We start from the raw sequence: 280,412 nt of genomic DNA, 5'->3' as shown, positions 1-280,412 counted from the left end.
GTGAGTAAATTTGTCCCTCAGGTTGCAGGGCTGCTCACTTCTCAGCTGTTTACTGTAACTGAAGGATACACTATACAAATAGAAAAAATAGAACATAGTACCCCCACACACACACACACACACCCCACACCCCCCACAAACACAAACACACACACCAACTCGGCTGCTCTCTGTGCTGCAGCCATCTGCAGGAGAGAAGACAAGCCATGTCCTGAAAGTCAGGGGAGCCTTCATCATCCTCCTCCTCATTCTCCTTGCAGACAGCACAGAGGGTCTGTTTCCATGACAACGGGGAATTAAGGGCAAAGGAGCGCCATCCCAAAATGACACATCAGATTTAGGGGGTAGTGAGAAGATAAATCACCCCCGGTGAATTGATAGAGGAAACGGATTGGATTTTCTGAATGTGAACCGCATAAAAACCCACGTTGATGGATTCAGTTTGTCTACTTATCCTACTGCTTCTCTTGCTGTTGCAAAGAGTGACATTAATAAAATAGATACACATAACAGCTGCCAGTCATGATCAACAACACATTGAATCAATCATGGCGTAGGTGAAAGTTTTTGATAACATAGTCTTTATTCTTAAACAATCACTAACTTCATTCTGATTTTTATTATCAATGCATATTTTTTTTTATTTCATCTCACAATTCATAATGCATATATGAGCGTGTTCCAATGCAGTGAAATCATCTGCAAACATAAAAATAATAAATTATACTTAATATCACATACAACCAAAGCCTTTGCTCACCCTTTCATACATCAATACACCCGAAAAGTGCTCTCCTTTACTGCTTTCTCACATCAGCTATTTATACCTCCTTGCTTTATTCATCCCTTTCTCAAATCCTCTCATTCTGCTGTCAACAGTTGACATTGAGTACATCCAATTTCATGCATTGCTTTAAGTCCATGTGTATCTCATTTGCACCAATATAAACCTCTATAAAAAGATACCTCTATATGCTGGTCTTGCCTGCTGACTTTCAGTGTCACGTCTAATATGCTGTATGTATCACTGTTATGCTGTAGATGCTGGAAGTTGAACTAATCTACCGTTAGCTCTTGCAGGTAACTTGCACCAGCTACGGACCCAGGCCCCAGGTGAAAAACCCTCCTAGATCCATGGTGATATATCACTGCGGTTTGCTCTGTGCAGCTGAATGTGTGCTATTTACTGTACATACCACCAATTTAGCATATGATTTCCAACCAGATATAGGAGAGATGTATAAACTCTCGCTAAAATACTGATCAAAACGTTGCATAAAAAAGTTTTGGACCTATCTCCCCATATTCAAAGCAATCTTATTAGCTCTCACCTCAAAATCAAACCAGTCTTACATCAACTTTTACAGTCATGCGATGTTCATGCTTTATCTTGGCTCCTGTAATTCCTTTTCGAACCTTTCTAACCTGGCTTTAGCTGTACACCACCTTTAATGATTAAAAACACCATCAACCCCATCCCGACCTCCTTAAACACCACACCAGTGGCCAGGCTTTGTGCAACGGGTGCTGGACAATGAGCGGCCAGCCTTTATTTCTGGCCCCATTCACTGAAACAATTGTAGGACTTCCTGAGTTAGACAAACCAATTGGGGATTAAGAATGAGCTATGCAGCGTACACGGTGTACGCGGTGTAGGCCTTACCAGTCAATTCACTGTGTTTACACAGCCCCGTCAGCAGGTTGATTTATGAAAGAGAAGCTTTCCTCCACAATGCAGCAAATGGCTTATATCATGGGTCACAAAACCAGGGGGGTGGATACAGTATGGATTACCGTGTCAGAGCAAACAAACGGTGAGATACTCTAACCGTGATGGTAAGTCATCCTCCCCCAACCTGGCTAAATCCAGATGAACTGGTTTCCTCAATGAGACGTTCTGCTTCCATTGTGATGTGAAAAGTCTTAATGATTGTGACCCTATATTGACAATATCAACAAGTCAGGTCAGTGGATTATTAAACAGTCAGACACCCTGTCCACCAGTTTTGAGAAATCTTGAATGCTTTCACAATAAAAGTAACAGAAATAGCAGAACTTGAAAACTAGTCAACACTTATCTTCACTGCCAGGCCTGCCAAATCAACTTTCATCCTTACTTTCGCTTAGAAAAAAGTATTTTTTTTAATCAAGGATTCTTCATGATTTGTCCATATAGTTCAAAAGCCTGAATACTGTTATATAGTTATGTTTTGAGAGTTGTTGTTATAGCCTAGCTAACAGCAGAGAAAGGGGTTTCTTGAGGTGCAAATGTGAAGTGACCGTTTTTGGCCATGGCTCATAGTGCTGATGCTGGTCATTATCTTCTTCAGTTTTTGGAGAGAATACTCTTCTTTGCCATTTTTGACATGTTTGGATATCTCTTTCAAGTCTAATAATCCTTGCAAATGTTAAAAGTATGCTGAAGCTATATCAGAACAGTTTTCCTTTGATTCTGACTTTTACCTACTTATGCAACTTTCTTTGTCAGGCTTCAAACACACCGACCACAGAGATGTGTTGTCAGCTTGTTATTACTATTATTTAGAGACATGCTAGACTGCTCTCTATTATATTGCTTGTATCAGTCCTGTCCTGTTATAGCAGCACAGGGGAGTTCGTGTTAGAGTATATGAAAACAGCCCATCTGTCCTATCAGTCACATTAGTTACACTTACAGTACACACCTGAGAAATTTACATCCCACACTAAGCACTCTGTTTCCATTGGAGTCCAACACAGAGAACTATCAAATACATTGTCTTACCTTCACACCAGAGCAGGTAGTGTGACATAGTGCATTCAAGATTAAATTATGAGAGAAAATTGTAATTGAAAAAAAAAAAAAAAAAACTTTCTTTAGTCTTAAAAAAAAAAGCCAATAATAGTAACCATAATAGTAACTGGGATGATAAGATCAACAGATTACTAATGATGATGATGTTCTAGTTATTACTGACAACAATAACACAATAAAGCATATGAGAGTGCAACAGCATTTAGAAAATAAATCAATGTATGACAATTTAACATGTATTAAAGCTTGTTTTTCACAGCATAAATTGGAAATGATAGATATTTGTATTTGTGTGAAGAGAAACCACCATTCCTTTGTTTATCACAGCTTTTTCTCTTTTTTTTTGCATAAAATGTTGGCCAAGTCCTGATTGAAAATGTTTTTTCTATATATATATATATATATATATATATATATATATATATATATATATATATATATATATATATATATATATATATATATATATATATATATATATCCTCTGGTTTCATATTAATTCATCTAAAAGGTTTTCACAGGCAAGAGTTCAGTTTTGTTTTTGTTGTCTTCGGTGTACGGTAATATCTCCTTCTCGTCATAACGCCCTCTTTTTCCTCTGAGGGAATGGTGGTGTGTATTTTGGGGGGAGGTGAGTTTTCCTATGGCCTCTCCCCCTGAGTCAGGATGAGGCCACTCCCCCCTGCTGGAAGCCCCTCCCCCTGCTGCTATGTGGAGTCCTGATTGACAGCTTTCCCTCCGTTCATGGTGGGAGTCCCTGAGCTCTTCCTGGAGCGGTGTTTGTCCTCTATCTCATGCATTGACGGCTCCCTGTACATACAAACTGTAGTGGAGATGTAAAGAGAGGAAAGGAGATGGAAGGAGAGGAGACAAGAGCACAAAGAGAGGAGGAGCTCAGAAAGGGGACAATGGAGAGCAGATTGAAGAGATGGATGTGAAGACAGAGACAAGGTCAGGTGTGAGGCTGGAGGGACAATTATACCAGGCTGGGAGGGATAAGACGGGGAATTAGGGCCATATCAGCACTTTTTTGTCATCACATTGCTTAACAAGTTTTCATGATAATATCTATCAAACACTGCTCCCACTAGAAACATGTTAGAGGTGATATTTAAAAATAAACCTGTACCCACAACAGCTAAAGAAATGCTCAAAATGAATGAGAGTATTCTTCTTGAGCCTGATACTTGAAAAACCAACAACACAATAGACTTTAAAATAGTCTATAAAAATAGTTATTTTGGAAAATAAGCTTATTTGCTTTTTTTGCTGAGAGTAAGATGAGAAGATCGATACCACTCTTATGTGTCTTATGTCTATGCTAAATATGAAGCTACACCTAGCAGCCAGTTAGCTTAGGTCAGCATAAAGACTGTAAACAGGGGGAAGCTTGCCTGGACCTTCAACAAGAGAGAGCCAGGCTATCTTTCTCTCATCATTATGCTAATGCTAAGCCAACCAGCTGCTGTTTGTAGCTTCATATTGAGCACACAAACATTAAAGTGGTGTCGATCTTCTCATTTGTCACCCGGAAAGAAAGTGAATAAGTGTATTTCCTAAACTATTCCTTTAATAAGTAATCAGATCATATTATACCTGTATATGTCATTCCAGTATTATTTCTGTACATATTAAACGTATGAATTTAAAAGACTATACCAGAGGATTTTTTTGCCTATTAACTGCAAATGTGTATACTTAATTACTGCCAACCCTTTCAACTTCAACTTTATTGTCACAGAGGGGAAATTTGTCTTGCAGCCAGGTAAAACATGATAAAATACATAAAACATGAATAAATCAAGTGACAACAAGAAACCTAAAGTATGTTTAGCCATCGCCATTTCCAAACTATACTATAAATTGTTTATTCTTTCCTATCTACAAACCGAAATATTTTAAATGCAAGAATAAAACAGTTTTTCAGTATCCTTATTGATTATTTTCTGGGGTTGGTTTTATGAAAACAAGGATTGAGAATGTAATGCTTTAGTCAAATCTCAAATACCTTGTGCCTTAGAATGCACAGAGTTTTTAAAACCACAACAACTACAAAATGTTCATTGTACTGGATTAAAGACTGTAACTAAATAACTAGTTTTCATACCACACTGTCTTGTAACGGGTAGGAAATCTGAAAATCTTTTGTAATGCTTTCCAAAGTAATTACCAGTATAGTATACCCAATTTATAGTAAATGGGAAGTACAGGCATAAGCACACAAAGAAACAAACCAAACATTAAAAAGATCACTTTAACGCTGTCCCAAAAATGTTTTTTCAACAAGTTTGCTCATACCTTCGATGGGCCTGGGCACAAAGTGTGACGAGGGCTTAGTCTTTTTGACCCGGTTGCCCTTCATGACTTGTCCCTCCTTGGTGAGGCCGAGGAACCAGGCCCGGCCCGACTCCTGCTGCCGGTACACAGTGGACGAGTAGATTACATAGTAGTTCTCGAAAACGGACTCCTTGAACTTGCACTCCGGCGTGAACATCTCCTGCAAAAAGAGAGAGTTAAGGATATTTTATACAGTATGTGCATTTGGGCTTGCACATTAAGGAATGCTTACAGTACATATGAATCAATGCATGCACACACATAAAATAAAATTTTGTATCCACATAAATACCAAAGACACGTACAGACATAACCAGCAACAAAACAGACGGATGATTTTAATGAAGTCTCATTTGAGAGAAAAAAAAGAAAAAGTTGTGTCTGTTTCACTCTGCCAATATTGGCTCTCATCACTAGCATGTGTATATTGCCAAGGTCAGTAAACATACTGTATTACACACACACACACACACACACACATATATCTTTGGAATTCAAGTAATGAGAATGATAGCCTTATTAGAATATTGGTGAACAATGGAAGATTTTTATCTCTCTGCTTCATTATCAAAGCGGCAAGTCAAGGAGAATGTCAAGGGGACACACAGGCGGCGGAGAGGAATGAAAGGAAAAATGGACAGAGCCAGATATTGGATACACTGACAAAACTGAGTGTGGTGCCAGATTATTGCCATGACAGGTCAAGAGACGGAACAATGCTCTTGACTGTCTTGCTCTTAACAAAAAGATGAAGTAATTTGGGTTATTTGTTCATTTTAATTAAGATAATGGTGGCTCTGACCTTTAAAATAGGCAGGAAAGTGTCATTTTATGTTTTCAAAATTTATAATAAATAAAGCAGGTGAGTTGATTAATGTGCGCTGACAGGGTGGATGCCAAACCTCATCACCCTTACCCCTCATCTCTGCTCTCCTCATCGTCTGAATGCTTCCTGACTGCAAGAGGCTAAATTAAAAACTAAACGCCAGTCAGTCTGAAGGGCAGGGAAGTCGTGCCCTTTTAAGGTTGTCCATTTGACTGACAGCCCAATTCTGCTTCCTGCTGGAGGTGACTTTACGCGTTTATGTGTGTGTGTGAGTGAGAGAGAGACGAGAGTGTCGTTACAAGAGTGAACGATTAAGAATGAAGGTGAGGCAGAGAAAAATTATGTTAAAAGGGTTGGGTCACCCAAATAAAAAACTAAAGCATATTTATCTGTTGTATTATAGCTATGTTATAGCTAATAGTTTTGATTTTATTCACCCAGATTTTGAGGTAACGGTCTCTGAGTTTGCTTCCACTCTAATACAGTGTAAGTGAAAGGAATTTTGTTTGTGATGCTAAAAGCAATGAAAAATTTCATTCCACAACAGTTTCTTTCCAGAAAAAAAAACATAGTGCTTGTTACTTATTGCTGTGGATAGTTTTCAGCCACTACTTTCTTTTGAAGAAATAGTGCCTATGAAAACTGTGTGGTCTGTGGATTACCCAAAATAGAGATGATGATACTGACTTTGAAAATGTTGCTGCTGAATATTTTAAATGTCATTTTCCAATGCTTTAAGCACCACAAACTAAATTCCATTCACCTCCATTGTACTGGGTTGGAGGCAGAAATCTCAGAAGGATATCTCAAAACCTGGACAAATTAAACCCCATCTAGCAGTAAGTGCGGTAATGTGTGTTTTTGAAGTTCAGGTAAATTACCCTTAAAAGGTGTTTGCAGGACCCGCATTATGCAGTAAACAACTAAAATAAAACATATAGATTTTTTCGGCCACTTGAGGTGGTGCAACAAGCTGTAAACAAATCACTGACATATCACCACCTTATACAGTTGTAATGGTGAACCTCTCACAAACAGCATATTTACACATAGCAGACACTGAGCAACAGCTCTGTTTTTGCTCTCCACCAACTCCTGAGAAAATTATCTGGCCCTTTAGCTGCTAAAGGCTCCACTATCTTCACGAGTTAGTCGCTAACTTTGTCTGTCTGCTGTTTGGTGCTGTGCAGGTAGCATACAGTCGGTATATCAGAGCAGCTAGCTGTTGCAACTGGATACAGGGTTTGTTGAGAATTGTGAGAGTGAATCAAAACATTACAGTTGTGGTCCCCAAAACAAAAAACAGTGAGTTGAAAGATGCTTAAAATCTCAGAGCTGTGACATTGTCACTTTAAGCAACACCTTTCACATTTCATATAGTAATTTGATCCATTGTTCATGTACAAATATTGCAGTTTTAAACTCTAAATGCTGTTTGAAGAGCACAGTGGTATGAAAAAGTGTTTGTCACACTTAAATGTTTCAGATCATCAAACAAATTTAAATATTAGTCAAAGATAACAAGTAAACACAAAATGCAGTATTTAAATGAAGGTTGTTATTATTAAGGGAAAACAAAATCCAAACCTACATGACCCTGTGTGAAATAGTGATTGCCCCCTACACCTAATAACTGGTTGGGCCACCCTTAGCAGCAACAACTGCAATCAAGCGTTTGCGATAACTTGCAAGGAATCTTTTACAGTGCTGTGGAGGAATTTTGGCCCACTCATCTTTGCAGGATTGTTGTAATTCAGCCACATTGGAGGGTTTTCAAGCAAGAACTGCCTTTTTAAGGTCATGCCACAGCATCTCAATAGGATTCAGGTCAGGACTTTGACTAGGCCACTCCAAAGTCTTCATTTTGTTCTTCTTCAGCCATTCAGAGGTGGACTTGCTGGTGCGTTTTGGATCATTGTCCTGCTGCAGAACCCAAGTTCGCTTCAACTTGAGGTCACGAACCTCCAGACTGATAGCTCTCAGTTACTTTCTTTCTCATTTGTTCCTGAATTTCTTTGGATCTCGGCATGATGTCTAGCTTTTGAAGATCTTTTGGTCTACTTCACTTTGTCAGGCAGGTCCTATTTAAGTGAGTTCTTGATTGAGAACAGGTGTGGCAGTAATCAGGTCTGGGTGTGGCTAGAGAAATTTAACTCAGGTGTGATAAACCATAGTTAAAAAATAACTTAACAGGTGGGGCAATCACTTTTTCCACACAGGGCCATGTAGGTTTGGATTTTGTTTTCCCTTAATAATAACAAATTCATTTAAATACTGCATTTTGTGTTTACTTGTGTTATCTTTGACAAATATTTAAATTTGTTTGATGATCTGAAACATTTAAGTGTGACTAACGTGCAAAAATAATAAGAAATCAGGAAGGGGGCACTTTTTCACACCACTGAATGTGTATCTGTGTTATAGCTCGCTTGGCAGGCCACAGTTCAGCAAAATGAGTTGCAGTGTTTATGACCATCCATTTTAAGACACAGCAGTGCATAGCAGGCTGTGTAAAGGACTCGGGGAAGGTGAGGTCACATGGTCGGCGGTGTGGAAACGTCTCGCTGGTCAGCAGGAGGGAGGACAAGTTCTGTGGAGAGCTGGCGGCTGAGTTTCTGTGCCTGCTGACACACTGTCAAACAGCAGACATCTCTCTCTCTGTTGGGGCACTGGGGGTCACATTGTGCCTGTCTGGCTGTGTGTGTGTTTGTGTGTGACCATATGTGTTTGAGTGGGTAGGGGGCAGACAGTGATACATTACACACCAGCAGGCTTTGTCCCTTCTTCATCTGTTTGGAGCCCAAATCAGGCCGAGCACACATGCATGCACACCCACACAAACACATAAGTGTGCTCTACTGTCCTACCCTTCACAATCAGTCACTTTGCTTTGCTGACACGCTATAGAATCCCCTCCAAATTTGTCCACAAGGACAACACTCTGTTACTGTCTATGAAAAGGCTTGGAGCAGTTTAGAAAGCACCCTGGCTGTGGCTTGGGAATGATAGGGGTGGAATGTAAGTGACTTTGAAGTCTCTGACAGAGTACCTTGTTTGTGGATGACTGAGTGGAAATATGAGGCGAAGAGACGGGGTCAGAGTCTCTCGTGATTAATGAGATCTCCCTACTGGACACGCGTGAACCACAGAACCACACAGGGACAGAAAAACCCAGAAGTATACTTGCGCACAAAAACTCAATGCAACACACATGCTGTCATACATTAAAATGCACGCCAACAGGTTTACCCTGTTGTTTCCTGTGCCAGGAATACATAATCGGCCAAAGTTGTTACCGCGGCAAAACAAGGAAAATAAAAAAATACATGCCACATTTCAGGGCTTTGCTTACTAATAGTAAACTGATTACAAGGATGCCTATTTATATTCTGTGGTGATCTGAAGGAGAAAGGCAGAGGACTTGTTAGTGAAACTGGGCGTGTGAGACTGCTCACTTGCCACCATTAGGGGTCTCAGTAGGGAGCTAAAGACAAATAAACACAGAGGTCCATCTAAGACCCTGTGAACAAACACCATGAAACTGGGTACAGAATATAAATATTTTAGCAGTTTCAGCACACAACATAATTTCTTTTAATCAAACATTGCCAGCTGAATTTACAACAACGTCTACTAGTTTAAAATAGACATGATTCTACAGGCACAGATCTTAAACAAGGAAATAATGGAGCAATGATTTGATGAGCTGGTCCCCACTTTGTTTGCATCTCCTGCTCTACAAGCACACACACACACACGAGCATGCAGGTGATGCAATACACGTGTTGACTGCACAGGGCAGAAATGCAAATTTCTAGTGAATACAAGTCTTAAAACACGAAGAAGAAAAGACGAACTGGTGAAACAAGATGCAGAGAAGAGTGGCTAACAATTTTAGGGTCATCTTATCATCAATTGCTAGCTAGACCTTCACATTAAATCAACCAATGTGATGGAAACCGGCCATACGCTATTCCACTGATGAATAGTTGTGGTTTTAATGCCCAAAGAAACATACAAGAATTATGACAGCTAATGTAAACATGGATGTAAACGATGCATGTTTCAAAATATTTAAAAAATTGTCTTTACAAACATTTTATGAGGAATGAAAATGCATATAACACATTCATTAGGACTCAGCAACATAAAGTATAACATTTGGTGAGAGACACTGAATGTAAACTGTGTTTGCAAAAACATGAAACACGGGAAGAAAGAGGGGTATGGCATGCAACAAAGGTACCCAGCTGGAATTGATAGATACATAGAATACTACTTAACCACTAAGCCACATGGACACCCCATTGTAATGCTGTTCTACCATGGGGGTATCAGTGGGTGTAATCTGCTTCTTTGAATTTCCGGATATCTTAATTCTGTTGCCACACAATGTCAAACACAACAAACAGCAACCAAAATCCCAGATGATAAAGAACATTCAAACAGATATGAGTGAAGTGATACGTGTGTTTGTGCGTTGTGGAGATTGAGGAAGGTGGTGCGGTGGGGGTGCTGGTGTAGGAAATATAAAATGAAACACAAAGCAAGAGAGCAAGATGTAATGGATATGAAACAGGGTTGCCAACAAAACTGGGTTGAATGCATCCTGAATCCAAATCAGATACGGGCTCCATCTGAGGAGGGAGGCAGCTCTCTTGCTCTGCATTAAGACATCCTTTGGCTTCAGATAAAGATGTGGAGGATGTTGGGGGGGACCTCCATTTAAATATGGGCCTGAGCCACTGGTATATCTGAGAGATTTGGCCTCGGTGAGAATCCCAGGCCTGCCATGGAACTCCCGGAGAGCTCATTATTATTCTGGGAGAGATTCAGGTCGGGATTGTCTAGACATTACTTAAACTGAAAAACTCTCTTTCTCACTTTTTCTATCCCTCTCCTCCCCTCGGTGTTTATCTTTTTCTCTGTCTCACTCTGAAAGTCAGTCACTTTCAAGCAAGGTTCAGTTCTGTCCTTTCATAACTTCCTCCAGAGAGGACATTGATGGTTAATGGCTAAAATAAAATCACAAACACATGCTAATGCTCTTTCCTCATTTTTTTTCATTTTACCTCAAGAGAGAACCATCAATCCATTCCCTGTCATATGCACTGTCAACATGTACATGCAACGTTATATGCATGTACACTAGTGCTAAAGCAGGTCAAATAATCAATTAGGTGGTTGACAGAAAATTAATCACCAACCATTTGGATAGTCGATTTGTTGTTGAGGTCATTTATCAAGTAAAAATACCAAACACTGGCTTTTAGCAGCTTCTCAAATACATTCTGAAGATGCCAGCTTAGGCTTTGGAACTGGGTATTTTTACAATTTTCTGGCATTTTATAGACTAAATAATTAAGCAATAAAGTTGTAGTTGATTAGTCGCAGCCCTAATGCACCCAAAAACACACACAGTCTTCACTCAAGCTTTTGATTCAACACAACAACAATAACTCCTTCTAACCATTTTTGTCAGAAAAATATGAAGACATGGGGCACAGAGACTACTCACAAAAGCCCTTTATCATTTGTCACCCAAACAAAATCTGAACCTCTCCCTGACCTTCCACACCAACTCTCTCTCACTCGTCCCTCGAGGCCATCAGTGAAGGCTTTACTGCTACACATTATTTTTTCTCCTGTGACATTAATACGAAGCCATAAAATTAGTAGATGACTGAAAGAAGAGTAAAAACAGTTCAGGGGCTGCTGTGTATGTTGAGTGTGTGGCTATGGACAGATATGTCTGTTCGTGAGGATGTTTCTCATGCAGAGATAGATAGAACGATAGATAGATAGAACAATAGATAGATAAAGAAGGAGAGAGAGAACAGTGGTTACTGCTGTGCAGCAAACTAGGTCATATTGAGAAGTGTTATAAATAATGGAAGGGAGCTCTTCATTGTAGATGTTCAGCCCCCACACACTTCATCGCTAAACACTGCACACAAGCATGTTCACCCTGCTCCATGGCTACATCAGCTCCACTTAACTGATCAACAGTAATAATAAACTGACCACTAAAAATGGCTAGATACCTGACACCTAGATGAAAGACTAAAGAGAAAGGTTTCCCAAAGTCTCACAATCATCTCAAACATACAGAAGATAAAGCTTGTCACATTCCATCGCTAACAAGACAAGTGCAAAGAAGCAGGGAGAGAAAAAAGAAATTGAGGGAGTGTTAGAGACGTAGGAGGATATCCCTTAGTAATTATCTCCCAGGAGGGAGGCGAGGGAGAGAGCTGTGCATCTCTGCTCTCAGATGTTAGGAAGACAAAACAAGGCAACAAAACAAGCAGTGAAAAACTTTATAGTTTGGAAAGGCAAAAGAGTGTAATGGAGACCTTGAAGAAGAGAGAGGAGAGCAAGAGCAAATAAGAGAGTGAGGTGGGAAAGAAGATAAAGACAAATAATAATAAAAGTAAATGTGAGTAGGTATGAGAAATGAAAGTGAAGGACCTCTTTTATAGCTGTGATTGCACCATGATAGCACTCATAAAAGTGTGAATAAAGCATAGAAATGTTCCCCTTTACATTCCTCTTGAAACGCTTAATACGTTCTCACACTGTTTATCACATGCGGAATCTGTACTGGTAAATGAAAATGGTAAATAATGGGAATTAGAGAGAGAAAGAGAGGCTATGTGTGCTTTCATCGAAAAGGGTTTGCATGTTAATTTTGTCTCTTTATGAGCACTGTGTGGCTCACCAAGGCTTATAAGCATCCCTGTGATCCAGCCTAACACACTTATTCTGCTTACCAATGCATGCTAATTTCCCATGCTTCACATTTAAGAAAGCAGACCTCCTCCATATGGCCAGAGACTGCATTCACTGCGTGGCTTTAATTGAAATGACCTTTCAAATGTTACTTGCCTTCTGACAAACACCCCTCCCTGTGATAGAAAGGTCAAAAATGTGTTCCCATGCCCATAAAAATGATTATTAAAATGATACACAGAGAGTCGTGTTTGTCAAGCTGAGAGCTGCCGTTTGACACTGATGTACTGAATCACTTGTAGTTAACAATAATCAAAAAGAAGCAAATGAGCAAAGCAAAGGAGTCAATTTAATAAATTAAAAGATTTCTGTCTGGGCACGATTAAACTTTAATTAAACGTAGATAGGTGGGTGGAGGGGTATGATGAGCCTCATAGTAGTGCTGTGAATTGTGCGCTTGTTTATGAGCCTTTAGTTATGAATGAATCCGGCTACCTGGGTGAGTCATAACAGCCTGCGCATTTATTGTACGTCCTTCTTTGAACTTGTGAGTGCTCATACATCTGTCGAGGCACTGAGTTGTGCTCAAGTTGTACTGAGCGAGAATGCTTGATCTTCTGAAATAATGGCACTGAATTTACTAGACTTTGCACATTCATTTCTTTGGTATATTTCAAAATGTTCTCCTGTCTCTCTTGCAGTCAAGCGGCTCCCTCATCAATAAATGTAAGTTGCAATATGACAGACCCTAGCTTCACTGTGTCCTTCAAGGATTTAATGAATATTTTGAGAAAGAAAAAAGTTTAATGGGCAGTTTGTGAATTTTCAGCTCATTTTCATCGCTGTCTGGCCGCCATCACAAAGTCCCTCAGCAGAGGTTTATGGGTAATGCAGCCCTCGCGTCCTCTTCTTTCTTCTGTAACACTATCTTCAACTGGATTAGGAACCATGAGACTGGAGGTTATATAACCGTGCCAACTAGGGATATCTTCCTGTCTCTATAGCTCTGCCTATTTTCTTTCTTTCTCTCTAAAATATCCGTCTTCACAATATTTACTCCCCCACTGAGTCTTGAAATGATTTATTTTAAAACCTGAAGGAGTACTGCTAATATGGTGAGATAATTCCACTTTTTTCAAGGCAAGTGCAGGACTTTTATAATCATGCCTTACATTTAGCTAATATGAGAAATTACACTTGGTTCAAATTCCTGATAAAAGATTTACATCAGAAACAAGTCACAGCTCAGATGGAATGAATCTAAAAAGGACATTGCAGTGTAGTATCCTTTCATGACAGCAAGAATCCTGAATAAAAATCAGATTGAAAGTTAAACAAAGCAACACCATCTATATCAAAAGACAATGAAATTTCTGTGGAATTTCTGTTTATTGCTGCTACATAACAAGTCACCATTAGTAGCCTGTAAAAGAAAGAGAAGCAATTTTAAAAAGGGCTGAGCACTGAACTTGATGTCAAATTAAATGTAAAACATGCGTGGTGTTGCTACAACAACAAAGGGGGGGAATAAGTGCTGCACAGCAACACAAAGGCACATCTGAAGAGCTCTCGAATAGAGCAGAGATGAAAGGGTTTGGAAGGGTTGAGTCTTTGCTGCAGTGGGATATTAAAAGAGACAACAAACTGAGCAAAACACAACACGTGTAAATGAACAAATACACATGCTGGTAACACACACGCATGCACAACCTGACAGTGCGATTGGCGCAAGGGGTTGTATCTTACTGAGCTGTAGAGCATTCCCTCGCCATTCATGGCGATGTAGAAGCCACTCTTCACTCCCTGGATAGCCACCACTCTCAGACCCACAGGAATAAGATTAAACAGGGCTGCGGAGTAGAGCAGAGGGAAGGAGAGGGAGGGAGAAAGGGTCAGACAGACAGATACAAAGAGGCAGAGACAAAAGAGAGACATCAGACAGAAAGGACAGTATAGGACAATTGAGTTTTCACTTAACTCTTGTAGACAGCCTCTGATCTCTGTTCTTTGGCTATCTGTCAGCAGTAAAGTGAACAGCACAGGACATGGACAATGGGGACACTGACGCACCTCAGTGTGACAGTGAAGCATTAACGTTAAAGCAGAAATCCAAAACTTTCTGGTGACAGATAACTGAAATGATACAAAAAAAAGATGGCAGAGCATCCAACGAGCATCATTGTTTTGTGTCAAATATGTCCTCAACCAATCAGACAACATATGATAATTTGTTTTTTGCTAAAATGATGAAATTACACAGTGAAGTAGCATTGGATGACGTAGATTTTGGGAAATGAAAGAAATTTCACACTAACTTACAAATATTTCTCTGTAACATTAAATATCCATGACTAAATAATTAACTTGGAAAGTTAAAGTTCGGGGATCTGCTTCATCAGGACTGTGTGTGGATGTGGTTTGATCAAATTTGGTTGACAGTGGCCTGGCAGCATAAGCAAACAACCCCACAGCTCTCATCACATTTTCATTCAATTATTACTGAGTGCTGATTGGTGTATGGAAGTTTGTGACATCACCTTTTTCCAACTGAGCCCCACCCACTTTAAAGCAGTGGCATGAGCACTGATGAAACAGCACAGACAGAAATCTCTTATGTGAAATACCCAAAACTGTTGTAACTTTGGCAGAAAATTGTGTGTTCACATTGGACTCCTTCAATCATAATAATAAGCAGATTGAGAACATTTGTTTTCAGGGCCTTTAATGTCTAATAACACCTTGCAGATGACGCCACATTATGATATTTTAAAAAGTTATGGATTTCAGCTTTGTGGTACAACATGTAGAGCCGAGTAGAACCAGAAGATGCCTCATATAAAAAAATAATTGAATTACTGACTATGAAGATTCTTCTTTCGGCCAGATTGTAAGAAAATTTAGAATTAGTATGTCAGAAGCAACTAGACATGTTTGGTCTCAAAGATGTTTGGCCAATCATCTAAGAGGCTATTAATTCTGTAAACAACAAGTCTAATTTTATTCGACTTCTACATATGAATTACTGTTATCTCTGTAGGTACGTTCTGTTGAAATCTGAGGACTGGACTGTGACTTTCACAGGCTTCGGTTTGGTGAGGGTGTGAGGACACTCTTTACGTACTGCAGGCTCCCTATATTGTTGGGATGATTGTTCTGCAAGTGGCAATGGGGACTATCAGATAAAGCTGGCAGGGATGAGAGGAGATGTGCCAACACGGGTCTGTCCTCCGGGCAGATTCAATTTCACTCAATAAATATCGACGTGATGCTTTCGCCTGCCAATGGTTTGATTCTGCCCTTAGGCCACTGGTACGGGTGATACACACTGGCCACTCTTGCAGTTACGTATGCCCTTGAGAGCTGGGTGTTTGGGATATAAAGGCAGAATGTGAGTCCATTAGCACCTTCAATTTTGTTTTCTCAGGCTTCCCAATTTCTTTTTCATCACTTCTCTATTTAAGATTCTCTGTCATAACTCTCTGCTTCCCCTCTGTCTGCTCCTTCGCTCCTCTTTCTATTTGCCTTTCATGCCCGCTGCCTTTGTTTCTCTGATGACTGGCAGTGTCTCTCAGAGGCACTGTCCACAGTTCTGTCACGTATCACTAAAACCCAGGAGTGTTCCACCCCAGAGCACCTACACCTATCAAAACATATTCCAGCTTTTTCTGAGCAGTCATACTTGCAATAGGGCCCTCAAAAAGACTAACCATAATAGCTTGGCTTGATAAGTGGGAGCAACAGAGACACAAAATATGGCGTGCTGGACTTGTACACTATTTTGCAATAATTATTCTCTGCCATCCCTGCTCTCATTCACCTGCCAAAATATTACACAACTGAGCTGTCATTCAGCTACCTTCTAAATGTCCGGCTTTTCTATTTGCAGCTCCAGCCGTTGATGGATTTCATAATTGCAGCTGCATTGACTTCTATTAGAATACTTGATGACTATTCTGAAGGCGATTCCTCTTCCTTAATAACCTCAATCCTATCTCTCACCGAAAAAAGAGAGAGGCTAGGCTGGTGCAGGGACAGAGTTAAGAGATTTCCAGGGATCTTCTATTGTGAAAGGGCCAGGCGAAATAGCTTCATACAACCCAATAAAGCAAAAACGGCTTGAAACGGCTTCCAGTGGAGCAGTAATCAGCTACAAGCAAATCCTGCAGGTAGGCTAAAGGAAGTGCATTTGATGTGAGGGATACTGGCATAGTGGGAAATAAACCCTGCAGGAAAGGCTTAGAGAAACACTGAGCCAAACTTCAAATGCCAAGGGCCCATCTCCAAATTCAGAGAGAAATGCAAATCCAAAGATGGGAGAGCTGGTGTATATACAGTACAGTACAGCTGTGTTAGACTGTGTTCTTATATACAGTGTATAATAATAATAATGTCTTAATTTTCTTAATTTTTAAATTTTGGTGACGCTCCTTTCCACGGCAAAGTCGAAGTACTTGAAATTAGTGACTGAGTCTTCAATTAGTAAAAAAGTGCTTGCTTCATCGCATCCATCAACCAGGAGCATCGGAGACAGATGGAGTGTGAACGCCTGATACCGCAGGTCTCTCATAACCAGCAATATCTTTCTAGAGCTTCAGTGTGTGTGCAGGTAATTACTGCAGGCGATCAACTGATGACAATCAAATTAATAACTGCTCAAATTTTAACATGGGTGTTAATTAATTGAATGGTGTTTCACAGCTCTTGCAGTTAGTTAAGCGTAGCTCTGCCAGTCAGCCATGCTATACCACTAAAGCGTTATTTTACGCACTGCAGTAACAATCTATTCTATTACTCACTCTCAATTTACTATATAGTTTGGGTCAAACAAGTCAAATTCAAAAGCCTATGGTGTTATTAAAGCAGAATTCCATTTATTTTTTATGCATTTCTCCCACTAAAACTATTCGCTGTTCATTTGTGTCTTTGTCTCAGTACTTGTTGTCATTCAGCGCAAAAATATAGCAAATAATAAAAAAAAGGGCATTTAAACGCACTCCGGGCTCAGGTCGCACCTAGGATGCAGGCGGCATCATGATCCTCTGTCCCATCGGTCCCACTGAACCTCTCCCTGAAAATAAATTACTGTATTCAATCTGCCACTGCTGAGGATGCTGCAGGTCAGAGGGTGATGTGGTTCAAGGGTGGGGGTAATCTATTATTCTAATAATCTAGCCGGGCAATCAATAGTTTAGTGCAAGACCTGAATACCAAATCTACTATGTCCATTTCTATCTCTCTTAATCACTCTCTCTTTGTCTTTTACTCTTTCTGCCTCTATCTTTCTATTCAAAACCAATTCCTCTCGCTGCACCTCCTGCTCCCCTCTGCTCTCTTTCTGTGTCTTCCTTCGGACCGTCTCTGAGCTCGATGCATCTCATATAGAGAATTATTCATTGGATACAAACAGAGAAGGTGGTATTTTTAGTTTTCTGTGGCTGAATTATTCACTGCATTCCTCCATCTTGGGGCCCAGAGGGACTGCTTAAAAAGAGGACTACCTAGAGCTGGGGAATCCTCACATGCAACAAAAACCTCAGCAGCCAAAACCTTTGGAACACAATGGAGGCTCCAAAAAACAGCAATGAGTTAAAGGTGCACAGAAGAAATGCATTATGTGGATGTTTTATTTTATTAAATTTTTTTTTTTTACTTTTTCCTCTTGTGCAGTAATCCGTTTTGTTCTCAAGACCCTTCTTCTATGCTATAAGTAGTTCTTACTGAAGATCTATCTTCTCAAAAAATATAAAACGACGAGTGACAGGAAAAGGCCGTTCTTTTCACCGCATGACTGCTACGGTCCAGCAGCTTTGGCTCCGGCTTCCTTTAAGATTGGCAGGATGTTTCAGAGAAGAAAGGTCACGATTGGTTTCCTGTCTGGCTTCACTCCAGACTGGTAGTGTCGTCATTATCGCTTTGGCGACCATTCTCCGCTGACATATATCTCTTCCTTGGTACTTCACATCCCATTGGAAACTGTTACAAAAGCCCATATGTTTAATATAGAAGACTCTCTACAGACTCTGCGGATTTTCCCCTTTTCTATTCCTGCGAGATCGGGAGCTTTAGGGGACTATACCCTGGAGACTATTTAATCTACTGGTTGTCCACTATAGAAAGTTGATCGGTGGTGAAATATTGCAAAGTAGTGGCTCAGTGAGGGATCTTTGTGACAAGGAGTGAAGCTGTGGGGCTACAGCTGTTTCAGGCAATGGGTTTTTCCAGGAAGGAATTTCTGCTGTGATAATCACACACGCTTCTGAGGTGAATCAATCGAAACAATGTGGCACTTACAATCATGCAGTGTACACAGAGGAAATACTTTACTTAGAGAGACGAGGGCAGAGATATTGGAGTTAATTTCACTTAGGGATAGGAATTTTAATACAAGATGCTCCATACATATTGTATTTACTTACCGTAAAAGGTATATTTTTGAGAAGACTAGATAAGAAGTCATAAAACCATCTGAGCAGGTTTTGACACATTTATGTCTACAGTTATATCTCATGCATACTATTGCATAACCAGATGCAGAAAAGATGGCATTCTGCCTTTTGGAATTTGGTGAATAGTTCCCTTCAATATTGCGGGTTTTTTGAAATGATAATCCAATTCAACAAGGGCATCTTAAACTAATTTTGGAGTGCCTTAGGCTGGCATCAGTTATATAAGAATTAAAAATGATAAAGCACAGCACATGAAATGTGGTAATATATAACCAAGTGACTCATTGCCATTAAATGTTTTATGCTGGAAGCTGGAGCTTCCATAATGCTCCACTCACTGTTGTCGCTGTTCTCGTCCTTGCTGCCGTCGATGGTTCCATCCGGCTGCATCTGCAGGTAGAAGCCCTGCTGGCTGAACAGTCGTGTCACGATGCCTTTCAGCTGCGGCTCTGAAACAGACACGCACACACATACACACGACACACACGCGTACACACAAACCGTCGGCCAAGCCACAGCCCCATCCCCACCAAGAATATGTCAGAGCAACATTCTCATAATTGTGACAAAAACACACAAAAGAGCTGATACCTCTGCTTTCAGCTACATGTTTGCACACAGCTGTTCTTATCAAGCATTATAAAATGCTGAAATGTTTTAAAAACAAATGTTTCACAAATATAAAATGCACTGTGTTTAATTAATTAAAAGAGACAAGTTGGCTGTGGAAGATGGAGTGTACCAGCAGAACAATTATAGACTTTTCACCCTTTAAATCGCTTAATGCATTTGAAAACATTTACTGGTGTGTTGTCTGATATTTAGTCAGATATTTTAAAGCATTTAAAAACTGTTTTTGAGTTGCATAATTTAAATACAAAATTAATGAATCACTTTATGAAGTGAATCTCTAAATATATCAATTAAACACTAAATTATAATCAACCATTAAAAAAATGAACACTGAAAAAGTCTTATTGTTCTTGTCGGACAATCCAGCCTCCGCAGTTGCCTGCCAACAAAAAACTTTAACTCACTGCTCTAGAACAACTTCAGTCCTTTATTTAACTCTTACCAACTAATGAATATCAATGCGACTGTGATGAGCAGTTTGTAATAGGTCATCTGTTGTACCACATAATCCTAAAATACTGTAGGGTAATAGGGTTTGACGGGAAGGCCTTTAAAATGAGACACCATGACGAAAAATCAATGAGAATGTTGTTACTTTCTCAATGTCTTACTGTATCTATTGTAGAAAAATGATTCATCAATTGGGAACCCTTTTAAAATCACTTTGTAATGTACACCAACATGCCAATGGTTTCTTTATTTGTTATGAAGCAACTGTGCATTTTTGAGTTGATAGAACTGATATTCAATGAAATTCTCTCTTTACCAAGACATTCTGAATTTTTGCAGACAACAGGGTCACCGCAAAGGATTCCATCATTTTTTTTTTCTTGACCTAAAGGAAACTGACCTAAAGTTTGTAGAGTTTTTTTCATTGCAATAACCCTGAACCGACTTCCAACTTTGAGGCTGTGACATCTGGCGCCTGGCCATGGTGCTGCTCGAAGCGCTCAACACTTCAGGGGAGCAGGTGGAAACGAGGATTAGCTCGGGGCAAAGAAAGCCTCTTGGCCTCAGGCGATGCCAGGAAAAAAAAAAAAAAAAAAAAAAAGATGTGTAAAAACACAGTTTATCTGAAGGAAAATGAACGTGCAGCCTCCACGGTCTGTCTAAGGGCCGGCAGGTCTTTTGATTTTGTGTAAAAGCAGTTAGCTAGAGTTAGGTGACGCCATTAGCGTGAACAAGACTTGGGTTGTGGCTTTTGACACGGAAACGCTGGAGAGGTAAAGCTTTGAGATTTATGAAACTCATTTTGAGTGCAGATAGAAGAAGAGATAGAGAGTATGTATATACAGTCATATTTTGCTTAAGCTTACTGTGAATAATGATACAGCTGAACAGTGATGTGTTGTTTTTGCAATGGCAGAGATTTTGAGACAAGCTCATTGAAATCAGACAGCAACTCAGATGCTGGATGTTACTAATCCTTTGTTTATTCTCTGCCTGGCAAAAGAAACAAATTATGCATTTTGTCACAATTGAATTGGCCCTCTGTTTCATTTTATGTGCCTAAATAAACTTTCAGTAACTGAAAATGCTTGCTTCGCAGGGAACGTAACATGTTCTGAGAAATGATGTGATTGGAATAAAGCAATATGAGTGAGCCTGACTGTTCTCCAAGGTCATAACAAAACTTGGAGGTCATGCAAGTCAGTGCAATCCAGTCAGGCACATAAAACCCCAAATGATTTGACAGAAAGAAAGATTTTCAAAACTTGGTATCAGGTGAGAAAAAACGATCCAAGTTTTAGCCAGATCTGTCATCAACAGTAACAGCAGATGTTAAGTCTTTACTTGAAAGCTGATCACTGCAATAATTACCAGTGCATGAGCTCTATTTATATTGTACAGAAGACAAGTGTGTGGAGAAGAGAGCCCATAGAAAGACTGAGCTGAGTATACAGTGAGCTAGAGTGAGTTCACCTCAACTGTGCATCATCCTGTCCATCAGTCCCCAACTCACCTACCCCTGGGGTGGGGCCATCAATTCCTTGGACAGGCCCTTCATCATCCATCACAGGCAGGGTGAGGAGAAAGTGTGTGCGTGTGTGTGTGTGTGTGTGTGTGTGTGTGTGTGTGTGTGAGTGCGTGTGAAAGCACATGGGAGTGTACACATCAGTAAATCACATGTGATAACTACACTTCCATAAATTAAGGCCTCAACATGCGACCCGGAATTCGCTGACAGCTCATCAGTTCCAATCATTTAGCAGAAAGTGTGCATTGCGTGCATGTGTGTGTGTGTTCATGTGTGCGCAGGTATAAACAGGCTTCCAGCTAAACAACATGTGTTTGTGCGTGAAAAATGTCTTTCAGTGGCAACATACAGCAGATCATCCTGTGTGTGTATGCGCCATTAAAACGTCAATAAATTTACTTCATACCAATACAGAAGGACAAAAACATTTAGGTACATCGACAAATGGCGTCATGACCATGAAATGGTGAATGATCACCTGTTCTGATATAGTGTTTGACAAGGAGAAACACATCATATCCATATACACCAATAGACACTACAGTAAGAACCTCTACTACACTTACACAGTAGTACTTGACACATATTTACAGACATAGAACAAGGAGCGAGGATAAAGACTGATCCGACATTGACTGACAAAGAGAATGAGGCAGAAACAAAATGAGAGGAGGCAGAGCTAAAAACAAGGAGAGGAAAGAGACAGAGGTGCAACAAACGACTGGCTACAGGAGAAGCTTTAGCTACGAGAAAAAGAACAGGTACGAAATTAAGCTTAAAAAAATCCAAGAAAGCCACACAGAAGGAGGGATGAAAGAAAAAAGAAGAAATCAGCAAGGGAGAGGGTCGTCGGCTGTCAGACAGGTGTTGAAGCCCCCGCCCCTCCCTCCCTCTCTGTCCCTCCCCAACCCCCCTCTCTCTCTCCCTCCCAACCCCTGGCCGAGGGGAGTCGACATGGGCGCGAGATGGGGTGGAGACGAGAAGAAACACAGCACACACGGATGGAGGCTGAGCTACTGACCTAGCCTGCAGCCCTTATGGGACACCTGTGGAGGTTTCGAGGGTGCATCTTACGAAGGGGGGAATAGAAGGAAAAACAACAGTCTTTTAAACAGGCAGAATTCAAAATTCTCTAGTGTATCGGCTGTATATATATGCAAATATATGGCAAGGCATCAGTGGATATATAAGGACGATCAATTAGAATAAGAACAGCATATGTCTGCCTGCCTGTCTCTGAGCTGTCTCTCTAGCCATGTATGTGTCAGTTGAAAGGAGTTACCTACCTGCCCAACAGTGTCTGGAGGCCTGACTGGCTTGTTGTCTATCTGCCTGCTTATGTTTCTATTCAGGCATTCTGTGGCAGTTTTGGCGCTGAGATTGTTTGTCTGTCTGATGAGGCTGCGCGACGACAGGGTTTTTTTAAATTTTGTCTGTCTGGCTGGGTGTCTGTCTACATTGTCCTGCCTTTCTGCCTTAAAAATGTATGTCTGTCTATCCTCCTCCTGCCTCATCAGTCTGTCTGCAGGACTCTGAGAGGACCTGACTGTCGTTCATCACACGACAGATCTATCTAGATTCAGAGAGGGATGACTTGCACCGCTGTCTTGTTATCTGTGCACCAGGACAGACCCAGGAGAATAAAAAGGGGAAGCTATACCGTGGAGTGTAGTAGGCATGGAGCCTGTGTCTATCAATACAGCCAGAGTAGCTCTTAATCACTAAAGCTATACCTCCCTTCACTGCAGTAAAGCTCTCTCTCTGCAATAAACATTTACCATGAAAACATTTAATCTCAAAAGAGCCTTGGTGCACTGCGGTGCAACTTATCTCCCCTCTGTACCCAATCTGCAGTAATATTGAATTAGGAAATGTAAAGCAGCCTTTTTGAGTGTATTCAAGTTGTGTGTGTGTGTGTGTGTGTGTGTGTGTGTGTGTGTGTGTGTGTGTGTGTGTTTGAAGGGGAGGGGAGGAGGGGTGCAAAAATTAAGTGTGCAAAATGGAAGGCTTAAATATAGGCCTATAGCTGTTGGAACAAACCAAGATTTCACTGGGATACAGTAGGATCAGTTTTGTACCAGGGTTATTGATTATTCTGATCAGAGCAGTAGGCTATCACAATATATAAAAGGGGTAACGTCACAGCATATAGATAATTTCCTATACATTCAGGCTGCTCTTGTTCGGTATATTGGGAGGGTTGTTTCGTGCGGTGGATCTATAGACAACAAGAAGACCTAATGGAACAGGTGGATTTTTCGCACCGCGGAGAAAATCTACCTTCTCCTCCGGTTCAGATTGGAGCCCTCGACTGCAGTAGGCTATAATGCATCTGCTGCTCCAAAGAGGGGCGGGGTGGGGGGTTGGGGGCCACCGCTTCCATACGCTGCGCACACATTACACACATCAGTAAAAAAAAAAATTAAAAATTAAATAAAAATCTACATTACTGACCTGGTCGCCGCCGAACGGGTCTTTTCTTGCCGCTGCAGAAACGGACTTTGCTGAAGACCCCCAAGAAATGCCTCTCGCAGAGAGAGCGGGGGTCTTTGCTGGGGCTGGGGCGACGTTTCGAAGTAGAGACCCGGTCGCTGTTCGACTCCCTCGCCTGGCGTTTCTGCCGGATCAGGGAGCTGGCGATCGCGGCCATCTCCCCGAACCGAGTCTGAAAACCGAAGGTCTAGTTCGGCAGAGGTCGGATCTTGGTGCAGCTTCTTGGCGCAAACAACAAACCAAAAACGAGATAGTTGATTCTGTCTTTCGGTCCACTAGTGCTTCAACCAAATGTCATCCTGATCAGAAAATCCTCCGAGTCCCGGGCATCATTGCGCTTCAGGCAGCATCCTCTTGAGGGGACAGTAGCGTGTAATTCAGCTGCCGCGAGTTTATGGCACTCAGGCTTCGAATCAACAGCGACCGAGCTTATAGCCTATAGCCTAAAACATAAATCTACGGGCTAGGCCACAGGGGCCGACATATCAGCCGTGGCTACATGCAACAGTGTTGATAAGTTGATGCAGCTGCGTGTCACTGGGGAGCTTCAGGTATTCCAGGTGAACAGTGCCGCGTCCGACGAGTTCGACTTCGTAATCCTCATCTGCACACCAGCCCTATCCTCTGGCTTCCTGACGCCTTTTAATACATCGCATCAACCTAAATCCATACATAAGACGCTCGTGCTTAGCTGGAGAAAAGATCTTAACTTTCCCCCTCCCTAATTATTTACTCCATGCACGTCGATGACTGAGACCCTCCGCTGTTAGCCCAGGAGCCTAGATGTGTGAGCCCAGTCTCCGGTTCTGTCGATGGCACCTCTTAATGCAGCCGGGGAAATGGAATCGGCAGCACAGTCTTACTCTGCAAGGATGCTGCAGAGATGTAATTTAAGCCTGCAGAGAGGGATTCCCATCTGAAAAGCAACAATTAGTTGAGGCGAACACAAATAATAAAGTAGTCGATGCATTAATTCCAGCGCGTCCCGAATGGATGCTGTCTGTGTGTTACATCGCCGACAGCGAGTGTGGACGGTCGCGCTCCATATACCCTCCTCTCTCTCTCCCTCTCACCCCCCTCTCTCCCTCTTCAACTCTTTTAACGCAATCATACGTGATTGAGGTTCGTATTAGGAATTTTCGGAGGGGTGTATGGAAAGATGGATGATCTCCAGGAAGAAAATGACGTGAATCTAAAATATATAGCCTAAAACAAAAAAAAGGGGAAATGGGGAAATGCTGTGTGGGTGTTTAGGGAAAGTGGGTTCGCGCGCGTGATTGTTTAGTCCTTTCGGATAATGTGCACATCTAAAAAGGGGGCGGGTGATCTCACAATTGTCTCTTTGAATCACTATTAAAATCAGAAGTTGCAAGCCAGTTTTCAAATGGGGCATGTCGGTCAGCGAGGAGGCCGCATTAAACTGTTCTGGAGGAAGTGTGCATAAAAAGAGAAATCTTAATCAGCTTTGGCTGACACAACATTCTTATCCTCATAGCTTATATTTAAGAGACATAAGCAGGTATTTTATTTCAGAAACCCCTGGCCACACATGCCATACAGAATATATTAAATCTGGCTAAAAAGGATTACCTGCAACAGGTTTCAGCACACACCCAAAACACCAATGGTACACTGAAGACCCAGACAGTGACACAACACATGGATAAATGTGTTTTAGGGCTTATGGAAATGAAATGGTCTACCCCATGACACACCAAAACATTACAAATAACATCCTCAACAACAGCACAATATTCCATATCATGTACCATGAAAAACACTGCAGCACCAAAGCTTAGAAAACTGCCCTTTAACACTCTTTGAGCCAGGAAGGAGGGAATGCATACATGAGAATATACTGTATACCGCATGTGTTTCTATCATAGATCACATCTGGGGACACATGCAAACCAATTAATTTTTTTTTTACTGCAGCTGTATTCAGCACAATGTAAAATGGTTCTGTTTTCACTGGAATTAAAAGGAAGGACTAGAACTTATGGTTAAAGATAAGCTATCAGAATAAAGGCAAATCAATGCAAAGTTCCCAAATACGTCCTGCAAACGTGTGTGTGTGTGTGTGTGTGTGTGTGTGTGTGTGTGTGTCAACATGTGTCTGTGTGTGTGTGTCAACATGTGTCTGTGTGCATGTGAGCATGCCTCTGGTTTCATTGTTTATTATTGCATGGGCTGGGGAGCATACACACCACACACTCACACCCACACACACGCATACACTGTGGGAGGAAGAACATGTGAGTCTTCAGCAGCACAGCAAACCTCTCTCTTCCCCGTGATGAAACAGCATGAAACATTTAGAGGCTTTTTCTAGGACTCGGTTTGACATTCTCTCTCCAAACCAAACCCGGAGAGAGATCGAGAGAGATGATTTTTGTCTGTCTGCCCCCCCTCTTACGTAAGATTTGGATATAATGGATGAAAGTGTTGAATGTGAAGCACTGGCACCCTGGTTAGCTCTTTGTGTGTTACTACGTGTTTGTGTGTGTGTGTGTGAGTGTGTGAGAGAGAGACAGACAGAGAGAGAGAGATGGAGGGCAGCTATAATATTTTCCCAGAGAAAGACAAACAGACAGAGAGAATACAGATAGCAAAAGAAAAGTTAGAAACCAAAGATTGGAGTCTAAATCAAAACCTGTAATCTAGCTTTGTATTCTTATTGAGTTGCCAGTGAGTGGTAGAAATGAATACGTCACTGCAGCATAAAGAAATATCAATAACAACTTCAATATAACATTCATCATTCTAACGGATATGAAAGAGTGTGATATACGTTTCTTGGAGAGAGAAAAAATTAGCTGGTGGTTTAGAGTATGAAGTGAGCTTCCTCAGAAATGGGAGGGACTTTATGGCTATAGAGACATAGGACATATATCTTTGTCAGAGAAAGATAAAGTATTCCCTAATGAGGATCTGCTAGGCTTCCTCCCTCTACCAGAGACAATTGATGTTTACTTCATTCCAGCTAAGATACATCCACAAGCAATAAAACACTGCTCCTATGAAGTGCACGGCAGGCAACATATTGCAATCATTTGAATTGTCAATTAAAATGATTTGACTCTGTAAAAGTTTGCTAGTTCATTTATAGAAACAGTGCGATGTCAACATTTTAAAATGTTTTTGATCCTCAGTGTGGGTCATTTGTCTTTATGGTATAAAAATTCTGAATATTGTGTAAAAATGATGCAAACATGTTAAATGTGCTGCATATACATATAGCTGGTGTGTTTTCATTTTTTCAGATTGTGCTAGTTTTTGGATTTTATCATTAAAAGTATGAACCATGTTGCATAAACTGTAAACTGCAGCATAGTAACCAAATATCTCTGAAAACTGGAAGAAATGAAACAAAGCTCCAGCCTCCCTGTGGCCCTTGTTCAGGTGCAACTACAACAGGAGTAACTGGTTGTTCACAGTAATTCCTTTATACCTGCTGCCCCCTTGTGGAAAAATAATGAACCACAGGTGTTCAGAGAGACTAGAGGATGTTTCCATTCTCTAAAGCTCTGCACTCCAATGTGTCCTTGAGATACCAGACAGATTTGTTGACTCACAATAGCTGGAACTAGTTTGTCTGATAAACTATCTTGCCAAGTCTCCAGGAGGCAAAGAGTGTGAGAAAAAGTGTGATGCTGTGGCTCACAGTGCTCATTACCACACATACACTACCAACACAAATCACAGCTTACTGTTTGATTATAGTTAGTGTGATAGGTGTATAGTATAACTGTGCTAAGCCCAAGTTGTATTGATGTACAAAAACAAAGTGATTCTTAAAGTGAGGCAAAGGTGAGACCTCTCCATTGCAAATAAGATCATTTTTCTACATTTTACCATTGTGTATATTACATTAGAAACAATTTCAGCAACTAATCTCATGGTTGTTCTTACTCATAAGCAAAAAGCCACAAAGCCAGACAAACACATACAGAGAGAGATGACAACCAACTGCTAATTAAGACTATTAAGACAAATTAAGTAAGTCAATAAAACAAATCGTGCTTGACAAAAAGTGCAAAAGAGTTTGGCTTTGGGTGTTTGATTTTACTAAAAAAGCCACACATCAGTCTACAAAGAGATCAGGATTGACTGATAGTAACAAAGCTGTTCCTAAATGAAACCTGATGTTTTGAACAGTCACATGGAAACTGACAAAATGACAACTATTTCGCATTATAGTGCCATTGTAAGAAATAAGTATTACCAATGCAGTCCAGACACCCCAACTACTGTATTTAACTTGAACACAAGAAAGGTGCAAACTTAACACTACAAAGGAAAGCAGGGGCAAACATTTAAGCCCACTCAGAAACATCTTTCACCGAAACTCCCTGGGAGGCGATTTTGGCACAGTGCCTGAATCTGGAGAGCAAAACACTTTCTGCATTTCCTGCTTTACATGATCTTGTATATGGGCCAACATCCCCAGACCAGTGACTGATGCAGTCAGATTACCAGCCGTGGTTTTGGCCCCTGTCTTCTGTTAAGTGTGTGATCACTCTTTGTCTGATGAGTGATTTACATACTGAGTCAATTATGTATAACTGCTGACGTACAATAGACAGAAGTGCAGATGAGCGAGGTGGTATTTTTATGATGATGTTACAGCCTTGGCTGAGCAGCAAAAACACAGTGGAACTCCTCTTCAACTTGTAAATGAGCTTGAAAGTAGACCAGTATGAAACAAACTTTAAACAAAGCCTTCACCTGACACGGCTTCACCACAGACAGCTTTAACTAGATTTGTGCATTCATGCTTTGTGTCCATTTGTGTCAACATCTATGAGCTGACTCAAAGTTTTGATTGAGGTCATGAGGTTCATCTAACAGTGAACAGAGATGCAGGATAAGGACTGGTGGTGCTTTATATCCGAGTCCTACAGATCCCATTGTGTGTGCTGATTTGGTCCAACTACCTCAGAGGAATCAACTGTGCTTAATGGAGTTTCTAATTGTCTGCCCTGAATTTGAGAGCCGCTCCAGCTGAAACTACTGGAGATCCTACGTACTGCAAGGGACGGGAGGGAGACAGGAGTAGGTGTTGCATTTTTGTCTCCCAGTAAAACGGCATTTTGTCTCTCTCTGGAAATACTGAAGGATGTTTTTTAATGACTTTGGAAGTGTAGTTATGTTATGAGTGAACAACAGCAGCAATGCAGTGAATTGCTGAGACATGACTAGAGGACATGGCAGGCATCTTAGGCTTACTGCCAAAGACTGTTGAGTGCTGGTTGTGTGTGTGTGTATATGAGTGTCATTGAGACTTCACATCACTGTAGCATGGTTTATAGTGGACATATGGCAAAGTAAGTCACTTTGAAAAGTAATGTTTGATTTCCCAGGTGAGGGTAAATGCAGCTGCTCTAAAACTATATACTTACACTGTGCCTGGTTTTCAACATGCGTCAAAGAGGTTAACGCCTAAGTGGAGTTTAGGAAGGAAAATAAGGAGTAGTTTCATTTCACCAACAGAACTTAAGAAAGGGAGACTTTTCACATATTTTAACTGACATCCAATTACAAGTATCCACTAAGAGTAGAGACAGTTGGGTGGTTTTAAATTGAGATTCAACTCTGTCAAATTGAAATCCTGGGACAAAATATAACAAACTTGGGGCCCTGGTTTGATTTAAATCTATTTAAACATGAAAAGCTTGGGAGGCCCTGCCCTGGAGTACTTGCTGCTATGGCGCTATCCAGGTGTTGAACCGCGCTGTTTGTTTGGGGCCCTAAAACAACGCTGCCTCTCCAAGGCCTCTTAAGTTTAATGACTTGATCCCTGCATTGTCCATTTTTGGCCGGCTTCGGATGCAGCACTGAAACAGAAGGGTAAAGTATCTGGAGCTCTCTCCGGAGTGGTGCGGCTGGATGCTGACTGCCAGCAGCTATCCGCACCACACAACACTCGGGACAGATGCGAGAAGCACAAGGAGAAGCTCTCTCCACTGCAGACTCGGAAGATGTTACTCACACACTCGAGTGGCCAATGAAACCACTTACCCCCTTCTTTTTTTCATCACTCAAGAGAGAAAGCATGCAAAGCAAAGGTAGCTACAAAGCTATGGCGCTATATTTGTCCCTCACCGTTGGTGATAGTGGTCGACTTCGATCGTTGTCCACAGAAACACTGCAGCATATGCGCTCCTTTCTGAAGGAATGGCCTCAGAATCCTCATTGATTTGGGTTGATGGGAGCCTTCCTCAATCCAAACAATCGGACAACGCTATCACAACACAGCAGGGTCAGGCAGCATAGCGTAGCCAGCCAGCCAGCCTCTCTCTACAGGCTCACAGCAGCCCTCAACACGCCGGAAGGGCACAGTCTGCAGGACAAATTACGCTAAAACGAGGCATCTTGAGTGATTCTCCTCTCTCGCTCTCTCTCTAACCCTCTCTCTCTCTCTCTGTCTATCCTCTTCCACCGACGGTCATTCGCGTTCACTGCACACTCCACTTCCGCCACAGCAGGGAAAGCAAGGACGTTACAATGTGCTCTTAATTGTACAACCCTCCCCCCTACCCCCACTGTCTCCCCGCTTCTTTACCAGCAGCGGGCGTAATAGCAGGAAAGGAGAGAGAGAGAGAGAGAGAGCATGCACGCCAGAGTTAAACTGCAGGGGGAAAGTGGCAGGCCGGCCACGAGTGAGGTAATGCGGAGCTGACAGTTAAAAGGTGACGAGGGATGGACAGATGTTGGAGCCCAGGAGCTGTATATATATAGGCCTACCGAAAGTGTATTTAGAAAAAAGGAAAAGAAAAGACAATCTACATTAACTTTATCTATTGACAGCTTCCTGGAAGTGCATCCATAACACCAGTGCACGTGTCCTGACTAGCATAAAGCAGTCACGTGACATGAGTGATGACTGTAAGTGAATAAAGTTGATCAGGGCCTTATCCAAATAATAGATTTGTTGTCAGTGATGGAGTAAGTATTATTTAAGAAAAAGTGGAAAGTCCTGCATTAAAAATGTTACTTAAGTACAAGTACGTATTGTATTATAAGCTAAATGTAGGCCTACTTAAAGTATCAAAAGTAAAAGTACTCAATGCAGAAAAATACATTATATCACTGGATTATTATTACTGATGAATCACTGTATGCTACACGTAGCATTTTGTTGTTGTAGTTGGTCAAGGGGGAGCAAATTTTATTAAATTTTTATTTTAATAGTTTATATATTGTTGAGTTGTTTAATCTGCAACAATACATCATCATTTATAACATCATCATATAAAGCTGTCTAAAGTGCAGTATTATCCTCTGAATTGTAGTGAAGTAGAAGTATAAAGTAGAATAAAATGGAAATACACAAGTACTTTAAAATTGTACTTTAGCACTTTCATCCCACCAATGATTGTTGTACTTGCTATAACTCTACACATCTCTACAGATGTTTCTGAGTAAGTAGTACTTTTCAAAATAAAAGTTCATAATAAAAAAGCAAAAAATAATTAAGCAGGCAGGATAGTAACATGTTAAAGAACAACAAAATAGAATCAAAACAAAAAATAAAGTTTTATTTCACCATGGAATGCACTTTAAAACTTATCTAACAAACTGTGGCAATCTTAGTTACCATGGGAAAGTAATGTCAATTTTTATAAAGTATGGCTCAATACTTTCAGGACTGAATGTAATCAACAATAAGACTATAATTGAAAAACAAAAATGTAGTGCTAAACTAAATAAGACACTTCAAATAATGCATGGAGATATAGCAACTCAAATATGCCTTTATATGTGTGATTGCAAATGTTTAAAGTTCACAAATGTGTGCTATCTACCATCTGATTTCCTTTTAATGTATTCTAAAGATTTTTGTTGTTGTTTACTAATCATGATCCAGAAGCCAAAATTCTAAATCTCACTATGCAGTTTGGCCCATGATGACTAGCGTTGCACTGAGTTGTCATAAAAGCAAAACCATGTGCAACTTTCTACTCTAGGGGGTGCCATAACATAAAGCACTCGGGCTAAAATAAGCTGCAGAGAGACTGAGATGTGACCATGAAGCAGAGAGTGGAAGGGAAAGAATGAGACATGACTAGTCTTTAAAGTATTCAGATTGGCTAAAGACAAAACACAAATGTTTGCATTTGCTGTGTGCCGAGGCGTCATTGTTCTTGAGGCTGTGTAGTGAACAAAGACATTCTGTACAACCTCTACTGTAGCATCAATTTAACACACTGCTGCGCTTAAAGTACTTTACTGTATATCTAATATTTTTTCAACATCCCTCTTTCTTGTGCTCATATAACCTTGCACCACGAAGACAACAGATTATATGGCATCAACTACCTTGGGAACATGCCCTCACAATGTGTAATATATACAATGTGCATAAAAGGATATTTTAGGTCAGCAAAAAGCCTCAACAACAGTATCCATGCAAATAAGCAAAGGTCAGAGAGGAGTAAAGAGAGGGGGAGGGAGGGAGCTGGCATCAGACCCAGAGTCACAGATATGGTGATGGTGCTGTATATTCAGCTCCCACTATACTGTCCTACTGCAGAGCCAATCACCACTATATGCAGAGAGAGACAAAGAGAGAAAGAGCATGAGGAGAAAAAAACAGAGGAAAAGGGGGCGATAGTACAGAGGGCACAGGGAGGAACTAAAATGCAATAAAATTAACAAAAATTTAGAAGACCAAAACATACCGTATTCTACCTGAATGTCAACATGAACCAATCCTTCCTTATTAATGAAAACATAAACAGTTTACTGGTTTTAACCTGGCATGCAGACTGCAAAATAATTACACTTTACAGCATTTATGTACAGTGTGTTTTTGTGTATGTATAATAGTTGGGTACATTAGGGTAATTAGTTGTAGTCAATTGCCTAAAATAATCATTTCTTAAAACCAAGTCCTTCACAATGTCCGCAAATAGACATAGGAACACAATAGCACATGTGAAGAAGAGCTTAAGATGGGCTTAAGATACAGATATTGGTTAATGGTAAGTATGATAGGATGATTTGTTAATTTCTCTAATCTCCACTCAATGAAATGAGATGAATACTAAAGCAAATAAGCAATGATGTGTGTCATGCTATTAATATAACATACTGTACACTGGCAAAATGTTTATAGCACTATGCTCAAATTTCAGATTAATGATGGCCACACCAAATATAACAGTAAAACTGTCTAAAATGTCCTAACATTTGTTTAAAAAAAGAAACGAAAATATTAGCTGTACACATGGACAAAAACTGAGAATTTTAAATAGTAACCCTAGCAACCCTACTAAGATACCTGATACTGTCTAATGGATAATGTTGTATTTGCATCTTTACTACACACTAAGCAAAAATATAGGTTACATGATTTTTAACCTGTAAAGTGAATTTAGATGTGCCTTTTTAAACCCTGGGTAGTGTCTAAAGGTATTTTTTTCAGGCTGCATACAGCCCCAAGAACCTCCACCAATACCGGTAGGGCAGACTGTATGTAGCCTTACAGGCAAAACCCAGGACAAAATAACACTTTTGCCACTCAGTAAGCTCATTGCTTTGAGCACAAAGAAAGAACTGAAGGTGACTGAGATGAGTGTATAAACATTTTTATCTGCTCCTTTCTACTCTCATTTGGACTATGGTGGCTGAGCAGTTAGAGGACAATGTTCAGAGAGATTTTAGTAAGAAAATCAACCTGAAACAATAAAAGTGAGGGGGATAAAAAACGATGTTAGTGAAAATTACGCCCTTGGGAGTACTAATTCCAGATGTAAAATTCCCCTTCTTCCAATCACGCATTTGTCTGGCTTCAGACCCCATGCGACACCTCATGGACAACCCATTGTCATTCACGCCGCATGTCTCGTAACTGTACCTTGTTAAAAAAAAGACGTGTCCTGTCTGTATTTGAGCAAACTCAGATCTGTCTGTGATGAGACTGTTAAAAGATGCTAGACAAGCCAGCGCTCATTTCACTTTCCTATATATGTCAACAGAAGTGAGGTTAAAATGTTCACCTTGTAAGGTGAGACCAGCTTTGGATGTAACTGCAAATGAAATGTATCCTTTAAAAATGTATTGTAATTATGCTTGTCTAGCATTAAAAGAAAAAAGACATATCCAGTTTAGTAAAGTAACAGCAAATTGAGATGTAAATGTCTTTTTCTTCCACACCATTTCATATGAAAGAAAAAAGTTGTGTGCCTTTAGTTTAATATTTTAGTTTAATTTATTTTTTGTCAATAAGAGGGTTGGTTGTTTGTTTCTGCAGTAGGAAGCAAAACTACGGTATTTTAAGGATATTTAACCTCAAACTTTTCAACCCAACAAATGCTTTGATGGCTTCATCATTACAAATTCATGCTGAGTGGCCAAGCAACGATCAAACATCATTACACAGAAATACGTATAAAACAATGCACAACACATCTAAAATTTTTACATTTGACTTTAATATCAATTTAATATAGCTTCAATTAACTATTAAAACTAGCAGCACTAACTATACACAATTTATACAGTACTGTGAGTTTTGTGAGTTTGTCCAGCACTGTGGAAAATGTTTAAAACTTTTAACTTTAAATTTAAAGTGATAATTTAAGAACAGCATATATTGTTAACAAACTGTTAAAACTAATCCAAGTTTAAAATGACTGGGAGGATGACTCAGTTGTTTGTAAGTGTTTACAGCAGAGCTGCCCACAGTGGGGCATGCTGGATGAGAAAAACAGAACATTACAAAACATATGAAAAAGCCACTTACTCATTTTAAAAAAAGAGCCATGTTATGCAAAATACTCTGACTAGAGTTCTGGTTAACATATTTGGGTCTTAATTTTACAATTTTACAAGTATTACATTGTTTATTGTACACCATTAAGTTTTTTAAAGTGCCATATTAGTGTTATTGCATGTTTTAGCACTTTGACCAAAATCCACTTTTGTTTTTTCTGTGTTACACGTGCCCATTTCAATTTCTTTCTGTACACAATAAAAGAAAATATACTTGTAGTCTTGAAACTTGCTTGAGAAAGAATCCATCACCGTAAACATCATGTATGTTTCTATCACAACCAATTTTAACATTTTTTTTTCATTCTGTATTGAGATGTAAACCAGGAACGGACTCAAAGTTAGACAAAACACATCTAAACAAATCTAAAACATCACCACTGTATTGGGAAATGGTAAGTAATAATGTATGTTATTTGGTTGAAACATGAACAAAAACATGAAAAAACATTGATGGTCCTTTAAATTGCTTTGACAACATCCAGCTACAATAGCCTATGCAGAGACGAAGAAGAAGAAGAGCGGTGGAAGCGAGTAAGATAAACATACACTGTGTTGTACAAGAGCACTGAGTCACTGCTGATGGTAACTACCATTTGCTGAAATGTCAGAAAGCATTCTCATATTCTGCAAAGCTACAGCAACGTCTTTGTCGCTAAAATCAGTGACACTGCAAAACTGTTAATGGTTGCATTAAGTAAAATTGCCAAAAATCAAAGTGTGCAAACTTGAGGTTTGGGGCTCAATCTGAGTACAAGACAGAAACAAGAGGGGATTTATAATATGAGGAGAGGGGGTAGAGAGGCAGCACTAAATGGCTGTGTGTACATGTTTGTAAAGAGCTTTTCCTCCTTTCTTAAAGATGAGTGCACAGGGAAGAAACCTGGGTCAGTGAGAAATGCCACATCCAACAGAACGCAGACACACTGATAGAAATTTGCTTTATCTTGACTTATGGTGTGTATACAGCATGAAGGGACTGTCATGGCCGCATTAACCTGCTTGGGGACTCCTGGGAATACCTTTTAACCCCCCATTCCTCCCTCTCTCAGTGCATTGTGTTCAGTGTTGGAATATTACATAACCCCAGGTTTGATGTGTGGTACTTTAATTAAACACTAATTAATTAATTTAGGAATATGCACCGTGTAAACACAGTGTCAGTATCACCTTAAAACAAGTTTTTGACGCAGGGTCCCTCTTCAAGACAGGGCCCCAAGATCAGGTAAAGCAGGACTCATTTTAAGGCCTTTATTATGTCAGTTGATATTGTGCTTTTGTGGTTAATATTCCAAAACAAATTAGATTTAATCAAATCATCACAAACCAACTGCTACACAGTGAACCTGTTTCTTTGGGGGGGTCCCAGAGCAGTTGCCAGTTTTTGCCATTTGGTAATCCTGCCTTTAGATTAGATTAGAAAACTAAAAAAGTCAAACAGGTCACAACAGACAAATATGAAAACATACTGCCACAGCAACACTAACAGATATTCCAAGAGGATATTAGTGTAGCTGAAGAGCCTGCCACATCTCTAATTAAAATGTTCTTAAATACAGTCTATTAGTAAATAAATAAAAAGGCAACCATAAGTGATGCACCTAAGAACTAGATAAATGAAACAGGAAATAAATAAGTAAATAAGTCTTGCTTTCATCATGCAAGAGCCAGAGAGACACAAACACTGAGTCAGAATCACAAAGAGAAACAGTGCAAAGTGTTGGTCTAAAGGAAGATACCTCATAAGGTCAGACTGATTGAGCAACTACTGCCTTTTTATTGTGGATATCAGCCACCGCTTTTATGACCAATATAACTGATTTGTATTGTCATAACTGTCCTGAAGTTTTAAGTGCACATGTGGCATAAAAAAGTTCTATTGAATGGAGATGAAAGAGATGACCCACAAAGTCAAATGAGATTGAATGAATGAATCACAAAGCTACTGTACACTCAGCTTCTCCTGAAATACAATACACTGTATTAACAACAATAAAGGACAGACATTATGCATGACAGTAAAGCAAAGCATTTCATATTTGTGGTAGTGAACACTTCTTTTTCCCTGTGTGGGAACAATGAATGAGGCCATAAACTCTGCAGATCCCAAACTGGATTTAAGAAAGGCGAAAGTCCGGTTTACAGCCTAGAGGATGTAGGTGAAATGAAAACTATACACAAGACAGGACCCCCCCCCCTGCCTAGTTTGACATGTACCATGTACCCCATGACTTCTGGATTTAGCTTTACTGTAGCATTTTGATTCACTGTAAACTCTGGATAAAACACATCAGGGTGACCATAAGCCAGAAGGTTACCCTACTTAAACAAGGGCACTCTGTCCCTTATCCAAATATATCTGAAGCTGGGAATCTAGCTGTTTTGTGCTTTAACCCAGTGCATCCTTAAACTAACCTGCAAAACGCTACCAACACAACCACAACAAAACGCATATTTTAAGCAGTGTATAACCATTCGGCTGCATCTAGTTTTTCCTTCCCAGACTCTAAATAACAGCCTCTATAGCCCATTACTGGAGTTGAAAAGGTTTGCCAACAACACGCATGCTGATCGTTGAGGCCACACCGCCGCCGCTGCAGTGAACAGCAGCACATTCATCTCACCGAAAGAAGTGGAGTGCCAGCATTTTTTGTCTAAATCAGCTGACAGCACCGATGGAGTAGCCTAATGGAAAGCTCCCGCAGGAGGACTAAAGCCGTTTACCATGCGCAACACTGAGGGTGAAAACAGTGTAATGCAGGCATAATATTTTTATAAGTTGTAGGCTATTTCATATGCAATTTACATGTTTTTAATACATTGGGCTAATAGTAAGCTATTGATAAATCTTGAAAGGTGTAAGGTGCTTAACGCAGAGAGCAAACTAGTCGATGAGACTGAGCTATGAAGCCGGGATCCAGCAGCAGCATCGCGCTGCAGCACTGAAGCATGTGGTGATCTGTGGTTGGTTAACGCACATTATACACACTATCATCCGCACCCTTCAACTTCTATCCCAGGCTATGAAAGTGCGTCCCTGCTCTACTGCATGTGATGTTATGCTGCATGCAGTTGATATAATAACAAAGTTTGAAGGCTTTTTTGTGTGTTCCGCAGTCTGAGCACAAAGAATCCACACACATAAGCAGTGCTACGTCAAAAAAAAAATAAAAACTTAACACCAAAACAAAATGCGCTCATAACTTATTAATATGCAAGCACGTGGAAGTTTCTTACCGGCGTTTTTATCACCCATGTCCCCTTGCTGTGCAGAAGTTGAAGATACTGCCGACGTAGGCTGAAGGAATGCGCTTGGAGCTGGTGCGCGCTCGTTTCTTCAGTTAGGACAGCCGAGCAGAGGGCGGCAAGTTGCTTGTTTCAAGTGATAAATTGCAAAATGAGCTCCTTTTGGGACCCCCGACACGGGAGGCAGCGACACCGGATATAGAGCTCTTTAGTGAGCTCGTGCTTACCCCTTGGTGTTTGCAAGAGTTTCTGAGTAAGGTGGACTGAGGGCTCAGGTAAAGAATGCGGAAGGGTTGGGACTTTGTGTGTGTGTGTGTGTGTGTGTGTGTGTGTGTGTGTGTGTTTGTTTGTTTGCAGGGGAGAGCGGATGCAGGGTGTGCATTGTGTCTTGATGCAGGAGATGTTTTTGTCAGGAGCTTTTCTTGCTGTTGTGCTGGAACACTGCAAAATAGGCGAGATTTTAATTTCCTTACAAACCAGCATGTTTACAATTTGTACTGATGATTATAGTGACAAAACTCTTCTATCTTATAGATAAACCCTGATCAAAGCTGTTTTCTATTCAAAATTCCTCACATTATATGTGGTCTTGGAGCTCTTTAGGTGGGTGCTGTTACAATTTTGTGGCTGTGCTCTTTTTTTTTTTGACAGAGCCAATAAGCATAATTTAAAACTGTAATTTTGATCAAACAATGAATACGAAAATAGTTGCATATAGATATACTATATATGATTGAATGTATGAGTGAATGAATGAAGTTCTTATTATTGTGCCTTACAAGACACCGCAAATTCATACAAGCCAGATCCAAAATGTTGCTTGTACATTGCAGATTTTCATAATTTATAAAACATGTACTGTAAAATACTGGAGAATCAGAATAAATACTAATTAAATAATCCATCTTGCCTTCTTTTCTAAGCTTTTGAGACAAAATTAGTAAGGCCAGTGAGAGAATGCTTGCAGTATAATGTACACCTGTTTATCCTAAATTCAGAAGTGCTAGTACACTTTTTTGCATGTATTCTTTCATATTCTTAACCAGTCTCTGCTAATTACCAATAAATAATTTCCCCTTCAGCTAACATCCTCACACACCTGCTGACCGCATACTATACCATGTTGCTTCACTGTTAGCAAAGGCAGCTGCTATTTTGCTGAGAGACATCAATATTTAATGAATGAATCACAGGTCAATAGTCGTGTCCTGAGAGTCTGACTCTTTATTGTACCCATCATTTGATTATACTGCAGTAGCATTATGAAAGACATTGTGTACAGGACATACAAAAACTACTGTGCATTTAGAATGAGCTGGCTGTTCAAGTGTGATGGGTTTGTGAAAAAAGCTCTTGAGGAACCTGCTAGTGTTGTGTAATCAAATCAGTGTGAACTGCCAGGGCATGTATGTACACAAAAGGTACAGTGTGTGCCTAAGAGTGTGCTGCTCTCACATTTATTCAAGTGCCCCTCACGTTCTGTAATGATTGTTTTTTTCTAAATCTGGGGTAAAACAAACAAACCTTTACAAAAACACTTTTTAACATTTTTTAAAAGCGGTGCACTGTCCTCTGTGGTATTTTGGGTAAAATAAACAGGACTTTGCTGTGGTGGAGTTATCTGAAATCCCACTCAGTGTCTGAAAGAATACCACAATCACACACTGACCACCGAGTATCAAAATCTATGCAGGAAAAAACTGAAAACAAGTCTCAGTGTCACATTATCTAACTGGCCCATTGATCAGTGTCTTAGAAAGCTCCCCGTCAGCACTCTGATGGGACGCTATGATAACAGCTAGAGTTTCCTCTGATGGTATAAAAAGACTGTGCTGCTGGTATAAGATGTTTCTAGTCTTTGGGCTGAAACAGAAGCCTCAAGGCCAAATGATGTTCAGCATCATGCGTCGGCCTGTGGACCCAAATCACAGCACAATACAGGAGCCGGCCGCCAGAGTTGCTTTATTAGTCACTTTTTTTAGACATAGTTGCAGTAAGATGAATGAGTGTCCTACAAGAATGACAAGTTGTTCTGATTTCAGACATCACACTTCCTGTGACATGACCGAGGCCTTGCTGCCCTGTTGTTGACACGGGCGAATTCTGACTGGCGTCGGTTCACAGTAAATCGATGAGAGGACCTGAAAGAGGACACCTCTGCTGGGGGGAAAATGCACTGCATTGATCAGAGGAACCTATAGTCCTCTACAGATTCAGAGAGAGATGAATGTGTGTGTTTGTGTTGTTGCAAAGCAGGGCTGCAGCATTGTACGGCTTTTACCTAACTTCTGCTGCCACCAAATATTTATGATTCTCACCCTCTTTTCGGCTTCTCTCCTCACTCTCTGTTCTTCTCTTTGGCCTCCCCACCTAAATCCGTCCTCCTATCACTGTCATCTCTACCTTTACTTCCCTCCTCTCTTCATCCCTCCTCCTCCTCTCCCACATCTCCCTGTCCTCCCCTGCCCCAGACCTGCACCCATAGGATATTATCTAACTTGGCAGTGTGTCCTTGGGTCCCTACAGTGGCAAAGGCATATTGCTCTCCATTCTTTGTACACTGTATCTTTGCCCTGAAACCTCTACACCCACACATTTCTGTAAAACTATATAATTTTCTTGCAGAAGTGTGAGATTGTATTATATTGTCCCCAGGGGATGCATTGTCTGCTTGCGTCAAAATTAATTACCTACCTACTCCTAAATGACTTTTATTGTTTTCTAGCTCCATTACAGCATTTTTCTGTGCAATATTGTCTATAGCTAAAGTGGCCCAGCAAGTCAAGTGCAGATATTGCATTGGAGAAGAGCCCTAGTTACTCTGCAGACACTGCAGTGCAGCCTTCCCACTGTAAATTCTACCTTCTTCACCTATGTCTGGAGCCACTGGCCAGTTTATGAGAAGTTTGTGGAACTTGATGCCAATAGCAACACCTAGTGCCATCAATACTGTTCAGCTACTGTCCAAGGCTTTCACTACTTTCTTTCTCATTTGAATGAAAACAAACTTCAGCACGCATACCATTTTCTTTGATAAGAAGTAAAACAGTCATTAATTATGTTTTTACTAATATTTTGACATTCTGAATAATATATCGTAAATCAGCACGTGTTTTTTACAGTGCTCCCGCTTTCTCCGTCTTCTTATTCTCCTCCAAGCTCAAAGCTTTTACATTCATTGTTATTTTCTTTCTTTCATTTTGGAAATATATCTGCAGCGGTGGAATAAGTATTTTGAACCCTTTCAGAGTGTGATATTATTATATTACATTATTGGATTATTATTACTGAAACATTATTGCTGCATTATTCCGCAATTTTATTGACCATGCTGTTTTTGCATGCAGTACATCAAATCAGCAGATACCTATTTACCTGTGCCATCTGATTGATCCGACTCAACATGCAGCAATTCATCCTTTCCTGTGGCAGCGGCAGAGGTGGACCCTGACCGGGAGTTAAGCTCTTTTCCATTGAAGAGAATGCTTCCTGTCCTTATGTCCGTCACTGTAGCCGCATAACAACTACCTTGCCCTGCTTAACTCTTTTGCTCAGCCCTCGCAAGCTAAAGCAAGTTAAACTTCGGGGCCAAAGCGCACAGGACCAATAGGACTGCCACATTTTGACGTGACCGGTGTCCCCTTCCATTTTCACCTGCCATACTGAAGATGACCGCCCAGAGCAGACGGAGAGCACTTTACTAAGAAGCAGAACAAGTGAATCACAGCTTTTAATACTGGGCACATATTGGCACCAGGTAATCAACCAGTCAGATGCAACTTCAGCTACAGCTTGCACCTGTGTTCATTTAGCTCGCAACAGGTGAGCTCGTTAGAAGGATTTGATGTCTATTTTGTTGTCTCAGGTGAATAAAGTCAGCTCATATGACATGAAATAGGAGATGTCATTTGTTTTGTAGGTGCGTTTGCAGTCGGGTTACATTTCAGTTTTTTGTAACACACTACACACAAATCCATAATCTTTATATTATGAGCTTTTTCCTTAATGATTACTAATAATACAGTAGATGAAACTGCAATGATCCTGTGTAACCAGCAAATATAAAAATAATTTTGAAAAAAAGAATATTAATTCAATTCAATTTTATTTACATAGCGCCAATTCGTAACAGAAGATATCTCATTGCACTTTTCCTATAGAGCAGGTCTAGACGGTACTCTTTATAATATTATTTACAGAGGGTGGAAACCTTTAGGCAGGGTAATTTTGGGGCACAACCTTTGAATTGTGCCAATCAGGGTAGTTTGAAGGAAGGAGGGGTGTTCCACAAAATTAATACTTAATTTGGGAAATAAATATTAAAGTTTTAATAATTCCCGTAAGAAATTATACACATAAAGAACAATCAAGGAAGATGAAATTATTAAAAAATTTCAGTGAAACTTGAACGTGGCAAAAAAAAGAGCCAAAAAAGGAGAAGAATGCTTTTAGAACCACATGGTAGATTGATCAAAAAGAGAAATGTGAACAGGGAATCCCGATTTCCAAATTAATTGATAAAAATTTCTTAGTCTCATTAGCCCAAAACTATTTTAATTTTATCAAAAGAAAGCTAAAGGACAACCTAAGGGAATTGCGCCTCACCCAAATCCCTGAAGTACCCGGAGAGGAGTTACTAAAGGACAGGAATGCTTAATTGGAATTGGAAAAAAGCATTTGAAGTGCATGTATTTATGGATAATGACCGAAGAGGTTGTTAGTAGGGCCAGATTTAAGTTGGAGTTTAATGCCATAAATAACTTTTTAAGGGTTAGGTCACAATTGGCTTTAAACTACAAACAGGCAATCTTTATAATTATGGATTTTCCTAAGGCAAAAGAGAACTAAAGACCTTTCAAATTTATAATTTGGTATTATAGTTAAGGGGCATAAATGGAAGGCCATGATTCCATGAATGTAGTCAATAGGTCTTAAACTAGCAAATTAAGGCGAAATAAAGTAATTAATAACTAAATGGATTTTATTGGCCAGGAAGCTGGATTGTTGAGAAGAAATGATGAAAAAGAGCAATGAAGCCTATTCAAAATGATTAGTGAAATTTATTGCTAAAGGGAATTGGAAAAAAACTAGCAAACAGTAGAGAAGAAGGAGGGAGTCAAGGTTCCATTTGAGTGGAGAAATATGTCCAGGAAAGAAAAAATAGGGGATTATGAAAAACATGGGATTTAAGTACTAAGAGGGGAAAGGGAAGAGTTGTATATTGGACTAAAGTTGGTTAAGAATGGTTTAAGGAAAAAAAAAGCTTTTAAAGGATTGGAAAGTGCTTGCGCTACCATTAATGGGTTGAGAGCGCTCGCCAACCTGAGCCGTTGAGAGAAGTTGAACTTGAAGTTGCCGTCGTTGGAGAGCCAGACACAATAACATTATTTAGGTTCAGTTGTAGGATAATTTGTAAGGTTGGAAAGGAGGTTTGTGAAGTTTTAATTTAAAATTAAACTAAAGGACGTTATAGCTATGTAATAGGCCAGGCAGTGTTTGACAATAAGTAAACAAAGGAAACCTGTATTATTTTTAATAATTATCTTGGAATTAAAAATTATGTAAGTTTGAAGTTAAAAAGATTCCAAGGGAAAATTGAAACATTTCTTAATTTAGCAATTTAAGTTTTTGGGTAATTGGTTTGCCTTGGCAGTTAATTTTTTACTAATTTTTTAAAGTATTTAAAAGCCTCAAAGTGTTCCCCAAAGGGAATAAGACAAATGTAAAGGCCTCTAAAGAGCCTCATGTAATGAGATGTTTTAACCTCATTAAGAGATAATGTCTACATGATTAAGGTTTATTTTGAATCAGTTTGTTTGTTAAGTTTCTAAATTTGCTGTTCTTTTTAAAGGATTTTGTTTATATCCAAATAATGCAGGTTTAGTCAGGAAAAGTGGTTATTAAGGGCAAAACTACTCTTAATTACTTAGTTAAGCAATTGACCTTAAATTAGAAAGAAAGGGACAGCGCATAAGCATGGTGAGCAAATCTAAATTTATATGGGTTAATAAGCTGGGAAGGAATTTGGTTGATTTCTTAGGGAAAATCGAAGGTTTGTTAAACCAAGAGGGCATAAATCTACAAATTGTATCGTATAAGGTAACGTTAAGGCAACTTGATAAAAACATTGCCATTAAAAACTTTATGGCTTGGGTTGGCCAAAAAAGTGCTTTGAGATCTTAATTGGCTTGATTTCCTAGTTAAATTTAATGTGTCGTTTGGGGTTCCTTTTAAATCACTTTAAACTTGTCTTTAGACTTACGGACTAACCATTTCTGCAGTGGCTTAATTAGATGATTTGTTTAAAAAGGATTTTCATTCTTGTTTAAAATTCTTTTATTCCAATATAAACATTTCTTGGTCCCCTAGCATATCAAAAGCTTTAAATTTAAAATAAGTTATTTGAAAAGTTTTACCAAAGGGAATGTAATTTTAGCCAAGAACCTTTAACAAAGAAGCAATTTTTACGTGAAAGTACATTTCGTCCAAAATTTAGGAAATTCATAAACCTTTTTACAAGAGGCAATGGACTGGAGGCCATTAAAACCAACCATTCTTATAGGGTCAGGTGTGGAACAAAATTGAATTGGTTCTGGGTTTTATCAGACAACCCAAATATGTTAAACATTCCCAAACAGTAACTAGATAAGGAAGTGCCATAATTGGAATAAGGGATTCCAGGCCATCAGGGGGCTTAAAACCAATTTAAAGGATAAGGAAAAGTGAGGAAATAAGCTATGGATATTGCAGGCTGTGTACCGGGTATGCTTTGCTTAGGGTTAGGGGTTGAAGGTTTAGAAGGAGTGGTGAGAAATTAAGTTGCTGTGCAGGATGCAGAATGGGTTGGAAAAAGGGAATAGGAAAGGTTGTTTGGTTGGTGAGTGCGTTACTTTGGTTTGGAAAGGGAGATAGATGTTGAAGTATGGGTAAATTTAAGTTATTTTGGGTGAATAAGTTTTGTTGGAGCAGTTTTACAGGTTTGCAAAAAAAGTAAACAATTTGGAAATTTTAAAGGCAATTTAGAAAGGGAGTTGCATGGCATTTCTTGGAGCCTTTGGGACAGAGTTTTGAGAGAGCCATTTCTAGAGGAGTAGAAGGATATAAGGGGGAAAAGGGCATTTCTGGGCTTTTGGTGGCGGTTTATGGGAGCAGGCTTGAGAGGGATTTGGGAGGGGGAAAAGGATTAAAGGGGTGCGAGGGTTTGGAAGACTTGTGTTAGAGTTAACAGATAAATAATTAGAGTGGAATTTTGGAGAGTTTTATGAAGTCTTAATGAGGACATTACCCTTGGAATTATATAATGATAAACACAAGAAGCTCAAATAATTCCCTGAATAGAAAAAAGATTAGTTAAAATTTCAACAGATGAAAACTAAAGATTCATAAAGCATATAGGGATTTTTACAAATCCCTGAATTATATGACTATAGAAAGAGAAAATAGAAAAGCCTGGAACCAAAGGATTTAAAATTGGATAATAAATAAGAACGAAGAGGGGTTTAATAGGTGTTTTAAAGTTTAGTTATGTTTCGGAAGTTTTTTTGTTTTATTTTTAATTTGCAGGTTCCACCAAGTCAACTTTCCAACATTAGGAAGGAGTCTTGCACTCAGAATTTTAACTGTACATTGAACTGTGCAGAGCAGGGTTTAAGACAGTGGGCCGTTGGGACAGGTTGGAGGTTGTCCTGGGAAAAGGAAAGGGGAATGATTCCTTGGCAATCAAGAGTGGGAATCATTGTTGAGGATATATGTTGAATTATTGAAACACTTTTACTAACTTGGGTTCCCTCCATGTCTGGACCATGGTCTAGGAGAATAGAGGAGCGTATTGCCAGAACTTCTTGCTTCGTTTTGCCCTACTAACATTAAATGAGGTTAGCGAGTTAAGGATTTATAAATGTTTAAATTAATTTCCCTTAAAAAAGTTTTAATTAATTAAAAATTCTGCATTCAGGCATCCTAAATAAAGTTAGAATTAGAAATTGAAGAAATTTCTATATCATGTGTTTTATTCAATAAACCATTATTATTCTTCATTGAATGAAATTCATTTCCTGCAACCAAAGGTACCTTCTGTTACCAAGTTAAGCTAAGTTAATTTTAAAGTGCTTCTGTTTACCGTATGTAGAACAATATTCCCGAACCTGTAACTCTAAATTTGGAAGCCAAACTGGATTCCTAACATTTACCTCAAAACCCAATATAAGGAGGAATTTACGAGTTACTTATAAACTGAATTGAGGCACACGGGGACTTAATAGGACATAATCACTTTGGCACATTATGAAGTACCTTAAATTGCACTTTCCACTAAAAGGTAATTTAAACAAAGGAGGTTCTGGTTTGAGGTACTTTTGCTGGTAAGCATGCAATAAGTCCAATTTTTAGTTTCCATGATTTCAAGTCTTAAATTATTGTTCTAACAGCCATTAAATACTTTTAAAAAAATTTAATTCTAATGAAATTTAATTTAAAGCCCAATGTAACAATTTAGAAAAAGAATTTAAAATTAGTTACATAGCGTTTATCTAACATATTCAGCCCAAACATCGGGACTTTAATTTTAACAGGAAGAAAACACTCCTTGGAAGGGAAACCTGAGGAGAACCAGAAATGCGCCTAGTCGCTGGGAAATTGGTTAGAAAAGGGAAGGGGTGGGAGAAAAACAAATTTGTTAAAGCGAAAATGATGGAAATTAATTAAATTAATAAAGGTTAAACCCTAAATTAATGCAATAATAATGCCAAAACAACAATGAGAGAGAGACAGGAAAGGGCAGTAAACCGTCAATTTGCAGCTGGTAAAATACCTGTGAAAAGCAGGCAGGGGCAAGAACAGAGCCAAAATAAGAAACGATTGATGCTAGAGGGAAAAGACAGGGAAGAAGGAAGGGAGTCTTTTTCCATCGGTTTAGTCGGGTTTGCATCAGCCACTAACTACTAAAAAATTTTAAGATTCTTTGTTGTCTGGAATACTGTCTGTTAAAAATGTTTAAAGAAGGGTTGATTTATAAGGCCTAAGTCCTTTCCTTTGGAAGGTATCTTATTTTATAGAGGCAGATCGTGGAGAGGTCAGCCTTTTAAGAGGTGATGGGAGGTTTAATGGCGGATTCTTAAGACTTGTTATATTAGAGCCAGGAAGTTAAGAAGCAAAGGGAACGGAGCACAAAAATCCACCAATAAAGATAATGAACACGTATTATTTTATGTAAAGTGTATAAAAGGATGAACTAAATATTTTAATAATTAAAGGAAAAGTTAAGTAAATGTAGAGGAGCAAAAATAATTTATCGGATAGCAATATATAAAAGAAGGAAGATAGGGGAAAAATAGGAGTAAATGTAAACTAAAATTAAATATTTAATAACTTAGAATGTTTAGGATAATTGAAGGATTAGACTTAAAAGTACAACATAAGGTGGTGAAACTAAAAGGCCTTAAATTTTACAAGATAAATTTTTAACACTGTTAACGAGACCTGTTGGACCCATTGAAAATATTTGTAATTTCACAGTGCGTCTTCTACTAACCTCTAAATCACGTAACTTAGGCAAAACAACTGAGGCATGTTTATGGTTGAAGACTTAGGAAAGGTAGAATTAAGGTTAGTTTGGTTAAACCCGGTCAAGAGTGGTTTTTTAAAAGAGGGTGTATTAAGGGATAAGCTGAAGGACTGGTATAACAAGTGCACAGTAAAAAAATGGCCTAAATTTAACCTTGATCCCTTGGTAAGATGTGATTGTAAGCAGTCATGAAAGCATAGAAAGTAAAAGATTAAGTGTTAATTTAGTGTAATTTGAAGTGTTGGGTATTGATTTTACTGAAATACTAATTGTTCTTAATAATAAATTTTATTAATTTACAGGCTTAGAGAATAACTCTTAAACCATGGGTAATGGCCTGGAAAAGAAACCTTTTTTTTTCCCTTTAAGTGAGTATAGTTCCTAAAAAACGACTTTGATCTTAAGCATTTCAGACTCGTTGGATGTCTTAATTTGGAATGTTTTTATTTGCAGTTTTAACTGTTGGGTTTTTGTAGGAATTTGGGTTATATGTCTGTCAAGTAAGAACCATTCACTTATAAATGAGGATCAAGAGGCAATTGGGACTGGAAATTGGCAAATTAGTTATTAAATGACGTAGAATGGGATCGTTTAAATTAAGTTAAGCCAAATAATCAAATGGCGTTCAAGGCCTGGTATAGGATTAAAAGTATTTAATGGTGAATGAGATTTTGGAAGGTTTAAATGTTTCATTGGAAGCCTACAGAGTCGGGTTGGTAGGGTGGGTTATTGACGGAAGTCAAAAGAAATTTTTTATCTAAAAAGTTGATGTGGACAAACGAAGTTTGGTTTTGAATAAACCAAGGAAATTTAGGTGTTAGGTTTTAAAAAAGGTTTAATTTTGGTTTTGTGGTACTTCTTTTTTTCTTTTTTTGGAACATTGGGTTAAATTCTTTGGGTAGTCCAAAGGAAAGGTAGGGATTCAGGAAATTAGTAGCCTCGGTTAAAAAGCCAACTTAGCAAATGTTGGAAAGTTAAGAAAGGTAAAGGGGATGGGTCTTGACCAAATGAAGAGATAGTTTAGGTGATGTCCCTGTGTTTGTTGCGACATTAATCAGTTGGGTGCATTCTTGTTCAGTGGGTGTACAAAAAAAAATTACAAAATGCGACAAATGTAAGTTAATTTAGCCCTGCATGTGTGACAACAAATCCTGAACAATTGAACTGGAAACTTTTTTACCAGACTTTCTTAGCTAAATTGTTAAAGTGTATTTAGAGAAACTAGTAATTAATCTTTCTTAAACTAGAAAACTTGACCTTCCGGTGTCAATTGGTCCTGATTTCAGGCAGACCAAAGGGTTGTTCAGTGTAAGCAGGTTGCAAAAGCGTGGCATTATGAAAGTTAAGTGAAATTTCATTTCAGAAGTTGTAAGTCAAGGGCAAGTCTTTCCAATTTGGACTGTTCTGCCATGTACCATAAACCCATTGGATAAGTTTGGAAAGAGTGCCATTTGGCATTGTAAATTGGAACTTCCCATTGGCGAAAGTACCCGCGGGACATTTTTACCTTTTTAAACATAGACTGAATAAGGGCAAAATGGAAGGTCATAATTGGAGGATTAGCTGGGCTTTAATTAGTGAGGAGCCTGTTTTTAGGTTATGGCTTAGGAAAGATGAATATAGAAAAGGCGGGTAAAGCTGAACTTCTAAGCTTCAAGGCCAATTTGAATTTGGATAAGAGGAAAAGAAACTGAGGAAAGTTGGGGGCTTTGATTTCATACATTTGTTAAGAGAGGAAGGATAAGGGGAAAGGGGGGTATGGAAGTGGGCATATTATTGGTAGGTCTTTTTAAGTTAAGCTTGGTTTTGGGAGCAGTAGTAAGGAAAAGGTTTTGGGTAAATAGATAATTGGAAAGGGGTATTTAAGCAATTGTCAAGCTGTGGCTTGTTTGGGAGAGGAGCTTGCAGAGTAGGAATAAGAAAAAAGGGTTGCGGAAAGTGACTTTAGGGTTTGTTTGGCAAGGTCTTGGGCAGCAGGTGTTGAGCACAGGAGTGGTGGAGACAGCAGTGCTTGGAGGAGAGTTCTGGAGGAGGAAAAGGGTTGGGATAATTTCGGGTAATGGTTGGGAGAAGATGGTAGGAAGGGTTTTGGGAGAAAGTAATTAGGGAATTGTACTGAGAGCAGGGTATGGGAAGGGGACGCAAAGTTGTGGGGCAGAGGTGTCTTGGGGAAGAGTAACGAACGCAGGATTGGGCCATTTGTTCTTGGGAGAAAGGATAAGTTGGACAAATAGCTTAAAATAATTAGAATTGAAATTTTACTAAGTTGGCCTATTCGAAATAGTTTTTTTAACAGTTTAATTGATTTTAATAAACCAATTAATATTCTTAATAAAAGAATTAGAAAAGTTAATAAAGTTATTGAGTAAAAAATTTTTTGAGTTACAATCAGTATGTAATCTAAATTAAATATTATCTTACGTTTCCCGATCCAATTTTTTGTTACTTAAGATTAAAATTTCATTTCCATATCCGAGCACCATTACTTTTGGAGTAACTTTATTCTAATTCCTGGCAGATCACAGGAACCACTAAATCAATTTTTTTTATGAGAACCAAAGAAGGCTTACATTTGAGGCATCAGAATTAAACTCAGATGGCAAACATTTCAGGAATATTTATGTTGCATAGTAGAACTACTTAGCTCCTTACCAAACTTGAAGTCCCTCCACTGGGAATCAATTCAAATAAGTCCCGGCCAATTGCAAGAATCCACCTCATCCTTCCTAATCGTTCCCCTGCTTGAAATTAGGTACAATCAAGGACGTTGAGTTTAATTATTTTTTCTTCAACTATTAAATAAAAGTATATTACATTTAAAATAATTAATGCAAACTTTTAAGTTTAAGATTAGATTAAGAATTAGTTTGCTTTATGTTTAATCAGAATCCAAAATGATCTTTTTACGCTAATAGATCATTACCTATATGCAAATACCTTCCGGGTGAGCCTGTACCAGTAAAGTTTTCCTGAAAACTTTGTCCTTATGTAAGCAAACAACCTTGCCCTTTAATTTTTCTGCCCAACTAAAGCAATTAACAAGAGCAAAGGGCCAAGGACTTTCCCAATTTTGCCAACAAACGTGACCGCCCCCTCCATTATAGCCAGAAACAAGATTACAGGCAGAAACACACAACCAGATACTGGCAATGCCAGTTAAACCGGTAATGCAAAAGTAACAGTAGAGATTAGGTCATTGTGGCAAATCAGCATAAGATATTAAATTTTGTCGGTATTGTTGTCAGTGTGAATAAATCATTTTTTATGGCTTTCATTTAATTTAGTTTTGATACAGTAAAAACTCATTATAGTCCTTTGTACAAAATAAAATGATGAATATTATAATTCAGCATTTAATATTTAAAAGGAATAAATCCTTAATCCGCATCAAAATATGAATCTAAAACCAATTTAAGTACAAGAACCAAAATTCCAACCAACACCTTGAGAATTCAAGAAACAAAATAAAGGGAGAAAGGCAGCCGACTCAATGGGGGAAGGCCTTTGGGGTGGGAGAGAGAGGAGAAGGGAAGGGGGGGGGAGAGAAAACAAATAAAAACCAAGAATAAGATTAAATAATAATGTAATGGATTATAATATTAATAAAGTATATAATAGGAATACCCTAGAAATTGTATAAACAAAACCCGGAGTAGCTGTCAGAAACCGGGCAGCATGGAAAAAACCTTCAGCGAGAAGTGAAACGAGGAAAGAGAGAAGACAAACCCAAGAAATTATAGGAAATCAGTAAAGGGATAAAGGATGCAAGACGGAAGGGAGGAGGAGGAGAAGGCTCATGAAGGGAGTGCAGTCTAGGCCCTACATAACTAAGGAGGTTAACTAAGGTTTAACTTTTCAAAGGGAAAATTTAATACAAGGAAGATGGTCCTCTCAACCAACTGGATGTTCCCAAGAAATGATAATAAGGCTGGCTCTGCTACTGAGAACCTGGAACCAGTAACCTGAATCCAGCCAGTTTCTAGTGGGGTAATGGTCTATGGCTTTTAATGATGTGGCCTTAAGAACTTTGTGGGGTGAAAAAGTTTAAATTTAATTAACATTAAATGGTCCTTCTTCATTAGTAATAGCAAGTGCCGGCTGTCATGACAATAATCAGTGTAACACAATAAACACTGAAATGGAAGGGACCTGGGACAGAGGCATTGGAGGTGCATTTCCTGTAGGGGGGGACAAATCAATTCATGTGACTGCAATCATTGGTGGGAATACCTACATTCGTTCAGTATAGTATAGTGAGCCAACTTTATTAAAAACTACCTTGTTCCACTACAAACTGTGAAGCTCCCGGTCCCACTGCTCTGAACTTCAAATGGTCCCCACCACACTGCAGAGAAGATGCCATGCGCCTCCATGATGCTTCCCTAGAATCCATATCTTGCCTTCGTCCTCTTGACCAACCTGACGGTGAACATTAAAAATGAGTACTAATTACAGCGCATTGTAATTAGTTTAATATAACATGGCTCATTAAAAAAAAAAAGATTTCTTTTATATTCAGTTATATAGAAATTTAACTTAACCCCTGCAATTCAGTGTCTGCTCTAACACCCCTTTAGGAGTAAGAGTTCAGATATTAAAGAAAGTTTTTGAGTAGCATGCTGTTTTTGCATGCAGTACATCAAATCAGCAGATACCTATTTACCTGTGCCATCTGATTGATCCGACTCAACATGCAGCAATTCATCCTTTCCTGTGGCAGCGGCAGAGGTGGACCCTGACCGGGAGTTAAGCTCTTTTCCATTGAAGAGAATGCTTCCTGTCCTTATGTCCGTCACTGTAGCCGCAACAACTACCTTGCCCTGCTTAACTCTTTTGCTCAGCCCTCGCAAGCTAAAGCAAGTTAAACTCGGGGCCAAAGCGCACAGGACCAATAGGACTGCCACATTTTGACGTGACCGGTGTCCCCTTCCATTTTCACCTGCCATACTGAAGATGACCGCCCAGAGCAGACGGAGAGCACTTTACTAAGAAGCAGAACAAGTGAATCACAGCTTTTAATACTGGGCACATATTGGCACCAGGTAATCAACCAGTCAGATGCAACTTCAGCTACAGCTTGCACCTGTGTTCATTTAGCTCGCAACAGGTGAGCTCGTTAGAAGGATTTGATGTCTATTTTGTTGTCTCAGGTGAATAAAGTCAGCTCATATGACATGAAATAGGAGATGTCATTTGTTTTGTAGGTGCGTTTGCAGTCGGGTTACATTTCAGTTTTTTGTAACACACTACACACAAATCCATAATCTTTATATTATGAGCTTTTTCCTTAATGATTACTAATAATACAGTAGATGAAACTGCAATGATCCTGTGTAACCAGCAAATATAAAAATAATTTTGAAAAAAAGAATATTAATTCAATTCAATTTTATTTACATAGCGCCAATTCGTAACAGAAGATATCTCATTGCACTTTTCCTATAGAGCAGGTCTAGACGGTACTCTTTATAATATTATTTACAGAGACCCAACAAATCCCACCGTGAGCAAGCACTTGGCGACAGTGGCAAGAAAAAACCTCATTTAAGAGGCAGAAACCTCGGGCAGAACCAGACTCAATGGTGGGCGGCCATCCGCCGCTGCCGCGTTGGGTTGAGAGAGAGAGAGAGAGAGAGAGAGAGAGAGAGAAGGGGGGTGGGGGAGAGGGAAGCACAATGCAAATTCCACCTAGAATTTTAAAGCAGTAATAATGTAATGGTAGTGGTAATATTAATATTAATAAAGTCATAATAATAGGATTGATACCCCTAGGAATAATAATGACAATAATAGTAACAAGGCCAATAACAACGACTGTAGTAGCAGATGTCGAGCAGGAACACGGGGGCAGCAGGTGGCCCACAACCAAAGATCAAGTCTCTGCAGCTCCGGAGGTAGAAATACCTGCTGAAAACGACAAGGAGAGAGGAGAGAGACGAGAAAGCACAAAACTACCGGAGAGAGAAATGTCGAGTTAGTAACATGCAGTAAAGGGATAAAAATGCATACAGACGGAGAGGGAGAGGAGGAGAGAGGAGCTCAGTGCATCATGGGAAGTCTCCCGGCAGTCTAGGCCTATAACTAAGCATAACTAAGGGATGGTTCAGGACTCACCCAAGCCAGCCCTAACTATAAGCTTTATCAAAGAGGAAAGTCTTAAGCCTACTCTTAAACGTGGAGATGGTGTCTGCCTCCCGAACCCAAACTGGGACCTGATTCCACAGGAGAGGAGCTTGATAACTGAAGGCTCTGGCTCCTGTTCTACTTTTGGAGACTCTAGGAACCACAAGTAACCCTGCATCCTGGGAGCGCGCAGTGTTCTAGTGGGGTAATAAGGTACTATGAGCTCTTTAAGATACGATGGTGCCCGACCATTAAGAGCTTTGTAGGTGAGGAGAAGGATTTTAAATTCTAAATTAACATTAAAGATGGCTCCGTTCTATTCAAGTGTCCCAGTAAGTCATGACAGAGTGACATCGAGCTGTCATGCACAATACCCAGAAACTGAAGCAGCTAAATGAAATCCAGCCATCATTCATTTTATTAATGACACCTGTGATTTTCCTACTGTGTCAAAATGTGTACTGCGAAAAAGACCTATGCATCATATTTTACTTAGTAGTAAAGTAATAAGTAATAGTCACAGGCTGTCAAATAAATGTAGTGGAGTAAACAATATTTCACTCTGAAATGTAGTCAAGTGGAAGTATAAAATAGCAGAAAATTTAAAGTACCTCAAAACTGTACTTAAGTAAATGTAATACTTTAATACTTAAATGTATTATTTACTTTCCACCACTGTGATTTTACTGGATAGACCTCTGACAAAACTGTACTTTAATACGCCACTAGAGTGAAGTGAAAAACAAAAAGATGTTGTGCCTGCGCTACACAGAGGCCTACACTTTTGGTGTCGAATGCAGCACTAAGATCTAACAAGACAAGTACAGAGACAAGCCCATTGTCTGATGCAATTAAAAGGTCATTTGTAATTTTCACCAGTGCTGTCTCTGTGCTATGATGCCCTCTAAATCCTGACAAATAAACTATTGTTACTTAGAAAGTCACACAACTGATTGGCGACTGCTTTCTCAAGGATCTTAGAGAGAAAGGGAAGGTTAGATGTAGGTCTATAGTTGGCTAAAACCCCTGGATCAAGAGTGGGCTTTTTAAGAAGAGGTGTAATTACAGCTATTTTAAAAGACTGTGGGACATAGCCTGCTAATAAAGACAGATTGATCAGATCCAGTAAAGAAGTGCTAACTGAGGGTAAAACTTCTTTAAGTAGCCTAGTTGGAATGAGACAGGTTGATGGCTTAGGTGAAGTAATCGTTGAAGTTAGTTGAAGGAGGTCGATAGGAGAAAAGCAGCCTAAAAATATATCATATATTTACAGCTGTTTCTAAGGTTCCTGTGTTTGAGGATAAATTGGTACTGGTTGAGGGCTGGACGTGATGAATTTTTTTCTGAAATAGGTAAAATTGTATCATTGAAGAAGCTCACGAAGTCGTTACTACTGAGGGCTATAGGAATACATGGCTCAAAAGAGCCGTGACTCTCTGTCAGCATGGCTACAGTGCTGAAAAGAAACCTGGGGTTGTTTTTATTTTCCTCTATTAATGATGAGTAGTAGGCTGCTCTGACATTACGGAGGGCTTTCCTATACGTTTTAAGACTATCTTGCCAGACTAAACGAGATTCTTCCAGGTTGTTGGAATGCCATTTCCTTTCAAGTTTTGGCAATGTTTGCTTTAATTTGCGGGTTTGGGGGGTTATAGCATGGAGCTAACCTTCTTTGTTTTACTATCTTCTTTTTTAGAGGGTCGATAGAATCGAGTGTCGTTCGCAGTGAGCCTGCAGCACTATCAACAAGATGGTCAATTTGGGAGGGGCTGAAATTAGCATAGGAGCCCTCTGTTATATTGAGACATAGTACCGAATTAAATGCAGATGGGATCGCTTCCTTAAATATAGCTACAGCACTATCAGATAGGCATCGAGAGTAGGAGTTTTTGCCTAATGGCGTGTAGTCCAGTAATAGGAGTTCAAAAGTTATTAAATAATGGTCGGATAATGAAGGATTCTGTGGAAGGACTATTAAATGTTTCGATTTCAATGCCATATACCAGAACAAGGTCGAGGGTGTGGTTAAAACAGTGAGTGGGTTCATGTACACTCTGACAAAATTGAAATCATCTACAATAATTACGTTATCTGTTTTAAGGACTAAACTTGATAAAAAGTCTGAGAATTCAGAATAAGGACCAGGAGCGCATGTTTTCCAGGTTGGGTGTGAAACGACTAAAAACAAAGCTTTCGAATGAGTTATAATTTAGTTTGAATTTCCTTTAGGATATTACATTTCTTGGTTTGTGTACTGCTGAGGTTATCTTTTCCTTTAAGGATTTAGGACGACACTTGTTAAAATTCTCCGTAGTTTCAAGAATGCGTAGTAGCTACTTCTACAGGTAACCATACTTAAAGACCACACCGTCAGCTTAATGCAGCTTGAACACTTAGGACCAAGTGTAATATTTGGTCATGCCGACTCCTTTGGGATCCTGTGACCAAAATGAAGAGATGAGGTGTTGAGGTGCAGTGCTGCCCGTCAGTTGTTTGCTTCGCTATTTAATAGCGGTGGCACAATTTAAATGTCAAGTTTGGGGGTGGGGGTTCTTTCAGTAAAGCATGTGCACACACAAGCACAACAAAATGTGTCAATTTTACATTTGAGACTCACCACAGTGCTGCCATGTGGACAGTCTCCAACAGCCTCACTGACAAGACTAGAAGCTTTTCAGAAGACAAAAGATGATCCATTTCATAGCTAAATGTGAAAGTGTAATTACTTCTCCACATGACTGAAAAGCTACTTTCCCTCTGTCCCCTTTTAGATGATCATTTTATGCTTTTGACTTTAAAAGCATAAGTAAAACCTTTGATTCCAGGCTTACCAGAAGTGGTCCATATTGAAAGACTTACGCCTGAGGCGTTTCAGATGCTAAAGGACACGAGCAACTTGCTTCATATGAAGCAGTGTTGAAAACGTGAGCATTTCAGTCAGAAAATGTTGAATGTGAATATTTCATTTGCCACCTGAAGAGCGTCTTGTTATGTCAAGAGGCAAGTCCTTTTTCCATATGGACTGTTCACCATGTCCACACACCCCTAATACCACTTATTGATAAGTCTGGAATCAAGAGTGCCAACTTGGACATTGTTGAAATTCTCCAGGGCAGTTGGCAGGTTTTAAAGTACAAAGAACCGACAGGGCCACTTATGTTTTTCAAACCATTTATTCAAACAGGTTCAGCAGGCTAGAATAAGGGGGAGGGGCATAAATGGAAGGTCAAGGGTAATGGTCCGGCAGTGATTGAGTCAGTGGGAGGTCTGTTTACTTAGTTGAGGTAGTTGGCGTTTCTGGCTTAGGGGGTTGGATATTGGGACTAGTGAGGGAAAGAGGATATGGATGAGAGAAAGGCACGTGGTGGAAACAGCAGTTGCTGGTAGAGGCTATCGGAAGTGCCAAGGAAATTTAGTGAAGTAAGGTGGGTATAGAGGAAAAGGAAACTGAGGAAGAGCTGTGGCTGCTGGCTTTGCAGTGGTAGTCGGTGCAGCAGTTGTGGTTGGAAGAGGGGGAGGAAAGTAAGGATAAAAAGGGGGGAAAAAGGGGTATTGCGGAAAGTGAGGCATTTTAGGTGTCTTTGTGGTTGGTGCAGCAGCAGTTGTGGTTGGCGCAGCAGCAGTTGTGGTTGGCGGAGGGGGAGTAAAGTAAGGATAAAAAGGGGGGAAAAGGGGGTATTGCGGAAAGTGAGGCATTTTAGGTGTCTTTGTGGTTGATGCAGCAGCAGTTGTCGTTGGAGCAGTAGCAGCTGTGGTTGCAGGAGGGGCAGTAAAGTAAGGATAAAAGGGGCAAAAGTCGTTGGATGGAAAAGTGAGGCATTTTAGGTGTCTTGGTTGACGGCAGCAGTGAGGCATGAGCAGCAGTCGTTGTCGTTGCAGCAGCAGTTGTCGTTGGAGCAGCAGCAGTTGTCGTTGGAGGAGGGGAGTAAAGTAAGGATAATAAGGGGAAAAGGGGGTATTGCGGAAAGTGAGGCATTTCTGGTGTCTTTGTGGTTGACGCAGCAGCAGTTGTCGTTGGAGCAGCAGCAGTTGTCGTTGGAGGAGGGGGAGTAAAGTAAGGATAATAAGGGGGGAAAGGGGGGTATTGCGGAAAGTGAGGCATTTCTGGTGTCTTTGTTGTTGGCGCAGTAGTTCTGACTGGCACAGTAGTTGTGGTTGGCGCAGCAGTTGTGGTTTTGGGACACCTGAGTAACACTGGAACTCCCTGCCAACGCATTGGGAGCACATAACTTCCACCCTTGGGAGAAAAAAAGATATATATAAAGATTGAAATTCAGAACAAGGAGTTACAAACTAAAGGTTGCACTGAGATAGCAACTAAATTTTTTTAGTCTACAGATTTGCCTGAATATCAGAATATTGTGAAGTACTAATTTCCATTAAACATATCTAAATGCCTGTTTTTTGTCCAATCCAAAAGGCCAATTTATATAGTATACTATAAATTAAGAAAGTAGAAAATCCTCATATTTGAGAAGCTGGAACCTCTAATAGGGTATTTAACATTTGCTTGATTAACTTAATCATTAAGTCAGTTATCAAGTTACCTGCTGATTTCTACAAGTTTTAGCTCTTTGTTTCACCACAGGAATTTTTTTATTTTTTTTTATTTATTTAATTGCCAGGATTATCCACCAATTGTCAACTCTTCCCACTATTATGGAGCAGCAGCATCTTGCACTTCAGTAAACTGTACCTCTTGAACCATGTTGCAGCCATCATAGGGAACCAACATAACAAGTGCAAGGGAGTTTCTCTGTATGTTGTAGCCACAGGTGGAAGGGACCTGGGACAGAGGCATTGGAGGTGCATTTCCTGTAGGGGGGGACAAATCAATTCATGTGACTGCAATCATTGGTGGGAATACCTACATTCGTTCAGTATAGTATAGTGAGCCAACTTTATTAAAAACTACCTTGTTCCACTACAAACTGTGAAGCTCCCGGTCCCACTGCTCTGAACTTCAAATGGTCCCCACCACACTGCAGAGAAGATGCCATGCGCCTCCATGATGCTTCCCTAGAATCCATATCTTGCCTTCGTCCTCTTGACCAACCTGACGGTGAACATTAAAATGATGAGTACTAATTACAGCGCATTGTAATTAGTTTAATATAACATGGCTCATTAAAAAAAAAAAATTTCTTTTATATTCAGTTATATAGAAATTTAACTTAACCCCTGCAATTCAGTGTCTGCTCTAACACCCCTTTAGGAGTAAGAGTTCAGATATTAAAGAAAGTTTTTGAGTAGCATGCTGTTTTTGCATGCAGTACATCAAATCAGCAGATACCTATTTACCTGTGCCATCTGATTGATCCGACTCAACATGCAGCAATTCATCCTTTCCTGTGGCAGCGGCAGAGGTGGACCCTGACCGGGAGTTAAGCTCTTTTCCATTGAAGAGAATGCTTCCTGTCCTTATGTCCGTCACTGTAGCCGCAACAACTACCTTGCCCTGCTTAACTCTTTTGCTCAGCCCTCGCAAGCTAAAGCAAGTTAAACTCGGGGCCAAAGCGCACAGGACCAATAGGACTGCCACATTTTGACGTGACCGGTGTCCCCTTCCATTTTCACCTGCCATACTGAAGATGACCGCCCAGAGCAGACGGAGAGCACTTTACTAAGAAGCAGAACAAGTGAATCACAGCTTTTAATACTGGGCACATATTGGCACCAGGTAATCAACCAGTCAGATGCAACTTCAGCTACAGCTTGCACCTGTGTTCATTTAGCTCGCAACAGGTGAGCTCGTTAGAAGGATTTGATGTCTATTTTGTTGTCTCAGGTGAATAAAGTCAGCTCATATGACATGAAATAGGAGATGTCATTTGTTTTGTAGGTGCGTTTGCAGTCGGGTTACATTTCAGTTTTTTGTAACACACTACACACAAATCCATAATCTTTATATTATGAGCTTTTTCCTTAATGATTACTAATAATACAGTAGATGAAACTGCAATGATCCTGTGTAACCAGCAAATATAAAAATAATTTTGAAAAAAAGAATATTAATTCAATTCAATTTTATTTACATAGCGCCAATTCGTAACAGAAGATATCTCATTGCACTTTTCCTATAGAGCAGGTCTAGACGGTACTCTTTATAATATTATTTACAGAGACCCAACAAATCCCACCGTGAGCAAGCACTTGGCGACAGTGGCAAGAAAAAACCTCATTTAAGAGGCAGAAACCTCGGGCAGAACCAGACTCAATGGTGGGCGGCCATCCGCCGCTGCCGCGTTGGGTTGAGAGAGAGAGAGAGAGAGAGAGAGAGAGAGAGAGGGGGTGGGGGAGAGGGAAGCACAATGCAAATTCCACCTAGAATTTTAAAGCAGTAATAATGTAATGGTAGTGGTAATATTAATATTAATAAAGTCATAATAATAGGATTGATACCCCTAGGAATAATAATGACAATAATAGTAACAAGGCCAATAACAACGACTGTAGTAGCAGATGTCGAGCAGGAACACGGGGGCAGCAGGTGGCCCACAACCAAAGATCAAGTCTCTGCAGCTCCGGAGGTAGAAATACCTGCTGAAAACGACAAGGAGAGAGGAGAGAGACGAGAAAAAGCACAAAACTACCGGAGAGAGAAAATGTCGAGTTAGTAACATGCAGTAAAGGGATAAAAATGCATACAGACGGAGAGGGAGAGGAGGAGAGAGGAGCTCAGTGCATCATGGGAAGTCTCCCGGCAGTCTAGGCCTATAACTAAGCATAACTAAGGGATGGTTCAGGACTCACCCAAGCCAGCCCTAACTATAAGCTTTATCAAAGAGGAAAGTCTTAAGCCTACTCTTAAACGTGGAGATGGTGTCTGCCTCCCGAACCCAAACTGGGACCTGATTCCACAGGAGAGGAGCTTGATAACTGAAGGCTCTGGCTCCTGTTCTACTTTTGGAGACTCTAGGAACCACAAGTAACCCTGCATCCTGGGAGCGCGCAGTGTTCTAGTGGGGTAATAAGGTACTATGAGCTCTTTAAGATACGATGGTGCCCGACCATTAAGAGCTTTGTAGGTGAGGAGAAGGATTTTAAATTCTAAATTAACATTAAAGATGGCTCCGTTCTATTCAAGTGTCCCAGTAAGTCATGACAGAGTGACATCGAGCTGTCATGCACAATACCCAGAAACTGAAGCAGCTAAATGAAATCCAGCCATCATTCATTTTATTAATGACACCTGTGATTTTCCTACTGTGTCAAAATGTGTACTGCGAAAAAGACCTATGCATCATATTTTACTTAGTAGTAAAGTAATAAGTAATAGTCACAGGCTGTCAAATAAATGTAGTGGAGTAAACAATATTTCACTCTGAAATGTAGTCAAGTGGAAGTATAAAATAGCAGAAAATTTAAAGTACCTCAAAACTGTACTTAAGTAAATGTAATACTTTAATACTTAAATGTATTATTTACTTTCCACCACTGTGATTTTACTGGATAGACCTCTGACAAAACTGTACTTTAATACGCCACTAGAGTGAAGTGAAAAACAAAAGATGTTGTGCCTGCGCTACACAGAGGCCTACACTTTTGGTGTCGAATGCAGCACTAAGATCTAACAAGACAAGTACAGAGACAAGCCCATTGTCTGATGCAATTAAAAGGTCATTTGTAATTTTCACCAGTGCTGTCTCTGTGCTATGATGCCCTCTAAATCCTGACAAATAAACTATTGTTACTTAGAAAGTCACACAACTGATTGGCGACTGCTTTCTCAAGGATCTTAGAGAGAAAGGGAAGGTTAGATGTAGGTCTATAGTTGGCTAAAACCCCTGGATCAAGAGTGGGCTTTTTAAGAAGAGGTGTAATTACAGCTATTTTAAAAGACTGTGGGACATAGCCTGCTAATAAAGACAGATTGATCAGATCCAGTAAAGAAGTGCTAACTGAGGGTAAAACTTCTTTAAGTAGCCTAGTTGGAATGAGACAGGTTGATGGCTTAGGTGAAGTAATCGTTGAAGTTAGTTGAAGGAGGTCGATAGGAGAAAAGCAGCCTAAAAATATATCATATATTTACAGCTGTTTCTAAGGTTCCTGTGTTTGAGGATAAATTGGTACTGGTTGAGGGCTGGACGTGATGAATTTTTTTCTGAAATAGGTAAAATTGTATCATTGAAGAAGCTCACGAAGTCGTTACTACTGAGGGCTATAGGAATACATGGCTCAAAAGAGCCGTGACTCTCTGTCAGCATGGCTACAGTGCTGAAAAGAAACCTGGGGTTGTTTTTATTTTCCTCTATTAATGATGAGTAGTAGGCTGCTCTGACATTACGGAGGGCTTTCCTATACGTTTAAGACTATCTTGCCAGACTAAACGAGATTCTTCCAGGTTGTTGGAATGCCATTTCCTTTCAAGTTTTGGCAATGTTTGCTTTAATTTGCGGGTTTGGGGGTTATAGCATGGAGCTAACCTTCTTTGTTTTACTATCTTCTTTTTAGAGGGTCGATAGAATCGAGTGTCGTTCGCAGTGAGCCTGCAGCACTATCAACAAGATGGTCAATTTGGGAGGGGCTGAAATTAGCATAGGAGCCCTCTGTTATATTGAGACATAGTACCGAATTAAATGCAGATGGGATCGCTTCCTTAAATATAGCTACAGCACTATCAGATAGGCATCGAGAGTAGGAGTTTTTGCCTAATGGCGTGTAGTCCAGTAATAGGAGTTCAAAAGTTATTAAATAATGGTCGGATAATGAAGGATTCTGTGGAAGGACTATTAAATGTTTCGATTTCAATGCCATATACCAGAACAAGGTCGAGGGTGTGGTTAAAACAGTGAGTGGGTTCATGTACACTCTGACAAAATTGAAATCATCTACAATAATTACGTTATCTGTTTTAAGGACTAAACTTGATAAAAAGTCTGAGAATTCAGAATAAGGACCAGGAGCGCATGTTTTCCAGGTTGGGTGTGAACGACTAAAAACAAAGCTTTCGAATGAGTTATAATTTAGTTTGAATTTCCTTTAGGATATTACATTTCTTGGTTTGTGTACTGCTGAGGTTATCTTTTCCTTTAAGGATTTAGGACGACACTTGTTAAAATTCTCCGTAGTTTCAAGAATGCGTAGTAGCTACTTCTACAGGTAACCATACTTAAAGACCACACCGTCAGCTTAATGCAGCTTGAACACTTAGGACCAAGTGTAATATTTGGTCATGCCGACTCCTTTGGGATCCTGTGACCAAAATGAAGAGATGAGGTGTTGAGGTGCAGTGCTGCCCGTCAGTTGTTTGCTTCGCTATTTAATAGCGGTGGCACAATTTAAATGTCAAGTTTGGGGGTGGGGGTTCTTTCAGTAAAGCATGTGCACACACAAGCACAACAAAATGTGTCAATTTTACATTTGAGACTCACCACAGTGCTGCCATGTGGACAGTCTCCAACAGCCTCACTGACAAGACTAGAAGCTTTTCAGAAGACAAAAGATGATCCATTTCATAGCTAAATGTGAAAGTGTAATTACTTCTCCACATGACTGAAAAGCTACTTTCCCTCTGTCCCCTTTTAGATGATCATTTTATGCTTTTGACTTTAAAAGCATAAGTAAAACCTTTGATTCCAGGCTTACCAGAAGTGGTCCATATTGAAAGACTTACGCCTGAGGCGTTTCAGATGCTAAAGGACACGAGCAACTTGCTTCATATGAAGCAGTGTTGAAAACGTGAGCATTTCAGTCAGAAAATGTTGAATGTGAATATTTCATTTGCCACCTGAAGAGCGTCTTGTTATGTCAAGAGGCAAGTCCTTTTTCCATATGGACTGTTCACCATGTCCACACACCCCTAATACCACTTATTGATAAGTCTGGAATCAAGAGTGCCAACTTGGACATTGTTGAAATTCTCCAGGGCAGTTGGCAGGTTTTAAAGTACAAAGAACCGACAGGGCCACTTATGTTTTTCAAACCATTTATTCAAACAGGTTCAGCAGGCTAGAATAAGGGGGAGGGGCATAAATGGAAGGTCAAGGGTAATGGTCCGGCAGTGATTGAGTCAGTGGGAGGTCTGTTTACTTAGTTGAGGTAGTTGGCGTTTCTGGCTTAGGGGGTTGGATATTGGGACTAGTGAGGGAAAGAGGATATGGATGAGAGAAAGGCACGTGGTGGAAACAGCAGTTGCTGGTAGAGGCTATCGGAAGTGCCAAGGAAATTTAGTGAAGTAAGGTGGGTATAGAGGAAAAGGAAACTGAGGAAGAGCTGTGGCTGCTGGCTTTGCAGTGGTAGTCGGTGCAGCAGTTGTGGTTGGAAGAGGGGGAGGAAAGTAAGGATAAAAAGGGGGGAAAAGGGGGTATTGCGGAAAGTGAGGCATTTTAGGTGTCTTTGTGGTTGATGCAGCAGCAGTTGTCGTTGGAGCAGTAGCAGCTGTGGTTGCAGGAGGGGGAGTAAAGTAAGGATAAAAAGGGGGGAAAAAGGGGTATTGCGGAAAGTGAGGCATTTTAGGTGTCTTTGTGGTTGATGCAGCAGCAGTTGTCGTTGGAGCAGTAGCAGCTGTGGTTGCAGGAGGGGGAGTAAAGTAAGGATAAAAAGGGGGGAAAAGGGGGTATTGCGGAAAGTGAGGCATTTTAGGTGTCTTTGTGGTTGACGCAGCAGCAGTCGTCGTGGAGCAGCAGCAGTTGTCGTTGGAGCAGCAGCAGTTGTCGTTGGAGCAGCAGCAGTTGTCGTTGGAGCAGCAGCAGTTGTCGTTGGAGGAGGGGGAGTAAAGTAAGGATAATAAGGGGGGAAAAGGGGGTATTGCGGAAAGTGAGGCATTTCTGGTGTCTTTGTGGTTGACGCAGCAGCAGTTGTCGTTGGAGCAGCAGCAGTTGTCGTTGGAGGAGGGGGAGTAAAGTAAGGATAATAAGGGGGAAAAGGGGGGTATTGCGGAAAGTGAGGCATTTCTGGTGTCTTTGTTGTTGGCGCAGTAGTTCTGACTGGCACAGTAGTTGTGGTTGGCGCAGCAGTTGTGGTTTTGGGACACCTGAGTAACACTGGAACTCCCTGCCAACGCATTGGGAGCACATAACTTCCACCCTTGGGAGAAAAAAAGATATATATAAAGATTGAAATTCAGAACAAGGAGTTACAAACTAAAGGTTGCACTGAGATAGCAACTAAATTTTTTTAGTCTACAGATTTGCCTGAATATCAGAATATTGTGAAGTACTAATTTCCATTAAACATATCTAAATGCCTGTTTTTGTCCAATCCAAAAGGCCAATTTATATAGTATACTATAAATTAAGAAAGTAGAAAATCCTCATATTTGAGAAGCTGGAACCTCTAATAGGGTATTTAACATTTGCTTGATTAACTTAATCATTAAGTCAGTTATCAAGTTACCTGCTGATTTCTACAAGTTTTAGCTCTTTGTTTCACCACAGGAATTTTTTTATTTTTTTTTATTTATTTAATTGCCAGGATTATCCACCAATTGTCAACTCTTCCCACTATTATGGAGCAGCAGCATCTTGCACTTCAGTAAACTGTACCTCTTGAACCATGTTGCAGCCATCATAGGGAACCAACATAACAAGTGCAAGGGAGTTTCTCTGTATGTTGTAGCCACAGGTGGAAGGGACCTGGGACAGAGGCATTGGAGGTGCATTTCCTGTAGGGGGGGACAAATCAATTCATGTGACTGCAATCATTGGTGGGAATACCTACATTCGTTCAGTATAGTATAGTGAGCCAACTTTATTAAAAACTACCTTGTTCCACTACAAACTGTGAAGCTCCCGGTCCCACTGCTCTGAACTTCAAATGGTCCCCACCACACTGCAGAGAAGATGCCATGCGCCTCCATGATGCTTCCCTAGAATCCATATCTTGCCTTCGTCCTCTTGACCAACCTGACGGTGAACATTAAAAATGAGTACTAATTACAGCGCATTGTAATTAGTTTAATATAACATGGCTCATTAAAAAAAAAAAAGATTTCTTTTATATTCAGTTATATAGAAATTTAACTTAACCCCTGCAATTCAGTGTCTGCTCTAACACCCCTTTAGGAGTAAGAGTTCAGATATTAAAGAAAGTTTTTGAGTAGCATGCTGTTTTTGCATGCAGTACATCAAATCAGCAGATACCTATTTACCTGTGCCATCTGATTGATCCGACTCAACATGCAGCAATTCATCCTTTCCTGTGGCAGCGGCAGAGGTGGACCCTGACCGGGAGTTAAGCTCTTTTCCATTGAAGAGAATGCTTCCTGTCCTTATGTCCGTCACTGTAGCCGCAACAACTACCTTGCCCTGCTTAACTCTTTTGCTCAGCCCTCGCAAGCTAAAGCAAGTTAAACTCGGGGCCAAAGCGCACAGGACCAATAGGACTGCCACATTTTGACGTGACCGGTGTCCCCTTCCATTTTCACCTGCCATACTGAAGATGACCGCCCAGAGCAGACGGAGAGCACTTTACTAAGAAGCAGAACAAGTGAATCACAGCTTTTAATACTGGGCACATATTGGCACCAGGTAATCAACCAGTCAGATGCAACTTCAGCTACAGCTTGCACCTGTGTTCATTTAGCTCGCAACAGGTGAGCTCGTTAGAAGGATTTGATGTCTATTTTGTTGTCTCAGGTGAATAAAGTCAGCTCATATGACATGAAATAGGAGATGTCATTTGTTTTGTAGGTGCGTTTGCAGTCGGGTTACATTTCAGTTTTTTGTAACACACTACACACAAATCCATAATCTTTATATTATGAGCTTTTTCCTTAATGATTACTAATAATACAGTAGATGAAACTGCAATGATCCTGTGTAACCAGCAAATATAAAAATAATTTTGAAAAAAGAATATTAATTCAATTCAATTTTATTTACATAGCGCCAATTCGTAACAGAAGATATCTCATTGCACTTTTCCTATAGAGCAGGTCTAGACGGTACTCTTTATAATATTATTTACAGAGACCCAACAAATCCCACCGTGAGCAAGCACTTGGCGACAGTGGCAAGAAAAAACCTCATTTAAGAGGCAGAAACCTCGGGCAGAACCAGACTCAATGGTGGGCGGCCATCCGCCGCTGCCGCGTTGGGTTGAGAGAGAGAGAGAGAGAGAGAGAGAGAGAGAAGGGGGGTGGGGGAGAGGGAAGCACAATGCAAATTCCACCTAGAATTTTAAAGCAGTAATAATGTAATGGTAGTGGTAATATTAATATTAATAAAGTCATAATAATAGGATTGATACCCCTAGGAATAATAATGACAATAATAGTAACAAGGCCAATAACAACGACTGTAGTAGCAGATGTCGAGCAGGAACACGGGGGCAGCAGGTGGCCCACAACCAAAGATCAAGTCTCTGCAGCTCCGGAGGTAGAAATACCTGCTGAAAACGACAAGGAGAGAGGAGAGAGACGAGAAAGCACAAAACTACCGGAGAGAGAAAATGTCGAGTTAGTAACATGCAGTAAAGGGATAAAAATGCATACAGACGGAGAGGGAGAGGAGGAGAGAGGAGCTCAGTGCATCATGGGAAGTCTCCCGGCAGTCTAGGCCTATAACTAAGCATAACTAAGGGATGGTTCAGGACTCACCCAAGCCAGCCCTAACTATAAGCTTTATCAAAGAGGAAAGTCTTAAGCCTACTCTTAAACGTGGAGATGGTGTCTGCCTCCCGAACCCAAACTGGGACCTGATTCCACAGGAGAGGAGCTTGATAACTGAAGGCTCTGGCTCCTGTTCTACTTTTGGAGACTCTAGGAACCACAAGTAACCCTGCATCCTGGGAGCGCGCAGTGTTCTAGTGGGGTAATAAGGTACTATGAGCTCTTTAAGATACGATGGTGCCCGACCATTAAGAGCTTTGTAGGTGAGGAGAAGGATTTTAAATTCTAAATTAACATTAAAGATGGCTCCGTTCTATTCAAGTGTCCCAGTAAGTCATGACAGAGTGACATCGAGCTGTCATGCACAATACCCAGAAACTGAAGCAGCTAAATGAAATCCAGCCATCATTCATTTTATTAATGACACCTGTGATTTTCCTACTGTGTCAAAATGTGTACTGCGAAAAAGACCTATGCATCATATTTTACTTAGTAGTAAAGTAATAAGTAATAGTCACAGGCTGTCAAATAAATGTAGTGGAGTAAACAATATTTCACTCTGAAATGTAGTCAAGTGGAAGTATAAAATAGCAGAAAATTTAAAGTACCTCAAAACTGTACTTAAGTAAATGTAATACTTTAATACTTAAATGTATTATTTACTTTCCACCACTGTGATTTTACTGGATAGACCTCTGACAAAACTGTACTTTAATACGCCACTAGAGTGAAGTGAAAAACAAAAAGATGTTGTGCCTGCGCTACACAGAGGCCTACACTTTCTGCTGCATTTAAGTTCTCTCAACTATTATTTCAGAATCAGAATCCACTTTATTGGCTCAGCATTCTGAAGCATGCAAGGATTTTGACTCTTTGGTTTCCAGTAGCTCTCAGTGTCCTTACACACAGTGAACAGTAAATGGACAATAACAATAATTATCTAAATACAGGTCAGATTTTTACTGTTAACTGTGTGTATACATTTACAAACAAGGCAGGTAATAGTGCAATTAACTAAATAAATACATAATAATGTATTTTCTTTTGCGGCTAATATAAACAACCCCCTGCCTCTCTCCATCCCTCCAAAAAAGTGCTCTTTGTTACACTAAGAGCTCTTGAGTGGAAATCAGAAGTCGGAGCTTTTAGACGAGTCTTTGAATGCAGCATTAGCTCCAGTCTGGGCAGTGGGACGGGCTTCCGGCAGGATGTCGTCATAAACATGGCGTGGAGAGGATGTGTAATGAAATGGGCCAAAACAGAGTTCAACAGATCCACCAACACTACTTCACGAAGCTCCAGGTGAGCAAATATAAAGCTGTTCAGGTCGCGGGGTCTGTCTAAACAAGAATAACACTGACAGGACGTGTGTGTGTGTGTGTGTGTGTGTGTCTCGAGCAGCAGTGTGTGATTACCTAACTGTTCCGACTGTCATTGTAAAGAGACCCATGGTGCTGAAGACGGCTATACATTTCATTTGTTTACAGTAAAAATCTGCAGTTGTGTTATCTGTCTTTTTCGGGTTTTAATGAGCGGAGTTGTTCAAGCAGCATAATTAATATCCCGCTTTTCCTACGGCATATTCTTTACCATTAAACATTAAATCAATGTTCTAATAAAAAGTTATGGTTCAAACCAGTAGGGTAGTAGTCAGTGTGAAGTTAGGTCCTGAGCCTGCATGTTACTCACCTTAGCTCACAATAACATTAAATTATTAGGAAAAACATAATGGTGTTGGTCATAGTAACAGTAGCATTGTACAATATAATAAAAACATATTGAAACAATCGACTAGTCCATCAACAGTAAATTAATCGGCAACTATTTTGATAACCGTTTGGTTAATCGTGTAAGTCTTATGTGATAGTAAATTAAATATGTTTGGGTCTTAGACTGTAAGTAAGTAATTTTTTTCTTGCAAAAATACCAAATATTAATTTCTTAGTTAGGATTTGATGCTTTTCTTTGTCTTGTGAAAAATCGTGAAAAAGGAAATTGTGACCTGCCTTTTTCAAAGATCAAACAATTAATCAATATTAAAAATAATCATCAGTTGTAGCCCTACAATGAAACATTATACAACAACAAATGATCATTGAGTTGAATCAACAGCTCAAGAAAACATGAACATTACAAGCTTTAGTTTTCACTGCAGGGCTGTTATATAGCTTGGCCATATATCATACAGGTGTTCGTGTTATTCTGTGTATTTACCAAAGCTGTCAAACTGGGTTTTAACATTTCGTGTTTCAGCAGACTGAACCGCTGCAACCAACAGAGGTGCGGTTTCCATCGGGAAGCCAAAAGGCCGAATACAAAGAAAGGAAATGTCACCCAAGAAACGACCTCCGAGGCTGGTGCACCAGGTCCCCCACCTCCTCCCAAAGCCCCCAAGCCGACACTTTTCAAACCGCTGATGTTCACAGTAGGGGTAGGTCCATCTATTTTTCTACTAGAATGAGACAAAAGATGCATGCAGTACTGAGGTTTGAGACAGTATGATGGCGTTGGTTGCTCTCTGGCTGACTCCATGTCAGTTTACAGGCTGCTCCTTTGGTGCGGCGGCCATTCTGCAATATGAGACCCTGAAGTCAAGAGTTCAGACTGTAAAAGATGAAGATGAAAAACTGTTACAGGTGAGGTTTTAATGATGCAAACTGCTGGCTCTCTCCTCCCCTGCCATCAGCTTGTATAACCAATATAACTAATAGGCTGCTTACAGTGATTCACTGAACCTCTCATATATTACCAGGGCTCCCAGGACATGGCGTACTGGCATGACTGGTGGAACCAGCTGTCAGGCTTCCAGCGACAGCTCATCTTCCTGATGTCCATGGTGGATGACTACTGGAGCAGCCTCACAGAGGGACAGAGGACTGTCACTGGTAACTTATTTTGCAAACGCAGACTCATTTTGTCGCCGTGTTTCTTCAAATTGAATGGCTAGCATCAACATCTTAACAAGTGTTTAATATGATCCCACATTTCTTCATAGTCAGGAGCTTTCCTTATTACTGTTTTCCAGGTATCATTGCAGTAAATGCTGTAGTCCTGTGTTGCTGGCGGATCCCTTCAATGCAAAGAAGCATGATTAAGTACTTCACGTCCAACCCAGCCTCCAGTGAGTATACCTCTTCTAACAGTTTTTATGAAAATGAAAGTGCAGGGACAATAACGGCAATCATTTTCAATCATTGTAAAATGTGCAGTTGGATCCACTGGCCATGATCAAGTTCTCGTCTATAATTTCCAGGCGCATGTTTAATTTTCTGTCCACTTTTCTCTCTTCCACCAGAAACGCGGTGCCTTCCCATGGTCCTGTCCTCCTTCAGCCACTACTCCATTATCCACATGGTGGCCAACATGTATGTCCTGTGGACATTCTCCTCAGGAATTGTCTCTCTCTTAGGGAAGGAGCAGTTTCTTGCAGTCTACCTGTCTGCCGGTGAGTCAAATAAAGAATAGGACTGGGGTCTGATAACATTTAATTAAATATCAGTCCAGTATTGAAACAGCATTGAATCTATCAGTCCCCTTTAATCTCTTACATAACTAACTTAAATAACTTAATCTTTAAGACATATAATTAAATGACTGACATTTTAGAAAACTAAAATGGTATGCTGTACAGATTACATATTTGCTATTTAGCAAAATTACTTCCTGAATTTCTAACCCATTAGACTTAGAGCTTAAAGTTACAGAACTGTCAACTTTTTAACAAATTTGTGTATTTTAACAGTTTGAACCAGCTGGTAAAATATATAGACATTATGACTAAGAAAATGGGAAATGAAAGTAAAAAAGGATTAATTCAATTTTTTGGGGGGAAGAAAGAGTGATATCTTAATTATAATGTGTATTTTCAGGTGTGATTTCCACGATGGTTAGCTACATGTGTAAAACAGCCACTGGACGTCTCCATCCATCATTAGGAGCAGTAAGATATTTGCTAAAATCTTCAAACAGCATAACACAAAAGAAGTACAATAATCCTAATCTTTTGACCTGTTTGATCCATAGTCAGGTGCCGTCATGGCAGTACTGGCCGCAGTCTGTGCAAAGGTACCAGAGGCCAAACTAGGCATAATCTTTCTCCCCATGGTCACTTTCACAGCAGGAAATGTAAGTGACGCACTGTGTGTGTGTGTGTGTGTGTGTGTGTGTGTGTGTGTGTGTGTTTGTCTTTGCACTCCCAGCCTTGGGTGGGCACTATGTATGGTTTGAAAAACGTTTTCTTGTTATGTAGGTACACACCTCTGAAGTGTAATGTGAATCAAAATAGTTTGGTAATTGAAACATTTCATAGGGTGTTGACATTCCCATGTTGTTTTCACTGCAGGAAAGAGATGTGAATCTGTGCATGAACAAAACAGACAAAGTCCAGTGTGTGTGAGTGAATGTGTAAGTATGCATGTCTGAATGCATGATAGAAAGACAGTTGTATTTGATGTAGTGCAGTGCATTGTGTGTAACTTCAGGTTCCTGTCATTGGTCTGTCTCAGGCTCTGAAAGCGCTTGTTGCCATAGATACAGCAGGGCTTATACTGGGATGGCGGCTGTTTGACCATGCAGCTCATCTTGGCGGAGCCCTCTTTGGAGTGTGAGTCCTTTTACATTGAAAAGAGTAATCAAATGTATTTTTGCTTTCATAAAAACAACAAAGATTCAAACACTCTACACATAATGTATAAATGATGGGTCGTGGCCAATAATACAAAAGTGTTTTATTTTGGAGAAGAATGTCTTTAAGTCTCACTTTTATCCTTAAAATACATCCGATGCATTTAAGAAACAAAAGGTTTGGGGTTAGGCCCAAATTGTGAGAAATGCAATGAAAGAGTATGTCAGTTGGTGCTGAGACTAACTGCCCCCTCTCAGTGTCACAACAGCACTTCTTTCCAAACAACAATCAGAGGAAACCAAATAACGCAATGTAAAGAAACCTATTTGGAAGATTGGAAAGAAGAAACTAAAAGCCAAAGGAGATCAGAAAGTTATCTGGCCCTAAAAAGAGATTATGGATTGGCAGAATCTCTATCTACTGTCAGAGATAGAAAGCAGAGACAGATCCTAACCAAGTACAGGCTCAGTGACCACAAACTAGCAATCGAAAACGGAAGACACAAAAAAATCATGGCAGCCAAAGGAAAACAGAACATGTGGCCACTGTTCGACAGGTGAGGCTGAGACAGAGATACACTTCCTTCTACAATGTACAGCATTCGATGAAATAAGGAACAAATACTTTAACAAGTTCAACTCTGTAATCTCAGATTTCAAAGAGCTAAATGAGCTCTCAAAATTGAAAATAGTCCTCGGAGGAGACAGGGCAGATCTTGCTGCCCAATATGTATCAACATGCCACAACCTGAGGGACAGTGAGTGACCTAGACACACACACATGCGCACACACACACACACACACATACACACACACACACACATTCATAAAAAAAATAAAATAATGTTGCAATGTTTATGTAGTTTTCACTTATTTGTATTAACTGCAAATCTACAACTTTTTTATTATCATCATCGTTATTATTATTATCTTACCTATCTGTATATATTTTAATAGCACGTCTTCTGTTTATGTATATGTGGGTTTTTTTTATTTCACACATGCTTTGGCAATGTTAATGTCTGTTTCGCATGCCGATAAAGCCCCATTGAATTTAATTGAACAGAGTAAAAGGTCTTGTAGCTGAGTTTCATAGCTCATTCTTGACCTTGGCACAGCAAGTGAGAAAACAATCTCACCACAAGGTCCATTTAGTAGGTGTCCTGGAGCTTTCGATCATATCACATGATCTTCATCAGCAGATGGAGTTATAAGATGAGGGTCATATTCATCATAAGTCCTATAAGAAAAAAAAACTAAAATTCCATGACAACTTGGGCAAACTCCATCTGCTGATGAAGACCAGGTGATATGATCGAAAGCTCCAGAACTGCTACTAAATGGACCTTGTGGTGAGATTTTTCTACTCAGCAGTGTTCTTGTAGTTTGACATAAATCATTTTAACTTAAGGTCCACTTACTAGCTTTTTCAGGGTCTTTCAAACACATCTTACTGTCTTTATCAACAGATGTACAGTAGATGGCTCAGTTGTCATCAAGTGAACCAAGTATGGAATTTCGGTCTTGTGAGAACAGCTGATGAAGACACTCACAATTATGACACAATTACTGTAAAAATAAGTATATAGTGTAATAGTACATTGTTGCTAAGTTTTTCACAATATTTATTATTGGATGTTTTTACACATATTGTTGTAGGTAGTATCCTGTCCTGCAGTCACTACATTTTAACCATTTTGACTTGTCCTACAGATGGTATGTAGCATATGGTCACAAACTGATTTGGAGGAAGAGGGAGCCTCTTGTGAAGCTGTGGCACGACATGCGTTCTCCAGGTGCTGGTGGATCCAGGCCTGGAGGTGGGCCTGGGGTCAGTGGTGGTGGTGGTGGAGGACCTGGACCACAATGAGACTCTGCAAGGTCTCTCGGATCCTTTTTCAAAGAACTGGAGTCCAGAGTTACCTTGGAATATGCAAGGGCACTTTTATCCACCAAGAGGGAGTTTGTATGTTATTGTTTATCAATAAATATAGTTTTTCATTCGAGGGAGGAAGAGAGCATGAGCTGATTTAATGGTATGCAAAGAGACCTGAAATTTGAAAATCAGGTCAGACCTCACACCTGGTGTTGCAATCCAGATGTTTACTGTGTAGACTGATAGCATCTGCTGCCCTACAAGTAACACATTCAAGCTACAAAATGAAAACATCATCACTATCCTACCTCTTAATAATCTGAAGATGTTTAACCTTCAGCCATCATGTCAGCTTTTTCCTGTTCATATTATTATTATTACTATTACTATTATTATTATTGAAAGCAATTGTATAAGCCTGGACAGAAACAGCTGATACAATGATGAAATCATTTGCTGAATTCAATGTAAAGTACAGTCCTGTGGGCTGGTCTTATGTTGCTATTAAAACTGGAGTTTCAACAATTCTACAGAGTTAATTCTACATTTATATTTTTATTTAATGAAAGGGGGAATCAGTCCTCATTTAAACTTTACCTCATCATTTTTGACAAGTGGGAACTCCTTTTAAAAAAAAAAAAAAAAAAAAAAAGGTGCCAAAAACATTGCAGAGGACAGACCATGGTCCATTCTGGCTTGACAATATTTGAGACAGGATAGACTCACCCTGAAGGGATGCTTACTTCTGTGTAGGGTAACCTCAACCCAAAGGAACATAGGCTTAAAATAAAAGCTGTGAAAGAGCGACGCTGTTTGTCAGAAATAAAATGCATCAATATGTCAGTAATTTTGCTTGGAAGCCCCGAAAACTAAAGCAGGCTTTTGCAAAAAATTTGGAACAAGGACACCACCCACTCCTGGATTTGGCACCATCACTTGATTCTTCGATCATTCAGTACATCTCAGGAGCTTGACCTCTGTTCACCTGTTTCAAGACTTTACTCTCATTAACGGATAACACAAGTATGAATTCATTCACAAATTATGTCCAGAGAAAAAATGTTGGCTTTATTTAACTGAATCACATGATTGTACATAGAGATTATGTTAAAATGTACATAATACTTGCAATAATTCTATTTTATTCTCTGATTCACACTTTGGTAGGGATTCTTTTTTTGGCAAAAAAATTACGGAAGAATACGTATATCTAACATTTATTTTTGTAGAGACTGTACACAAGCTCACCAGAAAAGTAACACAGTCCATAAACAATTAGAAATGTAGTGAAAACAAAACTTGAAAGAGACAGCATCAGGGCTGTAAATCATGGTTACAAACAAGGCACTGTCAAAGCAGAACAAAGACTGACACCTGCTGGCTACAAAATAACTGCACTATAATCCACAGAGAAGTACATGCTGAAGGAAAGGCAGCTTTGGCAACAATATAGAGATTACCTTATCAAATATGGACGTTTCATCAGACTGAGCCATGTGTAGAAAGTTCTTCAACAATCCTTGCTGTTGTCCAAAGGAAGAAAGTGCATCATAGTCCTGCTGATGCCACGGTGAAACTGTTCAGTATCATGAAATAAAAAAGGTAAAACACTGAGCAAGTAAACACAAACAAGCTAAATATTCTTATGAAAACCTTTTAATGCTGAAACACTGCCACATCACTACTGTTGTTTTGCAATAATTTTGCTAAAGATTTTCTCCATGAAATGTGAAACTGAGCTTTCTACACATGTAGGGATTGACAGCGTTAAAAATTAAATACATGTCTTACATGTCTTAGGCCATAAAACGTTTGCTTGCATTCATGTTTCTGAATGACATGATGGTTTCCAGCCACAGATCACATGAACATGAGAATATCAGCTGTAAACCAGATGTTCAACCTAATCCTGAGCCTACACAGGTGATGTCTTATTAATTAAACATAGACTTACCAGACTGCTACTTGAGTCTGTCTCCTTTCAATCCAAAACTGCCAGCGATGTGGCAGTTCCTCAGCCTCTACTCTTGTGGTTGGCATAGCTGGGGAAGCCAAACTGGGAGACCATCAGGTTGGAGAAGCAGAGTGGCATGAAGCCATAGATCTCTGTCAGCTTGTTCAGACAGTAGGATCTCTGAAGAAGGTGTTCAGGACGATGCCACATACCCTGGTACCCACTGCTGGCATCCTTTTCCAGGTTGCGTAGGTCCACAGGTTTGACAAAAACCCCAGAGGGTTTGTTAATGCTGCCTATAGACATTGAGCGTTTCCTCATATACAGCGCTACAGCAAAGTTCATGGCAATATCGTCACAATTCTGTGTTTCATCCACCAGCACATGCACTGCTTGAGGTTGGTCCTGGAAGAGCTGCAGGTAGCGGCGGTGGAAGAAGGCAGCACCAATTAACACCATGGAGTATCTGCAGTGAGTGGATCAAGATAAAAGTATTTAAAAAAAAATTAAAAAAATACGCCCAACAGGATGCTTTTTATGTGGAGCTTTACAAAATTGTGAGAAAAGAGAAGCACAACTTACTTGTCCCCTCCAGCTGTTTCTGGGTCCTGCAGTTCAAAGCTGCCATAACTGTACACTCCTGCTGGTGTTGAGACATGTTTCCGTGGGACGAATCCAACAATCTGGTCTGGAAATTGCTGTGGAACCACAGATAAAACAGCTTATGCTGTACCTGCTTATGTGAATCACATTGTGTATGGTGCAGTTAAATGCTGATGCATTTTTATTTACATAATCAATTGTCAAGTTAAACCGAAATGTAATTTAGATACAGAATGTTAATCACTCTCATCTACATGCATCCCTGAAGCTTATTACCTTCCAGACAGAGAAGGCAAAACTGATGTCAGGAACACTGACCAGTGTGTCATCATCCAGCATCAGCACAGCTAAGGATCAAAGCAAAAATCTAACAAAAGCCACTTAAAAAAATGTTGAAACAGACATACAATATGCAAGCTGAAAGATATACTGACCCTCAGTACCAATCTCAGGGAATGGTTGTAGTCTGTTGCGCATTCGATTGCTAGTCTGCTCCTTGAAGGCCACAGGGACCGGATGAGGCCCCAAAGAGTTCCATAACTTCAGGGGTGTCTGCTCCCCAACGTTGTTCCAGACTATGATAATCCGCTCAAGATGAGGCACTGCCTGGTAATGGTTTAGGAGTTTGAGCAAAATGTCTGTGCGATTGTAAGTTTGGATGATGATGGTAAACCTCTGCTCCTCCTCTGTGCTGTCACCATGGCGACCCTGTGCAGGGTTCTCCTTTTGAGATGTTGCCCTGCGTAGCACTCCCAGGACACCAACTCCTCCTTGGTCCTCAGCAGGGGGCAGCAGAGCTGTCAAGGCTGCACCCACCAGGAGTAGCAGCAGGATTGGCCAAACGAAATAGGTTCGCCGGAACCCCATGCAGCAACGGGGGACCCTGCATCATGGAAGGTACACAGATATGCAGGACATCCCATTACAATGTGCTGTAGGTTTTGTCCCTCCCAGTTGAGATATCCCAGAACACCATTAATAGACTCCACTTAGGCTAGATTAAACAATGCTATTAGACAAAGAAGCATGGCTTTACACTCAACTGTAACTTATTTTTATGGAAACACTTTCACTGGTTTCATCCTAAGGATTACATGTCCACGTGAGGCTTTCTGAACACACTGGCTCTATCAGAAAATAATAAAATGACATAGCCTTGTACAGATAAACAGTGCTGAAAGTAAGATGAAAACTGTTTCTGATTGCAGGGCGTCAACAGCTGGAGACGGCATAAAAAAGCAGTAGGTTTATTTTCTTAACAAAGTGAGACCTAGGACCGTTTTTCTTGAGGGGTCAGAATCCCAAGCTAACGTTACACCCCTGCACATACTGAGTTTGTTCTGTATGAAAATCAAATTAAATGTTAGCTTACGCAAATACTGCCTTGCTGTCTTAGTTATACACGTGTAATGTTATATAACGTATCTAGCTATGTTTTATTTTATATCTTTAAATATAACTTACATAACGCCATACATTGAGTTTACCGAACTGCCATATGCTAGAGCTAGTTATTTGCATTTAGCACAGTAAAAGTCACGTATTACTTCTTGCCATTACTCAAAACTCACCTCATTTTGTTGGCACTGTCAACAAACCTCTTGCTTTACATTGCCGCCATGTTGGCTGGCTCTAACCAAAGAGCCTGAAGGGCAAAGAGCTCTGACAAGCTAACATTAGCTGTAACTTTGTATGAGGGGATGTCACAGCTCAAAATTGAACGGCTACTACTTGACAAATGCGATTTATTTGAGTCAGTGTGTTTACTTATCTACGTTACAGTGTCAGTAACAGTACATCAGTTTTAACTCACTTTAGCATTTTTCGTAGCCGTTGGAAACCGACGCCATCTTTGTTGGGGTAAACATACGGATTGCCCATAGGCATGAATGTCATGTTATTTAATTTTCCGTTGGAGGCATACCTCCACCCACACCAGAAATGCTAACGCCGTCGGACTGGAGGGAAGCGAAAACATACTTCCATAACAACTTCACCATCAAAACCTGAAACTAAAAAGTCCATACTGCTTACAGCAAAGCTCAGATACGTGTCGTTAGTGGTGCAGTGATGTAATTCTTTGTGACGGGAATGTAACGTTACTGTTAACATTAAGTACTTTGGAAAGTTGTAGGTAGTCGTATAGCAGATTTGTAATTACGGGCTAGTAGATCAATAAGACAGGAACAGTTATGCTTCTTTGTAATTCAGGTTTCTCAGCACTGCCCAGAGGAACATGTCTTTCGCACCAGTGCTGAGTTGTCCTACAGTCCCACTTTCCAATGGCCTGCAGATTCCAATATTTGGATTAGGTGCGTTTTGCTTTGGTAAATCCTGGACGTGTCTCATGACACTAATGCAAATAGAAAACACAAAAATGCACACACATTGTATGACGTTTTACATTTATTTTTATTTATTTTACATCAAAGTTTTTTTTAAATAGGCCATTCTGAAGAGGAAACCCTAATGGAAAAGATGATTATATGATTATATTAGTGCCCGTTGATAACTCATAAACAGTTACACACAAACTGTTCATGATTGCAAATTTTGCTAGTGTTTTCAAAAAAAGTTAAATCTGCTGTGGCAGTAAGGTATTAAAAGCTCATTCCTCACTTTTCTTTCTGGAAAATTCTTTTCCCATGTTCTGAATAGACGGTACAATGCTTTGGCAATGCTGCTTCTGAATATGCCCCAAAAAAAACAACAACATTGACTTGTACTTAACTGACATTGCTTTTGACTGTGTATATTTTGTCTAATATTTTGTCTCTATAACAGGCACATCACATGATGGCGGATACTCTCATGATGCCATTGTGTATGCACTCACTGAGTGTGGCGTGCGCCACATTGACACAGCAAAGCGCTACGGCTGTGAGGAGAAACTGGGTAAAGCTATCAGAGAAAGTGGGATGCCACGAAGTGATCTATGGCTCACCAATAAACTGTGGCCAGGGGACTACGGATACAAAGCTGCAAAGAAGGCCTGCCTTGACTCCTGCTCACAGATGGGGGTGGAATATTTTGGTATGGGTTGTGATTGATAAAGACATGTTAAACAGAAACAGTCTTCTGTGTTATCATTGCAGTACCACCCATCTTCTTTCTTAACATGTGATGGTAGATGTACCAACTTTCTCTAATAATGGTTATTTGCTTCTTTATTATCATAGCAGTCTTCATTCCCCAGCAGTGTAAGCAGTTTGTTGTCTTCCTGTCTTTTGTAGTCTTTCATTAAATCATCACCTGCCCCCTTTTTCAGATCTGTACCTGATGCACTGGCCAGAGTCATTGCAACCTGGTTGCTCCAACAGGAATATGAGAGCTGAGACCTGGAGAGCTTTGGAGGAACTTTATAAAGAAGGTATAGAACATTGAAGATCATGAGTGGAGTATTTCATAGAGCATAAGTATCTCTGTTTGTCGCTATAGGGGTGTGCCGTGCTATTGGAGTAAGCAACTTTCTGGTCCACCACCTGGAACAGTTAAAGGAGGACTGTAGTGTCGTGCCACATGTTAACCAGGTAGGGGTTTGTTTTTCTTCAGAAAACCCTCAATTAGATTAAATGTGTTTATTTTGCTAAAAAAGCCCTTGGGGGTATTCAGACCAGGTTTGGGAACGAATTGGCTTGTTGCAGAGATGATATGACATATGTAAGAAGAGAAAGAAATATGTTCAGTCCGAATACTCTTTTAGTTGTGGTGGTGAGGGTGAAGTAGCGCCTTCATGAGGGTTCCCATATCCACACATGCAGTATTTGTAAGTAGCTTCCATCCATATAATTATATACTGCTACTCTAGCAGTAGAGAGAGAGATTATTCCCTTCCTCCCTGCCCCAGTAATGTTTGTACACTACCTGCCATTTTCACATAAAAAAGTAATTATTCAATAATAGAATGAGAAATGTGCTCACCAACATGACCTGGGATTAATTATGTAGTTATGTATTCCTTTCTGAGATGCTTCAAAACATGAATCTTTGGTGTGCTGTTCATCATAGTGTTGGAGTATACAAGTAATTGTTAAGCTGAAGTGCCTACATACAGTGACTTGCCTATGATGTATCTTAAAAATGATATGACCCATCAGGTGGAGTACCATCCTTTCCAGCAGCCCAATCACCTGATAGAGTACTGTCTTCAGGAGGGAATTGTGTTTGAAGGGTACAGTCCTCTGGCCAAGGGTCAAGTCCTCAGCGACCCAACTGTTCTCCAGATAGCAGAAAAGTACAGACGCACACCTGCTCAGATCTGCATCCGCTGGAGTATTCAGGTTGCCACATTGTTCAGATATTGCCTGCCCTAAGTTGAAATAGCCTAACGCATTATGTCTCTATGTGTACATTTTTTGTACCCACAATGCTATGTGTTTTCTCTACTCATCCTTAGAATGGAGTTGTCACAATACCAAAATCCATCAAAAAGAGGAGGATACAAGAAAACTGTCAAGTGAGTTGGAAATGTATTGCACAGTTAAGCAGGACACTGTAGAGTAGGCCTGAAATGAAACTGACAACCAATAGAAAACTGAGGAGGTTGTTGCTCTTTCCTTAGCTTAGTGTGGTTTAAGGTTCAAGACGGGTTTAAAACTGTGTTAAACAAAATCGTATGGACTCTTAAACCCCACTGCTGTGTCTTCAGAAGCTTTGGTTTAAGCCGCACCTGTAGTTTAGTCTAAACCCAGTTGCCTTGTTCTGCAGAAATCACCTAAATGCCACTAGAGTTTACCGTATCTGAGGGTAAACGTCAACCTGTTGCACACATGGTTTAACTGAGGTACTAAAGAGTTCTTTGTAGAGGGAGATTTCCACAGGTCAGATTAATTATTCATTTCTTAAAGTGCATGTTCCATGTATGTTATTATGAAGGCAACACAACCATAAGTGTGAAACTAATGTAACTAATGAGAAATTACATTGAAAAGGTGTCACATCTGCCTCAGTTCATTTTTGTTCATCTGACAACCTGAAGAGGTCAATTCATAATAACTATGTGTTATTATGTCCAGTGCTATCAGTTATAGAAATGTCACAGAAAAAAATCATAGATGTATTGTAATTTCCTCTGCAATTTTAATATAAGATAATATATTTTACAGGTTATTGATAATCCAGTAGATTGTAATGAGAGTATTAGTTTGGTAAAAGATTCTATGATATGATTTATATTTACATAAACGTATAGATAGATTAAAATTGTTTTTTGTGACAATTAGCGACAATAACCAATTCTCTCTCAGAAGAGCAGGCAGTGAGGCAGTCAGAAGCCAACTCTTTATAATCTCTTGACACAGCCATTCATTTTCTCATTTCACCCTGTTCCTCCCCTGTCTCTGCTGTCTCACACACACACACACACACACACACACACACACAGGTGTTTGGGTTCCAGCTGGAGGAGTCGGACATGGCCGCTTTGGGAAGATTGCATGATGAAAGACACGTGACTTGGGATCCAACAAACGTGGAGTAACGATATTTGAGAAAACTCCTGAGTGTTTGTCTTGGAACTAGTTTTGTCAGTAACTGTAGGCTGTATAACTAATCTTGAGAGTCTAATACGATTTTAATTAATTCTTTGTACATTAGCTTTGTGTGTCACACTTTGACTCTACTATAATGTGAAGCTCATTCATCTTAGCTACCTCTTCTGTAAACACACGTAGGAACAAAAAGTCTTTAAGTGCCTTACTTTATAGAAATATCTACTTTTTATTTAATGCAATAACAACTAGATGTTAATCATTTTTAAAAAGGTGCTATTGGCATGAAATTTTCACTAGATGTTGGTAACAACCCATGCAATCCACACATGCAAAGAAATCAAACCATAGATGTCCATAAATTATGTATAATGTTAAAAGACACAGGGAAAAAGCATTTAAGTACTGAAATTCATTTAATACTTCGTACAAAAGCCTTTGTTGGTACTGACTGCCTCAAGATGCCTCCTGTATGGAGAAACGAGTTGCATGCATTGCTGAAGTGTGATTGTGGCCCATTCTTCCACACAAACAGTCTTCAAATCTTGACGGTTCTGTGGGCCTCTTCTATAAACTCTGATCTTTAGTTCTTGCCATAGATTTTCATTTGATTCAAGTCAGGTGATTGGCTGGGCCATTCTAGCAGCTTTATTTTCTGTCTCTGAAACCAATTGAGAGTTCCTTGGCTGTGTGTTTGGGATAATTTTCTTGCTGAAATGCCCACCCTTGTTTCATCATCATCCTGGTAGATGGCAGCAGATTTTTAATCAAGAATGTCTCTGTACATTTTTCCATTCATCCTTATATGAAGTTTGCCAGTACCATAGGCTGAAAAACAGCCCCACACCATGATGTTTCCACCTCCAAACTTCACTGTTGGTATGGTGTTTTGGGGGTGATGTGCAGTGCCTTTTCTCCTCCAAACATGGTGTGTATTATGGCATCCAAAGAGTTCAATTTTGGTCTTATCTGACCAGACTATATTCTCCCAGTATGTCACAGGCTTATCCATATGTTGTGCAGCGAACTTTAGAGCTTCAACATGCTTTTTCTTCAGTAATGGAGTCTTGCGTGGTAAGCATGCATACAGGCCTGAAGCTGACCACAAGTGGTCCTTGGCTCTTGAACAACTCTTCTGATAATTCTTTTCACTCTTCTATCAGAAATCTTGCGAGGAGCACCTGGTTGTGGCCGGTTTATGGTGAAATGATGTTCTTTCCACTTCCGGATTATGGCCCCAACAGTGCTCACTGGAACATTCAGAAGTTTTGAAAACCTTCTGTAGTATGTTTTGCAACAATAAGGCTGCAAAGGTCTTGAGCACGCTCTTTGCTTTTACCCATCATGAGATGTTTCTTCTGTAACACCTTGGTGATGAGACACCTTTGTTTAGGCCATCAGTTGAGACTGAACCAGCTGATATTAATTTGCACTGACAAGGGGCAGGATTGCTTTCTAATTACTGATTGTCTTGGCTTTCCATGCCTTTTTGCACCTCCCTTTCTTCATGTTCTTCAATACTTTTTCCCTGTGTCATTTAACATTATAACACATAATTTATGGACATCTATGGTTTGGTTGGATTTCATGAGTTGTTACCAACATCTGGTGAAAATTTCATTTCAATAGCACCTTTAGAAATATATTTACTGAGAAAAATGGTGACGTGTTTTATACTTATTTTACCTGCTGTAGCAATGATCACAGCCAGAAACAAGTAGTTTGTCTAAAATACTTTATTTTTTTTATTTCAAATGTGTTAACATTGACAAATAAGCATCACAAATCTTCAGTACTTCTTGTGTGAAATCCTGATAATTATTTTGTTCAAAATAATGAAGTTAGAATATATTTATTATTAACAAAATCAATTTTAATAAATTTTTGACCAACTTACGGAAGAGTGTAGATTTCACCCCTATCTAGGGGTGAAAGTAAACCATCCAGGAAGAATGACTTGCCACGTTCAAATACAAGGTAGAGTTGGACATGGAGCTGACAAAATGCTGCACATGGAACTCCCTTAACAAGTCACTGGGTTACATTCCCTGAAGCTATTGTAATAAAAACCTTTAGTTTTAATGAAATTATTGATGTAAAACAAACGAACAATGCCCAGTTTGACCCACATAAGATTTTGATGACGATTTTGAGCCACTGAGTTACCTGCAAGCTATGAAAAAAAAATTCTGTCAACTATTTATGTAAAATAAACAAGCTCCATTTTGACAATAAAAACAACTCTGCACCATGAGATGGTTATGTGAGATTTTTTTAGTTTGCAAGTCAGCATGATGGTATTGAAAAAAAAACATCTGTAAAGTTCATAGTAGACAATTTTTTCCAGACCCAGAAAAACTTGTTCAGTGGAATCACCCCAATTCTTAACCATACTCCCCTGCGCTCCAGGTGAGCTCTTACTGCACAGGTTGTTCTGGATCTGACTGCTGTCAGGGGCTATATGCTTATGCAATAAGAACAGCACTCAAAAGTCAGTTGATGCTTATCAACTTAATGTAAATTTGCAGTGGGTGGGGCCTCACATGGAAAGGCTGTGAGGAAGAAGCTCCTGGCAGAATCACTTTATGAGGTTGTGCAGGTTTAGAGGGTATTCCTTTTTGCTTAAGATCACATTGTTACTCTTCTGAGAAACCATGTCTTCTGCACAAGGCTGGACTTGTCCCACAGTGAAACTTTCAAATGGGGTACAAATGCCAATACTTGGAATAGGTAAGTATCATTTTAATATTTTTTAAAATGTCTGAAACATTATCAGTATAGTACAAGCCTGTAAAGAGAAACATAACCAGCCAGATGTGTGTTCCATTGAAATAATACATACATGTCAACCCTCTCACAACTTTGCAGGATGCAGTAGGTGCAAAGCATAACATGGTCTACATTTTGTCTGTTTTCTCGCTCTAAAGGCACATCCCAAGTTGGAGGATTCTCTCAAGATGCTGTTCTGTATGCACTCCGTGATTGTGGCATACGCCTCATTGACACGTCAAAGTATAATGGCTTTGAGGTACACCTGTCTGAAGCTATCAGAGATAGTGGGGTACCCCGAAGTGACCTGTGGATCACCAATAAACTCTGGCCAGAGGACTATGGATATGAAACTGCCAAAAAGGCCTTTCAGAAATCCTGCTCCCAGATGGGGGTGGAATATCTTGGTAAGGAGTGCAGGGATGCATCCCCTTTTTACATTCAAAAAATGAAGTACCATATGAAGGACATTTTCGTATTACCATTATTACAATTATTTTTCTATTTATTTTCTGTTTATTTTTCCTAGCCTCATCCCTGATTATGAAATTGTCTGTCCATTTCAGACATCTACATGTTGCACTGGCCCGACTCGATGCACCCTGGTCGCTCCAACAGAGAACTGAGAGCTGAGGCCTGGAGAGCTTTGGAAGAACTTCATGAAGAGGGTGAAAATTAAATTACAACTTCATAATATATAGATTAGTAGTTGATTTATTTACCAGGGATGGTGCAAATGTCTGTTTTAATTGTATTGGGATAGAATGGTCATCTCAACCTGTGAAATTACTTGGTCACAAACCAAAATATGCAGTATACATATGTGTATCACATTTCATTCTCTTTTAAAACATCTCTCTCTGTGTTCCTACAGGGTTGTGTCGTACTATTGGGGTTAGCAACTTTATGATTCACCACCTGGAACAGTTAAAGCAGGACTGTACTGTGGTGCCACATGTTAATCAAGTAAGTATTTCACAAAGCAATAGCAGGGCAAAAATGTTTTTCTTTTGGAAAAAAAGCCCAGAGAGAGACATGACCCTTGTCTGTAAAGGGAGAATTGCATGTGAGAGAATTTAAGTCTCAACCAGAACATGCCAGCTGTTATATATATGTAAGCACCGTTATATAAACTAATATCATCCACCATTAGGTGGAGTACCATCCATTCCAGCAGCCCAATAAGCTAATCGAGTACTGCCGTCAGGAGGGCATTGCGTTTCAGGGGTACTGCCCTCTGGCCAAGGGTCAAGCCCTTAGCAACCCCACTATTATCCAGCTAGCACAGAAGTATGGACGTTCACCTGCTCAGATCTGCATCCGCTGGAGTATTCAGGTAATATAAATGAAAATGAATGGGAATTGTATTGGCAAGAAGAAAACAGTATCAGTTTATTGCAGTGTCAGACTAATATTTCAGTTTGCCATATCTACTCAGGTTTAGAGGCTGTTGCAGTGTTTCCACTCTACAATTATTATGAATATCAGTTAATAGGAGTCAAATTAAATATATTTGTACATGATACAGGCACAGCCTTAGTAAAAAAAAAAAAAAAAAAATGTTATTCCTGTCACCAGTGTCATTAATTCTTGTATTTCTCTTAGAATGGAGCCATTACAATACCAAAGTCAACCAAAAGGGAGCGTGTAGTAGAAAACTGTCAGGTGAGTTGTAAAAAAAGTTCTGAAATTGGAATTATTAATTACCTTTCCAACTTGTACTTATTATAATCAATATCGTACTGATGATTTTTCAGTTTTTAACACCACCTCTCCCCTTTCTTCCTCGTCTTCATACTCTTTTAGGTGTTTGATTTCCAGCTGAAGGAGGAAGACATGGAGGCTATAAACAATTTGCATGATGGGAGACATGTGTCCTGGGATCCAACAAATGTGGAGTAACACGAGGCATATTTGCTGCAGAAATAATTCACTAATGCCTGCATATTAATCACTCTTTTCTCACTGAAAGACAAAAGACAAAACATTACCTTTAGTTTTTACAATGTTTTCAGTATCTCTTACTAAAATGTTCATCATGATGAAGTTGTCATATATGGGGCACTCTGTTTGTCTGGCAGCTTTAAACAAAGAATGTATGGAGTTCCTCACTTTTATTTTGAAATAAAATAACTGTTACTCAAATGATCTGTGTGTGTTTCTGGGTGGGGCTGGAGATCAGATCAGGTCCAACGGGTGTTGTGATCTAATAAAGTGTGAGAGCAGTGCAAACTGAGGCCTACTTCAGACAAAAACCAAGTGTTTCAACAGTGTGAAAATAAAGCCTTAGAAGTTTCTTAAGAATGCACATAGCTGACCAGCAGCACAGTTTGATGTGGGAAGAAGGTCTCACCCTCAAGGTAAGGCGGGTCTCACCACACACATCTATATCTGTAATGTAGAATAGAACCTAATCAGCAGGTTTAGGAGACGCATGAATAACTGCCTCCTGTCAATTCATCACCAGCTCAGAAGTCTTTTACAATCTCAATAGCAAAACAAATTTATAAAGTGTTTCACTTAGCAAGCAATGAACACAGCAATAAAAGAATAAAAGTATTAAACAAACCACATACATTTTTTTTTTAATGGCAAAACCCATAAACAGAATAACAACTAGAATCAGATGAAATCAGGGAAGGCGGTGCGATAAAAGTACGTCTTAAGCTTAGATTTAAAAGAAGACATTGACCCAGCCTGTCGTATTGTATTGTTTGTAGCCGGTCTAGTTTTTCTATTTAGGCATGTAAAAAGGCTGTTACAGTAATCCAGGCATGCTGAGATAAAGGTAGTTTCTGTATCATTACAATTTTACATAGGTCGAATTCTGGCAATGTTCCTTAGTTGATAAAAGCATGTTTGTACAAATTTTGTAATGTGCTGCTCAAAGCTTAAATTACAGTCAAACAAGACGTCAAGATTTCTAGCAACATGCTTTGTGCGTTCAGACAGGTACCCAGCAGATGGCAGTATTTGAAAGTTTGTGTTGCTGGAGCCAATAATAATGATAATAATAATACACTTACCGGTTAATTTATGTTATACGATGCAAATATGCTCCAAGCTAGATTCCTGGCTGACTGCCTTTAATCTAAACTGCTGATATTAGCTTAAACCAATTCTTAAACTGTCAGTTGTGCTCACCTTTATTTCGAAAAAAATTAGTCAAAAGCTGTTTTCCATCAGTTTGCTTTCTTTTTCGGTACCCTGATGTCCCTTTCTTGGGGAAAGACATGACTTACAGTGCACTTTGGTGCTCCAACATCAGCAGCCACTCAGCTCGATTAGCTGCGTTTAGAGAGGAATCCTAGTGCAGGGGTGGACTAAACCATTTTGCGCCTTTTGTAAGAGGTGAGGGGGACCTCAGAGAGGATCACAGAGGTGCTAATTAAATTCTATGGTAGTTTAAATGTTTAAATTTGACAATGCTCGGTATGACTTGTTCCCATTGACAGAAAAAAAAAAGATTAATTAATTATTAATTAATAACACAAAAGTTACTCATTAAATAGTAGCTTAATACCAGATAGAAAAGCAGTGACTTCTTGCGGTGTAAAGTTTAAAGTCTGTTGCACCTTTGACCAACCCGACATTGATGTCAAGGTGTACTGACAACACCCTAAATGCACTTGCATTGCAGAAAGTGGCTGGAGGACAGGGGAAAAAAGATGTTCAACGGCAGCTTAAATTGCTCTTTAACTTGTTGATCTCTGTTAAAAATAAAAACAATGACAAACATTCAGAGTTAGCAATATCATTTAATCTTTCCCCCTCAGCTTAGAATCACTGTTGTACATAAGTTACACTTTGTTTTCTCAATTTCACAGGTTAATTTTTTTCTCTCTTCAAACTTCCAGTTTGACCTCCCTCTCATATCAAATGAAAAAAAAAAGCAGATTGTATTATACAAAAATGCAAACCAATTTTCACACAGTGAATTCTCTTACAAAGTCATAAAATGGCGTAATAATGGCTACATCCACATTGGAGGAAGATAATTCTAGACATTCCTTAATGGAGTATAATATACATATAAAAACTTCTTTTTTCTTGCTGAAATCAAACCTGTACCTTAATTTAAGAGATATTTTACAAGGGAGTAATCATATAAAATAGCCATTTGCGAATTTCCCCAGAAAGTCAGGGAATAAAATGTGAGCCTCAAACAGCAGTTAACAGAGTTCAGTGGTCAAGGGAGGGAGTGGAGGGGTTAACTGGTTGTGTAATGAGGGGCGGAGGCAGCAGTTCCACTCAGAAACAAAAACACACAGGAGATTGAAATGAACATCTTTGCTATATACTATATAGTAAACCACCCCATACATCATTGTATGTCAGTTTTCAGTTAGGCTCATTCAGACCTGCAGGTAGAATCAGCATTATGATAGTTTTGGTTGACTTGTACTTAGAGTGAGTGAGAAACAAAATATTGAATTAACATCATTAAATGTTGCCAATTCATGGAATTATAACAGCAGAATTAAGCTGGTAGGCAATTTCTTGTATATAGTTGTCAAAGAAGAACAAAACTATTGTGTGAATGTCACTCGGATACTCCTTATCTTATAGCTGTTGACTACACATCAGGTCAGATGATGCATTAAAGACTAAGACTTGCAGGTCAGTAAATTCACTCAACTATTGCAGAAACGAAAAACAAGAAAGAAAGAAAAAAAAAAACTACGAACCCAGCTAGGTTAACATTTCCTAAAAAATAAAAAAATAAAAAATAATACACATTTTGCTTCAAATCTTCAGAGATTTGCATTATTGCAGTTTTATATGACTTTTTCGGGGGGGGGGGTGTCCTACTAGAGTCCATCTGTATGACTCTAAGTCATGCCAATTCAGTGTTAATTACTATTTTGAGAACCCCTCATGCTCCTAAAGCAGACAAGGTAAAGGAGCATTGCAAGAGGATTTAAGGCCAACCTTTCATCTTCCTGAATATCCTCTTGGGGGCGGGGGTGGGAAAAAACCCCAACACTTTTCTAATATCTCAACACTATCACCCAGTACAGCACACTTTGAGGGGAAAAAAACTTAGGGTACATATTCTACAATACAATCTAGCACACAAAACGTCTCCAAAAATTTTCCAAAGTTACAGAATTTTGTCTTCTTCGGAAGCATAGTCTATAAAGAACATCTTTGTTTGAACACAAAAGATTAAGTGAACACACATCAATGCGCACAGAAGTCCTTCGTCTGGGAAAGGATAAAGTCTGTGTTGGCAACCAGTGGACAGAAAACAAATCAAACAACAAAAAAACAAAACATTTTGCTGATTCTAAGTAGAGATCATTTAATATAAATGCTGAGCGCGTAAAATAAGAGGTGGCACATTAATAGTGCTTTAGTATATTAATGTATGTATACATAACTCATATGTATAAGTGAGCCGTGTACCTAAACAATAAATGTAGCGAGGAGCAGCCAGAGGCTTGAAGTGTGGTAGGAAAAATTGAAATAAAGACAAAACCCAAACATCCACTATCATGGCGCTGACAAATTGGAAGAGAAGCCCATCAAACAACCCAGATGAGGATGTCAGACACAAAAATATTTGTGCCTTTATTTATTTGACTCATCAGTTATCAGGGATTTGTCAAACTGTCAGTTTCTCAGTACCCCTCGTCTGACCAAAACGAAGGCTCGGCGTAAAACTAAAACTACATGACCCAGAGCGTCTCCTCTATCCTTCAACTGTTCAAACACAAGGACTCACTCGCTCTCAGCAGAGCTGTAAAACTGTAGCCCATAATGCTAATTGTTTACAAAAGGCAAAGAGCTCCATGTTGAGCATCAGCAGTAAACAATTTACATGATGTAGAAAGAGCAATAATAGTTGTAATGGTGGTGATGATGACATCAAGGTGTGAAAAAAAAAGTGAGAGTGAAGAGAATATTGTACTACTCACCAATAAGAATGCTTAAATATACCCAATGCCATATAAATTAACTTATCAAATCTGCTATTTGTGGACAGCTTTTTTGAAATTTTCTTTTGTTTACCCCTCAGTAACCAACACTAATGCCCTCAGCTGTAAACATGATTTCAAATGCACTGCGTAGCTACAAACGCTACAACAGTTACCTTTCTAAGAGTACAAATGATAAATCTGGGGTTTGCTGGGAATTCATCCATTTTATGACAGAGGAGGACACGCATTTAACTAGGCTCTATACAGCCTTAACTAGGTAAGCCCCACCCCCCAAATCATAACAACGTAAAGCATGAAGAAAAACAAAACAAAACAAAAAAAACCACAAGGGAAGGCAACTTCATAGAAGTTAGGAGAACAAATGACAAGATAATCCCAATGGGGAGGCCTTCTGTGTGGCCAGATGGGAAGCTCTGAGGAGGGAAATCCTTATTTACCCTGACGTTATAAAGTCAAGTGTACGCTCATTCACCTGACTCCTGAGGCAGAAAGATGTACTCTCTCTCAGCCTGATCATGTGCACTCACCCAAAAAAAATAACTATTTTTGAGCGTGCCACTAAAAATTTCACAACAAAATCGGCTAGGACTGAATGCAGCCCTGCAGAGCACAGGCGAAAGGCATTGCAACCAAACCACATCAAGTCACACCACAACCAAGAGAAGCACATCTTAGATTCCCTTATAGAAAACATGTGGAAAGCTCATTATCAAAAAGACTTGTTGCAATCTTTAAAACAGAATGCTTCAGTTAAATATATAATATACCGCTTTCAAGTATGAAACAGACATATGATGTGTTCATAAAATGCACTAATAAAATCATACTTCTTGTGGCAGGTGAGGACGTGCATGTGGTGCAGAAGTGATTTCTAAAACACCTTGCATCTCCATTTCAGCTGAATACTGGTGGAATATTATACTGCTTTTCCCTCCTCAGACCGTCTAGATCTGGGCACTTTTTTACGATTCTGGGGGTGAGTACCAGGCGCCACAATTTGGCGGTTTCCTGCAATACCTTCATAGATCGCCAGATTGCAACAAGTTCTTCAAAGTGCATGTGATGTAATAGTTCTTGTTAATCTGCTCCTTTGTATCTAACCGTTTATCTACATGTATGCTGGTACAATGGAACCAAAAATCTTACGTGGGGAGGATCAATCAATTTCTTGACTATGTTTTTGTGTTTATTAAGAATGGAATAGGCCTATCCTTTTTCAATGAAATTACAATACCACTGTCACCATCACCACCATTTTCTCTTCCTGATATATCTATTGTGAGCCTTGTTAATCTATAATCCCGGTACAAAAAAAAAAGAAGGAGAAAAAAATTAACACACATGAGAAATGTTATCATATGCTCTGGTTTCCAGGCAAGGAAAGTCATTAAAAAAAGCTCATTCACAGAACAAAAAGAAAGAAAATTCATATCACGGCAGATACTGCTCATCTTCTAAATAGAATGGGTGTATGTGTGCCTGTGCATGCTTTTCAATTGAGCATCTTGAGTGTGTGCGTGCATGTGTGTGTGTGTGTGTGTGTGTGTACTGCCTAAGAGCAGGAATGGACGACGCCATTCTTCTGAATCTCTGAACCAGTGGCACCTGGATCAGAGCACAGGCTCAACGCAGATGTCTTGTTGGTCAGTGACAGCATGGACCCGCCCACTGCAGTTTCTTGCAAACTGCTGGAGCCGTTTGACACCTCGCTGAATTAAGGACAGAGAAAAAGACCCAAGTGAGAACAAGGAATACTGGGAAGAAGTCAGGCCAATAATGACATACATGCATATTCGGGGCACATACACATAGTTATGTTAAAGTACGTGTGTACCCACCCAAGAGCCAGGGATATGTCTTCCAGCTGAGTCTTGTGCTCTGGTTGTCCATTCTCTGTAGGTTTTATCTTGTACTGCTGAACATCATGGGCTACTTGGTTTTCCTGGTTTGGAGATGGACAAAACATGCTTAGTTGCTGGAAAGACCCCCAGCTACATATTCTGTATTTGACAAAATGTTGTGCTTCTCTGATCCAACTGAACCTTATCAGTCATTGTCTTTTAAGACTTGAGCCATGGCCAAGAAGAACAAGTGTTATTGTTGTATACACTTCTGGTTCTGGTGTTAAAAAGTGGCATAATTTGCTATATGGTGGTTCAACACAGCTTCCATAAGGAGAACTGAAGGGATTCTTAAGGAAATTGAATTTTCATGTATATTGTCCAGACATAGTGTTATAATACATGTTTGAATATCCACTTTGTTGAGGACCCAGTGGGATGTTCTTAAGTGTTCCCTCCTCCAATCATCACAGGACCTTTTTAATCAATAATTCCCCCCTTATCCCAACTTCTCTCAGCATACATGGTTAGACTGTTACATCCCTTATTGCTCAACAGCCCCCCCCTCCTCACCAAAGCCATCTCACGGGTCCTCTTGCCAATCTCTCGCTCCACCTGGTGGAGCTCCAGGCTTAGCTGTTCACTAGAGACAGCTGTTGTACTTGCGCCCCCTGCTGGCCACTTGGGCTGTTGCTGGGCTGCTGCCTGGCCCTGGTTAGGCTGCACAGGCTGACCTGCTAATGCACTGGTCTCCATCTGCAGCAGTAAAGAGTTACTGGCAGGCTGTAAGAGTGAGACAGGAAGTGAAAAGGATGAGTGTGCAATTTGGACATTTCTGGCAATAATTAGAAGAAATGCAGCAACTGGGGAAACAAATGGAGATGTGAGAAAAAGACTTTTATCTTAACTATTCTATTTGATGGTACTTATATGCCTCAGAGGTGAGGTATGTATGGGTTGTGCCCAAGAGAACCACACCTGACAGCACAAAGTACCAGCACCAACAACAGCATTTGTTGAGACTATATGTTTCAGTGTTATATATACACTATATTTTGATAGTGACTGCTATTACCATATCAATCATCATGTGAAATGATAGCAGGGCTATAAATACATAAAATATGAAGTCATCCCCTTTGTAATTTAAGCAATTTTTAGACTTATTTAAATATTTCAAAATCTTTGAAAATGTGGAATTTATCAAATAAATTTCTGTACTTTCCAGACCTTCGTAGGTCCTCTTGTTAGTTAAAGAGCATACACACCTCCATGCTTCGCATCTGGGTCTGTTGGGTGATCTGTTGGTTGACCTGCTGCAGCTCAATCTTTAACTGTTCTCTATCTGGGGGTGCTATAGGTAGGCTGTGGGGGTGAAATACAGGGAGAAATTTACATAACCACAAACTTTCACTTTCATACATGTATTTCTGATATTTTCCTAAAAGTGTGATTAGTTTTATCATCATATGAATATTAAAAAGATAACAGGAAAAACAAATGCAGTTCTCACCGCTCACTAAAGTGTCCCTGAGAGGAGGAGGCAGCCTGGTGGGAGGGGTATGAAGCGCCACCCCATCCTCCATGGCCTCCATATGTGTATTCTGCTGTAGGTGAGGTGGTAAAATGGTTGTCAGAAATGTTTTTGTGACAAACTGTAATGATTAAACACCACAATTATGTGAAATGACCATGTTGCAAAAATTCTGTTTAACAGGTAGTGTTAGTGTTTTGTCAGTGTGGATAAAATTAGTAGAGCATTATATCAGTATCAATAGGCAATGATTTTTAACAAATGTATTCTTATGTACATCCAATTCAATTAAATTCAACCTTTTTTGAACCTTATTTAATCTTTTTGATATTTTCTTAGTATTTTGTATGTTTTAGTCTCAAGTATTAAGATCTCAGGCTGTGGTGGATTTTGATCAAATTTGACTTATCATGCATTTTGACCTGAGGAGAAGATCAATCTCTCAATGTGAATATTTTAGAGCTCATATACAATAAAATTAATTGTGCCCATACCTAATATGTTATATCCTACTCTACCTGGGCATACCAATTACACAAACAAAGATCAGGACATGTATGTCATAAAACAACACGTTTGAATTATTACCCAAATACACCTTTGACAGAAAAACAAAACTATGGTTGGGAATGCAGCAAGACAAATACCTCTGAACCAACTGAATTTCAGAAATTATATAAGGTTACCAATTTCCACACAAAAATAAGATGTTAATGCACACTGATATTTAACGGTGATCAGTCATAAACAGTTTGTTGTGCACATGGTTTCTTACCTGGCATGGCCATATGTTTAGAGTTTGGATTCTGTGGATTGGGGACCATAGCCTGCACAGGGGCTGTGGTCTGGTAGCCCATCTTTGGGGTGCGGGAGATGGCACCGAAGCGTGATACAGTGGGCTGGGGGCCAAAGGGGATAATAGGGTCATCGTCCTTGACTTCTGCACCCCTCCGAGGAGCCTCCAGCGATGGTTCCCTCAGACCCTTAGCCTCCACATTCTGACAGACAGAGGGAGAGAGAAGGATAAGAGAGGAGAGGTTATGATATAGAGAGATGTGAGGAAGAGGCTGAGGAGGCAACATGTCCGTTTCTTCACTTGATACCCTATGGTTAAACAAACATTGTTTTTGTTGGTAGAATAAAAGACAGTAAAGATGTGTTTGACAGAACAAAACACTTACTTGTCAGGGCTGGTTAATTAAACTTGGTCAAATAGATAAGATCAAATACCAGAATAGTTTGCACCAATTAACATCACCTCAATCATTCAGACATTAGGCTTGTTACACTGTTATACTCCCCTTCGAGTTTTGTGCATCAACACTGAATATTTCAAGACAGAATCACAATGCATCATTTTCCTACCCCTAATGGAAATACTGACATGGTTACCAACAGTTATCCATCTGTACTCACCATCATCTCCATGGTACCAGGAACCATAACATCTTTGGGTTTGGCATCCTTTGTGCCAATGTAGGAGCCAATGGTTTCACAAGACCAGGGAGAGTATTGCCCGGCATAGTCAGGATCTCTGCATTTCATCATGGTTTTGGAGCTCTCCTCGCCATACTGCAGACACCAAACATATAGTGAGAAAGAGCTTTCACTAATACTTACATGTATTCACAGTCAACCAACGCCTCTTTTTAACTATTACAGCATAATGTCACTTACAATTCTTGAATCTTGAAATTAAATGTATTAAATCTTAAATTTAAATGCCTGTGTACGATTTGAACTAGTTTCAGAGACGTATGAAATTCAAATAGTGCTGACCTCTGGAGGGTAGTCGCTGGGGAAGGTATGAGAAAGAGTGGGGGAGGCAGCAAATGGTGGAGGGGAGATGACCTTCCTTTCCTCAAGCTGGGATAACAGCTCCTGCCGACGTCGGTGCAGGTAGTCCAGGCTGGGCTGTGAACCACTATATGATGGCCCCTGAGACACACACAGAGAAATACTGCTGCTGAACTCCTAGCATTTATTTTAGTGTTTTGTAACAAGAGTTAAATGCAAACAGCTAAAATTAAGAACAGTCCAAACAGACTCACCCTGACATAAGCCCTCATGGGTGGAGGCTGGGCACCTGGTGGATAGTAACCATCTGGAGGGTATCTATCACGGGCACTGGGCTCCTGGTGGTAAAGTGAGTTAGCCTGTCCTGCTGATGGTGGAGGTACATCCAGAGGCGCGGGGCTCATTCTGACCAGGCCATCCCTCTGAGATGGGTAAGGCTGTGGGGGAGGTGGTGGGCCAGTGTAGGTCCCATGGCGACCTCGGTCATGGTGTGGAGGGTGAGGGTAGGAGAAGGGTGGACCAGAGTGAGGGGCCTGGTAGGGGCGCTCTGGAGGGCCGTAGCCAGGGTAGGGATCCTGGTAAGGGGGTCCTGACTCACTCGGTGGAGGAGGGTTACGCATGTAATCCCGAGGAACATACTGTTGTGGCTGTTGGTAGGGGTACCCTGAGAAATAAATGGCAGACTATTACTAACATTCCCCTTCCCAAATAAAGTATAAAGTAAAAAAGATTCAACAGAAGTGCACTATGCATTATTCATTTTACTTGAACCATACCTGTGGGGTATTGTGGGGGCTCATATTGAGAAGCAGAGGGTGGTGGGCGAGCGTCATAGCACATCTCAGGGAGCTGTGGCTGGGGGTACACTGGCGAACCTCTGGCTATCACAGGCATGTGCTTCACCCCAGAGAGGTGGTCCAGTGGCATCCTTGGGTGGGCCATGGCATGAGGTGGCAGAGTCATACCGGGTTTGGACACAGGGTCCAGGCTACAGGAATAAATGTCAGATTAAAGAAAACATAACAGGCTGCTAGTCAATGCGCTACAAACAAGTAGACCAATTAATAACAACTATGTGCCATAGAGTGCCTAGAGCTTGCAGGCTTCCACTTCAACTAAAGACTATACCTGGTGTTCTGTTAGCCAGACAGCTTTACACAGAAGTGAAGTATTTCAGATGTTACTTACTGAGTAATCATCAACCTGTGGACAGTTTCCCCCCCCTAAACGTATAATGCAAATATTATTCTATTGATTCAACAATGACATGTGCCCTCTCCTCTGTACACTGACACGCCATGTGCAACCACTTAACTATACCTACTTGATACCATCTATTGTTTGCACTTGGTAGACAGCTACAGATGGCAAGTTAGTTACTTGAGTGGAATTTGACTGAGAGAAAGTCTGATTGTACATACACATTCCAGTCTAGATAAATGTAGTACGAGGAGATACCAGCACTCACGGTTAATACATTAAGCCACTACCAAAAAAAAAAAAAAAAGGGGGGGGAATTTTTTTTTAAACGTTTTATTTAAAACAATTAAACATTAACAGTAGGCTTTCAAATACAATATTCTTCTCTTCGATTATTGTTGCAAATTTCAATTATAAGTATTTCAATTTTACCTTATTTATAGGAATGCAATCATAAAAAAGATTTTGGTTTTATAACTTAAATATTTACAGGTCCAAACAAAATTTCAGGATGTATTTAACCCTGCTCTGTTAAATACCTCCCAGGTAATTTCATTCAAAAGCCTGAACCATTAAACTAGAGAAAAGAAACACAATCAGCTGGTATCCATCAGAAGAAAAAATCTGTGGACTTCATAGCACGTGATAGGCTGTTCTTTGGCTGCCAATTAATTGAACGTACAGATGAATGCTATACTCACGCATCAGGTGGTGATCCCGGGGTATTGGGGCTCCCTCCATCCATCTTGATGGGTTTACGCAGCAGTTCATATGTGTCGGTGCCACGGGCAATGAGCTGAGGCAAAGACGGTGCACCACTGCCATTGGTGAGGGGTGAAGGTTTCCGGGTCACTGCTACATCAAGAGGAAGGCCATCATCTGGCATGAGCCCTCCTGAGCCAGGGAGGCGAGCTGCCAGACGCTTATTCATCTTACGATACCTGACCAACATAAAACGCAATACAAAATGTATAAGAGACGCTAGGGTGGTGTGACAATGCTTTCATTTGAAATGTAATATCCAATTTTATTATACACACACACAATGCTACATGTTGTTATTTGTCAGACTCACTTCTCCAGTTCTTCCTGAGAGTGAGCAAAGGTGCAGCTGGCTCCACGAGGACAGCCTCCCTTCTGCTTCATGTCACGACACATGTATGTCTTATACTTGCTGTGCTGAGGAGGCTAAAGAGAGACACCAAGTATTATTGAAATACACAGAACTTTGTGTCATTAGGTGAAACCTTATTTAAGGATGTTGCCTAGCACAACAAACAGAAGTGAACCCTCAATAGTGGTGATATTTAACATTACAGTTAGGGTTGGGTGATACGTGGTACTTTATTCTCTCTGCAATAACAAAAATGTAATTTCAGTTGTAAAAAATAAGTCCAAACTTCTCAATTTCGACATTGTTATTTATTTAGAACATTTTACCTCACTGCCTCACTTAAAGTTTGGTCATCCATGGAGGGTAAGTTAACTTCTCCCTGCTGGCTGCATGTGTGCTAACGTTAGCTGCGGCTACTGCAGGGGACTTGGCTTTCAGCTTTTAAATATATTTTGTGTTTGACCAGGTGTTTCCTCTGGTTAGAGGTGTTGCCCTGGCCAGCTTATGCAGTGAGTGTTTTGAAAAGTGTAACCACACTTGCGACCTCTTTCGGCTCGCCATTGCCCTGACTCGGTAGCCCTTTTTACACAAAGGTCCCGCAATACTACCATAAAGAAGAACTGTCATTACACCTGCTTTGCATTTTTACACTAAACCAAATAACACTGGCATAATGCTGCCCCCAGTGTGTGATTTAGATAGCGGAAAGTACCCCCTCAATGTAGACGTTGTTGATCATTATAGCGACGCTATTCCAACAGTTTGGAAACAACACATGGGAGCTTTACTTTGGTCTTGAGAAGCTGCAGCCTTTACTCACTGACAAACTGTAACCTACACTGTACATTTACTGCCAGATCGACAACATCACTGCTCAACTTTTCCTCTGCATCGTTCGCATTCACTGTCACTCTCTGCCCCGCTCGCTCTCGTTCAACCACACACACACTCACTAGGGACACGTGTTCCTGTGACTTGAACAAGCAGCAGGGGTGACGTAGTCTCGCTCTCTCTTTACTTTACTTTCTCACCCAGAGGCGCTCTCAGGTACCGGAATTTGGCACTGATTCGGTCAGTACCCTTAAAATTACTGAGTTCAGTACCCAACCCTAGTGGTACTCGCAATATTTTTTTTATCAAACAGCTCAGAGTTGATATACAGATGTGTTACAAACAAAAAGAAAAAAACAACATTCAGTGTCTCAGTAAGGAGTAAGGCCATCACAAGTCTTCAATGTGTATGGAACTCTACTGCAGTGATGAACAACATTCTTCCAAAAGATATTCCCTCATTTGATGTTTTAATGATGGTGGTGGTTGGACTATGATCTCCAGTGGGTGTAGCCTGGATTAATTAAACAACATACAAGGGATGGGGCCCAACTCTCTTTTTGGCCCAATGAATAGACTGACCTGCTGAGGGTCAGCTCCTTTCTTGCTGTGGTTCTGGATGAAGTCCACCAGGCCATGCACCACTGTTTTCACTGCTACCAACCCTTTCTCGAGCTGCTCCCATGTGGGAGGGGGGGCATCTTTGGAAACAAATGGAGATGTGAGAAAAACAGACTTTTATCTTAACTATTCTAATTGATGGTACTTATATGCCTCAGAGGTGAGGTATGTGTGGGTTGTGCCCAAGAGAACCACACCCGACAGCACAAAGTACCAGCACAAACAACAAACAACCTCCTTCACTGGGAGGTTATAGGGCAGGGAGGTCAGTTACCAAACAGTGATTCTGTAGTTGGAATGAATAAAGTGCATTGCTCAAAGCCCCTTGGCTGGTTGACTTTTTGCTGTCATGAGGGCTTAAACCAAGGCCTTTCAACTGAAGGACAGTCAAGTTTAGGAAATGTGGTGTTTGAATTCATATGTGGTGGTCAAACTTAAAAATAAAAAAACACGTGAGAGTCACAAACTTACCTCTGATTAAGAAAGCATATGAATGCCCTATTTTTGCAGATTTTATCATTAAGACACACTTAAAAAACGACATTTCCATGCAGACATTTTGAAGACTTGAATACAAATACACAAAATATTTTTGGGGGTCAGTAAAACGGTAATGCAACAGCTAGGCTCTGGCCAAGACATATCCTGACATATTCCAGCGTCTTGTTTAAAGCCAACCTATTGGACAAGACATACTGTAATAGTATGTAATAGAAGATGCAAAGGTCATTGTTTGGATTCCAACTTGTGACACTGCAAGTAACTGACTTACTCCTTACGTAACTCCAAAACCAAGATTCCTGAAGTTGGCTTGTTTCTTACCAGGACTGGGATCAATGTTGGCCAGTAGTTCCAGGTGGGGCCGCAGCCTGTTAAGGTTGGCTGGGTCCCCAGTCCTCTGCAGCGCAATTGTCAGCTCCTGGACACTCTGAGCAAAAGATGCCGGGGTCTGCAGCTATGTCGGAAGAAGAAAACAGGGAGTAAATGCTTTGGTTGGTTTATGGCAGACAGGATTTCTTATGTAGGAACATGCTTTGATATAAGGAGCAAAGAAACTGCAACGTATAGAACATATAAATCATCCATGATGTGGAAACAAACACAAGGGATACAGACAAAAAACAAACATTTACTTCTCTCACACACCTTATCTATGATAGACTGCATGTGTGACTTGTGAGATTGATCTCCATATAACAGAGAAGACCATTGGTCAGGTGCAATGCGCAGCCCACCCTCCATGGCAATCTGCACTATCTGAGAGTCATGCTCACGCCGCAGGGCCTCATAAGTACGGAACTCCTCTTTCAGCTGCATCAGGGATGAGTCTTCATCACGTTTGGTCACCTAGGAAGCCACAGAGGAAGGAGGAAGGAAAGAGTAAGTTGAAGTTGTTAGTTTTTTCCCTCCGTTTGGCTTCTTTTCAGAGAGCTTTTTTTTATGGTTTTCACAACTTCTTGATGACTGACAATATAAAATTTCAACTCAGGGAACAACACTAAACACTTAACAGTGTTGGATAAGCAATAATTATGGTCACGGTCACACTAATACTGAGACAATAGGCCCTGTTGTGGAGCAGCACCACATGACATACACTATTTGTCAAAAATGAAATTTCCTTCTGGTTCTCAGTCAGTGACATACCTTAAAGCAGGAGGCTCTGTACAGGAGCTGCACCACATGGCCTATGCTAGTCTTAGAGGCCTGCGGGAAGCGTGGCTCAAGCCTCTGGACTACAAAGAGAACCAACACCTTCCTGGACAGAGCAGAGCCATCCTCTAGAGCAAGAAGGACCAACTTCAGAGCTTCCTCCTGCATGGCTGGAGGAGGAAAAACACAAACATAACAACCATGAGTAGCAGTTGATTGCTAAAAGCCAACATTTATAGAGGATTTACAGACTGTTTCTTCTCAAATATGGAATGTGCTTGTCTCACTTGCATATAATCTAAAACTACCTACCCGGGCCTAGAAACTGACATCCTCGTGCACGGACAGCAGCCCAGAGATTGGAGGAGAGCTGCTGCGGATTCTGGTGCTGTAAGATGAGTTCAGTGACAGTTCGCTCACCCAGAGAGCGGGCAGCTCTCATGGCTCTAACGCGGCCCTCCTCCTCCACCAGCTGGCAGTGGACCAGAGTTACCAGTTTCCTCTGCATGGGTCGACTCAGCATGCTCTGGGCCGTGCTGCTCAGACCCACACCTGGTGAGAGATTAGACAGGACAACTGGTAAACAATGGGAATATACACTCAGTTTCCAGTTTATTAGGTACACTTAGCTAAAACTAATGTCTAATACAATAGTCCTGCAATAAATCCCTCCTTCACAAAGGTTATGATGTTGAGTTTTTGTTGAAACTGTTTTAGAGAGGTGCTAAGTGTAACTCAATATATTTCAAAAGCACCACAAAATACAGCCTCTTATAGCCTCAAAATACAGTTTACCATGGCTAATTGTACTTTTACTACCCCATTTACAATTCCTCCCTCACAATAAAATCTCTTGCAAATCTGATCTGGTATTTTTTATCAACATGGAATTACATTACAATTACAAAATTGCACATACAACTCACTACTGAGTACACAGATATGCTCATAATAAAAAAAGGTCCAGTGTGTAACATTTAGAAGGAGCTATTGGCAGAAATGGAGTAAGGAGTAAGTATGTTTTCATTAGTGTATAATCACCTGAAAATAAGATTTGTTGTTACCTTAGAATATGCCATTTTTTATCTAGATAGGAGCGGGTCCCCTTCCACGGAGGCCGCCATGTTGCACCGTCATGTTTCTACAGTAGCCCAGAATGGACAAACCAAACACTGGCTCTAGATAGGGCCTTTCACGTTTTTCGCAAGTTTCTCGTCACACCCTCACGTAAGGGCGAGACGAGCGGTATTCAAATGGTCGCAAACTGCAATTTCACCACTAGATGCCACTAAATCCTACACACTGGACCTCTAAGAGTATTGTTGATATTTATTTGTAGGCTAAAACCTTCTTTGTTTATACAAGATTGGGTCAGGCTTTGTTTTAAGCACCTTGCATGACTTACCTAATGTTTGCCCTCCAATAAAGCCTGTAGGTTCAACAGTATTACTATGCTAAATGTTGTTGCTGAATTATGACAGGCGGAGTGGAAGAATCAACAGCAATTCTAAGTATGATTTTGTTTTATTTAATTTATGATTCAAACTATTTCCTTGTGTTTAAATAAACTATGATTAAAATACCTAATTTACTTGAGTTATGCTGTGAAAAGAGCCCATCTCTTTTGTTTCAATGAGAAATACATTTTGTTACAAGCTTTTAATGGTTAATCAATTATTAATCAATCATTCACCATTTCTACCAATCAATCAATCATATTGAATTATTAATTATTAACATGGCTAATGATTGACTAAGGAAATTGCTTAAAAGTTGCACCCCTAATGTACACAGTATATTTACTGCAGTTTTAATGTAATTCTGCAATTGAACGAACAGGATTTAAAAGACACTGTGGGTCTTTAACATTTTATTTGGATGTCCTGTTATCAGTTTAATTCAAGTGATCAATATGGCAAGAATTTTATGAGCCATTATACCTTTCAAACAAATTTTTCTCATGAGGCATAAGAATGTTATAAATGATGAATCAATATAAAATGAAAGAATCATGACCTTTGAATATTATGGTTTTGACAACCAGTTATGGTGGCATTGACCACAATGCATAGAGAAAGCCCCTTTTCTGTTTCAAATAATGTCAGTGGTCTGAACAAAAACAATTAATGGTATATATTTAAAGCTGCATATAAATAGCATAGTAATATCACACTCATTGAATACATTTCCTTAAGTATTATTTTTGTTAATGACAAATGCAATGATTTACTGTCTCCACCATGTAACTATGATCACTTTTAAAGAGATGTACCTGTAATATATTAACAAAAAAAGTAGTTCTGCTTTTCTATTTTTAATGACGTCTCAATCCAGCCGATTTATGCATTAACCACAAGACTCTTCAAAGCTAAACATTCTAATATCTTTTTTTTTAATCCCACAAATGACATGAATTTCGGCATACTAGTTATCTCCGCCAAGGAGGTTATGTTATCAGTGCCGTTTCTTTGTCTGTCAGCAGGATTACAAAAAAACTACTGGCCTGATTTTCATGAAACGTGTAGCATAGGCCTAGGAAGAACCCATCAAATTTTGGAGCAGATCCGTGGCAAAAAACACACTGTAATGGTTACGCTAGCTTCTCTGCCCTTTCCTCTGCGTGTTTGACTGAGGACAGGGCTCAGCTCCTACACATACAGCGGACATCAGAGCAGAGAGGCCAACGTTTTACTTAAATTGACGACAACTCGAGTAAAAAGTAGAAAAGCAATATTTCCACCTGCTTGTCTGCAGTTGTTGTTACAACCACAGCACGCTTGTTAAGCTAATAGCAGATTGTTACGAACAAGCTAAAACGAAAGCTGTTTGTATGTAACCTAACTGTTTATCTTAGTTTGCCATGAATCTTAAAATTTGGCAAATTCTTGTAAACTTCGCTACTAGCTGTGATGGCAGCCCCCCTCTCCAAACCAGCCCCTCCACCTCAGACTGAGCCCTGCTGATGTCTGTACTTGTCATTCTTTCTAAACTTCACTCATTATTTTGATGCAAGGAATTAATTTATTTTATTGACATTTTAGATTTGTTTCCAGTGAAATATTATTGAGTGTATATAGTGACTTTGCTGTTGTGAACTTGCAGTTTCTGCTCTAGAAACAATATTTAGTTATATTTAAAATATAAATCAATTTTAATTCTATTCTGAATTTACTCTTTTTATAAAATTAATAATAACAAAACCCAATTCTTTAGTAATGAAAAAGAACCGGTAACAGTGTTGATAAAGAACTGGCTGATAAGAGTATGGATAAGATAAAGATACAATCCCAAAGATACAGCTGGTTAATAGCTTCACCCTGACTTTGGGAGGACGAGCAAATCGCAGTTTAGATCACTTTACTATAAGCATTGTTTAACCAATGTTATTTTGTGATTATTATTTTTTATGGCACGCAGCACGATCACTCACAAAAATGTAAAAGATTACGTCAGGTCTTTGCATTTTTTATAAATGTTGTAATACTAATTGTCTAAAATTATGAGAAAATGCATAGTTTTTCGTCGAATAACATCAAATTTTCTTACCACATTTTAGTGATTGTGCTTGCAGATTTGTATATCATAGAAGACTGGACTATTGGCCTTGGCAGATGTCAGCGTTCTGCGAGTACCCTTCTAGTATTTATTATACTTTCAAGTGATGACAAAGTCAAAAACTTCAATAATCTGACATGAGCACATCTGCAATGTGTCATTTCTGATTCCTTCATCATCATTGTGTTTAACCGTGTTTACGAGAGAGTCCATTTAACGACCGTTCATGAGTTGTTACATATGCTTATGTTTTTAAACATGTTGGTCCCTATGGAAATTACCGATGACTTTTTTTAATAACATTTTCTACCACTTTCCTGTTCTTAGCATGACACTAACAAGCAGAAAACACAAACTCATGAATCACTTTTGAAAAGGGAACAAGGCCACGTCCATTAACCTAGCAGCAGTATTATCACATCTTAAACCACGTGAATGCCATGCCATGTTGAAAACAACCTCCAGAGTTTCATTTAAAGGCCCCAAGAGTGTCCATGGATCATAATAAACGTCAAACAAACTATAAAAGTAACAAGTACGTGTGTGTGTGTTAAGTACCCCGGGTGTTGCTGAGAGGTTTGAGGTAGAGGGCCAGCTCCTCCACACACTGCCTGGCCTCCTCATAATGCTGCGAGTCCTCTGGACTGGTAATCAAGGCAACTGGCTGAGCCTTAGGAACCTGCAGCAGAACACAGAGGGGAAATGAATTAGGACAACTCATAGCAATAGCTGAAGCCTTTTAGTACAATTATATCTAAACAACGTAGTGTGTGTAGTGGAACACAGTCATTTTCTTTTAATTGTCTAATGTATTGGCTAAAACAGCTACACACAACTGAGTGTAACAATTAATATCAAAATACATCTGTGTGCGGGGGTTTGTGTGTATATGCAAGTATATTTTGGCAGAAAAGTGACAAAGTTAAATGGTATTGGAAAATGTATAAAACTTGTTTGAGTTGCAAACAGCTACAAACACTCAGCAGCACATACTACCTACTGAAACAAAATCTTACATTTAGAATAAAGGCAATCTTCATACTGATCTGTCAATGAAACATGTCATGCAACTACCCTGTGTCCTAAGAAGCTCTTATAAAAAAAAACTTCCTTATTATCCTATTAGAGAATAATATGGTGATGTTTCTGTGATGATTACTAGAGTATGCTCCACTAATTATATAGTGTTTACTGTGGACATTACTTACACTACAGTCAGAGCAGGGAAATATGACAAGAAAGATTTGACATTTTGAGTACCATTGCATTGTACTGAAGGCTTATGCTTCATTTTCTGCACATGTCATGGCTTGTTGAACTGCACCCACCTATCCCAGTTGACAATGTTAATAAACATAATTTAAAATAGAGCCAAGACACTAGAGAGAAGCATTTCTCATCATATTTGTATTTTCATGCTTAGGCCGTGCTGTATCACACTTTGTAGCAGGCACACTTTCCAAGCTTTGCAATGGCTGATTTCATTAACCATCAGGCATCCAGTAAAATTATCAAAATAACTCTACCATCTTCACTTTAGACCCTTTGCTTTGATACTGACCAAAATGACCTGCAGCTCTGGGGTATTTCATATGATAAATTAGGTTATTTTCAAAAACGACAATGGTACAGAACTATCATAACAACTTCCACGTCTATCAGGGCATATTCATTTGCTTGGGCATTGTACCCTACTAACCTGTGTGAGCACAGATATGCAAGGCACTCAGCTAAGAGACAAGGCATCACAGCCATGACTATATCAGACATACAACAAGCTCATAGTCGTTACACTGACGTTATCCATTGTTATACAGTGTATACCTGGAAACTTGGCCAACAAAGCCAAAACACCATTAGCTGTGCCTCACCCTGTTGGTCAAACACCGCCTCAGAGAAATGCAGCTTTACTGATTGTGCCAGCCCTCAGTAAACCAACAGAATTAAAGTCATTGCTCAATGACTGGAGTGTGACTCATAAAAGGAATCTCCAAGATATGTGCATCATATAATAGGCTTTGCGTAACGCTCTAATAAAGTCCATAAACAGTAATTTCAGAAAACATCATACTGTCAAGATACGATGGTATCTTAAAATGTTCCACCACTCAAACACATCCATGAGCGGCTATCCTGCACCACAACAGCTTTGCATAAATGTTGTCAACATGGGATCTCTGTCATAAACTGCCAAACAAGTGTACAAACACACACACACGCATCTTACCTGGCCTCCCACCAGCTGCAACAGGGCTGTGTTGACAGGTAGCTGCTCGATGTCTGTGCTGATGGCTGTCTGGTCAAAGGGACAGGCCTTACGGTGCAACTTGTTCAGGCACATCTTGCAGACAGTATGTCCACAGCCCAAGCTGATGGGCCGGCGAACAGTCTCCTCAAATGTCTGTGTGCAGATTGGGCACAGCAGGAACTCTGTCCATTGTGGTGCTTGCACTGGCATGGTTATATGTTGATGGGACAAGTATGCGTAAATGTATGTAAGCTTTAACACAGAGAAAAAAATCTAATAATATATATATATAATATATGGAAGATTCCACTGGAATCAAGAAATTTTCTTCCGAACTCAATTGTTCTTAAATGTTCTCACACATTGTGGATTTTGGATCACATCGCGTGATGAATACTGTAAAAGAGAAAGACAAAGGGAATTAAAATTGCACAAACATTCACCAATTTGAACAATTTAGCACACATGTCAAAATGTAGCTTTATTTGGCTTTTTAGCTTATATTCCAACAGTATCAAAGTGCAGTTTAAAAATATGGCTGTGTTGTGTATGAGTACATGTGTAGTTAGGTTTCTCGTGGGACTACTGATACTTTACTGCATTAAAAATCTAGAATCGAAAGTCTATTTGGCTTTGTCTACTTGCCGGTATGCGTTGTTCAGTCGTAACACAAAACAAGATAAAAAGAAATCAGAGGTGACACAGCACATACTTGTAAGATACAGAGGAAACAAGCGACGGAGAAGGATCAAAACAACTGCTGTATGGCCTACTTAGAGAGCTGGTTAACACTATGACTATGGACAAAGGGTCCTGAAGAGGCTAACGTTGACAACCAAGTCCCTCTGCGCTATCTAACTTGTTATGAGGCTAACGTTTGCTCGTACAGCCGAATAACATAATGCTAAAAACATTAATTTTATTTCTGGTCAACGAGTTTGCTATCGTGGCTGTAATCATCCTGATGTTTTGTTAAACACCCAATAATGTTTTATCTGAGGCGATACGTTAGCTTACTTTTAGCAAGCTAAGCTATGGGTGGCTAGTTTGCAAGGTTGGCTAGCTAGCAAACGTCGTCTCATAAAAAAAAAAAAACTAATAATATAAAACTTATCATTGGTTGGTCTTGATACCATGATTATTCGGAATATAGCTGTGATTATGAATCCGTTACATTGCCAAGAACATTAACGTTAGTTACCATCTCGTGTATTGGCCAAGGAAACGGTAGCTAGAGATAGACCACAGTGACACTGGAAAGTGGAGCCATTTGACTCTCAACTGCGAGATTATGTAACGCTAGCATCCGAAACTACCCAGCAACCAAACTGCCTTGAAAATGTGTTTATTTTCACCAGACACAGTAATTTATACTTGCGTTCATAATGTTCAGAATGATAAAAGGATTGTGTTTTAGTCACATTTTAAGAGACAGTTAACACAAATACTCTTCTCGTCGGACTGAGCACAGAAGGCTAATAGCCTAGCGACCAAACCTTACTCGCTCTAGTAGCAGTTAGCTTGTTGGCTAGCTAGCTACCTTTCGTGTTAGCAACAACTAACGCTAACCATAGCTATGCGTCATTAATGTGACTAAAACAAAATATGCAACTACTATTGTTAGTTTCGATCAGGACAAATAGATCATTATTGTCGATACTACTCACTCATTCCAAAAGACTTGGAAGATTTTCATCTTTCTTTAGGAAATTGTTGCGATATTTGCTTGCCATGTCGACTGTGCAGCTTAGCTGCTGCCGAGGTTTGGGGAGGGTGTCAACTCGGACTCGCTAGCCGGTTACAGCTAGCTGGGCAAGATGTGTGTATGTGCTAATGGCGCCCTCTACTGACATTGAAACGCAAGCACAACCACAACACAAAACAAAACTGAGCAGCATCTGCCAGAGTCTGATCACATCTGGGGATTGTGACAACTGGCAAGCAGAACATTGTCAATTACGCTGACAGTGCACGAGCGCATATGTGTGTGTGCACACGCGTCTATGAAAACAGAGACAGACAGAAAGAAAGGGAGCTAGGATGAACTGAGAAAGAGGGAGGGATAAGCTTGACAAATAAGAACCAGCCGACAGTTGTTTTTACGATGCAAAATCTGGCCTAGATATTCTTTAAAACACATCATAGCCTGTATCCTTGAATCAGAACCATCGAAATATTCCAGGAATGACAAAAAAGTGGGGATGTCTCATTTAGGCTAAAGCCCATTAAGCCATTGGCTTGTTACTGTGTGCAGGGAGTCGGTGTGTGTGCTCTGTATACTTACGCAACAGAAAGCTTCACTCGGGAACGGGTTCGCGAGGCAAGGATGAAATTAAAGCAGGCATTTTTTGTATTCCATTTTTGTCTAATCCCACTGATTTCTGAAGGGATTAGCGGACAAATCATGACTGAGAGGCCGCTGGCTCGCCTGACACTGCCTGGACCGGGAGCTTTGTAGACAGTGAGTGGAAGCACAACACAAGGATCTGGAGAAAGATTGAGATATATTATTTGGTTTCGTTTTTTATCCGGAGGGAAAAGTTGCTCTCGCTTATGTTGGTGACCGACCTGAGGATGCGCGCTGCAATATCTGTACGGTTGGCGCAGGTTTTTAGAATGAATGGTAACTTACATTTGTGCAGTTGCACCTGAATTTATGGTAACTTTCTCATGATGGTCAACGCTGGAATTGTGTTTTAAAGGACACCATTTTCTCTAAATATCCAGGTACACTTGTCATTGTGTTTATTAGCCTATTTATGTAACAACATCTGTTTAAGTGAATGTGTTGTTAAGCTTACTTTCTTCATAATGTTAATTACATTTGTTAAACAGGCCTTTGGAAAAGTGTGGTGCATAGGATCTACAGTATATGACAGATAATTCAGAAATGTTTCAATTTCTTAAGGCTGAATAATTAATAATTAATTTTTATCTGCTTTTGTATTGAACAGGTGACTTACAGGTGATTTACAGAGAAAGTTTGGTTTCATTGTATATTGTTGACAACAAACATTTATAATATTGTTTATTCGTGCAGGGGCTCAGTTGCAGGCAGCAGTCGCTTATTCTCATTCGAAAGGATTATCCTGTGCCCTGCAAAGTAATCAGTGGATAAGGCAACGTGACTGAATCCACATTACATATCTCCTCACCAGGCAGATCAAATAGAAAGTAGCTGGTAACAGAGATGTAGAACAGATGTAAGAGACATGGTTTTGTTTGCATGCCTGTAAAAAACTTCTGTTTTTTTTTTTTTTTTTTTAAATCTACAGGATCTGTTTGGACTTTTCTGTGCATGACCAGCCAATGGAGGAACAGAAGGTGGTTGATAATATCCAAGCACAATCCAGTTCCGCTTTACCCACTGGGCTTCCCATTAATTGGGGACTCATCACTGGTCCCGTCCCTGAGCCTGTTTTCCCAGCACCCTCTTTGAGCACCCAACTTCCTCCTCCTCAGAGTTCGGCTGTGCACGCACTACAGACCAAGGTGAAGTCACTCACACAGAGAAGGACAAGAGGGAGAGAGAGAGAGAAAGAAAGAGAAAGGTTGGACACAGAGGTCTCAGTGAGCAGTTCAGTTGGGCAGATTTCATCTGAAATCCTTCTCAGACAGAGGCCCAGAGGAAAGGGTCAGGCATCTCTGCCTGCCCCCTCCTGGCGATCAGGTGCTGCGAAAAACTTGAGCAGTAGTGATGAAGAGGAGGAGGTAGAAGTGCAAGTGAGGTTGGAGATCCACAGCCCCCCAGCTGAAGTTCAAAGAGAGCGGGTGTTACAGGGGGGAGAGGAAACTGAAGAAGAGAGGTCAGAAAGAAATGAGGACCAGGTCAGTTTTCCGACAGGCCAGCCATGTGTGCTCAGGGAGGGTACCAGTCTGGAGAGTCTTCTGTCCGATAACTCAAGCAGCAGTAAGGATGACCCATCCCCTCCTCCTCCTCTACCTGTGTTCTCCTCCTCTTTTGCCACCACCTCTGCTTCTACAACATCCTCCTTTTCTTCCTCCACGTCTTCCACACCAACCAGACACTGGGCACCACCCAAGGGCTTCTGGAGAGTAGCACGACCGGAAACACTGCTTCTAAATGGTGTTGGCCCTAACAACATACCCTCCACTTTACCTTTGAAGGACTATACTCAGACAGAAGCACTAGCAGAGCCTCAGAGGAGGTCTAAACCTGCCGAAACAAGCACCAGGAGTGATATGGGAAGTGCGGTGGATGACAGCGATGCATCCTCAGAATTCAAACACTCTGACAGTGTGGAGTGCTACCTGGACAGGTGCGAGCAGAAGGAGACAGACGGCAAAGGACTGTGCAGTTCAGACAGCTGGGAGAGCATGTCTTCACAAAGTGGGGTACTGTCTGCTGATGAGAAACTGAAGGTGAAGCAGAGGGCTTATGCAAAGTTAAGGGACAGACAACATAACTGCAGGGAGGAGAGCGAGCAGAGTGAAGACACAGCATACAGAGTGGATTGTAAAGGTAGGTCTCTTGAGGGAAATACCATGTATTTAATGTCAAATGTAAAAACTTTGTAATTAATGGGTGGAGCCATAAATAATGCAAAAGCTTGACCTAAGGGTTTAAGAGACCAACTTAGGACCGAATCCCAGATAAGATCCCTCCTCCCCATCTTGAGGGGGTTTTATTTTTAGTTTGTTGATGAAAGGATTGTATTACATCGAAGGTGTCTGACAAAGTGCTGTAAAGCCTCCGGCTGCTTTATACATATCTATTACATTCTGTATACATCAGACAACAGCCCATACAGGTTGAATGGCTTCGGTTTATAATTTTTAAAAAAGTGGCTCAGTCATAGTTTTCTGATTGCCATTTGCAACTTTCTTGTACAGTGTAGTGAATGTTGTTAGCTATTGCGACTACAATATTTTCAGCAGTTTCAAAGCTGAGGTGGTCTGTTACCATTGTAAGTGGAGATGGAAATTCAGATCAGTGCCTCAGAAATAGCATTTAAGCATTATAAAGTTATTATTTTGTCTTAGAATACTTTCCAACTTTTGTAACCATTTAAAGTTCCTTATACAAGCCCTTTTTTGTCTATCTATGATGTTGTATAGAAATGCAGTATGTAACCTGGCTGACTCCCAGTGTTGAACAGATGTCAGATGTGCAGATGTGCATGAGGTTGTTGCTATTATTAGCAGTCAGAGCGGTGGGGGAAGTGTCTCTGCTTTTGTATCTCTGTCTGTGTGCTAATGGATGTCTTTGTATCCATGTAGGGTGACAGACTGTGTATTTTTCCATACTACGTATAATAATATGTCCTGTGTGTCAATACCAATACAGTCAGTGAAAGACCTGCGTGTAAATCCATGATGATCAGGTGATTTTTTCCTCTTGTCTCAGGGAAATCTGCCGTTATCTGTCTCTCAGTAGTTGCATAACCTGTTTTTTTTCTTTTTTTCTTACATTAAGGATCAGTCAGGGATAACCTATGGCACTGTCACTGAATCTATTGGTATAAAGGTTTATGAAAATCCTTATGACCATACAAAGATCCAATTATTTTAATGCCCTGTAGGTCAGTTTATGGTTGATGCTCTCTTGGCAGTAGTGTTTGCCCCAAGCAAGCACTACATAAGAACTAAACCGTAAATAAGAATAATACACTATTTTATATGAATGATACACTAGGTTAGCTAAATGTAGAGGGAAACAAAGACAGGAAATCCATGTTTTGTATTTCAGATCTGCTAAGATTTATACTTTTCCTCTCTATTTTATGCCAATCGCAGGTGCCCATGGGGTTTTGGACAGTTCAGACTCAACCATTCTTGCTCAGGAACTTGAACCCTATTTGAGGTGAGCAATGCAATGCTTCTTTATGTGCTTGGCAAGGGTGGTGATATACAACTCTTATGCACTATTTATATCCTCTCCTCATAAATTCCACTCTTACAGCTCCACTTGTGGGAATTAAGAGTCTCTTTAGTTCCCTTGGATAGAAGCAGCTAGAGTGTCAAATAAGCTGCCTCATGCAAAATCAAAACAAACAGTGTACAGATACAGGCATGATAGAGCGTATATTCATAAAGAAATATAAATATAAAATACTGTATGTTAATGAAGCTAATATTTTAACCAAAAGAGATTTTGAAATGAATGAAATTAATTTGCGAGAGATTTGCAACCTGTGATACTTTACAATAGGGAAAAAGTATTAAAACCTTGTAATTATTGTAGATGAGACACCAGACAAAACCTTAAAAAAATATTGTACTGGCATTTAAAAAAAAAAAGATAAATAAATTGAACACGTTTGTGCTCAGTTGCATAAACAGGTGGGGGGATTAAATAATTTATTTATCTTAAGGAGTAGGAGAATTTTCTCAACCCATAAAGCAACACTTTATGCTTCAGTTTATCAGAAACATTCATATTCAAATTTGGAGATACTTTGTTTTCACTGGATAGAAAGGGTATAAAAAATTGTAATCTGAAATGTAACTAGTAACTAAAGCTGTCAGACAAACGTAGTGGAGTAAAAGTATAAAGTTACATAAAATGGAAATACCCAAGAAAGTACAAGTACCTTGAATATGTATGTAAGTACTTGAGTAAATGTACCTAGTTACATTCCACCACTGATTACAGAGTGCATTATGGTCATCGTCATTATAAACTGTAGAATAAAACAACTGCATATGGGGTAACAAAACAGGCTGCTAATTATACCGTGACTGTCAGGTCAGTGTTTTATCCCAACACTGACATGACAAACTGTAATCTATTGAAACACAATATGTTCTCCTCTTGACACCCAGTAGAGAATGAATCACACTCAGTCTATTACAAGGATAATCCACATGGCTGTGTATCATGCTATCTTTATCACTGGGCCAGGGGATAAAGACAAGTACAGACGATGAAGCACAATGCAGAGCAGCTTAGCTGCTGGCTATAAGGATAGATGGATGGATGACGTTTCTCTCTGCTGCTCATGGCCAGTGCCACACCCCAGTCTATCTATCTGATATTACATAAGAAGATATTACAGGAAGACAGTTTGATTCACTCTATGTTAAGTCAATCTGTGGGGAATATGATGTCACTGGATATGTCACAACACACAATAAGCTTTGCACATTTAAAGACATCAAATACTCCATTTCACTCCAACAGATGGCAATATAGCCTCATCATACATTCAACTCTATCCATTCCCTTGCTATTTTCATCACCCACATGATTTATTTCCGAACTAATTTGCATCTTTCTCTTGATCGTCAGGTCACTTCTTGTAATCAGTGATGAGCTTCCTCTGAGCCCAAGACATGAGCAAGCCAAGCTTCTCCTGGAGCGAGCACGACTCAAGGCTCGCTCCAATCACATTAAAGGTGATCGCCCCTGCAGACGCTCCCATTCTGATCAGAGATCCACCGTGTAAGTTGGCTACATCTACTTAAGTAGGCTATGACTTCTTTTGCATCTTCACAAGTTAGATGTTAGAGGCTGTGAATGCCCCACTTGTGTTTGTGCAGTTTTGCATATGCATGCATGGGTATGAATCAGTGGTGTGATAACAAGCTCCATTTGTTGACAAGTTAATACCTTTTCTGCAAATTGCTTTGTTGCTATACCACAGTCTCTGTCGTTTAGTTTCCTGTATCTGTTTATCCCTCAGTTTCCCACCCTTATGTCTCCCTTATCTTTCTCTCTGCTTTGTCTATATCTTGCACTTGGCCTGTATTGTCAAAGCTAATGTTGCGTAACTGAGAATGAGTTAAAGCTTTGGAATCTGGCTGTGATTTGTAAACAATGCTGAGAAAATGTTTGGTGTCATTCTGTTTATGTAGTAGTGTACAGGTCACACAGTTTAGTTCCTGAAATAGCAACTACATGTACTGTATGTTTCATTGCAGTTTATTGTGTCATTTGTTTATTTAATCACCAAAAATTTTATAATTATTTTGAAAATGGGTGGCATATCAACATGCCCACATCAGCATACTTAGTTGTGATAGGCTCTTTTATCTACCTGGTCTGTTGCTGAGAGATGGCTGATATTCAGTTTCACTTTCATGTTCATTTTTGCTTTCATTTAACCTCACTTTCATAAGATACAAGCTTAGAAATGAGCTCAACACAAGTGTAACCCTCTTACAGACAAAATATGTGTTGTTTTAAAATGTGTGTCTGTTCTGCGTTATTTCTTGCAGAAAGAAGCAACAAGTTGAGTCTCCCAATCCATCACCTGTGCAGAAAGCTGTTAAAACAAAAGAAGATCTTACAGTGCAAACTGTATCTGGTCCCCTCCTCGTCCCCAACCAACCAGACACTTCACCCCAAGGTGGTCGATCCAGACGGTATGGTTGTTCACCCACACGGGTACGCTTTGAGGATGAATCAGAAAAAGAAGCAGAGTCTCGGTACTTGGATAGAGTTAGACAGCGCGGCAGGCCTGTGATGCCCAAGTCCAAGAGTAAAGAAAGTAATACAGATTCTAGCAGTAGTGGTTCAGAGAGGAGCAGAAGCCATAGAAGTGTCTCCATGCCTCCTTCACAGAAGCAAGAAGATGTGGGTGTCAGTGGTGACCCCACAACAGTGATTAAAGAGATAATAGTGCTGGTGAAGAAATGTGAGGCATGTGGCTCTGTAGTCAGAGAACCTCAGCCAGTCTCATCACTGTCAGATCCACAGAACACTGAGCTGCAGCAGCAGGGCAACCCTGAGGACCCACGGGGAAAAGCGATTCCTCACTGGGTGCCTCCAAACAAGCCAGAGGCAAGTACTCGTCCTAAAGCTCCTCTAACTGTCACTTTTGCCGGAGCTTACGTGCTGGGGGAAAACAAAGAGAGTAGCACAGGGTGGAAACCATCAGGGTTTGGGAAACTTAGGAGAAGGAGCAGGAAAGGAGAAAGCAGGATGGAGTCTGGCCACGGCCCTTACGGTCCGTCTTGGGCTCAGCGGCGTAACTCAAATCCCAGGAACAGGGTCAACTTGAGCAGAGCTGTTTCCTTCGCCCCAGGTAGTCCCATTGCTCTGGAGCCCCATTTGCTGGAGGCATCTGGTGGACTAAGGGAATCACCTACCCCAATGCTGCCTATAAAGTCAGCCCTGAAGTCAAGTTCAAGAAATCGCTCTGCTGCGGGTCAGTCCACAGTTCAGTTCCAGATAACCTCAAATCAGGGAGGTGAGGGAGGATCCCAGCATTCTGCCCTCCTGGACTCTCCAGAGGCAAGAAGGGAGTCTCCAGTGGTTTTAACCCAAGGGACCCCTGCAACAAGCAACCCAGTGCCCTGTATCAGGCCCTCCACCCTGAGGTACTCCCCAGCCCGGCTCATCACTGACCTGCCAGCTGCTGAACTCTGGGATGCCACTCCAGATGGAACAGGTGAGTAGTCATCCCATGGAAGATCGCTTAGAGAGTTCAGTACCTGTAGTTTCTGCTATTTGCATGTCATAGAGTGATACTGTACTTTCTTATGGGAGGATTTACTTTTCTGGAAAAGCAGTGGTGGAAGAAAAACTCAGATCCATTTCTCAAGTAGTAATACCACAGTGTAAAAATACTGTATAATAATAATACTGTAAAAAGTCCTGCATTTAATTAAGTAAAAGTATTATCATCAAAATGTACTTACATTTCAAAAATAAAAGTAGAATATAATAGACTGTTTAATTTTATTAAAGATATTAATAAAATATGTTTATTTAAACATATACACTTATTAATAAAATATATTTATGTTTTAAAGTACCATTTTATGTTCATCAAGTACAAGAGTACAAGTACCTAAAAATTTTACTTAAATGCAGTACTTGATTACTTGTTACATTTGACCACTGTGGAAAAGTGGAGCTAGAACTTTACTTTCTGCAAAAATTAAGATATCACAAGCTGAAATCAGCTTATGGAATTCATTTAATCTAATTTAAAACTTTGCATAATAGAGTATAGAACAAAATACAATACAATAGGGACAGAACACAACAGAACAGAACAAATTGAACAGAATAGAACTGAACAAATTGAATAGAACTGAACATAAGAGAATAGAATAGAACAGAGCAGAACAGAATACATTTAACAGAACAGAACAAATTGAACAGAACAGAATAGAATAGAATATCTTAGAAGGATTCTTTGACATCAACTCAGTACATCCTTTTCTACCAGCAGGTCTGAGTGGAGACCTTGGTTCTGGTCCTGAGTGTCGTCCTGCTCTGCGCGGCCCGGCTATGTCTCGGGCTGAGGACCTCAGAGCAGAGCTGCTGAGAGCAGAACATCTGAAAGCTGAGGCCATATGGGAGGAAAACTCTGATGGGTCCAGGTAAGCCAAGATAACAATGCTCTTCTCATAGCTTAGACAGTAAATCCCTTGCCCCCACCATCGCTGTTCCCAAAACGGCTTGAGTGTGCCAGACTGGTAGCCGTTAGGAGATTAAAATCCCGACCTGCTAGTCCACAGGATGTTATTGTTAAAAATATTCTGTGAACATCAAGACAATCCTGCCCTCTTCTGGTAATGAAACGTCTTAATGGTTTATAGCCACTTATAGCAGAATGATAAAACCATTAGCAAAATAATTGTTTTAACAGTTCATCTTAAAATATCCCTATCCCTGGTAGTTTAGTTGGGGATGCAATTGTGTCTACATTAATAAATGTTGAGTCTATATTATCAAGTATATAACATTCATAACTTTTACAGAAAGCTGGATGGACGGCCAAAGCTCTTCCTGCGTCGCTTCTTTTCTTCCATTGGTCTGAACAGTGTTGGTAGACTCGTGAAAGGAAGCCGCTCCAGCAGCATGGAACAGCTCAGTATACCCACGGCCCCCCGAGTGAGCTCTGCTTCCCCAAGCCCCACACGCAGACCACAACCTACCATACAGAGAACACCCTCGCTGCAAACCCTGCACACGGTGAGCAAGAGTAGCAAACATTTTTCATGCCATGTTATGTTTTGTTCAGGACTGCTGTGCTGCTCTGCCATTGTCTTTTGTTTTATTTCGTCACATTAAATACATGTGATTTTTTTTTTTTTTACCTCAAAAGGGTAGAAAATCTTATTCACATGTCTTTAAACTTCAAGTTCCACTTTGAAGTACCTTTCACTACTTGTTTGCCACAGTGGACCAACCGAGGCTTTGAAGTATTACCAGCCTTTCTGCCACTGGGAGCACAAATAATGCATTCTAGGTTGTCCGAGTTTCCTTCCACTTTCTGTGGTAGCCATCCTTGTTGTCCTCTTGGCAGCTGTAAGAGTACACTAAACAGATGTAAACAACTTTCTGTTCCAGCCAATCACAGCCTCTATTTGCATAATGTGTGTGTGTGTGTGTGTGTGTGTGTGTGTGTGTGTGTGTGTGTGTGTGTGTGTGTGGTGCCAAACACACACTTGTTAGTTTTAGAGGGCCGTTAGAGCCAAAACGTTACAGCTCCAAAAGCTGATATGGTGAATTTTGCCAATGTGAAAAACACAATTTGTTACAGTGCCATTTATTTGCCACTAGGTGCTGCCACTGGCTCAACTGCGCAAAGCCTCCTCTGTGCAGAGTTTAGAGAGAAGAACAGAACGTTCAACAATCCTTGGAGAGGTGCAGATACCATACGGACTGGCGCCCAGGTAGGTGTCAAAGAAAAATGAATAAAAAACACATACTACATGGTTTTACTTCATTAGTTTACTCATGACTAGAGTTGAATTTCTGCTGTTACAGCCCTGATAGCCCTCAGCTCGAGCTTCACAGGGCCCTGAGCGTTGAAGATGTACTTGCCTCCAGAATCGTGCGTCCAGTGGGCCGGGTCACCCAGGCGTTCCCTAATGGGACCATCCTCCTGGAGCTCGTCAGACCCCCAAATGGTCCATTTGGTTTCGTCATCTCAAGGGGCAAAGGTCGACCAGACACAGGTAACTATTTTAAAAATTATACAGACTTTTAATGTAGAGTTTGGTTTTGCAGTTGTTTCATTTTGGTGGTTACTTTATTTCCTCTTCTAACTGGCAGGCTATTCTGCAATGATATGTTGGGTTTCTTGAAAATAGAATAAAATAAAGAGAATAGAAGAGAAAGAGAATAGAGAATGCTTTTACTGTTAAAAGCAAGCAGGTAAAATAGGTAATCAGATACATCATCAAACCTTCCTTCCCAGGTGTATATGTAGAGAAAGTGGGTGACGGTAGTGGCGAAGGCCCCTACACAGGTCTCCTCGGCATCGGAGATGAAATTCTGCAGGTGAATGGAGAGGCAGTGGCTGGCCTCAGTCTGGACCAGGTGACGCGGCTCATGACCCGAGAAAGCACCGCTTCTCTTCGGATCATGCCGGCCCGACGCAACCAGCGCTGACTGGGAAGATAAGCATGGCACAGAGCCATTTCTCCTGAAGCCATGGATAATAATTCATCACTGCAAACAGCACTCATGGACTGCAACCTATGGTAGATGTGAAATAGTCAGTGTGTATTTCAGTGCAGTTTCACACATCAAAATGGCTACATGGGATAACAGTGTTAGAGGTTCATTTCCTATTAGTGCAAACCCATGTTAAACAATATGACAATGCAAGGGACTTGGATTACAAAGACAAATCAATAAAATAACCAAATCACAAATCTAGAACCAAACAAATCCAGTAGTAGAGAGGACTATGCCTACTAGAAATATGATTAAAATCCAGCACGACTTGTTTTTGTGCATATGTTTGTTTTCTATGGTCACATTTGAATGAATAGGAATAATTTCATTCACAAAGCTGAATTCTGACTTTAGTATTTGTGACAATCAAAAAAACTTCAACAACTCCACTTTTCTCATGTTTCTCATGCACAAAAAGCATTTATATAAAAAAAAACTGACTGCAACTGCATCACAAATTATGTATAAACAAAAAAAAACAATTATTATCTCCCTACTTTTTTTTCAATGGATCATATTTCCCTGGGGATCTGCAGGATCCCTTCATTTTACTTGTGCTGTGTCACCTATTGCTTCATGAAATTGAACTTGCTTCTAAATAAAAATGTTTTATTTTGTCAAAATGTGATTGTTGTTGAACATTCATTAATTATGCACATTTATGTCATACAGCTACAAAAAGCTCTATCAGATGGTGTTATACATTCAGTTAGATGCATGAACATATGTGAAATATTTAAATTTAGAGTAAAGTTTTAAATCATATGGATTTCTCAAAAAGTTATTTTCTTAATTTGACAGTAAAACCCGTAACACTCACATATCCGGTCAGCCTCGAGTCCCATATGGCCAATTAAGCCTATTGCTTTGAAAATTTTAGATCATTAATTTGGACCCAAAGTAGTGCTGAGTGCCCCCCACCAACAAAAATCTTGGCACAACTGCGGATTCCTTGAAAGATGCTTACAAAAACGATTCAAGGGATTATGTCAGGCCAGGCTGTTGTTAAACACGGGAGGATGATGGTCGTGACTGCTGCTTCAACAGGTCTGTTTAAAGGTCGTGACTAATTGTCGCTACGTTTTTAAAATAGGCTTAAAAACGTAATGTGTAACGTGTAAGATTTTTCACATTTTCTATCTATCTATCTGATGACGCAGCCTGCTCTCTATAATTTGCCATTCCATGAGTTTATTAGACTAAATGTATGTGATTATTTAAATTCATATATGTATTTGACTAAAAGAAGAAACGCTGTGTGGGAAATCCGTTATTAGGATGTACTTGCTACCATTGAAACTGTCCTGAATGTGCTCTGATAGCGTGCTGCTCTTTTATCTGATGCGACCAGGAGCCGATACGCTTTTATCTCCCCCAGCCATGACTCCCTATGGACCCCGAGGAACCGCCGTCCAAGGCCCCCGACACAAACAATGACAGGCAACAGCACATTTATTTATTTATCAATCAATCGATAAAGAATTGTGTCCCATTCAATTAAGGTATCGTTATCATAATTACACCCTCGTCATTTTACTAATATATTGTATCAGTAGTACATCCAGCCTGAAGGCGCACAAATGGATATGGATTAATGGATATACTCTTTTTAGGATAAAAATATAAAAAAATAAAAAAGATAGACGACCCTCTGCTATCATCAGTTATCTTATTGCAGGATAAATGGGCTTAGCAAAAACCCCTTTGTTGAAAATATAAATAGGTCAAAAGCTTAACCTGAGCTTTTGTTTATTTAATCAAAAAAATTAAAACACCTCAACTATGGCTCAGGCTACAGTATACTACCTCACGTTGTTACAGGCCGTTGCGCTGTGCCTGTTTGCCTTTTTTTAATTCTTTGCCCTCCACAAGCCTATATAGCCCACGACAGCCAAATAATAATGAATCATTTCATAAATAATGGGTTTAGGGGCTTATCGGGAATGAAGAGGCCGCTGCCGTGCGCTTATCTCACTCGGCCACATTGCGGCCCGTGTTCCGCTCCCCATACTGAGGGAGCGCACTGGATGCGGCGAGAAATAACTCAGCTACACACACACACACACACATACACACTGCTCCACAACTAGCAGGGAAAAAAAGAAAAACCTCAGACATGGATGACCCACTCACAAAATGGCTCCACTTACACAGTAACATCAACAACACGGCTGGAACGGTAAGTGCAAAGAAATACATCTCTTTATTTAAACCACAGGATTCGTTGTTCCAAAACGCTGTAGCTGGATTGCTATCGTCACAATTTTATTGGCATTATGTGCGAAATATTTAGCCGATATTTTCTGCTATTGTCCGATCGGATGACTGAAGCTGAACGGGATGTAACGGATGCGAGGCCTATTGGAGAATTCCCAGAAATTATAAGTGCGCTTTTTTAATTGGCTGTTCGTTTATTAGGCTATAATATTCTTAGGACATTTATCGAATGAATTACCTCCTAAAATACATAACACTGGTGTGCAGTGTATTCAATATGACAAGCCTTCGATGTTCTGCTTTAACAACAACAGTACTGTGGCCTACACCACGATAAAGCAAGAATGACACAACCTACTCTGACATCTGTGGCTAAGAAAATGATCATGTCCAAGTGTTTTTGAAGCTTCACGAGGTTATTTCTGGATTTGCTGAAGGCAGAAAAAAAGGAGGGATTTTATTTCGACGAAGAATGGATACCAAGCTCTTTTTCGTGGTCCTGGCATCCACAATCTCTCTATAAGGCGATAATTTCACCTCTAAATTAACAGCAGCCGAAATTAGCTTTTAATATATTCGGATGAGACTTTATGCCAAGCTCAAACGTAGGTTTACATAGGCCTACATTAAGGTATTAGCTTAACGGCATAAACTGTGCTGAAGGGCCATCAAGCTTTAGATAAGAGATTCATAGAAAGGGGGCGAAACATGTATGTAGAAGCCACAAGATAAAGCTCTTTGTAAATGGCAAGTTAAGATTTGAAGTCTCACTAGCTCCAAATTTATGATAAAAGTGTTGAATTGAGGCAACTTAACGTAATTGTACAATTAGCCTATAAGGAAATTATCATATCCCACTTAAAGAAAAGCTTTCAAACCTGCAACAGCTCACAAAAATTGTAGAATCCTCGAGAATTAAAATATTTTAAAATTTAGTAGGCATATGGCATTAGTGTTGTCCTCCCTTGTGGCAAAAAATATGTCTGCATTCGAGCTTTTTATCTTTTTAAGATATCTAAGAAAATGTAATAATTAATCAATTGTGTTTCTTATACTATTTGTTTTGTTAGAAATGTAAAGTCTGCAATTTAAAATAATACTTCTAATAATGACAATAATAATAATAATGGATTGTTTATTCCCTATAGGCTTGCATGGGAAGCAAAAGCTTGGTTATTTATCTGGTATATTAAGACTATCACATATTGTTCTGATCAATAAATTAATCGAGGAAAATCTTATTTAGGACGTAGTGGACTCGAGCGAGTGGTGACGGTATAAAAATGATGGAAAAACGGCAGCCGGAGCTTTGTCCTGGAAGTCCTGATGCAGAGTCCGGTCCTGGAAAGCGGGAGGACTCCTCCATCATCTCCAGACAGAACGGATGCAAGGAGGACGAGAAACCGAGGAGAGAGGAGGGGGAGAAGGAGAGGGGAGGGTGCTTCAAGGGGGTTGAGGAGACGGATGACGTTCCTCTGCAGAACTCGAGCAACGGGACCAGCATCAGCATCATCATCAACGGCGTTGCCAAGGAAACTGCCTCTCACAACGCCCTTGACCTGAAAAGGGAAGTGCCGGTGATCGAGCTCTCCAGGAGGGACGCTATAAAAGCGGTGGAGCAGAAGACTGAAAGCCATTTGGTGCCGATCACTGAACTTCGCAGACCTCCACCGCTGCCGCTACCGCCGCCGCAACGAGACGACGCTCGAATGGTCCAACTGAGCCCAAACGCGTTTCCTGTCCCGGCCCGGGCGATGCTCTACAACCTGGCGCAGCCTCTCGCCGCCATCAACAGGTAAAGGTGGAGACAGGAAAAGAAAAATCATATAGTTTCATGAATGCACGTTTCATCATTGATCATTATGAGTGTTCACCATAGAAAGTTTGACGGCTGCCATATTATGGCCCGGCAGTAATAGGCTACTGTAGTGTGAAAAGATGCTTGCGGTGTAATTGAGTTTACATTATGTTGACATTATTTAGCATGTATGTGCATGTGTGACAGAGTGAATTAGTAATTAAATATGTGTGTGTGTGTGTGTGTGTGTGTGTGTGTGTGTGTGAGAGAGAGAGAGAGAGAGAGAGAGAGAGAGAGAGAGAGAGAGAGAGAGAGAGAGAGAGAGCTCCTGGAGCAAGGAGTGGAGGCTGTTAAGGGTTATATACAAAGAAATAAATGATGTATGCTGAAATTCATGTTTTCTCAAATACCTATGCACCTTTTGTCTGCTTTCTGTTGCTATAGTCTCGGAGGAGAGTCGGAGCAGTACAGCATGTACCCCAGCAACAGGGTAAAGCGCCGCCCAGCGCCTTATGAGGTTGAACTCGACGAGGGTAGGCGCATTTTAGATCTTTATAAGTATGGTAAGACGCACTTCTGCTGTGTCCTTCTGCCAATACAGTCCCCTAAACGCCTCCTCCTCATCTCCATTGTCATTCATCCACTGACATGGATCTATACTGTACCTAATCTGAGTGTTGCAGAAGATGCCTTGCAAAAAGATAATTCAGCATAAGTGTTTAACCCGGAAACATCATAATTCATTGCATAAATGAGTGCTGCTAATCAGAATGTCAAATACATGTACCTGCATGTCACTAAAGTAAGCTCTTTTCAGGCGGATTTGGGGTTTATTTCATTTTTAACATCCTTTCCACCACTGCCCACACTGCCATATACAGGGGTGGAGGATGGGGGTGCTGCTGCCTCCATGCCAAGGTTTTACTGCAGAGTGGGCTGAAGGATTAAGATAGACTGGGTGTGTTCCAAGGGTGACAATAGCCTGGAAGACACAATTGTTGGGGGTGGGAGGATGTGACTACCTGCAGTGGGGCATTTTATCATACCTAAATAAATAAAAAAGTACACAGAACATGGAATAAGGGAGCACACAGTCTCCCCAACACCCTTTCCTGGGGTTTGGCATGCCAAACTAACCATTTTTCTTCTATTGCATTTGCATAGTATTTAAGACACAGCACATTGTACTGTGGCTTCTGCTCCATCATCTAAAAATCCATGATTGTACGGAAGATAATTCTGAAACCTAATTCTTTAGGATTATGAAGATTTTTTGTTTTTCCTACAAGTCAATTTTTCTCAAAACCTATGTACATCTTTCCTCCTGCTACTACTTTTTCCATTTTTATTATTGCACGCAGTGTTGCTTTACCCTTTTACAGACCGCATTATCTGTTTCAGCTCTGCATTTTGTTTTATTTGTATTACCATCTCCTATCAAGACGTCCTCTCCTTACTCTCTCTATGTCTTTGTCTTTTTCTCCCTGTTCCTCTGCAAGCTGGCCAGCCAAAGATTGTGCGTCGCATCTTCACTAACAGTCGTGAACGTTGGCGGCAGCAGAACGTAAACGGGGCATTTGCAGAGCTTCGCAAACTCATCCCCACTCACCCCCCAGACAAGAAGCTGAGCAAGAATGAGATCCTGCGGCTTGCCATGAAGTACATCAGCTTCCTCTCCAACCTCCTGGAGGACCAGGACGGAGGGAGGAATGTTGGCAGCACAACTGATGGGGAAACAGGGCTGCTGGTTGGGGCCCACGAGGGCGGCCCACAGGGCGGACCACATCAGGACACGGTGGTGAGCTTGGTCAGGGACGATCTTCTGGAAACAATGTCACCAGGCTCCAGCTGTGGAAGCCTGCCTGATGGCGATGCCGAGGGCAGTCCTGAGAGCTTTATGGAGGACCAGGACTCCCCTCCAGCTCCAAGGACTCTAACAGCTTCACGTGGGCCCCCGCTGCATCTAGCTACTAGGGATCTGAGGCGCAATGGACGTCCTTTAGATGGCTCCAGTCGCCGATGATGCTGATACCAATAAACCACGGACACAACACCTGAGACTGAAAGAGAACAATGAGAGGGACTAAAGAAATGGATATGCTCAGGACACATTAGCTTTCAGTTGTCAGTGTAGGACGGAGAATCAAGCTCCGCGTAGTGAGATAGTGGTGTCCAAAATGGATCATGAGTACGTTCCTGTCTCCACACTACACCTGAGGCAGCACTGATGAATAGCTTGGTTTGATTGGTGATCTGTTGAATTTGATCCAACAAAAGACTTGTAAATTCTGCATGTCTCATGTCTTTGACTGACCTGCGGATCATAATTTTCCGTGTTTTGAAAGTCCAAAGACTGGATATTCTAAAAACACACGCACACACACACACACACACACACACACACACACACACACACACACACACACACACACAAGAAAGAAAGAACAAGCAAACAAAACAAAACAAGACAAAACCAAACAAAATATCAATCAAAAGACACTTTTGAGAGAGAGAATTTCTATTGAAGTTTTGACCAATGCTTCACTAATGATACTATAGATTACAATATGGTGCAGCCAGAATAGATCCAAAGTGCTTGCAGAGCGCTGCATGTAAATGGTTCTAAAACATCAATGAATGAACCCTGGAGATTTATGGCCAACGAATTTGATGTGTTAGAATAATGACACAAAAGTAAGTCTGCCTCAGTTGGAGGTCGTAAATGCAGAAATAAACCGACTGGACTCTATTGCACCCATGCAGTTACGTATGTATTGTAAATAGCATTATATTTCCACTGCACAATGTAACATCAGTGACTCGAGTTCAAATCATGTGGTTTAGGATGTACTGTAGTGTGTTTGTCAATGGGTTTACTAGCAAAATGGTCTTTTAGGAGACGTGAAACGAAGAGAGAGGGGAGAAGAGACGAGATGAACTCAAAAAGTAAAGCAAGCAACTGAACGTAGTGCATCAAATGTGGTACCATTTACTTCTGTTACACTTTGGTGATGAAAAAATTACACCAAATACAGCAACAGACAGTTAAACAATTTCACTGCCTGGAATGAATATATCTATTTGAAATTGCTGTGGAGGTACAAGACATGCAGTGTTTCTTAAAGTGTACAAAATATGGGTCGTATGATATGAGATGACTCATGCAGTCCTTTTATATATGAATGTTTCAGTGTTTTTTAAACTGTAATGCAGTTGTAGTTTAGTAAGGTACACAAATAAATCCCTTCATTGCCACATTTTACATATACACACACAGACACATGCACAGAGGCACACGCACAAACACACACACACACGCCACACAGTGTTAATATCATAACAACACCAGCAGTTTTCTGACAAATACAGTTAAGTATTGCTCGCTGTTGTTGTTTATTCTGCTTTTTCAGCAGGACCTAGTAGCCTATATTGGTACCTTTGGTAACTATGGTATTTTATGAATTGCAGTAAAGGGACATTGTATGTTTGGTAATGACATATTTGTTGTATGATAGCTGTATCTATAAATATATCCAATGTTAAATCGATGAATTTTATACAAAACCCCAGAATAAAACACGCAGAGGAAAAGCCTTGTATTTGATCTCACTCAAGCATGCTGTGGGTCTCATTAATTCAATTCAATTCAATTCAGTGCAGGTCCATTCAGTTCAGTTCCTTCATTGAACAAGAAACTGAACAAATGAAACTTTTGACTAATTTTATACCTTTTATACACTTATTCATAATTGCATAACCTGACAGACAATGGCACACCATGCAACTGTTTCCCACCTTATCTGTACACACTGTAGTTAAAACCACAACCTCCTCATGAAACTCCCCCAATGAACGCTGGAATCCTCACTTCCTCCCAACAAGTGACAACTTCCTATAGAGGTTAACATGGCTCGGTGACCTGCAGGATATCCTGCCATTGTGAAAGTGGTTTTGACAGCCTCCGCTGCACTCGTTTGCACGCTGTTGTGTCTGAACACATTGTGAAACAGCCATCGAGACTCCCACCGCCCAAAAGTTATTCACTTACGCAATCGAAAAGTTATGTTCGCCAACCTGTGGTTTTTAATAAGAAATTAGCAGAGCAGTTGTAACTTTGCCACATAAATGCAACTTTTCTGTAGTCTACTTCCCTATATTCCATAACTCTTTACAGCAGACTTTGCCACCACTACCACTACTACAGCAGCATCGGCTCTTAGACATTTCTAAAAAAACTATGATTGCTTCCAGAGAGCATCAGAGACATCCAGGTGTTTCGAGACCTCTCCTGCCTCTGCTCTGGCTGTGCTGGGACTCTACTGAGGGGCTCTCGGGGTTAATGCCTGCCAAACATTTACCTGCTTCAGTGCTCCTGACTCTCCAAAAACACACAGACTCACAAAAAGAGAGGGATACAGGGAGTGAATATGAGAGATTGAAAGGGAGGGAATGAGAGGAGGCTTGTGCCTGTGTGTGTGTGTGTGTGTGTGTGTGTATGTGTTTTTATGTTTGTGTGTTAGTGAGAGCAGGCTTGTGTTAGTGTGCTTGGTCTGCACAGATCTGTGTGTGTGTGTGTGTGTGTGTGTGAGAGAGAGAGAGGTGTGTGTGTGTGTGTGTGTGTGTGTGTGTGTGTGTGTGTGTGTGTGTGTGTGTGTGTTTATCAGCTCAGTGCAGATGGGTGGCAGAGTGGCTCTTGCAGCCAAATGATTCAGTATGCTAATGAGTTGTTATCTGTGGTGCTGCAGGAACAATATACTGTCTTTCTCACAGTGGGAATCCAGCCTGCTGGGAACAGATTACACTGCGCACACCGCCAAGGTAGTTATTTATATTTTCACAGAGTAGTAGAAAATACATAAATGCACACACACACACACACACACACACACACACACACACACACGTCCACACACATCCACAGATAGGCCTATAAACAAACAAGCAAAATAACATTTTAACACACACACACACACACCACCATCACCACCAACAGCAGTAAATAAGGTGGAAATTTGAGGTAAATTTATGTCCTTCACCAGTAGATGGAGATGTCATGGGCTTTCCACTTTAATAGGTTTCAGTGTTATGTTTCTGTTCAGTATTCTTTATAAAATATTACATATGCTCTTAATTAAAGTTAACTTTCAACTCACCCGGAATGTTGTTTTTTTCCCAATTAATGAAACCTCTCCAATTGAGAGAAAGTTTTATCTTAAAAGACCCCAACTCAGCTAAAAAATAAAATCCTGAAAACTGTTATGATCGTACAAAATGATGAAATCAGTCGCAAAAGTGATCACCTTTAGTCACAATCTAACTCATTTAAAAATGTCACTTTTTATTTTCTATGCAAATTGTTTAATTACTATATAAAAATATTTAATATTTAATTACATTTACAATCTTGGTTAATTTCTATTCTTTTGACTTTAGACCCATGCCGTATAATTTCAGACATTGGATTTGGAAGAAAAAAATTATCACCTGCTTTTTAATTATTCTTTCATAATAGACAGGAATGAACAAAAAATAATCAGGCTGTCTTTGATGATGTTTATTTGGACATGATTAAAAATATATTTATTATGTCACAATATTTCATGTTATAGTAACTGTTTGTCTTCTTATGTGCCAGCGGCTGCAATCTTGGCTAAGTGTACACTCTGTGACTCCCTCTCTCTGTGTATCCCTCAGGAAAACAGAGGAAATATACATGTTCTGTGGAGCAAATTCAACAAAGAAAAACTGCAAGTCTTGTGCAGATTTGTATAAAAATGAATGAGACATGCATACATGCTAACGAGTCTTAGGTATGTTGTATTGGTAAATGAATATGAAATTCCCAGATGTAGGACCAATTTATTGCTTTATTGTAATTTAACATCAATGTTAATCAATGTGTGAGATAGACTTGGAGAATAATTTGACATATGTCATTGATTTTCAAGCATTTCAATATAGAAAACTTAAGAGGGTAAAGGCTGTGCTGAAGATATATAGTGACAGATACATAATTGATTTCACAAGAAAAATTACAAAGGAATGATCAAACATTATAACCGAATGTTATAATAAAGGCTAAGTGAAGTACCCTCTTGTGCAATCACTTGTCCTGTTGACATACTAATACGAAATACACAAAATAATTCTGGTCATAAATGTAGAGGTCAACTAGCAATGTAGATTTATTCATTCATCACATATGGAATTTTGATCTTTGTGGAAAAATCAGCCTAATACAAACCTTACCTGTACATAAAACCATTTGATGTGACCGAGGTATGAAGCCAAATTACTGCAGAAATAAAGTTGCTCAAAACACATCAATAAACAATAGCTCTCTTATAAGGTTTAATCACTTTATATGTAAAATAAGATATTTTCAGTGATTAAATATTTCTATTCCAATTACTGAAGATTTCTGGCAAAGTTAGAAAAGGCAGGCTTTTGTGTTTTTCAATGAGAAATTGTTCCTGGTCGCCTAATGTAATCATTATAAAACTACACATTGAAACTAGGTAATGCAGTCTCCCTGCTCTCTTTTTAACAAATACATCACAACATAAAAATGTCTCAGTAACCTCTCAGGGAAATAAAATACTAAATGTAGCCTAATTTATCTTAAAGATTGATTGCTGTGTGTACAGGAAATGAGTTATTATCATTTTTAATCTGGAGTCTTGACTGTTTAGAGTCTAATGACATATAGCATTTGTAAAAGTCAATGCTATTTTTCATTGTACAGTGTGGGTACACCAGAGTATAATTTATAGTGCATTCATCTCTCTCTGCTGCAGAGGGTTATCCTCCCTGTTCGGTGCTAAAACAGCTAATCTGTTGTTATGGGTATGTAATGTCAAAGAGACATTATTTTTACTTGTATCAGCCTCTGGGTGATGTTGTTTTAAACCCATATCAGTCTTCTGTGTTCCTGTGGGTCTGAATCACCTTCACTACTGCCTTCAATCTTGGCTGATAATTAGGACAACCAACAAGGATTTCACTCTTGTTCTTGCCACTGTTCCTGTACTGTACTGCCTTGCAGACCTAGTAAATCACCATATTCACATAATGAACCAAATTCAGGAACTCCACAAGAATTATATTTGCCATCCTGCTGTGTGAATTGTATCTACATTAAAGGTTTAAGTATTTATCTCTAATATATAATACTGTCTGCAATCTTTTTATTGCTTTCTCTGTACTGATCTCTGCATTTAACAATTCTTCTCCAATGCCTCTTTACAAAACTTGGGCACCTTACACCCTCTAGTGGGAACCAAATGCAATTATGGATTATTTACTTCCAATTGTTTCCAAATGTGTATTAGCCTCACTGACACAGAGTGTATCTAGTCTAATTGCAATGACTTATACCTTCTAGTTTTAGTTCTAAATAAATAAAACTCAAGGGTCATCCATTTCAAGCATATCATTTTTAATGCATTGTTACAAAGAACTGAAGTATTGCATACAGTACAGCACTATAATTAAGCCCCGACCATCTTCAAATACAGCAGGGCAAGCAAAGCATTTGGCTCGATTAGCACGACAGCAGTGAGCAGATATTGAAGCAGCAGTATTTATCTGAATCACATTAATACGACAAAGCAGTGCAATAGGCTGAAGGTTGTGCAGAGTCTACAAGAAGTTACAGTCAGAGCTCATTCAAGGTCAAAGGTTGCAGTCACAGGTTTTCCATAGCAGCAGGTTTGTTTTTTGAATCTGGGTAAAGCAGGAAGCCAGAGAAAGTGCTGTCATCCTCACTGCTGGAGTAAACTCCATTCCAGTCTCTCAGCGTCTCCAGCCACACCTGGTCGCCTTCATTCAGCTGCAGCAGTGCGAGGTTGGACGCCTGATCGATGTCCTGGCCATACAGAGAATCCCGGGTCCGCAGCTTCCGTACCCCATTAACCACTAAGGCAGCACGCACAGGCCGGTTGCGCACGGTGATGTGGTAACTGAATAGGTAGACCCCCGGGTAAGTGACGTTGAACTTGTTGAGTGTTGGGTCCCAGTGCCCCTCCCCGTTGTAAAACACCTTGTCAAATTTTATAGGCAGGCTGGGTGGAGGGAAGGACCTGCTGGGGAACAAGCCCACACTGAAGGCAGAGCGAATCTGCTCCACACTCTCACCTGGTGGGCCTTTAGGGCCCCTTGGCCCACGCACACCTTTAAGTCCCCTCTCCCCCCTCAGCCCTGCCATGCCCCTCCCTCCTGGAGGACCTGGGGGCCCTCTGGCACCAGTATCCCCCTTCCCTCCAGGAGGCCCTGGCTCCCCTCTCTCTCCCTTTGCACCATCAGTTCCATTCACTCCCATCTCACCTCTCTGACCAGGGGGCCCACGCTCACCCACATCACCTTTCTCGCCTGGTAAACACTCGCCTGTAAGCCCCTGTTCACCTTTCTGACCCTTTGTCCCAGCTAACCCAGGGGGACCCATAGGCCCCTCTCGGCCGGTGCTGCCCTTAGTCCCATTCAGACCAGGCTCTCCTCTTTCTCCCGGTTCCCCTTTCAGACCGCTGAAGCCACGTTCACCTTTCTCTCCTCTGGGGCCTGGATCACCTATAGTATGTAGAGAGGTTATATTCACATAGGAAGACATGTTTTAATTAGAATGCTTTAATTTTCAAATAGAAATGTACATTTGCATGTGTAGGGTGCATTTATACATATCTTAATCTAATCTAATTCAGTATAATTAAAACAGATTTTCTCTTATGTATATAATTTCCCCGGAAGTTCTCATAGAAAACTACACACCTCTATCTCCTGGTTTTCCTGGGATCCCAGGGACACCAGGAAGACCTGCCAATCCTTGATCACCTTTTTCACCTGTGGTAGTTTTGATAAATAAAGCGTAGAAAATGACATCCACAAAGTACTTATACAAAACAGCGTTCTGCAAAAAAGGAGCGAGGGATAGAGAGAGAGAAACGGAGAGACATTCAAAAACTCTCCTGCTGTTAAGCCCTGTTGTACCTATGTCACCATTGAGTCCGTTGGCTCCAGGTAGTCCTGCTGGTCCTGGAGGTCCTCTGAGCCCTGTTTCTCCCTTCTCTCCTGGTAACCCTGGAAAACGAAGAGTATGAAGAAGGACAAATTTTGACCTCCAAAAGGTAATTTTCCTGAAAACGATCATCTATCTTACCTAGAGGGCCCCTCTCTCCTGGCGGTCCCGGTGGCCCTCTCTCTCCCATGGGCCCTACGGGGCCTTTCTCTGGTGGACAGCACTCACAGAAGTTGAAGAAGCATTCATTGTAGTCGAGTGTATAGTTTCCAGGTGTATTCCCAGGGGGCGCTATGGCATCTGTGTGGAACTCAGTGGGGTAAGTGTCGCTGGAGTAGGTGGTGCTATCTGTAGGGGACAAGGAGTAAGCGTCCATCATGACCTCAGTTGTCTCGTCTGTGTGCAGGCTGCTGGATGGGGATGGGGTGGTGGTGGTGGTCCGTCTGAATCCTCCACCCCCACCTCCGCCGCTGCTTCCAGCTCGAGGGGGCTTCTTGGTGCTCTGAGGTTTGGGCCATCGTGTGGTTCTGGCGCAGGAGGTCAGCACGGCCATCAGTACCACAAGGAGAGCGGTCAGAAAGACTAGGCGAACGGACAGCATACTGAGGGCTTGAAACAATAATCTGTAAGGGATAAGAGTGGAAGTTTGAAGAATATAAACTAAACAGGTGCAGCACTTTGGAAAAGGTTGATTCTATTGCAACACAGTGCGTTTACGATGTATAATAAAGCAACAAGTGCATCTTACCTACTGATGTAGATGGTGACTCTTCATTCCATCTCCTCCAACTAGTGATTGACGAAGGCTGCCTCCTTCCTTATATTGCCCTGGTAGCCCAACTTCTGCACCTTTAAGCCAATGAGAGAACAAAGGACAGAAAACACCGGGGGTTATTAGGAGGTAGGTGGGCTGGCAAGAACAGATTCCATGACTCCTGAGGGATATGAAAATAAAGGCAAGACTTCAGTCTTTGTGATATGGGATATGATTCTAGTGCCTGAGAGTACACACGCTGCTGTTCACACACACATGCTTGCTTTGTACACAAATAGCTGAAATATAAGGTTACACACAAAGGTACACATTTGCAGAACATGTATACATACACATACAGTATATACACACAAACACACATTGTTGTTGAATAACGATGAACAACATCTCGTGAGAGTGTTACCGAGTGCAACACCTTGTAGTAATCAGACCATTTGGCAGTACCTCAAAGCAGAAAATGGATCACCCTACACCCAGTGGGAGAGGGATCAATGTCCCAAAACAGACAGCGTGGCAACATTGATCCAACCGTTCCTTGATCTAACCAACCCAAAGAGGCCAGTACACCCAGTAAACCTCATGGAAACCTGGCCCCAGTGAACCAAGCCTTACATGTCTCAGAATGTGTGCTGGATGTAGTTTCAGCCTCTGACATTAAAGGTGCTATTGATAACGTCCAGCCACTAAATGACGCACTCCCCTTCCATTCCAGTGGTTGCCAGTTTGTTGCACAACCTGCATTTTTCATGGAGGAGTGAGACTCAGACTTAGTGATATCAAGTGGTGAATCTTTTGTGATAAAGTAATGAATTCATTTTGCAACACATAGCTATACATTAGCTATAGATTTAGGTTACTTTGTGCGGTGGTGTTTCATGTAACGTTATCTATGGTAATCTTATATGGCTAGCTAGCTTTAGGCAGCCCCTTTGACCCCATCATTTAATAATTATAGGGGCCCTATATTGCAACACTTACCGTAAAATGCCATTTCAATCATCCTTACACTATAAGACAATAGGTAAATATTTACATTTTAATCCAATTAAAGAGTAGAGTACAGTACATTGTAGAGATGCTATTAAAACCCACAGCACTCGACATTAGACCGCTACAGTAAAAGTTGAGCAAGTGCGTAGTGTTGACCTAACATTAGTCGAAGTGTTTTCTTGCTGAAAACAAATCTCGGATAACAACTGCAACAACTGCTACAGGAAGAAAGGACGACTGTATGATTATGTCAGTATTTTCAGATTTTTATATTAACGTTGAGCTCAACGCAGCTGGCTACGAGGCTAGCTAGCCACAAGTACCTCAAAGTGTCTCATAATAGGGCTATAGCCTACTATATGAGCTGACACCCTCAATAACAGTCACGTTTTGGGTCTAAACACTATAATGAGCAGATTTACAGTAGTTCTGAACTTTAATTTACCTTCGACATGACACATTGGTAATATATAGGGATCCCACATCCACTCCGTTCTTAAAGAAGAGCGACCGTCTTTTCATAAGCGGACCAGTCCGCCACTGGCCCAGATGGACCACTGACTGGTCAATCAACTTGCCCTGCATAAACTTGTACTGGCCCCGGGCCATCGGTTATGTCAGACCCTGGCCCACTTCTAAATCCCCTCTGATACGCATCTTTGTTATAACGTTTCATTGTTTGAGGGAACTATAACGTTAGGTAACTGGACGCAACCGTCACTAATGCTAACGTAGCTCCTCAGGGATTGAAGCTGTTATTTTTCTAATTTTGACAATCTAACCAGTGACATCGCATTAGTTAGGTTTTAGGGGCTATGACTGTCGATAGTTGTTGTTTATTTTGTTTAAATATGCAGAACTGTAATTTTATGGGTTATTGCTGTTATGTTGATTAAGCCAAGATAGCTAATATATGCTAACGTCAGTGTCCGTGTTTTCCACACCAACTGGCACCACGTGATACCATCGTCGTTATACTATTGGCTTGTTAGACGCGGGACCCAGATATTCCACACAGAGATAAACAAAACATTCATTTTGGACCCATCAAAATTTTAAAAATGATTAATTCACAATCATAATTTTTTTTTAGGAAAAGTGATACTTTTTATTCTGCACCTTTCTAAAAGCTCTGCGGATTTTTTGTTTTTAAAAATTGTCTACATAAAAATGTTATCAAAATAACCTTTAACTCTGAATGATTCCTTGTTGGTTGCCAAGGTTCCACACAAAATCTGATGAGGAGCCACATGAAACTGTATGCAGCAAAATAATAGATGAACAACTCAAAAGAGCACAAGGTTGACACAGAAAAAAGGCAGAGAAGGTCACTACAGACATCTACAGTTGTTTAGCTGAAGATTGAAATACAAGAAAAAACTAAAATCATTTAGGTTTAATCACCTAAGCATCCCCCTCAAGTCTGTCATTGTTTAAAAAAAAAGTCACAATCACATTACTGAAATTAATAACTGGAGAGCAAATCTCCAGTTAATAATTTCAACCAACTGTTGAAATGTAAACAAGAGTGCAAGGCGCTGGTCTTCTTATGTCGATCCATACACTTAATGGAAATCTAATAGATTCAGTACAGCATTATACTGTAGGTACATAGGAATTTGGTTAAATAGCAGAATGTCCTACAAAACTCCTGTTGAACACCACGATCAAAATCAAACAATTAAAATTGGATTCTTATACCACAACATAGCTTGTTTCACCTTTCAAAATAAAAAAAACATTATCTACTATACACTGAATTATGGAGGCATCCTGTATGCTCATGTTGCTGTCATTACCCTTAAACCACTGGATGCCCTTTAACCACAGTGCCTTTCGATTCATCACCCAAGCTATCACACTCACCTTTGTGAGTTATATGAAAAAGTCAAATGATCACTGACATACAAAAGGCATCAGCATACTTGTGTTTTCAATTATAAGGCCTTGTTATCTAAGTTGCTGAATCATTTAACATCCTTAGCTGAGTTCAAAGTGAACAACCATGACACCACCTTACTACTGGAATGAGCTCATTCCCCTGTGGGACTTTAAAGTTCTACTTAGCCTAGTTAAATTGTTTAATAATATTTGTGTGTTTTAATTAGTGTATGTGTGTATGTGATGATTTTGTTGTGGAACTGAATTGCCTTGTTGTGATGCTGAACACATCAGTTTACTGTAAATTATAGGACTGTCATAGATGTATTCCTCCAGAGAGCCACCAGGGAGCAGTGTTTGACCAATGCAATGACTGCTGTAACCAACACCTGAACAAAGGCCTAGTCTCACATTAATTATTGGGAATAATATTATAATCGGGAATTAGTTATTATTGTGTCATGCAATTTTTATTTAAATTGAAATGTTGTTGCATATGTATTGTAGCTACATTTTGTATATGTGTATGGATTCTATTCTGTTCTATTCTGTTATATATATATATATATATATATATATATATATATATTAATGTCCAGTTGCTCATAAAAGGCAGCAGGCCCATGACATATTCCATAATAAATGGGAGATAATATGGAGTGAAATTGTATGATATGTCATATTATGACATCATCATTTGATTCCGCAGCCACCGTCATCGGTTTCAATGTTTTGCTTTTCCATAGTATGAGCTCAGCTCGCAGCTGCGCACTCTTGTCGACGCCGAGTAGCCTACATTTGAAGAATGAGTCAGTGTCAAGTTGGTCACTATTAAAATTCACTTCCGCTAAAGACTTTCAAAATAAAGCCCTTACTTTAAAAACATCCATTGTGCACCCCATTACAGCGCCTGCTAATGTTTTGCTTTATTAAGACAACCACAGTTGACTTCCGGTCTTATTCTCACTCTCCCATGGTGGTTTGATACAGATCAAGAATGGAGGTGTGTGTGTGTGAAAAATGTTATATGTTTATGTGGAGACTGAATAGACACATATACGAGATAAGAAACGGGGTCAGCGGCGGAAAAGGAGGACACCTCCAAGTCACATCGTCGACTCTCGCCCTCCTCCGGTGACTCCCATGTCTCTCACCGGGGTGGGTCTAACCCAAAAAATCCGTAATCCAACAATGGACTGTGGGAGATCGGCTCAACTCGGAGGATACTCTTGCAGCTGTTCAGAGAGCCGAGGATAGGACCAAGACATCGGACCGAGTCAATGAGGGTGGCCTGTCCGCTTTTGTCCTGCGTCTCTCGGCCCGGTGTCTGGCAGCCAGACGTGCAAAGTGCGTAAATGCGGTCGGAGTAGAGAAGACAGGCCGCAGAGGAGCACTTTAAATGTTGAAATTCAGGCTTTGCCAAACATCGTGGTAGAGAATCGATTTCTTCATAGTTCCGCTGAGCGGATGGAGTGAAAAGGGGAGAGAGACTGCAGTTTGGTTGCGTGTGATGATAGGAGACACAATGACGCTCTTGTCTCTTCTGGGTCGGATCATGCGCTATTTTCTCCTCAGGCCTGAGACATTGTTTCTGTTGTGCATAAGTCTGGCGCTGTGGAGTTATTTCTTTCACACGGACGAGGTGAAAACCATCGTCAAGTCCAGCCGGGACGCCGTGAAGATGGTGAAGGGGAAAGTGGCGGAGATGATGCAGAATGACCGGCTGGGAGGCCTCAGTGTCCTGGACGCAGAGTTCTCCAAAACCTGGGAGTTCAAGAATAACAACGTAGCCGTGTACTCCATACAGGGGAGGCGAGATCACATGGAGGATCGCTTTGAGGTGCTAACCGACATCACCAACAAGACCCACCCTTCCATATTCGGGATATTTGACGGTCACGGCGGAGAGGTAGGCTGGGAGGGAGAGGATGCACGTGCCAGTTTTATCACAATGCGTTTGTCTGGACTCAGACCCAAAGACATTCTGCCTGCTGCACACGAGGTAGCATCATTTGGATTCAGAGCAGGTATAGAGACAGACAATAAGTTCTTTGGAAAAGGCATACAGTGATAATTGCTGTTACTGAGTATGCCCAAATAGGCAGTAAGACCTGTTTTAATCCCATCATGAAATTAAGGAAGATAACAAAACTCAGATTTCTATGACATCTTATGAAATATTCATTAAATTGATAGTATAAGAGATATAAAATAACAGTTGGCACAATAGGCAGGACAAGGCCATTATAAACTCTCCAGATGGCAGGTTTCCATGGGAACACAATGATTTGCACTGGGGCACAGACATACACCTCATGTGTGACTCACTTCATGCTCACCCCATTTTTCAAACCAAAATTCAAAATTCCCTTCCCCTCTGCATCATTGTATTCTTTTGTGCCAACACCTCCTCCTTCCTGCTGCCAATCAGGGAGTTAACTTGGGAGTTATCACAAAGAGCTTGTGATTGTGTGTGTGTGTGTGTGTGGGGGGGGGGTCTATCTCTCCTCCACTCCCTGTGTTGTCAGGGGTCAGTGGTTTCTCATGGCTGCCTTCAGACCATGTGTCCTGGACGCCATCTGTCACACCACCACCACCACCACTGTCCCCCAGAGGTTCCAGTGTATGACACATTTGACACAAATGATACTGGTTAAGTTTCTGATTTAGAGCCCGGTCTTCCTGTTTCACATCGTTTATTGTTATTTTTTCATTAATTCAACACAAGAACAGATATTTAGATCGCAAGCAAATCTGTGGGGACTAAAACAAGAGCCACTAATGTGTGAGTTCCTCTCTGCATGTTGCAATTATCAACATATTCTTGATCAACTTGTAGGGCTACTTGGTCTGTCATTGTTGTTAAGGAGAATCGAGTTGAGGTTTTATATTCATAATTGTGGAGCTTTACGATAGACGTGTTATTAATCTGCAGATCTGTGTAGTCCAAATGATGGCTACACTAAGCTTTGGCTGTGTTGCCAGTTATTTTCTCAATTAATCAATAAATTGTTTCTATAAAACGTCAGAGAATAGTGTAAATTGTCCATCACAATTAAGGAGGCGTCTTCAGATTGTTTGCCATCATACTCTCATTGACAGCTACGAAAACCAGCAAATATTCACATTTGAGAGGCTGGAAACAGTGAAGTTTTGTCCTTTTTGCTTAAGAAATTACTTCAGCTTTGTTCTTTAGGTTTCTTAGATCTTAGACAGAGTCATCAATGTATATTAATGCAAGAATTTCAAGTATTAGCCTATTTTTTTTCACCTTTCAAGCTCTGTGTACAACATGTTGTGTGCAACAAAAAGATTAATGTCATGGTTAAGCAGGCTCATAAAGTTCCAACATACAACAACTCTAATGGTTATGTAAACAAGCAATTTAACTGTAGTTTTAGATTGAAAATGAAATCAGTTTGTGTCCAGTGATGCTGTCACAGTTGGGAGCTCTCTCTCTCAAACTTAATGTTGTACCTCAAGTCACACCAGAACATTCATCCCTGTGTCTGACTTGCTGTACATCTACATTTTGTATCATTTAAATATAGAAAAATACTAAAGGAGCTGGCTGTTCTCTTTGAAAAAAAAAAAAAAAAATTGTTGCAAGAGTTGCTGTTCAATCATAGAGAGGGAGACAACAAACAGAGAGTAGAGGTTGTTTACCCATCTGGATCGCTCTGTCTATTCCTGTCCCAAACAAATATTTATCCTTCCTGTCTGCCCTGACATCTCACGCTTTCTCCCTCACTTTCACTCTTTCTCTCCTGCGAGCTTTCCTCCCTTTCCTCTCTTGCTTTAGTCTAATTTGTATCTCTGTGCATATGTGTGTGTTCATATGTGTTTGCTTGTTTGTTCCCTCCTTTTATATTTTTACGCCTATACTTTATTGCTATCCTTTTCTCATTCAGTAGTCACAGGAATGGGTCACTCTGACATAAAGCTCAGCTATTATATGGTCATTAGGATCAATACACACATCCTGAGATATGGAATAACACTCAGTCCCACAAACACAGTTCCCTGTCTAAAAACTAACCACTAACAGTACACATAATCAATCAATGGGAGATAAGTTTAATGTTAAGGGTTCTTTGGGAAAGCTGTGTTTACCTTCTGGGACTCTCGATGCTAATGATGTTGTCGGGAAAAATTACCACATGTGTGGATATCCTTGGACATTCATTTGCTAGTGCATTTTTATGCTGTTTGGCGTAAGCACACACACACACACATCACCAATATTAAATGCGGCGATGCTGCCAAACCACATACAGGCAGATAGAACAGGCAGTCTCTGGCACTGCAGTGCCTTCTGGCTCTGAAAAAATGCAGGACATTTCTCAAATACGTCTCTGTTATTTGTTGTTTTTGTTGTATTTTTTATTATGGCCCAGAACGAGAATGGACCAGAATTATAAAAGTCAGCACAAGCTGCTGCTGCTCTTTTAACATGATTTACAGAGACTCTTTGCTGTTGAAGCAGGAACTTTAACAGGCTTCCACACTACTTTGCTGTATAAAATTGAATTTATAGTTATACAGTATATAGTTATTAACTCGAGGGGCAAATAGGATTTAAGAAAGCAGTGATGTCAATAAGCAATCCATTAATCAACTTAATAAAGTTGGTCCAATATTTTACAGTCACTCATTAAATCCTCAGACAGTGAAATATTTGAGTCATTTATGAAGTCTGTAACTGCACTGGTGTTTTCAGCTGTGTATGACAAATGGAAAAATATACTTGAAGCTCTTTTCCTGATCAAGGCTCACTGAGTGCCTCTCTCTCCAATTAAATAAATGAATGAGTACACTTGTCCAGTGAAAGGGAAAGAGAGAAGGGGGAGGGGGGCGGCAGGAAGAGATGGTTTCACTCTAGTGGTCATTTGGAATATCATAATCTGTCATAATATTTCACATCCAGGTCTCGTTCCCTCGTATTTTACTCCCAATGCCATATAAATAATGCGAAATATTTTGAGTAAAATTGTATGTATACTGTTTGGTCGATAAACTTGATTATTGCATTGATGGAAACACAGGCAGTTTTAGCTACGTATAAATAAAATGTAGCAGAGAGGTTTAAAGAAAACTCTTGCACCACATGTTCAGAGACACGTTTGTCTTTGCTCAGGATTTTGGCTGTATTTTATTAGTTATTAATTAAAACTAAAATGCATGATTATATCCATGAAACCTTTTAGTACTGAAGGGTCAAAATTCTAATAAAACTCAAACTGAATTCACATGAGGTCTCATACTCGTGCTGTAGAACTGCTATAGCACACCAGAAAGTGAAACAGTGAAACATGTAGATCAAATGGCCCAAAGTGCCCTAATTTACATATGAACTGCGAATATGAAATATGTACTCTGTATCAACTAGGACATTAAGATGGTATAAAAGTTTCCCATTTTAGATTTGATTTGAAAGTAATAGCATAATGGAAATCTTGGCAGAGAAAATGAGGGAAGAAGCATATAAGCAAGGGCAGGAGGAGGAGGGCAAGTGGGCTGGAGGATGAGGAGGTTGTTCAATAATTAAGCACAGAGAACCTGCTGTATGAAATGAAAAAAGCACTCCTCTAAATTAGAGTTGTATTGGAGCATATTACTTGCATATTTATTCTGTGCTGGTGACCTGTCAAACTGAGGATAATATGAAAATGTGATGAAATGTATATGTATAATATACATTTAAAGCAGCATTTGTTGAGTTTTTTTGGGCTCTTGGGGGCAGCAGAACAAGCTGTAACATTTTGACATATATATGCAAAAACTGTACATCTATACAAGTTATGACAAACATGTTAGCAAAGAGGTCCCTGTTTACACATCCAGACTGAGCAACATTAGCATGTATTTGAAGTTGTGAATTTGGCCACCTGACAATATTAACTCTCCTCTTAGCTCTGTTTTAGTCTCCACTAACCCCTGAAGGAATTCTCTTTAGTTAGTGCTAGTCGCTAACTGTGTCTGTCTGGTGTTTGGTATGTGCTACCTGGTGCTTACAGATCACCGTGGATCGAGAAACAGATGCAGAATCATTTCTGTTCATCATAAACAAAGCCCCATCACTTCTGAAGGACCACAATTGTGTGCTATTGTACCCTTTGGTACACTATTGATCAAAACAAGCTATTCTAAAAGAGCCACATCATGTAAGGGTCAATTACAGTCAAAAATGAAAGTTACTATTTTACTATCAAAAAGTCATCCCATGGAGCTGTAAATCTGCACTAACTGTAGGTGTTGTCTTAAAATCTTGTAATATAATCTAAGAGTTAAACAATCTGTATGTATTTCTGACATAATGTAGAGTGTAGCTTGATATTTCTGAACTTCTAAACTGATTTTGAAATCACCCACACCAAAACATCCCTGTGCTTTGCCTTTACTTATCCACCTTCCGCTGTCTAATTGCCCCTGTGTCTTCCCTTCCCTCCTGACCTCCTCCCTCTCCCAGGCTGCAGCTGACTATGTGAAGGCCCACCTGCCTGAAACCCTGAAGCAGCAGCTGCAGGCCTTTGAGAGAGAGAAGAGAGAGAACGCTCTCTCTTACGCCAGCATCCTCGAGCAGCGCATCCTGACTGTGGATCGTGAGATGCTGGACAAGCTCTCTGCCAGCCACGATGAAGCAGGTCAGGAGGGGGAGGAGAGTGGTGGGAAGTGAATATGATATATATGATATAGAATGTACGATGGGTTCCCTCTGTACACTCCAATACTCACTGAGAAGAATGAGACTGCTGTGTTGTAACATTATGCTGCTGCACGTTGATAATAGTGTAATTGATACTCTTTGCACTGATGTAAAATTCAGAGCTACAGTCCAGATTGATCAGTTGATAGCATTTGATACCTCAAGAAACTGTTTTTACTTTCATTTTTTTTCATTGTTGATTTGTTTGGTGCCAGTCTGGCATTGTTTCAGTTCAGTATATTAGAGACACAATGGAAGACTATCTAATGATACATGTGAACCTCTCTCTATAGGACTAATTTTATCAGTTTCTATTCATTGTGCTTGTTTTACTATAGAGCTATAAAACTCTCCGTTATCCAAGCGGCCTCTCTGCCAGTGGTCCCACCCTATCACCTTATCATTTGCAGTTTGCACCATTTATTTAATGGTCTTTTTCTTCCACAAATCTGTAGACAAGATTTGAAAGGTCAAACAATCCTTTATGCTATCCTAGGTTACTGTACATGTTCTCTCAGCCCTGGGGATTAGGTAAAGTCTAATCCTTATCACTGTATTTATTAAAGTGTGGAACATCAATAACAGCATAATAGTGGCAGACATTATCATACCAGAAAGCAGCTGTTAGCTCTCTTGACATTTTCATTCCTAGAGATATACTGTATCTGCTGAAACTTTGGATAGCAGAGACTCTGTTATCTTAGCCTTCTATTACCAAGGTTAAACATCACATTAACCAAACATTAACTTTCTTTCTCTTTTTTTGCTCTCAACAGCTACCATAATCTAGTTTTGTGTAATACATTGAATCTGGCACAAATAGTATTTGAAAATACCTGTTATGGTTTGATTTCATTTGCAACATAGGACAGTGTGATTGCAAAAAAAAAAAGTTTATTCACGGGAAAACAATTCAATGCAATGTTTTGTGAATCATCACAGGCTACAAAAAATGTTAAAATGTAAAATGTTCCGTTACTCCCAGCTGTTTAGAATAAACACACAACCAGATTTGATTCAGGATTGTGAGACACACAACAGCTATATCAGCTGTTTCGTCTCATTCTTCTCTTTCCATCTCCCATGCAGGAACGACATGTCTTGTAGCGCTGCTGTCGGACAGAGAACTCACAGTGGCAAACGTTGGAGACTCTCGTGGTGTGTTGTGTGACAAAGATGGGAATGCTGTTGCACTGTCACATGACCACAAGCCGTATCAGCTCAAAGAGCGCAAGAGGATCAAGAGGGCAGGTAGATGATGAGAGAAACAACCCTATAATATAAAGCATACACTGAATGTAGCTGTACTGCACGCTCATGTGGTTGAATTTGGGGTCCTCGGTTGCCACCTGTTGGTCTATTTAGGAACAGCATTGAGTTAAACAAAGCACAGGGTCAGATTTTGATGTCTGAACCTAAGTATCAAGTTATCTCAAATCGATTCAGTATTTCAGCTCGTGATTTGGATTGATACACAGTATGTCAACAAATAGCCGTCAAGCATGTTTTTTCATTCTTATGTCTTTATTCCCAGGAGGTTTCATCAGTTTTAATGGATCCTGGAGAGTCCAGGGGATCCTGGCTATGTCCCGCTCTCTGGGGGACTACCCGCTGAAGAACCTCAACGTAGTCATCCCCGACCCTGATATCATGACCTTTGACCTGGACAAACTGCAGCCAGAGTTTATGATCCTGGCATCAGATGGCCTGTGGGACGCTTTCAGCAATGAGGAGGCCGTCCGGTTCGTCCGCGAGCGCCTGGATGAGCCTCACTTCGGCGCCAAAAGCATCGTCCTCCAGTCTTTCTATCGCGGCTGCCCCGACAACATTACTGTCATGGTGGTGAAGTTCAAAAGTGGAGCTGGGGGGAGTAGCAAGGCAGGGGGAGTAGGGTATGGTCAAGTTTAGAGCTCACACTGTGATCACTCTTTTCTATGATTTTCCCCATCTTCTGGATGGAGCAGCTAGTGTGATATCGCTGGAGGAAGTTAAAGTATGGACACTGAGGACAAGTGCACACACATAAAGACATACACACACATGCAAAAACACAAAAGAAATTAGGGTTTTTTTTTGTTTGTGGGTTTCTGATTGAGATAAGGGCATTTAAACACAATCTCATAACCATCTGCCAACTTAATGATGAATACATTCAAATACTGAACCAACAGTGGAGATGCATAAACACAGAACAGACAGACACCAAACAGGGGATTTTCTCTTAACCAGCACACATTAGACTGTGATTGATTTACTACTGTTTACTGTACATGCGCGCGAATGGTACAGCTCCACTGGAGGCTTCTTCAGACGAGGCTTCAACTAGTGCCTACTCAAGAATTACTGTGCAACTACAGGAAGCTACTGACAAAGGATCTGTGAAAACACCACCCTGCTCGCTGCATTTTGATGATGCTCTCAAGTACGTCTGTTACATTTTTTGACCTAGAAAATGTTGTCAAATATAAAAAGACTCCAGTGGATCCATACCTTTATTTAACTTGAAATGATGCTACACCTAAAATCTAACTTTTTGAGTATCAAACACCCCCTGTTTCATCCTCTGGCTGCAGTCAGCTTCAATTCATGCTGGTTACAATTCAAAAGCGAGCAGTCATCACAGTGGGGAAAAAAGTAGCATAAATATGGAGTTTAAAGGCAGGAGCTCTGATTGGCCAGCTGCTATGTGTTGGCAGGACTCTGATTAATCACAGCTCCTACTATTGCTCCGTGGGTTGTATTTAATTTAATCTTTAGGTGGCACACTGCTTACACATCTTTAAATTAAAGAGAATGCAAAATGGAAACTGTAAATGTTTAAGCAGAAAACTAATGAGATGGAATATGAAAGGCAGACACATTAGTGATTGGAATAACAAAAAGTTAGATTTAACAGCCTTTTTTAAAGTAATGTAATTCCATTTTAAAATGTAATTACAAACTCATTGTATAAAGATGGAATAAGGAAATAGAATTAGTAATTGGCTAATTTAATGATCTTTTATTATTTTTACTTTGAGTTTTATAAGGCATCATTTTAATGAATCAAATGAATTTTAAAGTTTATCAATTTATTAATTGTTTATGATTAAACACAGTTTAATATGGCTAAATGCACAACTTCTGCTATCTGTTAAATTTAGGAGTTTAGACCAATGAATGAGCTGGAGGTGGGTTCCTCAGGCTAGCCAGCTAGTTTCTATGGATATTTTCAATTTTTTCCACTGTAAAGAATGGTCACTATTGAAATCCTTTGTCACCATCATCCAAACTGACTACAGCCACTCTTGTATTTGAAGGCTGAAACTGCAAAATATTATAGCCACTTCTCAAGTGTGCAGAAGGTCAGTGATACTCAGAAAATAGATTTTGGAGTATTACTTTAACAAACAACACATACACACAAACAGAAAAAAATGTACCTTTCAAATGTTTATTTTTTGGAATGGTAAATTCTTACAAATCAGCCAATGTAAACTCTGTATATCCTCAGTAATACAAGAGGGGTTTAATGTATGTAGAACCTGATTTAGCTCCTGACCTTCACCTCTTGGTACTGCAATTTTATGGAGCTAATGTAAACTGTTCCATCAAAGTTGTTTTACACCATCTGTATCAGGGCATGTGCTTTGGCTTATCCATGTTCGGGAACATGTCTCCATGGACACTGGTGGCTGCCTTTGACCTGGGAAGTGCATGAAACAGGAGGTGGAACAGACTTCCACACCTCTGCTGCCATGAGAAACTAAAAGATGACTCATCATGAACTGTACGGCCGCAGCCTGAATGCTAGTAGCTATAGTAATATGATATGCTCGTGAAGCAATACAACTGGTGTCAAGGACAGCAACAACCTGTCAAGGAAAGTCACAGTAAACCACACATGATTCACTACTGTTTTATGTTCAGCTATTTTTTACCACTGTGTTTCACAACCTTTTGCATCAGTTGAGAGAAGCATTTTTTTTATTTAACAGTTTACCTAATGCCTTATTTATTGTAGAGTTTTTGGATGTGTCTGGCAGATTGCCAGATCAGTGTATTATTTTTTTGTCCTTCTGCACATGAGCAGAAGTTTACAATCAATTAGATAACCATCACTTTAATTTGAGAAGCAGTCTAGCCTGATACACCCATGTTGAGCTGATGCTCAGTGTAAAAGGAAAAAAAAACAGTGTAAAGAAATTCTGTATGTAAACTATCAGTATTAAACAAACTCTTTCATCTTAAATGTATTTCTCCATTGAGTCTTTATTATCTCAAATGCCTGACATGTCAAACTGTGCAGCACGGTGTTGAATCACTACAAAAACATGCCAACTCTTTATTTTTAAAGGTCCTTTTTAAATTAGGTTCTTAGCCTTAAGCTTAGAGTATTTTGTGTGCTCAATTTTGAGATTTAAAAAAAAGATTTAATTTATTTTCCACCACTTATTCAATCATAGTATAATATGCTTTTTTTTAAAATTCACACAACACCTGCAGGTGCATTTTCACACATTCACACCTGCTGCTGGTCCTACAGAAGAGCCCACTGAAGCAGTTGAGTTTTAAGTGCCTTGCTCAAGGGCACAACAAAAATAGATGCGGAGGAAAGGGGTAAGCAATGACTCATGTTCTTCCCTTCTTCTGCTTTTTATCACCTCTCCAGGAATTTGACTCATTTGTGTTCTTGCCACCAGCCACAGGTCTCAAGAACCTCAAGAACAAAAAACGAGTTGGTGAAATCAGAGTGAGGTTGAGGGAAAACACGTGACGTCTTCTGAGTGTTTCTGGGATGCCTCTATCGGACCGCAAATAGCTCTCCATGCCTGCAAGGCAACTCAGCCCCGCTGCAGCCCTCAGAAGGGGCGCAGACAGCTCGGAAGCGCTCGATGATGCCAAGTTTAGTGACGGTCTGTAACAGTCTCAGAATAGCTCGGACATGGACTGATCCAAATGCCTAAGACCCGTGTTGCGACATTCAGGCATCTAATAGCTATAAAGTCAAGTGCGTCACACTACAACTTTACGGGAACTCTTTGCCCTATTTTATATGGATTTGGCACTTTATAAGTGAGACAAGTGCGCGCAGGCACCATAGGCTAACTCAGAAATAAGCAATAATTTAACAATTCTGGTTTGTTTTTTAATCCCCGTGTATCCTTTAAAGGAGTATTTTGAATTGAAGTTACAATATGGGACAGCAAGGCTCCAAACCCTCCATAGAAGCGCGGGTGATTTTCCAGCGCGTTGGCGAAGTGGACATGTGTCAGAAAACGGATTGTTTCACCCCAGCCTCCGTTGTCCGCATTCAGAAGAAGGTGACGAGTCAGTCGGCCTGTCTTCACTCTTCCGCCCGGGCACTGGAGAGGTCAACACCCCATTCCTGGCCCCAAAGCCGCTGTGACATCGGGGGGCTGGTGTACGTGATGGATAATCCAACCGGTGGTGTGTGGGTGAAGCCGGGAGAGTGAAAAATGAAATCTTCAGGCGAAATGCAAAAGAATTATTAGATGGAATTACGTCAAGCACTCCCTGAACGGAAGCTTTGGCGTCTTCCGAGCAGCAGGATGCCGTCGATTTGGGTTCCTGCGCTGAGGTGCGCAACCGTGGCTCATCCACACTGAAGCGTCTGGAGTCCAGGTGGATTTAAATCGTCTCAGCTACATGGAGGGGTTGGATGGACTGATCACTGCAATTTATTGATTGAGTCTATATGAGACATTTATATAGTCAGTGTCAGACTGCATGAGAGAAAGATGATGAGAGGAGGTGAAGAGTGCCATGCGTCATGCGCACTGAGATAGTGTAATTGTCTTGTTTCCAACATGATTGTGAGCGATGATGTCTATTAGTAAGAATGAATTCACCTAACTTTTTTCAGAATAAGTCAGTGCTGACTTAGAGTTGGCTAACATCAACTACTCTATTTAAATTAACTAGTGTGGTTTGTAAACACAGTGCACAATGGCTGACCAACTTCCATTTATTTTTCCTTCCTTTTTATTTGACTGTATCCTCCATTTTAGAATTCATTTTACTACTGTATGTAATACCATAGCACAAATTAATGTTTTAAAATTATTATTATTATTATTTATATATTGGTGGTAGTTTGAATGTGATGGACTGGAGGTCAGTGTTGACCCACCTTTAGTTAGGTCTGAATGTTTGTCCAGAATGTTTCTCAGTAACCGAATGGCGTCATAGCAGCATTATGTCCTTTTGTTTTTGAGAAGCTCTGGAAAGTTTAAGGAGGTTTGGAGGAAGTGGAGGTGCGTCTGAGGGATACAGCATCCACCTGACATTTCACATTTCTGTCAACAGGATGTCACGGTTGGGCTGTTGGAAATGTATGTTGAAATGAATAATTTAAAGAACTTTAAAACCCCATATTATTTTCTTTATTTTACTATATAGAGGGGGCTAACGCTGGTTCAGTAAGAAACTGCATTTCTTTCTTTGGCAGGCGAAGTCTGGATATTGTGCCTTATGCTTGCCTATTGACTATTGTGTTGTGGAACCGAGAGTGATTCATAAGTCAATGTGATGAAAATATATTGATTTTCAGGCAAATATGTGTATCTCATGTGTGCACCATGTTTGTCCTATATAATAAAACAAATTTCTCAGTTTACCTTTATTACGCTATTTCTAATTCAGAAGCGTTTTAAGAAATCACATTTTGTTTACAGCAAAGTACTTTTTCAGAAACCAAGTCATAGCAGTCAAAAACGTTTGAGAAGACTACTTTTCAATGTGCTTTTGAGACTCTGACTTAAAGCAGAACTTACATAGCAGAACGTCTTTCAGTAAACTAACTTAGGCTAACCTGAACAATATTGGCCTTATAGAGGCAATAACTTTGCATGGCTCTATTTATACAGCGCAAATAAACAAGGGATGTCCTCTGGTTGGCGCAAACTTTGCCCCCTGGTGTGGCGCCTTATAGGTGAGCCGTGAGTTATAGTCAGCATGGAGCTAATGGCTTATCTATTAAACTCCGGGCAACGCACTAAGCAAACACTGCGTCAAAAGAGTATACTGTAAGGGGAAGATGTGCCTATCCCACTTGAGTTGACTGCCTTCATACCTCCACGTCGTCATGGGACTGCGAGGATCTAAACCACCAGAAGCCCAAGTTCTCCTTCTGGGCCTGGACAACGCTGGGAAATCGACTCTCCTCTACAAACTGAAACACAACGCGTGCGTCAGCACGGTTCCTACCATTGGCTTCAACGTGGAAATGCTCGAGGCGAGAAAGAACAGGAAGAACATCGCCTTAACCGTGTGGGACGTAGGTGGTCAGACAAAGATGCGCGAGCACTGGAAGAGTTTCCACCAGGAAACAGCAGCTGTCGTTTTTGTCGTGGACAGCTCGGACAGGGAGCGTCTGAAGGAGGCGCGGAGGGAGCTGGAGAACACACTGAGGAGTGAGCAGCTGCGGGGCTGTCCGCTGATTCTTCTCGGCAACAAACAGGACGTGAACGGCGCCCTGACTGTCACTGAAATCAAGGACAGGTTTAACCTGCGAAAGATTTGCTCAGATCGAGATTGGTTCGTTCAGCCTTGTTCCGCATCGACGGGAGTTGGAGTCGAAGAGGCTTTCAGACGAGTGGTCCAAATGGTCAAACTCCCATCAGACTCTGGGGCGATGAGAGACAATATCAAGGAAACAGTGCACTACCTCAGAGCGAATAGCAGACATTAAGTTTTATTTATATCAAATGTGCTATTTTCGAACCATTGACAATCTGACAAATTAATTGAATGAGTTTCTTCTAAATATAAACTCCTTTATACCAACAATAAATTATATGTTAAGAGATCAGACCTTTTGGTTAAGTCTATACATTTCTTTTATGCGCATATACACTATCCCAGTTCCAACTACATAATCTTGCAGGCTACTTAAGAGTGAGTGAAAATATTAGGCTAGTTGTTATGATATGGATACCACAGGAAACACAAGATACCATGAAGTCTATTACTGTGCATTAAAAGCACTGCTGAGTATCATACACACACAATAAGTTACTGTAGAAATTATTTTACGGTGCGCAGCACATCTTTCAATTATTAAACAGAGTTCAATTATCTCCCGACATTTACATGAAACCGTTGGGTTCATAGAGGCATCTCACTGATACAGCATCAATATCAACGAGATAAGTAACAAAGACAAGTGTATATGTTTTGGAAATAAAGAGACTGCAACTTATCCTTTCAACTTGGTAATAAATGTTGGTAATCCATTAATAAATCATCATGTTTACTTTCTAACAAGTCTGCAGTTATAAATGTTGATACGTTGTTAATAAATAGCTTTTGTTTTTTTAGTCCTGATTAATTAAAAGAGCCAAAAAGACAAAGCAAGTGTGCTGGAGGATAATACACACCAGCCAAAGCCATTTTTCACGCCTTGGCAACCCCCAAGTTGCTCTTATAAATGGTTTATTACTGATTTATAAAGCATTACTATAGGTTATTTATTAACATTAGCAAAGCCATTAATAAAGAAGTTAGAAAATGGAACCAAATTTGAACGCTCGCTGATACATGCCTTGGAACAAATGGTGCAAAGAGCGATATAATCGTTGGCCATCAGTAGGTATCAATATTTCGCCCAGAGGCACACAGGTCAGGCTGCTGCAAAGGAATACCACACAAAGTGCGGGGCGGTTTGTTTTCGTATTTCTTAAATGTCCATTATAATGATGTAAAATACAATCTCAAATGTCGAATCTATAGTGCTGGTGAAGCCCCAATTTATCCAACCGACGCCCTTGTCATGTAGCTTGTCCCATGTTGGACTCCTCTGCTCCCATCCCGCACTGTTTCTTCGTATGTCGGCAGACGTTTGCATTCATCGTATGAGGGTAGCTGAGAAGCAGGAGCAGGATTCATCGAGCTGTCCGGTGTACAGCTCTCCATGAGCGGTTCTTGTGATGTGGTAACAGTTGGATGTCCATTGTGTGGCGGGGTGAGCTGCCTGGTTTTAGAGCACAACGCTCGCTGGACAAAGTATCCCACAGCGAAGAGAAGCAGCATAATAAGCACCCCAGAAAGTTTCCGGGTGACCATGGCGATGTTGTAGTAAGTCTTGTCCACGAACTGCTTGCAACAGGTGACGGCAGTGGTGTTGTTTCCCTGCGCGCAACAGACCTGGTCATCCCGGCAAATGTCCTGTCCACATTTTCGGATGGAATAAACAACTGTCCGAACCAGAAAGCAAACAGTGAACACCGCCAGTGCTTGGCATTTGTAGAAAAGCATCGCTGTTGCGTTGAAAGGGGAGTGATCCGGTGAATCGATGGTAAAGCTTGGGAAACAGGGCGCAGGCGAGACGATTCACTTGTGGATAGTACGCTGAAAGATGCGTTGGTTGAAACGATGACGCAGAGCCATCCTCAACGCTCCGCATGCCCAGAGGACATATACAATTCCTGAGAAACAGAAGGGAAACGGACAATCAAAACAATATGTCCACTCAATGCAGCACTCAGTAATCACCGAAGTACAGCTGGAGCGACACAGACAGCTGCACGTCTCTCTGCGACATATCAATATGCTAATAAGCTTTACATTAACTCCTAAGTGTAGTTCAGCGGGCCCCTGATTTATTATGCACTTAGCGGGTATGTCGATGCCGTCCAGCAAATCGTAAACACAGTCTTGCATAACAATGGTTCATTCATTTGATGTGAAAGTAAACAGGCGCCCAGGAAATCGACCAGTCGCGTCGGAAGCACTGAGAAATGATGGTGAAGGTGGGAGGGGACATTAAAACAAGCGGCCTGCAGAAGCCATTGTTGATGTTTCAGGACAGTGGACAGCGCTCCACACGCCCACTGGGGAAAGCAATGAGGGGCGCTGACACAATTAAACGCAAATAAATGTTCCAGCCGGCAGGAGCACAAAGAGTTTCCATCTGCAATATTAATACTCGTGTATACATTAAGGGGTCAGGTCTTTTCTTAAAAGGCTGCAATGGTTTGGTCGACGTCCATTTAGGCTAAGTATACACGATACTGGGAGTGCAAAGCGCTGCCCCCTGTCAACAAGCATCTTTGCAAACACTCTGAAAGGCTACCACAGCAGCGGTACTTTTACTCACAATAGCCAGTAATACGCAGTTTTTCATGAAATTATTCTAATACAAATATATTATAACAGTTAAAATGCTCAAAAATTACACAATTTTCAACTTTCAAAGTAAGCTATTACTACAGAGAGCTGTGACTAATTACTTTACTGGATGTGGCAGGCAAAGCAAACATTTTATATTGCATCATATAGCCTCACAATGATTAATCAATAATCTGACTATGTGATGGGTAGTAATGGAGGGAAGTGCTCCCTAATGTGTGGGTGTAAAAATACACACACACACAAAATCCTTTTGCTTAGGCCTAATGACTTTGAGTGCTTAAAACCCAATGCTAATTAAATTGTTTGCTGAAGACAGTTCTTGGCAAAGAACTACTGGATGCTGGATTTTGTAAAGATCGGATATCAAGTAATTGAGATAATTGTAATGCTAATGCGTTTTATGTAGGGCAAAAAAAGACAAGTTAATGTAAAATATTTATTGGACAAAATAGGTAAAGAACTAGCAAAGTAAGTCATTTCCCTTTGCAGAGCGTTGGAAGATGTTAACAGAAAAACTGTATTTCAAGATGGTATTTCGAATGACGAGATTAATTTCTGCATTCACAGGTGTTCTGTTGCGTCCAAAATGTGTTTGTCCTGTACATGGCAGCAATGAAATCTGTTTCAACAGTCTCCACTGTGCTCCTGAGTCTCAGGTGGACCTCTTCTTTGGTGAAAGGGCTGTTTTGGAATCAGCTGACCTTGTGTCGATTTTGCTGGATGGCAGGACAATAATGGGTCCCAGCTGGATAGTTTGCTCTGTAAAAAACAAACATGGGGTCTCTTTCAGCTGCACTAAAGGTTCAATGAATAATTGGACCACATAAATAAACCAGTGTATTCAAACATGATTTAAGCATTCAACCTCAGATTTTTGAAAATCTATTGTGCCCATCAACTGAATACATATTGTATATTAGCCTATTGTTAAACATTAGTACTATAAAACAATTACTTAGATTTTGCCATTTAGTTTGTATTGAGGACCTGTCAGTAAATTTGACATATGTAAGATATGTCCATATAGTTTAAATTGTACATAGATTGATCTTATGTAAAAAGAACAAAGAATTCAGTAAATGTCATTTCTATTGTGCTCACCTGCTTTGTACTCTGCTCCTCTCTTCATCAATCGAGTAGAGGATTGCTGAGGTTTGTTGTCTTGGCTGTGCTGCATTCCTGGACGAAAACGGAAATAACTGGCTGGCTTTTGTTCGGCTCTGTTCTGGCCTAAACTCTCCTGTGGAGTCACGGAGGACCATGCTTTGGTGCTGACGGTAGTTTTAGGGGGTTCTGTGGACAGAGGCTCCTCAACTCGATGGGCGATATCGCAGCTTCTACATGCCTGGTCATTCCCATCAACTGACCTCCATCTGGATAAGGAGGCAATTTGCAAAATCAGGGGACTCACTTCTGTGAAATTAGTGAGATCATCATTGCAACTCATGGCATGTTTTATAGACGGGGAGAACATTTTCAGATGACATTCAAGAGGTACAACTTCACTAATAGTGTGAAGGAAGAACTGACCATGCCGATTATAAGATTGCTGCATCATTAGAATAATACCTGTTCTCAATTACAGAGCAGGCCCTGTTCTGAGAGCTGACAGCCAACACGACTGGAACAGCCTTCACGTAGCAGGTTATGTAGACCTATGGGAGAGAGTTCAGTGTGAAAGCCTTGCACTGGCATGCACTTCGGACAATATACCTTTAATAGAAAAACAAAAGACAGGAAAATTAACCAACCTGATTGCTGGGCTCCTGGTAGAACCTGAAGGCATCAAGATGAAATCTCAACTTGTGCTCTTCAACTCTTGGTAGGAAACGGGAGCTGGAGTTTGTTAGGTAAGCATCAGCAAGACACCTGTTAGGGCAGGAAAAGACGACAAATGTTGGGAATGCAGTTACTTTAAGTAAAAATGTCACAAAAACTACAACAATCTTCATTTTATGGTTGCAGGATGGTGAGTTTTAAAATTTGGTTATGCAGCTCACCCATAATGCTCGATAAAGTCATATCTTAATGTAGCCTCTGCATCAGGAGTTGCTGTGGCAACGCAGTGGTCAACATAGACTCGCAGGGGCATGTGGTTACGAATGATGGCAAAAATTTCAAAATGAATGGGCTCACCCAGGAAGTAAGAATAAGATCCCCTCTCAAACTGCCAATCATCTGAAGATGAGATACAAATGAGAAAATCCAAACATTCAAGAAAATTTAACAGACATCTTCAAATAGAAGCATTAATCATGAAAACTGTAGCATAACATAACTCTGGAGATGCATGAGAGCAGAAAAAGATGCTTTGTCAATGTCACCCTTTTATTACCGTTCATGATTAGCAGATTGAAGTCTATCCGATCCTCTGCTGAGGCCTTGGAGACAAAAGGAACCCATGTGGGATGCAGGGAAATGCCATCCAAAGCATACTTCCTGAAAATATAGTTATAGCAATATTTCAAGATACATTCTTAGCACTGTTTTTGTCCAAGAAGGCTGACTGCAAGAATAACTCATCAAAATCCAAGTAGCTGGTTCCAACACCACCCACATAAAATTGTGTCAAGAGTATTGGACTTACTTTTCATAATGACATTCAACTGGAGTAGTTGCTCCATCCAGTCTAAGCAAACCATTAGATGAAGGTTCAGGTGAGTAGACCAGAACATTAGAATAGATAATCTTCTCTTCTGTCGACTGGAAGCAACAATGTTAAATCTTTCAGAAAGTAGAATTCCACATAGCAAAACAACACACTTGACCTGACACGTCATTTTAACAGCATATGACAAATCAGACGTAAAACACATGCACGCGAGAGTACAAACCAACGTAAGTAGGTTAATAAGTAGTGACGAATTTCTACAGGTTCACTTGAGCTGCATCCCATAAAGAAAGTATAATGCTTACTGAGAGTTTAGTTCCACAATCCATGAGGTGGGCCCGGATGCTGAATTCCGCCTCTCCTGATGGAACTGCTCCACATGCGCTCCCTTCACTCACTGAATGTGAGCCGAGGCGCAGATATCTGCCGTCCACCTGAAGGCCCGTATCAAACATGTCAGCCTGCATCACAACCTCCATCGAGTCCGGGTAGCAGTTGACCACGACAGGTCGAGGCCGCACGCTAAGCTCCGCGCTTTGCTGCTGTTTGACCGCTGTGAGTTGAGGCCGGATGTCACCATGAGTCCTGCGTGGGATGTGGGAGTTTGCTGCGCTGGAGCCTAACCGGCTTTCTTTGAATGTGGAAACTGCGATAAGGACGATAATCCACCAAAAAAAAGTTATTTGGAGGTTGCGGTCCATTCTTGGCCTCGTACAGGTTTGGAAGCAGTGGCGGTGTCCTACAGCCTCTGAAAGTATCACCGCAGCTGTAAGTAATCTTGGGTGATTAGAACTCCTCAAACACACCTGGACGCAGAGTTTGACTGATTATAACCCTCTTTCACTCAGTCTGTTCATCGTCACTTGAAATGTGTCAACGTGAAAGTGATTAGTATTTTATTCCATGTAACGAATTAATAACCGTAGATAACAAGGTCATATGAAGGCATTTTGGTAGTGTGGTCCTTTGGCTGAGCTATATATGCTGTACGCTAAATGTTCCACTAGGTGGCACTATAACTGCAAAAATAAGTTCACTTTGTCAGCTGCAAAATCATTTTTATCTGCTGTAACTGAATTAAACGAAGTAAATCATTTCAGCTGTAGTGTTAGTTCGTTAACAACGTGTTCTCAGTGTAGAGGTATATGTCTGTTTTTGCTTTGAGATGTGTACTGAGCTAGCGTCACCGATTTAACATCCATTTAATCATTAAATTGAGACAGGACATTTTTGGTTTAATTACATTTTTAAAAAGTGCAAAGATAGCCTACTCCACTCTAATTGGAAACAGGATACAGAAAAGTGCCATTTGATCCACTTTGTAAATGAACAGTCTGAAATGACAAAGTCACGCTGCAGAGTCTCTTGGGATTCAGGAGCAGCAGAGAGAGGTTTGAAAACTTTCTTTGCCCCGGATTTTGCCTCTGCGGTCACATATGGGCTGCCCTATTTTAAATACAGAGGTTGTTGGAGCTGTGTGCAGCCTGAGAGGAAGTTATTTATAGGAAGATTTTTGGTAAAAAAAGTTTTAATCTATGGTAATATTTGCCTAAAAAGATGCTGAACTGAGCATCGGTCAGAGATAAGGCAGTAAATAACAAATATCTTTGCAGGAAAGATGCAAATCCAACACTACCTGTCATCAAGTATAGGTTTCTATTAACGAAACTAAACATGATTTTAATTAGGGTTACTTAAAGTCCTTTGAAACCAAACCTATGAACCTTAGAAAATTGCCCCTTGAGGATAATAAAGATATTCTTGATCCTCCACCCTTGTGTATACTGTAGTACAGTAGAGGTTTATAAACTGTGAGGCGTGCCTCCCCAGTTGTCACAATTTTGTCTTTTTATCAATACTTTTGTACAAAGTATTGACAGTTTTAACACATTTTTCTGCTTGTGTAATAGGAGTAGCAGTATAATGTACCCAGAGATATTCCAGTGTGGTGCTTTTGTTTCATTATTATCATATGTATTCAGATATCCTGCTCTTTCTGTCTCCCCTGTGTCTGACTCTGCTCCGCTTCCTCAGTAAACTGTCTCACGTTTTCTGTGGCAAGAACGTCAAAGGTCTCTCTCAACCCCAGCAGTCACAAATCTCACCTCTGCCAATTCCGTTAAACACAGAAGGGATGCAAATTGAAACAAAAAGCTGTATCTCAAAACAAAGTGCCCAACATTGAGGTGAACAACTTGTTCAGCTCAGTTAGTGGAATCATGAAAACATCACAGAGTCTTCAGCTGACTAAGAAAACTTTATCTGGACATTCCACCATTAAATATTTGCTATTTTGTAAACAGCGTGACACTTGACTATCTGCTGTGTTTCTATAGACTCCAACCCTAACCCTGACCTCATTGTGACTCCATTTTAAATATTAGTGTAATCCATACCATAAATGAGATACTGAATATCTTTTGACTGACTTTCACATCCTTCTGAATATCAAGCAACCTTTTTACTGACATTATTATGGTCACCTGATTGTAAGTTGACAATTAACACTGGAATTTCCAAATGAAGTGTGAACAAACACTGCGTTGCATTCTGTTAGTATAATTCTCACAAGGCTCAGTTGGTGGGGCTGAGTTGGTTACAGGAAAATAAAGTCAGGTGGCTAGTATAGCCCAATATACCATCAGGATTTCAGACCCATCATAAATGAGAACTTTTCTCAATCAAAGCAAATGAAATTTTTCCTGTAAATCACATGTATTGTTGTTTTGTGGTTGCAATAGATAAATCAACTGTAGCTGTCAAACTCTTACTGGTAAGAAGGAAAGTCCAATGAATTTGATCAGTATGTACTAGCTAAATATTAATACATTTTCTGGAATTAAAGTGAAAAAAGTAAACAACAGTGAATAAATGAAGGATAAATCAGCAGGATTTATGCAGGAAAAAATATTTATTTGGTGATTCTTACTAAAAAGTGAATAATATAACAATAAATAGTTTAAAATAAATAGTCCAGCATAAAACAAATATCATTAATAAATAAATAGCACAATCTGTAAATACACTTTATAAAAAAGACCTTTAACGCATCATCTTGATGTCAAATATAAGTTATATGTCTACAAAAAATAATAAATATGTACCCTTAAATTCTTATAAAGTGTTTTCTGTCACAGCTAGATTATTTGAATGTAAAATAAACTGTTACTGTAGTTTTTGTAATTTGTATGCAAAGTGGTTCTGTATAGCTTTCTGAACTACTGATCTGTTAGAGCTAAATGATTCATTTAGTGTGTTCACCAGAGTTCATGTATGCAATGACTCTGTTGATTGTGATGGTGCGGACCTGGAAGCCCTTCAGCACTTTGCAGAGGCTCAGTCTTTCATCGTATGTGCTTGGACGGTCTGCAGCAGCCTTAAAGAAACACAGAGGAATTATGAATGATTAATAACAATCAGACTATGACTCTTCCAAAAGATGCCAAAGGGACTTATTTTTTAATGCTGTCTAGAAGTTTGAAATTTAGAGATACCTGAGTAAATTGAAAAAGGACACGTAACTGTATCTTAAATCATGGTTATGGCATGCATTAAGAGGTCTCTTACCTCATCTGAGGCCACGTCTGTTGGCAGAGACCATGTGAAGCAGTTCTGTTGAGAGCAAAAGATTAATTTTTAACATCTTTAACAATTTCGTGAACAATTCAGTATTGCACGAGATGTGGCTATTGATGGAAACATTGGCAGTTGAGTTCAGTTATACAATTATATCTTAACAGAAACCTCCTTTTTCACCCCTTCAATATACATTTTTACATGTATTATATAAGCATATCATATCTAAAACAGATGAAAGAGCTTGTAGTAGGTGATTTGGCATAACAGCCCTTCATGAGACAACTAGTGTTAATGGTAATAGTATTGGTGCAAATGGTATTAAACTATATGATACCGTAGGTGTTGTGTAGAATGAGTTACCTCCATGAGTTCTCTGAGGCTGAACACAACAGTTGGACCGAGTAAACTGTCAGGGTCTGGCTGAGCAGCTAGAAATTTGTAGTAGTGATGCAGATCTTCCCCGATGTTTGTAAGACATGACTCCTGGATGGCAAAACAGCAAAGACAACCGTGAAGACAATATATACATATATACATAGTGTCTATACACTCAGTTTATTCACCTGTACAATCTAATGCAGTCCAATATAACAGCCCTGCCATAACATCTATCTTTACAAAGCTTGTTGACACTGTCGGAAATATATATATTATATGTAATATTAGAAACACCTCTCAATATAATTCAGTCCAGTACAACACCATCACTAACTATGACCTCAGTGCTTAAACATAGAATTTAATTAACACCTTTATGACAGTGACAACAAAAACAGAATATTATAGGCATCACAAACGCAGACCTTATGGCAGAACGGTTGTATTGGATTGCATTAGATTGTACAGGTGTACCTAATAAAGTGGACACTGAGTTTACATACAAACTATGTGTCAAAGGTTGTTTCTTCCTACTTATATTTAATGTGTATATATTTTAAAGCCTGACTAAAATAATTTGACTTTCATAGGCTCTTAAAAGATACATAAAAGTAGAAAAATAAAACAATAAAAAAGGTATTCTTGTCACATAGACAAAGCACAACATACCTGATCAAATTCAGAATTAACGGTAGCTGAGCATGTTGAGTCCTGTGGAACAAACACAGTTCAGTTTTAAGTAATGCAGAGGCACAGCGAGACAAGAACTACCATACTAGCTACTATATCCCAGTGCAACACATTAGGAAATAGTACTGTTGTTAAAAACAAAATAATAACAATAATGAATGCTTTTAATCTCAAACTTGAAATACCCACATTTGAAAACTTGATTATTTACCTTTGGTGCACACACAGATGCTGTGTTAGTCTCCATGTTCAGCTGCATGCTCTGCTTTGTGCAGTTTATTCCGTTGAACAGGTTATTCTAGGACACGGAAAGAGAATTTTTGAAACTATAAATTAAAGACAGATTAAAGATGACAGTTTAGAAATGAATCTTTCTTTAGTTTTATAGGCCTACCTGTGTGAGTGCATCAGTGACGTTCTGTAGAAGTGACCATGCGTATAAAACACAGGAGTCAGTCATTGGTCCTTTACTCATCACTGGCAAAGACTGGCTGACCTGCCACAGAGGACAGGTGAGCACTAGGAGCAGCAGTGCAGGAGTGAAGTCTGACAAACAAGAGAAAAACAGAGTTCACATAGTAAATCTTCAATTTCAACTTCTTTGTTGCAAAAAGAAAATACTGTTCAGTCAAGGTACATAATACTCACAGAGCTTGACAAACGGCATCTTGGATAAGACTGTTGACTCAGATTCTTTGGTGTAACTTAGTGAACTCAGACATCCAAGTGTTTTATACCCAGGCTGATGCAGGGATTTCCCTCACGGTACTGCAGTGTTCTGACACCTAACTGCAAAGTGAAAGAGCACAGTCAAGGTTGTTTTTTTCCCCCTTTATCACTAAATGCTTTGGTGAAACTGGAATTAACACAATCACTGTTGAGTAATGGAGCTTCACACTGGTTACTGTTCATTGTTGACATTTCCAAAGAGTGCAGAGTGAAAGCATTATGTTATGTGCTATTTTAAACTGTAATCCTGCACAGCCACATCTAACATTTGTCCAGTATCTGCCATGTCCAGTGTATCAATAATAACGAAAAAAAAAACAATGGGGATTTTTATTATGAATTAATTATATATTTAGGAATAATTTAAAATATTCTTTGTTTAATAACTCAAACCAGAATGTCATATAGAATGTTTTCCAAATATGTACAAAAATTTGGCTTCTAGTGAAAAAAATGTCCTTACCTACTTACTTTAACAGGTTTATTTCACAACAAGGTTACAAATGTAATTTATACTTTTCAAATAATTTCCAAATAATGGACATTATTTATGGATTCTTCAAGTTAGTTCAAGTGTGTTGAAGTATGTGTAAAATGTACATTTTAATTAGAAAGATTCTTTTTTTAAATCTATGGCTCAGTTAATTTTTAATACTACTACTACTAATAATAATCTAATAGCAGTTAATTTGGACAAACTGATAAATGTAAGTTTTAGTTTTGTCCCTACAGTCAGAGTTGTTCCCCTCTTGCTTACGATAATCCCTCACAAAACTCAGTTACATAAGTGTCAACACAAGTGTGAATGTGTGAGAAAAACTCTGCTGTGCTCTCAGACTGAATATGTGAATGAGAGCAGACTCACATTCCCCAAGCTGCACTTGATGAAACAATTTCTATGTTGTTGTTTTTTTAATCATTTAGTCATTTTTACAGTAAATAATATCAACTCACACAGATTTAGCCAGGATACGAAATGCAAATTAGTTCATTAGTTCATTCAGTCCAATTAATTATTGTACATATCCATCAGTATACTTCTGTTTATAGTAATGCCACCTGTATATAATGTCCATAGTACCACTTGTAAAATATTTTCATTATATTGCTCTGTGGTGCACATACTTATATCCTGCACTTGCTTATTGCACTTCTGGTTAGACCTAAACTGCATTTTGTTGCCTTGTACTTGTACATGTGTAATGACAAAAAGTTGAATCTAATCTAAAAAAAAATTAACTAATTAAAACCAACCAAGTTCACACACTTGAAACATTTATTACTGGAGTTTTTTCTTTTTTTTTTTTTGTTTTTAACAATCATTATACAGTACATTTATCAAGGAAGCATACAATAGAAAAAAAAAGTTTAACTTTGTGTTAAATTACATTCTTAAAAAGGTGAGTGAAAACACTTAAACACAGTCAGACAACAAGGCCTGTTCTTCATCCTTTTAATAAAGTATCTTTTAACATTTACATACAGTATGTCCATAAATCTTCTGAACAGATAAAATAGATATATGTTTAGGCTTTGATTTATTTATATATTTGTTTTACATGTTTTATATTTACTTTTTTTAGCATTAGTAAATTGAGCATAACAAAAATTACTTTGCATATTTTTATTTAGGGGCTGTTCATGTCAACATGTCTCCACTTTTGCTTTTCTATCACTATGTATTAACCAATATAATTATTTAACCCATATCTTGTCATTTTGTCTATTGTATCAAGTAGATGAAGGCATTTGAAAAATGCAAATTTGTCTCAAAGTTCAAAATGTTGTCCAGTAAAGCTCTAATGCATCTTTAAAGCAGGTAACATCCAATTTTGCAAACCTCTGCAAAGCTGCTGCAGCATTTAAACACCACTGTGAAAGCTAAACTGCAAATCAGAACAGAGTGTTGATCATTTTCAATTGCTCAGACAGTAGCTGAACAGCGATGACACAGTGCTCTTAGTGAAAGAGCTGACAAACAGGTGAACAGAGCATGTCTACAGATGAACTGATTTATCCTCTTGATTATTATAGAGACAAAGACAAAGTTAATTGATCCTCAGTTCAGCTAGGTGTGGCCTCTAGAAGTCATCATCCTTTTTGAGACAAGGGAGAAACAAGGCGTGCAGGCGCTCTCTCCAACCCAGCATTAACATACATGAGTGTACCGTGCAAAATCATGAAGAGGTAAATCAGGGCTAGGGATGGAATTAAGTTGAGAGGATTCCCCTAATTCTATGAAATATGGCATGATTAATCATGCTGAGAGGAAGTGAAAACCCTGCACAGACTCAATTGTGCCCATACTGAAAGCAATGATGACTCAGATGTCACATCCTCTGTCCTTTCACAACATCCTGTGGTGCAATACATTGTGAGTGGGTCTGTGTGTTAATACTACAGTATGTGGTAAATTCATTTCTCCAGAAACAGTCAGCACAGATGGAGTGTCATTAGTAACACTGGTGACAGTCCATGGAGCGGGAGGTAAAATGGCGTGCAGACAGACACATGTGTAGACATGGTGTTTTATTTAGAGATAGCTTTCTCTGCCTGGTGCCGCTGATGGCTGTGAGCGTGCCTGTCACAACAAAGACAAGAAGTAAATTAGAGTGAGCAGAGGCCATACAGTACATGTCCAAAATACAGTTTATACAGACTACTCATCTCTGACATTTGCAGTAGAAATGGAGAATCTGACAGACATTGCAGAGAGAGAGACAAAGAACGGTGAGAGAAGAGGGTGATTCACCTGGTGAGGTCCTCTATGTCCACCAGCATGGCGTCCTGCTCCACATGCAGCTCATCCCTCAGCAGCAGCAACTGCACCAGTTCCTCATTTAGACCTGTGTTAGATTATAGATGTAATTAACTCAAATCTAATGCATTGTTGAAGGCATCACTATGGTGGTCAATGGAAAAAATGGAGGAAGAGAGGAGGAGAATTTAGGAGTCTGGCCTGTGAAAAACCCTTAGGTTTATCAAACACACCAAACCACTTTGGATAAGTTAAACTGTGTTAAAACCCATGCTGTTTTTCATAACGATACATGTTTTTAGAGGCATACCTGCAAACAATGGTATGCCACTAAAATTGGAGGATATTAGAATTTTATCAGAAGGGCAGGAGGTTTCTTGGGTTTATTAAATACTTGCAGTGATGTTTGTGTCACACGTGTGTGTGTGTGTGTGTGTGTGTGTGTGTGTGTGTGTGTGTGTGTGTTTGATCTACTCACTCTGAATCTGTGAGTGTAAGTCATTTGTGATGACTTGCAGCTGTCCTAGACTCATGTCCCTCATGTCCCCTCGCCTCAGATTCCTCTTCATCAAGCCCTCGCTGATGTGGGGCAGATGGGGAAGCTGCATATGCAAACACACATAGTCAGGGAATTATTGCATGTCAAAATGTGCAAAACGGCTTAATGTGAATAAAGTATCATTCAATATTGATCAAAGTCAAGTGGATCTAAAGTATGTATCTATCTGGATTTGCAAATGAAATGTCCTTTATCCATCAGCAGTGGGATAAATTTGCTGCTCTTTCATTTACCAGTATTAGGGGGTTTCTCTTGGTCACACACACACTGACAAACCCTGACTGACCTTCTATTCAGGCCATATAAGTCCCTTATGTTATTTTGATTGTGTTGTGTTTACTGTAACAGCAAGTTATAGTAAGTCATTCAGTCCCCCCCCTTCACATATGGTACAGGTATTTCATTGTCCTGGATCATTTCCTAAAATGCATTTGTCATGGAAGAAGGAATAAAGAGCTACACACACACACACACACAGAAACAAATCTGCTGATCTGTGTTTCTCTCTCTCACTGACTAACCAAGTCAGCCACAGGTGAACGTCTGTGCAGTTGGATTTGCCGCTCCACCTCCACCTGCATGCGGGCCATGGGTCGAGCCAGAGCCAGTGCCACCCGGGCCTCCTCCTGCAGCCTTCGCTGCACCCGCCAGAACCCGCCACAGTCATCTAACGGGTCTGAGTCCTCCTCCGCCGTGTCTCGGTCCGATAACGATGAGCTCTGCTTACTCTGGAGAGGAAGTAGTGTAAGTAATATTATGATGTAATAGCCAATGTGGTTCTCACACGTGGTTATTACAAAGAGTAATGAGAGTAGTAGGACAGGACCGAAACACACATACGCAAAAACACTATCTAAGCTGTGCATACCACAGGTGACAGTGGCGTGTCCAGACTGGTCTCTGTCCTGCTGTCCTCAGCATCGCTGTCTTTGTCACTGCTGCTGTCGTTAACAAAACACACCTGCAGGTTCACCCCACTCTGCAGTCTGAGAGGAAAAACACAAGAAGTGAAGAACATGAGGAAATGTTGATCTTTAGTTACAGACACTGAAAATGTCTCCTACTCTGAATGAAACCTGTGGAGAGACAAGGGAAATTACTGATTGATTGTACTGATTTTGTTTACACACAAAAAACAAACACAATTGAAATGAAAGAAATCCCAACATGTAGGACCTGGTAGGAATTTAGGTCTTTATATTTATCCTCCACAAGATGATCCTAAAAGACATTTTACAAAATTGTGCAAAAAGGAGATATTAATTATTAAATATTAAATATTTGGACCCATAGTTCAAGCATTTGCAGAATTAGAAAAATGAATAATAACAAGCACATTTAATTGAAACGATTATTGTAATTTCCACAACAAAGCAAAACTATCATCAAAAAGTTTGGTAGCTCTCTATACTGCACTTCCATGAGGAATCAGGTGGATTTTTTGACAGGAAGAGGACTGCTGTGTTGTGTTTGTTTTTTATAGCAGTGGCTAATGGTGACTTTTAACACTCACACACTTCCATTAAACACATTATTAAAATAAAGGAAAATAAACGATAAAGGATAAAATAAAGAATGTCAAAATTATTATTGCTGTTCAGTAAAACAATTAAAGAAAACTCACACACACAAAAAAAACCACAGCCCTGTCCACACGACACCCCTGTCCTGCACAGAGCCTTAACCGCAACACCATCCAGCATGTTTAGGATGAACTGGAACGTCGACGGCAATCCTGGGCCTTATCGCAGAACATCAGTGCTCAACGCTCACTAACGTAGATGAGTGGGAGCAAATCCCTGCAGCCAGGTTCCAAAATCTCGTGGAAAGCCTTCACAGTAGAGTGGAGGCAGTTATAGCAGCATATCACTGCACATGGTTTTGGAATATGTTAAACAATTACATACTGGTTATGTTTATGTGTCCACATACTTTTGTCCATGAAGTGTATTGATGTCGGTAACGTCACAGTGTGAGACTCTCAACTAGGAACAACAGTAATTGAAAGCTTCAATAAAACGACTGAAGCCACAAACATGACGTCAGGACCTCCATAGCAATTCAAACCTCAGCTTTTCTAAGAGCTCAAAACACCATTCACTTAATTCCAGATCATGATACTCTGACTGAAAGAACCTAACAACCCAAAGCAACCTCCCCCTACACTAGGATGAGAACAATAACTTATACAACATCTCACAAACTGGACAGGGTGGTGTTGGAATTTCCACCCCAAACTAAACCCCAGAGGGGTGCACCTTTACCTCCTTTGGAGGTCACATGACTCTAAGTCCACCAATTCCTGCTGCGGACTTATATCAGGCCTCACTTCTTCTTTCAGCAGCATTTGGACCACAGATAGAACTGCACTTCCTCAAACGGTAGGCAGTAGCGGGGTGGGGGGTGCATTGTTATATAAACGCCCGCTCTAATAAAACAAGTTACTGGAGGTCAAAGATGCCATGAAAAGAAAGCTGAGTTGAACTGAGCTGTTGTAGCAGAAGTGGTTAACCATATGGTGTCTGATGTCACACTACGTGTGTGCGCATGCATTTGTGGGTGTCCAAAACCTCAATTACCAACATGAAATATCACTTTCATGGGAAAATGATTTCCTTTAGTTTGATTTCATGTGTGAAACCTACCGTATATCAAATTCAATCAATTTGTAATCATTTATAGAATGAAGACTGTAAGACACAAAATATTCTTTATAAAGATATATTAGTTAAACTTTATTTGTATTGCACTTTTATATAGGTTAGTGCATATCACAATGCTGTACAGGCAATTAACAAACTAAAAGGGCTGTAAAGATATAAACAGTAAAACAATGGAAGACTAATACACACATATTTTAAGGCAAAATGCTGAATTGTACAAAAAAATAAAATTATATGATAATAAAGATAATTTGGAGATATAAGGTGACAAATGTTACAATCTGTTGGTGGCACAGTTTTCAATGGGAACATGTCTAAACTATATCCCACTGTGAATTTCTTCAAAGTTTGTCTGACTCATGAAGCTGGGGCATCGCTAAGTTTCCATCCGAGCAACTTATCACGCAATAGAGGTTAACCTCTGTGCCACCTCTTTCCATATTCTGGTTTCTTTGTTCTGCTGCTGATAATTATTGTTTAGTCCAATGTCAATTCCCTTGGACTGACTGTAAACAAAACTGTGGCTTTCCGGGAAACCTTTTATTTTCTGTCGGCATGTCTGTCTGTTATGTGAGTCACTCACTCTCTTCCTCTGTTTGTTGCCAAGTTTAACATATACACAGACACAGGATAATTCATCTTATTTACTTAACCCCTGTTATTACACTATTCTGCACTTTTATCACATGATTCACAGTTTCACAGGACCCGCTGTCATTTACTGTCACTTGCACTTGACACCTACGAGCCAACAAGCCAATCCAATCAGTTTTTATCTTTCTGATGTGTGTTTTTAACTTATAGTTCCAAGTTAAGAGATAAAGTGAGCTACTGAATAGCTCCCTCTCCTGGCTCTTAAATAACTGCTTGTATTTGGCAGAACTCAAGCTGTTACAGGCCAATAGAGAACGTTACATTGCTGTCCTGTGTAAACCACGTATCTCCAAAATATTAACTTTTCAAGAGCTATGAAAAACAACCCTGTTTTAGCTTTGCTTAACAGTTTTTTTTCAGATGATCCAATGCTTTTTTTAAGATTAAGAAGTAAGAGAATTTCATTAACCCAAAAAAGGTTCACGAAATCCTTCAGTTTATCTGAAAAAATTCAAAATCACCAAATTTGAAGATACATGGTATTCATTTAACAACGCTGTTTCTACAAAGACTGTGTGTGTGCGCCACATACATGCATGAGTATACAAACAAAAACGGGTTAGACTGATATTGATATATTTGACAATATGATGGGCAGGTTATAATGGCCAGTCATGTGGTCTTTATGAGCAAGTTCCTTATATAGGCAACACATAAAGTCTACAAAACCTCAAATTAAGCTTTATATCCAGCCTTTAAAAATTGATAATGTTTTCTGTGAATCAATAATTAAATTAATCTAGGGTGTGTCCCACTATTTCCCTGCCACCATCCAAGAATAAATGAGAACATCTAAAGATCTAAAGAGTCAGCTGTCAGATGCTGAAACACAAAATTATTGGTGCCCGCCTTCAAAAGGCTACATTGATCAAACCGTAACACACTCATACACACACTCCATCCAAACCCACCGGGAGGACAGGCCATTCTTGCTGCAGCTGGTGTAGATGACTGGCTCGTCGTCATAGAAACTGCCAAGGGCAAGTTTCTGCCTGATGGACTCTCTCTCATTCCTCTGGGCCTGCCAGAGAAAAGAGAAAAATACATGAATATAAAGACTATTAATAAAAGTGCTGCTGCAGTTCCATCTCTGCTTAATTGACCAAGTGGGACATACTCACGGAAAGAAATATTAGCTGGGTGTGTAGTTTGCTATTTAAATTAAAACTATAAATACATGTATTGTACCAAATGATAATGCACTTTCTGGTTGAGAGGAGGAGGAGGATTAAAGGAAAAAAGAAGAAACTAAGGAGGAGGGACAAATATGGATTAAGTAGGGAAAGGTAGATGAAAGAATGTAGCAAAGTCATGAAATCCAATTTCCTGCCGTTCACACATTAAGATAATCCAGCTGTAGGCTCACATATACTGTCATTATAATTGTATAAATATGTTAACTACACTATCAAAGCTTAGCTAACACATTTATAAGGCCTTCTCTTCCACTCTACCATAGCTTAAATAATAGGTACCAACATCATGCCTTACATAACACTCCTCCTCTCATTTCCTGTTCTGTCTGTAAATAATCAGCTAATCCAAAAATATCAAGTTTAAATAGTCGATGTAAGATTCTGCAGCCCACCATACACAGAAAACAGAATATCTTGTTCCTCCTGTTATATAAGCACTACAATAAATTCTGGACTACATTTGCAAATTGATTGAAAAGGCTCATGTGGCAGATTTTACGAGTCTGTGGTGGCCAGTGCAATCCTGTATGCTGTTGCATGCTGGGGCAGCAGGCTGAGGGTAGCGGACGCTAACAGACTCAACAAACTGATCCGTAAGGCCAGTGACATTGTGGGGGTGGAGCTGGACTCTCTGGCAGTGGTGTCAGAGAGGAGGATGCTGGCCAAACTACATGCCATCGTGGCCAGTGTCTCCCACCACTCCATGACGTGCTGGTCAAACCTTCAGCAAAAGACTCATCCCCCCAAAATGCACCACAGAGCGCCACAGGAAGTCATTCCTGCCTGTGGTCATCAAACTCTTTAACTCCTCCTTCTAAGTGTTAGTCTGTATGACCCTGAGTCACTAAACTGGACATTGGATCATTAACATCACTGCAATACTTGAAATATTGTGCAATATTCTCTGTTTAATACTCCTGTGCAATATACTCCTTTTTCAGTTTAATACTCCCTATTTATTGATATTAATTAATACTTACATTACTGCTGTGCAATATCCACCGTCTAATAATCTGGTTAATCTGCTACACTTAACTTGACAGTACTCATTATTGCACTATTACTTATATTATTACATTGTATTATACTGTACTATACTTATCAACCGGTAAATCCACTTTGTACTTATGCTTCTTATACTTTATATCCACTTTTGTTCTTAATTTATCTTAGCTGTATCATAGTGTATTATATTTTGATTTGCACATCTCTTATTTCTTACTAGAAATAATTGTCTCATTGCAGACATATTTTATTATTATTTCTATTCTATTAGTACTTCTATTCCTGTGTGCATTGATGTGATAGTGAGCAACTGTAACGAAAGAGTTTCCACTCGGGGATCAATAAAGTATTTCAGGTTTTTGATTCAGGTGGTCTGATTTTCTCCCACAGTTCAGAGACATGCAGATCAGATGTAATGGAAACTCTAAAATTTGCTCACAGCTATGAATATGTTAGTATGCATGCATTTGTCTGTCTATGAGTTAGCCCTGTTATAGACTGACAACCTGTCCAGGATGAACCCTGCTGCTCACCCGATGCATCCTGGGATAGACTACAGCACCCATAGGGATGAACTGGTATGGAAAATGGATGAATGAATGAATCTGGGAGCTTCTATCCTCATTAATAGTGCCCAGGTAACATCCTGTGTCAACATGGAGGGATAATATTCAGTAGGTTTTTTTCTTTCCAAGTCCACACACACCAGACCTAAAAAAAAAAAAAATCAATATCCATACCATTTTAAAGCATTTGTTAAATGCATCTTTTTCTGTTTACAATAAAGTAAATGAGACTTCTCTTCTTTTAACCAATTACAGCAATCAACAAATCTTTAGTAATCACTTGCAATCACAGGACTATAATTGCTGTAAATCATCAATAACAGTCTTCCTTTGCTGACTTATCCATTCACAGTTCATCATTAAGACAGCAGCCAACATCTACAGTAAAATGGTTAACAATGCCACGTCATTCTGCCCTCTGTCTGGCAACTTTGTGTACATGGCTAATCTCTCTTATAAAACATTTTGTGCTCCACTTTATTCTTTTTTAGACCAGAAATGTTGTTTTTCTTACTTTCTCTGCATCTGTAATTTCCCTGTCATGATTTGATTTTGTCCCCTTTCCTCCTTCCCTTCAGTTTATATCCTACCCTGAATCATTTCTAATATTCACTTTATCTCAGCTTCCACTCTGTAGCTGCCCATCTCATTTCTTTTTGCCAACTACAAACATTTTTAGGTAATTTAAGCTGTGTGGGTTTCTGTTACACAAATCCAAAGTCTTGAAGTCTCTCAGTTTTTGTCTTGAAATACTGCAGAGAAATACAGAACGAAATGTTTCAGCATGACATGATTTCCTATTCTGGCACCTTAGGGAAAGTAGTTTTGTATTATGGGATTGTGCCAAGTGCCCACATGTCCTAAGGCTGCCTTCGTGTGTGTGTGTGTACCTGTGACACACATACACACACACACACTCTCTCACTCTCCATTCACCAACAACCATTAAATAACACTTCCAAGATTAGGGATGCTTCTCGTATGTGTCAACGTTCTCTCTCTAAATAACCTCAAATCCAGCCCAACACAAACACCCTCTCTCTTTTTTTGTGACGCATCATTAGATGCGACTGTGATGTAAGAGCATAAATCACAGTTGATCGCCTTCACTCTCCCAACCAACGCTCTGCCTCCTGCTCATCCACTTCAAACAGCCGGATGTCCTCCTTACCAGTCTACACACACATGGATTCTCACACACAGAACCTATTTTACCCTCCCAGAAGAAAGTATGTGATATAGCAAAAGCACCTCAGTCACTGTAAATGATGTAGAATGATTTCATTTATGAAAACAACAAAGCATGTCATATGATTACACACACACACACATTATATGAGAGATGAAATGATTTTAAAATTTTACAGGAGATGTAAAAACACAAATAAACAAGGTCAAATATGAACACACCCATGCCACCACACAATCACACATCCATTATGGCTGATTCATCTACAGCAGCACACCCATGATGGATACCTATCACGTATACCTGTAAATATTATGCTACACCCTCAGAATCACTAATGCATACAAACACAAATCCACACACCTGGTAAACGCGTTTCTCTTGGTGCACCATCCTTCAGCGCATCGTACTAAAACAGCCGCCCTGCCCTTCTCTACACTGCAGTGAAGCCAGACCCAGGAGACTCTCGTATACTGCAGCTCCGTGCAGGAGAGTGAGGGAGGGAGTGAGGAGAGAGCAGTGAGGGGAGGGGAGGAGGCAACAGAGAGAGGAGGGGGGAATGTGGGAGCAGGAGAGGAAAGGGTGGGAAGAGGCGGAAGCGGACGAGAAGAGAGAAATATAGGAGGGAGGGGAGAGACAGAGCTGCTCAGTGCTGCCACTGGTCTCCTGATCTGTTATCTGTTCCTCCATCTTCCTCACTTGCTTTCTTTCTCCTGGCTTCTCCTCTTCCTTTTAATGGAAGGACAGGAGCAAATAGCAGCTGCTAGAAATCTGTGTCCTGATAAGAGGAGACAGACCTTATAGATTTACAGAAATAAGGACACGATTGGTTGCATGGCAAGGTGAGCGATAACAGTGGGCTGAAAGGCCAGGCTAACCAGTCTGAAAAATGAGACTGCAACACTGGACAACAAAACCATTAAAGAGGCCACAGCTGATCAATAATAGCTCCTCTAATAAATGTCAGCATTTTTGAGCAACACAGACATGGCGTCTGCATCTGCTCGTTGGCCTAAAGCAGAGCAGTGAATTTTTAATTGCACACAGTCTCTGTTTGTTTTGTCTCCTAAAGGAATCTCCTCCAGCCCCATTCCACATCACAGATTCAAGTGTGATAAGCCTTAAGAGTGACAAGTAAGCATAGGGTGTACATGGCCACATGTGCGAAGACAAACACAAATATACACACAGACATACCCAGTTAGTTCCCACAGTGCTGTGTCACAATGCAGCAGTGGGCTGATTAAACAACATAACATTTTTGAGTCATCGTTCATCCATCAGCATCAAAGGTCAAATGTCTTCAGCCTTTCAGCCTATTTGCATTTCTTTTAGGGCAATATGTACACCATTATAATCATATACTGTATCTACAAATTTATAGAAACCATGCATAGCCTCACGTTGCAAATGCTGTTATGCACATCTCGTTTTATGTCATCAGCTTTTAATAAAATGTTTGACTTGAGATTGTTTGTGGTTTTCTATTATTTGGAGAAGTATGTTATTTGTAGAAACCTTGATTTGTTAGGAGATACAGTGGAATTTGTCAGAACAAATGGACTCAGAGGGAGTAATTCAGTGCTTGTGTGGCCCAGACAGAAAGAGAGAAAGTCAATCACTCACAGAGATGCTGGCCAGTCTGGTTCGTCCTCCACTGTAGCAGTCTTCTGCCTGTGGTGCAAAGATATCCTGGAGCTCCTCGGCCCAACTGCGGCTGTTTACCATGCAGCCTCTTCCTCCTTTCTGTTGTTGTATGTCACAGTTGCCATCATCTCCATAGTCCTCCCACCAGTGGCCTGTTGTGGCCTCTCTCATGAATACCTCTCCCTCCTCTTCCATGTCCACATCATACTCCTCCATAAAGACAAACTCAGTGGAGTGGGTGGAGCAAATGTCAGGGTTGGGGGAGGGACTAAGTGCACTGGTTGAGAATATGGCCACAGATGGACTGAAGATATTCAGAAGTGGAACACAGATCTCTGACTGAAATCAATCAGGCAGTGTCAATCTCTTTCATTTCCATGATATCTTAATGTTTCCTGTGATCATACAGATCAAATGAAAAGATTAATTGCAGAATGGGCTTAAACATGAAATTATAGTAATATACTTTGTCATAATATGTCCCATGTAGATACTGTTTCTTTCAGTCTCTGATTATACTTTTTACTCTTTTTCATTTAGTCTGTATGAACAGAAGTCACAAAAATCTGTTCCCTGCTAAACTTACTGAACCACAAATGCATAGCATTGTGTTCCATCCTAAATTATAAATCACTGGTAAAATAAAAAGTCAAATAATATAGCACATGTTGTTCATACTGTAGGACTCACCTTCATTGTGGAATGCAAACCACTCAAGATGCTTGAAATAAAAATTCAAAAGCAGCAATTATAACACAACAGATTAGTAGTGTTGCATAAAAGGACAACTGCTTCTCCCATGCTGGACAGACACTGTATGATGAAACTTAAAGGATGGATTTCAGGATTTCTTGCTTCTCTGCAGAGTTGTTCTTATATCTGAGCGCCATAATTCCAGAACTGTAGTGAATTGAATAAAAAAAAAAAACATACACACATCCTTGCATTCAAAGACCAGCATTACACATTTGTTGTTACATGCGGCTTCGTTTCAGTGATGTGTGTAGATTTCACAGGGTGCCCAGAGGAGAGCACCATGTGGCAGTATATAGGAACAGACTGAATGTGATGTGTGCACACGCTGTATGAGTATGTGGGAGTGAGGGGGTTAACTCAGAATATAACTAGGAGTATTTAGAGACAGAAAAGATTTGAAAGTAGACAAATTTATTGCTGAGCCCCAGTTTTTCTGAAATGCCTTGTCACATTTATTGAGTTGCTACCATCTGTGGGATGTAGGTACAAGCAGTTGGCAGCCTCACTGGAGCATTAAAGTGAGCCTTGGGTACATGAGCAGTACCTGGGTGAGAGATCAGTTCTTAAGTTAAAGATTTAAAAAAAAAAAACTCCACAGAATGAGGCAACCAGCAAGATAATCAGCATGTCGAGTTAGGTTTGTGTATTTCACCATCTTAGTAAAATAGATTATCAGTCCTTATCTGAACCATTGGTGGAGCACCACTATTTTGGGGGTGCAGCCCTAATTCCCATAATGACTTCAACATACTTAAGGGAAGCAGAGTAGTAGTTACATTTACTGATTTAGTCATTGTGCAATTTGACATTTCATAGCACAACAAGCTTGTGTGCTCTTAGCCTTACTTTTGGGCAGACCAATTGTGACTCCCATGAGCCATTATATGCAGTATAGAGCCAATACAATGTAATACATTGCTCAGGGTTCCTTCTTTTAGTGTTGCATTTTCAGCCTTGATTTAAACCATTTCTAAAGGCAGCCTTGGCATAGAAACAAGTTGTGACACTCGAAGTACAGTTTGAGATGTCAGTTCTTTGGTAAACCCTCAGTGATTAGCAACCTGTGTCAGTTTCCCCATTGGTGAGCTTAGACTTTTAACCATAGTGTTTTGCCAAGGACATAGTATTTTAAAATCCTCAAGCCTGTTCATATAGCAGTCTCCTGCAGCTGAAATTTATGCTACTACATTAACAGTCACTTGCCAAATGTTGCTTGAAAGGAAGACACATTCTGAAAGTATGACTAAGTTCAACATTTATTGATTGCCCAATATCACAGGACACCAGCCTGTTGACAGAAAGCAAGACAGTGATGGTTGAGAAACTTAACTCTCAAATTCAAACATGAAATACAAGTGATCCTTACCATTTGGAGTAGGTTTTTCCAGCCAAATTGAGGCTTGACTTGGCTGGTTGATTGGGGAAACTGTGGCACAGGTTGCCAGTAATGGAAGCCTGGAGGTGGCTGAGCTCAAGCCTGGAGTACAGATTTGTGGCCATTTGTGGTCCTGTGGGAGTTTGCCAACCTTGTTGTATGAAACATATGGAGCAAAGGGGAGCTGGTTGTAAGGAACATACCGACTCATTGGGCCTGGATAGCTGCTACTGCTGGGTTTTGTTGTACTGAAACATGCTTTAGTTGTTGGCTTCGACGTAGGACTTGAGTCATGCGGTTTAGCCGTGGGTGCTAAGTCACAGAAGTTGGCAGTTGGAAGCAGAGTAGTTTGCATGGGTTGATTTGGATTTTGTGGGTATGGAGGCTTGCCATAGAAATGCTGGCTAAATGGGCAGTAGTAAATGTCAGAATTGTCTTGCATTCCTGGCAACAGTTGTCCTGCTGGAGGGTAGAAGGAAAAATAAGGTGGGAAATAGGGGTTTGGTGGTTTTTGAGGAGTCTTGGTGGGTGATGATAAAACTATTGTGGTCATCTTGGCTGTAGTGGACATTTTAGTAGTCATTCCACTAGTTGCAGGTCCAATAGTGGCCAGTGGTGTAGTAGTCTTCATTGGGAGATTTGGGTAATAAGGGTAATACAGATAGTAAGGATATGCAGGAGGGTTCATCTCTGTAGATGGCTTGGTAGTCATAACAGTCGTGTCAGGCTTAGCAGTAGCAGCACTAGGAGCTGGTGCGGGTATTATCACATACATTTGATAGTCTAAACAGGAATAACATGGACTTCTTGGATCACAGATGAAAAGAGACTGGTTTGTATTATGGTTTTGATGATTCAGGCTCCAGGGCCTGAAGGGGAAAGGAAGTTGCCAGGGCTGCTGAGCAGGCTTAGAGGTAGTCAAAAGTGTTGTAGCAGAATTTGTCAGTATGGGGCACGTGAATTTAACTGGAGTCTGCAGCCAACTCAATAGCAACATGCAATTTCCCCATTCTGAAACAAGAATATACAAGCAGCTGAGCTGACAATGCACTTAACCTAGAGTTAGACATTTTTAGAAATATACTTCAACTTGCTTCTCTAGGCTCATTTAGCTGATTTTTTTTTTAATATTTGAACATCTACATTTTATAAAAAATAAAAAACCCACACAAAAACAATTTTAAATAGTAAAACAAAAGCAGCAGTCAGACATTTGTTGAACCACACCAAACTTTTTCACAAGTGCCTTCCCTCTTCTAATGGATTCATAATATTGCCACCATGTAAAGCTCCCTTACCCATTAGGAGTAAATGCCTACCTCTTGGATCACATTCCAGCCATCATAGGGAACAAAAAAAGCAAGGCCCACTGAGTTATACTTATGAGTGTAACCACAAGTATAAGGCACCTGGATCAAAGACAAGGGGCGTGCATTGCCTTAGAGGGGGAGAGAAAGACCATTATTCAATGCTAAACTGCCATGCAATTACAGCTTTAACATACACTGACATTACACAATCTTGGTTTGTTGCAATACCCATATCTAACTGCAAGTGAGCAGCACAGGACCAATATGGTTCAAGACTATCTTGCCAGACTAAACGAGATTCTTCCAGGTTGTTGGAACGCCATTTCCTTTCAAGTTTTCGCAATGTTTGCTTTAATTTGCGGGTTTGGGGGGTTATAGCATGGAGCTAACCTTCTTTGTTTTACTATCTTCTTTTTTAGAAGGTCGATAGAATCAAGTGTCGTTCGCAGTGAGCCTGCAGCACTATCAACAAGATGGTCAATTTGGGAGGGGCTGAAATTAGCATAGGAGCCCTCTGTTATATTGAGACATAGTACCGAATTAAATGCAGATGGGATCGCTTCCTTAAATATAGCTACAGCACTATCAGACATCGAGAGTAGGAGTTTTTGCCTAATGGCGTGTAGTCCAGTAATAGGAGTTCAAAAGTTATTAAATAATGGTCGGATAATGAAGGATTCTGTGGAAGGACTATTAAATGTTTCGATTTCAATGCCATGTACCAGAACAAGGTCGAGGGTGTGGTTAAAACAGTATTTAAAGTCAGGCTATTTAATTGCTTGAGCTAGGGCTAACATCTTAAGACAGGCAATGCAGTGACATTAGATGCAATAGTAGTATGAAGGGGCAGGCGAGTTTAGATAAGGAAGGGATAAGTGAGGTTAGGGGTTGGGAGGGGGAAGCATTTGAATGCCAGAAGTTGTTGGGGAAAGCAATGATTGTGGTAGATTAACATTAAAGTTCATGTACATTCAAGGATATTATTACCTTAAATAAGTAATAGTGCATAAACAGGTCTAGTGTTCAGACTATGTGCTATACTAAATAAGGTTGCGAATACGCATTTGAAAGTTTAATCTACGATTCTGTGAATAATTTAGAAAGTATTAGGAGTCTAATTCATTACAGTCTATTAGGTTTGATCTCGTGATACACTTAACAAGGATTCAATTCGGCTGAAATTAGCATAGTGTAGACATCTGAAGCTTAACGTCATTAATTGATGATCATTGAAATAGTCAGTTTATCGAGTGAGTCCTAAGCGTTTAGCGATTACAAGCATAATTGTATATGACAGGTTTCTGTTGAACCATTTAACATTTAATTTCATGGTCGTTTGCAAGCATAGCTTAGTTATCTGTGTTTAATCTGAGATTGAATCATCAGTATTTAGAAATCCTCTAAAATGGCGCTAATTATCAATGGATTTAGTAGGTAGACAAAGATAGGTTGTGATAATCTAAGAAGTTGATTCCTATAATTGACTAATAGTGTACTTTAAGGTTTGTATCAGTACTTTTTGAGGATTGGAACCTTAGACTGTATCTAAAGACTGTGATTAAATGGTTATAGCTTAGGTTCCGATACGTGAATTCAGTTCCATAGGAGTTATGATGCATGCGCCTCTCTATGATCTATATCATGACGATGTCTCATTGCTTTGTTTTGACCAATGCTGGCTGTCAATAATGTATAAGTGATGAATTTCTAATATGTTAAAACATGAAATCATTAAGAAGATGTTCTTATATTGAGCTAGAAGGCTGAGTAGGAATTCTAACCTGCTAAGCTGCCTTAGTGTAGACAGTCTTTAATAAATGTGAGATTAAGTAATATTTACCCTATATGAATAGTATCTTGCATGGTCCTTAGATACTTTTTAGCTTTTGACGTTGATGAAAAACATTCAGTTCAGTAATTTGGTCATCTTGAAGTTCGAGCAGATGTGAGGCTTAGATCGTTCATGAAGCTGTATACATGGCTTCGTCTGAAGTTTACTGCTGATTTTATACTCTAAGACTCGTTCAGTCAGAGCAAGCAATCATTCTATTTGCTCACTAAAGATCATGAACTTGCATCAGGACGTTTAATTGCGGCTTTGCTACAATTCTCAGGTTGTCGCTTTATAAAAGAGTGGCCTTAGCTATACAAGTATGGAGTATTGTACAGCTAGTAATGGGCATAGGAGGTTCAACAAATATGAAGATGAATTAGGAAGTTCTGTGTGTGCATATGTTATTAAGGTGTAAAAGAGTTGTGCAGGTGATTTGATAGTGAGGTATCAGAAATATGCAAATTTAATTTGTATAATGTAGTGGTATCATATGTTAAATTTAGAATGATAAAGTCGGATGATTGAAAAGCAGTGTGGTTATGGAATTAGGCAGTTTGGTAATAGTAATTGTAAGGTTTTAGGATAGTATAGGATTTGATGAATTTTAGGTCAGTTGACAGCTGTGTTCGCTGCTATTTCTTAAGGAAGAGACAGTATAAATTGTGCTGACTTGGTTTCAAATGGTGGTCTGTCTAGGTCTCTGCACCAGTTTGGTTCATGCGTATAGCGAGTAGGATTTAAAGGAAAGATGAGGAGACTTTCAGTGCATGGCCCCAGAACTTGAGGCAGTGTAATTGGGGAATCATTTAGAGTAAGTGCATAATAAAGAGCACTGTTGTACATGTGCCATCATCTAATCACAAATGTATATTGGTTGCACTAATTTACATTCCAACAGTTGTGTGACTACTTCCAGTACAGATGATACAAGATAAATTTCAGAACGATCATTCACAAAAAAATTGACTTCAATGCAATTTACATCTTTATCACATCTTGCAATTAAATCCAATTCATTTACCTAAAGAGTCTAAGCTGTTTTCAGAAGACAGATGAATTTCATAGATCAAAATAGAATACAATTTGGCTGACTATATGAACTAAACTCTTTAGCAACCTTTGCATATGACTCGCATTTCACATTAACCTTATTCCGAAGCTGTTAAAGAGTGCCAATTAAAGTGAATTCCCAGGAGAGACAGCGTTTAGCAGTTAAAGAACAAGGGTTATTGAATATTGAGCACTGACAAATGAGGCTAGGATTTGTAAGGTGACATGTATGAGCAGGTGGAGGTTAATCACTTGAGTAACTGGATTCATGTGATTGGCATTGTGGGAATACGGAAGGAGAAAATGAAGAACGTGGTAAACATAACTGTTTCGGCAGATGGTAGGCGTAGGTCGGTAAATGGGAAGAGTAAGAGAGTGGTCTGCATGAGCTTTGGGTCTTTTGGTTGAGGAGATTGGGGACATTGGATGAGAGAGAGGAGTAAATAAGGTAAATATATGGAGGATAAGTAGTAGTATGGTATAGATTTGTGTTAGGTGATAAGAGTGGGCATTCAGTGGTGATAGGTATGGGAGCATTAGGGATAAAAGGGTAAAGGATATAGGAAGTAGCGTAGTTGTTAGTGCTGGTTGCAGAGCATTATGAGGGAAGTATGTTGACTGAGGATTTGGATGCTGATCGTTTGGGAAAGTTCTGAGGCACAGAGTTGTGATTGTGGGGAAAGGTTAAAGGGGAAGAAAGGGATTATCCTGAGATTTCGTTACAGCGCGTTGGTGTCTGGGCCAGCATGTTGGAAGCAGTTAGGTGGGAAAAGAGTACAAGACTGCAGATTTTGGCGATACTTCATCTCCAGATTTAAGTGCAACATGTGTTGACCTAACACTGAATAGCAACATTTTAGTACTTAACCTGCAATAGGTTGATAAGATTTTGAAATTACAATCATTGACATCATTAACAAGTTTATGCATTTCTAAAGTTACTTGTTTAAAATATTAAATGCTCGAGAATCCAATCAATTTACTGTGATAACATCTTGATCAGAAATTGAGAAGTTGCTAGGACTTCAGTAAGTTTTACTGTGATTTTTTTAAGACTGATCATTGAACTCTGTCCAAGTTTTGAGCACGAATTGATTATAGTTTTGAACCATTTCATGTACATTACATTATACAGCTCTATGTTCTCGTATGTACAAGTGAGCAGGACACATGCTCTGAGCTTGAGTGCCATTATGTAGAGCACAGGTCAGTGCTCACATGAATATCTCTTCCTGTAGCTACAATTTATGAACTATGACTATTAGGAATTACATTTAAAAAATGAGCCACTTATAAATACTGTTCACACAACAATCCGATATCTTCTGACTTCTTAATGTACAACTAAGAGTAAACAGGCTTTACAGAATAAAATTAATTTGAAATATTAGCATTAAAATGTAGAATTACTGGATACACGATTCATTCAATTCACTCTGACCTGATAGAGGAAGTCTTTATAATAAATTTAACTTGAAGACTCAGTAGTATCGCACGCGCACCATTGATAACTCAATATTAGCAGACTTAATGCAGCTTCATGTCATTATGGACGGACCATACGGTGCCGTGTCCCGTGAGATTCTTCTAGAGTGAAAAGAGTGCGATTAGAGCCTCAAGAAAGAACTGGGCTAGGCAAGGAATCACTGTACCACAACTTACCTGTCTTATCACTGGCTCGTGCTGAAATGACTGATAAATCGGGTTATAAGAATAGAACCTTAATGACAGTATAGTTCTGCACATTTTGCACGGTTCATTGAATAGACGCTGAGCTCTTTAGCACAAAAGCTGTAGAAATTTATTACATGTTGTCTGGATTCAGTATGAGTAGGTGATTCTGTCAGTTATGTGTTATTTATTCGGTTGTGTTAGATTGCATTGTTTGGTAGGAATGCCATTGAGTAGTTATTTGACGTGAGTTTATAGGATGATCATAATTTAAGGTTGAATCGCAGTTTTAGACATATGAGAATGTTGCACATGTTTCATGATTTGAGTAAGTTAAGTCAGTATTGAGTTTTAGTATACAACTTAAAATGATACAGCAATTTTATTACTTCGACCTTGATGATATCATGTAGTGGAAGCAGTTCATTTGACAAATAGGTATAAACTAGCAAATTATAATTAATTATAACATTTGACAGATTACATTCACTATGACAGTTGATCACATAGCCAATTAAGACAATCATCGAAGTTTTGACATATGATTAGTCACATCTAAATACTGTCAATACCATGCGAACCGCAAACAACTAATGTTCATAAGGCAGTTTTGAATAGTAATAACCTTGTAAAGCTGAAATGCACGCCGTGAAAGCAGGTAGACGAAGCACAGAACTTCATTAAGATGACAATATTGGACGTGTAGATGGCACATATTGGCACAAGCTCAGTAATGAAACTCATAAGAGTATAGATGAATACTTAGAGACAGAGCTAGTAGGAAGAATGGCGATGAAGACCGCTTGAGGATATAAGTTAATGAAGTAGATGAATTTGAATTAAAGTCTAGTAGTGAAAGTAATTTTGAATTCTAATTCAATAATGGATTTTAAGTTCAAGTGCATATTACAAGGTCATGAGCCTATATTCTATGTACTTTACTCATGCTATTTAAGATTGAGATTGAGGACAAGTAGTTACTATTTGGAAGTTCCTTAGAGCATTCGTAGAACTGGAGCATTTTAGAGAAGATGTCATTAGCAGTTTGCATATGCCTTCTGTAACTGGGGTGTGATAGAATGTAATGGTGTAAGGAATAATTCCCTGAATTATAACGGAGCTAGTGCCATAGAGAAAGAGTATTGCAATGATCTATGATGAAGTGTTTGAAGTTTCGTGTAGACAGTAATCATGTACTGGAGTCATTGAAGGATAATCAATTAATGACCAGCATTGTAGAGTTTCAGTGCTGTTTCATCGGGCTAGTAGACTCTATAATTTAAAGAGACGTAATCACTCAGCTCATGAAGTACTGTTAAAGCAATACTTGCAGTATCCAGTTATTCCCTTTGATACTGTTAGTTAATGAGACTTGACTGATAAATGAAGTAGAGACTGCAGATAACGATGTCCAAGGTGAGACATAGATAGAATAGTCTAACTCAGCTATGGACGTTCTAAGCCGTATGATAATTGAGCGACTACTTGTAAATGTCATAGTACGATTGACTGAATGCTACAGTAGACTTATCAGACAAGCTTCAGACTAGTCAGATGGATTGGTATAATTACATGAGCCTAGTACTATTGTAGACATAGCGTCGAATGCTAGGCAATGGATTCAGCTCATTACAGAACCTCAATGCTAGAATTTAAGATGAATTCTGTATCCTTTAAGGTCTACACATGGATTGACTAGCTTAGTCTGAAAGGATTTAGATGAAAAGGACTATAGTGGCTTAAGTTTAAGTCGCCATTTACAAAGGTGAGATTGCAGGTTAAAAGCAGCTAGTTGAGAGTATGATAGCTGAAACCGAGAAAGTGTTGAGAGGAAATAATACAGTGCATGTTATGATGTGTAACTGTGTCGAAGGATTCTTTTGAGAGTAGGCTAGGATTGCAGGTTATCAGTGTGTAAGCTGTATAGTAAAGTTATTGAGGGATAGTGAGAATTAGTATGTATTTCATTAGGTATTACATTAAGGTCTGGTACGATAACTGCGTCTATAGTGATAATGGTTTTAAGATTTACTGACTGACGCTTGATAACTTGGCGTGACTTCAGGCTAAATGTCAAGAGTACTGCTGTAATACGGATTACTACATGTGCAGCTGTTGTTTGCCTTAGTCAAGTGTTCTTCAGTTGTGTTCGGGTCCTGTTCAGATCTAGCAACTGAGAAGTCTTGAGGTGAGTAAGCTGTGCATGACGCCTTTAGTTACATTAATGTAATTTGGGGCTTGTGGTGCCTTTCGTGATGCATGAGCACATCATTAGAATTAATGATGAGTGGTGATTGAGCGAGAGGAGTAGACTCAAGTCTATGAGTGGATAGACTAAGTAGGGCTTTTAAAGAGTAATGGTCTTAAAGTAGTAACTATCAATAGGTAAATTTTGGGTTAATTGCTGAGGCATTGTGATAAGAGTTCAAAGTTAGTTAAGATGGTATGGATGACAAAATGAAGAATATGTGTAATTCGGTTAGGATGATTAGAAAGCTGTTACCAGAGGTAGAATCTCGATCAAAATGAAATGACATGAGCTCGTATTGAGATGTGGAATGACTAAACATGTAACTGGATATTCAGTATGAATACTGTTTTAGGATATAATTGATAGTTTGTGACTGCTGAAAGAACTTAGTTCAAGTTTTCAGTTTTCCTATAAAATGTCATGTTCACTCAGTTATGCATACTTTATCTTAGGATAGTGACATTGTTGAATGTTATAGGGTCATACTGATGTAGGACTGCTACCATGACAAGCATTCGGTAGTAAGCATGCCTAGGCCCGTTTGGTTGCAACCTATTACAGAATAATGCAGTGGGCTAATGAAGATTAGCAGTAACATGGTCAGCTGACATGCCTCAATGTGTGAGCAAATGAGTAAAGTGTTAATATTGGGTAAGGCGTTTCTAGCTGTGGACATTAAATGTAACTATTAATGGAGACTCAGAACAAGCAGTGTTATCAATCTAGCTACAATGTGACAGCATTGAAATCTCAACAATAGACAACTAGTTCAAGCATGTATAGACAATATAAAGTGTAACTTTACATGACTAGAAGCTGAACTTTTCAGCTAGTGAGCTATTACTGACGACTTATGAGTCATTTCTGATCTTTAAACTTTATATAGCATTTACAGAGTTAGTGAATTGAAGTATCTTCTGAGTTAGGCTACATGTTAATGGCACTTCATATGAGCTACTCACAGTGTTAAAAATGAGCAACTTTTGCATAATGAGAAAGTGAATGGAGCATTATGGAAACTGGTGACAAGTTTGCAGTTTGAGAAAGCCCAGTTGCTTTGTTTGCACAATTTCATAATGTACCATAAGGTGAAAGCCTATATGCGAATATAAGCGAATCGGTGCATTGATTGAAGTCCCAGTGCAGTTGTCAGTTGAGACAGTCAGCTATCAGGTTTCAGAGACATAGTAGGACTAGGAAAAGGAAGGAAGTGGATAATGAAGTAAGGCATGTCGTAGTCATAGTTGTTTCTAGTGAGTTGCTGTTGGCTAAGGGTTGGAATTACTAGTAGTAGTGGAGTATAGAGGCAACGTTTGGAAACTGGGTTTGAGTTGTGGGCACGATGCATGGACGAATAGTGAAAGATCAGAGGAAATTAGTTGAATTATGGGACTGGGAAGGCACTACGTTTGAAGGGAAGAGTATGCCATGATCGTGACGTACTGCAGATTGAGACACTAGTATTGATAAGTAGGAAGAAGGTATTGGGAAATTCTATGGGTAGTTACAGTCATGTAGTACAATGAGAAGGAAGTATGAAGTCAGTTATAGTTAAGAGTGGATTTGGATAATGGATTCAGGTTGTGGTACGGAGTAGTGAGTCAGTCAGGAGGATGTAGTGTTACAGGGCGTTTGGCTTTGTCAGCAAGTAGTAAGAGTTTGTGGTGAGAAGTATGAGGATGTATAATGGGTGAAAGGTATTAAGTTGGGTCAGGTGCTATTTAGTATCGAGGTATTCGAGCATGTGGTTGGCGCTACGCAGTTGGGTTTGGGCACAGTCGTGGAACTGAGTCCAGATGACATACACACTGGGGAAAGCAAGCATTGGAAGAATTGAGAGTCACTTAGGGACACACAAAATAATGTTCGACTGCCAACTAGATATAATATAACAATTTGCACTGAATTGAATATTCAGGATACTAGATTTCAACATTAAACATGTTGAAGCCGTACAATCGCAAAAGCAATTCTAGTATTGCATAAATTAGAAGTTGATCGGCTGATAGTCTTGAGTACCATGCGTATTACTTTGCTGAAATTAAGTAAGAAGTTCAAGTACTACAAGTTCTAGCTGTTTCATCTTTCACACGTACAGTGATCATTTTTGTTTTTTTTTTAATTCAGATCCTCACAATTGATCAATTTCCCACCATTGGAGAGCACATCATTGATTTGCATAAATTACCTTAGCAACTTATGTTGACCATTAGACCAACATAACAAGCTCTGCAAGTTGATATTCTATGTATGTGTACACAGTGGAAGGGATCTGGGACAGAGTCATTGGAGGTGCATTTCCTGTAGCAAATAATCCATTACTGTGCATCTATTGATGGAATATGGGAATTTCAGTTTAGTGGACTTATAGACACTTTTAACACTTGTTATGTACCATCGTAAGCTCACTTCAATGTCCACCACTGCAAAGTTGACCATTGCTGCCTCAGATGATCTTCTAGTCCATATCTCCATTGTTCGTCTTGACCCACTACACTAAATGTCACAGCATTTAACGTATGACTTAATATACTCATTAATTAGACTTAATATTATGAAGCAATTCAGTGTAACTGTCTGAATCACTGACAGAATTTCAGGTAAGTCAACATAATTGAATCGCACTTTGGCAATAGTTCAATAATGATCCATTATAACTAGTCACTATTATGGACTCTATCACATCAATTCCTGCCATCCCTGATGCAGTGCAGTACTCACATAGCTTCATCCATCATTGCCTGTCAGTCCTTATCTGACTTGTCCATAAATTTCTTTACTACTGTGTAATGCAATGATAATCATAAAGCCTTGCCAATCGTATGCAATTATTACTAGAGTGCTGCTTAAAATAATTTCAGTTTAACTCCAACTATAGATGCCGTTTAGACAGTATAGCAACTTATTACAGTCACTGATAGTTGACCCATGCACATATACATCCTAGTGCAGAGCAGACCAGAAAGCATCACGTAAGCTGCCATGACCTTAGCGTATGGCACTAGTGACTGTCGCTGTAACCATTGATAGCAAGTAAGCCGAGAACAATCACTACATTTGAATGTGTGTCTTAGTTTATGTACATCCGTGTACTAGACTGCTTTAAATTGATAGAAGTGTGTAATGATTATGAATTGAGGAGTTGCAATTGTATATCTTTAACGTGTTTATGTTTATTGACTTAGTGAATGTAATCACTTGTCATTTATGTTAGTGTAAATGTTCAACTATATGTGGATTATGTCCATTTCTTAGTACTCTAGCCAGTTAGTTGATAATATGTGACAGACAACATTGATAGCTCAGCTTGAAATGGCAGTAAGATCTAGCTACATGTAGATAGTGAACATAAAGGAGATACCGATAATCTTTGTATGCTCTCTATATGTACTGATGAATTGCAGAGTAACTGAAGTTTCCTATGATCAATCAGTGATAAAATTATCTGAAAGCAATTAATAGATAAGTTTTAAATAATCAATTCTAACTAAATTTAATGCTACGTTATACATTGAAGAATTTATAATTATATTTACAATATAATCAATATTCATACCATGAATCATATTATGAGCACTACTATAATCTAGGCAAACTCATAAACTGGCAAAAACTAAGAGAGACTATCGAGAACTCGAAATCAATGGTAGCGCCGCACATGACCGTTGCGCTTGTGAGAGAAGAGTAACGAGTGGAAAGGAGAGAAGAGGAGCAGGGAAGAAGGCAATTATGAGAAAGCAGTACAAAGGGCCTGCAGCCAATATGTACAACGTCCATAAGGTAATTACGCAGTAGATAATAGAATGTCATAAAGGATACTGAAGCAATGCAATGGATAATGTCAACAATTATGACTTGAAGTCATGGCAATAATACTATGTTAGTAGATGTTATGAAGGTCTGATAAGTAAGGATAATTATCAGGAACACTGTTAGGGAAGTAATATATTGGAGATAGATCTTATTCCAGTTTGAGTACTCTGTCCTGAGCTTTGTAATGAATCATGGGACTTTTGCAGCTGATGGAGTTGCAATGGCTTACAAGTGATTCAGTTTTAGAATTGCAGCATTCAGATGCATGCTAGCAGGTAACTATCGCAGGTAGCTAATTGAATTCAGTGGGTTCAAGGATAAATCCTGAAAGGAGGTCTCCTTAGTTGAGTGGGATGCAGGATGCATCTATAGCGAGTGTAACTGATGTTACTAGGCTAGATAATCTTGTCAAGAGTTGAGGTAAGTGACAGTAGGCACACTTTAGTCTAGGAGTTCGAAGATTCAGTTATGCAGGTTTACTGATCTGAAGTTAAATTGATTCATTGTTGATATGAATGGTTAACGCATACTATAATGCTAAGGATTCATTAATGAATAGAAGCATGTATACGCATTAATAGTGAAACGTCTATGAATCTAATTGGTCGCAAGGACTAGCCTACAAACAGAAATAGGCTTCCTGTCCTTATGTCCGTCACTGTAGCCTCATCAACTACCTTGCCCTGCTTAACTCTTTTGCTCAGCCCTCGCAAGCTAAAGCAAGTTAAACTCGGGGCCAAAGCGCACAGGACCAATAGGACTGCCACATTTTGACGTGACCGGTGTCCCCTTCCATTTTCACCTGCCATACTGAAGATGACCGCCCAGAACAGACGGAGAGCACTTTACTAAGAAGCAGAACAAGTGAATCACAGCTTTTAATACTGGGCACATATTGGCACCAGGTAATCAACCAGTCAGATGCAACTTCAGCTACAGCTTGCACCTGTGTTCATTTAGCTCGCAACAGGTGAGCTCGTTAGAAGGATTTGATGTCTAATTTGTTGTCTCGGGTGAATAAACTCAGCTCATATGACATGAAATAGGAGATGTCATTTGTTTTGTAGGTGCGTTTGCAGTTGGGTTAAATTAATATTTACGTGTGTTGTTGTTTAGATCTGACTTTTGAAATTTGGAGTGAAGTCCCTTGTCCAATGTGTTTAGTGAAATGTTTGAGGAGTTTGTTGGATTTATTTGTATCTTTTACTGTATTCCTCCTCTATTTTATGTGTAGTGTTGCAGGAATGTGTGCAGCACAACATTGTTTCTTCAGTGCCTGCCATTGTTGCCCTTTAGTTTCATAGCCATCCCAGGTAGGGAATAGGCAGACACAAGAATGATACAGACCTAACACGAGACAGCAGTATTTGTATGGCCATAGCTGAAATAACTGTTGATGGTGAAACATTTAAGAGGAGTAACAATAATTCCACTTACATTTCAGTTTTTGTAACACACTACACACAAATCCATAATCTTTATATTATGAGCTTTTCCCTTAATGATTACTAATAATACAGTAGATGAAACTGTAATGATCCTGTGTAACCAGCAAATATAAAAATAATTTTGAAAAAAAGAATATTAATTCAATTCAATTTTATTTACATAGCGCCAATTCGTAACAGAAGTTATCTCATTGCACTTTTCCTATAGAGCAGGTCTAGACCGTACTCTTTATAATATTATTTACAGAGACCCAACAAATCCCACCGTGAGCAAGCACTTGGCGACAATGGCAAGGAAAAACCTCATTTAAGAGGCAGAAACCTCGGGCAGAACCAGACTCAATGGTGGCGGCCATCCGCCGCTGCCGTGTTGGGTTGAGAGAGAGAGAGAGAGAGAGTAAGGGAGAGAGAGAGAGAGCGCGCGTGAGAGAGAAGGGGGTGGGGAGAGGGAAGCACAATGCAAATTCCACCTAGAATTTTAAAGCAGTAATAATGTAATGGTTGTGGTAATATTAATATTAATAAAGTCATAATAATAGGATTAATACTCATAGGAATAATAATGACAATAATAGTAACAAGGCCAATAACAACAACTGTGTTCTAGTGGGGTAATAATGTACTATGAGCTCTTTAAGATACGATGGTGCCCGACCATTAAGAGCTCTGTAGGTGAGGAGAAGGATTTTAAATTCTATTCTGGATTTTACAGGGAGCCAGTGTAGAGGAGCTAATATTGGAGAAATATGATCTCTTTTCCTAGTTCTTGTCAGTACACGTGCCGCAGCATTCTGGATCAACTGGAGAGTCTTAAGGGACTTATTCGGGCAGCCTGATAATAAGGAATTGCAATAGTCCGGCCTAGAAGTAACAAACGCATGGAGTAGCTTTTCGGCACCATTTTGAGACAGGATGTGCATTGCAGATTTTTGCAATGCTACGTAGGTGAAAGGAGGCAGTCCTTGAAGTTTGTTTCACGTGGGAGTTAAAGGATAAATCCTGATAACGCCGAGGTTCCTTACGGTGGTGCTGGAGGCCAGGGCAATGCCATCTATGTGGCAATGTGTCTCGGAGGTGTTTGGGGCCAAGTACAATAACTTCAGTTTTGTCAGAGTTTAACATCAGAAGATTACAGGTCATCCAGGTTTTTATGTCCTTAAGGCATGCTTGAAGTTTATCTAACTGGTTAGTTTCATCTGGGTTGATCGATAGATATAATTGGATATCATCCGCATAACAATGAAAGTTTATAGCGCGTTTCCTAATAATATTGCCTAAAGGAAGCGTGTATATAAGGTGAATAGAATCAGTCCAAGCACAGAACCTTGTGGAACTCTGTGACTAACTTTGGCGCGCACGGAGGACTCACCGCTAACATGTACAAACTGAGATCGATCTGATAGATAGGCTTTAAACCAGCTTAGTGCGGTTCCGTTAATGCCGATTGAATGTTCCAGTCTCTGTAACAGGATGTGATGGTCAATGGTGTCGAATGCAGCACTAAGATCTAACAAGACAAGTACAGAGACAAGCCCATTGTCTGACGCCATTAAAAGGCCATTTGTAATTTTCACCAGTGCTGTCTCTGTGCTATGATGCCCTCTAAATCCTGACTGAAAATTCTCAAATGAACTATTGTTATTTAGAAAGTCACACAACTGACTGGCGACTGCTTTCTCAGGGATCTTAGAGAGAAAAAGAAGGTTAGATGTAGGTCTATAGTTGGCTAAAACCCCTGGATCAAGAGTGGGCTTTTTAAGAAGAGGTTTAATTACAGCTATTTTAAAAGACTGTGGGAACTGAGGGTAAAACTTCTTTAAGCAGCCTAGTTGGAATGAGACAGGTTGATGGCTTGGATGAATTAATCGTTGAAGTTAGTTGAAGGAGGTTGATAGGAGAAAAGCAGCCTAAATATATATCATATATTTACAGCTGTTTCTAAGGTTCCTGTGTTTGAGGATAAATTGGTACTGGTTGAGGGCTTGGACGTGATGAATCTTTTCTGTAATAGTTAAAATTGTATCATTGAAGAAGCTCATGAAGTCGTTACTGCTGAGGGCTATAGGAATACATGGCTCAAAAGAGCTGTGACTCTCTGTCAGCCTGGCTACAGTGCTGAAAAGAAACCTGGGGTTGTTTTTATTTTCCTCTCTTAATGATAAGTAGTAGGCTGCTGTGACATTACGGAGGGCTTTCCTATATGTTTTCAGACTATCTTGCCAGACTAAACGAGATTCTTCCAGGTTGTTGGAACGCCATTTCCTTTCAAGTTTTCGCAATGTTTGCTTTAATTTGCGGGTTTGGGTGGTTATAGCATGGAGCTAACCTTCTTTGTTTTACTATCTTCTTTTTTAGAGGGTCGATAGAATCGAGTGTCGTTCGCAGTGAGCCTGCAGCACTATCAACAAGATGGTCAATTTGGGAGGGGCTGAAATTAGCATAGGAGCCCTCTGTTATATTGAGACATAGTACCGAATTAAATGCAGATGGGATCGCTTCCTTAAATATAGCTACAGCACTATCAGACATCGAGAGTAGGAGTTTTTGCCTAATGGCGTGTAGTCCAGTAATAGGAGTTCAAAAGTTATTAAATAATGGTCGGATAATGAAGGATTCTGTGGAAGGACTATTAAATGTTTCGATTTCAATGCCATGTACCAGAACAAGGTCGAGGGTGTGGTTAAAACAGTGAGTGGGTTTATGTACACTCTGACAAAATTGAAATCATCAACAATAATTACGTTATCTGTTTTAAGGACTAAACTTGATAAAAAGTCTGAGAATTCAGATAAAAATTCAGAATAAGGACCAGGAGCGCATGTTTTCCAGGTTGGGTGTGAATGACTAAAAACAAAGCTTTCGAATGAGTTATAATTTAGTTTGAATTTCTTTTAGGATATTACATTTCTTGGTTTGTGTACTGCTGAGGTTATCTTTTCCTTTAAGGATTTAGGACGACACTTGTTAAAATTCTCCGTAGTTTCAAGAATGCGTAGTAGCTACTTCTACAGGTAACCATACTTAAAGACCACACCGTCAGCTTAATGCAGCTTGAACACTTAGGACCAAGTGTAATATTTGGTCATGCTGACTCCTTTGGGATCCTGTGACCAAAATGAAGAGATGAGGTGTTGAGGTGCAGTGCTGCCCGTCAGTTGTTGGCTTTGCCGTTTAATAGCGGTGGCACAATTTAAATGTCAAGTTTGGGGGGGGAGACCTTTCAGTAAAGCATGTGCACACACAAGCACAACTATATAATGATCCCACAAAATGTGTCAATTTTACATTTGAGACTCACCACAGTGCTGCCATGTGGACAGTCTCCAACAGCCTCACTGACAAGACTAGAAGCTTTTCAGAAGACGAGATGATCCATTTCATAGCTAAATATGTGAAAAAGTGTAATTACTTCTCCACATGACTGAAAAGCTACTTTCCCCTCTCCCACTGTCCCCTTTTAGATCACTTTATGCTTTTGACTTTAAAACCAAAACCTTTGATTCCAGGCTTACCAGAAGTGGTCCATATTGAAAGACTGTTACTCCTGAGGCGTTTCAGATGCCAGAGGACACGAGCAACTTGCTTCATATGAAGCAGTGTTGGAAAACATGAGCATTTCAGTCAGAAAATGTTGAATGTGAATATTTCATTTGACACCTGAAGAGCCTCTTGTTATGTCAAGAGGCAAGACCTTTTTCCATATGGACTGTTCACCATGGCCACACACCCTTAATACCACTTATTGATAAGTCTGGAATCAAGCGTGCCAACTTGGGCATTGTGGAAATTCTCCAGGGCAGTTGACAGGTTTTAAAGTACAAAGAACCGACAGGGCCACTTATGTTTTTCAAACCATTTATTCAAACAGGTTCAGCAGGCTAGAATAAGGGGGAGGGGCATAAATGGAAGGTCAAGGGTAATGGTCCGGCAGTGATTGAGTCAGTGGGAGGTCTGTTTACTTAGTTGAGGTAGTTGGCGTTTCTGGCTTAGGGGGTTGGATATTGGGACTAGTGAGGGAAAGAGGATATGGATGAGAGAAAGGCACGTGGTGGAAACTGCGGTTTAGTTGTTTGGCAGTTGCTGGTAGAGGCTATCGGAAGTGCCAAGGAAATTTAGTGAAGTAAGGTGGGTATAGAGGAAAAGCTGTGGCTGCTGGCTTTGCAGTGGTGGTTGTAGTGGTAGTCGGTGCAGCAGTTGTGACTGGAAGAGGGGGAGGAAAGTAAGGATAAAAAGGAGGGAAAAAGGGGTATTGCGGAAAGTGAGGCATTTTAGGTGTCTTTGTGGTTGACGCAGCAGCAGTTGTGGTTGACGCAGCAGTTGTGGTTGACGCAGGAGGGAGAGTAAAGTAAGGATAAAAAGGGGGGAAAAGGGGGTATTGCGGAAAGTGAGGTATTTCAGGTGTCTTTGTGGTTGACGCAGCAGCAGTTGTGGTTGCAGGAGGAGGAGTAAAGTAAGGATAAAAAGGGGGGAAAAGGGGGTATTGCGGAAAGTGAGGCATTTCAGGTGTCTTTGTGGTTGACGCAGCAGCAGTAGTCGTTGGAGCAGCAGCAGTAGTCGTTGGAGCAGCAGCAGTAGTCGTTGGAGCAGCAGCAGTAGTCGTTGGAGGGGGAGGAAAGTAAGGATAAAAAGGGGGGAAAAGGGGGTATTGCGGAAAGTGAGGCATTTCTGGTGTCTTTGTTGTTGGCGCAGTAGTTCTGACTGGCACAGCAGTTGTGGTTGGCGCAGCAGTTGTGGTTTTGGGACACCTGAGTAACACTGGAACTCCCTGCCAACGCATTGGGAGCACATAACTTCCACCCTTGGGAGAAAAAAAAAATATATAAAGATTGAAATTCAGAACAAGGCCTTACAAACTAAAGGTTGCACTGAGACTGCAACTAACATTTTTAATCTACAGATTTGCCTGAATATTAGAATATTCAGGAAGTACTAATTTCCATTAAACATATCTAAATGCCTGTTTTTTGTCCAATCCAAAAACCCAATTTATGTAGTATTCTATAAATTAAGAAAGTAGAAAATCCTTATGTTTGAGAAGCTGGAACCTCTAATAGGGTATTTAACATTTGCTTGATTAACTTAATCATTAAGTCAGTTATCAAGTTACCTGCTGATTTCTACAAGTTTTAGCTCTTTGTTTCACCACAGGAATTTTTTTTTTTTTTTAAATTGCCAGGATTATCCACCAATTGTCAACTCTTCCCACCATTATGGAGCAGCAGCATCTTGCATTTCAGTAAACTGTACCTCTTGAACCATGTTGCAGCCATCATAGGGAACCAACATAACAAGTGCAAGGGAGTTTCTCTGTATGTTGTAGCCACAGGTGGAAGGGACCTGGGACAGAGGCATTGGAGGTGCATTTCCTGTAGGGGGGGACACAAATAATTCATGTGACTGCAATCATTGGTGGGAATACCTACATTTGTTCAGTATAGTGAGCCAACTTTATTAAAAACTACCTTGTTCCACTACAAACTGTGAAGCTCCCGGTCCCACTGCTCTGAACTTCAAATGGTCCCCACCACACTGCAGAGAAGATGCCATGCGCCTCCATGATGCTTCCCTAGAATCCATATCTTGCCTTCGTTCTCTTGACCAACCTGACGGGGAACATTAAAAATGAGTACTAATTACAGCGCATTGTAATTAATTTAAAATAACATGACTCATTAATATAAGATCTTTTATATTCAGTTAAATAGAAATTTAACTGAACCCCTGCAATTCAGTGTCTGCTCTGACACCCCTTTAGGAGTAAAAGTTCAGATATTAAAGAAAGTTACCACTTTGAATAGCATGCTGTTTTTGCATGCAGTATATCAAATCAGCAGATACCTATTTACCTGTGCCATCTGATTGATCCGACTCAACATGCAGCAATTCATCCTTTCCTGTGGCAGCTGCAGATGCGGACCCTGACCGGGAATTAAGCTCTTTTCCATCGAAGAGAATGCTTCCTGTCCTTATGTCCGTCACTGTAGCCTCATCAACTACCTTGCCCTGCTTAACTCTTTTGCTCAGCCCTCGCAAGCTAAAGCAAGTTAAACTCGGGGCCAAAGCGCACAGGACCAATAGGACTGCCACATTTTGACGTGACCGGTGTCCCCTTCCATTTTCACCTGCCATACTGAAGATGACCGCCCAGAACAGACGGAGAGCACTTTACTAAGAAGCAGAACAAGTGAATCACAGCTTTTAATACTGGGCACATATTGGCACCAGGTAATCAACCAGTCAGATGCAACTTCAGCTACAGCTTGCACCTGTGTTCATTTAGCTCGCAACAGGTGAGCTCGTTAGAAGGATTTGATGTCTAATTTGTTGTCTCGGGTGAATAAACTCAGCTCATATGACATGAAATAGGAGATGTCATTTGTTTTGTAGGTGCGTTTGCAGTTGGGTTAAATTAATATTTACGTGTGTTGTTGTTTAGATCTGACTTTTGAAATTTGGAGTGAAGTCCCTTGTCCAATGTGTTTAGTGAAATGTTTGAGGGAGTTTGTTGGATTTATTTGTATCTTTTTACTGTATTCCTCCTCTATTTTATGTGTAGTGTTGCAGGAATGTGTGCAGCACAACATTGTTTCTTCAGTGCCTGCCATTGTTGCCCTTTAGTTTCATAGCCATCCCAGGTAGGGAATAGGCAGACACAAGAATGATACAGACCTAACACGAGACAGCAGTATTTGTATGGCCATAGCTGAAATAACTGTTGATGGTGAAACATTTAAGAGGAGTAACAATAATTCCACTTACATTTCAGTTTTTTGTAACACACTACACACAAATCCATAATCTTTATATTATGAGCTTTTCCCTTAATGATTACTAATAATACAGTAGATGAAACTGTAATGATCCTGTGTAACCAGCGAATATAAAAATAATTTTGAAAAAAAGAATATTAATTCAATTCAATTTTATTTACATAGCGCCAATTCGTAACAGAAGTTATCTCATTGCACTTTTCCTATAGAGCAGGTCTAGACCGTACTCTTTATAATATTATTTACAGAGACCCAACAAATCCCACCGTGAGCAAGCACTTGGCGACAATGGCAAGGAAAAACCTCATTTAAGAGGCAGAAACCTCGGGCAGAACCAGACTCAATGGTGGGCGGCCATCCGCCGCTGCCGTGTTGGGTTGAGAGAGAGAGAGAGAGAGAGTAAGGGAGAGAGAGAGAGAGCGCGTGTGAGAGAGAAGGGGGGTGGGGGAGAGGGAAGCACAATGCAAATTCCACCTAGAATTTTAAAGCAGTAATAATGTAATGGTTGTGGTAATATTAATATTAATAAAGTCATAATAATAGGATTAATACTCATAGGAATAATAATGACAATAATAGTAACAAGGCCAATAACAACAACTGTGTTCTAGTGGGGTAATAATGTACTATGAGCTCTTTAAGATACGATGGTGCCCGACCATTAAGAGCTCTGTAGGTGAGGAGAAGGATTTTAAATTCTATTCTGGATTTTACAGGGAGCCAGTGTAGAGGAGCTAATATTGGAGAAATATGATCTCTTTCCTAGTTCTTGTCAGTACACGTGCCGCAGCATTCTGGATCAACTGGAGAGTCTTAAGGGACTTATTCGGGCAGCCTGATAATAAGGAATTGCAATAGTCCGGCCTAGAAGTAACAAACGCATGGAGTAGCTTTTGGCACCATTTTGAGACAGGATGTGCATTGCAGATTTTTGCAATGCTACGTAGGTGAAAGGAGGCAGTCCTTGAAGTTTGTTTCACGTGGGAGTTAAAGGATAAATCCTGATAACGCCGAGGTTCCTTACGGTGGTGCTGGAGGCCAGGGCAATGCCATCTATGTGGCAATGTGTCTCGGAGGTGTTTGGGGCCAAGTACAATAACTTCAGTTTTGTCAGAGTTTAACATCAGAAGATTACAGGTCATCCAGGTTTTTATGTCCTTAAGGCATGCTTGAAGTTTATCTAACTGGTTAGTTTCATCTGGGTTGATCGATAGATATAATTGGATATCATCCGCATAACAATGAAAGTTTATAGCGCGTTTCCTAATAATATTGCCTAAAGGAAGCGTGTATATAAGGTGAATAGAATCAGTCCAAGCACAGAACCTTGTGGAACTCTGTGACTAACTTTGGCGCACGGAGGACTCACCGCTAACATGTACAAACTGAGATCGATCTGATAGATAGGCTTTAAACCAGCTTAGTGCGGTTCCGTTAATGCCGATTGAATGTTCCAGTCTCTGTAACAGGATGTGATGGTCAATGGTGTCGAATGCAGCACTAAGATCTAACAAGACAAGTACAGAGACAAGCCCATTGTCTGACGCCATTAAAAGGCCATTTGTAATTTTCACCAGTGCTGTCTCTGTGCTATGATGCCCTCTAAATCCTGACTGAAAATTCTCAAATGAACTATTGTTATTTAGAAAGTCACACAACTGACTGGCGACTGCTTTCTCAGGGATCTTAGAGAGAAAAAGAAGGTTAGATGTAGGTCTATAGTTGGCTAAAACCCCTGGATCAAGAGTGGGCTTTTTAAGAAGAGGTTTAATTACAGCTATTTTAAAAGACTGTGGGAACTGAGGGTAAAACTTCTTTAAGCAGCCTAGTTGGAATGAGACAGGTTGATGGCTTGGATGAATTAATCGTTGAAGTTAGTTGAAGGAGGTTGATAGGAGAAAAGCAGCCTAAATATATATCATATATTTACAGCTGTTTCTAAGGTTCCTGTGTTTGAGGATAAATTGGTACTGGTTGAGGGCTTGGACGTGATGAATCTTTTCTGTAATAGTTAAAATTGTATCATTGAAGAAGCTCATGAAGTCGTTACTGCTGAGGGCTATAGGAATACATGGCTCAAAAGAGCTGTGACTCTCTGTCAGCCTGGCTACAGTGCTGAAAAGAAACCTGGGGTTGTTTTTATTTTCCTCTCTTAATGATAAGTAGTAGGCTGCTGTGACATTACGGAGGGCTTTCCTATATGTTTTCAGACTATCTTGCCAGACTAAACGAGATTCTTCCAGGTTGTTGGAACGCCATTTCCTTTCAAGTTTTCGCAATGTTTGCTTTAATTTGCGGGTTTGGGTGGTTATAGCATGGAGCTAACCTTCTTTGTTTTACTATCTTCTTTTTAGAGGGTCGATAGAATCGAGTGTCGTTCGCAGTGAGCCTGCAGCACTATCAACAAGATGGTCAATTTGGGAGGGGCTGAAATTAGCATAGGAGCCCTCTGTTATATTGAGACATAGTACCGAATTAAATGCAGATGGGATCGCTTCCTTAAATATAGCTACAGCACTATCAGACATCGAGAGTAGGAGTTTTTGCCTAATGGCGTGTAGTCCAGTAATAGGAGTTCAAAAGTTATTAAATAATGGTCGGATAATGAAGGATTCTGTGGAAGGACTATTAAATGTTTCGATTTCAATGCCATGTACCAGAACAAGGTCGAGGGTGTGGTTAAAACAGTGAGTGGGTTTATGTACACTCTGACAAAATTGAAATCATCAACAATAATTACGTTATCTGTTTTAAGGACTAAACTTGATAAAAAGTCTGAGAATTCAGATAAAAATTCAGAATAAGGACCAGGAGCGCATGTTTTCCAGGTTGGGTGTGAATGACTAAAAACAAAGCTTTCGAATGAGTTATAATTTAGTTTGAATTTCTTTTAGGATATTACATTTCTTGGTTTGTGTACTGCTGAGGTTATCTTTTCCTTTAAGGATTTAGGACGACACTTGTTAAAATTCTCCGTAGTTTCAAGAATGCGTAGTAGCTACTTCTACAGGTAACCATACTTAAAGACCACACCGTCAGCTTAATGCAGCTTGAACACTTAGGACCAAGTGTAATATTTGGTCATGCTGACTCCTTTGGGATCCTGTGACCAAAATGAAGAGATGAGGTGTTGAGGTGCAGTGCTGCCCGTCAGTTGTTGGCTTTGCCGTTTAATAGCGGTGGCACAATTTAAATGTCAAGTTTGGGGGGTGGGGGGGGGGGAGACCTTTCAGTAAAGCATGTGCACACACAAGCACAACTATATAATGATCCCACAAAATGTGTCAATTTTACATTTGAGACTCACCACAGTGCTGCCATGTGGACAGTCTCCAACAGCCTCACTGACAAGACTAGAAGCTTTTCAGAAGACGAGATGATCCATTTCATAGCTAAATATGTGAAAAAGTGTAATTACTTCTCCACATGACTGAAAAGCTACTTTCCCCTCTCCCACTGTCCCCTTTTAGATCACTTTATGCTTTTGACTTTAAAACCAAAACCTTTGATTCCAGGCTTACCAGAAGTGGTCCATATTGAAAGACTGTTACTCCTGAGGCGTTTCAGATGCCAGAGGACATGAGCAACTTGCTTCATATGAAGCAGTGTTGGAAAACATGAGCATTTCAGTCAGAAAATGTTGAATGTGAATATTTCATTTGACACCTGAAGAGCCTCTTGTTATGTCAAGAGGCAAGACCTTTTTCCATATGGACTGTTCACCATGGCCACACACCCTTAATACCACTTATTGATAAGTCTGGAATCAAGCGTGCCAACTTGGGCATTGTGGAAATTCTCCAGGGCAGTTGACAGGTTTTAAAGTACAAAGAACCGACAGGGCCACTTATGTTTTTCAAACCATTTATTCAAACAGGTTCAGCAGGCTAGAATAAGGGGGAGGGGCATAAATGGAAGGTCAAGGGTAATGGTCCGGCAGTGATTGAGTCAGTGGGAGGTCTGTTTACTTAGTTGAGGTAGTTGGCGTTTCTGGCTTAGGGGGTTGGATATTGGGACTAGTGAGGGAAAGAGGATATGGATGAGAGAAAGGCACGTGGTGGAAACTGCGGTTTAGTTGTTTGGCAGTTGCTGGTAGAGGCTATCGGAAGTGCCAAGGAAATTTAGTGAAGTAAGGTGGGTATAGAGGAAAAGCTGTGGCTGCTGGCTTTGCAGTGGTGGTTGTAGTGGTAGTCGGTGCAGCAGTTGTGACTGGAAGAGGGGAGGAAAGTAAGGATAAAAAGGAGGGAAAAAGGGGTATTGCGGAAAGTGAGGCATTTTAGGTGTCTTTGTGGTTGACGCAGCAGCAGTTGTCGTTGACGCAGCAGTTGTGGTTGACGAGGAGGGAGAGTAAAGTAAGGATAAAAAGGGGGAAAAGGGGTATTATGGAAAGTGAGGTATTTCAGGTGTCTTTGTGGTTGACGCAGCAGCAGTTGTGGTTGCAGGAGGAGGAGTAAAGTAAGGATAAAAAGGGGGGAAAAGGGGGTATTGCGGAAAGTGAGGCATTTCAGGTGTCTTTGTGGTTGACGCAGCAGCAGTAGTCGTTGGAGCAGCAGCAGTAGTAGTCGTTGGAGGGGGAGGAAAGTAAGGATAAAAAGGGGGGAAAAGGGGGTATTGCGGAAAGTGAGGCATTTCTGGTGTCTTTGTTGTTGGCGCAGTAGTTCTGACTGGCACAGCAGTTGTGGTTGGCGCAGCAGTTGTGGTTTTGGGACACCTGAGTAACACTGGAACTCCCTGCCAACGCATTGGGAGCACATAACTTCCACCCTTGGGAGAAAAAAAAAATATATAAAGATTGAAATTCAGAACAAGGCCTTACAAACTAAAGGTTGCACTGAGACTGCAACTAACATTTTTAATCTACAGATTTGCCTGAATATTAGAATATTCAGGAAGTACTAATTTCCATTAAACATATCTAAATGCCTGTTTTTTGTCCAATCCAAAAACCCAATTTATGTAGTATTCTATAAATTAAGAAAGTAGAAAATCCTTATGTTTGAGAAGCTGGAACCTCTAATAGGGTATTTAACATTTGCTTGATTAACTTAATCATTAAGTCAGTTATCAAGTTACCTGCTGATTTCTACAAGTTTTAGCTCTTTGTTTCACCACAGGAATTTTTTTTTTTTTTTAAATTGCCAGGATTATCCACCAATTGTCAACTCTTCCCACCATTATGGAGCAGCAGCATCTTGCATTTCAGTAAACTGTACCTCTTGAACCATGTTGCAGCCATCATAGGGAACCAACATAACAAGTGCAAGGGAGTTTCTCTGTATGTTGTAGCCACAGGTGGAAGGGACCTGGGACAGAGGCATTGGAGGTGCATTTCCTGTAGGGGACACAAATAATTCATGTGACTGCAATCATTGGTGGGAATACCTACATTTGTTCAGTATAGTGAGCCAACTTTATTAAAAACTACCTTGTTCCACTACAAACTGTGAAGCTCCCGGTCCCACTGCTCTGAACTTCAAATGGTCCCCACCACACTGCAGAGAAGATGCCATGCGCCTCCATGATGCTTCCCTAGAATCCATATCTTGCCTTCGTTCTCTTGACCAACCTGACGGGAACATTAAAAATGAGTACTAATTACAGCGCATTGTAATTAATTTAAAATAACATGACTCATTAATATAAGATCTTTTATATTCAGTTAAATAGAAATTTAACTGAACCCCTGCAATTCAGTGTCTGCTCTGACACCCCTTTAGGAGTAAAAGTTCAGATATTAAAGAAAGTTACCACTTTGAATAGCATGCTGTTTTTGCATGCAGTATATCAAATCAGCAGATACCTATTTACCTGTGCCATCTGATTGATCCGACTCAACATGCAGCAATTCATCCTTTCCTGTGGCAGCTGCAGATGCGGACCCTGACCGGGAATTAAGCTCTTTTCCATCGAAGAGAATGCTTCCTGTCCTTATGTCCGTCACTGTAGCCTCATCAACTACCTTGCCCTGCTTAACTCTTTTGCTCAGCCCTCGCAAGCTAAAGCAAGTTAAACTCGGGGCCAAAGCGCACAGGACCAATAGGACTGCCACATTTTGACGTGACCGGTGTCCCCTTCCATTTTCACCTGCCATACTGAAGATGACCGCCCAGAACAGACGGAGAGCACTTTACTAAGAAGCAGAACAAGTGAATCACAGCTTTTAATACTGGGCACATATTGGCACCAGGTAATCAACCAGTCAGATGCAACTTCAGCTACAGCTTGCACCTGTGTTCATTTAGCTCGCAACAGGTGAGCTCGTTAGAAGGATTTGATGTCTAATTTGTTGTCTCGGGTGAATAAACTCAGCTCATATGACATGAAATAGGAGATGTCATTTGTTTTGTAGGTGCGTTTGCAGTTGGGTTAAATTAATATTTACGTGTGTTGTTGTTTAGATCTGACTTTTGAAATTTGGAGTGAAGTCCCTTGTCCAATGTGTTTAGTGAAATGTTTGAGGGAGTTTGTTGGATTTATTTGTATCTTTTTACTGTATTCCTCCTCTATTTTATGTGTAGTGTTGCAGGAATGTGTGCAGCACAACATTGTTTCTTCAGTGCCTGCCATTGTTGCCCTTTAGTTTCATAGCCATCCCAGGTAGGGAATAGGCAGACACAAGAATGATACAGACCTAACACGAGACAGCAGTATTTGTATGGCCATAGCTGAAATAACTGTTGATGGTGAAACATTTAAGAGGAGTAACAATAATTCCACTTACATTTCAGTTTTTTGTAACACACTACACACAAATCCATAATCTTTATATTATGAGCTTTTCCCTTAATGATTACTAATAATACAGTAGATGAAACTGTAATGATCCTGTGTAACCAGCAAATATAAAAATAATTTTGAAAAAAGAATATTAATTCAATTCAATTTTATTTACATAGCGCCAATTCGTAACAGAAGTTATCTCATTGCACTTTTCCTATAGAGCAGGTCTAGACCGTACTCTTTATAATATTATTTACAGAGACCCAACAAATCCCACCGTGAGCAAGCACTTGGCGACAATGGCAAGGAAAAACCTCATTTAAGAGGCAGAAACCTCGGGCAGAACCAGACTCAATGGTGGGCGGCCATCCGCCGCTGCCGTGTTGGGTTGAGAGAGAGAGAGAGAGAGAGTAAGGGAGAGAGAGAGAGAGAGAGAGCGCGTGTGAGAGAGAAGGGGGGTGGGGGAGAGGGAAGCACAATGCAAATTCCACCTAGAATTTTAAAGCAGTAATAATGTAATGGTTGTGGTAATATTAATATTAATAAAGTCATAATAATAGGATTAATACTCATAGGAATAATAATGACAATAATAGTAACAAGGCCAATAACAACAACTGTGTTCTAGTGGGGTAATAATGTACTATGAGCTCTTTAAGATACGATGGTGCCCGACCATTAAGAGCTCTGTAGGTGAGGAGAAGGATTTTAAATTCTATTCTGGATTTTACAGGGAGCCAGTGTAGAGGAGCTAATATTGGAGAAATATGATCTCTTTTCCTAGTTCTTGTCAGTACACGTGCCGCAGCATTCTGGATCAACTGGAGAGTCTTAAGGGACTTATTCGGGCAGCCTGATAATAAGGAATTGCAATAGTCCGGCCTAGAAGTAACAAACGCATGGAGTAGCTTTTCGGCACCATTTTGACACAGGATGTGCATTGCAGATTTTTGCAATGCTACGTAGGTGAAAGGAGGCAGTCCTTGAAGTTTGTTTCACGTGGGAGTTAAAGGATAAATCCTGATAACGCCGAGGTTCCTTACGGTGGTGCTGGAGGCCAGGGCAATGCCATCTATGTGGCAATGTGTCTCGGAGGTGTTTGGGGCCAAGTACAATAACTTCAGTTTTGTCAGAGTTTAACATCAGAAGATTACAGGTCATCCAGGTTTTTATGTCCTTAAGGCATGCTTGAAGTTTATCTAACTGGTTAGTTTCATCTGGGTTGATCGATAGATATAATTGGATATCATCCGCATAACAATGAAAGTTTATAGCGCGTTTCCTAATAATATTGCCTAAAGGAAGCGTATATAAGGTGAATAGAATCAGTCCAAGCACAGAACCTTGTGGAACTCCGTGACTAACTTTGGCGCGCACGGAGGACTCACCGCTAACATGTACAAACTGAGATCAATCTGATAGATAGGCTTTAAACCAGCTTAGTGCGGTTCCGTTAATGCCAATTGAATGTTCCAGTCTCTGTAACAGGATGTGATGGTCAATGGTGTCGAATGCAGCACTAAGATCTAACAAGACAAGTACAGAGACAAGCCCATTGTCTGACGCCATTAAAAGGCCATTTGTAATTTTCACCAGTGCTGTCTCTGTGCTATGATGCCCTCTAAATCCTGACTGAAAATTCTCAAATGAACTATTGTTATTTAGAAAGTCACACAACTGACTGGCGACTGCTTTCTCAGGGATCTTAGAGAGAAAAAGAAGGTTAGATGTAGGTCTATAGTTGGCTAAAACCCCTGGATCAAGAGTGGGCTTTTTAAGAAGAGGTTTAATTACAGCTATTTTAAAAGACTGTGGGAACTGAGGGTAAAACTTCTTTAAGCAGCCTAGTTGGAATGAGACAGGTTGATGGCTTAGATGAATTAATCGTTGAAGTTAGTTGAAGGAGGTCGATAGGAGAAAAGCAGCCTATATATCATATATTTACAGCTGTTTCTAAGGTTCCTGTGTTTGAGGATAAATTGGTACTGGTTGAGGGCTGGACGTGATGAATTTTTTCTGTAATAGTTAAAATTGTATCATTGAAGAAGCTCATGAAATCGTTACTACTGAGGGCTATAGGAATACATGGCTCAAAAGAGCTGTAACTCTCTGTCAGCCTGGCTACAGTGCTGAAAAGAAACCTGGGGTCATCATAGGGAACCAACATAACAAGTGCAAGGGAGTTTCTCTGTATGTCGTAGCCACAGGTGGAAGGGACCTGGGACAGAGGCATTGGAGGTGCATTTCCTGTAGGGGGGGGACAAATCAATTCATGTGACTGCAATCATTGGTGGGAATATCTCCATTTGTTCAGTATAGTGAGCCAACTTTATTAAAAACTACCTTGTTCCACTACAAACTGTGAAGCTCCCGGTCCCACTGCTCTGAACTTCAAATGGTCCCCACCACACTGCAGAGAAGATGCCATGCGCCTCCATGATGCTTCCCTAGAATCCATATCTTGCCTTCGTCCTCTTGACCAGGCTGACAGGGAACATTAAAATTAAGTATTAATTACAGCCCATTGTAATTATTTTTAAAGTCATGTTATTTTTCATGATTTTTAAAAGTTTTGTTAAATAGAGTTTTAGGTGAAACCCTGCAATTCAATGTAGTTAAAGATTTCAGATTTCTACCTGTAAAGTCTGCTTGATACGCAGCTTCATCCTCCACAGAAGCATTTGAGGATGATTTCTCTGTCCCATCTATGACTTGTGACTCAAGGTCTGAACTTTTCTTAAACACTCTCCCAAACACAATTTTCCCCTCTTGAACACCTATTATTTTGGCTGCATCGGCTTCTTTTCGCCCTTCTCGTCTTTCTGTTTTCTTCAGTCGATGACATTCTATCATTTGTGCCAAATAACACACCAGAATAACAGTTGCTGCCAAATATACAGTGGCACTTTTCTTTTTTCCTTTATGCATCATTCTGTTGTGACTCCTGGAAATTCTATGAGCTGAAAAATACTGCTTTGCCGCAACTATTTGTATTGTAACGTTTGCTGCCGGCAGGTACAACATGTGCTGCAACAACCAATCAGCAGCTGTGGTAGGTTGGCTAATTGATTGTTCTGTAATCATCTGGCATTGGTTCCACCTGGGCAATGTCAAGGATGCCATAAGGTCAAGCGATAGTGGGGTAGGAGGGTTGAGCGCATTATGGACCTCAATGCCAGGTTATTATACGATTTTATCAGTGTTTTTGGTAAAAATCATTCTAATCTCACTGGTCAATTGAAAAGTAACATTAACCATTTTGCTAACTAAATACTTTGTTCATAAATAAATATATAAATAATAAAAGTAGCCCATCATAGAGGCCCATTCTGACCCAACTGAGAGGGGGAAAAGCACATCCACTCTCATCTTTTGGAGAAATGGTGTTAAAACATGTTGTCAATGTATGAAAAGGTGGATGGGAAAAGTGTGTAAAAGAGGGTTTTGAAAGCGGTGAAAAAGCACATTACCTTACAAAACCTTTCAAAAAATGTTAATATACAACCCTTCAAAGTTCATTCTTGACCTATGATGAAGATAATGTGAAATGACCGAAAGCTCAAGAAAAGCTACTAATGGACCTTGAGGTGAAACTGTTATGTCTTTTTTTGTCTCCAAATCCACCTTAAAACATTACAGAGTTTTGACATCAAAACCTGGCTTTTAGATCTTTGAAACAACAGTCAAACATTCAAACTCAAATGCATAGCACTGGGTTACTAAATTCACATATGATAATCTAATTGAGTCATATTCAAAAATAAATCCAGTCTAATGAAACTATCTTTTTTTTTTAACTGGAGCCTTGACATAAAATGTAGGCTTAGATTTCAGGATCCCCTTTCCTCTTTTCTGTAGACCAAGTTGAGGGAGTGTACAGTCAGCACTTTACATTGCTGTAGACAGCTATTTCATCTCCAAGGTTACTGACAACACCAGCAAGTGTGAGGCATTGAGGTGAGCACATTACCTTGTGTGTACTTAATATATTGCTTTTTTCTGTCAATCTGACCTTTCTCTGTCTACTTTCTTGTGTTCTTGAAAATTGATTTTATATTCTTGGAAATATTATACTGATTCTGCTACTTAAATGTATAAGTTTGTGCAATAGAGATATAATGTGGTTTTAGAGTCTGAGATTTTTCAAGATGTTTTTCATCTGATTGCTTCCTAATCTGTGTACTGTATATATTCCTTCAGTAGGAGTGAAACCTTACACAAGCAGTGCTGTCATTCTGTCCTGCGACAAATATGCTGAACACAGTGGCTTTACTCCGGTCAGAAGGACAGACAAAAAGATGAAGTCCAGCTTTTCCTGTGAGTCTGCTCCGAACACAATTAAATGTTATTCAGGCCAGAATAATACTTCTCTTAGTGGGACTTAATTCAGTGATGCTGCAGTAACTTTCGTTTCACCATTAGATGCCACCGCTGCTACATTAGAGCATGATCTCAGTGAGCCACTATCTGTCCAGGATGACCATGTAAGACAGATCAAGTAGTGGACACTACAATCTAATTTCCTGTTCTGTCCTGTTTTTAATCAATAAATATCTCATTTACTATAATCTTTGATTAATTACTTGTTTAGTTCACTTGATTTGTATTTTTCTCTGGGTTTGGTAAGAGGATACCAGAGGGCTGTCCACAGTCTGTCAGTGACCCACCCACCTATTGTATCAGAGCAGCAGGAGTTCTGAGGTACAATCGGGAGTCTGACAACCACAGGATAAACTTAACATCCATTCTTCCAGCGGTACTAAGATCAAATTTCTACTTACATTTGTAAATTCCCATGTACAACAACTTTGGCTTGGCTTTGTGTTGCTGATTAGTCCAGTTCATTGTTGTTGTCCAGTCCCAGCCCCTGACAGAATACCCAATGAAATGTGAGTACTGTGGAGAAAAGGCAAAACCTTCACTGGATCTAACATGGGAACAGGGGCCTGAGGTGAGGAAGAAAGTGAATATGCTAAAACAAATTCCCCAAATATACCCACTGCACTGCTGACCTCCTTGCATCCTCTTTTGTGCTCATCTTAGACAGCTCCACCCTTCTGCTGTGCCCGGTGGCAGCAGCTGTGTGGGATGCTGGTGAAGCAGAGATGTTTGGTTGGGGGCAGATGTGACCTGAGGACTAGTACTCCAACATCACTGGGAGACAAAACGGCCACAGAGATGGAGGAGCTTCTCTTCCGAGGCAGGGAGATGGAGGATCACAACAAGTTTATCACAGACTTACCGAGTGGACTTGGGTACAAATTTGCACTATAAAATGTCTTCATTTTTTTATCTAACACACAGAAACACAAAGATAGTAAGACAATCGACAATCTTAATAAACATAACTTTACAGCATTAAAGTCAAGAGCAATATAATCTGTATCCTTTATTAGAGAACAATCAGAATTGAGGATCTACGAGGATTACTCAGTCCAACTACCTGTAGCAGAAATCTGTGAGTAACACACACATTGACAGCTTTAAATCTGTTCATCCAGTCATGATAAACAAACATGAGCTGGCATACAGTGTGCGTAGGGTATCAGTGTTTGTTTGTTTTTTTGTTCAGATTATAGGTAAGAAACAAAACAATTGTGACTTTAAATAGCTTTGTGAGACTGATAAAGTTTGTTCTGTGCTATTGTTTAGTTGCTCCAACATCAAAGGTCCTCAGCTTCCGGCTCTCTTGTGCTCCAGGAAAAGGATGCTGGACAGTGTGTCCTAGTACCGCAACTGAGAAGCACTTGAAAATAAAAGAGGAAGAGGAGCAGGTGTTGGTCCCTTTTTGTGACCACAAGCCACTTCAGTTCGGCATATGTCATCATCAGGTAGCCACAAATTACTATCATGTTTTCTTTCATGACCCATATAGCACAAAACAGTTTTAATAAAGTCAATACTAAGAATATATTAAGTAATTGTTGTTATCAATACTGAAGAGACCATACAAACAATCATAATTTCTTTGAATAGAAGCCATATAAGTCTGTATAATACTGTATATTAATCTTTGCACATGAATATACACACTGCCCCCATGTGGTCACTCTGTGTCTGATCAATGCATAAAACCATGTAATAGCCACTCTTAACAAATGTAAACTTTTTGTTATTGTAAATAAGCTAATTGTTTATTATTATAAACATTTATGGCTATTAAAGGGTTACTCCAGCAATTTAGTGTTGTTCTTCCATTAAGTATGGGGACGAGAGACCGATTTTAAAAAGAATTGTCAAAATCGAAGCAGCAGAGGCCTAGATACTTTTAGTCCACATTTTTATAACTCTCATTTTGTAATGGAGGCTTTCTATTATGAATTTTTAGTCTCCAAGCCCAAACAGGTCATCAGAGTTACTTTTGGAAACCTTCTCCAGAGCATAGACCACAGAAGACATTATACAAATGTTTTTACAGTCCGAGTAGTAGTCGTAATGATAAGGAACCTGACTTTGATGTGTAAACTCGGTGGAGTGCCCCTTTAATAGCCATGTAAACACAACAAGACCATTGAACGTCTTTTGACCTTGTTTAATCTTGTACATTCGCAGGATGGGGCAGAATTTCTACAGAAGTATTATTCCAATCGCATGAAATTTCTTACCGTGTTCCCTGATGGCTCTGCTCAGGTCTTGTATCCACTCACAATTTAACGGCTATCATGTGATTCGATTTTCAGTGGGTTTTGACCAAGAGATAGAGCAAATGTAATAAAAAGAGCACTGTGGAAATTTAGGCTAGAGCAAACATTACAGTGGGTGTACCCATCCTTATCGTCATGGTAACAGTTATCCCTCAGGCCTCTTGGCTCTCGTTGTCGTGGTCACTGAAGAAAATGGAAGGGTCTGCATCGTTTATGATGACAGCGATGCCTCCTATCAACCAATTAGAGCCATGTTCCAGTCAGATGGCAGGGCGACGTGTTATCACAGCAATGGAAACATTTGGTACAAAGCAAAGTGTTTATATTTATCATTTCTTTATTTAAAATGCTTATTAGTATTATATTGGTAATAAATATAGTATAGCTAGTTTCACTATTTAATCTTTAGGTAAATATAAATTAGGCTAATTAATATCCTGTGTCTATACTAACGGGTGCATCTAATGTATGGTTTAAGGATGAAACGATTGAGGTGTAAAAATGTCTTATCCACAGCCATGTGCGGAATGACAACGACAATAACCTTTAATATGTGATGTATGCACGTGTGTGTTTGTGTTGCAGGCTGACCTTAAACAGATCAGGCGGTCAGTGTCTGGATGAGGAGGGTGCCAAGGTTCGTCGGTGGAGCTGGAGCAGTCTGAGACTCACTCCCACTCCCCTGCACCCCGTCTTCCTGTCCCTCAACAAAACTGTTGGGGTCCGAGTCCTGGGGAAGGAACAAGTGTTTGTCTCCTTCCTGGCAAGAGGCCACCAGGCAAAGTTCAGTGTGGGTACCTGCTGCGCTCAGGTGAAGCATTGCTTTCTATTTTTTAAGCAACTATCTCTACAGAGAGAAATTAGGTGTTTTGTGTGGCGTGCACTACTACCACAAACTCTACTAGAATCAAAGTCAAAATAAAATAAGAATGAAGTTATGGCCATGCAATGTTCTTCAGTAAAAAAAATGTCCCCCCCCCCTTCTCCCAGAGTGAATGTAAAACAGATGGGGCTGCTTCTGGACCAGTACTGAAGGAGGAGCTGCTAGTGTTGGCAGCCAGAATTAGGATCCGCCTGGCCATTCAGCATCTTCACCAGTACCTGACGACGCCCTCCCATCCCAGGCTGCCGAAGACCACACAAGCCCCTCACCTCCACGTTGTTGCCCAAAGGCTTCTGGAAGTCAGTGCTGATGTGATGAGTGAGAGTGAAAGGGCCTTTATCCATAGGTGCCTTCGGGATTGTCTTTGATGTACCACTAATAAAGCACACTGTGACACAATGACAGGAGCTCTGCTATGGCACAAAGGCATATAAGTCTCACTCCACAGAGCAGGTCAAAAACCTCTTAACTTTACAAATCTTAATTTTTGACTTTGATTTGGGTACCATATTTTTGAGTTCCACAGTAACTAAATGGAATCTGAGGGACAAAATAATATCAATTTACTGGGTGCTTGTGTGTGCTACCATGTGTTGATATTGTCTTATCAAAAAAGCTAATACCTGGTTCATTCTACACAACTTAATGGCTCTTAATGAGAATTACATCAAAATGCTCAAACCTCAAACATAGGATGCACTAATTTTTCACTAAGGGATGGTATTAGAGATCACGCTCCAGGGGTCAAGAAAATATAAAAATCACCTCTAAATCGCTACAGGTAAAAGCAAAAAAGCGGTGAAGTTATATTTTTTCACCAAACATCAAATCTTTTCTCCATAGCGAATCTTAAAACCCACACGGAATGGTCTAATCTTTGTTTTTACTGGATATTATTGCCAACAAAGAAAAGCTGTATCAAATATAGGTGTCATGTTATCCTCCAAATTTTCACTAGAACTCACAAAGAAGGGATGTGACCTTATAGGAATATCCAAAATTCAGTGTGTATGGCACTTTAACTTCACTATGTTTTAGTCTTACATTGTACTCATGCTTAATCTGCTGTCTTCTAATCAAATCAGTGTAAATCCTCAGGTCCTCCTAATAACATTAGGTCGAGCAGATGGCTAAGAGAGGTGCACTCATGATTTGACTCAAGCAGGTTGTCTGCTTTATGAGAAATACCTCCAAGCCATTCAAACTTCATACTTTTCCTCTCAGGTTTCTTTCAACTCAACTGACTAAAACCTTGATGGCAGTCACATTATCCACCTAAATCCATCATCTAAAAGTAAAATGTTTTCCCCCTTATGTAGACCCTGTTCCACCACATTAACCAGTAAACCGCAACACCACGCAGCAGCTTCACAGTTAAATAGTTACAATAGGTTTTATTAATCTTCTTAGCTTCCTCCAAGTTGTGTAAATATAAAAATTATTCAGAAATCATACCAAGACAGAATTCCTCAATGTTATTTTCACAACATTTTCACACAAAGTGTTGCATTTTCTACATGGCTAAGCTACTTTTAGAACAATTAACATAAAATTCTACATATGGCTCAGTGGTACAAATTACCATTTTTTACTCACATATATCAATTTTATGCAACAAGTTAAAGACTAGAAGAATTAATGATAAATCTCTCCTTATGGGGCCACTGATGTCACCTGGATGAAATCTGCAGTAGTATGACTAGTACAAGAAAATTACAGAATGGCCGGCACTTTTGCCATGGATCCCGCTCTGGCGTCGGGGGCGGGATGTCTCTAAGGGGCATGGTGAAGAGCGATGGGGGCATCCAGTCTGTGCTAGCAGTCTTCCTGCCTTCAGCGCAGACCTTCATAAACATCACTTCACAGCCCAGTGAGAAACCCACCTCAAACCTAGACAGGAAGAGAGGGAGGGCATATCAAATAAAAAAGCATGAACATTTCCACCTGTCAATATGTCTCACGTGTAAGGGAAATAAAGATAAGATCCGCAAAAGACTGATTAATAATATAATAAAAAAAAAAAAAAAAAAAAAACACTACTGAACTTACATGGAGGGGTTTTTAGCTCCAGCCAGGATGTTAAGAGTAGGGTTAGGAGTGGGGTGGTTTTGTGTTCATGTGAACGTTCATCTTCATCTCGTTGTCCAGGATTTGCACAAGCTGCTGCATGGAGGGCAGGTGACCTGACTCTAGCTTTGACCACACTGGCACATCTATGGAAAGACAATACTCACTGTAATTCACTGCATTTTGTTTCATCATCACACAACTTGATTAATATTATAATGTTACAAAGACTTTTTTATTTAAACCTGTTTGCAGCCATCTGAGAAGTAATTATATGAAATAGCACTACAGATGTACTGGTTCTACAGTGTTACAACTGCAGAACTAGTACATTTCCCTCATTACCAGTGTTTGCTTAGTGGCAGCCAACTGAAATCCATCTTAAGCCAAAAGAGTTGGCTTCAGTCAATAAGCCCAGGCTGTGAATCAGACTCACCATTTAATGTAATTTCAAAAGCTCCTGTAGACATTAACTGGTTTTCAATCATATTGCTGAGAAAGAACACCATCATGCAGGCATATATCTGAAAGAAGCATGAGAGAAATTGGGTTAAAAAATACCGCACAAAAACTATTTTCCCCACTTTCTCTTTTACTGCTTTCAGTTTTTCTTGCATCGTGCTCACAGTGCGTTGAGAATATACTGTTAAAGTATGACAACAATAAAAGGACAAAGACCCACAGGATGAATGTGGTGCTCTATTGACAGGTTAACGTGAAGTTGCTTTAGGAAACTTTGGAATGATGAGCAACAACTCAAGATGAGGTTTAGGCATAGTTGATAAACTCCATGGATTTAGTTTAATTCAAGAGTCACTTGCAAAATTATTTTTTGTCAGGATTTGCCATTGCAGCAAAAACACCTTGCAATATGTTAGCAATTTTTATTCAAGGTACATGTCAGCTTGCACAGTTTAGCGGTTATTGGAGCTCAACTGATGTCACCAGGCGAATACTGCCAGAATGGTTTGTTTATACAGATTGATATCAGATTTTTTGTTTTTGCATCAAACGGATATCAGCCTGAAACAACCCATATCGTTTGAATATGCCCAAAACAAGTATAGACCAAACATTTTCTGCACGCTGACATTGTTGCAGCAACGCTTCAGTTACCAAACACTGGTCGATTTACTGACCTGAGTTTGGATTTTGAAGGGTGTGAGAAAAATAACTGTCACTTATAAATGAGTTTTCCGGTGCTATTGCTCCATTGGTTTCTTGTTGCCTCCTCTCGTTTCTTGTTGCTTTCTGTCTGCAGTTTGCAGGGTAGTCAGGAATGGACCAAGTTGTGCAAATGTGATGTAGGCACACCTTCTCACATAGAGCTCTCCTTATTGGCTGATGAGATTAGGGCGCAGTCAGATTACTCAGTGGCAAATAACAGGGCCTGGAACAGTCAATGAGACCAGATTTCTTTTCTCAAGTCATTTGATTTATTGATAACTGTCAGGATGTAAAGAGAGTTTAACCAAATGTTACCAAAATCATTCTGAAAGTATACCTACAGCAGTTTTAAATGCACACAGAAAGCAGAGACCCTCAGACTAGTTTTGTTATCAGGCTTAGATTAACCCCACCCAGCTAATTCATTAGCAAAACAAGTCCAAGCCAAATGCTTACTAAGTCTCTAGCTATTCTGTATGTAATTGTAAGGTTTTCTGTTAGTTATCTGTTTGGCTACCAAAACCACACTACATTTTATCAGCGCCAGCTTTCTGTCAAAACACAAGAATAGCCGATAGTGCAAGACTGTTATATTTGCAAATATCTGATGTTAGCTGTTATTGGCCATTCTCCTTCTGAACCTTTGGCATGTCTGTAACCCTGGGGATAACAGATCCAAGCAAAACAATACTTGACAACCCAAGCTGAAGACCCTGCATGAACAGCTAATGAAATCCCATGTGTTTGAGTTGTACTGGCAGTGTGTACGTACATAGTTGTATTACAAACACAGCCTAACTAAGGCCCACTCTCCTACATTTCAATATTCAATCCATTCTGTGCTTCTGTGTGATCTCTGTGGTGATAACCTGCTAAACAAATGTTCAGCTGCATCATACTGACAATCTTGACTCCACTCTTACACACCATTACACATGAAAATTACAGGGCAAACTCTCCCACAGGATCAGAGCTTTAATAATTCCTATAATTCCAGTAAACCTTACCTTATTTCCCTGGCCCCACTCCCAGATACCTGGGGCTTGCATACCAATGAGGGCGAATGGGTCCCTGCCGATAATAATCACCCCAATCACCAGCAGTTTGAACATAGACAGGAAGGAAGCAAAGTGTCTGAAGAAATAAAACAAGAAAATGGATTTTAATACAATTCCTAGACATGGGAACATAAAGCAGACAAGGCTTGATATAGATATCAAATCAGTAAAGACTTCAAGATATATTACAATTATCCAGATAGATGTGAGCCTGTGGTTTGTCTTAAAGTAGGTTGGTCACGTTCAATAAACATAATTCTCAGGTATCAAAGTAAGCATATTCATTTGGGGTAAAAAATAAAAAAACATATAATGGACACAGCAGCATGTCTAATAAGTCATCTTAACATGCAAGAAATTATTAAAAATATGGTCTCACTTCTGAGACAATTGTAACCACATTAGTTGAACACTGCTAAGGGGGAAGGGCGTGGCTTCTATTTATGCAAAATAAGAAATTGGAGTCAATCGTGTAGCACTGGCTTCCTCCCGTACAAATAATTATCATCCACCAACAGTGATTATGATACCTAAAAATAATAAAACTAAGATATGGCTTTAACACTATCACACGTATCAACATGCAACACAGAGCCTGCATCCTGTTTACTCCGGTTTTACTACCTTCAAACATTAACACATGTAACTGGTTGAACTACAACCTGTCAATGGACATAGGTTAATTCTTACAGTGACTGAACCAGAGATAGACACGGTTAAAATTCAAGAAAAACATTGGCTGGAGAATTTGATACCCAGGGTATGATACTGTCTGTCTCCTTTCTTTAATGGGGCTAATCTCTGGTGTGTTTATTAAGATTTCAACTGATGAGGACCTGAGGGTTTCAGTGACACCACACCTTTAACTACAACACCTGGGACTATGCTGCACAAACCAGTCTCACATCGGGACTCAGCCTCTGATCCAAATATAGCCACTGATGCTTCACAAGCACACTGACTTTATAACATGAATTAAAATTTCATCAGAGTCCATACAGATACAGAATTCTAGTCTGTATCTGTAACAGTACACAAAACAGAAATAGTTTCTGGACAACTCTAATGAAGAGAGGAATACATTGAAGTAAAATATTGAATAGGAATATTAGTCCTAGGGCTGCAACTAATGATGATTTTCATTATCAGTTAGTGTTTTTTCTGTGTGTGTTTTCTCAATTAATCATTGGTCTATAAAATGTCATAAATTTGAACTAAGACAAAGCATTAGTGACAAAGCTTTCATGTAGCCCACAAATTCATTATGTTGGGAATACACACTCAGTTTATTAGGTACACCTAGCTAAATCTAATGCAGTCTAATACACCAGTCCTGTAATAAATCCTACCTTCAGGAAGGTTATAATGTTTTACAGAGGTGTTAATTCAACTGTGTGGTCAGTTTGTATTATACAGAGAGGTGTTTCTGTTATTTAGCCTACCGTCATTGATATAAATGGGGTGGACAAAATAATAGAAACAACTGTCAGGAAAACACAATACAGTTCAACAGCACCACAAACTGCAGTTGAATTAACACCTCTCTAAAACAGTTTAAACAAAAACTGAACATTAAAGGATTTATTGCAGGACTGTTGTAATAGACAGTATAGAACAATAATAATAATTATTATAATAATAGCATTAGTTTAGCTAGGTGTACCTAATAAACTAGCAACAGAGTTTGTCATACTGACACTTACCCCAGATTAACTCAAAATCTGAAACTTTTTTAGTGGTAGCTCAAATAATACAGTATAATATGTGATAAATGATCATAATAATCCACAATAAATAACATGACGCACCTTAGACCTATATTTTGTCATTTTTAGGGCCAGTAGTCTCGTCTACATCTATAAAACTACAAAAGACAAATCCATGGGCAGATAAGCCTGACTGCATGAGATTTCCATTTCCTCAGTCAAATCACAGCTAATCCCAGACAGCTTTATAAAGCTGGATATAATCCATTTGTAATGAGGCAGACAATCTCTCTCTTACCGATAGAGGGGTATAGGAAGATAGTTCTCCCCTTCAATGCGGATGTCTGGGTACCGCTGGTACAAGGCCTGCGTGTACTCCTCAAACACCCGCTTGTACCCTCAGGAAATGCTGTGTGAAGACAAACTCACTGTTAGAAACCATACATAGCGTACAGTTGCAAGAACAAAGAGAGGAGAGGCAGCCACAACAACAGTCATCTCAAGATTGTGAATTTAGCCTTGAGATCTGGCACATGGAAATTCCAGTTATCTGTAGATCATCTCCTTCTTAGTGCAAAGTTTTAGTGGCAGTGTGAAAGTCCAATTAGCAGAATGTTAACCTACTTTAAATACAATACTTTGTACTACAATGCTGCATACCAGTTTGTGGCATATGTTTGCTTTGGAGAGAAGGAACAATTTACAATGCAATGCTTGTTTCGTGTTCTTATTTACTTAAGTCATACTTCAGGGCACAAAGACACCTTAAAATCATGTGACATCGTTATGACGTTAACAATAAAGACGTATTATTGTTAATGTAGCTCTAAATTATATTTGGTTCAGCAGATCTGCGTTGCGCTTCTTCCATACAGAGAGAAACTGATAAATTGTCTTGATAGGATTAATTTGATGTAAACTGGTTTTTAAATTGGCTATCTTTAACTTTACAGCACGATCTAGAAAACCACAGGTAAAATGCATGAAATAATCCTCTTGTCCATAAATTACAATGCAAAGAACACATTAATCTAACCTGTGGACACGAGGCAAGGCAATTTGTATAGCACCTTTCAGCAGCAAGGCAATTAAAGGTTATCTACATAATAGAGAAAGGCAGTAACAAGAGATATAAAAGAAACAAGGCAATATAAAAAGACACAAACAACGACTATTTCTGGCTTTAAGGTTAACTCGCATGTTTGACAGCGGAAGCGGGCCATGTTTTCGACGAAATGTTCATGAGAAATGGCAAAAATCATGAACTTCACCAACATGTATTCTCTCCGTGTGTTTGGACAGTGATTAAGTAATTCCGCTGTTAAATAACTAGCGTAACATGAACGCTCCTCCTATAATATGTTAACATGTACTACCCTCCAGTTAGTTAGCTAAGCTAGCTTCTATCAATTTTCGGCCTGCGTTGTTAGCCGGGGAGTTTAGCTAACAGTTAGCTTGCAATGACTCGCCAGATTTTCGCTAATGTACTTACCAAATTTGAAACTTGAGAAGGGGTCCCGTAGCAAACTGCATCTTCATCTTCTTCACGCCACTGCTGTCACCAGACGTGGCGCAGCACAGCGAGAAAACCCCCAAGACGAGGAGCGAAAAACGCAACCACTTCATCGCCATCCGTTCCGCGGTTTGTTTCCACACACAGTCAGATAGAGGCACTTTAATCTGTACATTTCCTTACTGGTTGGTCCCTCCTTTTCCTTTTGCCTCTCATCTTGGATTTGAAACACAACTGGCACCCACCTTTAGCACCACCTGCTGCTCGGACTGACCTACAGTAAGTTACATACTGTATAATGTAGCCTTCAGTTTAAGTTTTCTTCTCCCTGCTCCTTTTCGATCATGGAATGTGTATTATGTTGTTACAGATTACAAATTTTCAGTGTACACTGAAGTGAAAAATAATAATGTAGAGATTAGTTTAGAATGAAGCTATTTCCTCTCAAACAAACCTGAGCTGGAGTTATTATAAATCCAAATCAAATATTGAAACACATTCATAATCACCCCCAAAAACCAATATTGAATGTTCAAATAGTACAAAAACAATATGCTGGTGATTAAAAACATTTTGTCTTGAGAAACAGCTAATTCATCAACAGAGACCTTTAAAATCTGAGCATAACAATATTTTTTATTGAGTGTATTATTCCTAAACCCTATGAATTACTCTAACAAATGACAAATCAAAATTTCACTGGGGTTTATAGGTGGTGCACCTTAACAACTCCAGTCTGTCTTGTCAAATATCTGATGAAATAAATGCCACTGATAGAAACCTTATGTGTTTTTAGAATTAAAAAATAATTTAACACTTTATTATTTTTAATAGAATTTCTGCTTACACATCAGCATCAAACATTGCTCATGGTTTTGAGCACCTGGGTAAGTTCAAATAAACAAAAGTATCTGCCACTGAATGTCATGGTAAGACATGAAAGCAACCCCAGCAAAAAGTGCAGCGTCAAACAATATACACTAGTAGTTCCCAAAGTGGTTTCTTAAAAGACTTAACATTTGTAATCCGTTAGTGTCTGAATACATTTTATTTATTAAAGACATTAAGACAATAAAATCAAAGGGAATTGCTTCAGAACAGACAAACTTTGTTCATCTGGTGGGTTTGTCTCAATGGTTCAGCCTCACCATTCTCTCTTGATCCACAGCAGACTGCAAAGCCAGTAACATGTCTGTGGACGACAGAAAAGACTGAATAAATAAAAAGGTAAAGCACATGCATCCACCCAGATATTGGTCCTTTATGTAATGCAGTTTTATCCTGGCACTTATTGACATTTGATCTGGCCAGCACAAGGTTTTTCCTGTGTCTCCCCCTAGTCAGCATGCAGTACTCACAGGTTTGCTAGATGAAATATTGGAAAATGTCATGCAGACTTTCACTGCCCCCTACACTACTACATAGTCTCCAACTGGTCAAATAACAAGGTGATGAGTTGTAGTCAACATATTTTTTGTTAACTTTCAGGTTTTCCCACAAATGCAAAAGCTCCATCATCAGGCATGGAGAATTTGCTGTGTCATATTCAACAGCAGTTGATTTGATTTAGTTTGGAGTATATAGCTAAACTAATGGACAGAAAACCAAAAACAAGCCGTGGCTTGTACAAACCCAATAACTTCCGGGTATGATCCACCATGTCGGGAAGTCCTGCCTCGATGTTGTAGGAGGTTTGCTCCATTGCCTTGACAAATTCATTTCCCCTCTGGGAAACAAAAGTGATAAAAGTGTGAGGACTTATAAAGCCAATTAAAATAAATAAAATAAAAAAAGGCATTATCGCTTGTATGCTTTGAAGAAGAGTAGACTTAAGAAAACTCTACCTTGAACTCTACATAAACTTTCTCCTCCAGCTCTGCCACTTGGGATATGGCATCATACACACTGGTATCCACAACAGATTCCTACAACACACAAAAGTGAACAGCAAAATTTTTAGCAAATTATACATGATATATAATCAACATTAATTATGATTTTGGATTCATCTTGTGCAATCTGACCTCTTCTGTGGAGCTATTTATAGGCTCTTGTGCCTTAGCTGCTCCGCTGGCTGTGGAATTTCCATTCAGTTCCTTCACTCTGCCAAAGAGCGGAAAATGTTTAGAAATGTTTTATCCTACCAGGCATATAAAAATAAATAAACTATTTAGAATCAAGTTAAACATCATAAGCCAAATATGTACCTGTCAGCATAACGTAGTGTGTTCATTGTATATTCACATGAAGCCATACCTGGAGACACCATAGCAATCTATGGAATAAGAGAAGGGAAAATATCTGTAAATACATTCTGTAGTTAAACACACATAACAGAGTTTGTGCTTGTTTGGCGTGAATCTGCATCATCCACTATAAATGTATAACCAGACCATAATATACCGTATAAGCCAAGTTTGGTGTTTTACTGTACCATGCAGGTCCTGGACTTTTCTCCAATGAAGGAATCCCTGAGAACCTTGGTCAAAGTGCTCATCCGGAAAGGAATGTGATCACTGTTCATTCCCAGTGAACGAATGCACTCCTACAGGACACAAGAGTGAACAAACGGACATGTTAGGTGTGATTTTCAACATCCTTGTAGGTGCTGTGCATGCATATTTAATATTTGGACAGAGCTCTGAGAATGTCAGAGGAGTTCAGCATTTTACGCTTCTTTATGGTCTCAACTGGAGATAGCCATGGTTACTTTATCTGCACCCTAGCCGAGGTGCGAGAGAGAAAACTGACTCTTTGTGGACTTTGCAGCCACCTCCACAGCAGCCATAGTCTACCTTGAGAGCCAGCAGGCTGCGGTTGATCTCGGCAGTCTCAACCAAAGTGCTGCGGTCATTGCTGCTGACATCTGTGCCGCGCTCATTGCCAGCTAAATCGACCAATGAAAATTTGCCGTGCAGTGTGCTGGCACGGTCATTGCGTCGTAGGACAATCTGGAGGATGGCATGAGAGCGGGATGAGTTGGCGTTAGCTGAGGTCTGGCCTGATGTTCTAGAGAGACAGTAGGACGGAAGGAAAGGGAAAGCAACCACGTTAATGTTATATATTTTGACACAACTGTCAGAAAAATATGTCTGATTCACGAATGTGCTATTACATGGTATGTCTTCTCAACTGCTAGGTCATTTATTACTTTATTGAACCAGAAGTTGCATTTGAAATACTGATGTGAAACCATAAAAGTATTTTAAGATTTTAGTTTTGGGGGTGCCATGTTAAAATAACTAATGAACACTACATATTTAGTACTCCTACAGTCGACAATTTGTTTAGAGAGAGGAATGAAACATGAGATCGCAACATACATGTTCTTAACACATAAGTACCTGCATGCACTGCCCATCTGTATCATCTTGATGACCTCTTCTGCTGTGGACACGTAGACCTCTTCCAGGCCCACCACCTGAACCTGCTGTCGCTCATCCTCCAGAACACGGAGCTTGGCCTTTTTGTTCAGCAGGTCATACACCTAAATCAAAAAGTATATTTCACTTTAAGGATAACTTGAATAAGCTGATTTTTTAGGTCAGATATTCTCAATAAATATGTTCATGGAGGTAGGAGGTTTTTCTCACTTTTCCATTGTAAATCTCAAAGAAGCTGACATGGGCAGAGATATCCAGGTTAGCATACCTCCTGTGGTTGAGATAGGCGAAAACATCCTGGGCTAGAAGGGAAAGACGCCAAAATTATTCGAAGTGAAGTTCTCATGTAAGAGGCCAGTTTAGACAATCCTCAATGTTCTGTAGTTTAAAGAGTAAAGCAATGCAGATGCAATGGAACTTGTATCCTGAATTAAAAAGGTGGGGTATGTGATTCTAATCAAATACATGTCTTTTTGTCAAATTCAGCAATTATCTCCTCATGGTCCACTAGCTGTCCCTTCTATGTGTGCGCTGAAAAAAAAATAAAAAAATAAAATCTGGTGTTTACACATAGCCCTGGCTCTGTAAATGGGAAACAAACAAACAAAACAATCAACACTATTCCAGCCATGATTTGTGTGTCAGGTAACATTAAAATGACTTGCCCGCATACATTCATCTTACTTTCTTGATTGCCAAGATATGCTGTTGTTGTGATGTTCGCTATAGTAGCAGGAGAGTTGTGAGTATTGCTGTCTGGAGCTGGTTTGCTGGCTCTGGGAAACGTCTAGATCTCTCTGGCTGTTAGCTTCGCAGCAGCAACTGTAGCGACAGTTTGCTAACCCACAACCTAAGACGGTGTAATCCCTCATTCGTCCAGGAGTGTTCTATCGTAGAAAAGGTTTCAGTCGTAGTCATCTGGACACTGTTTTTCAGAATCAAGACGTTTCGGCTCCCATCCGGAAGTCATTCTCAATTGTGAAAAAAATGGGACAGGGACTAGAAATTTAATTTATATTTAATATAAAATATAAATTTATATTTAATATAAATTAAATTATATTATATTTAAAAATTAAATTTCTAGTCCCTGTCCCATTTTTTTCACAATTGATAATGACTTCCGGATGGGAGCCGAAACGTCTTGATTCTGAAAAACAGTGTCCAGATGACTACGACTGAAACCTTTTCTACGATAACCCACAACCTAGCTAATCTAAACCACAACCTAGCTTGCTTTGTCGTTGTTCACTCTATATCATGGTATTTGTCATGGTATTAGATTTCTCCAGAATCGCATACAACACCTTTTCTGCGTGAAGTGCATACAGAGCCACTGGGGATGGTTTTGGTCCTACCTGCAAAGGCGTAAATTCCTTTGGCGCTGTTCTGCTGCCTCCCTGTGAAATCACCTCCCATGGTCTAGGGAGAAAATGTGCCAAACAAACAAAACAAACTCTACAAATGGAAAATACTGCTTAATGACAAGTCAACATCATACAGCGAGCAGAGACTTACATGCGTCTTCCCACTTCCTGTCTGGCCATAGGCGAAACATGTTGCCATACCACCTTCGAAAATGGACTGCACCAAAGGTTTGGCTGTGAACCTAAAGAAAATATAAACATCTGTCAGAAATATAATTGCTTAAAACCAAGACAATAATAGCATGAATGAAAAGTACACCTCGAGTTTCCAACATTTTTATCTCCAGACACATTACTGAACAGATACTACCATATCAATCACTGCAATCTACACTTTCCTACACACCAAGTTATTTACAGCTTGTGGTAAATGAGAAACAAAACACTAGACAGATGACAACACCTTTAAATCATATCCCCCAGGAGGAAATTCTGAAAAAAAAATGACGAGTGAGCTTGTAAACATCCCATCTTGTTTAGAAAACCTGCAATCAGATCCACCTTGTTGCTAAAAAAAAAGGGACAAATTAAGTAATTACTTGTAGACCAGTTCGTTGGTGGTGGTCTCATTAAAGGAGTAGTCAAAGTGGAAGATTTGGTTGTCCAAGTACTTGGTAAGGTCCACCTTCTGTTTTGGCTCATGAACCAGCAGAGCACCTTTTCCAGGTACAGACACCACATCTATCTCCTTTTTAGTAATCTCTGGAAAACACAAGAATGTCAAAGTCAACCTTTAAAAGCAAGCAAACAAACAAACAAAAGAAACTTACAATGGCTAGTATTTTTGCGCAGTGTCATTACATGATACTGTATACAGGATGTTAGACGTCAGTCCCAATATACCTTGCTTGTTAAGGGGCCGCTTGCGAACACACACACAAATCCTGTGAGGTTCAATCTATAAAAACACAAGTTGTGAAGTAAGTATGGGCTATAGTGGCACACCAACATATAGCTTCATACAAGGCACATGGTTCTTGAGTCCAAACTTACATGATCAGTAGTTGAAATGGGGGTTACTTCCAAGGTCTCTCTGAAGTCTTGGATCATCTCGTAGAACTTCTGGTTTGGTCGAGAAGCCTCTCCAAACTAAAAAAGGAAAAGGAAACAATGGGAATGTACATAAAATGTGTGAAGGAACTTCTCTCGTGTCTAAAAGTTCCAACCAAGTCAAACTTTCCCAATAAAAAAAAAAGAAGATATAAATAGCAAAATGAGTAAAAAAAAAAAAAAAAAAAAAAATCTCACCTTTCCCCTCTTGGTCTGCATGTCGGGGGGCTTTACAACACAAGACAGCCTTTTGTTGCCTTTGTTTAGCTCTTGGGGAACCACAGATTTTCTTCTGCCTGAAGTGCATAGAAATGATATATATCTAATAACACCTAATGACCTCATATCTCATTGTCATCATTGCAATATCCAACATATTTAATCACAGAACGGATATGTGCCTCATATCATGCACCCCCTGTTCTTACTTCTCATAAAACATGGAGTTGAAACGATTTATGTGGGCATAATCACCAAACCTTTTCCAATACACCCCCCCCCAAAAAAATAAATAAAAAAACAAAACAAAAAACAACCAATCCTTTGCAGGACAGAAAGGGAGGTGTAATTTGTGACATTGATGTGTAGAGTGTTCTCTCTCTGTGTATAGGATACATCTATAGATCTAAGTAATTAGTGGATACACATGATATCAGGTGTCAAATTTGTTACTGACCTTTGACTGTAGGCGGCGGAGGCATTCTCTCGGGTTCGTCATTTTCCTTTATTGCCTCACGGACAAGCGAATGTGCTGGTTTGGCCTCATTCTTTCTACGCTGCTGATTAGGGACCGCTAGATAAGGCAGGAGAATGCACTTGAGTTTATAAATATGACAAATATTTCAAAATTACCGAACAAAGAAAGCACTAAAAGATTAAGTTGTACATGTAAAATACCTGAAAGTCTACTTTAATGCATGCAACAACACGTTCCACATGTTGTGGTACTATCTTGTGAGAACAACAATACCCAAATGTTGGTTTGCATCAGTTTGTCTCATGTTTGGAAAATGTTCTAGTTTGTGAATTTCTTTTTCAATTATGTTTTCAGAAGATCACTACCAACCAGAGTTTGTGAGGACTGATGAAGAGGGGAGATCAGGGTGGATTGTCTCCGGGTTTGCCTGAGAAGATTCAGAGGTCGGGACTGGTGCTGGAACAGGGGCCGGTGCCTGGAACATACACGTCTGCCTGACCTGAGACCGACTGGCAACTGAAAGGAAGACAAATCCAAGTCAAACAGCTGCAGTATGAATGTCAGTGTTGTAAAGTAAGTATTGTTAAGTACTGCTAGCATTGTTTTCTCTGGGGTTAAATGTAATCCAAACCCTAGTACACTGGAAAGATAAACTGTTCATGGCTGTTGTCTGTCAAATCAAAAGCGACAACAGCAACATGTTTGCCATTCTAAGATGAAACAAAGTCCTTCAGAGACCCAGAGTAACAGAGAAGTGAGCCATGAGAGATTAACACAGGTACAGATGACTGTAAGGTAAAGTGCAGCAGGTGATTAAATATTTGATTACGTTTGCAAATATTACTGACTGAAGATAAATAGTGTTACTTTCAATTACTTACTGTCAATTCTGAAAAATAAAAATGGCAGTGCATCGTATTATCACAGCCCACTCTATCCTAAATGGAGAGACATGCTGGTACATGCTTTTTTCCTCTCTTTATTCCCACCCAGAATTTAAAGCAGATTAATGGACAAAAATAGATAGTGCTGCGTGCCCAGAATGACCCAATACCATAGTTGTCCATTTGCATCCCTGTGCTACTAATCATTAAACTAAAGCAGATGATTACTTATGTGCAATCAGTGGCCAGGTCCAAGCAGAGTTCAGCTCCCCAAAGATTGTGGATTTTGTGAATTTACACCCCTATCCCATTAACAGAGGAGTGATAAGAAAATACGACTTGTTTGCTTTAGAGAGGGGAGCATGCATGCCTTGCCGACCTGACTCTTCAGCCATGGTGACTGCTGCAGAGGCTTTTGGAAGGAAACAAGCTGTTAGGAGACAAACTACAGGATATGGCAATTGAACACAAACCAAAAGTACAATATATTTACATACAGGAGGCAGGGGCAGGAATCCTGGACGAGCGCAGTCGACCCTCATACTTCTACGGAAGAGAGAGAGAGAGACAGAGAAATTGCTCATTGCATCAGTCATTTAGATGCTTTATCAGTGATTAACCCTTCCCATCCAGGACTAATGTTCAACCCATGTTTCCCCAATCCAAAGGACGAATAAAATCACATTTTTGTAATCATCTATACCATTCAACTTTGACATTCCTTTGTCATTTATTGAGAAAATGGGCCAATTTGATGTTGTAGGAGAGACAAAATAAGGACGCAGCTCAGATAGGATTATTTGATTATAACTGAGGTTAAACATTTTAAACGTGTAAATGTTCAAATTCTTTGAAATATGGTCCAACCAGTTGACACTGACAACAAGTTGCTCCAGTTCTTTGTTATGTGGAAAAGTAAGGTAACACTTACCTTGTCAGGAGCAGGAGGGGGCAGGTCAGCAGCTTTGTTGGTGACAGCGTTTATATGGTCCAAAAGCTCTGGATTGAGTGCACATAACTCATCCACTTCAACCTAAATCACAAACACGCCCAGCCAAGAGGAGAAATGCAGTAACCTTAACTTAGATTAGATGTCAACTTGCTTAAAACCCAAAATACATGAAGTATATGGGATATTTCGAAAGGCATTCATTATAGACGACGTTTACGAGATGGCTGGCTGAGTTCACATTGTCACTAATGTAACAAATGTCGTTTCTGTGTTTATGGACTCACTGACCTCCTTTCCCCGGCAGATGTTCCTCTCATGCCACTCCACCATAACCGTGGACTTGACGGCATCGACGGACTTCACAGTGGCCAGATGCACTCGACCTGATTTACACATAAACAAACAGTAAGTCAAAGTCAAGCTTTGTTAACGACATGCAGCATTATTATTTGGAAGACGAAAGCTGCAATAGAAAACAATCTTAGCTCACCGTCACTTCGACTGATCTGTACAGAAAGTCCAACAAGAAGTCTGGACAGGCTGTTCTCCATTGTATCTCCTTTTCTGTGCTGTAACGGAGAAATCAAAACTCAGGTAGCTAACGTTAGCGTTTTTGTAACGACCTAACTGGCGCTGTCTAGCAATGTTGTGGTCGCTATAAAACTAGATCCTCCTTTCATCAATAAATGAACAAATATATATCGAACTGTACTATTCTTTTTTTTATTTGTTTATCTTTTCTCAATGACTAACGACAAAATCACACTTACCTACGAACCAAATTCAATGCCGCCCAAGATTTAAACTGGCATTACTTCCGGTTATTTAAGATTCTGATTGGTTCTCGTCATGTCATCGTGTGCGTCTTTCTTCTTCTATGGCTTTTTAAGGTCAAATCCATGGCGTTATACTGTCACTACCTGGATCAGTTAGGGATTGCCTCTGTAACTTCACATAAATATAACTAAGTAGTCTGTATAGGTTTTTGTATAGGCCCATCACAAATCATTTTAAGAATGCTATTATACATTTGGTGACATACTTTTGCACCACAAGGGTACACTTCAGAGAGAAGCATACTTTTTGCTTTACTACACTATTCTGATGTCTTAGTCACCACTTTGCAGAAGGGGATTATATATGCAAAAACATATGATGAGCTCATAATATTTGATGCACTATTAAGAATGTATAGGCTACTAGTCCCAATTTGGAGTAATTAGATTTTACCACAACATTAAAATATGTCTTACAACTATCTTTGATTATCTACTGTGGTATGCTCATACTTAAAATGCAGGAGTAACAGGTATGTGATACCAAGGACAGTATATAGCAATATGTTTACATGTAAATATTTAATGATTTATTTAATTAATGTATTTTATTTGTTTATTTAAATATGTTTTTTGGAAAATAATTTTCCAAAAATAATTCCTGTTTACTGTATTCCTGACTTGTAATCTGACTTCATGAAAAATGTTCAGAAAGACAGTTTTCAGATCAGGTGAATATTACATATATGCTAACTAAAACAAAATTAAAGATGTAAGAACAGCATTACAATATAAACATATGGATTTGTATAGTGCCAGTTTTCCCAGTGGTACATTTACTTCACAAATGGCACTGTTCGTGACGGTGTTGTTGTCACCAAACGCACCCCCTTCCCTTCTGTAAACAACATGCCTCGAGCCTCAAGTGGGTGTCCCAGCCATGGATGCAGCAGGCAAGGCAACTGAAAGGATTCTGCCTGCTGAAATATCTCTGCTGACAGAGCTGGAGTAGAAAGTCAATGTATAGTTTCATGATTTCTTAGCTATACCTGGTGTCATGGTGACTTTGTCAAATCAAATATTGACAGTATTAAGTTTGTCAGTTTGTGTCCTGCATCAAAAGGGCTTTTTCTCATGTGTTACATTATTGCCTAACATCATTTCTCATATCGTGTACTCTTGTTACTGCACTGCGGTCACACACACCTACTAATATTACACATTCAGAAATGTGAATCCAAGACGCTGATCCATTTAGCCTACTGCATTTCATCCATGTGACCACAGGAACCCTATGTTTGTCCACATGCTGCATCTCCCCCCACACTCATTGCAAAGCACAACAGTTCAATCCCCCATGACAACAACAATCAGGGACAGCTGGAGAATGACCCATAATGCAGCTCAGCCTTGCCTTCAGCGTGGGAGGCTTCCCATTTTTCCTCTTGTCTTTTTGCCCCCCAGCCTCCCCACTCCTCCATGCCCACACCCACTCAGCCTCCAAACCTCCTAACTATACACAAGCTGGACTTATGTATACACATTCCCCACAAGCAAACGCTGACACATGACAAATCAAAGGTCTAATAAACAGCTTGCGCTGAACAATTTCCCCCCACCACCAAAGGATGAAAAATAAACAAATCCCTGTCGGTTTGGCCCGGCCAAGCCATTTGGTAGGTCTGTCTGTTGATGACTGGGTGGCCCAGGGCTGCTCGGTGTGAGGCCTGGGATGGAGCCACAACTGTTTCCTGTGAGCAGCCCAACCCCCAGAACCTCTCCACAACTGGCTTAGTGGGTGGTATTCCTCCCTCCTTCGTTTCCTCACATCCCCCAAACTCCTACAACCTCCTCTCCTCTCTCCCTCAAACCCTCCTCTCCTTTTCAATACTCTCTCCTCCTCTCCAGTCAGTCAGTCCATCCATTCTCACAGCTTAGTCGCCTGCTAAACACTTCCTCAGTGGCCTTGAGTTGATGGAGTACCCTAAACAAGTTTTTAAACTTCTGTGTGCTACATTTAAAAAAAAATACTTCATGTCTGTGTATTTACTTGGTCCTGTGTTTTTGTACATGTGTCAGCTCTATAATGACATTAATTGTGATGACATTGTTTAAAATGATTCCATGTGGGAGCTTGAGCTCAGTATACCATCATCATTTACCTCAAGTTATCAAATACTGTTATGAAGTGATTCTTGCCTGATTAAATCCACAGAAAACATTTGATCACTACACACAACATGTGGAAATCATTGATTTTCTCAGGTGTTAAAGTAACTTATATCCTTACCCAAGCTTTCAGTATGTATATTTTTCTCTTTTATATCTCGCTTTGAAATAAAGAGTAAAACTCCAACTTTTGAAATTATAGACTGCAAAGAGAGAGATTAATCATCTGTAGATGTGTGTGCATCCTTAAATGTTGTGATGACACTTTGAACCTCTGTGGTATTTTAATTTATATTATTAATCATGATGCATTTATTGGTTTCAAGCTAGTCATTAAAGTGTTACTGTCTCTAGTAAGTCCATATCAAATCTGAGTATTCTGACACGAAGGCTATAAGTGACATTATGGTGATGATGAATCTTTCAGTTCATTCTTCTCAGTTATATATGTATGATTATGTTTGTGCTACAGTTGTGTTTCGATTTCACAGCATTCAACAACAGCTGTAGCTTTTTGTTTTGTTAAGTTTTGTGTGCGTTCATTGGGTATTTCGTAAGAGTTTGACATCTTACTCAGTAAGCCATAAATTAGTGTTATTCATTTAATTTGATCTATACACAGGATGAAAATATATTGCTGAGCTTTTTCCTCAGACAAACTCAGAAGTTCTTTTTTTAAATGGTAGTCTCCCTACTACACCACCATGTTGTGTTGAGACTGCAGTCATGGAAAAGCAGCAGCACAGGTCTGAGGTGCTGGTTTCTCAGTCAGGAGGGTGGTGGTGGTCGATTTGAGGTAGAAGTGGTCTTGTATCTGTTGGCCCTGAGTCTGTTTAACTGCTCCCTTTTTTCCATCTGTCCAAAAGCATATTTTCTCAGTGTAAAGAAAATTGGCAGAGGCCATGGTTCTGTTCCCCTATACAGACTAAATAAACACACATGCATACAGTACGTGAGCTGAGCACACTTACAAACCACCCAGGAAGGTTGACAGACTTGGAGAGGAGCAGTGAGAGGCACAAAGAAGAAGAAACGAAGAGACTGAAGAAGAGTATTGAATGACTAGTTCTCCTACCATCACTTTTTTTGGGTATCCATTGGTGTAAATTGTTTTAAATACGTACTTCTTTGACAAATATATCATTTGATATCCGTACATTATGTCTTTAGAATGGCTTCAATATTTTGGGTTTCAAAAATGGTTAGATTTGGGTCAACACTAGCCATTTTGGCTCATGGAGCAACTCTTAAATGCACAGTAGACTTTGATTTTTGACAGCCACCACTCAGAGTGATGCTGGAATACAGACCAATAAGATGGTATGGGGAGACTGTAGTAAGAACACCTATGTTTTTAAGATGGGGGAAAAAAATATGATTCTACTGATCTAATTTAATCATTCAATTTCTATAAAGTTCTTTTTTTAACCAAATGGTTTGCATCTTATTTAAAGGAAAACCTATCTCACATCTCTGTAATAGTAGGCTGTTTATGCTGCATTATACAACATGGCCAGCAGAGAGCAATATAGCTACAAACAGAAAGCAACATACAGCAAACTCTGGACTTGGAAATATGAGCACTAACAAGATGCGTGAGCCAATATTAGAATCAAATTTTTCTAAGTGTGCTTTTCTAAAGTGTCAACCAATTGATGTTATGGTGTGATTTATTGTTTCATAACCGAACTTAGTGTGCGTCCAACATAGCAGCAGGGATTTAAAACATCTCCAGCCAGAGATGGAGCCAAACTGAGCAAATACTGAGTGAGTCTGGAACATTCACTCATTAAAGCATATTAGTATTCTTGGCATGTGGGGATCCACTGAAACATGCCAGTGACCCATTTTATTTCCCGGCCCATCATTTTAAAAAAGCTATAGACTAAGCTTAGTGTTTAAACACATCATTTCAAGCAGTGAAATAGTTCAATAAGCAGTTTATTCACCTTTGAGCTCTGGCACACAGACCCGGCCCAGTGCCAATGGCCACCTAAGTTAGCCCAGCTGGCAAATTTTATTTGTTTCTTCAACTATAATTTTGTTTATTTATTTGGTCTCTGCAGTAAAGAGTGGTCAGGGTGGTACACACAGCTGCAGTTACACTACAGGAATGACTTGTCTGTACCACAACACCACTCTACTGATAGCAATCAATTGAAGCTGTTCCATGCCAAAATATATTGGATTTATGAGATTATTAGAATTATTTTAGTGGAGGCAGAGGACAGCCTTTTTGTTAATGGTCTGCTAGCAATCCATTTCACTTACCAGCTAATATTACAGTATCAAGCAAAAAAGAGTCTGCCCACTCAGTGAACTGAATGTTTCATTAAACAAAAGTGAGGCTTGATGCAGACCAACTTCTGCACCTCACGTCCACCTGCCTCGTCTGCACTCTGGAGACCACAACGCTGTGCTATTTAATGTGGTAATTATTTTTAGAATACAGAAATCAGTGAGCTTTAAAAATCACTGGTAAACAGCACAGTGCGGTCTTCCCCAGAGTGCAGGTGAGGTCGACCTGAATTTGGTAGTAACCTATGTTTTGTCACCACAGGTTGGCCTGTTAGCTCATGCACTCAGGAGAGAAGCAATGTGTTGTGTGCTAGGAGTGACTGATGTCGATGAATCTTAAACTTGCTGCTTAAACATGCTGGTGATTATGAAATACTGTATAGCCGTGTGCATGTGTGAGTGTCCGTGTTTCTATTTTAATGACTCTGTGGTGTATTGAACTTTCTTAAAGGTATAAAAAATAATACAGAATCTACTAACATCACTCTGAACAAGTCAGTATAAAATGCATTTGTGATTGATCAGCTGACCACCTTGAATTTTAATATAGCGTCCTTTTTTGTTATTATTTGTTTTGTTTTTTTGTAACTCTACCTGTCAGCAGTGTGTATATCCAATGCTAGAGCTTCAGTCACCATAATATATATATGTATATATTCACACTTGAGCAATATGTGCACAAATAACATTTATAACCCATTACAAAATTGGCAACACCAATGTTAACATTTAAAGTGATATAATGTTTAGTAAATAACTAGACGTGTGGGGTGCTTTTAGAGCACTTTTAGGACATTTTAGGACATTGTGGCCTTGTAGGCTACAGTATTGAATGCCATTAGTGTTATTGCTTTACATCCACAGTCACACACACAAGTTCAGTCACAGAGTTCTTGGTTTCTCTGTTTCTCCATTTGGTGAGTTACTAGTCCACAGGGCCACTCTGTCACTCATAATTTCCCTGTTGATCTTCATCAGTTTTCCATTTCCGACTATAGAGCCCAAAAAGGCAACTTCACTGCAAAAAATAGAATGAAAAATAAGTTTTCCAGCTTAAATCTTATTTTAAACCTTTCCGTTGAAACTTAAGTGACAAAATAAAATGCGTCTGAAACAAAGTTTTATCCATGACTGTGAAATTAGCTCATAAATTCTATTCCTGAATTCAATAAGTGTTTTTATATGAACCATAAAGATTGAGATACTGCAGGCCTGCATACAACCTCTTTAAGGGAACACCAGTCGAAACCACAGACCATGAATAGCATAGAAATGTGTCAGTGTGCTTTTGAAATTAATCCTTAAAACCCACCACTGTTTCTTTTTTTCTTTTTACGGGACTCACCAGAGAAGTCATATGTTTGCTTGCATAGTGCAGGGTACAACATGTGGACCCCACAGTTCTCAAAGAACAACTACACCTATACCCAGACTTTTACAGCCTTCTGTGAAACCACAGCGATGGGATGCACTGCAAAATTTTCCATGTTATTAAGTCATTTTTTCATTATTGAGTCCCAAAAGCCTAATTTTCTTATATTAAGAGAAAAAAATCTGCCAGCACAGTGAGATAATTGCAAAATGTTTCCGTTACTAATCAACTTTGAAACATGTTTCTAGAATATATGTCATCTTCCTTTAATCTAGTGCAGCAATTTGCCTTTTTCTGTCTTCCTTCGAGATACTGACACAAATTTCTGAAGTCTTGAAATAAGTTGTAATCTTGCTGCACTGGCAGATTGTATCACCTGTTTTAAGAAAAGAAGACTTGTAGAGTACAGCAAATTGCAAAAACTATGTAGTAGAATGAAGATTTTCTTTCCAGTGCAAAGAAATGAGCCCACACACCAGGATAATATTTTTATGTTGTGGAGGGTCAACGCTCCAAAAAGGTTGTGAAACCCCTGACTCAATTAGCTTGGATCAATTATGTCTGCATTGATGATTTCTAAAACAAAACAGTTTCAGTTGCACACTGTATTTTTCTGCCTCATGATAAGTAATGTGCTGTTTGTGAAGAAAAGCAGCAACAGCCTTTGGTTTGAGGTAAATAGAAGACTAGTAGTTAGCATAACCACTAAAGCTGAAATGACAAAGAAAAAAAAGAAAAAAATTACAGAAATAAAGACACCACAGCACTGACCACACTGTGAGTTCTGAAGTGCGGTTAAAAATGACCACAGCAAACTTTGGGTTATCATCAAAGATGTCACCACCATTAAAAACAAAAGATTGGAAGTAGTAATCTACCACTTTAACTTCATAGTGACACAGTCATTTTAGTGTTGTGTATCAAGGCAGCGTACATATATTGATATATATTTTAATTGCTTTTATGCAATGTTGAATGCTTTATTGAATGACCAAATGACTAACTTCCCTATATTTTATATATCTATCTATATATATATATATATATATATATATTCCAAATTTGCAGTTTATCCAAACATTAACACTGTCAAATACTATTTGTAATCATTACTGAATTCTTTCTTAAATGGACCTGAGCTAGTTAGCTAATGTACTTAACTCTTACAGTACTGTAATAGGCTACCTACAGTGTAATGTTAGTTTTATTGTTAGTGCTCCCTAAATGTGTTAATACCATTGTTTTCCTTTACCATTGCATAGACAATGATTTGGCAGCCCCTGAGACAAACGATTTTGAAAAACCACACTTATGCATGGTGACAATTATAGTTTATCCTCTGGTTTGCCTAACTTGCTTTCGAGTAAGGCTCTGCCTTATTGCTCCCCAGCCTGCCCCAGTCCTCCTCCTCCTCTCCTCTTCACCACATGAAATGGCTGTCTGTGCCAGCCTAGCGCTGAGCCTTCATTAGCTTTTACTACCCCACTTGGATGTGTTTAGCTTTGCTCTCTTTCTTTGCATCTCTGTGTGTCTGACTGTGTGTGTGTGTCACCCTCTGTGTGTGTCTGTGTCTGCATATGTTTAATTACCAACCCCCGCCCTCCCTTTGGAGTACCCCTCAATGCCATGCCACCATATCATTACACTGTGGCTACAATTTAAACTTCAGTCACACATAGACACACTCACACACACCAACATACCCTGGCTGGCCTGCAAATTGTAAAGAGGAGACAGTGGGGTACTGTAGAGAGCTGCTTTAGCTCCTTTATTCTCCCCTAAAATGGAGTTCTCAAATAGAAACACACACACACGTACAAAGAGAGTGATGCAGAGAGAGAGGGAGAACATGAAAAACACAACAAAAAATGCAATGCAGCAGAGCACTACAGCACAACGCATCACAACTGATCCACAACTACGTCTGGTGTTCATACTGTTATTGTTTGAACTAAACAAACCACTTATAAACACAAGGCCTCTGCCTTACGAGGCTCATATTTAGGCCCTTCTGTAAACAGCAAAGCACAGAATGAATCAATTAAAAGGGCATTACGCTGGTTCCTGTTTATTTAAAACATGTTTACACTATATGGGCTCTCCCGCCTGTCTGCATGATTGCCTGGAACTTTGTATTCCTCCTCCTCCTGCCACCCCTCAACAGGCCCGGTCATGGCCAAGGTATATCAAACACACACACACACACACACACACACACACACACACACACACACACACACACACACACACACACAGGGGGCATAGATTACAAACACATTTGTTATGTTGAAGAGCGTTTTCAGTAAATATTGATCTCGTTCTTCCTCTGTTTCTGCAAGAGGTGATTAGAAGAACTCAGTTGGAGCAACAATCTGGTGCAGTGTGCAGTCACAGTGCAGGAACACATATAAATACAGGCAGCAGCAGAGAAACTCAACTCTCAAAGGAGATTTCTACTGGCACAGAATGGTGAGGGAGCAAATGATTGTGTAATTAAGTGAGTGAAATGAACATGTGCATCGACTGGTTAATAAAAGATTTGACAGAAGATGTTTTTAGAACATTGCTGCTACATAAAGAAAGGCTGCAAATGACTTGATAACAGTAAGTTAAGTTAAAGTGACTGATGGTCTGAGCTGTTCGTCACTGCATCATAGACATTATTGACTGACTGTTTATGTCATTTACTGTCATGGTATCTTTACTTTATTGTTGCGAAGTATGATTAAAAACATAAATGTTATTAAATACGGTGTCCCTACATTTGTTAATTGGGCAAAAGGTATGAGAGCTATGGTCTTATTTGAGAGGGTTTAATATGCCATTTTTCATTGTAAAGCCAACATTTGTACCACTAATTAATTAAGGAACAGGAATTACTCATTGTGATTATTATTTATTAATCAGTATTAAATGAATAGTTCAAGATTTTGGGAAATAAAATTATGTCAGAAGATCAATACCACTCTCATATCTGTGCATTAACTATGGAGCTAGGGCCAGGGGACAGTTAGCTTAGCTTAGCATAAAGATTGGAAACGGGGAAAACAGCTAGCCTGGCTCTGTCCTAAGGTAACAAAATCTGCCTACCAGCACCTCTAAAACTCACAAATTAATACATTAGATCTCTTTTCTTTAATCCGTACAAAAACCAAAGTGTAAAAACAATGGGGGATTATGTGTTAGAATTATAACGGGAGGTATAACCTGCTAATTAGTGAGTTTAGAAGGAAGAAGGACAGTCAGGCTAGCTGTTTCCCCCTGTTTCCAGTCTTTGTGCTAAGCTAAGCTAACAGTCTCCTGGCTGTGGATGTTGGTTCCTTACATTTGTACAAGTATTTTACTGCAATGTAAAGCACATGGAGTCTGCCTGTAATAGAAAAACTTGCTGTTCCTTATTTAATTTTTTGAATCATTTTGAGGATTTAAAATAATTTAGGTGCTAAGAAACTTGGAAATGGGGTCACTTGATTGGTTTGAAAGTTAATTAAAATTCCTGATTAGAGTTTCAAACTGGGGACCAACTTCTGGATCTGTTGCTTTAATTTTTAAATCCAACAAGAACGCTTCAGCAGATCAGTTCTCAGTTCTCAGTTCTGAAGCAGGGTTTCTTTTCCAAAAACATACATATTTCTTTTATATCTATCACTGTATTGTGGCTGTGAGAGAGCTATTCTATTGAAACAAAGAATTGCTGTGGATGTGGAGAGAAACAATCTCCATTCCCCAGATTTGTGTGGTATGTCACCCTGAAGTCTGCTTTCTCACTGGCTTTAGAGCTAATTCCCCCATTCTTCTCTGCTGCGCTTAGTGCAAAAGTACAAACACATACACCACCCCCTGCTTCACATAGACACGCATGCCAGTGCATGTTTTTACACACACACACACACACACACACTCACACACTTTTCTTTACTAATCAGCCCTATTGAATTCCAGCAACAATGGGCGCTCATCCTCAGGCCACCCAAGCAGTGCACACACTCACACACACACACACATGCATACACACCAGCACCAGCATCACCAGATCACAAGTTCAGTCTTTTGTTCCTTCATTGTGTTTTCTTTTCCTCCATTGATCTCACCTTCACACTTAGGTCAGGAGTTGGCACTGGGAGATCGTGTTATCTGGACTATCAGCTGCTATCTGGGCCCACACACTGCACTCACACACAGAAGGGAGGGAGTGAGTCCCACTGCTCTTGCATTACTGTGCAGAAGCTCACATGTAGGAGATTTACAGTAAAGTTGTATGTTCATGCTGTCAGTGATGCTAAAATGTATTGATTGTGGTGTTCCATTATTGTCGTTATCTCTAGATTCTTTGCAACGTTATATTTTACTTTACTTTTTACCCAACTTTCACTTTTGGAAAATGTTCAGATCCTTTCCTTAAGTATAAGTACTAATACCACACTGTAAAAATCTGTCCTGTAAAAAGTCCTGCATTGAAAATGTTATTCAAATAAAAGTATGTAAGTATAATCAGGAAAATGTACTTAACGTATTAAAAGTAAAAAGTCTGGTATACTAAAATATGCTATATCATTAGATTATTATTACTCATGCAATAATGTAAAAGCAGGATTTTACTGTTGTAGTGGAGGTGGAGGTCATTTTTAACTGTTTTGTACAGGACTGCAACAAATGACTATTTTCATTATAGATTAATCTGCTGATTATTTTCTTGATTAATATATTGATTTTTGCTAAAATTCAGAAAATAGTGAGAAATGCCCATCACAATTACCCAGAGCCCAAAGTGACATCTTCACAATGCTTGTTTTGTCCGACCAATAGTCCAAACCTCAAAATTATTAAAAATAAATAAGAATTATTAAAATGAAAAGTAGTAAATCCTCACATTTGAATGGCTGGAATCATGAAATGTCGTCATTTTTGCAATGAAAATTTTGTAATGTAATATTGTGTATACTGTAAATGTATATATATATATATATATATATATATATACATATATATGAATATATAATATAATTGTATATACTGTTGGGTACTTTAACTCATCAAGCATTTGTAAAGTAAATAGTGACTAAAGCTGTAAGAAAAATGTAATGACGTAATAAGTGCAATATTTGCTTCTGAAATGTATTGAAGTAGACGTATAAAGTAGCACGAGAAGATAATACTCAAGTAAAGTACTAGTACCTCAAATCTGTACTTAAGTACAGTAGGCTACTTGAGTAAATGTACTTTGTTACATTACACCACTGAAAATGTGCCCGATAATCTGTCTGACTGAAAGGTTCAAAGAGCAAAGGAGCAAAGTACAAATACTGAATAAGAAACTTCAGAATATCAGAATGTCAGAATCAGACATATAGAACAACACACCTGGAGCTGGTAAGGTTTAGTGACTTTTTGCAAGAGAGGTGGATGCTTGATTGCGTTTTTTTTTTTTTTTTTTGTTAAAGTATGGTCTCTCTGTGCTCATTACACCGTCCCATTGTCTCATACTCATCAGACACATGAATATTCTCTTCCTAACCCAAACATAAAGAAAAGTTCAGGTCAACCCCATAAAACTGTAAAGTTATCTCTCTTTTTTTATCTGATATTCTCCTGTACAATGCCTAATGCCTGTGGGAAAGTTTTGAGTTAAGTTTTATATGTGTGGGTCAAATCTATTGAAACCAGCCTGTGTCATCACATTTGTTTTTAATTATTTCATTAATTTCTTACTAGGACATTTAGAAGAAAATTAATGGATGCCATAGAATTTTAATGTTAATATAAACCACATAAAATAGAACAAGTGTTTTGACTGTAAAGATGCGGTACAGTGGCTTAGTGATTAGCAAGACACGCATAAGTAAAGTTGCCTATTTTGAGTGAATGGTGTTTTTTCTCCCTGTGTTCTCCTGGGTTTCTTACTACTTTATTCATAACTTTGAATATTAGTCCGATTTCCACCAAATACATGCTGGGATAGGCTCCAGCCCTGTTGTGACCCATAACTGGACAGCATGTTTTAATTTTCTTGTCACTGAGCTGTAACAATGAATACAGCATGTGCTCCCAGGATGACATCACTTAGGGGGCACATTTGTTCTCATTAACGTACAACCTTAAAACTAAACCAATCTGGCCAGAATTGTGTACTGCTCTGGACAAAATAATGGAATTTAACTTCAGCTTGAACCACATAACCAGGTATGAATATTGTGTTGTACTGTCTGCTTTTGTGTGTGTGTGTGTGTGTGTGTGTGTGTGTGTGAGGCTTGGTTTAGAGGTGAACGTGCAAAACAGTAACTTCAAAAGACTGAGGTATCAGATTCAGACATGGGCTGCTTTGCTTGGGCTGACAAACGAGGAGCTGTTGTGTGAGAAGCGAAGGAATTTACAGCATCTACCTTTCATCTACACAGGTGGGCCTGTGTGTGTGTGTGTGTGTGTGTATGAGGAGCCAAGAGGTGTATATGTGTGTATGTGTGTGAGTATGTAGCTTGTTTTGTGTTTGATAGCAAAGTAGTGATATATTGTGAATGTGAGCGTGTATGTGTGTGTGTCTGTGTGTGTGTGTGTCTCTCTGTGTGTGCGTATGCATTCACAATGGCGGAGATTTAGACAGACGAGTCACAACAATGATCCAGGGAGCCAGTGATCCCAGACACTTTCCAGGTGGTTCAATGCTCCAGTTCTGTGGTTCTCAGTGTTAATTCATTGTTCATGAAGTGGAGACGTTTTAAACACTGTAGTAAGAAAATATAAATAAAAAATAAACTACACCTGTCAATGTAATAAGAAATCTTATCAAACAAGCAGGAATGTGACAGTAAAGTGTGTAAGGTAAGACATTTTGAGGGATTATTTCCTAACCCAGGATGTGGGCCTTTCAGTGGGTGTCAGGTGACTGACAGGAAGCAACGCGTAATGTATTGCACAAGATGAAAACACTCAACTCAGGCACAATGAAATAAAAATAGAAACAAAACTGAAACCAGGTAGGTAGAGGAAATGCCATGGGGGTCATTAAAATTTTAGGCAGCATGAATTATTATGAGATATCTTGTGTGTAAGGTTGACATTTTGTCCTGAGGGTGGCACTAGAGGAAAGTTCATAGAGTGTCCAAAATAGAAATTGTTCATTCTATGGTGACTATGAATGTCAGCAGCAAAATTGTATAGAAATTCAGCTTTTAGATTTGGAGATAACTTGTCATGGATCAAGGTGATGGTCAAGGGAAAACATTTTGGTAGTAGCACTCGACAAAAGGTAAAAGATGTTACCAAAATCTTGAGGATCATCCTCTGGGAGCCATGCAAAACCTCCATATCAGTTGTCAGAGACATATTGCTCTGAAAGATGTGGATGGATGGACTAACTGACATTGCCATCTTGGATGGCTGGGTGCTCGTTGGGGGAAATAAGACATATGATCAAGTCTGATTATTAAGCAAGATTTTTTTTTTAATATGTGTGGATCAAGTCCAGGCAGAGACTTGTTGAAACAGCTTGGATAAGAGCTGAATGTCAGATGAAGCCTCATTCATAAAATCTAGTTGGATATCATTTCAGCAGGTGCTGTCCTAGCAAAGACATACCTTTCAATATTTTGCTAGTGCAGTAGTGCAGTAAAAGGTCACATGTGCATGATTTGTGATTTGTGTTGTATAACTTCTCTTGAATGGGAATCAGAATCAGAAATACTTTATTGATCCCCAAAGGGAAACTCTTTGTTACAGCAGCTCGCCTTTACGTCAGTGCACACAGGAGAAAGTACTAGCAAAAAATATAATACACTACACTATAAAACAGGTCAGAAAATAAATTAAGTACCAGGTGGGTATAAGAATAGTTGTGTTTGTCCCTGATTAATGAGGCTGAGAGATCTTAATAAGAGTCAGTATCTTGAGCATCTAGCTGATTTCATTGTTTTAATGAGATTTAGGCCTTATAATAGATACATGGATAGTTGTATCAACAAACTGAAATCAAACCTTTTGTTTGACACCTCAACAATGCACCTTGATATTAGAGTAGGCCTATTTAACTAATAAATTTAACCAGCAAACACTGTCAGTTTATAAGTTAGCTCGTCTGCATTTGTGATAACAGTAGTGACCCTTTAGCTCTTCACAGGGTCACAGGCAAACACACGCAAACATACACTGAAAAAGACTGGCAAAGACCACAGAAACACTTTTTTTCATTCAATTTATTTTGTTAGTTAAATTTCTATAGCAGGTGAGGGAACATAACGGTCACACGAGAGTTTTCTTGAGCATAGTTTTCAGAAGTCACAGTGTTTTAGACATGGACAAGAACATTTAAAAAAATGACAATGAAGAAGGAAGGGCCAAGAGGAAACTTAAAAACAAGGTGTAACAGTGACACAATCACACCTTCTCCTTCATGGTCCCCCAACTACCCCCTTTGCTCCACCAAAAATAAAAAAGGCCTCTGCTCTAAAGTGTTGTCAACCCCTCCCTCCCACAACCCCCCTCCCCCATCCCAAAATGCAAACAAAACAAAACAACAACAAAAAACTTGTCAACAAATAGATATATTTATATATAATATATATTCACTCTTTAAAAATAGAACTTCAGTCTAGATACTAACATCTGTACAAACTACAAAAATAAAATTTTAATATAAATAATTTATATGGCATGACATTAACAATTTTTTTGAAATAAACTACAAACCGATGCAGGAGCCCCCAAACTCCTCACCACTGTCTGACAACACCTGCTGACTGTCTATGGTCTGATCAAACTGTGAATGGTGCTTTGCTCATTCTGCTTAATTATTCACAACTGCACAGTAGCTACTTAACTTTTCTTTCATATTTACAAAAGAATCCAAAGCTGCCACTTAAAATATGTCATTGAAGTTTTTCCCTGCAATTTAACCTGGCAGTGATGAGACCAATACTGAACAACAACAACAACGGAAACTTTGTAAAGCAAATTACATGAAAAGAATGAAAGAAAATGTAATGTGACATATATGAGGTTTGTATTAACAAGAAGCATGAGAAATTAGAAAGTGAGTCAGAGCAGGTTGAAGCATTATAAAGATTAAACCAGTTTACATATAGTAATATTTGCACAGGGTCACAAGAGCATGAACATGTTACAACCCTAAAGCAGCCAGCAAAGAAAAAAAAGGAGAAAATAATAATAATAATAAAATAAAATATAACCACTCCCTTTGCATTGGATTTTATAATTCCCTTTCAAAATAATACAAGAAGGTGAATAACGCAATTGTCAAACACAAAGTGACAAATGTGAACTTCACCCACTGTAGAGCTTACAAAAACTGCAGAAGAAAAAAAATCTTATCACAGCTCCTTCAAGTAGTTTAAAACTGCAGAGGACATTGGGACACCCAGACAAAGATTTAACATGAAATATGAATTAGGTGTGACTCTGCCAGCTTGTTGGCTGACTGATCACATTCAACAATATTCAGACAGATGATGGTGATAACTGACAAACATGAGACTGCTACTGCTTCTTGACAAACATTCTGTGTCTGGACAAGACAAAACAGGTAAAAAACATATTTATGCCAAAGCGAGAACATAATACTGAGCTCTGAATGCTGTGATAACAAGAAAAGGGGACACATTGAAGGCACGACGGTAACTACTGTTAAGAAAACAGTATCTGTTGTGTAATTCTCTGCTCTTTTTAACAGTGAAAACTGTGACAGAGAATGTCGATACTTATAATACAACAGAGTGTGTCAGAAGCAGAATATCTCACAGTACAATACTGTGAACAAAGTTATACTGACTTAAACCAGAGGGGGAAGAGGGGGTACTGCATTTCTTAAGGCAAATCACTTAAAATTATTTTGAAGTGTAGCAGCAAAAAAAAAAAGAACAATAACAATACAAATAGAAATAAAACACTGACACCGACATGTATGTTCAATAGCCTAATATCTTAATATCATCTCACTTTTTGTGGACACTTTTTACATATAGCACATTTCTTATTCTATACACTGTGGGGGGAGAGAGAAATCAACCGCCCCACAAAAACAAATAATCTTTTACATCTGAACTTTTACACAAGAGTATACCCAAGTTATACAGTACTCTTTTAAATAGCTTCCTTCTTTTTTAGTATTAAAATATATACTCATAGATTTATATAATTCTTAAAACGTCATATTTTTTCCTTATATGTCCTTGAAATAAATCCTCTCCTTTTTGTGTGAAGTCTATGTACAGTTGAGAGTTCAAGAAGTGATGTGATGCCATGTGGGCGTCAAGGTGCTCTGGGACGCAGCCAGAGACTCAAAGAGAGAAGACAGGGCGTTTGAGAGAGTCTAGCAATCTTTGGCTGCCTGGATCCTCAGCCCACCTACAGCAGAAAAACAGAGGAGAAAGAAAAGGGTTAGACATTTTGCCAAGCAAAGAGAAATTAAGCTAGATGACTGTAAATTGTTTCATCTCATTGAAAAACTACATGTATTTCTATTTGTGCTTAGGTTAAATGTCAGCTCTCAATATTCATATTTAGAAGTCTACTAGTCAAGTAAACCGAAGTTTGACTGGTTGCTAACTCACCTTGTGTCTTGCTGAGCTGATGCTCTGTGTGGCTCTGTGTTGCTTCCAAGTCCTGGAGCTCTAGAGAGTCTCTCTTACATGAAGAAAAGTTTGTTTTGTCACCACAAGTCCTCTTAGCAGCCTCAAAACAGTCTGACTCACTGTCCGTGTCAAAACCTTCATGCATGTAGCCTTGGTATGCTGCCCCTGGCAATGTCGGATGCACAGCCACTGTCACGGAGGCTGTGGCCGTTACCATGGTAACAGGACCCCCAATGGAGCCTTGTTGCGTCGGCAGGGTGGAGTTAATATAGCTCGGCCCTTTAGTCCTGTTTGGCTGAGGCCCTCTGCTGTTCTGCAGCCTGGGGCCGCTTTGACAAGTCCTCCCAGTGTAGTGTGCTCTCTCGCTGGGTAAGTGTTGGCTGGGCTGTGCCTGGAGCCTCTGGAGGCCCTGCTGCTGCTCCCGCTTGTTTCCATCCCAGCATGTAACCTGGGAGCCGAGCGGTGACTGCACATTGTGGGAAGATTCGTTTAATGGTTCTATCCTTCCACCAGTGCCTGTTGCATTTTCTCTGAATGGCTTCACCACCTACAACAAATAAAGTTTCATCATTTACTTAAAGAAAAACACATGAATTTGAAGAAAATTTGAACATACAGGAAGGGTTTCTATCTTTGTGGTCGTACCGTAAGCTTGGGGAAGCTGGGGTTCTTGCTGGCTTCCAGCAGTATGTGAGATGTTGCAGGTGGAACGCTGGTGTGCGATGCTATGTACGCACTCCGGTCACAGTACTTATAATCCTCCTCCCCGATCCCTGACGTGGTGGTCATCTCCGAGTAATACTCAGAGTCTGACGACTCCGAAAAAGCCTGTTGACAAGATGACCGTGGGTTGTGTTCCGTGTAGTACCCGTGGTGAGTCATTGGTGGGGGCAGTGGGGGTTCAGGGGAAGGCGTGGGCAAGCGGCTGGCATTGTCGACTGGAGTGACCTCAGCCGGAGGGCCCATCATGGACAGAAGGACTGGCAGAAGAACCAAGCCATTCAGCATCCCCAAAACAGTCAGGATGGCCAACACAGCAAAGAAATACCTGAAAGATGAGAAAATTAGGTATGTTAGTTTGAACATAAACCTAACTAAACCTTTTACTCTCTGAAACAAGAAGTGAGGTTGAAATAGAGAGCAATGAGAGTACACCTTTCTTGTTAGCTAGTAGCGGCTGCTAATTGTTAACTCAGTTGGATTTTAGTTGAGGTCAGACAATACCAAAGCACCTCTTTGTTTACACTGAACAGGTCTGCCTGATCCTGATCCTGTGCTCTTCCGTCTGCATCAGCTAGATCGCTCTCTCACACACAAAAACACACACACACACATGCATTGGAAAGTGCATATGCAGGTGCACATATACTCACAGTCACACAGAGCCACGATCCATTTAATCTTATTTTCTTTTGCATCTTAAGGTTTTTAGGGATTTGGCAAAAGTTCAGACGGATTTACAGTGTCAGCTGAACTCATCACACTTTTACACAATGTGGACAACATTTAACATTTTTAACGTTTTTCTGTTAAATATTTCTTTTAATGTGACAAAAAAGGGGGGCAAGACCACAGCGGCCTGATGTTTTATATGGACAAGAACACACATGCGCGTGCACGGCTCCAAACACACACATAGTTGGCACATGAGAAAGGGAAGTAGCTCAGGGGAAGAAGTCAGGGAAAGCCCAGTGTTTGTGTATCAAAGTTGGGGGCAAATCTGATTCCCTGCTTAGTCCAACTAAAACATGCTTTGATGCCTCCACTGCTGCTGCTACAAGACTTTCTCTCGCTCTGTTTTTCACTCACACTGTGTGCGTGTGTGTGTGTGTGTGCTTTTTTCTGTGTGTGCGTGCATCTCAGTGGAGCTCTGAGGAGGCCAGGGGTGGAGGCAGGCCACAAGAAAGAGCTCCACAAGAAAATTAGAGAGGACTCCACTTAAACACTAACAGAAAGCAGAAAGAGAGAGACAGTGAGATGCTAACCACCAGCCAGACTTAAAGAGGTAAAAGAAAGAAGGAGGGGGAAAAAAATCATTGTTGGAATGAAGGAAAAAAAAGCCAACATGGAGAGGGATAGCTGCGTGGTATTCTGGAAACATGTTTCTCTCCTCTGAATGGACTACTACAATGATTATTACTACTACTTCACTTGAGAAAGGTCACTCTTCAGGAAGAAGTTCATGGTTTGCATGTTGGGTGTGATTTCACAACCCCTATTCAGCCCCCCCTCTCTATCTCTATATTTTCCCCTTTTCTCTTTAACTGCTGTCCTTGTTTTCTTCCTTTATCAGAAGCATAACACATGTCATCCTAACCACTTTTGACAAAACACTTCAGGGAGTTATTTTCAATTTCTTGCTGTCTGCTCAAACCATGACCATCTTTAAACCACACGCAGATATTTAATCTGCATGCTTTATTGAATTAAAGCATGTTCACATGCAGATGCTGAAATCATAAATAGGTCATCATCGCATTTATGGCGTAGCACTGGCCTCCACTTCTGAGCTCACTTGCTTGTTTTACTCCAAAACTACACTTCAACTTCTTAACATGGTGAAAAAAACAACAACATAAGAGTGAGACAGAAAGAAAAGAGAGTGAGACGTTGGTGGGACCTCCAACAGTGTCTCACTGTTAGGAATTCTGTTGTTTATATAAACTGTAATCTTTTCCATTCCTTGTCAGGGCCTGGGGAGCCGTGTGTGTATGTGTGTGTGAGAAAGAGAGTGTAAGTGTTTACATGCCTGTACGTATGTGCATTTATCCTCGTGTGTGTCTGTGTGCAAGCAATATGTGCCCCGCACGTGTGTGTGCATGCAAGTGTGTGAGAGAGGAGTAGAGCTGAATTAGGCTTGCTGTTTATTCAGTGCATTACAAGGCCAGGAGATATTTACAGCAGTATATTTATGCTACTCCCCAGCTAGCCAGCTCTGGCTTGCCCCATTCACCCAACCACAGCTACAGCTAAACAAGACCTCCAACAGAGACATCAGACCCTTCTGTCTCTCTTTCTCACCTCGTCGTCTGAAAATGATTTCTCACACAACCATGGGAGACAAGAAGAAAAACAAGATACACTCTGCGACTTTCTTCTTCTCAATGTACTTACTATTTATGCTCAGTTTATCTCTATTTCTACATATTTATGCCTCTTTATCTTTCCAACCCAACACTGTGGAGGATCCGTTCATTTAACATCCATCTACCCACCCACCAGGACCTCATATCCTTGCGAGGAAGCCACCCTCAGAGTACTTCTCCTCCTCTCTCTGCCTCTGTCTCTGTTTCTGCAGAAAAAAACTGTGCTTTTTATGTCATGGAGGCCTGTTGCAGTCTGTGAGCTCAAGGTTGTGGTTTCGGGTTTGGGCCTGGACCACATTCGGTTGAAAAACATTGAGCTATTCGCCTTTTTTCCACTCTGACCATGAAACAGTGGTAGAAAACACACACGAGTACACGCAATTTACATGTGCGCGCACACACACACACACATGCAGAGGGGAGTGATGTCTGTTGGTGGGCTTCAGACCATCTGATTGGTTGACCAGTTCAAATTTAGCTCCACTTTTTATTACGGCACCCAACATGGAGGGAGAGAATGCCAAACGGATGATAGGAATTTTTACAGATTCCCTCTTATATGTGTGTGTTTATGTGTGTGTGAGAAAGAGACCCAGAGAAAGAGAGAGAGAGAGAGAAAGGCATCACCCAGTGGGTAGCAGAACACTTCCATGTTTACGAGCAGCTGCTACAAACCCTTGATGTTTTCCCCATTTGTTGTGCTCTGAGGTTGGGGAGACAGATGTGTGTGTGCCCAGAGTGACAGAACCAGGTGCATATTTGTCACTGTGTGTGTGTGTGTGTGTGTGTGTGTGTGTGTGTGTGTGTGTGTGTGTGTGTGTGTGTGCATAAACAGGGGTATAACATTTCCACCTGCATGCAGCCCTGACCCCCCACAAGGCTTCCTCTCATACCCAATTGAGGCTAGACAACTGGCTCCACACATATACACAGACACACACACCAATGGCGTAGGGTGTAGACACCATTGCTGTGTGAGTGAGTACTCTCACACATAAGCACAAAGTCAGCACGCCTTGCCAAATGCACATACATCGTCACACACACACACACAGATGCAGACACACATAGCATCTCACCTCATGATGAAGTCAAATTCTGACCCTGCCAGCATGAGCACGCCCAGAAGTGTGGAGATCGCTCCGTCAACCACCGGGGCAAACATGTGCTCCAGAGCCACTGCAGAGCGCTTGTTTCTGTTGCCAATCGCTGTCAGGAAGCCCTGCGGCGGAGGGGGAGAGGAGAAATGAGTTGGAAATCTTGCCAATCACACAAACCTTGCGCTTGCGGCGAGGCTTGGCACGCCTCGAATTCCTGCATTTGGTTTTGTTGGGGATCACAAATTTCCTAGTAAATCTTTAATCACATTTATTTTACCTTAATCACTTTCCATTTCAAGCATTAAGCCACAAGACACTTGCACTGATTTTAAAACAGCGAAAAAAATTGCAAAATGCAGCTTATTGCTTTTATAAAATGTCAATTACAAATCCTTGTAGCGAGAAAAATACATCTAATTACCAAATTAAAAATATTATTACTGGTTCTTCCCTGAGGTAGGCAAATCCACATAAAACTAGCAGCACACTTGTGATTTTCAGTCATATTAAGTGTTATGTGGTCACATGTGTAGTAGCTATTTAACAAGTCAGACCAAAGCATCAGGTTTCAAGTAAAGTAGGTGTTTAATTGTAGGAGCTCAGTCCCCCTAACAGTTAATCTATGTGTGTGCTCTTGCTTTGTCTTGAGTCTTGACTTACAAGTGCGATGTGAACGGTAAACTCCACTCCGATTCCCACAGAGGCGATCAAGATGACCACGGGGATGGCGCTCAGCTTGATGCCAATCAGTCCCATGATGCCAAATAACTCCACTGTCATCATGGCCAAGATAAACACCTGAAAAGAAGATGTGGAAAGAAAGTCTTACAAACTGAACCGTTTTCAACCGCTAATACTTGAGAAACAGTAGGATGATGAGGAAGCAAGCAAGTAAACAACAGAACAAAAATGGAAGCCTGTAAACAATAAAAGTGAATATGTCTTTTCTTAGTGACTGAGTTGAGCCCTTTTGCCTCTTCACCCCACACAATCTTTGACCCTGTGCTCAGGATCTCAACCACATGGCATCAAATTACCACCCTGAGGCTAATACCTTCCCCTTCTCCCTCCCTCCTCCCTTCTCTTTCTCTTCTTCCTTCCCAGAGTTGGTTGAAATGATTGACAGAGCAGGAGACAACAGAGTGTGGGCACTCTGCCACTACCATAACACCATGTTCATATACATCTGTCTCCGTTTGTGGAAAACAAATTATCTTGTTTTTAACTAGATAGCAGCCTGTTTGCTTATTTTATTGTTTCCGATATTTTAAAGCAACATCTTAGTAATGCAGTGTTTCACTTTACTAATGTCTTAATAGTAAACTCACAATGTTACTGTAAACCGCAATACAAACAGCAACAACAAGTCTTTAAAAAACAAGGAGGAGAAAACGGTTCCTAGCCAACAGGAGCTTTTGATCCCAGCAGGGGCTCTGAGCTGGGGCACAGTTAAATTGGAAATGATAAAAGCCGTTTTACTGCTCGACCACATACAGGCTGGGTGAAACCCTCACAGGCGGGCTGATGCTTGGAAACCATAGATGCTTGTAGCTGTGCCTCTCTCTCTGTTTGAGGAGATTGTGTTATTTTGCTGTCTCAATCAGTGCTGCTACTTAAATTAAACACATTCCAACTGAAACTGGCACTGTTGTTGTGCTACACTTCAGCCCCCCCAATGGTCAAGTTTGGGGGGCCCTTAAAGACCACTGGTCCCACCAGCTTGTGTGTGAAATGTTTTCCAATCGCTGAACACTCAGACTGTCTCTTTCTCTCTCTCTCACACACACACACACACACACATATCCCTGATGGATGGGTTGAGCAGGCCAAGGTCGCAACTGGGCAGATCTGTCCTGTCCCCAAGTCTCTCCCTCTCCCTCTGACAAAAGCAGTGAGGGAGTTGGAGGTAGAGGTTTCAGGAGGGCAAAGCCTTTCTTGCTCCTTTGCATTTCCTTTTCTAAGGCCAGCCCAGCCTACATTAGAATGACAAAGGTCCCTGTGTGTGTGTGTGCGTACTGGCCCTCCGCAGAGAAAGAGGGGCCCCCTAGACAGCGTTATTGAGCTGTGCTGAGAAGGGTGAGAAGAAAGTGAGAAGAAGAAGAGAAGGAGGAAGGGGCTAATGATGTTGTTGAGGTAGCATGAGGTGGAAAATGTAAGACAGAAACAGGCATGGGTGGAAGAAGAGAAGAGCAATAGGAAGGATGAGGAAGATGAGGACATGATGGAGAAGTGTAGGGCAAACTGATTGCTTACAATGATACCGGCAGTCCAGGGGTTGAGCAGGAGAATCGCACAGACCAGGAAGGTGCAGGCCAGCACCACGCTGATCGCCAGCAGGAACCAGTGTCTGAGGCCAATGTACTGCTCCCAGAACAGAAAGGGGTATCCATTAGGGTAGTTGAACACACCCTTGCGGCTAAACTCGTCGCAGATGGCCCGCACACTCTCGATGGCCTCCACAAAGTCGCTGGCCTGGCGAAGGCCATTCAGGTAGAAAGGGAACTGGGCAAACTCCAGGGGCTCTGCAGCTGGGACTGCAAAACAGAATGAGAAGAGAGGTGAGATTTGAGATCAGATCATTTGCTGTTCGTACATTTTCAGATGTATCCACTCTGGGCAAAAAAATGCATCTAAGATAAGATACTTACTGCGCAGATTCTCCCCTGTAGTGTCATACTTGTCGTGAATCCACTCTCTAGGATGGGGATAGAAGTTGGCCTGGGAGGCAGCATAGCCCAGAGGATCGTTACTGACCCACACTGTCAGGTAAATGTAAAACACCTCCGGGGGGATCAAACCCTCTGCATCCACCAGCCGACGAGAAGTTAGCTAGGGAAAAATGATTCCAAAATTCTGATTTAATGGCCTTTCATGCTCTGAGTTTTTGTCAGAATAAATGGTAAAAAGACAGCTGATAATGTAGTTGTCCACAATACCACACACAGTGTTAAATGAATGACGTGTGGATTCAAGTATTTATTGTAGCTCATGGACATACCTGGCTGTAGTTAAAAGGCTCTTTCTTGGAGCCGGTCTGGATAAGGAGCTTGTACGCCAGAGCGCCGTCCTCTGTGCCGTTACGATAGCTGTCAGAGGTAATCCTGCCTGCCTGCCAGTCAGCATCAAAAGCAGCCTGAAGACCTGCGTGTGAGGTAAAACACAGAAAAGAAGGATTATTGTGGTTGTCATTTAAAAATATTATGATTTCTATTATCATAAAATTATAGAAGCTTTCCTGTGTGTCTGTCTATGTGGGTAGTGATGTTGATGAAAATGTGAAATATCAAGTTTCCTTTTCCATCTCTTTTTTTCATCTGGCTCTGATTGACCTGTTAGCTATCACTTCCTCTTGACTGAGCCTCTGACACGTCCTAGCCTGAGGGCACACACACACACACACACACACACACACACACACACACACACACACACACACACACACACACACATGCAAAGATAAGCTATGACCCCAGCCCGTCTACTGCACCACCCCTGAGCCCAGGTGGATGGGGGTTAACAGCGTGACTGAACTTTTGCTCACCCTTCACACATTCTCAGCTCTGCACACACACACACATACACACACACACACACACACACCGATTCACTCCTGTCCTTAGTAAAAAGCACACCTGAAAAAACCTGTTGCACACTCTGACATCATTATCAAAACCCCTCTGGGGAACAAAGAGTAACTTATTACATGACTCACTCAAAAAAATAACATTACTGAATTCTTACCTCTGAGCCAGTCCTGGAAGTAGTGCAGCCACATGCGGGGCAGTTTGTTGTCACTGTCTCTGACCACGTGTCTAACAGAGTTGAAGGCGTTGTGCAGCTGGATCAGCAGCCTCTGTGACCGGGCGTAATCAAATCCATCCATGGTTACCAGGTACATGTTGTAGAAGGAGAAATACTTGAACTGGGCGTCGATGAAGTCATACTCCTTGGTGTCGCGTGGCACAATGTCGGTTAGGTAGAGGCCGTCGTGCACCATGGTGGTCCCATACAGGCTGAGGCCCAGGAGGCCTAGAAAGAGAACCACCACGATGGCTTTGCTTTTGGGCTTGAGGAGCAGAGGGGCATATTTCTCCCTGGCGAAGCTGGACAGGTTCCAGTGCAGGAAAGGGAGTGGGACGCACTCCTTTCCTGATTTGGAATCCTCCACCTGGGCTAAGAGGTCCCGTGTGGAGCTGGAGGTAGGGGTGAAGAGCTGGGAGCCATAGGGGTCTGGCACAGAGGTGGTGGTGGGGGAAGGTGTGATGGCTAGGGGAAGGAAATCAGCAAATTGGTGTTTTGGTATCATGATTTATTTAAAATACAGACTTTAGAGAAAGCTTTGTACAAAATAACATCATTGTCAGAAGCTTAATTTAGCTTTATTTACCTTGAGGCTGTGAAGTGGGGCAGACGATGATGGACGGCGGGCTGGTGGAGATCTGTGAGGTAGGTGGTAGGATGGTGACTATATGCTGGCCTGCTGAGTCACACTGCGTGAATGCCTGCACTGTGGTGGTGATTTGGGTGCTGGTGGTGATTGTCGATCCCACCGTGTACTGGTGCGTATGCGCCGTTGCCGTCGTAGGCGTGTGTGGCTGCTCTCCGGCGTCTAACAGCTCATGCGGAGAGAGGTGGATGACGCGGTTGGAGCAGGGGCTGTACAGGCAGCAGAGGACATCCAAACGTTTGTCCTCGCGCCGGTGGAGGTCCAAACTGAGGATGGCAGGGAAGATGAGCAGCACCATGGCAAAGTTAAACACGACCACAATGGCCGCCTAGGGAGAGAAAAAAAGAGACAGACAAAATGAGAAAAGACAGAGAACAGTATGTGAAATTACAGACACCCTACCCCCAGCTGGGGAGAGTCAGGGCTCCTTCTTTTTTTATAGTATCTCAGACCACAGCCCAGAAAGTAAAGAAAAGCCTTACTCTAAATCACCAGCCAGGAATACTAAGCGAGCCAGAAGGGGAGAGGGAGAGAGAGACAGAGAGAAAAGAAAGAAAAGAGTGCCAGAATGAAAGAACTACTAGAAAGACTGAGAGAAAGGAGCAGGGAGGGAATATATATGTTGTGAGTCTGAGCAAAACCATCACCCTTCACCACCACCGCTGCTGCCTCCCCACTCACCCCAGCCCCTGAAGCTGACATTCTAACTGGCTGTGGTTTCCAGTGTGTGTACGTCTATGTGTGTGTATTTGTGTGTGTGCTTGTGTGTTTCAGACCACCCACAGTTAGTCACAGATCAGAGCAAACCGCCTTGACGGGCCAGTGATATACTGATCCACTCCTCCCTCCCTCTCCCTCTCTCTCTGTCTGTTCATCACTCTCTTTGCTCTGATTATTCCACATTACACACATGCACACACACACACACTTATGCACATATACACAAACGCAGAGGCACGCACGCAAAAAAATAATGGCCCTGTAGGTGCGGCGGCAATAAAACTGTGAACAAAGGCTTTCCTTGCTCTGAATAAATGTCACCTCTCTTAAGTTATCTCTTTCATTTTCAAAGGAGCCTAAGGGCCTCTCTGTGTGTGATTGTGTACATGTGTTTATGTCTGCACTCATGCGTGCAAGGGAGTGCGTGTGTGCAAAACATACCTGCAAAGAGAACGCTCGCAAGGCAGGAATGGGTACGAGAGCGGCCATAAAGAAAGCAATCATGTTGTTGATGGAAGTCAGAGCCACACTGGTGCCGGTGCGACGCAAACAGTCTCCTGTCCGCTCCTTTAAAACAAACACAGACAGTGTTCAGAGGAGATGAGAGGAAGGCGGAGAGGAGAGGAGAGGAGAGGAGAGGAGAGGAGAGGAGAGTCTTAAAGGTACCTTAAAGGGGATGTTAATTCCAGCCTCTGTGAACGAATGAGCCAACAGAAACATGTCATCCACACCAATCCCTAGTGCCAGGAAGGGAAGCACCTGGGATGGGAAAGGGTCAGAATGAACTTTTTTAGTGTGTGACATCAAAATCTGGACTTTAAATCAAACAAAGCTTTTAAATAATAATTCCGTAATATAACGCAGTAAATGTATGTTGTTTCCTGTGTGTTGTACCTGTGTGGTGGCAGCATTGAAGGAGAGGCCGAGCAGGGAGCAGAGACCCAGTCCTGCAGCCACCGACAGAGCCACTAACAGCACCCCGGCCAGCCCCACTGCCCCCTGGGACTTGGCACAGTCCCACCTTAGCATGGTGACACAGGCATAGGCCAGCTAGAGAGGAGACATCCACAAATATTAAATATTAAAATATTAGTTATTTTACGGTAAAGTTAAATATTTTTCATGAACATACTAGCCATAATCGATTGACTTAAATCAATCATTATGCTCACCATGAGCAGGTATCCTCCAGCCACCCTGATGACACTGACATCAGAGAAAGATTTCATGATGTCATTGAGGGTGGTGGTGGAGAAAGCGTGGATGGATTGGCTGGAGTTTGATGGGATACTCCGGTGGACCACCTGAAGGATAAAAATCAAGTAATCATCAACAAGTCCGGCTAAATACATCCACCTCCAAACTGTAGCACTGTAGTAATAGTTACGTGTACTACAATACCTTGGAGGGGCTGAACTGCTGAGTAACACAAGCTACACTTTTTTTTCCCACATGAAACACATCTCTCTGACCAATGCTACCCCAAGCCTCTCCTACAGTCCCATATTTTAGGGCCCTCTAACAGAAAAAGCACCCTGTCCCTTTGAAATATGCATGTGTGTGAAAGTGAGTATGAATGCGTGTGTGTGTGTGTTTTTACATGTGCTAGCATGCGTGTGAGTGTGTGTGTATGTATGACAACTGAGGAGTAATGAGCGCAGATGCCAGAGGTTGTGAGGTCAAAGGTGAAAGGGATGGGATCACATGGCTGCTCTCTCCACTCGGTGCCATGAATGGACCAAAGCTCCCCAAAGCTATTTACCTGTCAGCATTTAGTCATCATTCACAATCTCAAATAGATCTGTTCTTGTTCTTTAATGTGTCAGGAAGAGGTGTCGTGTCTCTGTCAGTTTATGTTTGAGTTTGTTACCCCTCCTCCCTTGCACATGTCCCTCACTCTCCTCCCTCCCTTCCTCCCTCCCTCCTTACCCTCACTGTGGTGGGTGTCAGCTATCACAGCAACAGCTTGTTCCTATAACTAGGGCTCTGACAGAGAGAGATGGTTTGCCTACCACACACATACACACACACACATGCATACACACACACACACACACACACCTACTGCCCTGGTCTGCCCTGCAATTCGCTTTACAAGGGGGCTGAAGAATGATGGAATTCAGACACTGCAGAATAAGTCCCATGCAGTGTGTGTGTGTGTGTGTGTGTGTGTACCAAAGCAAAACAAGACTGCATAGGGAGAAGGAAATGCCTCCTCATTCTTCTCATCCTCCTCCTACTTCTTCTTAGTGGCTACAAATCTATACTTATGTCCAGCTTTATATGTGGATTTGTTTTATTTGTGTATGTATGTGAGCCTTTTAATATACATGAAATGTATATGTATGTTCGCACCTCCACAAACTTCCTCTGCCAGGACTCAAGGATGGCGGTAGCCTTTTCTTCATTCCAGTTTATGTCGTGGATCTCATAGTCGTCTTTAAAGTGCTCGTACAGCTGCTTAGGACTCATCAACAGGAACATGGTTTGGAGAGCCTCCGCACTGCAAAAGACACAAATGTAAGCTTAATAAACATCAGAGATGTCAGGCTCCCCATGCAAACATGGTTTATTGTGTGTTGAGCTGAGTTGAAACCTCAACTGCACCATCCATCTAACAACTAGCACATTAAAAATCATCCAGTCACGCTGTTTAGATGTTCTTGGTATCCCTTAACCTATACAGGAACATGCCTTCTGTGAATGGCTAAAGGCAGGTGCCGTTTCTTCTAGGATTTGTCCGCCTGCCTGCTTGTCTGTCTGCCAATGTAAACAGCTAAAAGCAGGTGTTATCTAGTCTGTCTGCTGGTCTGTCTGCCGGTCTCTCGGCTGTGATCCCAGATGTCCTCAGGTTTTCTTGGCACAGCCACAGTGAGCAGCAGTGCTGTTCAAAATGTGAAAGAAATGATCATAAATCACATCTGAGAGTAAGTGTGGCTCTTGCAGATGGGACTGGAATCCTCTTTCATTCAAGGCTCTGGTGGGCCTGTGTGGGTCATGATCTGCATGATCTGGGCTCTGACCCAGTGCTGTCACTTCATTTGTATTGGGCATGCTTTAAAATCCAGTTGAAGTCAATAGGAAAAAACTAAACTAAAACTCTTATTAGAAAACTTGGGTTAGCTTCAGAAAAACATTTGGGTGATTTTTTCCTTCTTCTATATCTTCTTCTTAGACCCTTCCACAACAAATGTGTAACACGGTGTTGGGGGGGGTTATGTGGCTGTCAATCATCTTTAATTGGCCTATGCTAGACCTGGGTCATACAAGAAACCGATCCCTCTCGGTACAAGGCATTCTTAGCATGTGTCTGTTGGGTTATTAGGGGTAACACAGATTCCACAGTCACGGCGGCTCATAAGCTGACGGGCTCGGCTGGCACTGATCACACATACTCCCCTTACTATTACGTCTTCCAATAACACAACAGCAAACTTATAACTTACTCAGTATAATCCCCTGAAACTGCAGTGTCTTATCTTTCTTTACATGTAATAAACACACACCTCAGCAGAGTATCCTGGTTGTTCTTGACCCGTCCTCCCAGGATCAGCTCCTCCTGCCAGTGCATGAACTTCTGGCTGAAACCATGGCAACCACCCTGGAGACGCCCAGCAATGTCAGGACTCTGAATGGACGAGCAGCAGAGGAACAGACGGAAAAACACAGTGAAATATGTTAGCTGTTTTTGTAGCTCTCTATTTTCATCTCCCTGCAATTTCTTGTTTTATGTAATGTTGTATATTCTTATGTGTGAGTTTACCTCTCCTTGCTCCTTGTTGGGTGCACTGAGAGGGCAGTCAGGGTCTGAGGGGTCTAGACATGGCCTGTTCATGTAGGCATGCCCCACCTAAGGAATCAAACAACGTTACAAAAGTCTCAGTATTTAAAAAAGTATGCAACTAGATGAGTAACTAATTGTTCTTATGAGTAAGTCTTTCATTCATTAAATGTATGTCTGTGTGTGTGTATTTGTATTTCTCACCTGGGCTTTGTCCAACATCTCCTTAAATCCTTCCAGTGAAGTGAACTGACTCAGTTCCTCCATTAGCTTGACTGGATCTAGGTTCATCCATTGGATATCTGGCATACCGCTGGAGAGCAAAGACACACTTATGATGAACATCAACAATAACTTGAAGAAGAAACTGTAAAATAACTTTTATCACTTTGTGCCTGCAAGGCTACATGGCTTTGCATTCCTGCTAAGCTTTACTGTGAGCAGAAAAACTATGATTCTTTCAGTTCAGTTTAATTCTCTCTCCCTCGTTATGCCGGGCTACACAGGAGGCAAGCTGCAGATACAGGATAAAATAGCGTTTATTATCCTGTTTCACGCTGCCACAATGCCCGGGGAAAAGGCACGGTGGCTGCTTGCTCACTTCCATTCCTCACTGCCCTGCACTGAGTCATAACGATTACCTCTGCATCCCAAACATCTTGATAAGGAGGGAGGGAAGGGGAGAGCTTGAGAGGATGGATGTCAGGGAAATAGGTGAGGGATGAGAGGAAAAGTAAAGGGGGAACTGTTTTTTGTGTGATGTTCACGGACAAAGAAACGAATTCTGAGTCTCACCTGTACTGCCATCCTTCTTCTCCTTAAGAAAAATTCCTAATCTGCTCTATATTAAGATCTATAAATCTACTCTCAACTATTCAAATGAACAGTTTTGTTATGCGTTTATATATTTATAGTCTACTTGCTGAAGGGACTAATGTCTGTCTGGCGTGTTTTACATGTCTTGACCAATAGGTGAGCATCAATTTATAGCTAGATATCCTGCTTCTGCCTACCTCTCTAGCTTTCTGTAGTTTGGAAACTTGTTTTTGTTTTTACTGTATTTATCTTGAGAAAATGAATCAATCCACTTTAATATTAGTGATTTCAGCTACTTAAAATTAGACCTGTACAGTACCCCAAAGTTAAAAATGAAGGTGGGCATGATGTAAAATAGCTTAACTGCTTTCCTGGTTTAAGTCACTGGGAAAGTAATATTTCATATCCACAGAATGGCAGAAACTTTGACATCTTAGGCGTGACAGTTTTTACTAAAATACAGGGGAAAAAATGCTACATTATTGGCAAGATATAGTAAGAAAACACTTAAGATGGACATTTTCTGCAGTGAGACAAAGTAAGATAGAAGACACACAGAAAGAGAGGGAAATCCCAAAGTATCTCCACTCTGGGCCCAATCTCCCTCCAATGGCTCATGAAGAGAGCTCCTCTCCTATTCCCACATACCAGGGTCCCTTTTGCTGCTGCTCGCAAAGACACACTCCTTTATCAGCTAGTTTTTGCTTGAGTGAACCAGGCCTGGGCCCTTTTGTTTTTTCATAGATTGCTGCTCTTTGTTCTCACAAGTTTTTTCTCTCTCTCTCTAACTCACTTTTCCTCACTCTCTTTCCCAATCTGCCTCTCTCCCTCTTCCCCTTTCTCTCTATCTATCTCCCTCTTTTCTTTTTGCATTTAAAACCAGAGCTGAAGTGAAGCGGAAGCTGACTAGGAGGACACAGGCCTCAGTGACCACTGCAAGTTCTCTTCACATGAAAAACAAGTAAAAAACATTTAATAAATAACAACAGATGCTGAACACTTTGTGTGATTTACAGGAATACTTGGAAGATGTGTGAATCATCAAAGACCCCCTTCTCCCTCTCTGTCGCTCTGGTTTCACACAAGCCAACTGGGAGATGCTAAGGATGGGAAACTTGTGTTTGTTTCTGTGTGTGCTGGCTTGTCATGCAACATACTGCTGTCAGCTCTAGACAGAAATATAAACAAATAACTTGTTTGCAATGAAACATCTGCTATGATCTAAACTATCTTTTATAAACTAAGGACTCAATTGAAATATCACTTCTGATGACAAAAAAGCTCTCTTTCAGTGACTCAATTTCTCAAGAGAACTTTGTCCCCGAAAAAAGGAGATGAAAAAAAAAAACTGAATCCCCAAATTCCCAAATACGCCCAGACTCCACTGTTAACCGTCTTGTAGCCTCTCTCTGTCTTTCTCGGGGGACTTGAGGCTTGAATACTGCCCATTTTATTTGTTGGACAACTTGGGAGCTGGGAGCCCGGGGCATTACCATGAGAATGCCGAGTGTTAGCCGTGAGCTGACAAAGCCGGCCCCCCTCCCTCCTCCGGGGCCCCTGCACTGATGGACACTCACTCGTAAACTGAAAGAATGCTTACCATTGTCTGACCCAAAGGGCTCCCCTGCCACCACCACCGCCGCCGCCTCCCCGCCCTCTGTTCTACCAACCAACCACCCAGTTGCTGCTGCAGCCATCTCCTCTCTCTCTCCATCCCTCCCTTGCTGCATCTCTCCCTCACTTTCTCTCTTTGAATTTCTGTGTCAGGACATCCCCCTCGAGTCCCTCTCTGGGCCCTAAAAGAACTCTATTACTGACCACCGCTGTCAGTCACAGTGCCCACTGACAGACTACTGAAAGCCCAACTGTATGTCTCCATCGAGCATGTGTTAAAAGTTACGGACCCCTCCAACAGCTCTACTCTGCAACGCAAGTCAGATGGAAGCAATGACAGCAACGGGAGAGCCAAGACTTTCTATGAAATGTTTTAATATGCAAAAAAATGCAAGTTGAGTCTTGCAAATATTCCAAGACTTACGGTAAATAGGCGGAGCCTCCTTGTAGTTTGGCCCCTTCCCAAAAACAGTCCAATGGGGTGATTATCATACAGGGGAATAGCTTGTCAATCATCTGGAATCAGGAAATAGAAAGAAAGCATGATTAAACAGTACAAAACAGGGAAAGTAATTTATATATAGGACTAAAAAAATCTATTTGCTGTGAACTTACCCTTTCAATCATGACATTTTCAATAATAGGGACTCCTGATTTATAGCATATTTTGTTAAGATCCCACGATCTAGAAGAGAGAAAACAATTTTTAATTTAAAACTAATTGTTGGCACAAGCATAAACACAAGAAATTTTTTCACATTACATGTCCGTGGTCCACTTACTTTCCAAACAGTGACACCTGGACCTTGCTGGCGGACAGGGCGGCTTCCATGTGAACCAGCAAAGCCTCCTGGGTAAGAATATTGGTGCCCTCTTCTTTGGGGGTCTGGATAAGCATCTGTGAGGTAAATACTGACTCCTCTCCCTGCTTCTCCTTGGTGTAGCGAAGCTCCGTGCTCACCCGACTACCAGCTGGAAAACAAAGAATAAAGGATAAATGAATACTGAATTCTTGAGATAGATAGATAGATAGATAGATAGATAGATAGATAGATAGATAGATAGATAGATAGATAGATAGATAGATAGATAGATAGATAGATAGATAGATAGATAGAGACCTACTGTATATGATTCATCAAGACACACACACACACACATTTGGATCCTATAACAAAGTGTGTTGCGTGCGTATATATGCACACACACAAGAACACACACATGTATCGACCAACGCCCTTGGCCCTCGCCAGTGTTGGTTTTGAAGGCACTTCACACAAGCCAGCGTCTGGCCAAGAGAAATGAGTAATACAGCTTCTCATTGGCTCCTTCTGCGAAACAGATGTGCCCTGTTAGTTAGGAAAACCAGCCTTCTGATGCCCCAAAACCCTCTGCCACTCTGCTTGAGGCAGCAGATATCCACAAAGACATTTTGAATGCATGATAAAAGATCATAGTAATTGACTCAAGAGTAATTGACTTGCCATTCTTGAGGTACGTTTGAGGTCGTTTAGATGAAAATAAGTTGACCTTTAGTACATCATTAAGCTATATTTTTGTCCAAAGGCACCAGAGTAAGGCCTTGAAGAAGAGAAAAGTTGGATAAAGGGGAACAGTGAGAGGCAGTGGTGGTGTATGGCACACCGAAGTTGGGAATCAAAGAACTTGGAGATACAAGTAGATAAAGAAAGGTAAATAGATTCATATTGAGATACATATGGATGTCAGTGGTGGTGATGAACAAAAAAGAGATAGAAAGAGGATGAAAAAAACAGAGCAAGAGAGAACTATGTTGTGCTGTGCGGTAGACTACAGCCCCCTAATTACAGGAGGTTGCCCTGAAAAGAGTTTGCCAGCCGGGGGGATCTGTGCCTGTGCCAAGTGGACATGAAACATGCCGCGCTGGATCACAGAGGGCCCGTCTGCCCCTCTCGCTGTCCCACTACATGACAACCCCAGAGAGAGAAAGAAAGGGAGGGAAGGGGAGAGAAGGGGGGAGGTGGGGAGAAGTTCGGAAACAAGGGCTACCTCCTTAATTCTAACGCTCGTCACTCTTTTACTCACTTTCCTTAGGCTGAACTCAATCCTGGCTGCATCTATTTCTCTCATACTCTTAATACCCTCTATAGCTCCTGCCTTTGTCTTTCTCTCCGTCTGTCTCCCCCTTTCTTTCTTTCTTTCTTTCTTTCTTTCTTTCTTTCTTTCTTTCTTTCTTTCTTTCTTTCTTTCTTTCTTTCCCTCACGCTCTCTGCACCTCCCCCAGCCTGGAGCAGGCTCCTATAATTGATGGGGAGAAAAGAAAAAACAAACTATTCAGCCTACGCCGCGAAAGTGTGAGATCAGGTTAGAACTCTGGGCCTTGGAGACACAGGCCAATATTTCTAGGCTTCGCTTTCCAGGCTTTAATTACCAACGCAGGGGCTTGAGAATATAAGGTCACCTCGTTTATTTGCAGTCATGGGTGTCTGGCTCAGTGCATCCCAAAATGAAAAACCCCTCAAAATGGGACATGTATTTGTTGATTATCCTTTTACACGTCTGGACCTACAAAATGTTTAAAGTCGAGAAGTTTTTATAAAGCTTTTATTCCAAAGGAGCAACAACAAAAAAGGATGTAGAATAATTTCCTCAAGACTTTTGGACTCTTGTAGTTGAGAAAATGAAGTTGTTGTTTTTTTTTTTAAAGAGTACTGGTTCTTTGAGTTTATTTGACTTTTATTAAACCATTTTCACACTGTACATGTACAAAGACTTGGTGTGAAAACAGTGCTTAGAGGTACAGTTCTCCATGACTCCACACAGTTTCCTTGCCACACAGATTTCCAATCAAAAAAGGCTACTACAAAATGGAACCCTTTCTGTTCGTGGACCTCTTTGACATCTGTTAAACCTTTTTTGACATTTCGTATGTTAACCTCTGCAGTGTGGGGTTTTGATCCCAACAGGAACTGGGTGGCTCAGAGAGACTCTGGCTCTGTAATTACAGGCCTCCTGAAGTAAATTATAGCTATTTGTGTCTCGTTCCTCCCATCTGGACCACCCAGGCAGCCAGTCCTCTCTCTTCTCTCCCCCTCTCTCTCTTTCTCGCCTTCTCTCCTCAACCCCTGGTCCGGCCCCAACCACCCAACTCTTGAGCTTCGCAACCACTCCGTTCACTTCAGCTCTGCTCAGTTCAGAACTCGTTCCAGAAGAAACCTTCTTTTCTTGTCTCTTTCTTCCTATCTCCTGGTTTCTCTTCTCCCTTTTCTCCCTCTTTCTCCTTTTCTACTTCTTTCTCTTTCTCACTCTTTTTCAATCCCCCCTACCCTCTCCCTGCACTCACCCTGCGCTCCACACTGCCTTAAAGAGACAGTTCCCGGAAATTTTCCCACCCTGGGAAGAAAGCGTCTTTGAGTGTGGAAGTCGGGGGTTTCAACACCCCAGTGGCCGGTAATTTTATTACATGAGCAATTTTGTAACATGAAATTATTAGTCCATGTTTAGTAACATGATCAAAAATGAAAAAATAAAATAAAATAAATGATCACAAATGATCACATCTTCTAAATCACATCCACAGTTTTTTCATTGGATGTTTTTGAGAAACTCAACCACCATCTTACAAATTTTAGCAAACAACTCGACTATGTTGGGTGCAACATGTGAATTCATTTACTAGCTTCACCACTAAAAGCACTTTCACAACAGTTACGACATTGGGAAAGTGAAAAGCAAATGCAAAATGTCATAACAAGCCCTGACATGGCTTCATGGCTGTGGGTGTACAAATATAATGTTTGTATGAATATGTGTGTACATGTGCCTCTGTGTGTGGGTGTGTGCACCGGTGTAAACACTGGACCCTGTCTCCACCAACCTCAGTCATTTCCTCTCCACCTGACCCTTCCATCCCCCAGAGCCGAACACCCAGAATTCCCTAACTCAGTGAAATATGTGCGGCTTCTCACATCTGGCTTCTGGGACGGAGGCGAGGCCACCTTTAAAGTGCTGTCTTTCAAATGTATTCTATCCTATTCTATTCTATTCTGTCTTCATGGCTTACAGGCCTAGTCCCAGTTCCAGGCCACGCTAGGTCAGACCAGGCCACCTTCAAAGTTCAGTGTGGTAGATTAGCTGGATTAGGGGGCCTCTCAAAGGCCCCACGCTGCTATGGAGAAAGACCCAAGACGAAGAGAGCTGAAAGTGACATTTATGTTTATTTATTTATTTACCTGCTACATAGTGCATTGGAAGTTACCTTTTCCTGATTTACACAGCATGACAACATGAGGAGAAATGAACTGCTTATTTCTACACAGAACCTCCTTTAACAAAAGACAGATTTAAGGGGAAAAGAGTTCTGACCACCACAGAGTAGCAACAATATAAGAGAAAGACAGAAAGCTGTCCCTTGGCTGCCATCTTCTATCCATCATTTACTTTTTCTCTCAACCGTTTTTTCCCCACAATGTCCTCCAATAGCAGCCCTTTATTTCTTTTAATTTTCAGCAAAAGAGCCAAATGAGATATTCATTCTCTTGGCCTGGCACCCAGCATCACAAAAAACCTCTTGGTCCTTTTGTCACACGTGGACCCACCAGAATCAGGACTGTGCCCCACTTTGGGTCCTCAGCCCGGCCCTGCCCTATGGCATTCCCTAGCCAGGGCACCGCCTAAAGCATGCTGCCCCCAGCAGATGGGCCATTCCTCCATACAACCCTTTAGTACAGCAGCTCCAGAATGAATGCAGACCTTTTTGTCATTCAACCCTTCAATTTCTTTCAGATGTTTCCCAACAAACAGCGGAATAAAATAAAGAGGGGACCTTTTTTTTCCACAACAAAAGCAAATGGACCAAAACTTTCCCAGCCTGTAAAACAATGCCAGAGTTGGCTGCGGGAGGGTGAGGCTGGGGGCAAGAAAGAGAAGCTGGCACTTTGGTATCTTACCTATAGAAATACAGTGTGTGTATGTTTTTGTCTTCACACGCACGCTGTATCTGTTCATTAATCGTCAAAGACAGTTGTATTATTTTAGGAGGAGAAAATACTAATTAATGTGTGCATATGAGAAAACAAAATTGATCAGTTTCAATGTGTTTAAACCCTGCAGCTCACACCATCATGAAAAAAACAACCACCCTGAGATCACACCTTAAAAACTGTATAAAACAGCGAAAACAACATGAAAAATCAGTTTCACTTACATTCTATTCAGATGTGCCAGTGGTGTTAGCCACCACACATAAATTTCCACCAGGGTTGGCATTTAGGCACTTTCTATTTCCATATGTATAGGCTTGCCTCTGCTAATTATGCTAATCATGGGCAGAGTTGGCCACTGTGAAAAATAGTCACATTAGACACTCCACTGACCGCTAATACTGCTTAATGTGTGGTTGAAACATACATTCATCCCTGCCTGAAAGGCAAAATTTTTCCACGTTGCTGGTCTCATTCAGATGAGAAATGAATTTATTGAGCCCAAGAACCATTTCTTTTTTCCCTCCCAAGTACCAAGAAAATGTTCAGTCTCTCTCCATCTCCCTCTCCCTTTACTTTTTATACTTTCATGGTATAAAGACAGAGGCAAATGGTGCAAACCCTAAGGTGACTGGTGCCGCTTTATTTCGCACAGACCAAAGACAAAGGTTGCTCTTCAGCTAGGAAAGAAAGGGTGGCACACTATAGTGATTGAGTTTTCATTATCCTGTTTTCAGTTGCATTGCAGCCTTTCTCAGTATATTGCATTCAATGTTACAAAGAGTGACAGGCCAGTGCCCTATTTATAAAAGCGTTGGCACCAAAATAATACTTTTATGTTATCACTGTAAATGTGGCTGTAAATTTGAAATCCAGTCCAAATGATGAATACCTTTTGTTTGACAATTGCTACTTCAAAAAGACAGGTAGGGAGCGGCCTGTGTGTTTCCTGTAACATGGAAGCAAAAGCCATGTGTCAGTCATATGCACATGTAGCTATAGCTGCTCAATCTGTGTTTATTTGTTGGGGGGTGGTCTTGGTCTGTTAAAGAGTGTGTGTGTGTGTGTGTGTGTGTGTGTGTGTGTGTGTGTTGGGGGTGCTGAAAAAAAAGGGGATGGAATGAGGGAGACTTGGATTGAAGGATGGCGGGAAGGGGGGTGAAATAAACATTTAGAAGTGACCCAGGTTGACTCTGGTCTTGTTTGTTCTCTCTACCAGTGAGGTCCTGGGCCCTGAGCGCTGGGAGTTTATTTATCTAGCTGGGGCACCACCGCGCACTATTCACCTCCAATAATGCCTCATAGAGCTCCCTTTCTCTGTCTGAACTGGGGCGCTGTGTGTGCTCCGATGAATTATAGCATTTACCTGCTGTGCCGCTCTGGGGTTTGTTTAGAGAAACTGCTCCAAACACCAAAATGCCCACGTGTGCATTCGCTCATTTGCGCAAACTCAGAAGTGTTTTTTTTCTCATCCAGGTTCTCTTTCTCTCTTTTAATCAATCTGTTTCTTGGTCTCCTCATATCTGCAAAAGACCTTGTCTGATTTCATTGCTAGCTGGCTAAGCTAGCACTTCAGTCTGTATGCATTCATGCTATGTGGACTGTGTATGGTCTTTACCTCCCCCCTTTCCTATCCTACATGGCCTCTTTATGGGACATGTGGTGCGCCTGCTATCCGGATAGTCTCTGTCTCACTGCATTCATATTTGGACAGCTTGAGTCTGTGTACATGTCTGTCATGCTTCACCCAAACTCTGCCAAGAAGGATGAGTTTAGTTAATGTAAGAGTAAACACCACCACTTTTACATGGAGGCCATTTATTTGCTGTCTTTCCCAAACAAGCTTTTCTTTGTAAAAGGGGAATAATATGAGCTGAAATGTCTTACCATTTGATACAAGCCTTTAAACAATTATTGAAACACATTGCAAAAAGAAATCAGATTTTAGTACAAATTTCAAGCTTAGGCACGCAACTTCTCTCTCATACAAAGACACCCTCTCACAATCCTTTATGGTTAAAGAAAGACATGCATGAGACAATCTCACACTTCATGTTTGTTCAAGTGAGACAGGCAAAAACATTGGCAAAAAAAAGTGTCAGGTAGCCATAAACCTACCGCCCTGTTCCCGCCCCAACCCCCCAATGTCTCCTGTCATCCTTCTCTTCTTCCTGCACCTCTTTTTACGATCTCTCTCCTTTCTGCTTGTGGACAATACAGACTGGGTAACACGTCGCCCAGCTCACACCAACTTTCACACTCTCAAAGGTGGGCAGGCTGTATAAGCATAGCATAATGTATGTTTACAGAAAGCAAACTTAATTTACAGTGAAATTACACAAAATGGGGGATTAGAGAAATAAAACTTAATTCAGCTACTTTTAAATAACATATGTTACTGAAGGAATAATGAAAACACCTTCACGTAGTGTTCATCCATGTTGTGTCATAACTCAGGTCTACAGACACTTTCCAAAAATGTGCTACTTTGTGATACAACATTTAAAATACAGCCTGCTAAACAAGACCTGTGTGAGAAATTTAAGTTATTTTGATAGGTGATGTCTGTCTCAGATTCTGCCAGTGACAGAGCAGTAAGCCACAAATAGTCCTTAATCCCCTTGTCAGACTAAACACCCGGATTCGGTGGCTTTTATTCTCACCAACACAGGTGTGAGGACTGAAGGCATGATTAACCCTTTTACTTTCTTGTTGCATGTCCTCCTTGCTAATGCGCATGAATCCTCAAGGCAAACAAAGATGCAGGTACGCATAGCACAAAAACTAACTTCCCTATTCTGTCTTTCTCTCTACTCTCTCTAGACAGACTCCACTGCTGTGCTCTGCTTCACAGTGTTTTGGTCCTGTAGGAGGGAGGAAGCAATTAAAAAAGCCCTGGTGGCCTGACTTCACAGAGCAGGCAGACAGACAGGTAGAAATATAAGCAGACATACACAAAGCACCGGCTGACAGACAGGAAATTTGGGCAGGCAGACAGACGGCTAGGCAAGATGTACACACCGAAGGTGGCAAAGATGACAAGTGTAGGCCTATGTGTTTGTGTATGAGTGGTTGGTGTGGGGGCAGCCTCCAGTATGAATATATGATGGGAAGCATATGCCCCTCACACATTCACACACACACACACACACACACACACACACACACACATTCATCTTACACCCTGATGGCAGCGTTAACACATTCTAGTTTATTCTGAACAAATTAGGATACAAGTGGGAAAGCTTTGTTTATGCTGCAGTCTGGAAGAGTTGTCAAAAAAGAAAGAAATGACTTGCAGGTATGCATTAGACATTAAATTTCTTCTAAGTTAAGATATGTACACACAAACAGTCCAGTAAAACTTAACAACTAATGTAGAAAAATATTTTGAGTCCCTTAATATGAAATCAGCTGTCTTATTAGACAGTATATCATTCCTCCCTCTTCTGGCTTATGTGCAGTGGTGCATGTGTGTGTGTTTGTGTTTTTCTGTGTTTGTGTGTGTGTGTGTGAGAGAGAGAGAGAGAGAGAAAGAGACACACACAGAGAACTAACCTCTCCTTGTTACCAAACCACTTTACTCTCCATTGAGGCCCTAGCAGCTTTGTCAATGGGCTATTGGTGGAAACAAGGCAGGCAGAAACTTTAGAAACACGGCCACGGCCTCTTAAAGGCACAGCATTCCTTTTCAGCCCCCTTGTTCAACTCTCTCAATCCCACAGCAAAACAACTGGCACACAAACATCTAAACATCTCCTTTAAGGGATGGATCTGCCAATTAGCTCAAGAGGTAATCCTGAAGCTTTACACTAACCAGAATGAAACCAACGAAAAAGGAGACTGTGGAAATTCAAACTCATGTTGCCTGCTATTGAAGCAAATTCAGGCTTTTGCAACCTAATCATTTCAGTGACTAAATTTACAAAAATTGTTTTTTAAATTGTGCCTGATGCAGGGACTTATTTAAACTCCCGTGCAAGTGAAGCGCACAGCCTCAAAACACTTCTCCTGACACCAGCAGTGTGTGATTTCTCCAACACCTCCACACAGCTCCTGCGGGAACTGCCTGTCCCCCGTCCTCTGGTGACATGGTGGGCTTAAAAAACCCCATAGAGTCTGTTTATATTCACCAACTGCTGTAGCGCTTTTAGAGTGTGCAAAACAGGTGGGTAAACTTCAGCTGCATTCACTTATATTTTTTCTTCTTGTGAGGAGGAGAGGAGGGAGGGAGGGGGTTTTAAGGAGGTGGTGCCTGCTTGCCTGCCTGCCTGCTTGCCTCTTGTTGAATGGAATCCAAGAATAGTTAGGGACCACACAGGGAGCCGAGGGGGGAGGGGTCAGAGCCCTCAAAGATGGCTAACCATTCACACAGTCCATCTGCTGCGGGGATCAGCCCTGGCACTGAAAGCCTGGGGGTTTAAAAGGAATTTGGCCAGTGTGAAAAACCAAATAAAGCGGCCTCTACCCCAGAAAATGTACAGATAACCTAAACCTAAAATGCACAGAAAGAGGGTAAAAGAGAGCTGTGTCAAACGTAAAGAAGGTTTGTGAGTCAGCGTAGAATCACAAACACAGCCATGCCTTTGGGACAAGTGAAAGATAGTGAATGTCTGTATGACAGAAGAGGGAGAGATAGTATTGTAATGCAGTCGTGTCAGATGTGTTTGGGTTTCTCAGGTAAACTGTGACTTATTAAAACATGAACAGACATGAGCGAACAACACAGAGCTTGCAGAACACAACATACAGTATATTCCCAATTCACAATACACAAGAAACAGACACATGAACTACTATGCAAAAGGAAGTTAATACTCTCTCGACGAGCTATTTAGAACTTGTATTCCTCCTACAAAGTGGTAATGGCGTGAGAATTCTGATTTTCATCCAGACAAACAACTTCAAACCAGCTCCTACAACTCTGATTCCTTGTTGCTGCTTTAGTCTGGATTTCAGCCAGACAGGCAGTCAGTCTATCAGTCACTGAACACCTAGTGCCCTCCCATGGGACTGAGATGACACTAACATGGCCAGCCTGCATCTCCCCAGCAGCCACTATTGTCATTCAAATTCCAGTTATACCCAGCGGGAAAAAAACAAGCTCATCGAAATGTACAAACTGCTCTCAGCTGACTACTCTGAACAAAAAGTCAGTAAATCCAGCCATGAACCTAAGACTGAACTCACAGAATGATGGCTTACCTGAAGGGTAAGTGATGTCGAATTTAGAAGAGAAACAGTAATAACACCAGAGTCTGGCTTGTGCTGCTGCTTCACAAGAACATCGCTCAAAAGATCAACAGAGATATCTTAAACTCACCTTCCACCCATAGCTGTTCGATGTCCGTTTCGATGGCTGCGACTCGGAGTCCCACAGACAGAGCCCCAAATACTAAGAGTCCAATAAAGAGGACCTTCCCACAGTGCCTCTGGATGTGGCAGCCCAGACAGAACAGGAGGGCCTGGAACCTCGCCCGGATCCACAGAGGAGCTTTCTGACCTACCGCCTTCCCCTGGATTAGAAGCAGGAGGGAGGGCAAGAAAAGGACAGGATTATTATCACTATGTAACCGTACATAAATAATGCATCATTGCACAACTGTCCACAAAGGCAGGTTTCATAGCTTGTATCTCCATCTGTGTCTGAAGAATTTAGGCAAAATCTAAAGCACAGTGACAACTTGCATCCAAGACACTGGATAACACATGCATCTGTATTCAGAGAGAGGCGTCTTTCTGTGGAAATTAAGCTCTGTATAACATGATGACAAGTTAAGGTGCTAACTAGCTAACCACAGATCTGACGCCAAAGCTGTCCTACCCTGAGTGTGCTGTCAGATTCATGCTGAAACCTCATGTCTATCACTCAGTCCAGACCCAGGACAGGATCTCCCATCTCCCATGACACCCCACATTTGACATGATTTAACCTGCACCGTTGTGGCAATAATTTGTACTAATGTTCAGCTTTTGGGGAAACTAGTTCCTAGTAGTTTAAACTTACAGAGTCCAGAGAAACAGCAATGAAAAGGACAAACAAGACCTCAAAAACATAATTTTCATCCATACAGAACAAACCCATGACTTAATGAAAGCTACAGTAGCCTAATAGTGAAAATTCAGATTAAGTATAAGAGTTTGAAAAACAACAATACTGTTTAGTCAAAAGGGTGTCACTCTATAGTAGACACCTTATACTGTATGAATCCGGTCTTTAGTGAGTATGCAGTACAGAGTTATCACCATATATGTCCTGCTGTTGAACAAAATATTGGTAGTTGTTATTATATATATACTATTTGTGTAAGTAGAAGCCTTGTTCGATCACTTTTGTTTGAGTATAAACTAATACATAATAACAGAATGGTTACAAAGAGAGTTTCAGCTGACATATATTACCCTGTAGCACTCTACATTATGCTGTTTTTCCCCTCTCATTTTTAATATAACTGTTAGAATATCTGATAGGGCGAACCATTCAGTCCCTGTGCTACAAATGTCACTGCTGTAGAAAACATTGCACTGGTGTGGTGGTTTCTCTCAGCAGTGCTGAAACACGTCCAAGCATCCGGGCGGTCCAAAGATGCTTTGTCAGATCAAACTCAATCAGTGAATTCCTTTACAGGACCCACCACATTTCCAAACAGACCCCGGGCCAGTGCGCTCTCCGCTGCCTGCACAAAGCCAAAAACACGCACAACACTGCTGGGATATGGGAACAAACCCTCTCTCACTCACTCCCTCCCGGTGGCTTTAACAACAAAAAATGAATGAGAGTCCGGTGTCCATTCAAACAAACAGCAACGTTAACGTGCTGCCAACTATGAAAACGCTTGTTAAGCTATTATTACTTTATTCCAGGGGGTTTCTTAAAATGTCATGCAAGCTTAGACTTCTACTTAGACTTCTTCCTACTGTCCCAGTAAACATGAAGTGTAAGGTTTGTGATGGCTTTATCAACCTCTGAAGACGATTTCTACACTTTCTTTTCGTTATAAAACAGTTAAAGTGAACTACTCCTGATTTCGCTGTCGACTCCCTCGGGGAGCTGATGGTGGTCCCCGGACCCCAGTTTGGGAGCTGCTGCTTCAGCCTACCCTACATTCCCACATGCGCCCTCAACTCACTACTAAATCAAAAGCTGCCTTTGAAGACTTTTCATTCACATTTGCCGACTGAATGAAAGCTGCCCTCATAGTAAATCCACACTATACTGCGAGCATTGTATCACCTTTGAGATCTGTTTAAGTGCGAAAGCAGCGTGGCAGTAGCTGGGTCTGCGGAGTAGGTCTGGGTTCGTGGGCGGCTGGGAGCGCGTATAACTCGGGGGTAAATCTCCATAGACGCCGGCCCCTGGGACCCCGCGATCCGAGGCCATAGTCCAAAGAGGGGGAACGGGGCGCAGAGCGAAGCGACAGAGAATCGGTGCGAGTTCAGAAAAAGCAACAATAATCCAACATAGAAGAGGAGCGCATCCAGCACCGCCGGCGACAAGTTAGAGGGACGTTTTCTAGTCTTCCTTGGAGCCAAACAAGTCTCGAAACTCCATCCCAACATTATGCGCCGAAATCCGTATAGATCCTTCAGTCTTCATTCGTCCCGATAGTTTATGAAACGACGTCTCAGAGATGAGTAGTTGTAGTAGTAGTAGTAGTAGTAGTAGTAGTAGTGGTAGCCTATGTCTGAGCCGTCTGTGTCAAGTCTAACTCCGATCCCGTAGCGGTAACATTTGGAGAAGTTCGCCTCTCGGCAAATCCTGAAAAGGGAGGTTTGATGGAAAAGTGCTCCGGCTCCCATTGGCCAAGGAAGAGGCAAATTACTTTGCAAACATCGCCTATTATTAGCTGCTAAGCAACAGCTCACCAAAGTGGAGAGAGAGGGGGACCACCCAGGCTGCTGCTGCCTGGGCTGGAGGGAGGGGAGGGGGAGGAGGGGGAGGGGGAGGGAGAGAGGAACTCTTTCAATAAACTCTGCACAGCCGCGCATGCACGCACACACATGCGCGCACACTCACGCACACAGCTTGCTGCCTGCCCTCCTCACTTGCTCTCTGAACATTATTCCCAGTGGCCTGGCCGTCCAGTTTGTAAGAAGCAATCGCACATGCCATCTATTGATATCACAGCGGCACGCACGCACGCACACAATTTGCAGCTTTTCTGTTTCATCAGCGCACGCCAATCAGCCAAGGCGGTGTTGTGGTGGGGGGCGGGGGGCAACTCATGTTTGATAAGGTTATGGACCCTCACATTATATAGAAAATCCTAAAAAGACATTTTACCCTTTTTGCTGTCACTGCAGTTTGTTATAGGCAGCTGTGTGAAGAAGTGTGTGTGTGTGTGTGTGGGGTTAGCAGTAACAGCTGTAACCTCAACTCTTCAGCTTCTAAAAGTAGGTTGATATGCTTTCTTACACCCTAGAATAAAATAACTTCTCATCCCTGTAAAATTACCCTGTATAGTAGGAAGTATTCCACATATGCATCTTTTTCATCAGCACCTTGGAGCTTCCTGGTTCAGTGTGACACCCTTATCTCTGTGGAGGCTTTTGGAATGTTTCCATGTCTGGCCATGCATGATTTCATGAGTTAAGAAAGCAGTTCACCTAAGAACAACATCTGAAAAAGAAAGAAAGAAAGGGGGTTCTCGGACCAGATTGTTTTCGCTAAAAAAAAAAAAAAAAAAAAAAGAGGTTCGGAGTGTCTTGGTGGTTTGCTAATGTAAGCCCCCATTGGCCCCACTCATGACAGTATGGGGGTGAAGAACAAACACTTTACCAGATTACACAGTCATTCTCTGCCTAAACGCCAACCTGTGCAGCCGTGCAGAACATTTGTCAGGTGGCTGGTGCTAACTTGAGGCCCTTTGGATGGCTGTAAAACAATTTGAAGCTGAAGTAAAGCAATTTGAATATAGGTGTTGGTGCTATAAGCTCATTCTGTTTGTGACATCTATAGGCGCAGGTTCAATTAATGTCACAGCCTGCTGCTACGTCCATCATCACTGTTTACATGGCATGGATACAAACGACACAAGAAACATATTGTGGATGTGTGGTAATGTTACTAACATCAGCATCATGGGGCAGTATCTATATGATAGTGCACAGGTGAAAAAGCATCATTATAAGGTACTGTTTTTCTATGAGTAACAAATGAAGTCAAATGAAGCTTCCCTAACACAGTTCTCATTCAGTTTACACTCAGTGTCTACAATGAATTTAAATGATTTTGGGATCATGTCTAGCTCTCCAACTAATGATTATTTTCATTACTGGATAAGATGACAATTATCTTTTTTAGATTAATCACTTAATTGTTTACTCTGTAAAAAGTCAGAAGAAAGTGGAAAATGCCCACAAGTTCCCAGAGCCAAATGTGATGCCCTCAAATGTTCTGTTTTGTCTCACCAAAAATCCAAAATCCAATAATATGTTGTTCAGTTTACAATGATAAAACAAGAAAAAGAAAATATGTTCAAAATAAAATGTATACAGTTTATATAAACTGTCATAATGTAAATAATGATAAAGCCAACCTCTAAATTGTTTTGTTTGCGTTTGCATCAAAAGTATGATTTTTCACTGAACTTAGGGTTAAGAGTAAAAAACTACAAGTCACGAGTCCAGCCACCACAGGTGGCTAAATTATCAAAAGTCTCACACAAGTTGGGCTCATAAATGGGCAATATTACACTTTAACACTACATCTTTGGCTACAAAAAAGCATTCAGCAAGATTCAGTTGGAGGTGCAGTTTTGAAGCCTTGCTGGTACGGAGTAGTCTCCTTGGATCTCTTGTCATATCTTGATAAAACAGGATATATCCACTGACTATATCAGTCTATCTATCTCTATTGACTTGGAATGTAGGATCACAGATACCACCATTAACCTCTCATTTACCACCACACCACCGCTCTCTGCAGCAGTTAAATGATACACCTATATACTTACTCATCCATCTGTCTAAAACGAGGCGACCATACGCTCTTATAACCCGCTCACGTTTCTAAAGTGGCACTGGCCGGCCTGTTTTTCCGCTTTGCTGGAACTGGGTATAGTTTGCATGGACTGGGTTGGGTCGGGTTGAGTGGTAGAGAGAAACAGGCAGCTGGAAATGGGAGCTAATGTGGAATGTGAGGAATTGGGTTGTGTGGTAGGGGGCCCCTTCAAGTCTAACAAACTCAGGGAGGTCCGAGGCCTGGTCTGGAGGCCTTGGATAAATAAACCATCTGAGATGACCATGCACTGTGCAGATATCTGCCATCACACCTCCCCGGCCTCCAAACATAAACCGCCCAAGCTCTCTCTCCCTCTCTCCCATGTCCTGTGTCCCACATGGTCCTTCTCCCTCCATCCATCCCTTCCTCTCTTTATCATCCCCCTTGTTCCATTTTATCTCCTCTACTCTTCCTTTTATTTCTGATTTTCTTCTTAACACCTTCATCTTTCCCTCTGTTTCATCTGCTACTCTACTCCTGCTCTTCCTTCTCCCTCCCCCTTATCTCCATTCCTCCATTTCATGTCTCCCCAGTGACTCCATCCATCCATCCGTTCATCCATGCATGCATGGCTGGCTGTCCGTCCGGCGTTCTGTATGTGCTATAGGCAGAGCTACGGAACCGCTCTGGCACTCAGCCGTCGCACAACAGCCGAGACGCCCAAGGTTCAGGCCCAGAAAGTGTTTATTTATTGAAGAGAGAGGCTGCGAGAGTGCTCATGACCGGATTTCTTCTTTTAAGGAATAAGTAAAGGTGGATGAGTGAGTAGAGCAAAAGAGAGATCGAATATATGTATGTTTTTTTTTTACTGGAACAGCAGTGATGGTCGTCATCATTTAGGACACACGGGTAAAAATCAAATGCAACCATAAAATACATTATGGGATTTGCCATTCCAAGAATTTGGTGTGAAGATGATTCTCGGGAAAGAGTAAGGGCTTGATATTGTTAACTCGATGAATAATTAAACCTATCTTTTGAGAGTTAAAGGAAAAATGTTTGACAGAAATCGGGAAAAGTGGATAATTTACATGACACAAAATACCAAATGAGTCATTTAGCTGATTAAATATGGAATAACTGGAAACGAGAATGTCTACAATACATGTCTGAGTACCCACATGACAACTATTTGTTGTATGTTATGTTGTATTTGTGCTGTATTGTCACATGTTGCTGGTTCCAGATCTGAAAACCCAAATAAAAGGTGAAAATCTAGTAAAAAATATAAATAAATGATTTTTGATGAAGGTCTGGAATAAAGATAAAGACTATTCAAATTATACGCTCACTGAGCAATCTGAAAGCGATTGAGGTGCTATGATAATAATAATTGTTTTACCCTCTCATTACATCCTGTATATATTTATCTATGTGTGAGGGCAATTTACAATAATCCCATTATGCAAACCACTTTAAAGCATAAAACAAAAGACTATCATCATCAAACGACCAAGGCTCTTAAAAAAGATTCAGATATAACAAAAAACTCCCTGGAAGAAAAAAAAAAGAGAACAAATCACAAACACATTTCGGGTCAAGTCTTATCCAAATGAACAAATCATTTTCATGATAACCAAACAGAATATTTGGCTTTGGGCCGGCTGCTTAGACAAACAAAGCTGTTCGAAAAACACAAAGAGTTACGTGACATGATGGTGGGAAAAAATATACACCATATTCTAAATGAACCAAAAAACCTTTGTACTTTTTCAGTCATAAAACATTTTCATTTTGGGTGTTTGTTTTAAAGTTCACAGAGTCATCTTACTTATTGTTAAAACCCATAAGATGTTTTTCAACGTTACCTATAATTACACGTTCCTCAGATATTAGTGAAAGGGCAAAAAAGTTGCTCAGTAGCAAAGAGACACTTTCTGCATGGAGCACCTCTATCAGTCTCAGAGCAGAGTTGAAGCTGCCACCCACAGACTCACACAAGATTAATTATGATAATGCATTTCTTTACCCCTTTGTCATCATAATGAATGGTTGCCTTTCTGGGGGAAAAACACACAAAACACAGAGAGAGACAGAGAAACACACTTTTCTTTAAGTCTTTGTTTGTGCGGTTGTAACAGAGGTATTGTCAGATGCCGCTAGCAGGTGGTAATGCAAACTCAGACCTGTAGCTTTAAAAGAGAGCAGAGAACCTCACAACTGTGTGTGTGTGTGTGTGTGGGTGCAAATGTGAGCAAACATAGCTGAAACCGTATAGCTTTTCAAGAAAAGCCTCCGCACTATAATTGTGATCTGTTACAAACGATGAACAAGCGTCTATCCTAATGCTTTGAGACAACATACAGCTGTCTTTTATACACAGAAATTGTACAGACATTATACATTTTTAAAGAACTATAGCAGGAAAGTAGGAGGTTCTTCTTATCATACAGGAACTTTCTTCAACCATTTTTAATCTCTTTTACTTTTATAATACAAAATCTCTAATAGCTTACAATTCAGGAATTACAAAATGTTTAAACATTTCCTCTATTTAAGCTCAATACAAGCATTGGCGTGAAACTGAACAGAATAAAGTGATTTTAGGGGGAGTGATGGTCGTGAAACATAACTGAGACAGAGAAAAAAATGTTTATTTTTAATGCTTTGGAGTAGTCAATCTGTTTGCAGTTACAGCTGTAGATGTTATAAACATTTTGACTAATAAGATTAGAAAGAAAGGGTCACCTGAGGGTGTAAAGCAGGTCAGTACTTTGCTTCTTCCTGTGATTTTTTGCAAAAGCAATTTAAGATGTGATCCCAATCAACCACCCAGTCAGTGTTTAGTTAATTAGCTGGGGGCCTCCACAGTGACAGACAGGGATATTTGGCTTAGTGGGTGTGTGTGTGTAAGGCATGTCACTGAAGTTATTATCCCATACATGGGATCTGTGACTCCACACACACTCTTTGTTGGCTAAGCTAACATAAGCAACTGTTGAATCTATAAAGCTTGTAGAAAGAGTGCTTGTGTGTGTATGTATTCAGATCTTTAAGTTAGAGATGGGGTGGCGTTGGTGTGTTTGTATGTGTGTGTGTTTTTGGTGGTGGTGGTGGTGGTGGTGGTGGTGGTGGGGTGCATCTTGAAAGGTAGTGTGTGGAAAAAAAGCGGGAGGGAGGAAATTCATTTGTGGCCGGAGAACACAGAAGACAAATTGAGGAAGTGTTGTGCTAATGTGTAGGGGTCAGCAGCAAACACACACAGGTTTCTGACTAACTGCCACTTGGGTGGCCTGCTCGCACTCTCTCCCTGTCTCTCTGTCTGTCTCTCTCTTGCTCACCCACGATCAGCCCTCAAGCCATGAAGCCACCCAGCAACTCAGCCAACCCCCCAGCCCAGAGCTCAGACTCCACCCCGTGAGTTAGATATTCCACTCCATATCTATATGGTTGCGCTATTCCATCAAATGGGAATCTTTTAGATGTCTTGTACATCATTTTATACACAATTCCCTCAAATTCCAAGAAGACATATCTTGGAACCACTAGGATCTACATTAAATCCTTAAATTAACTTTCTGTTGGTTTGGAACAATGTTTGGCTGCAAAGGCTGAGTTTGTAATGCCTGACCCACCCTGACTGACCCTGCTTAAAGGGTTAATGTTGCTTGTTTTATTCGACTGTAAAAAGTAAAAGAAACACCAGCCAAACTATTTGGTTGCATATCTTCTGTTCCTAAATTGCGTTGTTTGGTTGTTTCTTTCTGTCCATGTCTCACTTCATAAATCAAAGTTCAGGAAGGTCAAACACTTCCTCCCCAACTTCATCTAACTTTCTCTAGATAATCCACAGACTTTACTTTGGACAGTTTTCATCTTCCTCAGTAGAAAGTAGTTCCAATAAAAACTATTTGCAGTCAGACATTTGGATCTTTGGGTTATCCAGAGTAACTGGAGCATTGTTTCTTGAAAAACACATTGCTGAATTTTTAATACTTTGTGTACCACAAACCAAACTCCATTCACCTCCATTGTATTCAGGTGGTGGCAGAGGTGAATATCTCAAAATGATGGCCCATAAAACCAAATTCTTCATGACCAGACACCACTTGTGATAAGTTTGTGATAAGTGGGAAGATAAGCTTTTTGTGTTTTGGGAGAACTGACCCTTTAAACAACTAACCAACTAGCTGAACTTTATTTAGAAAACTGTGTTTTGGAGGTACATGTGAGACACAAGACAATGTCAAGATTACATGTCCAATAGTGTCATATAATTCATTTATCTTAACTAAAAGCATCAAATGTTGACAGACATTTGAACTTTCCCCAACCCGCTATGGGTCTCTTCCCAGACTGAAAAAACTCTGATGTGAACAAGCCTTTCAATCTCCAGACTTCTGTCAACTTCTATGACATTAATGTCCTAAAAAAGCGATGTCTTCATGAGTCACTCTGCATGCACACACACACACACACATAGGAAAACTACACGACACACACAAGAATCAGGCACAAACACACACCAGAGACACAGAAACGCGCTCAGACATTGAGTAAGTGCAACAGAAACAGATCTTAACAAGTTCATGTTTTGACATACAATAAAACATGCCAATTTTAAAATGTCACCGCAGATGTGCAAGAGCATCTTCATTTATTAACATGCTAGATGTAAATGTGCTGTCAGCAAAATGGGTAACTGACGATAATCTGAGCATAAAAATGTTTTATTTTACAGATCACTTGTCTTCTCTCTGGTGTTAGATATATTTGTTTGGGATGCATAATTAGATGAAAATCTTCTTTAGAGATGTCAGAAAATTCCACAAGGCTACAAAACCAAAGAGCGACAGGCAGCCTGATATATGAGCTGTGGCTTGACATCTGATCTCCAGATCTGCAAAGCAAACATGCACGTTTTGTGTATGCATGTGTGCACACGCATGCATGCATGCATTCACTCAAAGGGGTGTGAGACAGCATTGATTAGTTTGTGTGACAGAGGATTAACAATGGTCACACACAGGTAAGCCTGCACACATGTGTGCACATACACCAGCAAACACACGTATGTGCTGGAAGGTGGGCTCAGCCATGGTGGCGTTGTATTGAGGGGACTCTGGGGTCTTTGTGCAAATATACAAACCTCTACCCAAACACACCCGGCTGCCAGATCTCATCATGTGGCTGAAGAGAGAGGTCAGAGTGTGAGACCGCTAAAAAGGTTAACATGGCCAAGACAAAGAGCACGGACAAAGTGAACCATAACTGTGTTTTTTTTTTTCAAACTCTGGTTACAAATGTAGTTTTTCACCTTCGCATCTAGTTGCTCTTGTTGTCTGAGGAAAATGACTACACCGGGTTGCAAAATGACCAAAATTCTAATATGCAATATAGAAGGGAATACCTGATAGTGCAAGGATGAAAAATTTGATATCTTCAAATGTGGAAGTATACAATGTTAATGAAATGGTTAAGGCAGGTAAGTGAAAGAAGAGTAGGAACACAACTACAAGGATGTTACTATAAAATATGAAGTCTTAAACAATCTTTTCACTTCCACAAGTTTTGTTTAAGTACATTTAAGAATAAAATCTGTAAGTAAATACTGAACAATGAAACAGCAAGATGAACACAGGTAAAACAAGGGGCATGGAAACGTACTGTGAAACGAACTATGAACTTTTTCAGTCTTTGAGCTGAAGCCACATGTACAGTAAACAAAGTGGGAAGACAATTATGTGGTGGGGCCCAAATGGCCATATAAAGAAGACTTGGCTGGGACCCACATTTATGGAATGTATTGTAAGAAAACCAGTCAAGTGAAAGTGTGACTCCTTGTTTTGCATTCCATCGTGTAGTAGAAAGTTTAAATTTTTGACGTTTTCTAAGTTGTTAAAATGACCATGTTTTATTGGGTTGCACCCGTTTTGGTCCTCAATGCCAGTAATAGTCCAATTAAATATTTGCACATTTGCAATGACATTATATACTTTGCTACACGGCTGGATACAAACAACTATAAGGAGAGACTACTAGCTGTATCCCAAATCCATAATACATACTAGCCGTCACTGTATACTGTTTAAGCGGTTAGTATACAAAAAATGAAAACATAATAAATCAACATACTTTCACATTTTATAAGAAATTGGAAAATGATTATGCGTGTACGTCACTAACAATTCAACTTAACAAAGAGAAGCACAATATGTTTCTACAGGTTGTTTTTTGTTTTCCAAGATCTTTGTATTGTGGGTGGAGCTGTCCCATCACCACGCAATCAAAATTTTTCCAGCTGTGAGCAGCTTTTCCCTTTGTGCATTGCATTGTGGGAAAATAGTGTACATGAACAACACACTAGTAAGAATTCTGTCTCATTTGAGTTTACTTAATTTTGTCCTTTTCCCAGTGTGAACACAATATACTGAAAACCTGCTTAGACTTGTATGTGATATGGAAAGTCCTGACCTATAGTCCATAGTGTGGGTTGACCAAAAATGCAAACTTGTCTCCTAGAAATTATGTTTGTAAAGACCTATGACTAAATTGTGTTCCCAATTGTGTTGGGATTCCCATCTGTGGTTAGCTTTAGTTTTGGTTCAGTGTTAATAAACGTGTTGTTTCGTGTTTTAAGTCACTGCAGACCTTTTTCTGTATTAAACCAGACCATGATCTTTCCCTAACCTCAACCAAAATGCTGTCATGCCTAAACATAACCATAAAAAGAGCAGATTTGTATTGGCTGAAAACAAATGAAATAAGTTGTCAGTGAACATTTTACTGATACATTCAGTTTCAACATTTTAGCCTGCGTTAATTACCAGCACAGTCCTAATTATCTTAAGAGAAAATGTATCCGGGCGGAATTACGTTTCCCCTAAAATGTATTTGCTGCTGCAAATTAGTTATAAACGTGTTTTCTAGGATGCAACTTTAACACAGGATTTATGTTAAATATGTTTAGTCTGGATGACATCATTATATTCTCGGACTTGAGAAAGCTCCTCCAGAGCAACAGAAGACATTATCCAACTGTTTCACA

The 280,412-nt window shown here is 40.3% G+C and overlaps 20 protein-coding genes across 42 annotated transcripts; 8 read left to right on the top strand and 12 right to left on the bottom strand.

The window, feature by feature from the left end:
* Positions 1 to 560: 560 nt before the first annotated feature.
* fgf12a (fibroblast growth factor 12a) lies at positions 561 to 38,437 on the bottom strand. 5 transcript variants are annotated; one of them, XM_044219229.1, is made up of 7 exons: positions 30,342 to 31,331; positions 24,198 to 25,152; positions 22,765 to 22,812; positions 19,471 to 19,581; positions 14,433 to 14,536; positions 5,093 to 5,291; positions 561 to 3,617 (listed from the first exon to the last, which is right to left on the bottom strand). In XM_044219229.1, exons 2-7 carry the CDS (start codon positions 24,391 to 24,393, stop codon positions 3,502 to 3,504), a joined length of 774 nt encoding a protein of 257 aa, XP_044075164.1. In that variant the 5' UTR covers positions 24,394 to 25,152; positions 30,342 to 31,331; the 3' UTR covers positions 561 to 3,501. The 5 variants fall into 5 exon arrangements, with proteins under 5 accessions (XP_044075164.1, XP_044075168.1, XP_044075166.1 ...); XM_044219233.1 differs by lacking the exons at positions 22,765 to 22,812; positions 24,198 to 25,152; positions 30,342 to 31,331 and adding an exon at positions 38,253 to 38,437; XM_044219231.1 differs by lacking the exons at positions 22,765 to 22,812; positions 24,198 to 25,152 and having other exon boundaries at positions 30,342 to 30,767.
* Positions 38,438 to 57,643: 19,206 nt separating this feature from the next.
* Positions 57,644 to 66,367, bottom strand: LOC122886682 (mucin-7-like). The gene is made up of 5 exons (XM_044219165.1): positions 66,038 to 66,367; positions 65,652 to 65,792; positions 65,433 to 65,551; positions 64,569 to 64,974; positions 57,644 to 57,864 (listed from the first exon to the last, which is right to left on the bottom strand). Exons 1-5 carry the CDS (start codon positions 66,318 to 66,320, stop codon positions 57,644 to 57,646), a joined length of 1,170 nt encoding a protein of 389 aa, XP_044075100.1. The 5' UTR covers positions 66,321 to 66,367.
* Positions 66,368 to 68,645: 2,278 nt separating this feature from the next.
* parla (presenilin associated, rhomboid-like a) lies at positions 68,646 to 74,525 on the top strand. 5 transcript variants are annotated; one of them, XR_006380412.1, is made up of 11 exons: positions 68,646 to 68,800; positions 69,752 to 69,929; positions 70,036 to 70,134; positions 70,251 to 70,383; positions 70,524 to 70,619; positions 70,794 to 70,943; positions 71,368 to 71,438; positions 71,522 to 71,623; positions 72,004 to 72,101; positions 73,592 to 73,693; positions 73,836 to 73,977. XR_006380412.1 is itself a non-coding variant. In XM_044219214.1 (10 exons), exons 1-10 carry the CDS (start codon positions 68,721 to 68,723, stop codon positions 73,990 to 73,992), a joined length of 1,161 nt encoding a protein of 386 aa, XP_044075149.1. In that variant the 5' UTR covers positions 68,646 to 68,720; the 3' UTR covers positions 73,993 to 74,525. The 5 variants fall into 5 exon arrangements, 3 of the variants coding, with proteins under 3 accessions (XP_044075149.1, XP_044075148.1, XP_044075150.1); XR_006380413.1 differs by lacking the exon at positions 73,592 to 73,693 and adding an exon at positions 71,841 to 71,902 and having other exon boundaries at positions 73,836 to 73,879; XM_044219214.1 differs by lacking the exon at positions 73,592 to 73,693 and having other exon boundaries at positions 69,755 to 69,929; positions 73,836 to 74,525.
* Positions 74,526 to 74,674: 149 nt separating this feature from the next.
* extl2 (exostosin-like glycosyltransferase 2) lies at positions 74,675 to 78,791 on the bottom strand. Of its 2 annotated transcripts, none has more exons than XM_044219219.1 (6): positions 78,369 to 78,791; positions 76,990 to 77,438; positions 76,832 to 76,902; positions 76,535 to 76,650; positions 75,953 to 76,418; positions 74,675 to 75,574 (listed from the first exon to the last, which is right to left on the bottom strand). In XM_044219219.1, the coding sequence occupies exons 1-5, from the start codon at positions 78,449 to 78,451 to the stop codon at positions 76,013 to 76,015; spliced, it is 1,125 nt and encodes a 374-aa protein (XP_044075154.1). In that variant the 5' UTR covers positions 78,452 to 78,791; the 3' UTR covers positions 74,675 to 75,574; positions 75,953 to 76,012. The 2 variants fall into 2 exon arrangements, with proteins under 2 accessions (XP_044075154.1, XP_044075155.1); XM_044219220.1 differs by lacking the exon at positions 78,369 to 78,791 and adding an exon at positions 78,127 to 78,264.
* On the top strand, positions 77,320 to 84,149 carry LOC122886704 (glyoxal reductase-like). 2 transcript variants are annotated; one of them, XM_044219226.1, is made up of 8 exons: positions 77,320 to 77,452; positions 78,767 to 78,867; positions 79,340 to 79,588; positions 79,824 to 79,925; positions 79,994 to 80,085; positions 80,653 to 80,835; positions 80,952 to 81,011; positions 81,939 to 84,149. In XM_044219226.1, the coding sequence occupies exons 1-8, from the start codon at positions 77,421 to 77,423 to the stop codon at positions 82,032 to 82,034; spliced, it is 915 nt and encodes a 304-aa protein (XP_044075161.1). In that variant the 5' UTR covers positions 77,320 to 77,420; the 3' UTR covers positions 82,035 to 84,149. The 2 variants fall into 2 exon arrangements, with proteins under 2 accessions (XP_044075161.1, XP_044075160.1); XM_044219225.1 differs by lacking the exon at positions 77,320 to 77,452 and adding an exon at positions 78,241 to 78,308.
* Positions 84,150 to 84,631: 482 nt separating this feature from the next.
* On the top strand, positions 84,632 to 86,961 carry LOC122886705 (glyoxal reductase-like). Its single transcript, XM_044219228.1, has 7 exons — positions 84,632 to 84,774; positions 84,972 to 85,220; positions 85,380 to 85,481; positions 85,688 to 85,779; positions 85,967 to 86,149; positions 86,419 to 86,478; positions 86,620 to 86,961. Exons 1-7 carry the CDS (start codon positions 84,699 to 84,701, stop codon positions 86,713 to 86,715), a joined length of 858 nt encoding a protein of 285 aa, XP_044075163.1. The 5' UTR covers positions 84,632 to 84,698; the 3' UTR covers positions 86,716 to 86,961.
* A 1,590-nt stretch (positions 86,962 to 88,551) lies between these two features.
* Positions 88,552 to 108,920, bottom strand: rc3h1b (ring finger and CCCH-type domains 1b). Of its 4 annotated transcripts, none has more exons than XM_044219199.1 (21): positions 108,820 to 108,838; positions 107,513 to 107,548; positions 107,132 to 107,355; positions 105,463 to 105,583; positions 101,662 to 101,901; positions 101,344 to 101,519; positions 100,843 to 101,043; positions 100,519 to 100,651; positions 99,658 to 99,776; positions 98,206 to 98,318; positions 97,832 to 98,071; positions 96,707 to 96,918; positions 96,185 to 96,594; positions 95,913 to 96,071; positions 95,550 to 95,705; positions 94,909 to 95,131; positions 94,113 to 94,206; positions 93,868 to 93,964; positions 93,173 to 93,382; positions 92,597 to 92,700; positions 88,552 to 92,467 (listed from the first exon to the last, which is right to left on the bottom strand). In XM_044219199.1, the coding sequence occupies exons 1-21, from the start codon at positions 108,821 to 108,823 to the stop codon at positions 92,311 to 92,313; spliced, it is 3,429 nt and encodes a 1,142-aa protein (XP_044075134.1). In that variant the 5' UTR covers positions 108,824 to 108,838; the 3' UTR covers positions 88,552 to 92,310. The 4 variants fall into 4 exon arrangements, with proteins under 4 accessions (XP_044075134.1, XP_044075135.1, XP_044075138.1 ...); XM_044219200.1 differs by having other exon boundaries at positions 94,113 to 94,203; XM_044219203.1 differs by having other exon boundaries at positions 94,113 to 94,203; positions 107,132 to 107,548; positions 108,820 to 108,920.
* Positions 108,921 to 110,415: 1,495 nt separating this feature from the next.
* Positions 110,416 to 120,160, top strand: si:ch211-13f8.1. Of its 2 annotated transcripts, none has more exons than XM_044219197.1 (9): positions 110,416 to 111,635; positions 112,910 to 112,976; positions 114,405 to 114,557; positions 115,334 to 116,508; positions 117,295 to 117,448; positions 117,830 to 118,043; positions 118,635 to 118,747; positions 118,842 to 119,032; positions 119,275 to 120,160. In XM_044219197.1, the coding sequence occupies exons 1-9, from the start codon at positions 110,462 to 110,464 to the stop codon at positions 119,466 to 119,468; spliced, it is 3,435 nt and encodes a 1,144-aa protein (XP_044075132.1). In that variant the 5' UTR covers positions 110,416 to 110,461; the 3' UTR covers positions 119,469 to 120,160. The 2 variants fall into 2 exon arrangements, with proteins under 2 accessions (XP_044075132.1, XP_044075133.1); XM_044219198.1 differs by having other exon boundaries at positions 110,447 to 111,635; positions 117,298 to 117,448.
* Positions 120,161 to 121,485: 1,325 nt separating this feature from the next.
* Positions 121,486 to 127,161, top strand: tal1 (T-cell acute lymphocytic leukemia 1). 2 transcript variants are annotated; one of them, XM_044219216.1, is made up of 4 exons: positions 121,486 to 121,716; positions 123,001 to 123,549; positions 123,997 to 124,115; positions 125,052 to 127,161. In XM_044219216.1, the coding sequence occupies exons 2-4, from the start codon at positions 123,038 to 123,040 to the stop codon at positions 125,573 to 125,575; spliced, it is 1,155 nt and encodes a 384-aa protein (XP_044075151.1). In that variant the 5' UTR covers positions 121,486 to 121,716; positions 123,001 to 123,037; the 3' UTR covers positions 125,576 to 127,161. The 2 variants fall into 2 exon arrangements, with proteins under 2 accessions (XP_044075151.1, XP_044075152.1); XM_044219217.1 differs by having other exon boundaries at positions 121,505 to 121,716; positions 123,997 to 124,085.
* A 3,812-nt stretch (positions 127,162 to 130,973) lies between these two features.
* Positions 130,974 to 134,960, bottom strand: otol1a (otolin 1a). 3 transcript variants are annotated; one of them, XM_044219207.1, is made up of 6 exons: positions 134,773 to 134,960; positions 133,311 to 133,411; positions 132,704 to 133,185; positions 132,535 to 132,624; positions 132,316 to 132,387; positions 130,974 to 132,117 (listed from the first exon to the last, which is right to left on the bottom strand). In XM_044219207.1, the coding sequence occupies exons 3-6, from the start codon at positions 133,161 to 133,163 to the stop codon at positions 131,240 to 131,242; spliced, it is 1,500 nt and encodes a 499-aa protein (XP_044075142.1). In that variant the 5' UTR covers positions 133,164 to 133,185; positions 133,311 to 133,411; positions 134,773 to 134,960; the 3' UTR covers positions 130,974 to 131,239. The 3 variants fall into 3 exon arrangements, with proteins under 3 accessions (XP_044075142.1, XP_044075144.1, XP_044075143.1); XM_044219209.1 differs by lacking the exon at positions 134,773 to 134,960 and adding an exon at positions 133,950 to 134,051; XM_044219208.1 differs by lacking the exon at positions 134,773 to 134,960 and adding an exon at positions 133,782 to 133,908.
* Positions 134,961 to 137,121: 2,161 nt separating this feature from the next.
* On the top strand, positions 137,122 to 147,145 carry ppm1la (protein phosphatase, Mg2+/Mn2+ dependent, 1La). The gene is made up of 4 exons (XM_044219221.1): positions 137,122 to 138,117; positions 142,678 to 142,852; positions 144,004 to 144,165; positions 144,449 to 147,145. The coding sequence occupies exons 1-4, from the start codon at positions 137,719 to 137,721 to the stop codon at positions 144,820 to 144,822; spliced, it is 1,110 nt and encodes a 369-aa protein (XP_044075156.1). The 5' UTR covers positions 137,122 to 137,718; the 3' UTR covers positions 144,823 to 147,145.
* Positions 147,146 to 149,940: 2,795 nt separating this feature from the next.
* Positions 149,941 to 150,729, top strand: arl14 (ADP-ribosylation factor-like 14). Its single transcript, XM_044219234.1, has one exon. It carries the CDS (start codon positions 150,002 to 150,004, stop codon positions 150,605 to 150,607), a length of 606 nt encoding a protein of 201 aa, XP_044075169.1. The 5' UTR covers positions 149,941 to 150,001; the 3' UTR covers positions 150,608 to 150,729.
* LOC122886698 (zona pellucida sperm-binding protein 3-like) lies at positions 150,588 to 156,464 on the bottom strand. Of its 2 annotated transcripts, none has more exons than XM_044219212.1 (8): positions 155,965 to 156,464; positions 155,636 to 155,751; positions 155,384 to 155,487; positions 155,049 to 155,226; positions 154,800 to 154,917; positions 154,618 to 154,703; positions 154,150 to 154,421; positions 150,588 to 152,342 (listed from the first exon to the last, which is right to left on the bottom strand). In XM_044219212.1, exons 1-8 carry the CDS (start codon positions 156,358 to 156,360, stop codon positions 152,248 to 152,250), a joined length of 1,365 nt encoding a protein of 454 aa, XP_044075147.1. In that variant the 5' UTR covers positions 156,361 to 156,464; the 3' UTR covers positions 150,588 to 152,247. The 2 variants fall into 2 exon arrangements, with proteins under 2 accessions (XP_044075147.1, XP_044075146.1); XM_044219211.1 differs by lacking the exon at positions 150,588 to 152,342 and adding an exon at positions 153,471 to 153,807 and having other exon boundaries at positions 155,965 to 156,459.
* A 6,008-nt stretch (positions 156,465 to 162,472) lies between these two features.
* Positions 162,473 to 173,503, bottom strand: LOC122886703 (schwannomin-interacting protein 1-like). 3 transcript variants are annotated; one of them, XM_044219222.1, is made up of 7 exons: positions 173,252 to 173,503; positions 168,581 to 168,690; positions 165,221 to 165,338; positions 164,874 to 165,080; positions 164,272 to 164,395; positions 163,788 to 163,881; positions 162,473 to 163,616 (listed from the first exon to the last, which is right to left on the bottom strand). In XM_044219222.1, the coding sequence occupies exons 1-7, from the start codon at positions 173,486 to 173,488 to the stop codon at positions 163,565 to 163,567; spliced, it is 942 nt and encodes a 313-aa protein (XP_044075157.1). In that variant the 5' UTR covers positions 173,489 to 173,503; the 3' UTR covers positions 162,473 to 163,564. The 3 variants fall into 3 exon arrangements, with proteins under 3 accessions (XP_044075157.1, XP_044075158.1, XP_044075159.1); XM_044219223.1 differs by having other exon boundaries at positions 162,473 to 163,604; XM_044219224.1 differs by lacking the exon at positions 173,252 to 173,503 and adding an exon at positions 171,989 to 172,144.
* Positions 173,504 to 192,621: 19,118 nt separating this feature from the next.
* Positions 192,622 to 194,955, bottom strand: LOC122886691 (leucine-rich repeat extensin-like protein 5). Its single transcript, XM_044219191.1, has 4 exons — positions 194,627 to 194,955; positions 194,243 to 194,383; positions 194,028 to 194,146; positions 192,622 to 193,578 (listed from the first exon to the last, which is right to left on the bottom strand). The coding sequence occupies exons 1-4, from the start codon at positions 194,907 to 194,909 to the stop codon at positions 192,871 to 192,873; spliced, it is 1,251 nt and encodes a 416-aa protein (XP_044075126.1). The 5' UTR covers positions 194,910 to 194,955; the 3' UTR covers positions 192,622 to 192,870.
* A 4,936-nt stretch (positions 194,956 to 199,891) lies between these two features.
* LOC122887334 lies at positions 199,892 to 201,687 on the bottom strand. The gene is made up of 4 exons (XM_044220433.1): positions 201,359 to 201,687; positions 200,976 to 201,116; positions 200,764 to 200,882; positions 199,892 to 200,314 (listed from the first exon to the last, which is right to left on the bottom strand). The coding sequence occupies exons 1-4, from the start codon at positions 201,639 to 201,641 to the stop codon at positions 199,931 to 199,933; spliced, it is 927 nt and encodes a 308-aa protein (XP_044076368.1). The 5' UTR covers positions 201,642 to 201,687; the 3' UTR covers positions 199,892 to 199,930.
* A 4,540-nt stretch (positions 201,688 to 206,227) lies between these two features.
* Positions 206,228 to 210,196, top strand: LOC122886680 (glutamate-rich protein 6). Its single transcript, XM_044219163.1, has 12 exons — positions 206,228 to 206,243; positions 206,471 to 206,587; positions 206,693 to 206,754; positions 206,898 to 207,026; positions 207,129 to 207,221; positions 207,314 to 207,525; positions 207,667 to 207,728; positions 207,923 to 208,101; positions 208,823 to 208,905; positions 209,060 to 209,218; positions 209,500 to 209,725; positions 209,905 to 210,196. Exons 2-12 carry the CDS (start codon positions 206,569 to 206,571, stop codon positions 210,163 to 210,165), a joined length of 1,485 nt encoding a protein of 494 aa, XP_044075098.1. The 5' UTR covers positions 206,228 to 206,243; positions 206,471 to 206,568; the 3' UTR covers positions 210,166 to 210,196.
* Positions 210,197 to 211,171: 975 nt separating this feature from the next.
* selenot1a (selenoprotein T, 1a) lies at positions 211,172 to 217,487 on the bottom strand. The gene is made up of 6 exons (XM_044219164.1): positions 217,288 to 217,487; positions 216,094 to 216,204; positions 214,039 to 214,165; positions 212,301 to 212,388; positions 211,847 to 212,010; positions 211,172 to 211,687 (listed from the first exon to the last, which is right to left on the bottom strand). Exons 1-5 carry the CDS (start codon positions 217,425 to 217,427, stop codon positions 211,889 to 211,891), a joined length of 588 nt encoding a protein of 195 aa, XP_044075099.1. The 5' UTR covers positions 217,428 to 217,487; the 3' UTR covers positions 211,172 to 211,687; positions 211,847 to 211,888.
* An 850-nt stretch (positions 217,488 to 218,337) lies between these two features.
* kif2c (kinesin family member 2C) lies at positions 218,338 to 226,558 on the bottom strand. 3 transcript variants are annotated; one of them, XM_044219160.1, is made up of 23 exons: positions 226,472 to 226,558; positions 226,192 to 226,270; positions 225,990 to 226,084; positions 225,681 to 225,782; positions 225,247 to 225,295; positions 225,120 to 225,161; positions 224,235 to 224,381; positions 223,845 to 223,961; positions 223,367 to 223,464; positions 223,112 to 223,207; positions 222,962 to 223,016; positions 222,658 to 222,820; positions 222,210 to 222,300; positions 222,050 to 222,113; positions 220,902 to 220,993; positions 220,653 to 220,795; positions 220,104 to 220,317; positions 219,743 to 219,853; positions 219,516 to 219,583; positions 219,333 to 219,411; positions 219,153 to 219,233; positions 218,941 to 219,034; positions 218,338 to 218,500 (listed from the first exon to the last, which is right to left on the bottom strand). In XM_044219160.1, exons 2-23 carry the CDS (start codon positions 226,250 to 226,252, stop codon positions 218,439 to 218,441), a joined length of 2,124 nt encoding a protein of 707 aa, XP_044075095.1. In that variant the 5' UTR covers positions 226,253 to 226,270; positions 226,472 to 226,558; the 3' UTR covers positions 218,338 to 218,438. The 3 variants fall into 3 exon arrangements, with proteins under 3 accessions (XP_044075095.1, XP_044075096.1, XP_044075097.1); XM_044219161.1 differs by having other exon boundaries at positions 225,129 to 225,161; positions 226,472 to 226,555; XM_044219162.1 differs by lacking the exon at positions 225,120 to 225,161 and having other exon boundaries at positions 226,472 to 226,553.
* A 13,926-nt stretch (positions 226,559 to 240,484) lies between these two features.
* Positions 240,485 to 271,262, bottom strand: ptch2 (patched 2). Its single transcript, XM_044219351.1, has 23 exons — positions 270,656 to 271,262; positions 268,745 to 268,937; positions 259,243 to 259,432; positions 259,076 to 259,145; positions 258,885 to 258,976; positions 256,235 to 256,343; positions 256,013 to 256,099; positions 255,756 to 255,877; positions 254,605 to 254,752; positions 253,422 to 253,553; positions 253,144 to 253,299; positions 252,916 to 253,008; positions 252,691 to 252,816; positions 251,470 to 251,857; positions 250,824 to 251,348; positions 250,081 to 250,223; positions 249,731 to 249,911; positions 249,336 to 249,616; positions 247,743 to 247,880; positions 247,062 to 247,204; positions 243,542 to 243,944; positions 242,876 to 243,443; positions 240,485 to 242,669 (listed from the first exon to the last, which is right to left on the bottom strand). Exons 1-23 carry the CDS (start codon positions 270,800 to 270,802, stop codon positions 242,635 to 242,637), a joined length of 4,470 nt encoding a protein of 1,489 aa, XP_044075286.1. The 5' UTR covers positions 270,803 to 271,262; the 3' UTR covers positions 240,485 to 242,634.
* Between the last annotated feature and the right edge of the window lie 9,150 nt (positions 271,263 to 280,412).

Source organism: Siniperca chuatsi, linkage group LG13 (assembly GCF_020085105.1).
Source record: "Siniperca chuatsi isolate FFG_IHB_CAS linkage group LG13, ASM2008510v1, whole genome shotgun sequence".
In the NCBI taxonomy this organism is placed as follows: Eukaryota; Metazoa; Chordata; class Actinopteri; order Centrarchiformes; family Sinipercidae; genus Siniperca; species Siniperca chuatsi.
Note: the sequence above shows the minus strand (reverse complement) of the source record. Positions and strands in the feature narration are given on the sequence as shown.

Coding starts and splice junctions, on each gene's coding strand:
- fgf12a (XM_044219229.1), bottom strand. CDS start 24,393: ATGGCCGCGATCGCCAGCTCCCTGATCCGGCAGAAACGCCAGGCGAGG. Junction 22,813..24,197: donor ACCCGTTCGGCGGCGACCAG/GTCAGTAATGTA, acceptor CCCCTTCGTAAG/ATGCACCCTCGAAACCTCCA. Junction 19,582..22,764: donor CCATAAGGGCTGCAGGCTAG/GTCAGTAGCTCA, acceptor TGTCTGTTTCAG/AGCCGCAGCTGAAAGGCATC.
- LOC122886682 (XM_044219165.1), bottom strand. CDS start 66,320: ATGGCAGGTGAAAATGGAAGGGGACACCGGTCACGTCAAAATGTGGCA. Junction 65,793..66,037: donor GGATCAATCAGATGGCACAG/GTAAATAGGTAT, acceptor GTTCACCGTCAG/GTTGGTCAAGAGGACGAAGG. Junction 57,865..64,568: donor TCCAACGACAACTGCTGCTG/CTCCACGACGAC, acceptor TTTACTCCCCTC/CTCCAACGACAACTGCTGCT.
- parla (XM_044219213.1), top strand. CDS start 68,721: ATGGCGTGGAGAGGATGTGTAATGAAATGGGCCAAAACAGAGTTCAAC. Junction 70,135..70,250: donor AAGATGAAAAACTGTTACAG/GTGAGGTTTTAA, acceptor ATATATTACCAG/GGCTCCCAGGACATGGCGTA. Junction 70,944..71,367: donor TGCAGTCTACCTGTCTGCCG/GTGAGTCAAATA, acceptor GTGTATTTTCAG/GTGTGATTTCCACGATGGTT.
- LOC122886704 (XM_044219225.1), top strand. CDS start 78,256: ATGTCACAGCTCAAAATTGAACGGCTACTACTTGACAAATGCGATTTA. Junction 78,868..79,339: donor GATTCCAATATTTGGATTAG/GTGCGTTTTGCT, acceptor TCTCTATAACAG/GCACATCACATGATGGCGGA. Junction 80,086..80,652: donor TCGTGCCACATGTTAACCAG/GTAGGGGTTTGT, acceptor ATGACCCATCAG/GTGGAGTACCATCCTTTCCA.
- extl2 (XM_044219219.1), bottom strand. CDS start 78,451: ATGACATTCATGCCTATGGGCAATCCGTATGTTTACCCCAACAAAGAT. Junction 77,439..78,368: donor CGGCTACGAAAAATGCTAAA/GTGAGTTAAAAC, acceptor TCCATGATGCAG/GGTCCCCCGTTGCTGCATGG. Junction 76,419..76,534: donor GAAACAGCTGGAGGGGACAA/GTAAGTTGTGCT, acceptor CACTCACTGCAG/ATACTCCATGGTGTTAATTG.
- LOC122886705 (XM_044219228.1), top strand. CDS start 84,699: ATGTCTTCTGCACAAGGCTGGACTTGTCCCACAGTGAAACTTTCAAAT. Junction 85,780..85,966: donor TGGTGCCACATGTTAATCAA/GTAAGTATTTCA, acceptor ATCCACCATTAG/GTGGAGTACCATCCATTCCA. Junction 86,479..86,619: donor GTGTAGTAGAAAACTGTCAG/GTGAGTTGTAAA, acceptor ATACTCTTTTAG/GTGTTTGATTTCCAGCTGAA.
- rc3h1b (XM_044219199.1), bottom strand. Junction 96,919..97,831: donor CCGGGATCACCACCTGATGC/GTGAGTATAGCA, acceptor TTATTCCTGTAG/CCTGGACCCTGTGTCCAAAC. Junction 96,072..96,184: donor CCATGAGGGCTTATGTCAGG/GTGAGTCTGTTT, acceptor TGTGTGTCTCAG/GGGCCATCATATAGTGGTTC.
- si:ch211-13f8.1 (XM_044219197.1), top strand. CDS start 110,462: ATGGAGGAACAGAAGGTGGTTGATAATATCCAAGCACAATCCAGTTCC. Junction 114,558..115,333: donor TCTGATCAGAGATCCACCGT/GTAAGTTGGCTA, acceptor TATTTCTTGCAG/AAAGAAGCAACAAGTTGAGT. Junction 117,449..117,829: donor GAAAACTCTGATGGGTCCAG/GTAAGCCAAGAT, acceptor TAACTTTTACAG/AAAGCTGGATGGACGGCCAA.
- tal1 (XM_044219216.1), top strand. CDS start 123,038: ATGATGGAAAAACGGCAGCCGGAGCTTTGTCCTGGAAGTCCTGATGCA. Junction 123,550..123,996: donor CCTCTCGCCGCCATCAACAG/GTAAAGGTGGAG, acceptor CTGTTGCTATAG/TCTCGGAGGAGAGTCGGAGC. Junction 124,116..125,051: donor TTTAGATCTTTATAAGTATG/GTAAGACGCACT, acceptor TTCCTCTGCAAG/CTGGCCAGCCAAAGATTGTG.
- otol1a (XM_044219207.1), bottom strand. CDS start 133,163: ATGCTGTCCGTTCGCCTAGTCTTTCTGACCGCTCTCCTTGTGGTACTG. Junction 132,625..132,703: donor AGGAGAGAGGGGCCCTCTAG/GTAAGATAGATG, acceptor TTCGTTTTCCAG/GGTTACCAGGAGAGAAGGGA. Junction 132,118..132,315: donor AGGAAAACCAGGAGATAGAG/GTGTGTAGTTTT, acceptor TACATACTATAG/GTGATCCAGGCCCCAGAGGA.
- ppm1la (XM_044219221.1), top strand. CDS start 137,719: ATGATAGGAGACACAATGACGCTCTTGTCTCTTCTGGGTCGGATCATG. Junction 138,118..142,677: donor TTGACGGTCACGGCGGAGAG/GTAGGCTGGGAG, acceptor TCCCTCTCCCAG/GCTGCAGCTGACTATGTGAA. Junction 144,166..144,448: donor CAAGAGGATCAAGAGGGCAG/GTAGATGATGAG, acceptor CTTTATTCCCAG/GAGGTTTCATCAGTTTTAAT.
- arl14 (XM_044219234.1), top strand. CDS start 150,002: ATGGGACTGCGAGGATCTAAACCACCAGAAGCCCAAGTTCTCCTTCTG.
- LOC122886698 (XM_044219211.1), bottom strand. CDS start 156,360: ATGGACCGCAACCTCCAAATAACTTTTTTTTGGTGGATTATCGTCCTT. Junction 155,488..155,635: donor GTTGAATGTCATTATGAAAA/GTAAGTCCAATA, acceptor CTATATTTTCAG/GAAGTATGCTTTGGATGGCA. Junction 154,704..154,799: donor ACCAGGAGCCCAGCAATCAG/GTTGGTTAATTT, acceptor TCTCTCCCATAG/GTCTACATAACCTGCTACGT.
- LOC122886703 (XM_044219222.1), bottom strand. CDS start 173,488: ATGGAGGAGTATGATGTGGACATGGAAGAGGAGGGAGAGGTATTCATG. Junction 168,691..173,251: donor CCAGACTGGCCAGCATCTCT/GTGAGTGATTGA, acceptor TTTCTCTGGCAG/GCCCAGAGGAATGAGAGAGA. Junction 165,339..168,580: donor AAGAATGGCCTGTCCTCCCG/GTGGGTTTGGAT, acceptor TTTTCCTCTCAG/ACTGCAGAGTGGGGTGAACC.
- LOC122886691 (XM_044219191.1), bottom strand. CDS start 194,909: ATGGCAGGTGAAAATGGAAGGGGACACCGGTCACGTCAAAATGTGGCA. Junction 194,147..194,242: donor ACAGTTTGTAGTGGAACAAG/GTAGTTTTTAAT, acceptor CCCCCCCTACAG/GAAATGCACCTCCAATGCCT. Junction 193,579..194,027: donor GCTGCAACATGGTTCAAGAG/GTACAGTTTACT, acceptor TTTTCTCCCAAG/GGTGGAAGTTATGTGCTCCC.
- LOC122887334 (XM_044220433.1), bottom strand. CDS start 201,641: ATGGCAGGTGAAAATGGAAGGGGACACCGGTCACGTCAAAATGTGGCA. Junction 201,117..201,358: donor GGATCAATCAGATGGCACAG/GTAAATAGGTAT, acceptor TGTTCCCGTCAG/GTTGGTCAAGAGAACGAAGG. Junction 200,315..200,763: donor GCTGCAACATGGTTCAAGAG/GTACAGTTTACT, acceptor TTTTCTCCCAAG/GGTGGAAGTTATGTGCTCCC.
- LOC122886680 (XM_044219163.1), top strand. Junction 207,027..207,128: donor TAACATCCATTCTTCCAGCG/GTACTAAGATCA, acceptor GTTGTTGTCCAG/TCCCAGCCCCTGACAGAATA. Junction 207,729..207,922: donor ACTACCTGTAGCAGAAATCT/GTGAGTAACACA, acceptor GCTATTGTTTAG/TTGCTCCAACATCAAAGGTC.
- kif2c (XM_044219160.1), bottom strand. CDS start 226,252: ATGGAGAACAGCCTGTCCAGACTTCTTGTTGGACTTTCTGTACAGATC. Junction 225,296..225,680: donor CCCCTCCTGCTCCTGACAAG/GTAAGTGTTACC, acceptor TCTCTTCCGTAG/AAGTATGAGGGTCGACTGCG. Junction 223,962..224,234: donor ATCAGTCCTCACAAACTCTG/GTTGGTAGTGAT, acceptor TGCCTTATCTAG/CGGTCCCTAATCAGCAGCGT.
- ptch2 (XM_044219351.1), bottom strand. CDS start 270,802: ATGGCCTCGGATCGCGGGGTCCCAGGGGCCGGCGTCTATGGAGATTTA. Junction 253,554..254,604: donor GGCAGAGGAAGTTTGTGGAG/GTGCGAACATAC, acceptor TTTATCCTTCAG/GTGGTCCACCGGAGTATCCC. Junction 243,945..247,061: donor GAATTTGACTTCATCATGAG/GTGAGATGCTAT, acceptor CTCATCTTTCAG/GTATTTCTTTGCTGTGTTGG.